The sequence below is a fragment of the Channa argus genome, chromosome 24, assembly GCF_033026475.1.
Source record: "Channa argus isolate prfri chromosome 24, Channa argus male v1.0, whole genome shotgun sequence".
In the NCBI taxonomy this organism is placed as follows: domain Eukaryota; kingdom Metazoa; phylum Chordata; class Actinopteri; order Anabantiformes; family Channidae; genus Channa; species Channa argus.
Window position 1 is genome coordinate 3677265 of NC_090220.1, and position 286655 is coordinate 3963919.

General features: G+C 39.5%; 14 protein-coding genes across 28 annotated transcripts; 8 read left to right on the forward strand and 6 right to left on the reverse strand.

The window, feature by feature from the left end:
- Positions 1–3201: 3201 nt before the first annotated feature.
- LOC137109016 (protocadherin alpha-C2-like) lies at positions 3202–20965 on the forward strand. Of its 3 annotated transcripts, none has more exons than XR_010912261.1 (5): positions 3202–6020; positions 7775–7833; positions 11167–11252; positions 16314–16435; positions 16811–16948. XR_010912261.1 is itself a non-coding variant. In XM_067494321.1 (4 exons), exons 1-4 carry the CDS (start codon positions 3495–3497, stop codon positions 17122–17124), a joined length of 2985 nt encoding a protein of 994 aa, XP_067350422.1. In that variant the 5' UTR covers positions 3202–3494; the 3' UTR covers positions 17125–20965. The 3 variants fall into 3 exon arrangements, 1 of the variants encoding a protein (XP_067350422.1); XR_010912262.1 differs by having other exon boundaries at positions 16209–16435; positions 16811–16837; XM_067494321.1 differs by lacking the exon at positions 16314–16435 and having other exon boundaries at positions 16811–20965.
- Positions 20966–26024: 5059 nt separating this feature from the next.
- LOC137109229 (uncharacterized) lies at positions 26025–36350 on the forward strand. 2 transcript variants are annotated; one of them, XM_067494789.1, is made up of 4 exons: positions 26025–26507; positions 27674–30889; positions 33227–33301; positions 34197–35601. In XM_067494789.1, the coding sequence occupies exons 2-4, from the start codon at positions 27744–27746 to the stop codon at positions 34318–34320; spliced, it is 3345 nt and encodes a 1114-aa protein (XP_067350890.1). In that variant the 5' UTR covers positions 26025–26507; positions 27674–27743; the 3' UTR covers positions 34321–35601. The 2 variants fall into 2 exon arrangements, with proteins under 2 accessions (XP_067350890.1, XP_067350889.1); XM_067494788.1 differs by lacking the exon at positions 34197–35601 and adding an exon at positions 35625–36350 and having other exon boundaries at positions 26027–26507.
- Positions 36351–49825: 13475 nt separating this feature from the next.
- On the forward strand, positions 49826–51098 carry hrh2b (histamine receptor H2b). The gene is made up of 2 exons (XM_067494753.1): positions 49826–50446; positions 50646–51098. The coding sequence occupies exons 1-2, from the start codon at positions 49826–49828 to the stop codon at positions 51045–51047; spliced, it is 1023 nt and encodes a 340-aa protein (XP_067350854.1). The 3' UTR covers positions 51048–51098.
- Positions 51099–57593: 6495 nt separating this feature from the next.
- Positions 57594–75536, forward strand: kcnip1b (Kv channel interacting protein 1 b). 2 transcript variants are annotated; one of them, XM_067494749.1, is made up of 9 exons: positions 57594–58037; positions 58286–58536; positions 72505–72629; positions 73244–73313; positions 73399–73469; positions 73589–73696; positions 73794–73898; positions 74121–74183; positions 74284–75536. In XM_067494749.1, the coding sequence occupies exons 2-9, from the start codon at positions 58449–58451 to the stop codon at positions 74329–74331; spliced, it is 678 nt and encodes a 225-aa protein (XP_067350850.1). In that variant the 5' UTR covers positions 57594–58037; positions 58286–58448; the 3' UTR covers positions 74332–75536. The 2 variants fall into 2 exon arrangements, with proteins under 2 accessions (XP_067350850.1, XP_067350851.1); XM_067494750.1 differs by lacking the exons at positions 57594–58037; positions 58286–58536 and adding an exon at positions 66950–67407.
- A 1339-nt stretch (positions 75537–76875) lies between these two features.
- npm1a (nucleophosmin 1a) lies at positions 76876–81540 on the forward strand. Its single transcript, XM_067494393.1, has 11 exons — positions 76876–77043; positions 78226–78305; positions 78543–78662; positions 78756–78849; positions 78963–79075; positions 79159–79256; positions 79401–79452; positions 79543–79638; positions 79840–79950; positions 80075–80149; positions 80455–81540. The coding sequence occupies exons 1-11, from the start codon at positions 76995–76997 to the stop codon at positions 80503–80505; spliced, it is 939 nt and encodes a 312-aa protein (XP_067350494.1). The 5' UTR covers positions 76876–76994; the 3' UTR covers positions 80506–81540.
- Positions 81541–83144: 1604 nt separating this feature from the next.
- On the reverse strand, positions 83145–86720 carry LOC137109057 (claudin-7-B-like). Its single transcript, XM_067494394.1, has 4 exons — positions 86218–86720; positions 84456–84620; positions 84280–84364; positions 83145–84036 (listed from the first exon to the last, which is right to left on the reverse strand). Exons 1-4 carry the CDS (start codon positions 86438–86440, stop codon positions 83886–83888), a joined length of 624 nt encoding a protein of 207 aa, XP_067350495.1. The 5' UTR covers positions 86441–86720; the 3' UTR covers positions 83145–83885.
- Positions 86721–95310: 8590 nt separating this feature from the next.
- fgf11b (fibroblast growth factor 11b) lies at positions 95311–131490 on the reverse strand. Of its 2 annotated transcripts, XM_067494725.1 has the most exons (5): positions 130475–131489; positions 113598–113708; positions 110842–110945; positions 101340–101538; positions 95311–101236 (listed from the first exon to the last, which is right to left on the reverse strand). In XM_067494725.1, the coding sequence occupies exons 1-5, from the start codon at positions 130665–130667 to the stop codon at positions 101100–101102; spliced, it is 744 nt and encodes a 247-aa protein (XP_067350826.1). In that variant the 5' UTR covers positions 130668–131489; the 3' UTR covers positions 95311–101099. The 2 variants fall into 2 exon arrangements, with proteins under 2 accessions (XP_067350826.1, XP_067350827.1); XM_067494726.1 differs by lacking the exon at positions 113598–113708 and having other exon boundaries at positions 130475–131490.
- A 19377-nt stretch (positions 131491–150867) lies between these two features.
- Positions 150868–212781, forward strand: nlgn2b (neuroligin 2b). Of its 5 annotated transcripts, none has more exons than XM_067494659.1 (9): positions 150868–151834; positions 178159–178895; positions 185832–185885; positions 190901–191050; positions 201344–201529; positions 205209–205474; positions 205644–205797; positions 206778–207138; positions 207349–212781. In XM_067494659.1, exons 2-9 carry the CDS (start codon positions 178379–178381, stop codon positions 208277–208279), a joined length of 2619 nt encoding a protein of 872 aa, XP_067350760.1. In that variant the 5' UTR covers positions 150868–151834; positions 178159–178378; the 3' UTR covers positions 208280–212781. The 5 variants fall into 5 exon arrangements, with proteins under 5 accessions (XP_067350760.1, XP_067350761.1, XP_067350757.1 ...); XM_067494656.1 differs by having other exon boundaries at positions 150869–151834; positions 206772–207138; XM_067494658.1 differs by having other exon boundaries at positions 150869–151461; positions 206772–207138.
- Positions 212782–216638: 3857 nt separating this feature from the next.
- LOC137109272 (endonuclease domain-containing 1 protein) lies at positions 216639–219034 on the reverse strand. The gene is made up of 2 exons (XM_067494869.1): positions 218672–219034; positions 216639–218424 (listed from the first exon to the last, which is right to left on the reverse strand). The coding sequence occupies exons 1-2, from the start codon at positions 218972–218974 to the stop codon at positions 217816–217818; spliced, it is 912 nt and encodes a 303-aa protein (XP_067350970.1). The 5' UTR covers positions 218975–219034; the 3' UTR covers positions 216639–217815.
- A 4121-nt stretch (positions 219035–223155) lies between these two features.
- On the forward strand, positions 223156–244377 carry kdm6bb (lysine (K)-specific demethylase 6B, b). Of its 5 annotated transcripts, XM_067494440.1 has the most exons (21): positions 223159–223328; positions 225507–225654; positions 228290–228413; positions 230130–230186; positions 231093–231300; positions 231415–231660; positions 231798–231953; positions 232027–232308; positions 232607–235203; positions 235342–235468; positions 235922–236027; positions 237192–237397; positions 237673–237857; positions 237947–238015; positions 238568–238716; positions 238833–238947; positions 239035–239222; positions 239364–239505; positions 239606–239732; positions 239860–240030; positions 241392–244377. In XM_067494440.1, the coding sequence occupies exons 3-21, from the start codon at positions 228295–228297 to the stop codon at positions 241413–241415; spliced, it is 5274 nt and encodes a 1757-aa protein (XP_067350541.1). In that variant the 5' UTR covers positions 223159–223328; positions 225507–225654; positions 228290–228294; the 3' UTR covers positions 241416–244377. The 5 variants fall into 5 exon arrangements, with proteins under 5 accessions (XP_067350542.1, XP_067350541.1, XP_067350540.1 ...); XM_067494439.1 differs by lacking the exon at positions 225507–225654; XM_067494442.1 differs by lacking the exons at positions 225507–225654; positions 232607–235203; positions 235342–235468 and having other exon boundaries at positions 223165–223328.
- Positions 244378–246042: 1665 nt separating this feature from the next.
- Positions 246043–248760, forward strand: tmem88a (transmembrane protein 88 a). Of its 2 annotated transcripts, XM_067494555.1 has the most exons (4): positions 246043–246585; positions 247198–247266; positions 247500–247808; positions 248308–248760. In XM_067494555.1, the coding sequence occupies exons 3-4, from the start codon at positions 247512–247514 to the stop codon at positions 248593–248595; spliced, it is 585 nt and encodes a 194-aa protein (XP_067350656.1). In that variant the 5' UTR covers positions 246043–246585; positions 247198–247266; positions 247500–247511; the 3' UTR covers positions 248596–248760. The 2 variants fall into 2 exon arrangements, with proteins under 2 accessions (XP_067350656.1, XP_067350655.1); XM_067494554.1 differs by lacking the exon at positions 247198–247266 and having other exon boundaries at positions 246057–246585.
- A 1265-nt stretch (positions 248761–250025) lies between these two features.
- On the reverse strand, positions 250026–254590 carry pcolcea (procollagen C-endopeptidase enhancer a). The gene is made up of 9 exons (XM_067494553.1): positions 254359–254590; positions 252502–252610; positions 252151–252409; positions 251558–251682; positions 251300–251436; positions 250865–251223; positions 250704–250781; positions 250456–250626; positions 250026–250354 (listed from the first exon to the last, which is right to left on the reverse strand). Exons 1-9 carry the CDS (start codon positions 254445–254447, stop codon positions 250224–250226), a joined length of 1458 nt encoding a protein of 485 aa, XP_067350654.1. The 5' UTR covers positions 254448–254590; the 3' UTR covers positions 250026–250223.
- Positions 254591–260642: 6052 nt separating this feature from the next.
- vamp2 (vesicle-associated membrane protein 2) lies at positions 260643–268285 on the reverse strand. Its single transcript, XM_067494216.1, has 5 exons — positions 267782–268285; positions 264017–264122; positions 263580–263738; positions 263305–263356; positions 260643–263192 (listed from the first exon to the last, which is right to left on the reverse strand). Coding segments are annotated over exons 1-5 (336 nt in total). The 5' UTR covers positions 267784–268285; the 3' UTR covers positions 260643–263175.
- Positions 268286–272482: 4197 nt separating this feature from the next.
- On the reverse strand, positions 272483–282297 carry mpp1 (MAGUK p55 scaffold protein 1). The gene is made up of 12 exons (XM_067494215.1): positions 281924–282297; positions 278006–278134; positions 277838–277916; positions 277452–277537; positions 277293–277361; positions 275696–275892; positions 275442–275545; positions 275271–275351; positions 274762–274842; positions 274465–274667; positions 273325–273399; positions 272483–273244 (listed from the first exon to the last, which is right to left on the reverse strand). The coding sequence occupies exons 1-12, from the start codon at positions 282044–282046 to the stop codon at positions 273068–273070; spliced, it is 1404 nt and encodes a 467-aa protein (XP_067350316.1). The 5' UTR covers positions 282047–282297; the 3' UTR covers positions 272483–273067.
- Between the last annotated feature and the right edge of the window lie 4358 nt (positions 282298–286655).

Genomic DNA, 286655 nt, shown 5'->3' on the forward strand with positions numbered 1-286655 from the left:
CTATCAGCACAGGGTTGCCCTGCCAGCTGTTGTGACCGACTTTGCTTGTCTGTATTAGACACATTCCCCAGACCTTATCCTCTGCCTAAAATAATGCAGCATCCTTTTCAAAGTAAAATGTTGGTACTGACTCCTTACTGTTAATGAAAGTGTGCTTATCCCCAGATGCCGTTGCACAGCTACTGCTTCTTGTTACTCAGTTAAAAGCTATGTGCTCTAAATTCAGTAAGATTCCTCCAGTTTCCTTTCTGCTCCATGAAACCATGGCAGTTAAATCGTTCACTCTCTGATTGCTGTTATCTCTAGGCTCTACTCCAAATTTTGCACAAGAGAGCTGTGGTTACTGACCTAGCAATCCCTGTTTAGTCTTATTTTTTATGATTCACTTGCTCTTTAATATGGTTGCATGAGAATCCCTGATAAAAATTTAGCAATAGGACATTTCCAAAACCACATGCACCAATTTCAAGGTTTACACATCAGTATACATTTCTGATGATTTTCGCTGTAATCTGTATTTATGTGGTTGACATTTTGCTCAAATAGAAAAATTGTTTCATTTTAACACATAGAATGTAAGGTTTGCTATTAAACATTATTCTTTATTTTTTTTTAATAATATGGTTTAAACACAGATAGATTACATTATGATATTAAATAACTATACATTATAACACCAGTTACCACCAAAACTAGCTTTGATATAAGTATAAAACGCAAACAAAAGAATGAATGCATAAATATTGAACTACTTCCATCCGTGTTAAGCATATTTTAACATTCCAAACCAGGTGCATAACACAATAACCAATAGCTGTACAGTTTTGCCATCAGTTGTCTGGGTGCAAAATGTTTGGTGGTGACTACATCAGACGTTCACTCTGGGACCTCAAAGAGAAGCAGGAGCTGTCCTCCGACTAAATAGACTTCTATGTGACACCACACGATCCTGAATAGTGTAACTCATGGATGACAACTGAGAAATAAAGCTACACTGAGACATTTTACCACTTAGTATCTGTGAACAGCTTCCATCTAACAAAAACTATTCTATTAAAGGAAGCCTTCACTCTTATTGAACTTGCTTCTTCTGGTTCTAGTTTGACTATGCCATTAAACTGGCTAATACCATCCCTGCAGTAAAGCATGGTGATGCCAGACATTTACACTCCAAACTAAAGCCATAGAAAGCAAATTGAAAATTGTTAAAGTAATTTAATCTTTGAGAATCAGTTTTTACATCCTTTTTTTAAGCTTACATCTATGTTTAAGAGAGAGAGAGAGCTTTATGTGAAATAGAGTGAAAAGGGGCAATTTGACATCAGAAACGGTCAATCAGTTTGCATTTTAATAATAACAGGAGAAACTGCTGTTTAGGCTCTGTGCTAAAATTATTTAATTAGGATGTAGGTTGGGTGGGCAGACAGCAATTACACGTGGTGGGTTGGATAATTTTGGATCATCTTAATGTCCATTAAACCACTCTGGGAGCAATTACAGCTTATGGATAGCAACGTTTTAGAGAATCATGAACTTGTAGTAATGCTTTAATGACTTTGAATTGAAAAGAAATGTTGCATACACTGCATCATGCCTTTCTTGTGCTTTATCTTTACATTCAAAACCACACACCCCAATATTAATATTTCCAAATGTCTATCGATCTATTTACAATAGTTGCTTATGGTGAGTGCTAAAGCCCATCCCAGCCTTCACTGGGCGAGAAACAGTTGATACTCAGTTCATCAACACACATTCACACCTATGAGTTGTTGAGATGTGACAAATCACACACAGCAAGAAAATATAACATCTGGGTACAATATGACTGTGGCATGATTTGCCTCCGTATCACTTATTTCATTTTTTCAGGTGGAGGGATAATTCCCAGATGTTCAGTTCACAGCATTAGTAAAAAGGGGACATTCTGGATCACTGGAAGAACTGAAATATGAGAATGGGCTGGTAATACTACTGGGTCGTAAATAGCCACCTCCACCGTGTATGTCATCAGTCTCAGCTTTTAATGTTTTTATATTAGGCTATTTCTATTTTAAAAAAAATCAGCCATCTTGTTTCCTTCATGACATGGAATGAGACTCCTGCTTTATGGGGTCCACCACGGGCATCTTAAATACGATTATGTGACCTGACAGTCTGAGGTCTACCACTGTCAGGGATCCATGTGGATGGAAGGTTGTGATTGTCAGTGCAATGCTTCCTTTCTGCTGCGCCTTGTCCAAATGCGCCCCATGCGCTCCGCTGCGCTGCAGAATCGCTACCGGCAAATTAACCATCCTAACGACTCCAGTACAGGCAAACAAAAGCGAGTCCCCAAACATGTGTCTCTGATTGTGACCAAATGTCTTTCTTATAGCTTGGATTTTAACTGAGGGGGTGATATTTAAGACTGTGCACATTAGCCTCGACCCTGCCTTTGTAATCAACAGTGCGAGCAAGTAGTGAATCCCTTAAATTAAATGTAGCGGGGTTATGGTCTCAGTTTCAATAATGTTTTTCATTCATGCGCTGCAAACATATCATGATTCATGTTACGAATTAAAGAATGAGTGGTGTGACTGAATACATATACACTCTTATAGCCGTTTTATCAGGCCCTCATTCTTTTCTGGAGGTGCATTAAAGCGTTGGCAGTCTAATAGCTCACAGACCCCACATCGACATCGCAATGGAGGGATGAGAGGAGAAAAATGGGTGGGGAGGAGAGGAGAGAAGCTGCGCCACAGTGGAGAGAAGAGGGCAGGAGTCTGGGTACGCGCTAGGGTGGGATACGGTCCCTCTAAGGTCAAGTCAGCGACATTGAATTATACAATAACCGGTCTTCCCTTCAAAATAAAGCTTTGGTGAATGAGCATACAAAGTGAGCGCTCATATACAAAAAAAAAATAGGAATATCATTAAACTAAACAAAATCAAATCTTCTTTATGCAAAAGTGAGTTTTTTTTTCATGCTAAATAGAGTCAAAAACTTAAACCGAGTTTATAAGGTATGAACCCCTACCAAATTACGACTCAAAGCAAATTCTATCATATTAGAACATAAAAATCTTTAGGGACCCTTCCGGGTTTTGTCAATTTGTACCACAATTGAACTTCGCTATATGAACTAACGCAGCTTTTTAAAATTCGTTTTAATATTGAAAAAAACACTCTTTGTTTCCGGTTTAATTTTGGCTTCCTTTGACCGTCTTGACGAATCTCACAGCTCCAGCGGCAGGGAAACACACCCGTCAGCAGCGCGCACTGGAGACAGAAAAAAAAAAAATAGAAAAGCGCATCACGGACAAAGGAAATATGGGCGCACTGGAGAGGATTCACATCAGACGGGTAACACAATGGAAGAACCGCTTCTGTTTCATTTACCGGGAGCCCACCGATTAGCCCACCTTAATGAGGTGCTGGGATGCAAGATACTGCAAGCTAAAAAGGCGGAAGGCTGCGTATAATCCGTCTGCGGATCCTATGAGCTTGCAATGGCTGTGGCGGGGATATGCAACTGGATAGGGAATACTGTGCCTTTTTATTGTGTGATATTCTCCGTGTTTTGTGGCCTTTCGTTTGGACAATTGCGATATTCCATTACGGAAGAAGTAGAAAATGGAGCGTTGGTCGGTGATCTGGCGCATGACTTGGGGCTGGATATTCGAAAGCTCGCCACCCGAAAAATTAAGGTAACCTCCAACAGCGGCAAACGCTACGTGATTGTCAACCCCAAAAATGGGAAATTACTTGTCAACGAAAGGATCGACAGGGAGGCACTGTGCGATTTATCCAGCACCTGCCTCCTCAATCTGGAGGTGGTGGTCGAAAATCCCACGGAGGTGCACCATGTCGAGGTGGAGATTGTAGATGCCAATGATAATGCGCCGCAGTTCCCCAGAGACGAGTATCAACTGGAAATCACCGAATCTGCTTTACCGGGGTCTCGTTACCCGATTGAAAACGCCGAGGACCCAGACATTGGCTCCAATTCAGTTCGCATATATCAGCTTAGCGCAAACGACCATTTCGCGCTGGTGTCTAACAAGCCCTCAATAAACTTAAAGCACATCGAGCTTGTGCTCAAAAAGCCCCTCGATCGTGAACAGACGCCTTACCACCAATTAATTCTAAGTGCTGTGGATGGTGGGACGCCAGAGAAAACAGGAACGGCCAAAATCAATATCCGGGTGCTGGATTCAAATGACAATGTTCCCTTGTTCGACAGCTCGGTGTACAAGGTGAAGCTGTTGGAAAATTCGCCCAAAGACAGCCTGGTAATTAAACTGAATGCAACAGATCTGGATGAGGGCACAAATGGAGAGGTCTATTACTCCTTCAGCAGCTACACCCCAGAGAGAGTCAGGCAGATGTTCAGCATGGACACTAATACTGGAGAAATAAGAGTGAGGAGCAATGTTGACTATGAAGAGACCAATTCCTATGAGATGTACATCCAGGCCATGGACAAGGGACCTGGGGCTGTGGCAGCACACTGTAAGGTCGTGGTAGAGGTGGTGGACGTGAACGACAACGTCCCTCAGATAGTGTTGTCGTCTTTGTCGAGCCCTGTGAGGGAGGATGCCCGTGCTGACACGGTGGTGGCCCTCATTAGCGTAACCGATCGAGACTCTGGTGCTAACAAGCAGGTGAGCTTAGAGATCCCAGCAGGCCTTCCTTTCAAGATCAAGTCATTCAGAAATTACTACACTCTGGTTACCTCAGCCTTTCTAGACCGTGAAACCACCGATGCCTACAATGTCACTCTGAGTGCCACAGATGGAGGAAGTCCTCCCTTATCCTCCCAGAAGACCATACAGGTGGATGTGGCTGACGTCAATGACAACCCACCACGATTTGAGCAGACTTCGTACACAGTCTACGTAGCTGAGAACAATGGGCCTGGGGCTTCTTTGTGTACTGTGAAAGCTCAAGATGCAGACATCAAAGAGAATGCACGCATCACCTATACAGTGCTCAATGACAACAACCATGGCATCCCCGTCACCTCGTATGTGTCGGTAAAGGCCGATACAGGGGAGGCCTATGCCCTGCGAGCCTTTGACTATGAGTCGCTGAGAGAGTTTCACTTCCAGGTCAAAGCCCAAGATGGGGGCATTCCTCCACTCAGCCGAGTCGCCACAGTCTACATCTACATCATGGATCAGAATGACCACACACCACTGATAGTCAACCCTCCTGGCAATGGCACGCGTTCCTTGGAGACAGTGCAAAAGAATGCAGAGCCTGGTGCCTTGGTGACCAAAGTGGTGGCATATGACGCAGACGCTGGTCCAAATGCCTGGCTGGTGTATGTGCTGGAGACAGCCACCGACCTAGACTTGTTCAAGGTGCATGAACACACTGGTGAGATCAGGACCACTCGAAGGATCCTGGAGGACAACTCCACCTCCTTTGCGCTCACCGTCCTGGTCAAGGATCACGGTCAGCCCGCTCTCACCTCCACCGCCACCATCAATGTGGCTGTCATGGAGGTGCCACCCAAAGTGGTTCCTGACCCCAAGAGGATCATACGACCTCACAGCACACTGCTTTTCTCCAATGTGACCCTCTACTTGATCGTGGCTTTAAGCGCCACCACCTTTGTTTTCCTGGTCACCGTGGTGGTGCTGGCTATTGTCCGCTGTCACGCCTACTGCACCCAGCCGGGGTCCTGCTCCCCTTGCTGTGTCTCACAGAAGCCCCCTCCAGATGGTGGCAGCAGCAGTGTGAGTGCCGGTGCAGCCGGAGCACAACCTAATAACAATGTGGTGCTTCGCAGAGACCTTAAGGTGGAGCCTCACTACATTGAAGTGCGTGGAAATGGCTCCCTAACAAAGACTTACTGCTACAAGACCTGCCTAACAGCCACCTCTGGCAGTGACACTTTCATGTTCTACAACACAGGACGTCCCATCAGTGGCACATGGGGGAGCGGCGCCGACCGCTTCTTCACCAGTGGAAGTGGATTTGTCCGCAGACTGAGTATGCCCGATGCCTCTCTGCAACTCTGCCCAGAGGTGTGTCACTCATTTCTTATGTTTACCGTTTTACACATTGCAGGGTCAAGAATCATCATGTTTACGTGCTTGTGGCTTTTTAATGACATTTTATTTAGTCGCAAAATAATATAAGACAAATTTTAATAGATACCAAATTGAAATTGAATTTAAGGTTATCGATGCAGTTTCCATTTATGTCATAATATTTGTCAGTGTTGCGTGTTGCTGCATGGTGATGATATTCCTGAATGTCAACTTTGATCCCCTCCAGCAATCAGCTGAATTCCTGCAGACCTCATTCCTTTTGTTCAGTTCTCACTTGCACTCCACAGTAGCTCAGCCCAGCCGAGCTCAGCACTCACACTGCATTAGTGTCAGTCCTGATGCTTTTTAAGGGTCCCGTGTTATTTCTGATGATTCAGAGATTTGTGCTTCAGTTTGAAGTTGTCATCGCAGCAGGTCATGCAGTCTCTCTTACTTGCTCATTCTCTGTGCATGTGGGTAGGATTTGTTTGTGTCTGTGTGAGCAAGTGAAACTGTTGCACCGGAGCTGGTGGGGTTAATTGATATTTAGCAAAAGAATGAACAGCCACATAAAAAAATGCTATTATATTAAAGTAACAAAAAAATATACTCTGCACCATTTGTGCATGTCGCTTAAGCCTAGTTTGAAGGAGTTTTCATTTGACTTTAGCTACATTTTCTTGTTAAACATGTTATGCAAAGTGTTATCGACAAAAAGTGTATTAGTGAAAATGAAATAAAACTCCGGCCTATGTTTGTCTGCCCTGGAAATAAGAATTACTCACTGAGTCTTGGTTTACCAGCAGAAAATACTCCCATCTGAGAAACAGAATGTGCCATCTTTATCTGGGACACTTGCTGCTGCCTGAGCAGGTTTGTGTCTTAAACACAGATTTTCTTATTCAGCCTTCTTTGAATGGAAGGCTGCAGCCCACATGATCCTGAGAGGTTTTAGAATTAGCTGCAATACAAATTCTTCACTGTTATTCCATGCAGGGGGATGTGCGCGGCACTTACTCATGTGAAAAGTCATGAAATGGTTGAGCATTATTATTTGGACATAAAAAGTTTAGCTCAAGGATTTTTGCCCGATGAGATTCATGTGGTTCTTTAAAGCTAAATAACTATCAGCAAAACGTGGCTATTATCAAAGACAAATGAATAGGAGTTACTACTACTTACAGACATACCACAAAATTGTCTTACATAAAATCCCTCACATTTCCAATATGATATTGTGTGGTTGCCCCAGCGATGGTGGCTCTTGCTTGTTTATTTTTAAAGGCGAAGATTTCCAGAGGGCTGCTTGTAGCACTCAGGCCATGTTCATCAGGTGCCGACAGATTCGCTCCTGTTGAATGCAAACACATCAGTCTGTATAAACACCCCACCACTCAGGCAAAGGGCACATCTCTCTCAGCTGTCACATTTATTGAGTCACGAAGTGAGAGACTGTCCAAAAGCTCATCAATATGGCTTTCAGTTGCTGCCCTTTTAGAAGTCCTTGTGTGGATATCAATATGTATGTGTGTGTGCTTGCAATGGGGGACATCACTGCAGTGTTCCTACCACGTCCAGAGCTGGAATGTGTATCATGATTAATTGATGAGACCATGGCCCAGCCTGGCTCTGCACTGTATGAGATCAAACTAAACTCATCCTCTTTCCTCCCTCTTTCTCCATCTCTCCATCTTTCTCTTCTTTTTTTTCCCTCCTCCGCTCTCTCTTTTTGCCTCTCCCTCGCTCAGCCAAAAGCCCCGAATGCTGACTGGCGATATTCTGCATCTTTGAGGGCAGGGGTGCAGAGGTAAGCACTTTCTGTCTTTAACTATTGTGCAACATTTGATCATTTAGAAAAAGTTACACCTATTATTTCTTCCTAGTTGTCCAAATCTAGTCTTTGCCACCATCATGCATGTTGCACTTTATCCCAGCTGCAGTGTTCTGAATGGCAACTTGCAAAATATGAACTGACATGTTGGACTTTCCAATGATACCTGCTCCTCACAATGACATCTACTGAAAACTGTAAAAAAAAAAGAAAAAAAGGGAACAACTTGCTCATCTCCCGTGAATGGATGCATAGCACTCCTTCCTTCCTGCAGTTGTAATACTATATAGGTCATCTGCATTCTGAGCATCTCTTCCCGCAGTTACAGTCTTTAAGCAGGAAGCATGAAGGACAAATGAGCTGACAATGACCTTTACTGAAAAGATCAAACCACGGGCAAAACTCGTGTGTGTGTGTGTGTGTGTGTGTGTGTGTGTGTGTGTGTGTGTGTGTGTGTGTGTGTGTGTGTGTGTGTGTGTATATATATATGTATATATATATATATATATATATATATATATATATATATATATATATATATATATATATATATATATATATATATATATATATATATATATATATATATATATATAGTGTCACGTAACCATGACGTTGATTAACAAGTTGTGCAAGTGTTGCTGGTGGTTTGATATTTTTTTAGTTTGTGTCCCCACTTCTGTTTTGCTGACAATTACCTTTGTCCAGAGATAAGGGGAAAATTTGTAAAAACTGTCAGCAGAGGACATGTTAGAATCCATTCATACTTGGAATCCATATATACAAATTGCTGGCTGTATTTAAACGCCTTTTCTCATTGGAGCAAGGCCTTATAACACTGAAAGGGAACTTTTACTACAACCTGCAGTTGTTTCAAATCCACATGTGCTGCTGTAATTCAACAGAGTGCAGTTATTTCCCAACAGCTTTTTAAAATGTGGGCCACAAGTTTATCTGGGGTATTATTTCAGATTGGTGTGTTTTCAGTTCCCTTCCTAAACAGTATTCGCAACTGCGGTTTGTCTGAGCAACATGTAAACATTCTCATTAGCTACGTTCTGCAAGTTGCTAAAATTCAAATGTTACCACAACAGATAATTTTTTTTTTTTTTTGCTTCTGTAATGAAGTGCTTTGCTAATTTGATATGCACACAGCTGGAATGTCATGGACTAATGAGTTTTTCCCCCACATGTCTATCCTTTGTACTGAATTTTCATAATTACATGCTAACAATGCTTACTGCTCGGTTGTGCAGTCTTCTGCTCTCTCTACGTTTGATTTAATTGGATATTAGTGTTAATTTCTATGGTGCGAAGGGTATCATAATGTGCATCGTGCCATCAAGTCACTGTAACATGACATGGATTAACATCAATCATCACTGCAATTTGCCACTGCCATCTCGAAAATGGCAATGCCAGTAACACACACAGGCATTAAGACAGCTCACATTAACACTTAACCCCGACACAAAGGTCCTGTAATGTCTCACACTGCACACGGCTTGTGCCACCTGCGTTACTGACCCACATTCCTTTTGTGATCACTCAGTGTAGAAAACACAAGTTATATTCTCATACATTGCAATAGCACCTCTGCTTATGCAAACGCTTGAGAGTCACACTGCTCAGAATTTACATGGGTACTTTATATTCATGGCAAATCCCTATTCAACATAATCAGTGTGTAGCAGTTTGGGATATGATTGCTGGATGTGCTGCATTGCAGAGGCCCCAGACAAAGTAGATAATCCATACAGTAAGCTATATTCATTAATATTGTATGGGGGTAAATGTCTAACTACAATAGAAACTGCATGTATTATTTTGGCTTGGTTTTACTCCAATATTACATATTTTAAAATTACAGAAGCATTTTTTACTGACTGTATTGTCCAAACGGAGCCGTGGTATTTTTCGTTGTGACTTAACAACACAAAAATGTCCCGACAGTCCTATGAAATAATGTTAGCAGTCTGTGAATGGGCGGCCATATTGCTCCTGCAAACCCACAAAGTACACTTACTGTAAAAGGACATTTGAACTGTTTAAGACACATCTGAAGAAGACTGCATTAAGGCCAATTATAAGAAAAATAAGCAGTTTCTTGAAATTGTAAATCAATTGTAAAACTATTTTAGTAGGACCCCAGATTAAATATATAAACCTGACATTATGCATAATATGCCTTCTTATATACGGATCTGGTATATCTGGTATAACAAGGCAAATTTTGTTACTCGCGGACAAGAAAGTGGTTATCAGTCATAATTTGGGAATTTGTTCATTCATTAGGATACTAGTTATTATTTTAAACAATTTGCAATTTCGTCTGAAAAGAAATGTCAGTTTTCCATGTTTAAATACGCATCATAGAAAGTTTTCCAGTAAAAGTTTTCTAAATATCCATTAACAGTGAAATGATCTACTCCGTGGTTGCTCCAAGAAGAGTTCACAAAAGTGCATCAGCTGTTTTTTAAACCTAGTGCAAAAAAACCAAAAACAGCATCTGAAGCATCAAGAACTTAACTTGGCATCCTGAGAGTCGACGTTGGGCTTGGAGTGTGAATTTTTTATATTTTTATACATTGGGTGTGATAGAGTGCCCTAGTTTTTCTACACATATTTACCATTTATTAAAATATCGCCATGCAGTTTAGCTGAAACCTTTTAGAGCACATCATTAATAATGTATGATACATAATTCCACAAATAAACGTAAATTGTTTTCAGTAGGTTCACTGATGAAATAAAAAAACTAAATAAATAGGTTAAATATGTTTTTTGCCATTTTGAATGGTGAGGAATGTCAGATTATGCCAAACACAGACCACAGCACTGTAAACTGCTAATATACAAGATCTTCCTTAGCTGCATTTACCTTTTTTCTCTTCCTGTTTACAACATTTACAACCTATTCATAGACAAACAATACTTAAAAATATTCAGAAATATTGACATGCGTTATGTTAAGTCCGATGCCGATAGAAGCAGCTGCAGTCTGTTTTAAGAGAACAAAGCTCCAGCAGCACATCGCAGGCGAGTGGATGAGTTGGATGAATGTGTCAAAGTCACCTTTCACCTTTGTTGACATGATGACCGAGTAAATTCACAGTGATCTCAAGGGGGGCTTCACTGTCGGTGTGCAGTGTTAACATGCCTTTCCAAATGGGAACATTCAACATTACTATTTGAGAGGAGGTTTTGGAAATAATGGCAACTTTTCAATGACTTAAGGAGGAAATGACTATTTGGTAGAGGTCAGACCTTTGCACATAGACCTTTATTTTGTATTTTTCTGTCTTTCAGTTCAGTTCACATGGAGGAGTCCTCTGTGATGCAGGGGGCCCAGGGGATGCTCGTCCAGAACTGGCCCACTGTTTCCAGTGCTGCAGGTGAGTATAGCAGTTTAATGGTGACAGAAAACTCATATAAGAAACATGCATTTATCTGAAAAAGTATAGATTTACCCATTAAATTAAATGATGAATAAAGTTTGAGAAGGCAAAAAACCTCATTGCCATACAGTAAGAGGGGGGCTCATGAGTGTACTGCACTGTATTACTTTAATTGCACTGCAGGGAATACACCACTCTCTTTGGAATACTGAAACCCACCATAATATGTCCACTAATTCTGTATTAGTATTATGTGGTTCATTAGCTTAGCAGCCTGTCTGGAATTGGAAACACACTTTACCAAAGTCAGTCTAGCTTGTTTTCATTTCTATTATTTTATGCCAAGCTTAGCTAAGTTAGAACAATATCCCAGCTTTTTCCCCATATTTCTCATACCAACGTGAGAGTGGTGTCAAAGCATATAAGGATATTATAAAAGCATATCTCCTTTGATTGACAGTTAGGGGTTCAGTGTCTTGCCCAGAGACACTTTGACAGATAGCCAGGGACGGGGATCGAACCACTGACCCTGTGGTCCGTGGACGATTGTCTTTACCTTTACCTACGCACATTTAAAATGTTGAATTAGTCATGTTTTTTATTTTGGAATTTAACAAAATTGAGTACCTACATAATGTTAAATTCTAGCTTAGCTGAGCTGCCAAAAGCCTGGGGCCCATGTGCAGAGCCATAAATAAACAACTGCATCCTCCCATAAAAGCAACAAAAAGCATGCAGAGCTTCAGCCTAAGATACCAACTGTTTTTAATAAGAAATGAGTTGTCCTGAGTGGGTGGCCACATTCACAATGTGTTGCAGCAGAACATGGGTGTAAACAGAGCTGGTCTAGAAAATGACCTGGATGTCATCATTTACAGAAAGCTACTATTATGCTCAGAGCTATTGACTCAGAAAGTGTATGTGAGCTTTCAGTGGCTGACTAGAGGAATTTTTTGAGACTCCGATTTTGAGAGAGTGTTTGGAACATTGTGATTCTCAACTTCCAGCAGCCTGGCTTCCATTCATTGATTTTCTTTCTAGCTGCAGGAATTAGAACATAGGTAGAGAGTTGAGGGGGAAGGGTAGCATCAGTCAGTCGCTTGACGAGTCAGTGACAGATTATGTCTCAATGTCAGGAAACATGCTCATGTGAAGACTTTTCAGGAGGTCTGAGAAATTGTTCAGGATACAAGCCAAGAAACATGTTTATCTTTTTGCAGCTGATAGATGAACGGTCCTAGTCCCTCAAATATTGTCTTTAAGCAGATTGTATGTTGCAAACTGCAGATGAATCAGGGCAACGTTGCATTAGGAAAATTATTTTTCAGTGGTAAAACATAGACATATACTGGATTGCAGATCCATCGTCTTTGCTATGCATCGATGTGGAACCATTTTTTTGACACATTTTCATGTCTGCACTGAATTGTTATCAGGATGAATTTGTCTGATATGCTGTGATGTATCTAAAAGTGGCATCCTCAAAACTGTGTTTATGTAAGTGACCCGTGGTAAGAGGAGACATTTGTGCAAGGCCAGAGGGGGGCTGTGTGGTGGTGGGCTACTATCAGTAATAAGAGAGGGTCATGATTAAAAAAGGCAGATTCTGTAACATTTAAAGGAGTTCTGGAGATGAAGAGCAGAGGAGACATACAGGGGGATGGAGAAAAAAAGCGAGGTGTTGGGGGATGGAGAAAGAGAAAGGTTAAGAGAATTGGCAGGTTCCTGCAGTAGTGTTGTTGCTAGGGAACACCATGTGACCTGTTGCCTGGAAACACTGTCTAACTGAGAGATTGCTGCAGCAGCCGCACCCTCCATCAGCAGGGAGTGGGCGAAGGCAGTTTCCATGGCAACCACTCATATCTCTGAATGGATGAATTGGAGACAGGAAAAAAAAAGAAGGAATAGGGAGCAGAAGTGGGAAGGGGAACGACAAGGGCAGGTATTAAGAAGAAAAAGAGGGCAAGAAGTAATTTAGAGGGTATAATGTAGGAAAGAATAGCTGGAGCTCACACAGAACACATGTGTTATAATGCATATATTTATTATACAAGAACTGCACAACTGTCAGATTCTGTGCATGTGTTACAAACCACCAGAGGATTCATTTTAGATGGAACTGGTATCTTGGACTAGACAGAAAATAGCGTAGCCTATTTTAAATGTAGGACATCGGGTTAGATGAAATGAGGCTTCAGACACCCACGTAACTACATCAGGTGTCATGGCAACCTCTTCACAAGGAGCTCCATTGTGCTACGTACCAGCTGTTAATCTGCTTCGGACTTGTGTTTGCTGTTGAAAATATAGGCTAATCTGAAGCAGTAAAAGAGTTACACAGAATCCCTCATGTTAGAGAAGTGGTAGCATAGATGAAGCCAAGCAAAGCTTGTCCTCTGAAATGTGACATGACCTGCTCAGTAGGAATTAATTTTTCATATGCACTCACTCACATGAATATCTCAGATTAAAACCTGGGCCGGACTTCTAATCAACAATGTCAGCGATTCGGATGTGTCACAGCCAGCGCAGAAAGGCCTAGCATTTCCTAAGACAATCAGACAATATCCACTTGATAAAACTCTGCACAACCTCTTCACATTTTTGCTCAGGTGATAGTGTACAGTTGGGGTATGAACTGCTGTGAGCGGAACACAGTAATTATAATGCAGTTTGCAGGATCACTGCCGGTCCACTCATCTTGCATCCATTTCTGCATTCTTAAGCTTTACAAAGAAATAAGAATCTAAATAATCAAGCATCCTAAGTTTAACTATATATGGGTCTTGTATTTTCTACCATGGTAAATTGTGCAGTTTTAGTTGGTTGCATCCTACCAATGATGTTCTGGCCAAAATCATTAGATGGTTGAAGAATATGACATGCATACTTTGATCAAATCAAGATCTCTTAAAAATAACCAAATGTGTCACCACAGTCGAATGTGTCTTAAGCACACACTTAATGACTGTGCGGCCAATTATGAACGGGATTCAGTCGTGGCGACTGATCAGACCTAGTGGGTCCTGGTCAGAGCCAGTCTGGCTCAATCGGAGCTGACAGACGGCAGAGGCAGTCATTAAGTGTGTGCTGTCTAAAGAGACCCAGTCTCAGCCGGTCATTTTCACGAGGATTATTTTATTGCTGACTGCTGACGTCAGTACGGAGGCAGACCTAGTCTAAGTACTGCTTTCCGTGAATGAGCGTGAATGTTTTATAAAGTTATTTTTACCTTAATTTCCCTCTTCAGCTCTATAGTCCGCATTGCTCTCGCTTTTACATCTGTGATTTGGCTTCTTGTCTTTTGTTCATTTACCCACAAATTGTTAAGTTAAAAAGTCAAAGTTCCATATTTGTTGTAGCACAAGAACACACGGGGATGGATTGTAGGATGTCCAGTCGTTCCCGACCAGTCGTTAAGCGTGTTGCCAACAGTCCGTCGTCAGATGTGTTCCACTTCCAGACTGTCAGAGACTAGAAATCTTTGCTAGTTGGCGGAAACAGTCTTTATGTGTGAACTGTCTGGTCTTTGCCAGTCTTCAGGTGTGTCCCCAGCTTTAGTCTATTCCGGACCATCCATTCTCCACAATCTTTATTAGTAAAGATTTATTGTAGCAATGCTATTCCAGAGCTGTTCCTGGCTGGGTGGTACTTTCTGCTCTGGGAGACTCACAATGGCCACGTTTTGATTATGCATAATATGATGTTTTGAAATATACCATTTTCCTTTAATGGCAATATGACCTTTCCCCTAGCACCATCTAACACAACACATTTACTGTGTTTGTTTTCTGTGAAGTCATCTTGAATCTGCAGTAGTCTACAGGTGTTTATCCTGGAATAATGACTTCCGATACGGTGGTCACACGGAAACTGTAAAAATGAAGGGCAAACAGTAGATGCAAAAAGCTGTCGACAGTGCTTTAAATCACTTTCCTTTAAGTAGCAGCATCAGGTAACAGGAAGTAGCGCGTCAGTTACATAACATAGAGGTGCATGGTGCACTGCAGTATTGGCTCAGATAGCTGTGTTTTGAACATCTCCTTTTCTTACAGATCTTTTCATTGTATTCGAGAAGATGTCCTCCTGCAAATGAAAAGTCATCTTCCTTCTCTAACCATTGATAGCAGTTAAATGGGACTTAAATAGCACAATCTCTTCGTGGGTTTAATACCCAGATTAAATGCAGACAGACAGACCACGTCATCAAATGTCATAATCCTCAATAACAGACAGTATTTGAGCTGTAACTCCACTAATGATGATATAGGATGATCTGACACTGGCTAATCATTAAACGAGCTAAATGACACAGGTCAGTTCACTACAGTTGGCATTTTTAAGGCTAATATGTAAAACATGTAACATGTGACAACATTCTAAAAACCAAAGCCAAGATACAGTATATATGGGTTTTCCTGAATACTAAAGGCTGGTTCTTCTTGTTCATGTGCTATTTATTTTAGTTATGGTAAAAATGAACAGTTCTATTTTTAAATATGTATGTATATCGTATGTCATTGCTAGGTTGCCAAATGCAATATTGCAATTCTCCAGCAATAATGCAGAGCGACAAAGTGACAAGTGTGGTAATATACATTGCAATAACAGTTCTCACAGCTTGTACATGTAATATAATATGTAAATTATTATACTCAGTGTACTTGTTGTGAGGACTCAATGAGACACTGTCCATATGGACAGTGTGTATTTTCAAAAAAGTTTACCTTCCCATGAGACTTTGGTTGAAACCTTTTAGCTCTCGAGCAATGTCATAAATAGCCTACAAAGAAAAACAGATTTTTTTTTTTGCAAGGCCTGTATTGGATCTAAATAAAATCCAGACCGAAAGTAGGTCAGCACAGAGGGAACTGGTGTGTGCAAATAACCCCCCCCACATTTTTCTCTCTCCCCCTCCTTCTTTCTCTCTGTTTCTCTCATCATTAACATCAGTAAACTTTTGACCTTAATATTCGCGTTCTTTTTACTTTACATGATGTTATTTTCCACTGTCTGTTTCTGGCCTGCTATCTGGGGTCCTTTCTCTTTCATATCCAGGTTTGTGCATTAAAGGTTGAATCCCTTTCTCTGGCTTACCGTAAGAGTTGGATTGCGGTGCTGCCAACATCCAAATACAAATACAAATTACTTTGCCAAGTTAAAGGTTTCATGGTTGAAAGGTTAGTGCCCGTCAGTGTTTCCTCCTGTGGTCTCGGTTACTGTTACTGTTACTGTCCTGAAAATATCCATTCCCCATGGCTTTTGCTCTCTTGTCAGGCTATCTCTCTCCTCGCTGTTACATGAATTTGATGTATTTGTCACATGTATGAACACAAGACCACAGACCCAAGTAAAGGAAAATATGACAATTGAAAATGTGCAAATTGCTTGTGACTGGTATGGACTTCCTCATCCAATGCTCAGCATAAAAACAACTGAACCTACTTTATAAAATATCAAATTAATCATTCATTAGAGTGGTTGTTTCAATAAATGCAACATTTAGCCAGACTTGAAATCTTTTCCCTTTGTTTTTTTTTGTCATACCTGTATAGATGGAGAGGGTGGTGGAGAGCTTTCTCCCCCAGTGGGAGCTGGAGTCAACAGCAACAGCTGGCACTTTAGATACGGCGCTGGACAAGGCTACGGACCACCTCAGCCCCTGAAGCCAGGAGAAATTCCTCCTGAAGCCTTCATCATCCCTGGATCCCCAGCCATCATTTCTATCCGCCATGATGCAGGCCCTGTGGACGACAAAGGTGACTTCATAAGCTTCGGCAAGAAGGAGGAGGCCAAGAAGAAAAAGAAGAAGAAGAAGGACAAGAAGGACAAGAAGGATAAAGGAAAAGATGATGGGGGGGATGAGTAGAGGAGAAGGGTTGATTTGAAAACAGAGCCACCATCCAAGCATCATCCCAATTGCAGAGCCCAAAAAAGCCAAATACATGTTGAACCATGGGAGCCTACTTGCACCACATTTGCATAGACATTGTATAGTGGCCAAGCTCTGGTAAGACCCGGCCTGGCTCCCCACCCCATGCGAACTTGATAAACAAATGTTTCACTCACTTTCTTGGCTCACTCGGTCCACATTTGTGGCCTATAAAAGTCCAATGTTTATGACAAACAGATGTTCCACATCGAAAGGCTGGACCAAATTATAACGTGAATTTGCTTCCCCCCCCAGTTTGTACAATAAAAAACAAAAACACCTAAAAAGGTGTACTAGTTGTATCTGACCATTGTCAGCTGAGGCTGCGTGTGTTGGCATCTCTGCCTTTATGCAGCCCCGTTTTGTTTTGGCTCACCTAGTTGGAGGTGAAGTGGAAGCCTAACTTAAAACTGAAACAGAAGCTTTTGTCTTCAATATTATGGAGGCCTTGTAGAAATTCAGAAAATGTGGTCTTTTGTAAAAAAATAAAATAAAATAAAGAAGAATATCTATAAAAATGAGAAGTAACAGCATGAGATTAGCACCTTTAAGAGAATGAGGTGACTGAGACAAGCAGGACCACTCTCATAAAGAGCTCTGTTTCAGTGTAACATAGCACATTGCAGAGGCTGAGGACCTGGACTGGTTTGCACCAACTATGCGCAAGTTTGTTCCCAGATTAGATTATAATGATGATGGCTTCATAACTGCGAGTTCATTTGCATTAAGCAAATATTAAATTGGATTGTACCATGGGTAATAAGACGGGGCATCTGTAGCTGTAGCTAGTTGTAACAATAAGATTTGAAGTGAGTAGATAAATAGTAAGACCGTTAACGTTGCTGATGGGCACAAAGCATATGGATTTGTAGTAGACTAGATTCATGAAAAATTATGATTGGTGAATAGTATTTGACTCTCAAAGGACAATACAATTTTGCAAGTTTTAGTCCATTCTCTACCAATCATGTTCTCCAACCAAACTACCATCACTAACATTTTTCAAAACTTACCATTGATGTTTTGATGTATTTTTCCTACCTTCCAGGCAGCCATTGTTTCTTTGTTCATTGTACTATAACACCAAACCAAATTAGCTTAGACTGAAAGCTCGAGTGCTGATTTTTTATTTTTTTTTGTTTGTTTTTTACAAAAAAACTGCACTGCATTAGGCAATAGCATTGGCAAAATTACAAACTTAATCCCAGACATGATTTAAGGTCACGGGTTAAGCCAATCTCAGATTTTACACTGTATGGGATACTGTGGGAACCAGATTCTGCCTGCTAGAAGGAAAGACACATTGAAGAATATAAAAAGTCAAGTGGACGATCAATAATGTGAAAATGGACAGAAACATTCAAAAACAGTGCAATAGTCCTTCAAGTTGCAAAATAACTTGCGACTACAAAGTGAAAAAAATTGTTTTTTTTTTGTGCAGAAAGAAAATCCTGCTTTGTTGTTAGTGAGTGCAATTATGTGACTTTGTATCATTTGCACCTGCTTTATTGCTTGCGTGACTAGTTAATTGTTACTTGAGGTTATGTTGTAACAGGTTTTTGTGGTACTACTGCTTCTATTTTAGCAACGTGCGAATCCGGATTAGTGTCTATTTGGAATATAACTCGGGAACCTACGTGCAGCTGATGCAACCGGCCCCTGACCTTGCCTCATCTATTAGAGTATGGCACAGGTCAATGGGGGTCTTAATCCCACGGTGTATTAGCACATCCAGTCTGACACACACATTATTTTAGACAAACTTGGTCTCATACACATATGTCACACAGACTTACAGTACACATGAATACTTAAGACAAACAAAAATACTAAAAGGATACGCACCCCTCTCTGGAGATTCCTGTTTCAAGACTGAAGGCCAGTGCCACCCTTAATATTGGAGTGTATTACATGGCCAGGGATGCAGGAACGATGCTTGTTGCTTCATTTCTGTTTAAGCCTAATCCCTCTACTTCTGTCTTTGAATGTTATGTAGTTGTTCTTCAAGCCCTGCACCACTGCCTGTACTGCTTCAGTGCTTGTAGGATTTGCTTGCCCGCTGCCTGTTTTCTTCCCTCCGCTCTTGTTTCTTCGGATCAACGTAGTTGGTGCGACATCTCTCAAGCCACTCTCCTCCAATGAACTGTGCCATTATAACACGGAAGCATTTGTGTATTTGCATATTACCACACAAAACACACACACAGATGCACACGCGCTACAGATGTACACGCACATAGACACCACATGCATCGTTCGTTAGGTTCAACTTCAACTGGGTTTAGGTGCTTTTGTCAGACTGTCTCTTCTGATTGCTCGTTGTTGACAGCTCTGTCATGTCTCCCATTGGTTCCAACCGTTGCATTGTAAAAACATCTGACAGGACGCTGGATACTGAGAATATGCTGTACTGGATATAATGAGACAAGATGAAGGCAAAGTCATGAAGAGAAGGCAGGAAAAAAAAGCACTTGTTGTGCAGTGACAGACACCACAAGAAAGTTAATGGGCAAGTCATTTCTCTTTAGCCATTAGAGATAGTTGATCAACCTAAACCAGTTACAAAATAAGTAAGCTTGATGCAGCTAAGCAGCAGTAGTAAAAAAAAACAACGCTGACTTGGAACGATGAATGCTTTTATGAGTTAATGGAAGAGAAACGCAGCTACCGTAGCACTGTCAATGAAACAGCATTAGGAGGCAACCACACGCAAGATGATACCAGAAAAGAGCGCAAAGATCTAAAAAAAATAATTCTTTGCTGGTTTAATTGCTGCTCATAAACATTAGAACCAAGACTGCTGTTGAAGAGACCCATGTGTGCTGGTCCCCTCCCAGTGTGAATTCCCTGGTTCTCGTATGGTAGACAACCGCATTAACGATAATGAGGGTAAGTGTCAGGCATTTTTTTTAACCATCATATTACCAATCACAGTAAGGGTATATAGGTGCTGCTATCAGGCTCAGTCCCTCTCATGCACATATTTCCTCCTCCCTGCCCTGTTCTTTGGGTGTATTTCTGTGCTGTCAAATCACCAAGTGACTGTTTGCATGTTATAAGCAAAGGAAACAGATACTATATAGATACTATATAAACATAGGTATGTTTTTCCATTGGGAAATGCGTATTAGAATACAAAGACCTCTGATACACATTCTCAAAAACAATACACATGCTGTACAATGAAAGACCCACACTCCATCCATAAACATACACATACATATACGCTGTTGCGTGCAGTAATTTTGTGGAAAAACCTAAAATAATCAAATTTTTTAAAATCCTGTTGAAAATGAATTTAAACTTCTAGATATACATAATGCTATTGTGTTATGCTCTGAAATGCCTTTTTCTTCTGTTTTTACCCTTATGATTTCCATAGATAAGAAAAGTAATCCTTAAACTTGTGTTAACCGTTGAAATGACGATGAAACAAACACTGTTGTGAAATCAAATCATTTACTCACTGTCCGTTATCTATTCCTTTCCCAGTAAAAAATAAAAACGAAAAAAGGAAGAAAAAAAAATCTAAATATATAAAATGTCAAAAAAAAAAAAATACAGTTTACGTATTCTCTGCTTGTGTATAGTGAATGTTCCTCAGTCGCTGGGTGAGGCAGTGACACATGCCAGTTGACTGTGACAGTGCAGATCTGTTAATAACTTTTTTTGTACACCTGCCTATCATTGTAAAGGTGATAATAGTGATTCTTATGATTTAATCAATCTGGTACTGTGTTTTGTTAATAAGTCACAAATAAAGTTTTTCTTAAATATCTGTAGCTGTGTATTGGCTTGACTTGAGTTACAGTAAGAGCTGCGGGCTTTGTTTTTATCTGTTTTGTCCTAACTGTCCCTTTCATGCGACAGGTTACTCAGTTTGGACCAACGACCGAATTATTTCTGTATTTTAGAGATATTTTGAACACACAGTTGAAAACACAATCTAAGCGAGAGTTTGTTTTAAAATACTCTAAAATCTGTCAAAGACATAGACAAATAGTTTTGTAGGCATGTGATCAAACATCAAGTCCATTCAGTCTGTAAAGATCAGCAGTGTGGGTCAAAGCTACTTTGACTTAATAAATGTAGCTCTGACAGGCACCGGTTCTCAAAGCGTGTAGATGTTTATCAGTACAGATTATTTAGTACTGTAGCTACTGCTACTACAAGTGTGGATGCTGCTGCCTTCACATTAAAGGGGCGACTTCAAATATGCTCAACTTGCTGTCTATGGCTTTAGTTTAGGGTGCAAATGTACACTAATGTTTTTAAACTTCCCTCTGACTTGTATATTAAAATAATCATCTGGTACTAACTGAAAAACCACATCTAGATGACATCACCTGGAGGAGTTTTTCATCATTAAAAGTTCTGATGATGTCATCTGGAGGAGCTCTGGAAAAGCAGGTTGACCATGATTACAACCTTCATAGTTCACAGATCATAATGCATGGCTGTAAGCTTAGGTGGACTCCTTAGAGGGGCAACCCAGAGGATGCTAACATTTTTTTTACTCTATTATGAGGTTTTATCTGTTTCTCAAATTTCTATATTAGAGCTCCGGGAAAATTCTTGTGCAACTTTGATTCTATTATGCACATACTTATGCCTGAAAGATGCGAGCAGTTCATGTGAGATCCAAATACACTTTTCTTTGTGAATTTTTATTTTGAGATTCTGATGAGATTCTCAAATACTTCACAGAAAGATTTTGGTTTAGCCAAAGACATATTTTCGAAAGTTAAGACATTTCAAGCAATGTTGTATTAAATGTTGTATTACACTTCTACGTACAACAAACAGTGTAGGAAGTTAATCAATGCTTTATTACAAACTCACAGCAGAAGTCAAATTAAATATCGGAACAGTGCACAATGACAAGTTTCAGTGAATAGAGCACGGTTAGGTTCTGACAGAGATCTTCATCAGTCGTCAGTAACTAAACACCACCAGGCACCATAGCAGAACACAGTCCTTACTTGGGTAAAGTGAGTTGTCAACTAATTGCAGAGTTGATGATTTGTTTCCTGGTTTCTTCTTTGTCCTTAGCAAAGACACCGATCTTTCAGTTACTTTAATTTTCCATCCCATTTTCTTGTTTGTGATTCAGGATCACGAGTGATTTCTCTTAAACAGATTTTAGTACTACAGTCAGTCTTTAACACTGTTTGTGCAGGTTTTATCCCCAATTACCAAAAAACACTTGTTTGAGGTTATTGCTGCCAATAACTTACTGTTTACCAAGTTATTAAATCCAAAAGTTATTGTACTTTTACACTGTGAGTATTTGACTAGCGGGCTCTGTAAAAACACAATATGTCATCAGATTTAATTTTATGACCATTATGGGTTTACATTTTGTTTCACTCACTGTATTACATCCAGTTTCTGAGCTACTTAAATACTTTTTTTATTAATAGCTCAATTTTGCTTTTTTTTTTTTTTATCATCGCATCATTGCAGCCAGACGATAGCATAGTCTTCAAAGTCTTCCTGGAACTATCTGGACACAAACTTTAACATTTTGTGCCTGTATTTTCGGGAAACTGAAAAATAGAACTTACAATGTTACTCAATCACAGCCACTCAATCTAGCCACTTACTGCAAGTTGAACAGAGCCAAGTCAAAAACATCTTGTTTTTTTTTTTGGCAGCACCAAACAGTATTGCAACAAATTGCAGTCCAGTTCAGTTGCCAAATGAACATGATGAGTTCCATTTGCAATGTGAGATTAATTTGATAGAAAACAGAAGGTGGCAATAAAGGGAAGTGGATCATCCGTCATTTACATGCGTCAGACCATCAGAATTTACCACAGGGGTTAGATAGTGGACAACATAAGCACTTAATTCTTCCATCTCTCAACACAGAGCTTCTTTATTTTGTCTGGATGAAGGAATTTGTTGATGTATGCAACGAGAGCTCCATCTGTCTGTAAACAGGATTTAATAAATTCACACTCCCACTTCTGTTCCAAGTGTTCATCTGTCCAGCAATAGTGACACCTACTGCTGAAAAATAAAACTGGCAAATGACCCACATTGTGTGTGTGTTTGTGTGTGTGTGTGTGTGCATATACCATGTGTTTGTATGAATATGAAATAGTTTTCCCATAATTTGATATTCTGTATAGCTTAAATAGTTTTAACTAGTCCAGTTTGTCCCACTCCCACTTGCATTCAGATGAATTGTTTATTAGGCTAAAGAGTCAATATTGACATGTTTTCAATTATTATAAGAAAACAATGCGTCTGTGTTAACCAATAAACTGAACTAATTCATATCACTGATTTTCAGGTAGAAATTTGGGATCTATAGTAGCACAATGTTTCTTTTTACTCGACAGTCATCTGCCACTTAGTGGCCAATTGTTTAAATGCGATTTTAAACATATGCAGCATGATCCTGTCTGTTCATACAGCTTTTGCCTGAATATTGTTTTATATATGTTTTTCTTTTTTTTTTTACTGCAAATTTGAACTCAACTGTCTGATCGTCAAAAACATGAACTCTGAAAATATAGTACAGTGAGTGCTCCTCAGTAGTTCCATTCAGAAGATGAATTTCCTTATTGTTAGCCTCCCGACTTACTGCCCATTTTTACCACCGTACGTGAGGAGCAGTTTTCAGGGAGAAAGTGAAATGAGAACTCCAAGAGCAAGAAACATACATCTAATATTTATACACTTCTTTACCAACTTTTTTACACAAATATTGAGTTGAATAAATGCAAACCCCACAAAACTCCTACAGTAAAAACTTGTGCCATGTTCTACTTAAAGAAGCAGTAGCCATTTTCACTGATACAATATTTTGTAATCACCTTAAGGCTATGAAACAATTTTCTCTTCACAAAGTCAGCCTATTTTTCCCCAGGGCTAGAGTGATGGAATATGTGTGCAATCTACTGAACGCAGCACACTCAGGCATCCTCGTGTATGAACCTACAGTATTTCAATGCAGGAACATTTTATTAAATTTTTTATTACATTAGTCACTAGTAACTGAGACCCTCAATAAAAATGTTATTCCTACAGACAATAAATAACACGGGAGTCAAATTTCCTCTCCCTCTGTCTGGTCTGGTTTGCTTTGCCACAATCTGCTATAGTCTGCCACACTTTGCACAGTGTGTCTGGAAGTTGTCATTATGAAATTACGTGAAACGAGAACACTCCGAAACTTACTAATCAAGTAGAAATAACTGAAAGTGTCTGCTCACTCAAAACATTTTACGAGCACATATTTCACTGCTGTCGGTGCTGTTCATTGAGTTGGGATGTCAGTAGGCTTTGACAGCACCTGTTCAGATTAAGATACATTTTGGAACCTGTTTCTAGTACGATACAAAAAATATCTAAATAAAGCTAAACATTGTGTCTCTAGTCAATGAAAATTTTCATTTCTATTTCCATGTAAATTCATCTTCAATGGCCAAAGTTCCATTTTGAACAGACCTAAAAAATGATTTTCCAGTTTAGGGGACACTAATTAAACTGAATGACTCTTCGTACACTAGGTTCAATAAATCCCCCGGGCAAGTGTCATGTATGCCTCACAAATTTCGCACAATGAGTTCAAATAAGTTATATAATTTTAAACATTTCCATTGAGTTTGTGAGAAGTTATCCAGTTAATTCGCTTTGTACTCTGACTCCACTGCACTTTGTTGTTGCACAGAACAAGAATTCAGTGTGACAGGGCTCCGTGGGACAGTTTGGTAGAGCTTTCACTGCTGCTGAGTCTAATCAAGATGATTACAGAGTCACAAAATGGATAATCGTATTTTCTATTTGTTTTGTCTTGTTTTGTTTTATTTTAATGTGCAGGTGTATACTTTGATTACTCCAGTACAACCAGTGTAGTGGAGTTTAACAAATCTGCACTTTGCTTACAAAAAAACTGTGTTCAACACGATTAAATTCAGTAGTATTTAATCTAGACTACAGTACTTGTTCTTTTATACTTTAAGTACATTTTAGAGCTTTTGCTCAGTGCTTTAACTTTAAAGTTGAACTTTTACCTATAGACATTGTTTTTACCCAAGTGCTTACAGTTGTGATCACTGGGTTTTGTACTTTGGCTGAGTAACTTTACCGAGGTTGTACTTTATATAATTAATTTAAAAATGTAATTTACATTATGGATCTCAACCTGAATCAAATACGTTATTAAGGTAATACAATAAAAAGAAACTACAATATTTGCATTTGACATGTTGAGGGGGAGATGTAAAAATTTGGTACTTCACTGCCACTAAAGAAATTCATAATGGTTTATGCAAATCTAAACAGATTTATTCATCACTTTGCAAGCACATGGACTGATGTAGATTGACCATAAAGCACAACATAAATCCCATTGCCAAGCAGTATGAATAAATATAATAATCTGTGCAGGGAATGAGCCACTGTAGACACTGTATATAGATTTTAGCTTTATGGACGGGTGAATATTGATTGAAGTTTAAAAATGTACAAATAAGTATAAACTTGAGTCTAAATGCAAGGTGTAAGGTCAGATTCAACTCAAACATTTGCTTTATATTTGTGATAGATAGAAATACAACTGTTGTACAACAACTACCTACAGCAATGGGGCTTTTCAAACCAATTACATTTTGGTAAAAACACATTTAGTTGTATTTCCTCCATAGACTTTCCACTGCTTTCTTTACATTTGTATTTGTTTTACCACTGCTGTCAATGCATTTTCCTGCTTTTCGACTTGCATGGTAATTTACACACAGTCCCTACCAAACTGATGCAAGTCACTTCCTCTCTCTATGTGTCTCCCTTGCTCTCTTTCTCTTTCTCCACCCCGCCGTAGATCAGGATGCATGAATTCTGGGAAGGAGGGTAGTGGCAGAAATAAGAGAGAGGGAGAGGAGGTGAGGGAAAAGAGACTGAGAGAGGAGGAGGTTGAGGAGGTAAAAAGGCAAGACATAGTAGGACCGAGTGTGTTGGAGGACAGCATACTGTAGCTTAGTGCTGTGTTGTGATTATGGAGTGAGCATGGGAGCAGCAGGACCAAAACAAGAGGAGCAGGGAGTACAATGAGGACAAAGCTTGTTTTTTATGCCTGATCAATAAAAGGTACATTAGTTTAAAGTCCGAGCCTCAGAAGAGAGGGCTTATTTTGGCAGCACTGCTTTGCAGAAAGAGCTACTCTGAGTTTGGATCCTACCACTAAGGAATTTAAAAATATGAAGACAAAGTCACTTTAAGCCTTGAGGATACAGGAGGACATAAAAAAGAAAGTGGAAAACTAGCTCCTGACATTTGGACTCAAGCAAAAAAAAGACATCTTTCAGCAGGTATGTCTGTGTGGTAGAATTACAACATGCTGCAAATTAGGCAGCAGTCGTGCTGAAGCCAGAAATGTCTTTATTAAGTTGTAATTAGAGAACATTACAGTTAACTTGCTTAGCATTTTGTCTCCTTCGTGAAGGAAGATTTAATGGTGTATTAACAGGGCAGGACAGTTGTCACTTACTGTTAGACAGCGACAACCGACATAGGTCACTTGTGCTCAAGTCGTCAACATTTGATGGCACGACAACCAAAATAATAGTCCCTACAGGTATGGATGACTAAACGGTCTTTGTGCAATTTTGACATCCCTGGACAAAGGCTGCTGGGGAGGATGAAGTGGGGGAATGTCAGAATGTTTTTGCATAAAACGTTTAGTATAAATCAACACTTGTAAACACAAGAGACATGAATTCACACTGGGTCGTTTAGTGTATAACAAAGCAATATGCCTGCTCCCATGCAAAAAGCCACATCATATCACCCTGTTGTTGATTCTCCTGTTGTTGCCTAAATCATTAAACAGATCTCATGCACGCACAAAAAAACTGGCAAGCACACACACACACACACACACACACACAAACACACACACACCCTGTCCTTTCTGTAAAAGGCTGTTCCACTTAAACGCACAGAAATTAACTTAATGAAGTCTGTACCGTAACATTAGCGTATATGTTATGGGCCTTTTTTCCAAGGTGAGCTGAATGTGGAGGACAACTGTCTTCTATGACAAACCGTACAATGAGAAGGGAAAAGCTGTGTTTTGAATTTTATTGCACAAATAAATTATTCTGTATGGTGTCAGACCTTCAGAAGGCATCTGTGCAGTGTGCTTGAAATGCTAATATAATATAGAACACATCCATTCAGAACAGTAGTATCTTCTTATTATCAGCATTAACAGATTGTCATTCCTTTCTCTCGTCCGCTAATACTATGTTAAATAAGTTTGAAAAGGACAGAATATTTCTTCCCCTCATATCTTAAATCCAAAATTGATTTTTGACAACTCCACTTAGTCTTCATTTCTGCAGCACTGAAGCAGTTTCGTGTCTCTGTTCTAGCTCTGTGCATTGTTTCCACTTGTCCTGCTTACTCATGGATTTCTTTCACAGCGCCATCTCAAATGCCTCTCACTGTAAACTTGCTCCTGTCTTACTTTTAGATGGATGTAATGGTCTGGAAACGCTGCCGCTTTGTCGAATAATCAGACTTTTGAGTCAGTCAGACAAGGGATGGGGAGAAGAGCGGCTGACCTGACAACTCCAGTTCCAGTTTTAGGTGTCCCTGCTCTGGTTGGAGTGCGTGGTTGGAAGACAACAGGAGGAGACGGAACCGGAGGAGCCCTGCTGCAGACGTGGGGACTTCATTGCAGTGTTGGTGTTCAGACATCTCCAGGGATAAGCAGACCCCCTACCCACCACAGTGTACAGCTAACAGATACACTCTCTACGCCGTCAGACAACATTACTCAGACATCCAACAGCTATATTACCAAGGAAACGGAGTACAAAGAGATATTACTGCTAACAAAGAGTGACAGGGAGAAAAGGGCTATTTTAAAACAGAGAAGTGGGGAATCCAAGACTAAAAAGGAAGTGACTTTCAAAGCACTTGGAGGTGAGGTCTCGGAGGATGTGGCCTGCAGTCAGAGGAACAGTAGTGGGACTTATTGCTATGCCAGGGCAATCAAGACCAACCCACACTTTGTAGGGAATCCGAACAATGTCAGGCCTAAATTGAAATTTGCTGCACGCTACGGCAACGGCAGTGTCGTTGATTCAGAGGTGATCGGTGGAATTAGTGTTGATAATGATGATGCAGAGCCGGCGACGAGTGCAACCTTTCGGGGAAGAGCCCAAACCAGACAGCAAGGTCATTATGCAGAGCAGTCTGGGAAGACGGTGCTGTTATCTGCTGCCCGACCTTTTGTTATGCCACAAAATATATGCAGCCATTGCGGAGGGAGACAGTCTGTAACTGGAGCTTCCAAATTGGGGGAGAAAAGCCCTGTTGCTGATGTTTGCCCATTAAAGTCGACCGAAACCTCGCTCTTCACTGCCACGCATTACCAGATGCCCCATGTTGACCGAGACAAAGACCTTAAGCCCACCCAGCATCGCATCCCTGAGAGCATCACAAACAGAACAAACAGGACACACATTACGGTCAAACCACAAATTTTACATCTCAACGAAGAAACAAGCTACAGAAAAACACCACACCCGGCGTGTCCAGTGCACTCAAAAGGGAATCTGGTCAGCTTGTCGCATGCACAATGTGCTGGTGATGCAACATCAACCCAACCCACAACCATCCTACATGCTAAAACCATCACAGTCACAAAAGCAACTATTGAAACGAGACAAGCTGATGCCAATTTAAGATCTTTTGCAAAACCACCACAGGGCAGCAAGATCCTTCGACCAACAAGTCTCACATTGAGTCCACAGTTGGCCACAGCTACCAAGCCAAACAAGCCACAATTACACACTTATCCTAGGCTCCAAAAAACAACCGAACACATCTCTTCACAATATAATATGCCTCAGTATTTATCTGAGCACACTACACCGAAAAATACTCTGTCCCCAACTACTAATTCATATGCTAAAGTCATGGGAACTAGCAGTACCTCCAGTGCTCAACATGACACACCCCATTCCTTGCATAGAGCACAAGGAAGCACACCAATAAATACAACCGATAGCCCACAAGTTACTTCAGAATGCCCGACCTCATCAAAAGCAACCAAAACATCAACTGCACAAGCTCCAACACCGAGTGCATCACCCGATCCTGTCTGTAAACCACAACAAAAGCTATTTTCAAAAGTTGAGGTAAATCCAACTGCTTTCCCCACATTCAGTAAGACACCACGACACCCCGCTACACCACAACCACGCGTTGTTTTTCCACCGAGCACTTTGAAACATAATGCTACTTCAGGCCACACTAAACGCATTGCTAAATCTGTGTCTGCAGTAAGTCCCTTAATTCAGCCTTGCTCCTATAATTCAGAACCTAATCTTCATGTAACTACAGTACGTCTGAGCACAGCACCTAGTACGGCTAAAGCCCCTGACTCCCGAGAAAAGTTGCCCTCGAGTTCTGCTCTCCCTTCCTCGGCTACTTACAGCCGCACCGTGTACGCAAATGTAGCCCTCAGGAACTTCTCAGCGAGTCAGAAAAAATCACCAGCCACTGTCGGCTCCTCGTCAGACACATTGACAGGAAATCAAACTAATGTCAGTGCGTCGAGCACGGCTTTGCTTCAGTCAGCAGAGACGACACAGCAAAGGCTCAGCCACAATGCAATAGACATCGAAACGCAAACCCATGATGAATCTAGGGTCAGTGGTGTTGTTTCCAACCAGGAACACAACTCCAAAACACCTCCACTTGCATTTTCTGAACCACTGGATGTGTCAGAAAGTCATAACAGGGCCCACAATCTTAAATCAACAATGAATCTTAATACTGAATCTTTTATAGATAAACACAAATTCAGTGATGATCAAATCGATGAATTAGTTGTGCATGAGTCGCAAGATCATGAAAATTCAAATCTATCACAGGTCACTAACCTTCAGAATTACATTTCCCTAATTAAGTCAAGCAGCTCTTGTCTGCAGGGTTGGAAAAACACAGAACAACAAAGGCTTGCACATTATCAAGGATACACAGAAACAAAACACAAGGGACACTGTGGTCCATGCCCACCAGTGAAAACAGCCCAAGAGACGGATTCAAAAACAGAACAGTTGGCCTTAGGTATATCAGCCAGACATGCAAATGTTAAGCTCAAATCCAACACACATAAACAGACACATCCCAATTACTCATCATCCTCTGCCATGGCACCAACACACTGCATTAGCTCATCACCAGCAAACACTAGTGTACGTGTTGACCCCATCACCCAATCTACAGTCCACCAAAATGTTCATTCGCATGTGTCATCAGTACCACAACCTAACACTGGTCCAGAGCTTCCCCTCACCGCACGAGTCCCATTCAAAAGTGAGGGAGAGCTCTGTGCACGCACAGGCCCTGAATGTAACTCCATACTACCATCATTAACAATTCACTTGGCATCCCATCCCCGCCTGCGGTCCTGCGAGGCGGAGGCAATCGTCAGAGCGGATTCAAAGTTTAGCCCGGCTCCCCCTCAGCCTTGCTCAGAGGACACCAGCCTGGCTCACTCCCACCCAGCTGATGCAGCCTCGTTGCTGCCTCCTTCCCCACAGTGCTGCAAATCAGCGGCTCTACAGCAGAGGCTTGAGATTGTGGAGGCCAGCCTGTCAGCCAACAAGGACAGGATCACCACTCTGCTTAACATTATCCATGACCTGGAGACGTGTCACACTCCCACCAGAGGGTAAGAGAGGGTGTGTGTGCATGTGAATAATGTGGTGCCAGTTTTTCTTTCTTGTGCAAACCAAACACTGAACAATCAACAATGTGGGTTCATGTGATTAAATTACCTGGTAAGAATTATAGTAATAATAACAAGTATGTTTAACACATATTGCAAAAAAAACTATTCCATGATGCTGGTTATAATATTCCATCCATCCATCTATCTGTAACTGCCATCACAGCTGTCATAGGGAGACAGACAAGGTCCACCATGGACAGGTCTATCTTAACGCCAACACAGAGAAAGACACAGGCACAGGCAGACAAGAATTCACACTCAAATTATTTTAAAATAATAAACCAGAAAAGTTAGATGTGACTTGTGAATTATTAATATACTCAGGGAAATCCAGGTGCAGCTGCCAGAATTTGGTCTATGGAATTACTTTAAAAGCCATCCTGCAGTGTTGATCTTTGGCTTTCTAGTGAGTCATCACTTGCATTTACTGGAGCCACTCAGTCTCTTTCTAAATCATGGGCAAACTGTGTGCGCGCGTGTGTGTGTATGTGTGTGTGTTTGTGTAGCCCCCGTCTTTATTACACTGTATGGACAAACTGTAGTTCGGTCACGTTCTTGTAAGGACATTTTCTGATCCTCCCAACTTGAAAGGACTGTATGAGGGGTAAGACTTTATTTTAGGGTTGTTGTTATCGTTAGGTTTGCACTACGATAAATCAGTCAGTATCTTCTCGAGTGTAGAAAAACAGGTGCATGTTTAATTATATGATTATTCATTGCAGTTTAGTGCAGAAACCACTGCTTACTGCAAGAGGAAAACAGATGGTTTCTTCTGCTTTACATCCATATTTACATGTTAAAAAAAATTAAAAAACAAACATTTCTTAGATACTTGTTCATCCTCATTGAGGATGAACTGAGAAAAATGTTTTTATCTGGCAAGGATACAGATTTGCATAAGGACAGTGGGGACTTGTACAATAATTTGGGGGGACAGAAACGTCCCTACCAATACTTGAGTCTTTCTCAATATCTTTAAAGGGAATTTGGACCAGGGTACAGTAATGTTGGATCACCCAAGCTTCAAGAGACATATGTACAGATCATATTCTGTGTAAGCAGTGTAAAACACTTTGGGTACCAGTAGGTAGAAAAGTGCTATACAAGTGCAGAACGTTTAACATTTACTATGTCGTAAACTAACTGGAATTGTAGAGGAATCTATTTTGGGGGTTGCTGGAAAACACTAGAAGGAAATTGGAATATAGGACATAAAACTTCTGGTTGGTAGGATTACTGTGGATAATATGTGGCTATCTAAATTCAGTGGTCCAGCTTCTGCAGAAACTAAGGACAGGAAGGTAAAAACTTCTGTTGGACTACAACATGTATCACACGTATCAGTGTGCACATTTAATTGACTAAAGTATTGCTACTGTACATGTACTGAATGGAAATTATCCATGTACTGTTGATAAAAAGTAGGTTGAGTTATGTAGCCTGTGTCTAAATGCAAATGCTGTAAATCTATATCTTTGTACTTTAAATATACAGATCAAACCAAAAAGTGTATTTCTCCGAAGCTGTGGAGCACAATGAGTTTAAAACAACAAATGGCAAACAATAAAACCATGAAGATAAAACCAAATGTGTAGCACTACAACAACAACAACAACATTATTAATGCACCCCATAGTTATCAGTGCTGTCAAGCCCATAATTACAATGGTGGGCACGGGTGCTGTGTTGTCACTACCAGTGTTGAGCCCAGTTTTACACCAGTGGCATTACAAATACTAATGTAACAAGCTGGAAAAATACGGTTTTGCCTGTTTAGAGGAAACCATACAGTTTACGATTTTATCGAAACTGGTTTTGTGGCCACTATAAATGTGCTATAAATCAGGTTAGTGAGTGCAATGATGTGAAACTGTAAGATTGATCAAAGTCTGCAAACAGGTCTGTGGGTGTGTGCCTGAGTGTGACAGAAACCTACTTGGGCATTTCAGGAGGGCTCGTCTCAGAGAGATTTATTTAGCCATATAACTCTTCTGGGACAAATAACAGGAATTAAAACAGCCTGCTGGCGATGTGTCTTTGTCAATCAATCTCATCCACTGTAGTGTGCTAATAAGTCGTGACTGCCTCTGAGGTCATGTTTCAGAATATCTCCTATAATCGACCATCGTCTGATGTAATGCCTCTTATACATCTCATTACTGCCAACAGAAGTCTACATGCATATGGGACTAGTAGGAAAAACATCTTAAACTATAGTCCTGAAAGGATGTGAGTTTTGAAAGCTGACCCTATGCAAATGAATTCTCTTTATTCCAGTCTGCGATGCTTCCAAACTGGACAGGACCTCAAGAACTGTCCCACCTGCCAGAAGACTGCTTGCATAGTCTACAGGTGAGATAATGGTTTACAGCCTTCCCTGCCCTTTTAAACCTCGAAGTGATCAATGCTGTTCTGTAATTCCAATGTGGCATAAAAATAAAAGGAAACAATGTAAAGTACAACTGAAAGATTATTTTATTCACACACACACACACACACACACACACACCCACACACAAAATTTAATCCAATAAGATTTAATCTAATATCTATTTCCATAAGGACAACATTGAGTTTCTATTTACAGTTACACAATTCGACAAGGTTTGGCCCACTTGACGATTCAGTTCTCTGCCAGCCTGCTCTCATCACTCCACTAAAAATTAATGAATTACTGTATGGGCAGCCTACCAAGTGAAAAGCTGTGCTGCTCATTTGTTTCTCGCAGAACACATAGAGAGATTTCATCTCGCTTTTTGAGCCGATCGTAAATCTTTGGTAGCAACTGTCAAATTAAAGCACTTACTCACTTAGGCACTTGTGTGTGATTCAGTGTTCTTGCAGCAGACGTATAAAGATAAAGGCTGACTTTCTCAAATTCACCAAAGCACACTCAGAGCAAAATGTCATGCCCGAGTAGCCTGTGATTAATTTATACTGACCCCTTCACTGGAATTATTAGCAGCATTGTTAATTTGCAAACAAGGTGTTTTTATTATATTAAATAAACTGCTAGTCTGAGGATGCTCATGCAAATTTGGATCTTGAATAAGATGGGAGCACACTAGATAAATCAAAGGAAACAAACAATGGGGGTTGGAAATATAAAATATTGATTTTATAAATATAACATATTATTTTATAAAATCCCATTCAGTGGGATACAATAAAGAAATTACTAGAAGTCTAAACTTGTCCTAAAGGTCAGGGGATTCATCCCAGTGATGCTACTTCCTTCTCTGGTTAGGCTCAGTGGACGGTCCTCCACTGACAGCGTTCAGCACACATGGAATCAAGGTTATCTCACATTAGAAGGACACAGCAATGACATTCATACTGTGCCAAAAGCAGCCAGCTTCCCAACCACCTGAGCACCTGCAACGGGAGATTCCTGCACCCCACATGGCTGGAGTACTCTTGTGGCATCTCTGGTGCTTCCTGGCATCATCTCTAGGTCATTTCTCCTTCAGTCGATCCACATCCTTCGTGCACCGACCAGCTGCCACCACAGACACACGCCTCTTCTACCTAAAGCTCGTCCTCCACACCATATTCTGTCCATTTGTCACAAACAGCCTGACCCCACAAGTCATTCTATGGCCCATGGTGTGGAATGATTTCCCTATCTTAAATCAGGAGCATATTTTGGCTGCACTGTTGGCCAATCAAAAAAAAAACGAAATAAATACAATAAAAAAAAACACTCAACTAAAATACAATAACATACAATAGCTCCTAGGAGGAATATAAAAAAAAAAAATTTCTACCATGTAACAATAACAAGTAAGTAGTCTACTTTTTAATTTGCATATTTGTAGACTCTGCTGAAATTTTAAGGAAAATTTTGGTAACGAAAATAAAGAGGTTGTAGTTTATATGTGAGGATGGTCTTGTCTCATAGAGGTAAAAGCTCTTTTTCTATTTAATTAAAAGCACACGATGACAGATATTATTTTACACTTGTCTTAAGCTTTTAATACACATTTCAAACTTTGTTGAAGTTGTATTAAGACTAGTCATGCAACACTGGTGTGCTCCAGTTTTCTGACTTTGTCTTCATTTGCACCAATTACAGGAAGTGTTGCGTCAGGTAGGAGAAACAGAATAATAACAAATTTAATTGTGGCAGAAATACTGTAGCCATGGGAAAAAGAGTTTAAGAGAGGCTAAGAAATCCAAAGTCTGCTCATCATCTTTTAGAAAACTGCGTCATGCTCTACAAAACCAAAATCTAAAGTGGCCTTTTTCTTGAAATATTCATAACTTTCCATGATCTACTTATTTTCAAAACCAGTTTGCATGACAAAAAGATGTTGCATAAGTTGATTTGCTGACTGCTGTGTGTGTTCGCTTCGGGTCCTTAACGGCCAAATGGAAGATCAGGATATTCAAACAAGATGTGAACTGTCTGAGAATGTCTTCCTTCCCAAAATGATCAAGCATTTTGAAATCTGACAGCATAGAGATTTCCACCTTAGAGGTGCTACACAAAGCAAACTGTAGCAAACCAGTTTACAGTAATTAGCAACACAGTGGAGCCCTAATGAAAAATGAGCTGGCAACGCCGATCTGACACAGTCATTAGTATTCGTTGGCATGAGCTGAATTGGATGCATTTTGTGATCTGTGTGTTTTTAGGTTTTAGTAATTTTGTCCTGCATGTCTGTCTGTTCAGTGTGGAGTATGACTTCAGGCAGCAGGAAAGACGCTTCTTGGAGGTTCTGAATCATTCTGCAAGAGGAACTAATTCATTCTCCATGCACCTGTCCCAGCCATTAGACTTCAGCCTGCTTAGAAATCTCATCAAGAACTTAACAAAGTCAAAAGTAAAAAGCAAAAAGCTGTGCAAGACCCTGTTCAAATGGCTGCCCAAGAAAATCCAGCAGGTGTAGGACCCTCTACAATACCATTGTGCTGTTTAATAGCCAGTAGCCTGTGTTACAAATAACCAGCACAAGCCCTAGAAGATGACTTTAATTATTCCCTTCCTACAGGACCCATAGATGGAGGTTATTATGAAATAAGTAGAGTTCTACTCTCCTGCTCATTGACAAAGCTTATAAGCAGTTTTTTTACTTGAATTTGTTCCTGAACTTTGTGACCTTCAGCTATTATAATCCATAACATTTATTTTATGTTACTTTTTTGAAAGTTAATGTTATTTTGTTGTCAACATGCCTGCTTAAAATGTACGGCTAACTGAAAGCTTGTTAATCTTAATCAGTCTTACAAGTGAGATTCTGTTCTCTTTGCACTGTTGTTATTGGAAATGCGTTGTTACTTTCCCCCCTTCCAACCACCAACTTACCTGCTTTTTTTCCAAGAGTATATGTGCAATATAAACCACATTTTGAATTGAATAACTTTGAAATGCAAAAATAAATCAGAATTTATTCAACCATTTATTTGTCTTTACATATGTTAATTTGCCCAGAATATTTCAGCTGAGCCACTGAGCTTTAGCGCATCTTAACTTTTCCACTACTGCAAACTGGCCATGAGAGTGCAGGAAATAGAAACACATTCATTATGCTTTTTCCAATTGTGCTGATGGTCTCCAAATCCCCAAACAATCTGAACCTCATAAAAGGCTTCTGAGTAAAACAATGACATGACGAAAGGCTGCAATGAAGCATGCATGATTTATAGTCATAATGCTCATATGCACAAGCACATGAACACACTCATGGGCACAGACACATGGACACGGCAACATGAAACTAACTCTTGAGGACGGCTTCACTCAAGCTTCATAAATGAACAACACAAGGGAAACTTGAAAATTTAGAGAGTTTTGGATAAAAGCTTGTGTAAACAGTGCTTAAGCAGAAAGTGGAATAAAGATATTAGTCTTTGAGCAGAAAGCACTTTGATGCTGTAATTTAAACGCCACTGAGTAAAAGTTATAGCAAAGTTCTGCTGCCAATGTCGTTTCAGGGCTCTGCATTGTTCAGTTAATGACCATTCATGCATTTTTTCATAAATCTACAACATGTAATGGTGAAAAATATATAACACAGCATAAAAGGGCGACTTCACCAATTTAAACTTGCTTTCTATGGCTTTAGTTTAGGGTGTAAATGTACATTAATGATTTTAAACTTTCACGATTAATGATTTTAAATGTTAAACTCCTCTGAGTTCCCTATATCAAAATATTTCTTTGCTTTAGCTGAAAAACTCCTCCAGATGACAGGAGGTATTTTGTGGCATTCAGTTACATTCACTAGTCACACTAGAAGCAAAAGAAGCACGTTTAAAATCAGTAAAGGCGTCTTTTAAATGTTTAAGTGTGCAAACAGTCAAACATGCAGCACATAGAGTCTGGAAAATAATCTGTAAAGTTTGAAAGTTTGAGGTTTGAAAGTTTGCTTTAATAAAGTTGTTTTAGAAGCGTATTGTGCAACCAGCATGTTTTGCATGTGCGTAAGAGGAAGAGACAGCAGAGGCAAACGCTGTAAACTAAGCAGCATTAGCTTTTCATTTTCACACCACTCTCATTTACAGTACAACAGATGATTTATACCTGCTGATTTGTCTGACAAGAAGTTCAGTTGTATTGTCACTAATATTACCATGGTCTCTTCTCATGCACTGATTTGTTAAGTTGAATTAAAGTGGTGCCTTTCACTGACAGGGCAGACGTTGATTCAATAAATCAGATCAGCTAAGAAGCTGCAAACAGAGGCTCAAACAGGGCTGACCATCAGCTCGGCATGTTATGGGCCCAAGATAAGAGGCTTCCATTTTGTTCTGACAGGCTTTTAATGAGAAGTTTAAACAGGGTCCTGTGTCTTTACTTTTTGTTACGAATCATCCCACAGCTATACTGAGTGTTAGTATCTGGCGTAATGAATATCCTCCATAACTTTACTGACCTGTGTAATGTGATTACATGCTACAGTGTCAGTCAACCAAAATGTCTTTCCATTGACTAAAAGTAGAAGTCAATTTTATTATAATTTTACATAATACTGCATGTGAAATGATTACTTTAAGCAAATAATGTCCAAGAGATACTATCATGGTACAACTAGGAAAACACAATGCTAATAAACCAGCCATGTTGATTTGTGCAAATGAACTTGATCCAATGCAGCAATGGCACTGCACTAAGTCCTATAGGCAAAAAAAAAGGGCCCATAAAGCAAAATAGGAATAGGCTGTACAACATAGTGCACTTATATTATATTATATGAAAGAATTTCTTTCACTGTGTATGAAACTACTTTTGTATGTGTTCATCAAAGTGTTCAATTTCAAGACTTTGAAGAAGTTTTACTATATCAGCTTCAACCCTCCTCATAGCCATGAAAGTAACAGTGTAACTCCCGGCGTGGTGGAGAAGAACAATTTACTGTGTCTCAGTTATGTAATCACAGCAGCAATATCATTGTACTGCTTCTTTGGAAATGTACCTCAAGGGGCAAAATGGAGGAAAATTACCAAATCAATACCAAGGTGTCGGTTAAGCCTCAGGGGATGTTTCAGCATCAGTCAGCCACTGAACTGTTGTGTTGGTGCAGACTTCAAAGGAACTCTTTAAGTAGTTTTTTAAGTAGCATTTGTTTCTCTTTCTATTTCTTTTTACCTGCACATTTTGTCACATTTATCTGCATTTAACGTCTCACATATGATGTTCTGATGTGGGGCATTGGAGCTTGCATTGTAGGTACAATGTAGTAAATGTCACATAAAAATTGCTTTTGTTTAACCAGTTTAAGGTTAAAAGCCTCTTTTTCAAAAGTGACTGGGCTAAGAGGTTTTTCACAATAATAATTTTGACAATAAACACACATTTGAACTATTAAAACAGCCAAATAAAAGTTCACATCGGCCACACACACACACACACTATAGTGGGCGATGTTAAAGTACTGTATCGTAAGAACATAAGCAGGCAACAAAGACACCTTTCATGGTTTATGACGTTTGAGTTTACAGTGGCATTAGATTTAGTCAGTGAAACCAGTTCAGTTTTCTCTCTGCAAATTATTCCAAGTGGCTGGAGCAGAGAACAGAAAACTTTTTTCATTCTCATTTCAGTTCTTATGTCAGGAATAGGAGATGTCCCATTATTTCAGATTATGATTGGAAGAGCTCTGGGAGATTACCTTCCAAAGATATGAGGGGAGATTATGTAGTATGGCTTTGACAGTATAGTATAGTGTACTGTACCATTGACTCAAGAAAGTGATGGGGTGCAAACTGTGGAGTACAAAGTGAAGTGATGAGAGTTCCCACAGCATTCGTTCCTCTCCTGCTGTGCCTCTTCTTATTTAATCACAGATGATTCAGGTGTCCACCAATGAACCTCTGGAGTGGAGCCACTCAATTTAGTGCAGCTTATTGTCCTTATCCTAATTACAGTCCTGTGCAACAGACAGAAAAACCATTAAATAGAGTAAGACTTGCAGCACAAGAACACATGGGAAGAAGAAACAGTCATAATAAATGTTTTTTTACAAAGCTCATGCAACAAAAAGGGTAAAACCAAACCATGACATAAACAGGCAATAAAAAGTAAAATGTGCAATACAGCAAAAAATACAATGTTGTGCAACAAGCAGCTAACACACATATAATATTTTCTCATAAAACAATACAAGGGACATGATCATCACAAATAAATCACTGGTGCACCCTTTATGACCACTGTATCACAGAAGAAATAAAACCTGGCAGATGAAAAACATTACTCTCTGTGAAGGGACATTTCTGATATTGACTCTGAATCAAATGACTCCCTGTAAGGTGAAAGAATTACTAGTGCTGCCAACACCACTGAAAAGTAACAACCCTGTCTGCAGCTCTGTGCAGCCCTCAGACACTTTGAGCTCATTACTGTGGTTCACTGGTCCGTCTGGTGGAGGTCCAATGGCTCTCGTCGGCCCCTGCATATGAAGGCCATGGGCACCTGCCAGCTCACAGGCTCCAAAAAGATGTACAATACCTTTGTATTTTAAAAAAATGACAGAGCTGGACCACGTTTTATCAGGTGGTAAAAAGCAGGGCATGAGGATGAATGTGTAAACTTACTGTACAGGTGGAAAGTGTATTGGCAGCTAATTGTTTGCTAACCCTTCAGCATTAAGTGTCGAAAAAGATTTTAAAGAATCAAAAAAAAAGGCTCAGTAGGGGCTGTTATCAAATTCATCGTCAAGACTCATTCAAGTAGGCTACTGAAGTAATCAGTGGATGTAATACTATGCTATATTAAAATAATAATTTTCAGCCCCCTTGAGTCAATACTTTGTAGAACCACCTTTTGTCTTTTGGAGAATGTTTCTACCAGTTTGCACATCTGGAGAGGGAAACTTTTGCCCAATCTTCTTTGCAAACTAGCTCGAGCTCAGTCAGATTGGACTGAGAGGGTCTGTGAACAGCAATTTCCAGTCTCAAGTCTTTTGCAGACTCTAACAGGTTTTCTTCTAAGATTGTCTAGTATTTGGCTCCGTCCATCTTCCCATTAACTCTGACCAGCTTCTCTGTCCCTGCTGAAGAAATGCATCCCCACAACATGACGCTGCCACCACCATGTTTCGCAGCTGGGATTGTGTTTTCAGGGGGATGTGTCCCTCACATGGCTTGTTGCAAACTGCAAATGGGACTCCTCCCACCTGAGCTGTGGATCTCTGCAGCTCCTCCAGAGTTACCATGGGCCTCTTGGCTGCTTCTCTGATTAATGCTCACCTTGCCCGGCCTGTCAGTTAAGGTGAACGGCCATGTCTCGGTAGGTTTGCAGTCGGCAACACTCTTTCCATTTTCGGATGATTGATGTACAGTGCTCCGTGAGACGTTCAAAGCTTGGAATATTTTTTAGTACCTAATCCTGCTTTAAACTACTCCACAACGTTATCCCTGACCTGTCTGGTGTTTCTCTTGGACTTCACGATGCTATTTGTTCACTAATGTTCTCTAACAAACCTCTGAGGGCTTCGCAGAACAGCTGGATTTATACTGAGATTAAATTACACACAGCTGGACTCAGTGATTTCTGAAGGGAATTGGTTCCAACTGGATTTTAGTTTAGTGGTGTCAAAGTAAAGGGGGCTACATTCACTAAAACACTAAAACTCTAAATGAGTGTTATATTTACTACCAATAGTGTTTTTTTATAAATTACTACAGAATTTAGATTTTTATACTTTACTCCTTTTAATAAATGTTGCAGTTTGGTAAAAACAACAACAACAGTCTATTCGTGTCACCACTTTAGCATAACAATTTCTAATAATTAAGCTATTAATCTTTGCAACTTGCTAGAATTGTGCTGGCAGCCAAGGTTAATGTTAGCCATTTGTAATTGGTCACTTAACGGTAACTGCCAATTACCAATTATTCATTTTTTCTGGGACATCTCAAATACAACACAAACAATATTAAATTAATATAAAACACGGACTTGGCTAAGATAGAAAATATAAATGTTGAAGCTTTTTCAGATGAGGCGGAGGTGGGCAGAAATATTACACCGTTAAATGCAACTGTAGATATTCACACCAACACTGGGAGTGATTTTACCTGATGTTGGAATATCTCTGGAAGAGTCAAGAGACTTTGTCACTTTAAAATTTACACGGGCAAATTTACTGTGTTAAGTGAAAGCTTGCCACACACAAGCACACACACACACACACACACACACACATACGCGATTCTGAAAAGGCCACTACTAATTAGCATTTTCTTTTTTGCATTTCTGCATCACCGTAAGCTGTATGTGACATCAGTGATTCATGCATACTTTAAATCCACCAGAACATATGCTAATCGTTTGACAACTCACTACTGCCTAAAATATTGCAAGTAGCAGCAAGGGCTGTTTTCTTAAAGTGCCTCATGACAGAACAGGGTGGAACACTGGACGAAGGCAGACCTTAATATAATGCATGTTTTTATGATGTGTCCATCCCAGAAACACATTCATTTCATCTGTCGTCTCGCAAGGCTGCCTGCTGTGCAATTATAGACTTGTTTAGACAGAAACTCTGTGCAAATTGGCCTGTTTTTCCTTTATCCAGCACAATAAACAATGAATTGCCATCTCCACAGGATGTTATAGTAAATACATTAACAACTCTAATAATGAAAATGTAAAGCTGATGGAAGAGACTCCTGGTCCCAGTATAAACCCTGAACTGACATAAACCAAATTTTGCCAAATTATTATTTAATCACAATAATGTTTTACACTATAAAATCCACTACTAATTCCTTACCTTGTTTTGACACCCAGTGTGGACAGCGGTGAATGCAGTTGGGTAAAATTTTGACTTTTATTGGCCAATTATGTTTCTGACCTAATAAACTGCCAACAGTGCTTTATTTTCTCTACATTTGAAAAGTCTGACAGTTTTGACGGTATATCATCTTACTATAACAATATTTTTTATTTTGTTTGTAACTTTAAGTTTTATTTTCTACCTCACATCCCCTGCTTTAAGCAGTCTCCTCTGTTGTAGCCATGGTATTAAAAATGTGGACATCTAAGCCTGATATTTGAACAGCTGATTAAAAATACCACACTTAGTGTTACATCGTTTTGGGCTGATCATTTTTAGTTTTATATGAGAACATAAGGGTCTGGCCACAGCCTCGAATCCCACCCCACCAGGTGTGGCCCCACCCAGCCACCAAGGGCCACCACGGTGCCGGTCCTGAGCCTGGGTGAAAATGGGAGGGTTGACACATCGGGTGCAACTAACATCACATACTGTATAATATGGAGCCTGTTGGAAAAAGTCTAAAAACATCATTTTGTACTAGTTGGAGCCTGTTAAGACCGAAACGTAAACCCTGTGCTGGGATTTTTGTCTGAAAACCTGGGTGAATTTTTTTTTCTCTCCAAAAAACGATTTTGGTTGACAGTGAAGGTACAACATCAATTGGACAAGACGAGGGTTTTAAACAGCAGTGAAATGTTATCGGTTTTATTATTTATTATTATTCATTTGTAAAAAAGACAAGACAGTTTAAATGTTATTGCTATTGTCTGTACTGGGAGCTTAGCGTGCAATTAAATTATGAGGCGGTCAAAACGCACTGAGACAGCAGTATGGTTGTCAACTAAGGATCCTCAAATTAACTACTTGTAGCTGTGACCTCATTAGATGTGGAAAAACAGCTGGGGGAAAAATGCCAAGTGTTAAGGGTGGCAATATATATATATATATATATATATATATTTATATATGGAAGAATTGCTGCTGGTTAGATTCACAGATGGAAATAATGACTCATTTGGATGTGAAGACGTCCTGGCAGTGTTCCTTTGGGGAAAAAAAATTAGTGGTGGGGGTCAGTGAATAGGGGTTTACTCCCACTCTCCCTCTCCGGCTCGAGTGTCCCGACAGATGGAATTTAGAGCAGTAATCCACCGAGATGGGAGAGATTGGCTTCCTCTGGGATATGCAATATGACTGAGCACAATGAAAAATGAAGGGCAGAGTACTGACTGAATTTTCACACAACAGAGCAGGAAATTGCCGTGAGCTTTTCATTTGGCCGTAAGTGGTGGTTTAATTTGGCTAAATCACTCAGCCAATTATAACACCGACATTGATGTCATTCATTTTACTTTGCTTGTTTGCTCAGGTCAGACTTTGGCATTGTATCTACAATTTGCTTCCTCTCAAATAACTCTGATCATGGCAGGTGTGTGTTTTCTTTAAATTTCGATCCCTGATCCCACTCCATAAAAAAGAAAAAAAAACAAAGTTAATTCAACAACACTCAAATTCAAATTCCTGACTCTGCAGCCAGCCACTGAGTGTTTCTGGTCCAATGCTTAAATAAAACTTGATCAACTTGCGACTCTTTTGTTGAGCTAAAATTAGCAATCATTGAAGCATAGTCTTCTGACTGGCAGACTTTTAGTTGACTTGCTAAACATTATTTATATTTCACTATGCATTTGCTAAAGAACAATAACTCATTGTAAGTTATGCTACAGAGTGACCTGTTATTGTTGTGAAAGAACGATAGACTTTCAACAAACACTTTTTCTGAAAACTATTCCCAGCAGCTTAAAACTTAATTGTACTTATTTCACAATTCTGTAACTTTGTTTAATTATTTATTTAGAGTGCCCTTATTCAAAACCATGATTTGAGCTGTAGTTTTTGATCTAGACCTGCTCTAAAGTGGTCTGCAAGTGAGAAAAGCACCTGCAGAAGCTCAACTATATTACATTTTTAAATCAGTTTTAACAAATTTGGAAAATAGGTTTCAGGTTTTCATATACGTTTCAACGTTTCCAGATCGTCTAACGTTCACTCACAACAATAACTAATAATGTTTTGCCTGAAGGAGACTACTTGAAGCAGTATCAAGAGTTTGAAGAAGTGTCACAACATGATGTTTCTAAATGTCGCTTTACCGTGTGAAAAATCACATGGCCTCCTTAAAATGTAGTTTTATTGCAGCATATTAGTATCAGAGATGTTTCATAGTTATTTTGAACAACAGATATACTTATTCTGCTGATTCAGAGTTGCAGAGTGTATTTAAAAGTGATTGGATTTCTTAATGCATAATAAGAACAATGATTAACTGTCACATCATTTATTTTGCCCATTCACATGTAATACCAGTGATTTGGCAGCAGATGTAGCTATTTTTTACTGCGTCAGATGCTTCGAAACAGTAAACCTTTTTTTAACACAATTGCTTCATATTGATTCAGTGCAGAACAGGTGAAAGCTCACAGAAAAAACTTCGCTCTGTAACCTAACTTAAGTTTTCCTAATTTTCTCTATAGCTGCTGAATCCGAAGCTCTAAATCAAAGGTCAGCGTCAGCCTCATTTTTAATTAAAGGTTCAACCGTTGAGCAAAGAATAGACATCGGAACATCCACACAACTAACTAGGTGGACTACAAAAGCCACTTTGCTGGGTTGGTCGTGGTTTTCCTTCCATTTTAGAGACACCGTGTAACAACTGGGCCAACAGCAAGGTCAATTAGAGCTGTATCACATGACAGGGAGCAAAAAGATCAGAGAAACGAATCAGCATTTCCCAGCATGCCTTCTTCTTCATACCTTTTGAGAAGAAAGCAAAAAAATTAATAATTGGTAAACAGAAATTATATTTATTTGTCATAAAATATGCAGTTTTGAAACAGCTCAATTATGACGATAGAGCTTTGGGTTAAAAACTTGAAGCGCGAAGGCTATTTATATTATTATTGTTCTTTCTCATTCTACATTATCTTACATATTCAGTGGCAACAGAATTAAAGAATTTGAGACCTTGAGTCCTTAAATAATGGAATTATCCTTTAAAGCATAATGTGAAGGTAGATGAGTATTTTACCTCATCATCTGGTGATGGTAATATGTTATGAAATACAAAGGCACAAAGACATTAGACGCCTACAGATATCTATGATCCCCAGATTATAAATCACATGGAGATGCCATAACATTACAATTACTGCCACCACTAGGTTTATGGTTTTGGGTGAAATCTATCTTTAACTGTGAGAGAGACTGCAGTTGACCATGCTTCAGAAATACTGTGTCTAAGCGATGATGATTTGTAATAACTTGTATTTTCTTTCTGTTTTTTTCTTCAGCAGGTACAACAATTTGGTCAGGGTACCACTTTACTGTACTAATAGTACTAACCATGTCCATGACAAACAGATTAACTAAAGTACCTGAGATCAGTCTGTTAATATTGTCACTGTAGGACGATAAGTAGGATGTTGACATCAGCTTTACGTAAATGCTAACGTTAGCAGTATCGTAGAACTGCTTGCTGTGTTTGTTTATGGGTAATGAGTTCAATCCATGTTTTACAGAAAGTCATAGACACTAGTAATTGCATTAGTCTCAGGGCACTTTTACAATGATAAATGGCATATTTTTACTAATGATTATTAATTTTATTACCATAATATATGAAAATATATTTTACTAATGCATCCACAGGAATTATTTAATTTAAATTGCTATGTGATTTGTTACCAATACATAGTTAAATGTGCATGAATGTGCAATGAGTGAGATGTTCAAGTGAGAAGATCAAGATATATTTTATTTTCTTACTTCTAAATCTATTCTAAGTCAAACATGTTACATGCTTCAGTTGTCAGATAATCATATGTTTACATGAGCCCTTCACCAATTCATTTGTGGACTGTATGAAGTATTTTATACTCACAGTCTTTTAAAATTTGATTTAAAAGTCCGCTGTATTGCTAAAAGAATGCTTTCGGTTTGGAAGTGCAGCAAGACAAATCGGGTCAAATCTGTGGCCTTGAAACTGTGAGAAAAAGCCAGTTAGTCAGAAACATCACTTCAGGCACACTCACATCTTGTTAGCACACCAGTGTAAATGAGGATGATTGACAGAAAAGCCAGCTGGAAGGTCATTTTAATTTCTGTTATTAGCTGAAGAGCGTCATGTTCAATAATCGAGCATGGTCTGTTCCCCTGAAGGTAAATGGTCTAATTGTTATGTAGCACTTTTATTCAAAGAGCTTTTAAATGTGACTCCGCATTGACCCACTCACACTCACACACCAGTGATTTCGGGTTAAATGCCTTGCTCAGGGAAACTTTGACAGATTGACTCGAGGAGCCAAGGATTGAACCACCAGCTTCATATTATTTACCTACCTGTGTGTGGGGCAGCTTCTCAACAGCAGTAGCAGAGAGAGTGGTCAAAGGTGAGGGGAAGATGAATGCAACCAGTACAGAGAGTGTGACTGCTTCAGAGCTCCCAGGACCTGAGGCTGAGGTGACAGTTCACATTATCAAAATATATTTCCTATCATATTCAGTAGTTGAGTTCAGTAGCGTGAACCCCTTTTCAGTACCCACCCATGTCCAGCAAGTGGCAGAAAAGAACTGTTGTGATGTGGAGTGTGTCACAACTGAATGAAGATAAATCTTATTGTTGCTTCATATTAGGTACCTTGTTTTTCTTTATTTGGTTCTGGGAAGTGTTGAGCCTCTTTCTGATTAAATTATACTTTGGATAAACTTCTTAATTAGGTTTTCTTCATTTTAAATGTAACTTCACATCTGACTTTGCTTAAACAATACTCACCTCTACACCAGTTCATGGAATTATTATCATTTTTTTCTGGTGTCCTTCTTCCTTCTAACTTTATTCTATATTTATATTTATTAACTTTTATATTTATTAAAATATTGGACTCCAGACTTAATACTGGTAGCATTGTTATTCATGTTAATGAGTTAATGGATCCATGCAAAATGTCAGTCATTATCCTTTGATTGCACCTCTGTTTTATTGGCTGTTTCACTGGGATTAGCTAAAATCCTGTAGTCATCTATAATGTATGACCACTGACCTGCAACACACAACATGTCCAGTTTTAATATAAATAAGCACATGCTGTGTTTTAATTGGAGAGATTATTGTCATGAACCTTCTTAAGTTAATAAAGCATGCGGTAGCTCACTTCCCCCATACTCCCCCGCACTAATGAGCTCTCTTTACATTGCACAAGCAAAATATAGAGGCTGTAAAAAATATAAAGGCTACTTATTAATCTAATGAGCCTCTCAGCATGGTTTAATATCCTGTATGAAAACAGAAGTTGTGCGTTGTGTGTTTTGGAGATAAGGAATGAAATACAATGTGTGTGAACAAACAATGCATGAGTTACTTCAGGGTATGAAAAATGTATATGTTGGTTCCATGTGACTTTCTTCACATCGGAGACAGTGGGGGAGTGAGGGAGGAGAAAGAGTAGAGAAAAGGGCCAAACAAGACGGAGTAAACATTTTAGACAGAAGCAGAAACAAGAAACAAGAGAACATTCATGATCTGGTGAGAAGGCTGGCACCAGGTGCATGTTAAAGACAAACCATCTGAGGTGAGTTGGAAAACGTTTAATGTCTTTCTGTAAAAAGTGAGACTGAAGGTTAAGCATAGACACACTAAATAACAATGATGGATACAGGCATGTGCATTGATCAGCCTAAAATCAACAACACTGACCATCAACCACTTTATCTGCTGACAGTTGGTTACCCCATAATCACACATCAGCATCTATTGGTTCATATTTTTATAAAACATATCATATTTTTAAATTAAACCCAAAAGGTGATAATAATGTAGTGGCTGACTGGTGTATATTAAATTACTGTAAGGCGACTTTGCTTGCTCTATTATTGTTTCCTTCCTCAATTGCACCTTTATGTGATGTAAGAAAGCATGTAGGTGGCTGCTTTAATCTAGGTTGAACAGCTTTTACGTTACTAGAGCATTGTTGCACATGTGAAGTTCAGATTGCTTATATAAGTGCAATTGTTCTGTGTGTCACTGTCTGATACATCAGTTTGATGTTGAGACAGGACTTTCATTGTCTCTTTGTTTTGTGGTACGAGCACAGGTGCAGTATGTGCATTAAAATATGCTTAGAATTGTACATTTCCAAAATCCAATTTAGATTGTGTCCTCATTTCTTTCCTGTCTGGAATTTGTACCAGGAAATGATTGCAAGAAGCTCGGCAGGACGACAAGGCAAGGATACAAATGTACTGCACACAAATCCTGGAAATCCTCTTTGGATGTCACTTTGGAAAATTGTAGAGGGATTTGCTGCACCGCTCTTAGCGGTTTCACTTCTCACATTTAGTAAATGATATATGCTTGACGCAGGGGGACATATTCATCATATTGTATATGTTTGTGCGGCAAACACTGTTTTGTTTGGAACAACGAACAGAAGCATAATGCCATGTGGTGTGTGGATCAGGTTATAATTTACAGCTGATAATTGGAAGTAGCTTATTAGACCAAATAAACTTTGCCCCCTGCTGTACATTGTTAAAACATGTAGCGTGTACTGTAACCATCAATCTGGTGATGCTTAAATATCTGGCAACTTAGCTTGGCTTAGTGTGAAAGCTGTGTTGCTTTCAGAGTGTATAAGTACAGCAGTCACAGCAGGTGCAATATACAGTGCAGTTCAGTATGTAAACCAGATACCACAGATCTGTGACAATATATGATGGGACCCTTTTGTTCCGCGTCTTTTGAGTAGTTCTGAACATTATTTTGAAATGGCAATGATTATTTTTCATTTTCAAATTCTTCTTATGTGACTTTCTGTGTCTCGTCTTGGACTATCTGAAAAACATTTAAATTAATTATCGAGACTAACTTTCAAACACAGGGTTCTTTATAGTTTTGTTTGACCTGTTGCCTTAGCCCACAAAACACAAGCTGTTAGTTTTTCAATCTTGTCTGATACTTTATGGCCAGTGCCATCAGTGCTTTACAGTCACCATGGACCTAAACGATAGTGTATATGTTACAACCTACAACACGACGCTAGTGTATGAACGTGGCTGTACCTCTCTGACAGGCAATAAATGTGGATGATTCCAATTCGAAGAAAATATACAGTGTGAAGGTCAGAGACAAATAAACTTTTACCAGGTCACATTATGTCACAGTTCAAATATCAAGAACAGCAAGGAAACAATTAGTTAGAAGAAGCAATTTTTGGTCTCATATACTGTATATGGTTTTGTTCATTTGCTAAGTGACCAATTTTGTTAATCTGAGCTTCAATCCTGGCAGCTGCAGGTAGATTTTCAGCTGGATAGACATTTACATATTTATCATTTATATGGGAAAATGTAACTTTTCCAGGTAATGACAACTATTCTTGTTTTTCACCAGGGACACAGTTACTCAAGGACCAGTAGCTGGGAAGTGCTTTCACCTCAGTGATCTCTTTCTGACTCCAATTGCAAATGCAAAATGCAAATGTTAACTTGCAGTAGGTGAGAAAGTTCAAAGATCAGTGGACGAGCCGGACTTTCTACTGTGATACCAACTGCAGCACAGCGTCAGTGACCTTGCTACGAGAAGTACGGCACTATGATCTCCACAGCTCTCCGCTGTGTGGTCCTGGTGTCTTTTATTATTCTCACCATCGGTGGGAATGTGATGGTTTGCTTGGCCGTGGGGCTCAGCCGTCGACTGTGGCGCGTTGCTAACTGCTTCGTGGTGTCACTCGCTGTGACAGATCTCCTGCTAGGCCTGTTGGTGCTGCCCTTGTCTGCCACTGCGGAGCTTCGCAGCAGTAAGTGGCCCCTCGGAGGAGCCCTGTGTAATATTTACATCTCACTGGATATCATGCTGTGTACATCCTCCATCCTGACCCTGCTGGCAATCAGTGTGGACCGATATCTAGCCATTTCAGCTCCCCTGAGCTACTCCCGTAGAGTTACTCCTCTAAGGGTGACCCTGGCCCTGATTTCCATCTGGGCCTGGTCACTGGCTGTGTCCTTTGTGCCCATCCACCTGGGCTGGAACACAGCAGACTACAGAGTGCAACACTTGGACTGGAGCATGCAGGATGAGGACAAGGAGGGACGGTACTGCCAGCTTGAATGGAATAACAACTACGTTCCTGTTTATACCTTTGGCTTATTTTACCTCCCGCTGATGCTTATGTGTGGAATGTACCTTTGCATATTCAGAGTGGCACGAGAACAGGTTAGTGTTTATTGTCATCTTCAAAACATATTAGAGTGGAATGTGAAAGGTCATAACTTAAGAAAGCAAACAAATACAAAAAAAAAACATGATTCACACAAAGTAATTTACATTAACTTAACTGCTGAAATCAATTGTGGTTAGATCAGAAACATATTGATCCTGGGTTCGTTACCATTTTCCTAACCAACCGTTTTAGGTGCGGCGTATTCGTGCTGCCACTCCATCGTTTGCACGCACACCATCAACTGCAGCCATCACACGTGAGCACAAAGCTACAGTGACCCTGGCTGCTGTCTTGGGGGCTTTTGTCATCTGCTGGTTCCCCTACTTCACCTTCTTCACATACATGGGCATGAAGGGAAAAACAATGCCCCCTAGTGTTCCTTCTTCTGTGGTCCTATGGCTGGGATATTTTAACTCCACCCTTAACCCCATCCTGTATCCAGCTCTCCACAGAGATTTCCGAAAGGCCTATGGAGAACTGCTTTACTGCAAACAGTTGACCTACACTATTGGACAAAGGTTTTCCCGACGGTCTGAGAGACATGTAGACAAACATAAGAAAGAAAACAGAGGGGCAAAGCAACATTCTACATGAAGGACACAGTGTGCCTGATGAGCCAGGTTGAAATACTGGATCACTGATGGACTACAGTATACAGGCAGCAAAATATTGTAAAGACAAACTTGCTCCACTACCCACTACTCACAGTACCAGATTAGTGAAGAAAAAACTGGTACTTTCACAGTATCAGTATTACAAATGCTGCAACACTTTTGTTAAAACATGACTCAGTAAGTTCCTCGGCAAAGCTTTTGAGACAAAAAGTTCGGAAATTGCTTTTTTTCTCTTTCCCTTGTTTTAACCCTGACAGTGAAAGTGCAATTGTGACCATGATTTCCACAATATCTGTATGTTTTACTAAGCCCAAGGAGGCTGACCCTAATGACTCCGGGGTGTTATTGCAACTGAACAAAACATCTATTGATAGAGAGTATATAAATGCATACCTCCAATGTGATTAAATCCTACGAGTTGATGAAGTCATATGATATCAATTTATTTTCACTGAATGTGATGCACTGCGTGATAATGTCATTACAACCACAACTACCTTTTTGCACTCGCAGACGACTGCTGCTCATCACTTGTGTTATATCAAAAAGCATAAGAGACAGTAACAAAAACATTGTGTACGCAGAAACACACAAATACTGGCAATGAAATAAGATGTAACTCAATTTAAAAAAGCATCAGGGTTTGTATTTAATTTAAAGGTAATTTTAATACTGAATGAGTGAATGGGGATTTTAAATAAAAAAATTTGAAGTTTAATTGTTCTTAATTAATTTCACAACCAATAATAATAATACTATAATAATAATAATTTATTCAACATTGTTTAATTCGTTTGTTTCTAAATATTTTCTTTGCATTTAGTGTTTAAGGAAATAGTCAACAAAGCAGGAACTTATATACTATGACAGTTAAGCTGTTGTTCTTCAAGCATTGGGAAAGGCAGCACGGGGCAGGGTGAGTGTGATTTTAAAGTCTAATGTGAGCACTGGTGCAGTTGATGCTAACTGAACTAGGTGGGTTGGCTGAAGCAGGGACAGGGAATTCAATCTCTTTGGGATAAGGTGATGATTTATCAGAGCTCTGTAGAAGAGGAGATGCTGCTGTGAAGGAGACATCATAATTTGGTAATATAAGGTCTGAAGACCTGGAGTCCTCACTGTTTGCTTGGCCAAAACTCCTGGAAATGATGTTAATTAACAACTAGCAGATTAAGAGCTGACTTCACTGATTTTAAGTGTGTTTCCTGTGGTTGTCATTGGGACAGTACATGAAAATTAATAGTAGAAATCTTCCCTCTGCCTTCCCATTTTATAAAAAAAAAAACCTCTCTGCTTTTGGCTGAAAAACACTGTCAGACGACAGCCCCAGGAGGAATTTTTTAGTTCATCTGAAGGAGTTTAAATGCCACCATACGGCATCTTTTGAACTGAAAACCTCTTTGCAATGATGTCACTATGGAGGTGTTTGTCAACTGTAAGCAAAAAGATGGAGGGAAGTCTAATATCATTATTATACCTACAGTACAGTGTGCTCCCCTAACTAGTACTGTCGAAAGCAAGATAATTGTTGAAGTCAACCTGTACATAAACGTTTGTAAAAATATATATATTAGTCCACAGCTGTCCAAGCAACGTGCATGCTGCTGAGCCAGGGGGCATCAGTGAGGCTGTACTGCAATAATCTTCTGAAGAAGCTAATTGTAGTGTTTTTGTCAGCTGCAGCAGAACAGACCACAGACCCTGAGGGTCCCCTGAGAACTGGCTGCAGATAGTTTGTATGTTGTCTGCTCTCTGGTCAATCTGCCATTTACTTAGAGAAGCCCTGTGTTAAAATGGCATTGTGCATAATGCTAAACAACAAAACCTCAATCAGGCCCCACATTTACATGCTTTAGGCTCCAGAGCACATTAGTGGGTTCAGTAAGTTATGGGGAAACTAGTAACTTCTCCTATGTTTAGGCATTAAAAATGATCTCAGTAGCTTCAACCTGACTGGCTGTGCACCCTGGGTCCGTGCCCAGGGTGCATGTGTGTCACTGTGTTTTACCACCAGATGGCAATAGAAACCAGTTTACGTTCTACAGACTTCATTTACAAAAATAATGGATACTAAATACATCTGTCTTATTCCTTTTTATTTCTCTGTGTGTTGTGCTTGGTCTCAAAACAAAAATATCTTGTTGACATTAATCGTTTAGTTCAGATCAGTTTGGCACAGGGTAAAAGAAAACATAGCATTTTGTGATTAATCTGAAGTGGCCCTGAAAAATCCACGGCCATGTTTTGGGCTGTCAGGTGTCTATGTCACTGCAACAGTATGTTCTCAAAGAGCTGCAGAGAGAGTTTAAGAGGTTTGCTGGTTTAATTAGGAACTAGTCAGCTTTGAGAATTGGGAGAAGGAAAAATCACCAAAAAAAAAAAAAAATCTAATTAATGTGCATAATGTGGGCAAAAGAAAAGGGCAAGAAAATTACTGATAAAAGAAAATGGAAAGTAGTTTTAGGCTTGTGCAAATTCCAAAGTGATTACCTAAAATGACCTTCGGTCACTGGTCAGTTTGGAATAACCATCTTTGCATCATATTCACTTGGTTTTAGAGACTCACTTATTTATTTACAGTCATAGGGTTTGGGGTAAGTGTATTTACACAGCCTTATGTATGCAGCTTAGTAGGAGGTGGCGTGGGTGGCGAGGTGTGAAGCTCAAAAAGAGATTGCTGGCTTCTCCACAGCCCTCACTGGTTCTGTGTTGCAAGGCTGTAAATGCTGCCACTGTGTTTGTATAGGAGAGCTGGCTGGCGTTTGTGAAGTCCCATCCCCTAATGCGGACCTGAACAGGACAGCAGTTGCCATGGATAATTAAACAAATTTCTTCCACAAGCTGCACCGGGAGAGACTTTTGCAGAGGTTTACCACTACACACATACATACTGAACGCAAGCAAATAAAATAACTGATTAATAACTAATTGATACAATCTAATAGACTTTAAAAAAAACAGCTTTGTTCCATTAATAATCTGCAGGTTTATTGTGTTTGCATCTAAAATGTGGTGACATAGTTGGTTTTCTTTGTGGACTGTGTTTTTCTCAGAACCGTTACAGGTTTTCATAGTATATCTGAACATTTCCCTCTTTATGTTACTGTGTTGCTGGTTGTAATAAACTTTGATTTGTATCAGCAATAGCAACTTGGTTCCACAAGAATGAACAATCCAATGTGAAGCCCCCTACTAGGAAATAATGATCTGTAACACCACAAACATCCTCAAGACTCTGGCTGTTTCATTCATTCAAAGGTGAATGCGAAATGTTTTCATACTGAATTAATGTTTGTCATGCCGCTTCCCTTTACAAACCAATTTCTGGTTCTGCTTTTCCTCCTCTCCAACATCAATGGCAGATACCTGGGCACCTGCAGTCAATCACAGTTCATCAGAGCAAGTAGAAGAAATGGGAAGCTGAACAACTGGGCGTCTTGGACCCGTCGATTTCCTGTTTGACAGGGGACTGTTGAGGTCTTGTAAGGGCCATGTCTCCCTCTGTGTTCTCATCAGGTTAAGTATGGAAACAGTTTTGTTGTTTCCCAACAGCTAACTAACCATTTTTCTTTGTTCCTCATCAACTCTGTGTGGCTGAGCTACCATCTTTGTTTTACCCTTTTCCTTTAATTCCCATGATTTGTTTATGTTGACTGGGAGTCAGATTCGGAATTCTATGGTTGTTTTCAACCAGTCACTCAAGCTTTATCTTGAAAATTGGGTTTGCAGCCAAAAATGAACTTTGCAGTTTAGTAGTGTTATTTTATGTCCAGTCATGTTTGCTTTGTTTTTTGGCCAGGTTCACGTTCAGTTTCAATAACAAACTAAAAGCTGTGTGTCCTGATATTAGCTATGTATTACACTTTCCCAGCCCCAAGACAAAACTGGGCTCTTAGTCATGAAAGACAATGTCAATTTAAGCTGAGGAAATGAACATTTTCTATGTGTTGCATGTGTTATTCTGTACTGTGTAGATCACTTCTCATCTAGAGATGGAGCAGCAGATCCTTCTGAGCATGCTCAGTGTGGGGGCTGGGGAGACCTAACATCTGAATTTAGGAGGCAACACTGCTGCAGGGGATCAGCTGTGGCTGCCTGATATTGACAGCACTGAGCAGCCTGAAGAACCCTAGAGAAATGGAAAATCTGAGGCCTCCTCTAAATAAATGGCCACGTTGATCCATCAATAAATACAGATTTCAAAGCTAAACAAATATAAAAATTGAAATATGTGGAGCTGTTTCTTCTTCTAAATTAGCTGGCTTCACTATGGCAACAATACTTTACATAATCTAGTGCCAAAGTTTTGCATGTGTGTGTGAATTTGTTTATTAATATCTCCACATCACCATGGACACTGGTATTTCATGTCGTTTTTTTTCTTCCTCCTCACCTTCTCTTGGCTTTGCTAGAGATGATGGCGGAGTATTGCTGCCAACGTGGCTCTGAAAATAAGTTCAGTGCTGTGAGAAACCAAACTTTTTTGTTCTCTTCTTTATTTTTCAGGGGGATAGAAATATGAAATTTCAACGTTTGTAAGCATGTTTTTAGCAGCCTGACTCATGGTTGTGGGTGGCACAGATCTCTTGTCAGACGAGGGCTCCATACATATCTTAAAGGTGTTATAGAGAGAAGATCCCAGACGGGATGCAGGAATTAGACCTGTGATTTATCCAGGTTGTATGTGTGTTGACGTTACCTTTTGGCAAATGGTCTTTAAAAGGCAGATCTGGTTACACTGAGGAAGTTGGTGTTTGAGCAAAGGTGAATGAATTTCTTTAAGGTGCTTTGCAGCTGTGCTGGAAAGTAGCATACAACCAACATTTCCTCAGATATCACACCATAGGTTTTGGATAGCTTAAGAATTTTATTATGGATTTCTTCTCCACCACATTTTAGTTTTCATATATTGTGCTATTCAATCCGCGATACTTTTGAAAAATCGGTTTTAATAAAAACGTATAGGTGTATCCAGTGTTTCAGTACATTTAGATTTTTAAGGAGTTTTTTTTTTTTTAATTTCATTGAACGATAGCGTATGAATTTCACCACTCCTCAGTTCTACAGGGTTAAAGAAAGAGGACAGATAATTTTCATGACTAAATAAAAGGCAGAAAAGAGCAAAAGTTCAGCATGAAAACACAGTTTCTGTTCTGTTGCAAAACTGGTAAATAATAAACAATATCTGTGGCTGTTCAAGGTTGGCAGCACATCCTTAGAAAATCCTGCACAAACACATTTCACCTCCTCCACAACAGAGTCACAAATCAGGGTTTCTTAAAAGAATATAGGTGATCCTCACACAATGTTTTGTTTTATTTTCACAGTTTTCATTTCCATTTTTTTTTTTACAGGTATTGTTCTTTTGTTGTAATAAATTTACTGTAATTATTGATATCTTGCACATATTCGTTTTGGACAGTGTGCCTTGCTGCGTGTGTCTATTTTTACTCTTGGAGTAAAGTGCTCCTCACCAAGGGATCTAAACAGGATTGTGTGAACAACTACCTCATGTCACAAAAGCGATGCCTTTCCTCTCATGTTTTGTTTTATGGGTTTTTTTTTTTTTTAACGTTTGGCATTTAGGATACAGATACTGAAGGACCAAAACATTATAAAATATCACAACGAGTTATACAAAGAATCTATGGATAAGCATTAAATATAGACCGAGACAAATAAAGACAGAGAATGAGGGGAAGAAAAATCGACTGAGGAAGCTCTGCGTCATGCTTTCCCCAAGCATTTTCCCAGTTCAGTGAGGTTGGAAACAGAAAGCAAGCGGCCAGCTTACATAAGCTGTTTTAGAGTCATTTTGTGACAGTCGACTGTGTTTCTGGGTATTGGCTCATACATATGAGACCTTTTGGATCAGTTTGAGGGATGATCATTTCTCGGTTGTGGTGGCTGCCGGATTACTATTAAAACAGAGATGTGCATTCAGATGTACTTTCATCCTGTAGCTGTGCAGGTGGTAATGATGCTCGGGATCAATACAGACTTTCTTCTGGAATACAATGTATTGTTTTGAATATGTATTTTATTTTATGTCCTTTTTTAATTATATTTATATAAATATAAGTTATATATAATAATATATATTATATATACACACATATGCTCACTTATGAAAATAAATATACTCTACAAAACAGAAACAAAGAGAAACAATGAGAACATGACAGAAAGTTCAATATAGCCATAGATATTTAAATAAAACATAATGATTTACAGATAGTCTATCGAGGTTTCACTCTTTTACAATATAGACTGTGTTACAAGTGGACTAAATAATCATATTGTGTGCTTGCTTTGTAAAATGCTGTGGTGCACTATGCATTCTTTGTCACAATATACATAGAAGATATTTTAATTATTGATAGAAACATCGCCACAGTATCTGGGATCCAGTCTATTTACTGGAATGTCAATCTTGCAACTGTGTGGGTTCCAGAATAAGATAGAGGTTCAGCCAGACTGAGAGTGAGGAAGCAGAAATGCAAGACAGGAGGAGGGAGTATAGAGTGGAGGGCGGGTACCGTGGTGGCTGCTGGCGATCTCTGCAGATCTGCTGCGAGCACCAGAGCAGAGCTCCCCCACAGACTAGAGCTGCAGGGCTCCTACTGCAGTTCAGAGCACGAAAAGATATACAGGAGGAAGAACCTGCCCGTCTCACAAGATCACAAGCCAGAAGACAAGACAAAGAGCAGGAGAGGAAAGCAGTGGCCCGACAAATGCAGCAGGGAGCATCCCTGCATTTTTTTTTTTTTTCTTGGATTTAACGGAACTTCCAGGGCGAACTGCTCTTCACCTTCTACTTCTGGAGTCCCTTGAATTATTTAGTGCCTGACTCATTCCGGCCTGTCAAACACAACTTTGCTTTTTTAAAAGTTTGGCATACAGGTCTGGATTTTTGGTTTCTGTTTACATTTCAAACTCTCTGGCTGTTCTCATCATTCTAGCAGCAGCAGTATGTGCATCTTAATTTCACTACTCACGTGTGTGTGTGTGTGTGTGTGTGTGTGTGCTGAAAGCATGTATGTGAGCATTTCTTTTGACTGTGTGAAAACCCAGGTGTAGCTGTGTAGTAGAGTATAAGTTTAAGTGAACATATAGTCACTTTATAAACTGCACTGCTATCACATGACTTATTATTTATCTCACTTCTTACTTTTTTCTCCTCATTATGATGCTGCATCACAAAAACCCCTGAGACAGATTCTTTATAGCAACGAGGATCACTTCCCACTCTGCAGCAGTATCTCCTGGAAGGACACTGCGGAGGAACTGACGAAGCTCAAATCATTTTTTGAGATATATCGGAGGAAACAGTTTGTGTCCTGTGAAGTCTCATCCTCATTGCACCTGTCTCCACCTCGGGATGGCTGGCTGTACCAGCCGCTGCAGGCAGGGGGTGCAAAAATTAATCCAGTCCCTGCAAAGATTGGTCTCAGGAACGCTCACAAAAGGTACTGTAGCTTTTCACCCTAACGCTGACACGCTTACATGTTTAAGTTCAGAGTGCATGTTCATGGCTGATCCGTGTTTTTAACTTGATTCTGGATGATTTGCTTTTGTGACAAAGCAGAGCATCACTCAACATAGTGTCATAAAATCCAACAAATGTTTGAAACTTGTCAAACATTTGTACCAAATATGAACTTGTTATTGCCAAAAGTTGTTAATGTAGCAACAGCCTGAAAACACACACGTCACTTTATGGCTCACAACTTCTATCCTAGATTTAGTTTTTCCAAATAGAATCCATTAGTACGCAAATATTGATTTCTGGTGTACTCCGAGCAGCTGACGCATCCGCGTGTTCAAGGTCGAGAATCCGTTCCCACAACATCCATACCGCAGTCTATTCATCATCAGCAGTGGTTCCCTTCACTGCGTCGTTTTTAAAATACCAAGACCTTGCTGTGCACGTGGTTTAGCTCTCACGCATCTGCTGCCAGAAAGAGAAGAATACCTGAGTTAAACTGCTAAAACCTGTGAGAAAAAAAATATTTCATGAGTTTTAGAGGCTGGAAGAAGATAACTCCTGATATTTTTTAAATCTTTTCACCACTGATTGACAGTGCATTCGGTCGTACAGGAAGGAGACCCTGCTTTCTTTTTAGGGTGACGGGCAAAGAAGGTAGAAACAACCAGTGCAAATGATTGTGGTGGACACATACAATCGCAAGAAAACGTAATGACACTGTTTGCAATTTGCTCATCTTCTGCATTCATTGATCATGAAATGTGGCTTGATCTTTACCAAAATCACAAATATTTATTACCACATTATTTCTAAGCTGATAAAATGCAAACATTGCCTTTCGTGTCTTTTGAACACACAAAGTGATAGTGAAACATTAATGCCAACACTGTTTTAATAACTTTGACAGCAATAATGTCAATCAAGATGCTGTGGCTTAGACCTGCACAACATTAAGGAGGAATTTTGGACAGTTCTATCTACAAGAACTGTTTCAGCTCAGCCAAATTCTTGGGACATCTGGTGTGAATGGCTGTTGTGAGGTGGTTCCACAGGATCTCTATTGAATTGAGGTCTGGGCTCTGTCTGGGTCAGTCAAAAAGGCAGATTTAACATCTCTGATGTCATACCATGATAAACGTGGGAATTCTTCTTCCCAAACGATACTTTCTGTTTCATCTGTCCACAAGAGATTTTCCCAGCAGCTTCAGGGTGGTCTGTAGCAAACAACAGGCATGCTGCAATGTTTTCTTTTTGAAGAGCAAGGGCGACCATCATGGTGTCCTACCATGGAGACTTTGGCTGTTCAGTGATTTGTGTATGATTGACTCATTAACAATGATGATAACCAACTCCAATAATCCTTCAAGACTTTAGCTGTTACTAGGGTTCTTTGTGCCTTTGGAGTGATCATGGCTGAGTGCCCACTTTTATGGGAAGTAACTTCTTCATTTACGGACAATATGTGTAGATGTGGACTGATGAATATCTAAAGAATAACCCTTTAACCCTTTCCAGCTACATGCAAATTGACTCTGTAAATCTTCTCAGATGTCTTTTCACTAGGCATCTCTCCTATCAGCTGACGCTGCTTTTGAATCACACACTGAGACTGTTTGAGTGTTTGTATAAGTCAAGGTAGTTGTAAACCACATCTCCATAATATATTTTATAAATTGGACTACACATTTGCTAACACCTTACTCCAGGTGACATTTAGGAACCTCCGACCCTACGGGGACCCTGTGGTAGGCAGCCACTCTACCAACTGAGCCAATGCTATAGGCAGACAACATGTTATATTTGTGTACATGTAATACTTTTGTGCTTTATTTGACATTTCATATACCACATTTACAGCTTTTTATACCTTTAGCTCTCTAATTAACTTTTTTTAACACATTAAGCAAACACATGTCTCATCGGGTTGAATTTCAACATTGGCGCAGGGCTGACAGAATCAATAGTTTTGGAATTTTTACTTCATTCATTTTGTTACTAGTCCAAATTTGGTTATTTGTCTATGGGCTCTCTTTGACTTCTGCTGAATTCAACCGTTCTTGGACTTCTTCTTTTAGAATGTTTTTATCTTCTTTAATGCTGGCAGTCGTGTCACCACCCTCTAATTTTGGTGGTTAAATTAAGGTGGCGTATGCAGCAGGAGCAGAATAATTATGTCATGTGTCATCAACACACCCCTTAGGCAGCATTTGCCACTGGTGGTAGGAATACATACACTCAATATACAGTAAAAGTACAAGTACAGGCTCTAACTTTGCTCACAGCACTCCACAATGTACACAATGTAATTTAAAAGGCATTTTACTACCAGAAAAAACTGACAGAATTTGAAATAAAACTAACAAACACATATGCAACACTGTATAAAAGTATTTGTGGAGGTGCAGGGAATGCTGTGTTTAAACTCTCCCTATGTACCATGGACTTCAGGTAAATACATTTTTCCACCATCTGTGTTCTCTAATACACAAAATGCTAACAGCTGCTTATGTTTTGTTAGAAAATATGTAGATACTCCGTCTGGTTCTAAATCCTTTTTCAAGTACATCCACTGCCATGACATAAAAACAGGAAAAGAGGAATAATTACAAAAGACAGCAATTTCAACCATTTCCAGTGTATATGTACAGTATACAGTACCAACACAACATACACACACACAAAAACACGAGTTATTAGAATAGTTTTTCCCTTTTGCAGAAGTAGCAAATTAAAATAAGTAAATTATTTTAAATCAGTACTTACAAGCATTACAGCTTTTGCATCTGTACAATTAAACAGTAATAAAATGAATCCAGGTGAGAGAGAAAGTATCTATTCTAACCTGGTGGCATAGACAGCCACTGTGCTATTCTCGAAATAATACAGCCTATTCATGGCTGGATGGGTTGACAATCTAGGTCAAGGGAAGCAGCCACATAGACTTTGCTCATCTTCTAACTGAGGGACTGCGGACAAGCCTTTCCAAATTCCAAACCTGCTTTTTAAGTAGGAGGCTAATCTTCAATTGATGCTTGATGTTTTTTTTTTCCTTTCCAGCCTCAGAGGATGAGTCGCTAATGAAATAGAGTTAAATTCTATTGAACGTCCAGTCCCTTGACACGGTGCTTTTGCACTTCTCCTTCTCCTCAAAGGTTCTTTTGTACGTTGCTGATTGCAGTTCACCGTACTGACCTTTTAGATAGTCAAAGGTTAAGATGCTTGTGCATTGTGTAGCACAGAGCCTTTGTCTTTATTTAATCCCATGATTAAATGTCACCGAGTTAATTAGGCTCCACTGGTCAAGATACTAAGTCATAAATTGAATTAAATAAGTGCTGATTTGATGATTTTACTGCTCGATAATGTGAGTGAGATACAAAAAGCCTTTTAGTTAGCACAGCAGTACATTGTGTTCTCAAGGTCAATATTCCCAAGCTTTTATTACACATTTAAAAGAAGTGGACCCACAAAGAGCAACACTCGGCAATACAGTGCAGTCGAGTACAGAAACAGATCCAGAGGCAATAAAACATATACTTGACAAAGATATTTCAGTATTGATTGTAAGGCTAATGTGTTGTTGCAAGTAAATGCATGTTTTGATGAGTGTCCTGCAGATAAAAGTGAGGAGTTTGAGGAAAACATCAATTTGAACCTGATGCTTTTTAGCTAAATATCTTCTTTCGTATATTATTCTTCTACCTATTATTAGTGTAAGTTCAGTGTATGTGAACAATGTGGAGACGTTGTAGAGAAGTTGTCCAGTGGTCCTCATTTTTAAAGATGTGTGGATTAATGTGCATAATACAGGTTTGCTAGTCCGTGTTTTGATTTCACATTTGTTCACTCTTGGATTATAGCTGGTGGGTTCATTCTGTCAAAAATACACGTTTCAAATATAATGTTCACCAACAAGCTTCAGGGTCATAGCAGGTGTTTACAGTTTACTCGTCCCTCGAGCCTCAGCTCTGCAGGACACATAATGTATGCATGGAAGAAGTCGTGGAAACGTGCACGCACGTGCACCTCCCCAGTCTCTCAGTTTGCATAGTGACATGAACTGTAAATTTTTGCCTCTTTGCCTTTAAAACGCAGTGGAACAAGAAGCATCCGAGTCAATGACACTTGTAGGGGTGAAATGCCTCAGGCCTGACTGACTGAAACAGGACTTGCCAGTTTTGTTTCACATTATTTTGCTTGTAAAAATAGTTTTAGTACTTAACTTTGTGAGAAATCAAATCCTCTTCTTCTGTTGAGTTCAGTGTCTGACTGAGGAAGACGTGAAAAAAAATGCCTCTTTTCCTGAGGTGTGTGTAAAATAAGTCACTATTGCTTGTGTTATGATGGGTTGTTCTTTAATAGGAGATTTGAACAACACTATCAAGACAGTGCTTGAGCTTTGACTTTCATTTGGATATGTGACTGATAAAGTGTCCAACTGGTTAAGTGTGGAGATGGATTTGAATTGTAAATGGGAAGTCTGAGAGGAAAATGGAAGGACACAGAGTCCTTTCCAATATAGTGCCCTAGTTTCCAACTTAGTCTGCTTCTGAAAATCCATGCAGCCATTAAAATGTAAAATGTACATTCACGACATGTTTAAGGTCTGTACATTTTACCAACACAAGTATCATCATTTTAAACAGTTTGGGGCTTCTTCGAGTTTGCACAACAAAGCCAAGAAGCCTTTTGTTTGTTTTTTTCTGCCACAAAATGTGTAAAAAATGTATGTAGCTGGGTTTGTGCTACACGGGAATAGTTTATTACGGTTTTTCTAAACCGCTAAGATACGTTTAAATAAATCGGGATCCACTCGGCAGCTCGACAGCAGACGTCTTCTCTTGATGTTTTTTTTTTGATGCTGTGCAATATTAGGTCTCTGAATTGATGTAGTCTGGATGCTTAGTGTAGGTCTTTCATGTCGAAGACGGTTGGATGCAGAAAGAACTGCAAACACAAATGAATCAAGGAAACCTTTGCAGGAAATCTCTTTTTTACAGTATTTCAACAGGAAATCTCTGCAGGTGCAGAGTGCAGCAGAGGTTGTTTTTTTCTAGTCCTATATATTACGTTGGGATATGGGGATATTGATAGATTTATTTTGCATATTTTTGTCTACTGTGTAATGTCTGATTGGAAGACTGTAAATGTTTAACTAAAAATTGTGTTGTTTGACGAAAAAAAAGCTTATCTTGCATTTTTTTTAATGTGTTGTTGGTGTGAGAGCATTTTGCAAACAAAATGTGTCATTACAAGCAGTGAGCTTCTGTTTCGGCCAGTTTGGGAACTGTTCTAAAAATTGGACTTCAGAGTCAACTCACTTGTCTAAGAGAAAAGCTGTTATGCAGTAACTACAACTTAAATGATCCGGGGAAACACTGACTGCTGTGGATGAGCAGCTTACATCAGCATTTCAGGTTGTTTAACATTTGTCATTATGACATAATTTACTTTAGTAGCCAAGGTGGCCACTTTACAGCAAGAGTAAGTCTCCCTTTAAAGAATCCCACTGAGTCCAAGTGAGCTAAAAGTTTGTGTCCACATCCTTTGTGTAGACTTGGGTCCTGTCCTGGAAACAGTAGGAAACAGAAACACACTCATCCGGCCTCGTGCTGCACCTGTCTCTCGCTATTACAAGACACATGTGTCTTCTAAGTGCATAACCTTGCCGCAAAACTGCAGAGACAGATTCAGATCTACGGCTCAAGCCACACACAGTAGCTGCCTTTGTCAAGTGTCCTTCAAAACTCTTGCTTTGCTTTCTCCTCTCATTTTCTGTCTGTGTAAAAGCATTGGATTGAAGCTGACAGTCTGTGTCTATGCTTTTAATTTTTCACATCACCACGATACGCAGTTTTATGTAACTGCCTGCTTCCAGATTTATTTTTATCTCACCCTCTCCGTTCATTCTTCAGATTAATTCTTTCCAGACTCCTTGTTTTACTAATTGATATTTAAATGCAGAGTCAATCCCCTGTTGATATGTAAGTGTTTGATTTCACGTAAGGTTTTGAGGTAATAGTTTAACGATGGCTGCATGTTGCACAGCAGTTTAATGTCGCTCATGATGGATTTAGTCAGAAACTGAATGTGTTTACAAGCTGCTGGTTGTGTCAGGTTTGGTTGTGCTCTACTGCCACCTGTTGTTCCAAAAGAAAACACCCACATGCTTCAAAAATGGAGTCGGTGCTCTCTGTGTGTGCTCTCACACAGTAGGGTGCCTGTAGAGGTGTGAGCTGACAAAAGAACCACACAGTCACTGTCATAGTTATGCCAGTGAAAGCTACTGAAGCTTGTGTTGAATTGAATAAGTCAGACTTTTAGACTCAGTCAAAAGATATTGATTTCCACTGGTGTCTTAGACATGATCCAGCTCATCAAATAGAGCCAGTTTTTAACAGTATATTAGAATATCTGTCTTGTTTTGAGGACACTGTTCTTCAAGCTCCCAACTCTTTTGTTATATTGAATTTAATTTATAATGTTAGATTTTTTTATTATAATAAAAACTACATTTTTTTAATGGATTTTATTAAAATAACAAAATGGTTTTATTGCTATTTAATTTATTTTCTTAGAGATTTACTCAGAGAAAGTTCCAACAAACAGGTGGCAAAACGAGCATCATAATTGTGGGACATTTTAAAATGATCCCATCCTCTGCAGGGAAAATAAAAACACCTGTGGACAGATCAACTTTAGCCATCATGGTCTCATCATGAAAACTCTTTGCCCCTATCTTACTGTCCTGTCAAAGCACCACTAGTTCTTAGTATGTCAACAATACAGGAATATTATGGAGAAGTAGAGAAAGTATGATTTAATGATTGTTGCTTCTACATGACAGGACTAGTCAAGCACTTGAAACTGTCACCAGTGAAAAATATAACAGTGCACTGTCTCTGGTTTCTACAGCTCACCTGGAATTTATGGGATGAATGAATTAAATAGCTTTTCCCAAATGATAAAACATGGAGGGAAAAGGAGGGAAGAAATGCAGAAATAAAGTAAACAAGCCAGTGAAAATGTAATGCAGTCATGCATCTATAAATGACTAAGTACACTAATTCCATGTTCACAGTGCCATAGCTTACATACAGTATATGGAAAAGTGAGTTGTCAAATAATCATCATGGTTCTTTGTACCAAATTTTTCATATTTCCAACAGTCACAGATCTGTCTGTACGGGGTGTTGAGCTGAATTAGGCAGCAGCTCATGAACTAGGAAAAAGATAATGAAGCAATTATGAAGTGAGACTGCAGTGCAGTGTCCATGGTGCTGTTCACAGGGTGACAGGGTGGAGAAAGGCAGTTCTAGATGTCAAACATCTGTCATAGGGATTACATTGGGTTACTTGAACTTTTCTTAATACTTAATTCTCCATCTGTAAGTGTGTGTGTGTGTGTGTGTGTGTGTGTGTGTGTGTGTGTGTGTGTGTGTGAGAGTCTTTGCTCAGAAGCTAAAATAATAATTATCTGGTAGAACAATGATGGGAATTCACTGCATGGCCTTCATGCACAGTATATTAAATAATCCAGGGAGGTGATCAATTTATTTTAGTCAATATAAGGAAATAGAGATGTGAAAAGGAAATGCACTGTAAGGAAGAAGTGGGACACCTAGCGTGAGAGAGATGTATATTTTGCAGAATTATGTATGACTTTATGTTTAATTCATTCGTGCATGTTAGGTTCTTACCTCAGCTCCACCTGGGCAACCACAGCACTGCCTCAGCAAAACCACACACACGAAGACACACATGTCATTTGACCAACAGTGACCGGCATCGGTAGTGCTTAGCAGTCCACTGCCCACTGCCCAAGATTTCTGAGGCTAATATAACTGTGAGGAAAGAAATACTCACATTATAAATGACAGAGTAAGTTTAGTTCTTTTAAACACACAATTTAATATATTGTCATTTTTCCCCCGGTTGTTGGCATTTTACAGCTCATGCAAAAGAGATGAAACACAAACTTCAAGAAACACTGACCGGCATGAAAAAAATAGCGGCACATACATTTTTGAATTTTCTACTGAGTTTTGCAGAGAATCAGTGTAATTATATGTAATTATGCAACTCAATTCCAATAACATCTTCTCTAAGGTATAACGGTAAAGTTATTAGCTATTACGTTCCACAGTTAGTCATATAAACAGAAAAAGACTCATGAACAATCACTTATGTATCCATGAACTCTGTCTGGTTTTGAATGCTCAATGCTAGGGAAACAAACATTATTCACTCCCTCATCCTCTCCTCCACTGCTCACAGTCTTAAATTGAAATTGCTTCATGAATATTCACTGACACTGTTAATCACTAATATCCTTGTTTGAACCACTTCCACAAAGAACTGACGCGTAGCTTTAGAATGAGAATTGAGAATGAAAGCCCCACACCTTCTACCAGGGATGTGTCAGTAGTGCAGTACTGCATCAGTTACCAGCACTCCACAGTAACATGAGGGCATGAAGACGCAGGGAACCAGAAAGAGAGGGAAAGGCTGACAGATGAGTTGGAGTGAGGCAGAGAACGGAGGGAGTGGCACAGAAAGGCAGGAACAGCTCGTGTGTGAGTGCGTGCGTGTGAAAGAAATCAGAAATCCAAGAGAATCGGCTCAAAGAGGAGAGACGTCCCTGAGTGACGGATCTGAAACCAGTGAAGACACAGCAGTGGAAAAGCCCCTTTAAGAAAGAGGGCTGCGGAGACAGATGAAGACAATCCTGAAATAAATACAGGACTATTAATCTTTGGGTTGTCTGACCAGACTGGTTTCCACGGTGTCAACATGGGCGCAGTGGTGGGCACTTTGACCATGCAAACCAAGCAGAGGAGACCATCCAGAGGTACGTCAACATTAGTCAGAGAGAGATGGAGAGATGACAAAAGAACAACCCAAATCTAGACTAAAGAGAGAGAGAGAGAACAAACAAATAACAGAAAGAAATGTCAAATTAATTTAGACCAATGTAGATTCCTAATATATGTCTGTTTTTTTATGTTATTTTCACATTTAATATGAGCAAAAGCTGATACAGTATGTTTAAAATATCGCTGTAGAGTGATTATCAGACGGATGACACAGTACATAACAAAATCTGTTTTAACATCAAGCAGTTGCACTGATTTTTATATGGAAGAATATGACAAAACTGAAAATAAGAAGTTATGTTTCTAAGTAAAGAATTCACGCGGGATCAAGCAACATACAGCTGCTGAGGTCTAACATATGCACTGTGGTCGAGATGGATAGATTACAGTGCATCACAGTTCACCCTTATAAAGAACGATGTCCTTGAAAACAACCAGAGAACAAAATCACTGCCCTGACTCTGGGATTATACGTGTTTTGTGTGCATGTGTGGGTGAGTGAGTGGCTGAGTGAAAGAGCAATGGGGTGTAAATGAGGGTTCAGGCAAGAGCATGTGAATTAACACGCAGCTCACATATCATACCTCTCCCTGGCCTTATGCTTGAGAAGCCCGTTGTCATGGAGACTGGGTTGTAGGGGCATAGGAGGAGACGGTGAACAATAGTGAGGCAAGATGAATGATGAATTTATATCAGTGTGTGATAGAAATAAATCTGATGAGCCAGCAAACAAAGCAATTACTCTCAAGCAGCCGACACAAACCACACGAGGCAAGTTGATGCTTTGGGTTTGTTTTGAGTCGTCCTTGTTTTGATAAAAGCCTTTCAAATGCACAGGGGCTTCCTGGTTTTTTCAGCTCCATTAAAGTTTTGTCTTTTGTTGCCAGCTGTGAGGAGATATATGGGAAGAGAGGAGACAGATAAGACTTTATCGATTAGTAGCACAAGAAACAGGGCAGAGACCAGCTCAAAACATGATGCCAATGAAAACAAGTCCAAGAGATAGAAAATCACAAGTAAAGCCAGTTTCAGTTCATGTCACCAGTTGCTGCTTGTGGCGTGGAAGAGTCCAACACGGATTAAGTTTCTCGATGAGAGATTGATACGAGGAGTATGAGAGAACAGCCTGTAAAAAAAGAAGGAAGAAAGGGAAACAGCCTGGTTTTCGTAACTACCAGCTTTAATTTCACTGCATAATATATTATATTATCTTTGTTGAATCTGAGAAAAAAAGGCAAAGTGCTAAAATATAGGCCACAGTTTTATGGGGGGTTTGTACTGAGCCGGACTTCCTGGAGTTTTGGAGGTTACCAGGCAACCGGCAGAGACTCCAGGAAGTTACTGGATCAAACAAACAACATGGAACCTGTTTGCAAAGTGAGCTTTAAATGTGCTTGAAGGTGAATTTTGTTTAGGACAGGTCTTGTAGACTTTTGAGATATTTGTACTTTTGTGGAGCATTTGCAAATATATTATTTTGACTTTTACACGACCTCAGCTTTAGTTACAAGTTACTTCCTAAAATAAATAACCAGTGGTTGACATCAGCTCCCAGCTGCTGTTTTTGTTCCACATGAAGTCTCTTTACTAACTAAGAACTTAATTCACAAAATTTTTAGGAGTTTTACTGAATGGAGCTATTCATTACATTCACAGTCAATTCTGACCAAAGTACTTTGTTTTCTTAGTGTAGTACTTGCATTTAAGTTCTTGTTAGAGCATGTACTTGGTAGCTGAAAGGATTCTAAACCTTCACAATGCCCAATGGAAATAAACATTATAGCCAGTCGGCTCCAAACAGCCAAAACTACAAAAGTTGCTAGTGTAACATCACCACCTGACGCTTTCCTCTCAATACACACTGCTGAATGTTCATGTGCATAGCAGCTGTTGCATCATCCGTCTTAACCCTTAGCTGCACGACTGGACCCTACACTCTTCCATAAGTGGGTCAAGAACAACCCTTGTTAGAATTTTTATGCCGCTTTTTTCATTTTGGTTCCAAATAATTATTTGTATTGTAATTTGTATGATATTTCTGTCCGCACAAGAATAATTTCATGTTTGAAATACTTTTATTTTTCACCCTTTAAACATTTCTTTTAACATCCATTTTGTGTGTGTAAATGGTAAATGGCCACTTATATAGCACGTTTTATTCAAAGCGCTTTAAAATGTTGCTTCTCATTCACACACATACAAGGTGCCCACCTGACCCACCGGGAGCAACTTGAGGTTCAGTCTCCTCAGTTGTACATGTAGCCAGGAGGGTCCAGGAATTTAACCACTGACCCTGAGGTCTGTGGACGACTGCATCACCATTGAATTACAGCCACGTAATTCATAGTACTGTCTAACGCCTTGTGTGAGAGAGTGTGTGTGTGTGTGTGTGTGTGGGTGAGACTCTTTTCTGGCCTTCTGGTCTCATCACTTTATGCAGTTGTGACAAACTATCTGTCTCTGGCTGTGATCATTACACACAGGTACATTGCATCCACCACGCTGACTGTTGACTTTACAATCTTTGTTACTTGAATGATTTGAATGACGAGCAAACCATGGATCAATATGTAGCTATATGAATAAATGCACACGCACATGTGTGCACACACAGTACATACACTTCTGTAAGCATTAATTTTTTACTTCAGAAATGTGCGTGCTTGACCTTCATGATTACTGTGTGAAAGAATATGTGTGATAGTCTGTGTGGTCCACAGAATTAATATTCCTGACAGTCAAAGAATCAGAGGTTCCCATAAAAGTCCATAGGAAATTTTTGACCCTTCTATGGAAGCTTGTGGTAGTAACACAAAAACAACAATTTCCTAAAATGTATAAATTGTAGGTTAAAAATGTGCCTGGCATGATATCAAACACATGTTTTTTGAGGAATAGCTGGACTATGAATTGATTGCAACTTTGCATTGTGAAGATATTGCAAGAAAACAAACTCACCAGGTCATTTTTGACCCACTTATGCATCTAAGGATCCTGCTTTGCATATATGAGTGTGCAGCATTTCACAGCCTGAGAGTAAATCCTTTAGTTTCAATCTGTAATTGGGTCATTTTGTCTAGAATAATTTACATTATCAGAAAAATAAATGTTCCTCAGGCAGTTCTAAATACCTAGCTACCAGTAAACCCCAAATTCAAAATCAATGTTAATTTTCTCACCCTGTTTCTGAGATGAACGGGATTGTGTCTCCCTTCCACTGAATTTTGTTTTTCTTTTTTATGTTCTCCAAACACACATATTGTATAATCCTCTTCTGCTCTGTTATTCTCTCCTCACCTTTCTTCTTCACTGCCGTCTTCTTCTTTCTCTCTTCCTAATTCTCCCTGGCTCATCCTCCCTCTAATCCGAGCTTCTGCCTGCTTCCTTTTCTTGCCTTTATTTCCTTCCATCTGTTCCTGATCACACCATTGCATTTGCAGGAAAGCAAATGCCTCATGACAGAAAACAACACCTTTGTTGTTTTGTTGTCGAGAATTAAGAGGCTTTAAAAACCTCAAGAAAAGAAATTGTGTTTGACACCTTTTTTTTGATTAGTCCATCCAGTATAAAGGCTACTGCTCACATTTATCATGGCTCTCTATCTCCATGACAACAACAGTCAGGGAGACTGCAACAGGGGGCTCGTGGGAAAATGGAAGGAAGATAGAGAGAAAGCAAAACATGATTGTGTCATATTTTAGCAATCAATAAATAGGACCTGAAAAGACAACATTTCCCTCAGAAAACATACATTCTATTTTATTTCATCTATTTTATTATATATTTGCTTTTAGTTTTGCCTAGCAAAGCATAAAGGTGAAAGGTGGCTTCACATGTACTGTAACCCTGTGGGAACCCTGAGAGCATGTTTCATCTCAGTGAGGGAGCACATATACAGTAGAGCTACATTTAAAGTTCTGGAAATTAAAGCCATTAATGTGGATTGTATATCTAAAATCAAAAACAAACTGGATTGAAGTCGAAGCAAATACTTTTTCATTGAGACAAACTTGTTAGACTAATTAGAGCTTACTGTTGGAAACTACTGTTGTTCCCATAGTCCCTAAAAGGTGGATGCGCAACAGGATCTTTGATATGAATCACGGATTAAGTTTCAGGGTTGAGGCTTAATCTTGACACTACTAATGAATTTGCTGTTCAGAAATCAGGAGCATTTTAATCCTCTTTTTAAAAGGCTCCCTGTGCTAGCTGGTGCTTGACACAGTTACAGTGAAGCTTGTTTGGACATCTGTGTGTGCATTAAATTGTTGGTCAGCTTTCATTGTGGAATTAAGCAGGATTTAAAACTCATCCAAGGACAAAGCATATAATATCACTTAATCTCCAAAATAAGGCTAAATATATTATTGGTATCTCAGGGCACAGCTAGGATATAAGTGCAACCTGTCCAGCTACAGAGACCACTGTGTGTAAATATGCCATCTCGCTTCACTAATATAAGGCTTCAGATTTCATTTCTTCACCTTTATTCTATCCGCTGGTTCCAGGGAGCGATTATGTGGCTGTTTCTTCTTGGATATTTGTTTCTGTTCGGGAACTCATTGCTGTGTGGATTGTGTCCACAGCCGGATGCAGGGATGTTGGTATTGCTGTAGCTGGAGGCAGTCACAGCGACAAGCCCTTGCCCACAGCAGAATGGCAAATCTCCACATCATTAACCACCATTGGTCTCCACAGCGCCCAATATGCAGCACCATGCAGCCATTAATAAATCCCCTCAACTCCGAGGGGGAAATCTATTTGTCAAGTACCTGTAGTTCTTTTCAAATCCATTTTTTTTTCTCCCACTTGTTACCTCTCTGTGGTATTATTTTACTGCTGTAGAAACCTCCAAAAGAACTCTCTTCTGCTGTCTAATCAGATTCTTGATGTTCCGCCGACTTGACATTCTCGTGCTTTGCTGAATTGTCACTTTCCTGCAAATTATAGCTTTAATATTTCTAAAATTTGGAGAGGAGCACATGTTATACAGGAACTGTGGTGGTCTTGATATGATTCTTAGTGAAAAAAAAACAATCTTTTGCTATTTTATTTTATTTTTTTGCCTGCAGATAAATCTGAGGATGAGCTGGAGATGACGATGGTGTCTCACAGGCCAGAGGGTCTCGAGCAACTTGAAGCCCAAACAAACTTCACCAAACAGGAGCTGCAGATCCTTTATCGTGGTTTTAAGAATGTAATCCACACTTTAGATTTAACATTTTATTGTGAGATTACTTTGGTACAGAAGCTATAGAGATTGGTGCATTTTAAATACTTTTACTTTAGTTTTAATAAGCCTAATTTATAAAACACACACACACATATCTCATCCTACTGTTCCATTTACGGTGTTTCATCATGCAGATCATTTGAATAAGATCATGTTAGTGGCTCTGTGGCAGAGATTGGAAGGCTGTAATACTGTAGGTTTGTATGGACAAATTAAAATGTTGATCTACTGGAGAAAAAAGTCAGACTAAAAACACTTAATGTCAGTCTCATGTGGAGTTATGTCAAAAGTCACTGGGTCCCTAAAGTCAGTATTATTCACCCAGTCACAACTATAAATGTGTGGACAAAAGCTTTTATTATAGCCGTTGTAATGTTTCAGTAGAGTAAAATTCAAGTAGTATGGTGGTGGAAGACCTTGCTAATTATTTTATATGTGCTGAAGTAAATAAAAAGTGCTAACTGTAAAAAACACTTGACAGCATGACAAGTGACTAATTTTAAAAATTTGTTTTCCCAAATAAAAAAATAAAAAAAATACAATTGTGATTAAAGTAACTTTAATCCTTCTGTCCACAGGAATGTCCAAGTGGAGTTGTAAATGAGGAGACATTTAAACACATTTACGCACAGTTCTTTCCTCATGGAGGTAAAGTGCAATGTTTCTGAATCCCCTGCATTGCTCTGTGAAGCTTTTTGAGGACAGAAGACATTAATGTATTTTTGTATTATAGATGCAAGCATGTATGCACATTATCTTTTCAATGCATTTGACACGACAAACAATGGCTCCATTAAGTTTAAGGTAAACACACACACACACACACACACATATATATATATATATATATCTTTATATCCATTTGCAGTGAGGTTTTTAAAATCCCAATATACCTGCTTTTTTTTTTACCCTGTTCCTGCCAGGACTTTGTAATGGGCATGTCTATATTGCTGCGTGGGACTCTGAGGGAAAAGCTGGAGTGGACGTTTCACCTGTATGACATTAACAGAGACGGCTACATAAACAGAGAGGCAAGTGCTGGCACGACGAACGCAATGATGGCACAATGATTATTGCACCATCCACAACATATGTCTCACAACAATTTTAATAAATCTCTTCCGTCAGGAAATGACTGAAATTGTCAGGGCCATATATGACATGATGGGGAAGTACACTTACCCTGCAATAAAGGGGGATGTCCCTCAGCAGCATGTGGATGCCTTTTTTCAGGTTAATTGTATAATTTAATTTAAATGAACACTAACAAATGTCAACCCACTTAGACATTGTTTTGCTTATAACTTGTAACTTATATCTTTTGCTTATAGCAATGCTAATCCGTACTGTTTATCTTTATAACTTTTTTCTCAATATTTTGAACTGGTTAACAACACTTTTTAATACTGGCTTAAGTAATTTTTTAGAACTGATTCACATTTTTTATCTTTACAGAAAATGGATAAAAACAAAGATGGAGTGGTGACTTTAGAGGAGTTTATAATAGCCTGCCAGGAGGTATGCATGTTTGTTTTCTCCCTGAAAGCTGTTGTCTACACGCGGCCGAAACTGAGCAGTTAATTCCATCACTGTGTAATGGTAACTTGTGTCTCCCCAGGATGAAACCATGATGAGGTCCATGCAGCTGTTTGAAAATGTGATGTAGGGAAAGTGCAACCGGTTGGAGACAAAGACTTGGGAAATGAGAGGGCTTGGTGTAAGTGTGTGCCTGTAGATGCGTATGTGCAATACATCCGGTCCCTCCTCCTCTACCCATCTCACCCAAATGTGGTCAGGATATAGTCTGAAGCCCCCACAACGACTTGAACGAAGGGACTGGACGGGAATGCTTTTTAGCATTTTTCACCCCACAGCACAAAGTGACTGATGTGACAGACTTGGACTTAAACGCTCTCCGTAGTCTCTTAAAGTTTGGATGGTCAAAGATGAAGACGTTCCTACACTGCAAAGCTGCTCCCAAAGAGCAAAGAGCTATTTGTTAAACCAGCGAAATTATATTTTTTTTCCTCCAAAAGATGTTTGCCAAAATACGATTGCATGATTTTGATTTATCTGCCAAGAATGTGCCAGCATTGTTATGGGAATTTGACCTTAAGAAATATTTAATGTATTTAATGCTTTTAGTTTGCAGGCATGGCATCCTTCAAATGCCAATTGTGACATGTGTATGCAGTGATGCCTGAATGTGCTGCCTGCTGAGTCAGTCTGATGCTTATTGCTATGTCTGTCTAAAGCTTGCAGTAGAAAGTCAGTTTTGAATCAGTACACATCATGGGATTTACATAGTCTGTGTATATGTGTGTGTTTGTCACTATGTTGGAACCTAGGTTTTAGTGAAAAGAAAGATTTAGCTGGTTAATTCCTTAAGATTTTCACCTGCTCTTTTACTTCTTTGTCAGATTGGTGTGTTGTGAAAGATGTGAAAAAGACACATTGTAAAAAAATGTGCGGATGATCAAGGTGAAACTCAGAGATGGTGGTAGTGATGAAAGTGATTGGTAAAAGCGTACTTGCTCGTGTGTAATTATATAAGAGGAGGCCAGTGGTTGCTGGAGTTCTGATGAAAGGTTAAACCAAGTTTCTCATAATCTTGCAGGGAAATGCCAGTGAACTTTTAGCTTGTGATATTTTGACACAGAGGACGAGGACAGCTCCATATGCATTAGAGAACATTTGGCACTGTCTCCTTCATCTAAACCAATCTGCAATGCCACACAGGGATACGGTGACTCCTGCAGCAGCCTGCAGATGGTTTACTGTGAGTCAGGGTGTGTCTGAAAGCACCACCCTAATAGGACTGTCACTAGACTATAGTAGTTGAAACTCCAAACACTAAAATATTAATCACTGTTCTTTTTTCAGTGGGGCAGCTCTTACGTACGGCACATCTGTGTGATGTCACAGCCTCGGGTCTCTGATATCTTGGTTTGGAACAGAGTTGTTATATCTCACAAACCTAAACTGAGTTCTAAGCCATAAGAATAAATACAATACATAAATTCTTAAACTGCCTGTTGTTTTACTTGTTCTCACTTGTATGCAAACCTTTGTAGGTTTATGGCTGTGTGTCATTTTTGTTCCAACAAAGCAGTTTAAAAGGAAAGGAAAACCCCAAATGAATGATTAAGGAAACATAACATTTTATAAAAAAGCATACTGAGCATACTGTCCATCAAACCATTTAGGAGTATGAAAATTCTGTCAGTTACAATCTATGGCCTTCACTGTCCCCAGTCAATATAATGTCCATTCTGCACACCAGGATATTATATATATATATAAATATATAAATATATATATACGTTTCTCACAGTAGCTTATGTAAAATTGACATTCTGAAATCATCAGAAGAATAAAAACCTAAATGGGTTTAAATTTCCACTTCCTCTAAATCACACAGTTCTCCACAAAGTGCAGTAAACAGAAATTATTAAAAGTCAGATCAATATTTGGTGTGGCCACCTTTACCTAAAAATAATAGCACAGGAACATAGTTTTCCACATTCATAAATACTGTTACTGTTTACAAGTGCAACCCATCAACAGGTGATGTTTTTGCAGGACGACACTGCAGTCAAAGGCCGGTATCAGCAGTATAGGTTATGTAAACTTTGTTACAAAGTTATTTACAACATGTATCTTAAATATCACTGCACTGATTACTTCTATCATCAGTGTACTGTCGCTCTGTATTCAGCAAAAGCAGAGAAGAAGAATGGAAAATAATTACTTGTATACAGCAGTCTATGCTATATTTTTGGCTATTCACTGAACAGAGCAAGGACAAGTTTAAGTATGCAGTGATTTCAGTATTAGCAATTTAAAGTATTGGAACTGGTACCTCACAAAGTTTGCAAGTTTGATTTTTGAGAAAATGAAGTTGTTGAATCATAAGGGATTCATTCATACTTATTACACAACAAAGAAGTTACTATAGTAGGAGGAGAAACAGGAGGGAGAGAAGAGATGATACGTGGACAAAGGGACGTTGGTCTGGAAGAAACTACCGGTAAAATATTGAAAAAACCGAGGGAACCGATTGAGATTAACGTGTCTCCGTAAGGTCCTGAAAGAAAACGTGGATACATCACAATGCAATAATAGAATTAGTCAGAAGGTGGAAGTAATGCAACCGGAGGCCAACTGCCGTAAAACATCGTTTAGGAGGAACAAGAAGAAGAAGAAGACGAGAGGAGGCGGAGTATCACGATAGTTGGAGGTGGTCGGGTACTTTCTGTCTGTTCGCACCGCAGAGAAGCAGCAGCATCATATTTTAGTAAAAAAAAAAGAAAATTAGATAAAAAAAAAATGAACGGCTTAGACGAAGAATCAGTGGCACCGCAGACATTTCTTTACGGTAAGATAAAGACTTTGTTTAAGAAATAATTTGTGTCCTCGTGCGTGACTGCTGGACTCACAGCAAACACCGGGACAAGAACGCATGAAGTTCGACATGATTCTCCAAAATGGGAAGTAAACTGACAGTTGTTGTTCCTGTAGCGCAGCAAAAGGGTTATAATTTAGCAGTATGAGGAGTTGTACTGTAGCAGGAGGCTGAACGAGTCCTGCTGGAGCAGCGCGGTGTTCAGTGTTTAAAGCTGAACACGTGCTCGACCATCAACATGGCGGCGCCCGTGTTTTCGGAACAATGTCTATAACTACGCATTTTCTGGCCACCAGACTTTCAAATACTTGTGTGTTCTCATTTCCATATCATTTTGGTGAACTGCTAACTTTAACATGCCGTCTAACCAGACCGTCTTTAGCTCGTTTCAAAAAAGCATTTCAACGTGGGTTCAGACACATGTGCACTGCGGTCACTTCCTCTGGATCAGTGATGTAGACCAATTACCTGTTGACTCTGTCCCAGCGTGGTGATGGCATCATTAAAACATTTAAATGTGCATTATTTTAACAAGTTATCCCATGTATCTTGTCAGGTTTAACTCACAATACCATAACTCATTCTAAAATGGCCTTTGTAAGTTGACTTTGGCTCATACGATTGCATTATATTTCACTTACTATAACTCTGGAAAGCATTTTTCCCCAAATATTTTCCAACCACCTATGCCGCCAGTAGTTGGCAATGTTTTAGTCCCAACAATTAGTACGTTAGGAAAGACATAGCTTGAGGGGTTGTTTCAGACATTAGAGATTAAGCAAATTTACTACATAATGTTAAAGTGTTGTCTCTGCAGCAAAATACTTTCATCACTTTACAAAAGTCAAGTCATAAAGCCATAGGACATAAGAAGACACTTGGCATTTATCTTCGGTAAAAAGACTGAGTGAGATTTGGCTCCTTTTTTTTAAATCAAATGATTCAGAAATCCTTCCCTCAAATGAAGAGGGTCTACTTTGTGAAGTTCATGTGGGACAATTCATATTGCTTACTTGTGTGTCTCCCTCTTGTGTGCATTTGAAATATAGCACTTTTCACTTCTGTGAGCCCTTTTCTTTTTAAACTAAATAATTTAAAATCAGAACATTTTCATGCTTCAACCTTCAAACTGCTGCTTTTTTTTTTTTTAATCAGGGTGTGTTCTTGAAGCTGGGAAGGAAGTGGTGTTCAATCCTGAGGATGACGACTTTGAGCATCAGCTAGACCTAAGGATGGTAAGTGCCCTGACATCCTCCGTTGACTAAAGCTTATGTGGTTAGTCATCTTCTATGGCGTCTCACAGGAATGCTTCATTGTCAGCATTAAAGTAAAAGGATCTTAATACAATATTGAGGTGATCGTATGGGTGCAGTATGCATGTATATCAGTTTTTTACACATGAAAATGGGCAAAAATCTTACAACTACTCCCAAATCAGTAGTCACAGTTGTCTATTGTCTTGCTCTTTTTAGGCTTGTGTGGACCCCAGCACAAAAGATGAACTTCACCTGGTGGAGGTGGAAGGACAAGACACAGAAGGTCAGAAGATCAAGGCCGCGCTAGTTTCACTCAAGCCCTCTACCCTCCCAAGTGTGAGTAAAAGTATACGCACGTACTCCCGATCCAGGTAGCATGAATGTTAACAACTGTTAACTGTTAACAACTAATTTGATTGCTTCTTGCAGGTTTGCCTTGGCGGTTTCACAATCACACCCCCAGCAATTTTCCGCCTGAAGGCAGGTCCTGGTCCAATCCATATCAGTGGACAACACCTTGTCAGTGAGTATTTTTTACAGGAATGTTGGGCCTGGAAAGCGAACCAGAAGTTTTTATATCACTGAGTGTCTAGTGTTTTAGGCCTCTGTTTAACATTGTTAAATTACTTTTCAAAGTGATGGAGGCTGATGCATCATTTGATGAAGAGGATGATGAAGAGGAAGAAGAGGAGGAAGATGTCAAAGTATCAAAGAAAAGACTTGCTTCATCTCCTGCGCTCAAGTCTCAGGTTTGTACTGCATCCTTTGTTGACCTGGTTCCACATTTGTCCAAAATAAATCGACTGAAACCAATTGTTTTATGTGCTTCCAGAAAAAAATGAAAATGGACCTGGAGCAGGAGGAGGATGATGATGACGACGATGATGATGATGAGGACGATGACGAGGAGGATGATGAGGATGATGAAGAGTGAGTGCTCAGTTTTGCAAAGCTTAATTCAGAATTTCTTGATGCCATACTGGTCTTTAAAATCAACAGTCCTGCACAGATTTTTAAGTTTATTGGCTCATAACAGATCCTCAGTGCAGATATTAACTTTTTGTTTTTTCACAGGGAGGATGAGGATGATGAGGAGGAGAGTGAAGAGGAAGAATCACCTATTAAGGTAAAGTAACTGTTACTGTTTTTGCAGTTCCAGCTGAAAGACCTTTGCCTCGCTTGTAGTCATTAATATAGGCTGCGTATTATTTCACAGGCTAAGCCGAAACAAGCAGCCCCGCAAACACCATCCAAACAAGCCAATGCACAGAATGGCAAGAGTTCCAAACCCAATACTCCAGCTGCAAAGCAGGTGAATTCATTTACATGAACTTCTTTTTTCCCCTGCTGATTAGCATGTGCCTTGTATGTGATAACTGTTACAGTAATCAGTCTTATTTCAAACCACATCAAAAATCTGACCCTGAAGTTTTTCTTCAGTTGAATCTCTGCAGTTTAAAATGTAATGCTCAAAGCCTTTTTTCTTGGCTGATGTACAAACTTGTCATAACAGGACAAGACCCCTAAAGGTAAGGGTGACAAGTCACCTAAAACCCCTCCGACTCCTAAGGCAAATTTAACACTTCCAGAGGTTAAAGCCAAGATGATGGAGGCAGTGAAGAAGGTTGGTGTCTTTTAAAGCTTCTTTTTAAAGCTAAAGTTTATCCTTTCCTCTGGTTTTAAAATGTACTATTTGAGTGTGAACTTTTAAGTGTACATTTGACCAATCATTGTAATTCTTTTTACAGGGAGTGACGTTACCTAAAGCTCAGCCCAAATTTGAGAACTTTGTGAAGCATGGCTACAAAGTCTCAGACCCCAAGGTAGAGTATTTAGCATTTAGGTGCTGTTTGCTGTGTTGGTATGTTAGATGGTATTTTACGGGTCTTTTTTACATGACCTTTTGTGTGATGGTAATACTTTTTTATATTTAAAAAGACAATCAAAGCCAAAACCAATCCAGTCTTTGTTGCAGTAAGCCGTTTGTCGTACCACTAGGGGGCACTAACGTTTGACATTTAAGTATCGCACAAGAATACTGTTAAAGTAGAAGCAATTTCTTGTTTATGTCAAGAGGATAATTCAAGACGAAAATATATTTTTATTAATTAATTTATTTTTTCTTTAGGATGTTGCCGAGCTGTGGAAGTGGAGACAGACAGTGAAGGATTCTAAATAGGTCTAAATAACAGTAGTTTTATTATTTTTTTATGACTCGTTTGTACCCATCGCACCTCTCAAACTCTCTCAAGCCAAACTCAGTGCCTCACTGTTGATTTAGTCTTTCAGTCCAGCTCTACCTGCCCTCATTTATACAGAGACTAGAGGGCTAGTGATGTGGGTGGTGGCAGAGCACCTTAGTGCTGCATTCCTCCCGACTCCATCACCCTCTCACTGGGGCAGAGAAATTACTTGGTTTGTTAAATAAACCAATAGGGAGAATTTACTAATTTACATCTGTAAAATGTAAATAAAAGTCTCACTAATTGACACCCAAGTACATTTTTAGGTCATTACACAATTAAAAGCCCAACAGGCAACAAAGCAGATTCAAAAAACTTCAGATTCACTTTCAGCAGCAAATAAAACAAGCCTTTAAAACTCATGGTCACATCCTTTGTCCACTTTTAGTATCAGCTCATAACAGCAGCGACAAAATATTGACTTACTGTCTGTTTGAAGTGACTCTGATGATTAGCTGTTGTGAGAATTGTAGAGGGGGAACCCATGACAATAAATGGCCTGCTTTCTTCTGTCAGATAGAATTAAGTATGTGTTGCATATGTTTTACCGTCCATAAAAACTATCGAGCAGTAGAGTATTAAGCCATAAGATAAAGGCTCAGTCAAATCATTGAAATAAACAGCCTATTTTGTCTTCACTAGAATATGTGGGGATCGGTCTGTTAAATGCAACACATTCTGTTCTTATTCAACCACTTGTGTGAATGGAAATGTAGGTGCATGAGGCCTGTTAAAGCAGAAGATCATTCCATGTTGTAAAGAAAAGAAGTTTGTGTGACTTTAAATCGGCTGTGGGTTTGGACAGACTGCCCCAAGATTGATTTGGAATAAAAACAATGTAGAGCTGCTGTTCCTGTCTCTGAATTGATAAGTGATAATCTTACACGATATAAAGATTAATGCAATTATGTGACTTTTTTTCCCTGATTTATGTTCAACAGTCTATTTACTATTAAATGTTTCAAGACGAAGCATGTTTGTTTTTTTCCCCCCCACATGCATTACAATTGCAAAACTTGTGTGCTCAGCCATTCTATACTATTATATTATCCGTTAATTGCTTGGTGCCCTTCTAATTCAGATTTAGTAAATGATAAATCAATAGGTTTTAAAATCCCCAACCACTTGTTTGTTACTTAGTTTTTTGAGAATACTATTTAAACCTTTTGTTTTTATTGCATTTTGTGACCCTTGATCATTTGTTTTATAGCTATGCAGTTACCTGATGACGTAATACTGTACGTGTTTTATTATTGTTGCTAATGGCTAAAGAAAAGTACATCGTGTTTATGAGCAGAATCTTTTCAGTGCAATTTTGTCATGCTCATCAGTTTTGCCAATATTGTTATAGTACAACTTAATACTGCAAGTTGTAATGACTCGTACTACTTTAAAACAACTATTTAGCAAAGATGCAACTTCTCGAGCTTTGGTTAAGACGAAGCTAAAGGCTAAAGTGGAAAACTGGGTGATGTGGCAGGAGGAGCAGTTATTAGTGCTGTTTCCTTGTCAGAAATCTTTTGAACACTGCATCTCAGTTAGCTCTCATTCATTGCTGCAGCATCAAAGTGGTAATCTGAGACAACACACTTCCCCTTTAAAGCTACAGTTGCTGATTGTAGCAATTGATTTTGGTTTTTTTTGACCTGGTTTTATATGATACTTTCAAGAACAGATTACAACAGCCAGCAGATGGTTTGTGGTCAGAATGTATGCAGTGACACACATTAAACTCTGAAAATGGTCAATAATATACCTACCCATAATTTTTATCATTATATGCAGGGATTTTTCCAGAATTCCTGTTATCACAGAGGGAAAGAAGTTATTTTGTCCAAGGACAAAAGCAGACTGAGTACAGATGCTATGGTCACATTAGTGAAATTATTAATATTACTTTTATGGTCTGACCTGAATTGCAAGCATGTTGAGAACATAGGATGAAAACTACAGTTTTCATAGTTTCTAGCAAATCACAAGATTGATAAAGTTTTGTGATCATAAGACACAAAGGACAGGAGAAATAAGGGGGTTTAGGGAAAAAATGGTCCACACCAATTTGTGTAACAGCTTGGAAATGTCCAAAAGGAGCCTGGGTCAGCAAAGTATATCCACAACTTTCCAAACTAACAGAAGTTGGATGTTTGCACCACAAGGTGGCAGTAAAACCAAAGCCATTTTAATTTTGTTGGCCATTATGATGCCGTGTACTGTTGACCTAAAGTAAGATGGCTCCCAGCCAGAGAGAAAGAAGAGCTGTGCTGACTTCTGGTTCCTGCCTTCATGGGAAAATACTTGACCCCTCAGGTCTTAGTATCTCAAATTGCCTGATATCTACTGTACATCTGAGGAAAACCTCAATTATGTAATTTCACCACATTTGTTAAGCAGTTTTTCTTATCATTGCAACCAGGACAAAGCTGGTTTATTAAAGTTTAAGGGATTTGTGCAAATCTTATAATTCAAGCACACACCTTCCTACAGCCAGGTGTCATTTTAAAAAGTGTATTTTGGAAATTACCTCTAACTGCATTTTGTATAAGTATATTAAGAAAGAACACATTAAAAGGTACAATTCATAGACAAACAGTCAAACATTTATTATATATATACACACTTTGGAAATTACAATTAAAAAAGTAAAAAATAAAATGCATGCATGCTGCAACGGCTATTGTGACTAATTTAAAAAGCAAAAGTGAAGCTTATTCACAAAGTCATTACAGAACCAGAAAAACAAACAGCTCACAACATCAACAATCATTTATATAGTTACAATAATCACCAGAACAAAACTGAATAGTCTACACTGGTACTGAATGATTTGTTTTGCTCATAAATAAAGCACAAATACATAAAAACAATGGTACCAAATTGCTTCTCAGATGATAGCTGGCATGTAGAACTATCTTTAACATACAATGTGAAAGAAGTACAATGGGAAACTAAATTATTGCTTGGCTAAATGTCTTATAGCAAATCAACTTGCACAACAGTAAGTGTTTCAATTTAACTTTGTTCATTACAGGTGTCAAATAAGTTGATGGTATACCATCATTTTAATATACAAACCAGGAAGTACACACTGCATTTCCAGAAAAGGGCAAGGCCAAAAAGCTCTTAGTAAACCACTATCATTTGAAACTTCAATGCCGCTGTTAATATACAGTAACGTTACAGGGTGACCCCTGAAGAAACTAAAACCTAAAATATAAAAACCTCCTGGGACACATCTTTTCAAGGTTTCATTCTTTGAGGTGAACTAAGTTGAATGTCAAAGAGATCCTTCAGCATCAAACATGGAGTCTTGTCCTGTTCAAACATATTCCTTGCTGCTGGGGGGTCTGGAGATGGGATACTTAGGTGTGCCTTTTCCTTTTGGGCAGGATGCAGACAGCATGATACCTCCTATTACAGTAAGGAATGCTCCAGCCCAGGCGACAAAGATGGCAGCCCCGAACTCATACCTTGAGAAAGACAGTCAGTCAAAACTAATACCAAACAAACACTCAGTACATTCATCATTAGATGAGTGTTGGCACACATGCAAATAGTTGGATATAGGAGTATCTGAGGGGAGAGGTTAAAGAACATCTACAGGAACATGTTTGGAGACATTATTCTGCTAAAGAAAGAGTTCAGCTTATTGTGGAGCAGCACCTGCCTCGGTGGGCAATACAAATTTTTGACAAAACTCATCGTGAACTTACTTGGCATTAACTGGGGTGAAAGGGTTGTAGAAGGCCTGGATGATGTCATTAGCATACCAAGAGCAAGCAATAATAGAACACAAAGCTGAGGGAGAGAAAAAGATGAAGTCAGCAAAACGTAAGAAACCAGGAATAAAATGCAAAAAGAAAAAAAAATAAATGTAAAAGCTTCTTACATCCAACCGCGACAATAATTCCACCAGTCATAGCAATGCGGGACTTGCGCACTTTGTCATCTCCGCCACAATTGGTGCACTTCATCCCCATGCAAGCTACACCCAGGCCAGCCAGAGTTACTATAATGCTCACCACCATGAGAGCACGGGATGCCTGGAGGGCACCTGGATAAGGAGACAAAAGGGTTAATCAGTTATTGTGGCAAATATGTAACCTGTAAAAGTTGATGCACAAGGGTTAAGGTATGACAGATTTATTGGAATGCTACAAAATAAACTTAAACTGAAAAATTAGTTCGGGTGATCACATGATTTTGCAATACTGTGCGGCTGTCTCTTGTGTCTCGCTGCCACTCCCTATAACGACATGCCACAGAAACTGGCTCTAACCGGAAGACTAGCGAGAGGCTGGGGCAGGAGGGGAGAACGTTGTATGTGTCCTACTGAGAAACAGGTCTAACAAGGTTTCAGGTTTCATGATTAGGAAGACACTCCCAATTTCAGGCGCTCTGGGCCCACTTTTCAGCAGGTGGGCATTTTAATCCCTCAACCAACAGGTTGAAACCTAAATGTCACTCTTCCGTTTAACTAGGAAGTCCTCCCAAACTTTCAGTGTTTGATGAAAGTAAACAAGCAGGTACTTTGAAATCATGAGCCATTGTTTGGTCACTCGCTCTATTATCTAACCACAACTTTAATTACACAACCTTTATCAAACCGGGTTTGTGTTCATGTTTGAGCAGGTGATAAGACACATTGTGCTCAGAGATAGTCAATCAAATGTTTTGATAAAGTAAAATCCAATAAATGAAATAGTTGCATAGGATTTCTGGAGCAAAATGAGAAGTTTGAGCTTACAATCACCCAGTAACTTGCAGCTACAAGTGCAAATAGAAATAAAGGTTAACAAAGGGAGGGGCCTTTATTCAAAGCTGTACAGGCAGTTTATGCCTGAGGGAAGCCTATAAAAATCGTTCCAGTTTTAAACATGTACAATGACGACTCCAAAGGTCACACTACTGTTGACCATGATCCATGATCATGCAGAAGTCATAAAAAAAAAAAAAAAAAAGAAAAGACAGCTTTAGACTGTCTACTAGAGACTAGTTTATGGCTGAAATGATTATAAATGAATAACCAGGTCAGTTTAAAACATTTCCCTGAACTTACTGCCACGCATCAAAGCCCAGAGGTGGAGCCTTTTGTAATTGTTTAACCTTTTAATAATGAAAGTGTTGCTGTATTTGATATATATACACATATGCCCTGACATTATCGGGGAAGCCAAACTTTAGCCAAACTTGTTTTTTTTATTTTGTGTTAACTTCCATTGCCTCCTGGCTCCTACAGGTGTCGTTTAACCCTCTAACTCCCGGAGCTGTGTAAGGCAGCTCCCACATTCGGGGTGGGAACTGCCAGTTTTCCAAAGGGGGGGGTAGGGGGGGCTTTTTTTAAACATTTGGCTTTTTTTTTTTTTTTTTTTAAACCAGTGATGTCAAACTACAGGAGGTAAGAAGTGGCAAAGCAGGTCAGCCACTGTAGAAAAAAGCTCAAGATTCGGTAATTAAAAACTTAATTTTTTACTTTCAAGGTAATTCTATAGGTCAATAAAAACACACACTTTAAAAACCAATTAGAAACACAAGGGTGATGAAATGTGGCCTTCATTGGGCCCATTTGTTAGACTAACGCACAGAAAAACTACGAAGGCTACGAATATTTTCAACCAGGAACCGAGCGGCACCAGATGAAGGCTACTTACTGTTGAGCTGCAGCATCGAGTCGTAGACTTTGCACTGGATTTGGCCTGTGCTCTGATAGGCGCAGGACATCCACAGTCCTTCATACATGGACACAGCTGTGATGATGTTGGAGCCAACAAAAGCGGACATCTTCCACTGGGGCAAAATGGTGCCAGCGATCAGTCCTATAACGCCCAGAAGAGCCAGGGCGAAGCCCAGCATCTGTACCCCGGAGTTCGCCATTTCCAGCTGTTGTAGTTCCTCAACAATCAGGTGACTTCGAAGAAACAAAGACGACGTCCACTTGCTCTAAATGTAACAAAGCCCCCCGACTCCTCTCAGCGGGTTTTCAGCAAAGTTTACTGCGTTGCCGCCAAAGTAGTTTCTTCTGATGTTACCTATGTACTTATTTCTTTAGCTACTCGAAAATAAGTTAGCACACAATCGCTCTACTTATATGTGCGGGGTTTCTCGATGGGTCCTCGCGCACCTGTTGCTCAGCCGCACCTTAAATGGGGAGTGAGTAACAGGGGACGCGCTTTTCTAGGGCAGTTTCTGTGGCAGGTGGGCGGGGATGCGCACGCAGTTTCGACTCATCACTCGTAGCAGCAAAACACCTGAAGTTTCATGATGCAAGTGTTTCCTGCAAGACAGAGTCCTGCTCATAGATACGTGATACATTCATGGACAGGTAAAATACTGCTTTACACGTGATACAATAAGCAAAGTAAACGTTCGCTGACATTTATCACTATGATGAAACATCTCAATAAGGTTGAACCGACGACGAACCACTAGTTGTTTATGATTACGAAACAAAAAAAGTAGTTAATTTGCTTTATTAAGATTTGATTTGTATTATGCTCATTATTAATATGTCCTTCCTTTAAGAATTTAAGTAATTCTTAAAAAAAATTCTATGTACATTTAGCCATCACGAGACACACATCTTTTACATCTCTAAACCATTACAAACTACCCAATACATTTTTTTTGGCATAATACATATTAATAAGGCTAATGTATTGGATCAGAATTAAAACCTATACTGAATATAAGATAGAGAGGTTGAGTTCTGTAGCTAATATTACTGAACCTACCATTTATTGTAGACATTTTAATTTTAGAAATATGTACCGATAAACCACAGATAAATAATTTCATTTTATTTTGTCTGTTTACTGATGTCATTCTGTATGTGAAGCAATTAAAGGCTATATTCTTTTCTCACCCTGATGTCTTAAAATTGTTAGGTTTTATCTATGAATCCCCCTACTGCAGTAAATATGATCCAAAAATAGGAAGTTGCAGTAACATCAGTGGAAGTTAGGTGGGATGGTAAAGGTAGTTCTGCAAATTAAAGAGAGAAACAAAAAGATGGTATATTTCAATATCAATCATAATTTACAGTAAGTTAACAAAGTGCAGTGCTTGTTTAAATTGCGGTAGGTGAAAGAGTTTTCCTTAATTATTGATAATTCGTGATTTTTGCAGGTTATTTGAGTTAATTATGTAATTTTCAACTCTTGTAAATTTTTACATCCTCATAATAAAAAGAAAAAAAGAGCTTTTACCCTGCATTACCTAATTTGTCTTGGTGGTAAACTTATATACGGTATTATATATTTTATGTAAACATCATACAGTGTGTTTACATTTGTTTCTTCAATTACCATCTAATGCTAATTCAGCTTTTTCAAAAATTATTCTTATTAAATACCATATTATGAAATTAAATTCAACACCTGGACACATAAAATGGCTCACTTACTCTAGTTTCTATATTCTAGTCTCTATCTGCTGAAGGTCAGCACAACTGAATGGAGCTCCACTCTGACATGGAGGTTTGAAGTCATTTGAAAAGTGGCTCATGGGTTCTGAGATTCAAGTGAACGGTTAACCGAGATAAATAAAGCTAGAGGAGAAGATTTAAGCTCAGTGTAATAATGGATCCTGTTATTATGACATTCTAATTATTCATGAGTATAAGTCACAACTTCTCATTAGATTTCTTTATGTAATTTCTATTATTTTCTACGTTCATTTATACTGAAAAGTCTTTGCTTCAATGACTTTACCCAATATCTTATCTGCATGAGACACGCCCGTGTTTTTTGGGCCAAAGCTCATTTAAAATGGTCTGAGACAAATAAGAAACCTATTCTGTGGTCAGCCGAGTCAAAATTTAAAATCTTTTTGGAAACCTTGGACGCCATATCCTGCAGACTAAAGAGGAGAGGGAAGATCCAGCTTGTTATCAGCGGACAGTTTTAAAGCCGGTATCTCTGATGGTATGGGGGTGTTTTAGTGCCTATGGTGTGAGCAGCTTACACATCTGGAAAAGGCCCCATCAATGCTGAAAACACATAGAGCTTTCAGATCAACACATGCTCCCATCCAGACAACGTCTCTTTCAGGGAAGGCCTTGCTTATTTCGGCCAGACAATGATAAAACACATAATGCATCCATCACAATAGCATGGCTTCACAGGAAGCAGTCCTGCAGTCTAGACCTTTCACCAATAGAAAACCTTTGGAACATCATAAAACAAAAAATCCGGCAAGCAAGGCCCGGGACTGTTAAGCAGCTAAAATCCTGCATCAGACAAGAATGGGACAACATTCCTCTGCTACAACTCCAGCAACTGGTCTCATTTCCTAGACGTTTACAGTTGTTAAAAGAGGGGATGCTACACAATGGTAAACACCCTGTTACAACTCTTTTGAGATTCAAATTCAAAATGAGCTATTGAAATGTCTCAGGTTCAACATCTAATATGTTATTTACGTTCTATTGTGAATAGAATATGGGTTGCGAATCATTCCATTCTGTTTTTATTTATGTTTTACACATCTTTCCAACTTGTTGTTTTGGCTGACTTCGCTATTAATATACAATGCTCATAATAACAGATACCAAAAAACAAAGAAATTTCTTTGCAGAACAAATTTTTCCTGAACCATTGTCTTGTACAGTACACACTAGAAGTGTAGAATTTCAGAGAAACTATTACCAGTAACCAGAATTTCCTCAGCAGCAGAGAATGAGTCACAGCTTCCAGCAGAGACCGGCTTATCTGCTGAGTTACCTGATGCTTGAAGTGAAACTGTATTGTATTAAAGTGTTACACTGTTCAATGCACTTTAAGCCTGAAACTCCCAAAAGTGAATGAGATAAACAGTAGAGCAAGAAAGTACTACATGTGTTTTTGTCACTGTGCTCCAATCTTTACTGTGTTTTTAATACAATTTAATAGTTGCCCACATCTTTCTTACTTCTTACTTAATACTTAGCATGTATGACTTTGTTTTTTTAACCAGTATTCAACCTTTGTTAACTTGCCTTTATCTATCATTATTATTTGTGTGATCATGCAGTATGTGGGCCCCACCACCATCCCCACACTTACTACAACTAAGTATTTCGCTGTCAAACCTGATCAAAACAAACACCTCGCTGCTGACACACAACAAGAAGGTGAATCTAAGACGTAATGCCGGAAGCTCAGACTGAAACCGTATTATCAGGAGCGCTGTGCCTCGAGGTCATACCTGCTGTTCTCAGATGACAGTTCACCGCGACAACACGAGACTAGGAAATCCCGGGGCTTTAGCATTTCTGTTTTTAAAATCTGATTTCTTTAAAAGGCTGCATCTGCTGCACATTTCGTTTGTTTAATTTAAAATGTTAGTGTGGTTAAAAGTTGAACGTAAGAATCGGTTTCGCTTTTGAAGCTGTTGTTCCCATTCTGCCGTAGCAGAATGAAGGCCTGGGAACAACAGCTTTACAGTGGGGGTTGCTTCAGTCACTACGCCAGTCAGACTGGTTTTATAGGCCGCTTGTTACTATCTAGGCAGTTTTTTAAAACATTAAATGTGCCCCTATGTAACAATATTCATATACAGGCAAGCCTAGCATGTCCAGGCATGTGAAAGTTTCACGCACACTTTTACTATCCTGCCAACAGTAGTGATAGCCAGGCTTTGAAAGTGCTGTGATACTTGTGTCTTCAAATTGATACTGACGATTACGCTCTGAGTCATCATATATGTAAGAAACCTAAAGTAAGGAGTAAATATTTTTAGTGTCACAAGTATCTTGACCTGTCCAATGACTCATCCCCATGTTAAACAGATGATACAGAATGGAACCATTCTGTGTTTATCACAGGGTGTGTTCAACCTAGGTCAGCATTCATAGTTCTCTTCAACAGTCTATTTACATTTAATCCAAAGTCAATTTCTCACACAACTGAAGTTTGATTGTTTGAATTAAACTGGTGACTCGAGAACCAGCTTGGCCTCAAAAAAACAGACAAGTATTTATAGCTTTTAAGAAATGTTGTTTTTAGGTTGAATCGCAGGCAATGTTGACATCATAAAATTAGTCATACTATCAAGTAAGGTGTAGAGATGCTCAGTCCTTCAGTCAAAAAGTACAATAGTATTAGTATTATCAAAATATTCTTAAAGTACCAATGCTAAAAGTCTTTTCCATTAATGCTAATGGAACATTTTACACTGAAAATTAGTAGATATCATGTTAATAGTTGAGTTTTCATGATCGAATGGTTTAAATCTAATAATTATAATTTTAGGGAATATAACTAGGGATAAATAGTGACTTATATAGTTATATAGTATGCAGTGTTTTACAAAATGATTCTGATAAGTAACATGTGCCTTAAGTTATTAAAATTATTTAAAATGCGGTGAATTTGAAACATGACGAACGGAAAACATAAATACCGAAAATCTCAAAAGTGTACTTATACAATATTTGGTTAACTATACTTAACTACTTTTACCCCCAAATTTCTTATTTTTTTGTATTTTAACTCATGAACTAGGGTTTTTTCAGGGTCACGATAGTGATTCATTTTAATCCTGTCACCCTGACTGTGCATGTTGTACCATCAATCTACTGAACAAAATGTTACATGACATAACTCCAAACATAAGTCAAAAATGTTGCTGCCATCTGCTGGTTACTGTAAATAGTAAAGTCCACATGTACAGCCATTTTAGGTTCTGCCCCGGTCAGTAACTAAAACAACTCATATGATCTTAACATTCTTTTAAAAAAAAATGACTACAAGAATCATGTTTAAAGATCATTCTAAGCTGAAAATAAACTCTTTTTATAGCTGAGGTGTGAACTCCACTTACCAGAACTGCATTTGAACCTTAAAGTAGCAGCAACATTACAAGCATGTTAAAAAGTTACAAACTTTTTGCAGTGATTACAGGACTATATAGATAGATAAATAGGTATATACTGTAGATGGTAGTTTCTGTTTAATTTTAAAACATTATAATCTGTGTGCATGGCAGAGTAGCCACCACTGTCACCTCACAGCTGGGATCAGCTCCAGCCCCTCTTCGACCTTTACCTGGATAATCTGTTTTTTACTGATGTTTATTGCATTTGCAAATTGTTATGAACTTTACTCTTTTCACACTATACACAGATGTGAATAAAGTAGCTGTATTTGTCTATAACTGTGAAATATGGGGCATAATTAACAACAGGGACACAGTGTAGTTTAGAACTTGACAGTCATTTTCATTTGATTTTTGTAAATTATTTTAGGAGTCAGAACACAGCATTGCAGCTGTCTGTGCAGCAACAGACCAGTTCCTATGCTGACCCCTGACCCCTGATAAAACGGGTAATATTGTGGCTAATCAGTTCTATTGGTTTGAAACAGTTCTCCTCTGATCTCTGGCATCAACTAAGCGTTTTCGCCTCAAGAACTGCTGCTCACTAGATATTTTCTCTTTCTCAGATCCTTTTTTTAAACCCTAGAGATTGTTGTGGTGTGTTTACAGTTTCTGTAATACTCAGACCAGGTTCCCTGTCACCAACAACCATGCCATGTTCAAAGTCTCTTAAAAATGTGGGTTAACAAGCAGGTGAACAGTAGCTAATAATGTGAGTGTATGTAACTGCAGTTTTTTACTTTTGTTCCAAAGTAGAAATTAATGAAATATACTATGACTTTGTGACCTCTGTCTGATGCTGATGCCAATCATTGAAAAACCAGTTCAGTTAGAAAACATTCTGAGAGGCACATTAAGCCTCCATGCTTGTAATCACAACATATTTGTCCAAATTTAGCATATGGATGCTTATGATGAAAGCATGCACACACTCAGGGTATTTGGTTCCTCCAGCTTTCATGAAAACTATATTTGGTTTAATGCCTTAATCCTTATTTGCTACATTAAGAAACATAAAGCTCCATTCAGTGTGAGCCCAGACTGCTCCACTATGTGTGGGTTTGCCGAATATAATCTTATATAAATGCTCGAGTCATGCTTCCATGAGATTTGAGCAGAATTCCCTGTGAACGTCAGTGACAGCCCAGAGCACACAATAATCAGCCAGATCAGATGCTACTCTGACTACGACTTGTAGCTTAATTATTCCAGTCTCTGGGACATGAGCCATCCTCTATTTACCACAGATATCACTGAGAGATTGTAATGTCTAATCAACTGCTGAGTTGTGAGAAGTAATTACATCTATTCATCCATCGAATACATTTTTGTTTTATAATATTGGTTCTTTGACAGGACAGATGACTGTTCAGTAGATCAAACTAAATAAATGTTTTGGTATATTGTTTCTATCAGTTCTGAAACTTCAACTTATTCATGCAGCATGTACCGTATGTTGCAAATATAGGCTTAAATGTGCAATAGCAGCTTTTACTTTCACTCTTTGATGTTCAATATGGATTTATCTGACAGATGACCTCTCTGTAGTCATGTTCAAGGATTTTTATCATAATTATTACAGCATTAATGTCATATATGAAAGAGTGATAGAAGAGTAAAACAATTATACAAGGCCAGAGTGGTGCCCGCTTTTAATAACAAAATCAATAAGGCCTGTGCAATTAGTGTTAAAAAGTAGAAGCGTGTGATACATGTGATGGTGCAAAAGCAATGGCAACACTCACATTTGCCACTACCAGCATTCCCCTGTGATGATGCGTAGGATGGCCAGCGGTTACAATCACGATCATGTGCTTCTCCAGCAATCTGCACTGAGATCTTTCTTGCTTGTGGAGTGAAGCAAGAAGAGGTTTGTTCCTTTTCCATGACAGATGCATCAACATCAAGTCTGCCAGCCACCCACATGTGTCATAATGGAATAAGTTTCTGTGAATATGTGCAAGAGAGACATCTCTACTGGGTTACACAGGCTGCCACAGGGTTATGGCATGTAATAGTTGCACACTTCAACAATGATGACAACTGATGAGCATGGTTGGTGAAAGGGCCTATTGGACACAGGCCCAATTTAATCAGTCAGTGAGTTTTAAAATAACATTGTTTAGTTAAAAAAACATAGGATATAATTATGCTAAACAGACCAAAAACTTCCAAATTATAATCGAAAAATGTAAACTACATGAGGAAAAATATATATATATATATTATCAAAAGGGACATATGATGACCATAAATCTAGGCCCTTAAATCCCCCCCCCCCCCAAATTAAAAATTAACATAAATAACATAAATTTGAACCTTGGGCTTTAGTGATGGGGGCCTTTTACCTGTCTGTGTCCAGGGGCCTATTTTTTCATCCGTCCACGCTAATGAGGCCGCAGGTTATAGGACTGGCTGTTGTCCGAGCTCCTTGGGAAGTGTTTGTACTCGTAGTCCTTCCATATCCTGCAGATTTTCAGCCGTGACTGCGTTTTCACGGCCGCTTGTAGCTTAGTTTAGGTAGGCCTGCGTATGTTAGTGACCCTAAAGGAGGAGAGAGGTGACCTGTGAAGTTTAGCAAGTACTGCAATATAACCACCACTAAAGGTTGTATGCTAATTTCGTAGGGTTTGTTTGTCGGCGCCATAGTGTGACTCAGGCTTGACAGAAGTGGTTGGTTTGGATAATAAATGGAGCGTTTTGTGAGAAAGTCGCCAAAATTGTATTTGTGTTGCGCTTAGAGCAAGTTGCTCTGTGTCCTTTGATGTTCCTCTGCAGCAGGTGATAATTTTTTTTTTCTGGAGCTGATTACATCCTTAATTGACTCACCCGTGGGTGTTCATGAGTGAAACTGCAGCATAAGTTAGAACAGTGCCTATGTTTTAGTAGGGAAATAGCATGTTTTTCATACAGGCTGCAAGTAGAATATTGCAGGTCACTCTTCATATGTACACAGATCACTTAATCTGAGGTAAATAGAGATTAAAAGCTGAAGTCTATGCAAACAGACCATTTTCAGGTTTCCACTATACAGAAAGGTGGCTCCCATTTCTTGGTTTTAAAGCACGATAACTTATTATTGTTTTGAATAAGACTTTATGCAACATTTAGTGTATTTTAAGTTGATGGGTACTGAACATGTTTGGGTTCGATTGTTGTTATTATTCTCTGGTGCATTTATTTATCTTTTAACATTTGCCATTTAGGGTATTTGAGTACACTGCTTCACTAAGATGCCCATGCGACTGAATGAAAGAAATAATTGATCCTGTCGTACATTTTTGGCCAGTTATAGTGCAGTTCAATATGGCAACTTGCATTCATATCTTAATAGACTCTCCTGCTGCTGCAAACGCTCAGTAGCTGGTGCTGTTTATCCCCGTTTCAGTAGTGTTTGCTAAAATCTGCAGAAAATGGCTATGTTCACTTTATAAGACCAACATCTGTACCTCCAACATTAATTTTACTTATCCCTATCCTTAACCATATACATACCGTAAATGAGGGTAGGAAGTAATAGAAACACTTAATGAAATGTATTTCACTGTAGAATCACCACCCGATATGCCCTCAACCATAAACTGAAGATAGCACTGTCATCTTACTGACAGTGTCCATAAAACTGTCAGTTTCTTAAAAGTAGAATTCATGGCTCCTATAGCTTGTAGGTTAATACGTCATTTAACCATCACTGGGCTTCCAAACCGTGGCACGTGTAGCTGTGTGTCGATTATTTACAAAGCATACGTCTCCTTAGGTGACAAGAAATCGAGAAAGAGGAAGGACAGACCTTAATTTCTTTGCCTTGAATAAATAAGAAATTGATTGAGCATCTTGAACAGGTTTCAAAGGAAAGAGGGGAAAAATACACCAAAGGGCATGTCTTACAATCATACAAATATATGCTATTTTATTGAATAATATTCCAGAATAAGACATCTCAATTCAATTTATGCAGGAGTAATTGTAGAAATGTACACGGGTCTGATGGCAAACATGGAGAGAGGGTGAATTGAGGGCTTGTCTCTGTAGATACTGAGAGGGGATCATCCCTAATAAGCCAAAGAACAGTGACATATGCATGCTTTGCAAAATAATTCACGTCACTTCAGACAATTTGCAGACCACTGATTGCCTTTGTAGCCCACAAATCATGATTGTAGTTTATTAACTGCTGGCTTTGTTCCCCTTCCTTGAGAGCAGGCTGGTAGTTTTCCTTGCATATTGCTGGTCGTTTTTTTTCTTGCTGTGCCGCTTGATTAAAAAAGGCAATGCAATGTTCCCGCTGCTTCATTTGGTTCTTATTGTAAGGAGTCCAACACGTGTCTAAAACACGGATTAAAGCCTTTTTTTCTGCTAATCAGTGCCAAGGCCCATCTTTATTTATGGCTTCTTTTTTTTTTTTTTTTCTTTTTAAGTTCATTGGAAGACAACAAGATTGGTTTAAACAGAACCAAAGTATATAAGAGGAGGAGAGAGAGGTTGTGGGAACTTTCTGGAAGACTTGCGTAGCAGTAATGCTTGAGACCACCAAGGTCAAAGCTGGGACACATGTTGGTTTTAGGAGTTGTAATCCTGCCGTTTCCACGTTGGATCACAGTTGCACATTGAGTTTGGGTGGACTTCACTCATTGGACCAATCAGTATGGATACATCAGTGCTGGCCAAAGATAAAATTGAGCAAATACAATGAAAAGAACATCTGAAGTGAACATCCGTCTCCTTCTGAGGAGAACACGATAAAGTAGAACTGAAAGACAATACAAAACATCAATGCTTATTTAGAACATTTTGAAAGATACACCTGTCATAGTGCATCAGATATAGACTGCATACATGTAACATGGAAGCATTCCAGTCATTTAGGACAAGTGTCAAATTGGCATGTTACAGAAATTAAGGGGAAATTAATTACATCTTTTACACTAGTAAAATCTCAAACACACTAAAACAAGAGAAATATCAGAGAATAATACTCTTAAAAGACATGGCTACTGGGCTGTGCCTTATTTAATTGGAAATGTGTCATGCTTTACATATTTAAATCCTGAGGATAGTGAACATGACACGTGCATTTGGACTGTAATTTATGGAATAGTTTAATGGGTTGTGTAATGCAGTCGCCACCGAACAGAAATTAGTTAATCTCCAACTACTAGATGCATTTCTTCTGTGCGAGACACTGTCTTGCACCACTAGCAACTAACAGTGAAGGTATAGTTGTGATAAACAATTCAATAGGTGAGCACCAATCCAATTTAAGTGTTGCACATAAACTAGGCCACATAACCACATTAGGAAGCCATTATGTTGGCATTACAGCAGGATCTCAATGGTGGCATCTCATCATAAATTGTAGACAGTGTGAACCTTAGGTCATCCTACAGCAGGGAATGAACTAAAATTAGAGTTCTAAATAAACCTGTGTTTCTTTGTGCCTTTTAGCATCCAACTTCTTCCATTAGAGGGAGCTATGATACACAGTTTCTGTTTGTATAATCTGACCAACTGCACTGTACATGCATTATTTTCATATGCATATTATGAGCAGCAGTATTTATGATGCTGCTCTGCCACCGAATGCAAATAACTGCAGGATATGAGAACAGAGCACAGATACGGCTGGTTGATGACAGCGACAAGCTGTTAGTCTGCACTCCAGCCAGATTTGAGATCTCTGGATTTATTTTTGAATCATTTACAAAAGATATTTAAAAAGGTAGTAACAACACACATACTTTGTAAAATCTTAAACTCAAAGGCTCAGGGTAGTCTCACGTATTTAAACATAATTAAACATGGTATTTTTACACTCCACTCTGTGTAATTAAAATGTCTTTAGTTATTTGTTTAGTTATTTGTAACAAATCAACATTTGTTCCAATAACAATCCCTGGATGTTGGTATATTGTTGGTCCCACTAACTTTGATAAAGTAGGGGATTCCCTGGTTGCTTGTCATAATCTTTAACTGTTTTAACCAATGCCCAGTGCTTGTAAAGTGCGAATGATTAACTCTTTGGGAAATGTAGGTTTGAAGAGAAAAAAAATGAACAAAACTGCAATTTAAGGGTATTTAAAAGTATTTCTGCTGTGTTTCATACAGTTTTTAGCAATAGGAAAGTATTTTTCCCACTTGGCATACGAGGCCCGAGGAAATAAAAACCTTTTCCTGGACTTTTCCAACTGGCATCTTTGTTTTTGAGTTTACAGGTAGAACTCAAACAACTGGCCTCGGGGTTCATTACGAACAAATGGATTTCCTTGTCTCCGGCAGACCTTGGGGAAATTTTTGCACCCATGACAGGGTGCTGGTTCTCTCATCTGTGTTTTATTGAGGCCATCGATCACTGTTTAAGTCTCATGTCCTTTCTTTTTCTCCTTGCCTCTGTGTCTTGTCTTACCTTACTCTTAATCATAGACACACGGACTTTATACACACACTGAGTGTAGGCCTACGTAGAAACCTATTGTTGAAAAGAAAGTTAATGGGCTGTAGATACTGTGGGATGTGGATAAGGAGATGTGTGAAGGAAAAGGATTAGAACTTAGAATCTCCTCGTGTGGGCACAAAGACTTTACCACAAGTTTTATTTTCCAAATTACCACCTTGTTGTTCTAAATGGCCAAACACGACACCTTCTTGTCTTCAATCTACTACAACAAAGACCTTAATTGTTTTTCTACCCTCTTCTTAAAATTTCACTTAACTTAATTCTGTTACCTTTATTGCACTTACTTTTTGACCTATCATTTACTTCATATGCATTGTTATAACTTTCTGTCTTATGTTCTACTTCTGCTTTGCTCTTCATTTGACATTCAGGTTCAGACTTATTAACGTTTTTCATTCTTGTCTGGCTACTTGCATTATCACCATTGCACAACTTACTGTGGCATTCTTCCACATTAGGGCAAGAAGCATTAGGATTTTAGTGAATATGAAATCCAAGAAGGAATTTGGTTCACTTATATATTTAAACGGATTAAGTGACATTTGTGTCATTGTGAAGGTTAATTTCTTTAAGATAATTTTCTTTGTATCTGCTAATGCACTGTAAAGTAATCCTGCGACAATTAGTCAACACAAATTGGCCTTTTTGGCAAAAGTAATCTCTCCTATTTAAATTATAATGCACTTTTTCTTACATGTTTTAGGCAAAACAATAAGCGAGAAAATAATTGCTAATCAAAGTAATTATCAGTCTGCTGCGTTGGATTTGGTCGTGCAAGCTTCCCTTGCTGTCACTCAGTCACCGCTTTGCATTTCCAATTGTCTCCTGTTTATAGAACAGACTTTTGACTCTTTTTGAAATATGAACTGGCATGAAGATGGAACACACAGATAATGAAATCTGTATCAATGCAGCTCAGCTAAAGCAAGCCTCATGCGCTCACTCTTTAATTTGTACAGTGGTTAGTAGTACAGAATGCACTAGGGTGGGGGGAGAATCGACTCATAGCAAATAGAGAATCGTAGGTTTACAAAACCTAAGGATATTCTCCCTGCAAAAGCTGAGAAAACAACTTAATGGAAAAAAAATGGAAAGCCCTCCAACTAATTTCCCCCGTAGACCCCCTGTTATAAATTGCAAAGTTTCTTCCATGCACCATTGTCTTTTACTCATTATCATATCAACATGCTGCATAAAACCCTGCCAAGGATTTTGCTGACTTTTATTGCGGAAATTTCTTATCGACATTCCTCAAGAATACACCTGCTAATCCTTCACACTTTGCAAATAACTTCCTGTCTGTGCTGACCTCTTTACAATTCAGCACATAATGTCAGACTTACTGTCACCCTCGGTAGAGCACATCCTAAGGCCTGTTTCACATTCTGTAACCCCTCTTCACATTATGTTACCATTAATATCACGTACCCTCTCCAATGCCATGAACTTGTTTTTTTAGTGACCATAATCAGTGTTTTGTACAGTTTGCCTTCCACATCTCCAACGCAGCAAGGGACTCACTGCTGTCTGAGTTCAGTGGTGGTATCCACACACACTTAGACTGAACACTGTGGTGACATTTTTACCCTGGTTGGCTTACCAGAGCAGACAGCACCAAAATGCAGACTGTACTTAAAATAGCACCACTGCTCCCATTTAGAAGCCCCAATGTCAGACACGTCGTGGCATATTTGTCCTTTTGCAAATTAAAACATAAGCTTTTTGTGCCTAAACAAAACATTAAATAATTTACATGACTTTTGTAGTGTGTTTTTAAAAAATCTGATTCTTAAAAGTAAGTACAATGGTAGATGGGTATCACCTGTGGTGTCCAGGCTAAAGGACATGGTATGAGAACTCCATACTCTACTCTATATGGGGATCATACTCTACACACATCCACACACAGGAATTAAATCACACTTAAAACATTCACTCAGAAACTTTTTCAGGCTGATTCGTTCAAGGTGATTTGATGAAGCTGGTGAGTGGATAAGCACCCAGACATCCTCCGAATAATAAGTGCTCCAGCTCAGAGGCTCTTTTGGCTTTGATGTTTGGCTTTAAGCTGACAGCAGATGCTGAGTAAAGTACACACCGCAGCTCCTTTTTCAGGTGACATGAGTTCTGATCCACCCTGTATTTTAAACATGAGCCAGTTGTTCATTTGTAGCTCTTGAAAAGCTAGTGCAAGAACAAGTGGTAACCTGGTGGAGAACAGAGTCCGAAACTCATGCTCAAATGTTTTATGAGTCAGATCTGTTATCTGTTGGCTTGTCGGAACAAATATTGTTCGAGAGTTTTGATCTTTAACATAAGGGTCTAGATTAAGACCTCTATTAATTTAAGATCTAATTATGGCTAATCTTTCCACGTAGAATGTTTATTTTATGTGACACTTTTTAATTGCCCCAAACTCTAAAATTCAGAGCTATATTTTTTAACCATGGGTTTTAAACAATATTATAATGTTAGACATATTTTACCTAATGATTTTCAATATATATAGTTTTATAGTTTTATAGTTTTTTTTTTTAAGAGGTCAATAATGCCATGAAATGCTTCATTAGTTGAAATACTTTGTGAAAGCTCACAAAGCAAAATAATAACGAGAAGAAAAGTGGTTGTTATTATTAATTTCGATGTTATATACTATTTCATATACTCAACTAGGACCTGTGACCTGACCCTTATCTCTTGAAAGTAGCTCACTAGTTGACCTTGGTGATTGGCTTAGCTGTTGGGCAGAGGGTGGGTAGAAAGCTGGCTGAGCCACACTGTCACCAACGTTAAGGCTCAAGAGAGGGGGCCATGGGAGAAGATTTTGATGCTGAGTCAGCATTGGAATTGCATAAGTGATGAATATACAGTACAGTAACAGACTACTTGAAAGACGTTGTGGAAAAAGAAGTTGCCAGTGAAACAAAGAAGACGTGTAAGACAGAGAAATAAAGCATTGTGCATCAAGAGAGAAAAATAACGGTGATGGGGTGAGGTGGTAGCAGTTCTGGCTCGGGTTCTTGGCTTTCTTTCTGTGGTGACAGGTGAGGGGGTGGGAGCTGCTCTCTTGGCTCAGGCCTTGGCTGTTGATGGCGGTTTTCCCTCGGCATCCTGTAGTGCACTTCTGGAATGTGGTGGCCAGTAACGGCCGTTCCTTCAGCCGCCCCTGGGCGACTGTTTTCCCAGTGTCACCGCTGCCCTTTGTTCCACCCTCACTCTCCTGTGCTATGAGGCATCAGCTTTGGGAGCTTCTTTCCGTCCATTCTTTAGAGAAGGCGAATCTGATGTCTTCACTGTCTTCCGAAGGGGACTCACCGGTTCATTGGCAAGCTCATGTAGTGATGGCTCCTTATACATGGCAACTGTGAGACAAAGATAAAGGCTATTGCATAATATTTAAAGAAGTGATTAATAAACAGTTTAAACTGGTTAAAATAGCGGCAAAGTGACATAAAGGACACAAACCCTCTATAACTTTAGGCAGAAAGTGGGCGGTTCCTTTGGTCTTCTTTACCCTATTGCCCTTCATGATCTGGCCATCACGATTGATACCAATAAACCAGGAGCGGCCAGACTGGGTCTGGCGATAGAGCATGGAGGAGTATGTAACATAGTAGTTCTCAAACACACTCTCTTTGAACTTACACTCTGGAGTGAAGTGCTCCTGGAAAGAAATATAGAAAGAGGGGCAGAGGGGAAAGATGTTGTCATATTGGCAAATAAGCATGAGAAGAAGATGTAGATTGTTCCTGATGCAGAGGGATAAAAGTCAAAGTAAGCATATTTAAATCTAATTAAGAAAAGTACAGATACATGAAAAAGTACTTAAGTTACTTTGCACCACAGTAAATGATTCCTGACATCCAATTGCAGGACCTGCTGTAGAGGTACACCAAGGTCAGAAAACCAGCTTCCCTAGCCTTTAATAAAAAGATCCAAAAGAGACTTTTCCCATAAATATTAATCAATCTCATTTACGGTCAATTGTTTATGAGGAGCTTAATCTACATAGACAGTAAAAAAAAAATCAAGACTGCAAACTTGGATCAAATCCAGCACTAGCTATTCGTAAAAACGATCCTGTTCCAACAGCACTTCCCCTCCCTCTCTCTCCTCAGCTAGGACTACGGAGCCCTGCTTAATGTTGACTGGTGATATTAAGCAATAGAGACAGATATACATCTCTCTTAGTCTCCATCAGGGTCTCGACAGGGTCCTTCCCCTGTCAGAGAGCAAAGCCAATCTACTTGATTGATTAAGTGAGAGCAGCAGGGCAGAAATGGCTGAGTGGAGAATTTCTCTGAGAATCAGGACAACACAGGAGGGCCAGAGGATCACAACTTGGCATTGACAAGCTTTAATAAAAAGCCAAGTGTACACTGAGAATGTATAAGAGACCTTCAATCTCACACTTAATACAGATCATCACCTTTCTCCTTTACAGGGAGACATCATCCTTTGGCTGAAATGGCAGTTCGGGACTTTGCAGTCTAAGCTAAGTCCACTACTCTAATGCTTCCTCAGAGAATATGTCCGTTTGCCCAACACGTCTTTCCAACATAAACAAAAAAATCCAGGCCCTACACTCAATTTAACAAACTCTTCGACTTCCATTGTCACCACTTTGCAGAGTTATTTTAAGATCCTCTGACAGGTTTGATATCTTCTGCTGTGCTAACACAAAGAAGAGGGGATCGATAGATGATCTGCTTCATTCATTATTAATCAGACCAGAGAGCAATAGGGTGGGGAAGAGTGTGAGACAAAAGGGGAAAGGTAGGAGACAGTGGAAAGAGAGCAGAAGATTGCCCGAAGAGGACAGAGGGGTGGCTGGTTAATAAAAGAGATTTAGGAATCTTCTCTAGGACCGAACCGCTGGACCAATAACGGCTTTGGTCACCAGCAGCCCAAGATCTAACATGTTCTAACAATAGAGTAAATTTTCATGATAACCTATCACAGCGGCCAAAGTCCCTTTTCATTACTGATATCGATAGTCAAATGTAATTATCCCCATTATGTGAAACTGACCTTGATGTTACCTCCAGACCTCTGCCGAGCTACAGAGACCACCCAGGGTGTATTTACTGGAGACATCACTCAAACCTCCTCATTTACCTGCACAGTTGAATAATTGCTGAAAATATGTTGAACGTTACACATTTTTAGAGGTGATTGCAGAACATTTCCACTTAAGACCTGCCTGCTCAAACTATAAATTCAATGAAAATGTATTTCTTCAAGTGGGGCGTATTGAGAGATTCGTATAGCTTCCCATCCATGTGTTTCAAGCAGGTGAGAGAGGTAATACGTTTTGTCTGTGGTTCAAAATCTGATGGAGATGGAGAAAGCCTTTTTATAATGCTGAGCACCATCCCGACCCCCCACACCCCCACCCCACACACACACACACCCATGCACACAACCTGCTTCCTCTTTCCTTGCATCTGATTATCTGCTCACCTCACAATACACTGGGATTGAACTTACGGCTAAATAGGGACAGCGAAGTACTAATACGTACTGAAGCACTCATACAGTATATGTATGGATTGTTTCCCAACAGTTTCCATGCGTACAATAAAAATATAAGAACAACAATTAAAATAGTGGTTAAAAAAGATCTATAAATAACATTTTCTAATTTGTTTAGTTTCATTTTAATGTGCATGCAAAAATATGAAACTTTATCTCCTGGAATTTAGAACATGGTTTAGCATTTCTGACATGCAGTTATTTGCAGTCCTTTATTCAGACAGCAGGGGTCACAGTTTCTTCCCGACTTCCTACATCTGTTGACTGTCCCATCAGCTCTCCGGGTAATCTATGGGAAGCTGTGAAATCTGCCCAGCTGCAGTAATTCAACCATATTCCCATAGTACTGCATTACTGCTGCGGCAACGTATTGAAATATAATGCTCGGTCAAAACAATCTTGCATTACACAGACATGCTTGCATACATAATCTGTGTCCGTGGCAGTGTTTACAGTGCTGGAAGCCACCAGAGAAGTATGTTGCTGATGTAGTTGTTGGGCCACATGTAGATGCACTATGACATGCTGCGTTACATAAGCCAGTAGGGCATAGACATGCTTATTAAGAAGGCATTACAGAGGATGAGACTGGCAGTTAATACTGTCTAGCACCACGTATGTATGGTCTGCCTGTGATGCTTTATCATAGCCCAGTGAGACATGATGCTTGCATGACACGAGCAGTTGGATTATAATGTGCAGGCGCACATGCCTCTGCATTGCTGATTGACAGCTAGAAGACCACTGTCTATATAATGCAGCTTGAAGAGGTTCAGTAACAGACATTCCCCTCTTCAGCCCGCAATGACAGCGAAGGTGAACGACTCTACCCTCCCTTCTACATTAATCAAAAATCCCCTGCTTTTAATCTTCTGGCACTCAGAAAATAGTGGTCAATTGTGTATCATCATCTCCAGCGCATATTTCTGCAAATCGCAGGGGTTACATTGCAATGGAGTATATGCCTGAAACCCCTTTTTGGAAGGACAGAAGTAGTACAGGATTGATGATCTATCAGAAGGAATATGTTTTACCGTCCCTAAGTGCTCGTAATTGGCTGCTGGTGGAATGTCCGTCTTTATCTTTTCCTTTCTGCACTTCTCTTTTCCCCTGCTCTGGCCAATTATTTTCTTTTCTGCTTTTTTTCTAATGTTCACATTTCCTCCTGTCCTGTGATAAAAGTGATGCTATCTACATCCTGGTGTTGTCCTGCATTTCAATGTAATTCTGCCATGAAAAGAATGGAGAGGACATAGCTTTTTATCAATAGGTCTCTCTTTCTCTCTCTCTCTCTATCTCTTTTTATCCATTCTGTCCACCTGTCTGTCTTTCTCAATGTCACACGCCTACACAATCTACAGACAAAATGATTCATTATGCTGCTCTGTAAGTGTTTTTAAATCATTAGTGGCCGACACAATGCACACAATCGTGTGCTGTCCTAGGCCATATCTGGTGGAATATTAATATTTTTATCAACTGATACATTCACTTTGGTACCAGTTGCTAAACAAAGCTTTTTTGAGTACAAATTCTATAAAAATCTATTTTACCAAAAAGGAAACATTATGCTTCAAATGTGTGGTTTTATGTTTTCCACCTTCCTATTAAATGTAGGATTTTTGGATAAAAGATAAATTTAGCTTGGTGAACCTACAGTATTAAACTGACAACTAAGTAAATACTAATTTTTAGAACTGTGGAAATACGTAGACTCCGTATCTCCCTTAGATGTTAAATCTTTATGAAATGAAAACTGGTCCTGAAATTAATCACTGGGTGAAAAAAATATGTAAATCCTTCCTGCTCTTTCTGATGTGATTCACAGCCCAGCAGGTGCAGCTGTTAGAGGGAGGGGCTGTGCGGGTATTGGGGATCTGGAGTCTCTCAGAGGACTTAATATTTGCTCAGTTTACAGATACTAACTTAGGCGAAATGTTATCGTACATGCAGCTCTCATGATGGCACGTTTCTATCAGTTAGGAAACCAGTTTTCTACGTTAACACATATTGACATTGGCTATGTGCAACATACAACTTTGTCATAACGGTTGTCAAACGTTTTGTTTATGGTACTTCAGACAGGATTGTTACACAAACCTGGAATTATAGTGTCAGAGTTGTGCTGCTGTCAGTGTAAATCGTTGATCTGATAGTAAAGAAAATGACGCAGAGTCTGTAAAAAACAAATCCTGTAGTTTTATTGTAACATATCATTCAAGATCAATGTTTGGCATCTGATGCCTTCTTTGCTGGTTTAGTAACAACTTAAGTTTGAAAACAAATGCACTGAGAAGGTGGAGGAGGAGGGTTCAAAGTGCAACTACTGTTTATGACAGATGTGTGTGAGTGAAATAGATTTAGAAACAATAGGCAAGACAAATAGGAAATGTACTAAATTCTGCTTATTGGTGTCAATAATAAATCATTACTAATGTGATCTTTCAGCAAAAACCTTTTAGAAAAAAAGCATGATAACTCAAAAAATACTCAATCTTGTGCGGTTTCCAAGCCTTGTAAAAAAAAAAAGTTATGCTAGTCTCCTTCAACACAAACCCTTTTCTCCATTGCTTCCACTTTTCTGTTTGTGGGGAGTTTTCAAGAGCACACAGATTATAAAATGGGGCAGATATGAGCCAAGCTCTATTTTTGTATCTGTATCAACCACTTCCTGTTGTCACCTACAGGTGGTAAGGCTGAAATTTATGTCTGAGGCAAAGCACCAGTGTACTAATCTCTGCTTCTTACAGAGTCTGGTCCAACTAGCTGATCACGGTTGGTGTCTAGGCCATGTCTATTCAGTCAGGAGAAATAACCGCCGATAAGCAGCAGCACAAGTGGCAGAGAAATCGAGCAGAGAGAAAATAGGCGAAAGGCAGCGATCAGTCAGCCCGTCAGTCATTTTGGCTCTGCTTCTCTAAGGCCTTGTAGAGCAGCAGAATGGGATGCAGAAGTTGTGGGATCAAATCCCGGCCTACCCACTGGGTGTGACCCTGAGCGAGACCCTCAGCACTAGCTCCCCGGGCACTGCCCCATGGCTGCCCACCGCTCCCCCCACGGGGATAGGTTAACCCTTAGATGCACGAGTGACTGGACCCTACACTCTTCCATAAGTGGGTCAAAAATGACCCTTGTTTTGTCATTTTGGTTAAAAAGAATAATTTGTATTGTAATTTGTATCATATTTCTCTCCACACAAGAATTATTTCTTGTTTGAGATATTTTTTATTTTTTACTTTTTAAACATTTGTTTAACATTTTTAAAACATTTTGATAATTCGAAAAGAAAATAACCAATAGACCAATGTCAACATCACTTTTTTGTGTGTGTCTGCGTGTAAATGGTAAAGTTTACATATATATATAGCACTTTTTATCCAAAGCGGTTTACATTGTTGCTTCTCATTCACACACACACTCACACGACGACGGTGGTGGCTGCCGTGTAAGGGGCTCACTTGACCCACCGGGAGCAACTTGGGGTTCAGTGTCTTTCCCAAGGACAATTCGAAACTTAGCCAGGAGCGTCTGGGAATTTAACCACTGACCCTGTGGTCTGTGGACGACTGCATCACCAACTGAGTTACAGCCACGTAATTTATATTACCCTCTAACGCCTCGTGTGAGAGAGAGTGTGTGTGTGTGTGTGTGTGTCTGGCCTTCTTCTAACATCACTGTATGCAGTTGTGACAAACTACCTGTTTCTGGCTGTGATCATTACACACAGGTGTATTGAATCTCCCGCACCGAATGTTGACTTTACAGTCAGACTTTACATGCAGCTATATAAATAAATGCACACACACATGTGCGCGCACACAGCAAAAACTATAAATTGTATGTAAACATGACATACTGAGATGTTACTTAGCTACTTTTGCAAACTGTAAACAAAGCAGATTTGATGATGAGTTTCTTATCATCTTTCACACAATAGTCATGAATGAGAGACATGCACACCAAGTACATTCACGTATGTTAGCATATTTTTTTACCTCAGAAATGTTTGTGCGTGTTCTTCATGACTACTGTGTGAAAGAATAGGTGTGATAGTCTGTGTGGGCATCAGAATATATATTCCTGACAGTCTAAGAATCAGAAGTTGCCGAAAAATTCCATAGGAAATAAATCCAGGTCATTTGTGACTCCCTTATGAAAGCTTGCGGTAGTAATAAGTAATAAAAAACTATTATTTCATATAATGTATAAATGGTGGGTTCAAAATTTAAGTGGCATGATATCCAAAACGTTTTTTTTTTTTTTTTTTTTTTTTTTGAGAAATAGCTGGACTGTAAAATTATAACAACTTTTCATCATGAAGCTATTGCAAGAAAACAAACTCACCAGGTCATTTTTGACCCACTTATGCATCTAAGGGTTAAATGCAGAAAAATAATTTCATTGTAGGATGCATGTGCAATATGTTTATGTGCTCAATGACAAAAAAGGTTGTTCTGTTCTGAGAGTGACAGTAATGAGCTTATTTATCATACATAAACATATTCGTTGTCTGTTTCATGCTCTCTCTCTGCATACGTCTAAATGTAAAAACAACAAGCGCTGAACAAGCTCAGAGAGCACAAAGATGTTCAAAAGGCCATATCATACTGCTTGCACTACCTCCTACCCTGACCAAGTAGCACATCATACACACACTGGAGAAGAATATGGGACATTTGTTCTGTTGTAGACCTCATCCCATATATGTGTGCATGCATTTGTGTGTGTCGGAGAGAGAGAAGGAGACAATTCTTTGAAAGAGGTCAATTTAGGATGTAGTACAGCTATTGACTCCTGCTTAGGAAATCCCTTCTCTCTGCTCACAGAGGCGAAGCCCCAAAGTCTAATGCATGCTGATCAGGGTCTCAGATGATAATGACTTACGTGCCATAATTCATGATTTAAATTCCATGCACTGATGATACTCTTTCCTTTACATTTCACATGCATAAACCCACTTTTGCATTGACTGGCTCCACGTGTTGTCTGTAAATCCTGTTAAAACCAACACACAACTTACCACTAAAGAGGAATTCAGTGCATACAGCAAACTGATTAATCCTTTATTAAGCCCTTTTACATAAATGTCCAGTAAAATGTCCAGTTTTTTTTTATACTTACCATATACCATATTGTTAAGGGGGGGGGGGGGGTCAATTCCATTTTGAATCTTGTTCCAAGTTGGTGAAACCCCTGTGTTCAATAAGCTGGATTTATATTTAAAAGTTATCATTGTTGCCTAAAGAATGCACTATATTGATATTGTCCTGGCATCATATGCCCAACATTTATGTATCTATCTATCTATCTATATATCTATCTATCTGTTAAAAAAAGAAAAAAGAAAAACTACAAAACTATTAAATCGTGAAAAGGCAACTGATGAATTGAGGAAAGCTCCACGGTGCCTGACATATGCCATTAATGTCAACTAAATCAAAATCCATTTTTGGAAACTGGGGAAAACATTTGTGTGAGACCACACAGGTTGACAAGTAGCTAGTCATGGAACTTGGCATCAAATTTAAAATGAGCCAGTATTTCTTAGTTTAAAATTAGCATTCAAATTTGTATAAGGCATTGTATTGTTTATTTTTTTTACAACATAAGTACAGTGTGATACATTTTGTGAAATAGGGTTTATAGCAAACAATTGATGCATAATTCAGAATTATTTTATACATTTTAAAGATGCTTGCTACAATGCAGTCTTCATAAGCAGTAAACTATTTTAAATATAAAATATTTAATATATTTTAATAATATAAAGTATGTAAAACTATACTAATAAGTGCAAAAGGTTATGAGGCTGTAAAAAGAAGAAATGTATGTTAAAGTACCAAACAAAAAATCATAATGTGCGTACTTACCACAATTAAAGCAAAACATTGCTAAATGCTGATTGGTGCACAAAGGTACATTTTCCCATCTGAACCTTGTTGACTTTTAACCAGTGAGAAACAAATTTAACAAATGTATCGTTTATTTTTGTTGTATCACTAATCTTCACCTGGAGCCAAAATCAGTACCTGTGTTTAAGAGACTCTAGTGTCACAGCAACATATTCCTACAACCCAAATTCCAAAAAAGTTAGGAGGAAGTGTGAACGTAAATAAAAACAGAATGCAATGATTTGCAAATCTCATCAACCCATATTTTACTCGCAATAGAACATAAACAACATATCAGATGTTAAAACTGAAACATTTGACTATTCCGTGGAAAATGTTTGCTAATTTTGAATTTGATGGCTTCAACTTGTCTCAAAAAAGTTGGAAGAAGGTGATGTTTCCCATTGTGCAGCATCCCCTCTTCTTTTAACAACTGTCTGTAAACATCTGGGAAGTGAGGAGACCAGTTGCTAGAGTTTTACAAGAGGTATTGGTGTCACATTTTTGTCTGACGCAGGGTTCTAGCTTCTCAACAGTCCTGGGCCTTTGTTGCTGGATTTTTTAAACAGAAGCAAACGTTTTCTCTTGATGAAAGGTCTGGACTGCAGGCAGGCCGGTTCAGCACCCAGACTCTTGTGATAGATGCAGGATGTGGTTTGGCATTGTCTTGCTGAAATTTGCAAGGCCTTCCCTGAAGGAGACATTGTCTGGATGGGAGCATATGTTGCTTTTCAACCTCTATGTACTTTTCAGCACGGATAGTGTTTTTCCAGATGTGTAAGCTGCCCATGCCAAGGCACCAATGCAGTCCCAAACCATCAGAGATCCAGGGTTTTGAACTGTCCGCTGATAACAAGGTGGATGGTCCGTCTCCTCTTTAGTCTGCAGAACAGGGCCCAAAGATCACATGCATCCAGTTTTGACCTTTAGCCTTGTCCCTGTGCAGAGAGATTCCTCCCGATTCTCTGAAACTTTTGGGGATGTTAAATACTGTGGATGGTGGGATTTTCAAAGTCTTTGCAACTTTACCTTGAGGAACATTTTTATGCAATTGTTTCACAAATTTTTGCCGCAGTTTGTCACAGATTGGTGAACCTCTGCCCATCTTTACATTCAAGAGGCTCTGCCTCTCTGAAATGCTCCTTTTATACCCAGTCATGTTACTGACCTGTTGCCAATTAATCTAATTAATTGGCAAATTCTCCTCCATTTGTTTTTGATTAGCGGCAATTATATTTCCAGCCTCTTGTTGCCCCTTATTCTTTTTTTTTTTAGATGTATTGCTCCCATCAAATTCATATGAGCTAATATTTTCCATGAAATGCTAAAATGTCTCGGTTTCAACATTTGATATATTGTTTGTGTTCTACTGTGATTAAAACATGTTTTGATAAGATTTGCGAGTCATTGCATTTTTTTTTTTATATATGTTTTACACATTCTCACAACTTTTTTGGAATTGGAGTTGTACAATGTTTTGGAGGATCTGTGTGTGCTCAAATGTTATCAAATAGAAATGTCTTTTCTTCCCACATACTCACCGAGGTATAAAGGTATCCCTCACTGTTCATTGCAAGGTACAGCCCTGTCTTTGCCCCTTGGATGGCCACGATCCGCAGTCCCACTGGAATTAAGTTGAACTGTGCTTAATTGGGGAATAAAGCAGGAAGGAGAGTGTTTAGGATAAACAAAGAAGTCATAGAAGTCTGTGAATTCAAATAGCCACAACGGGTCCTTATACTCTGTACCAAATTAATTCTGCACTGTCAGAGTTGTATATTACAGCTCTGTGACTACACTCCTATGAGACCTCTCTTGTCGGTAGACTATAAATTCGTTGTAGCCCATAGAATATGATTAGAAGCTGGTAAAAGTGCATTTAGTTACTTTGGTCTGCTCTAAAATAGCTGTATCCATGTTTTAATGATAAGCTCAAGATGCACTGTTCTCTCTCGTGGCTGCAAATTGCACGCGTGCTTGTGTGTTTAACTAATAAAACCATGTAACTGCTCCTACAAGGCCAAGACCAAAGCAGCAAGGCTCACAGCTTTGCCTAGTGGCTAAAAGAGCTACACCTGGGAAGTTGGTGCCGCAATAATAAACCAAATGTTCTCCACCCAGCTATCCAAAGTGTAATAACACAAGAGCAGACCCACTAAAAACAATTACATTTGACCAATTCAAAAACATATGGGAGAAGAGAGCGTCAGATAACACTGGCTAGCGGAGATAAGAGCAGACCACAGCAGCCTTTGTGGAAAAAGATCCACTAACCACAATGGTTCACTGGTTCACCATTACAATCACATCCAAGAGAGGCTCTCAAGTTCTCAGAGCAACATAGCACCATGCCCAGACATGAGCCACATTTACTGGCTAAAGAGGCTAAATTCACTCCGTGTCATAAACATAGGTCCTGGAATGCTTGAAACTATAGAGTGTCAACAGGATTTAAAGAGCCTACATCAAGAAATCAATGAGGTTCTGGAAAACAACCATAGAGGCCAATTTCAAATAAATTGCACAAGTCACCAACCATTGAAATATTTTCAAAGGAGATGCTCTGACCCCGCTGTTGTTCTGCATAGAGCTGAACCCCTTCACCCAGATCCTCATCGAGAGAGGTTATGGATACTGACTATGGACTGGAGCAACCATCACCCATCTCCTTTACATGGATGAAATCAAGCTTTATGCCAGGAGTGAGCGAGACATTGAGTCACTTATCCAACCCGCAAGCATCCCCAGCCAGGACATTAGAAAACATGTGGCCTGGATAAGAGTGGTCTGATGGTAACAAGGTAAGGGAAGGTAGTCAGAACTGACCAGAAGGCAACACAGCAAATGTTGAAGACAGCTACATGTAACTTGGGATCATGGAAGCAAGCAGGACCCTCAAGCACCCAGGCCTCTGGTAGAGTACCTGAGCTTGAAAGAAGGAAAAGACTAGTGAAGTGAAGTAGTGCAGAGTGAGGGTCTAGGGGTCCATCCATATGATGTAGGAGAAATGTGATTCATTAGGCCAGACCACCTTCTTCCATAGTGACCATGGGTCGGCATGGGCACCATGACTGGTCTGCAGCTACATACACAACAAGTTGTAATGCACTGTAGGTTCTGATGTCTTTCTATGACCTTTTCCCAGCAGTTTCAGCTACAGTAGCTCTTCTGGAGCGGACTACTAGCGCCAACCTTCGCTTCCCACATGCATCAGTGAGCCTCTGCCCTCCATGACCCTGTCCCCAGCTTTCTTTCCGTGGGCCACCTTTGGTAGGTGCTAACCACTCACTGCATATGAGAACATCCCATAAAAGCTGCACTTTTAGAGTTGCTCTGACTCAGTCATCCAACCACCCCAATTTGGCCCTTGTCAAAGTCATTTAAATTCTCATGCTTGTCCATGTTTTCTGCTTCCAACACATCAACATCAGGACAAAAATGTACACTTAATATATCTTACCCACTTCAGGTGTGCCATTGTACATAGATAATTCATTTTATTTATTTAACCTGTCAGTGGTCATGTTGTGTAATTGGTGTGTGTGTCTGTGTGTGTATAGATAAGTAAAGTGTGTGCTATAAATAACGTAGTCCTGCCTTAAACTGAAATGTGATGACCTCTTAGAGTTTATGTTTATGTAAACATAGGTAAATGTCACCTTCAGTGTTTTCCACTGCCTCAGAGCAAAAGCAGTTTGACATTGGCAAGAGGTTACAGGAAATGGGTTGGTTAAATTAGTTTGCTACTATGAAGACTTACCTCAACAAGAAATAATGCAGCTTGATTGAATTTTTAAGAAGAAGCCATTTAATAACTACAATCGGAAAAGAGTAGAGTTCGGAAGGCCAGATGCAATGGAAACTACAAAGGGAAAACTGCATAGTTTCTGCTCTGAAAACGACATTTAGGGTGCGTAAAGGCCTGGATGAACAGCAGCCCAGCAATGCAAAGATGGGTGGTAGAGAGAGAAAAATTTGCCAATCAGTTCTACACATGAGCAATTAGATATTAAAGTTTGACAGGCAGTCTGACGTGACCTTCCTTCCTATTACAAGACAAAAATAACTCTATACATATTGGACCGGTTTTGGCAGATGAGATGACTTAACACTGATTTTGTTGGCTTGACTCTTACACCATAGGGTCACTGTAACACAGTGTGAAACTCACTGTGGTTCGGCGTTAACTTCCTATTGATGGTATGAGCTTTTCTCTAAGTGCTGCTACAGTCAAGATTGTCGATCATTTTGTTAAAATCACAACACAGCCACATAAAGGCTATAGAAACACACTCACTAAATGAGCTGCTTTCATCCCTTGTGCTGTCCAAGGTTCCATCAGGCTGCATCTGCAGGTAGTATCCATGTTGGCTGTATAGCCGGGTGACAATGCCTTTTAGCTGTGGCTCTGCAAAGGAGCATAGGAAACAACATTGAATGGGAAAGGTACCATGGCCAGAGGCAGAGAGCAGAAATTACTTTCGCTAAATGACATAACTTGAAAAAGTAAAGGGTTAGTCAGAGATGTCACAGTTTAAAGATACTAACCACAGAAGAGTGAAGCCTTTGGAATTACCTGCATTAATGTGTAAATATAATTTCTGCATCTTCAAACCTTTACCGTATTTATACCAATGAAAAAATACAGTCTATTCTAAAAAAAAACATAAATCAATGTATTGTTCTTTTCTATACTTTCTATACTCATTCAAAAATTCTGTGTGGGTTGCAACCCTGAGGCCCATAGTTAATCAACCAAAACTACCTGAAGTCCAGTCCATCTCATGATGCATCTACTGCAGTAAACAGGTTCCAGAAAAATGTATGTGCTTGCAGCCTAAAGGGCTCACACGATATCTCAAAGCGTTTCTATATTTTTACGTCTGGAAGGAATGAATGGAGGTGGTTAACTGCTATGTTTTTAAGTCTACCTTGCCCAAGTTTCTATGGTTTCTATGGCGGGACAGTTTCTATGGTAGGAAACAAGAGGTCAAGCTGCAGCTCTCTAAAGTTTGCATACTGATCAAATCAGGTTGAATTATTGAAGAAGAACCCGTGGCATGTTGTTGGAGGCATCATAATTTCGAGCTACTTTGCTGCCTCAGGGCCTTGACAGCTTGGTTTAGCAGGGTAACTAACACGACAGTATGAGCGTCTGTCCACCAACTGAGCCTCAGGGAATGTTGAGTGATGCAACAAGACAATGACTCTAATCATTAAAGGCAATATTAAAGCTGCGTTGAAGAAGAATCCACTGCTCGTGTGCTCAACAAAAGGCTGCAGACAGGAACAGCAAGGCTGATGCCGCCTTGTCTTAAAAACAAAGTCGTACCGAAACTAACACAAATTACCTCCTAGATCCCTAAAGTCAATTTCCCCTGCAGAAAATTTGGACAATTCCCTTGCATCAGCTGTTTCTGTCTCTCTTTTTACTTGCTATATCTCCTCCCATGCTTTCACTCTGCCCAAACACAAAACAAAAGTAGAAGTCAACAAGTAGCGTTTTCTGTCACTATACGGTTAAAATCTGTGCCCAAGCTTCCAAAATAACTCAGAGGTGGAAGAGAAATCCGATTACTCTTCTTCAAATTTCCAGTAACCAGCTTTCATAGGTGCCTGTAAACGCCATCCCCCGATTACCAGAAGAAGCTGATTTCTCCAAGTGCCCCAGTTAGTTGAGGACATGTAAACACAGTTAACGTTTGACAAGTGGCAACTACAGCCTAATTTGTATTCATTTAAGAAACAGAATGTTTGCAGCAGCTCTCAGACATGACAAGTGGCCCAGTCAATTATACATATCTTTGTGCTGTGGAAATATAGGTTGTCTCCTAAGCTCAGTGCATCACTGCCTCTGTGGTGCAGGAAGGACCCTAACTTGAAGCTGAAGTCACTTAGCTCAGTCACTTAGCTTCGCCAGGCCCAGGGAAGTGACCAGCCTTCTCTAATGCACCTTTCACACGGCACATGAAGGAGCAGTTTATGACAGAGCCACTACAGGATTGTGGCCCATGTGAGGATTTCCCCCTCTGCTAAACTCAACTTATGCCCTCGCATACTCTCCCAAGGGAGGGGCCTAGGGCACTGCGCAATCTGCCCGTCTTTGTGCCACTAATACATGGAGAAACAAAGTAGTAGGGGATGCAAGACTGAGATCTGGAGGGCTGTTTCCCAACGGATGCATGCATACATACATGTGTAACATTTCCCATTTCCTCTGTTCAGGACTGCGTTTTAAAACATTTTAGTCAATCTCCTTTTGACTTTTTCCTTCTTTTTTCTCTCTCTTTTCTCCCTTTTCATATCCTCTGAGTTATGTATGCTTCAATCGCACCTAATAACATCATACATCATCCAATTAGAGCAGTAAAGCTGTTCATTTCTTGTCCCTGCAGACGAAGATGCATATGAAAGAGAAAGAGTGAGTGAGTGAGAGAGAGAGAGAGAGAATAGCCTGAATGCAATGGCACTGTTGTTTTCTTAAGTGACTGCTGTATGTGCTTGAGAAAAAGCACATTTAGGCAGAAGTTCAATATACAGCTCATGCAATATAGCTGCAATCATCCTCTCATGCTTTGTGTCAATGGCCTAAAACTAATGTTTCACTTAGCAGAGGTTGGTCGATCTTCAAAATCCTTGTTCTTTGTCCAACAAACAATAAATTCTGATCTAGTGTAACAAACATGTGCTTTTAGCCTAGTGCTTCTAGCCATAACAGTTGGACCATGCAGCTGCAATAAAGATTCATTGATGGTAAAACAAAAAAAATGTGACTGGGATTATTGCAACTGGATTATTATACAAATATTGCAACTTTGACCTACACAGGCCCAGTCATATTTTTTAAAGTGTGCTTCGGAAGTCAGTAAGGCCCAGTGAGGGTTTGTTATTCTGGTAATTTGAACATACATTAGACATGCTCTTGTTTTGCAACTGCCACTAAATGATAAGGTTGTGGAAACAGCATTTACAGCTGGGAGGGGGCACAAATAATACATTTTTGGTAGGTACAGCTCGTCAAATTTAAAGGTGAGATTCTTTGTCACACATCACTATAAATGAAATATTTATAACTTTTAGTGGGTTTGTCAGGCTATAGACATCGAAAGATGTTATCTTACCAAAATTTAAAGTTCATTTTTAAATTTGTTTTGTTACACCTAACAGAAATGATAAGCTAAGTTGAAACCCTCAACGAATTATTAAATCATTCTTCTGGGAAATTGTATTTGAATAGTGCGATTTCGCTATGATGTTAGTTTCAGGCCCGACTACGAGCAACATACAGTATCCATTGGCTTGTACAATCAACAATTCATGCAGTCCTTCCCGTTTGTTTTGTTCTAATAGCTCCTGGTAGCAACAATCCTTTAAACAGCATGCAAATTAACAAACCTCGGCATAATCATAACATTGGATACACTCAGTGCCATCCAATATCAGATATACACTACATCTTTATGTGTATTCTGCAAACTGCTTCTCTCTCACTGTCTTGACTTCACCCGTGTCTGCATATTGTGTTCACACACGCGCACCTGACACAAATGTTTTTCTGCAACATATTTTATGTAACATTGGTACAGTTTCCCTTTAAACCTTTGTGGTTTGCACACAAGCCACATTAGGATGAGAACTCGTTACTAGGCGAGCCAGCTCGCTTTATTTCTCATATGCCCTGGTGAAGTACAGAACACTGACAGATAGTGACACACTGAGACAGCACGCTACCTCTGCTTGGATTAGCAGAGCACACATAGTTGCTTAGAGCAAAAGGCCACTGTTTGTATCATGTTGGTGCATATTGTGCACATGTAGCTTTTGTTTCTCCACAGGGGTAAACATAGAAGATGAGATCACTAAGAAAACTACTGACTCAAAGGTCGTGTTTGCTGATATGGGGAGGATGTCAGAGCATGTGTTTATTCGAACAGGAAGAGCATATTTTATCAAGCCAGGGGACCAAAAGCAATTGTTTTAAAACATTTAGTTCAAAAAAGTGAAGTGTCACATGATGTAGTGATTAAATACTTATGTACTTTTAGTCTGTCCTTGGGAGTATAATTATATGGCGCTTGAATTCATTGGGTATTTAATTTTCTGCTCTTCTTATTTCTAACAGAGAGAAATATTGTACTCGATTTACAGCCAAAGGTAAAAACATCTTTTTAGATGAAAAGTTTAAGTAAAACAACAGCTTATAGAATGAATAATGTGTTATTAATTAGAGAAGCGGCCCTACTATCTTTGGAGAGGTTTGGGTTCTAATTCACTCAGATTTTCAGATGTGTAAAAGAGTCATAGCTTTTTCCTCATCTTTGGCAGACAGCATTGTTGAGGCCTGTTTCTCCCCCAGTGTGCAAAGAGCAAACACACTGACAACATGTTTCATTTCTCCTGCCAATTTAATTCATGGAAATGACATTACAATCTAAACTTCTGTTTGACATTTTCAGCAGCAAACACGTAGTCTATGGGGTCAGTAGAACAAGGGAAATATGACTGTATTTGAGGTGTCCCAATTCTGATACTGCACTTAATACTAACACTCAACAGCTGTCTGTGTAGAGTAAAGCTGACTGCAAGCTGTGCAGTTGCTAAATTAAATAACCATGTTTGCTGACATTGTCAACCACTGAGAGACAGTCACATTAACTACAGATTTACCTGAAGTTCATTTTGTTTCACAAAGATATTTTACCTCCACATTGCACTGTAAACTAGAGTCTACGTTATCTGCGACTCTTGATCATGATCTCACCTCTCACCATCTCTTCTCTTTGTTCTTGTCAGAAAACAAATGCTCTATCTTATAACACTGGTCACTTCAAGACATTTGTTTTGGCAGATTTGTATATTTCAGATCTAAGGTGTGGGATCCTTCCAGGCTGTCATAGATTAGAAATCTGTGACAGTTCGTGGAAACAATGTTTAAATGTGAACTGGTCCAAACTGAAGTTGTTACTGTCCAACAAGTCATATTAGAAGCACAACATTTTATTAGTATTCTTATTTTATTTATTGGTACTCAGTATTGGCAACTTACTCAAATGTAAATACTTACTTTTACATTTACACAAAAGTGGTGTTGGAATAGCTGATGTCATAGGACAGATAAAAAGAATGGGTGGCCAAATATACTTATACAAATATAGGTCTGTAGATATACTTGTGCAGGCCTCCCAGGAATATTCCATGGGCGTGAAACACTCTCAATGACTCTGGTAAGGTTTTAAGTTAGGCTTTCACTGATTTCTGCTCGATTTGATGTTTTGTAGCTTTCTTATTTATTGTTATTTGATAATGACCAATACCTGAATACCTGAAGCATAGTGAAATGCAGCAGATGGTAGAAGAGAATAGCATAGCAGTGACTGGGAGGGCTCGGTGGATTTCATCTCTTGGCTAGGCGACTTTTCATTGAAGAAGGTGCTTGGATGAGTAGCGAAACATTTCAGACAAATTCCTGTTGACATGACTCAAATTCCCAGATAAGCACACCTGGGCTCACAAGCTTCACCAACAGTCCTTGGCTAAGTTGCATGTTGTAGCTTTAAAATGAAAAAGAGGAACATCCATCCTCAGACTTATGGCCAAAAGAAATAAGTAAGCTTAAAGTAAAAATGTGGTGAAAAATGAATCTTGTTTTCAGAGTGGAGAAGGGGATGCTTCAGTCCAAACAGACTCCCAGCTCATACTTGTCCTCTCTGATCAAAGCATTACTTTAGTTCTTGCTCAGGTTTCAACCGTAACCAAATGTAGTAAATGGATTAGCGCATAGTGAAAAACCTCCTCTCTGGAGCTTATTGAGGTGGCCCATAATCATGATTAATCCTACTTCGAGTCATTTAGTGTGAGGGGCTTCCCTGTCCTGCGTTATTTTTTCAAGTTGATCACACCTACATCTGCGTTGCAGAACTCACAGTAAATATGTCAGAAACACAATGCGTGGCCCCGACTGTACTGGGTACTTCCCATGGAGAGGACGTGTCGTACGCAATTTGTCGCTTCCGGGGGATGTGTGAACTTGAGTGACAGAAAACATTTACCGGTCCAGGTCAGTGCAGTGTGGGTCAAAGAGAACTCTCTGTCTATGCACATCAACGCACATGGCTTGTCAGCATACCAGACAACATGTTGAATCTTCAACAGGCCTGTTTCCAAGTGACCTGTCCACACATGGACAGAAATATGGCCTGCAGTCAACAAAGAATAGCAAAGTGTGTAAAAGGAGCTTCTCATTGCACATTTCTTGTTAAAGTTCAATCTTCTCATTTCAGACACGGAAAAATCCTTTCAACATTAGGATAAGTTTTATCCGCTGTCAGAGCCTTTAGTGTTTAATTTGAAACAGACAGGATAATCAAACTGAACAGTCAATGTGTTCCTTGTAAAAGTATGAAAGACTTTGCCTCGGATCCAAGCAGTGACAGAGGAATGCCCCTCGCCAATTTACATTCAGGACTGATAATCACTTAGAAAATCACTTGGGGGACACATGAGCCTAGTGTTGCAGTACAACCTTTCACACAGCAATTATGTGTGCGTGTCAGTATAAATGAGGTCAATGCACATAAGAACCCAAGGTAATCATGACTGCCATCAAGGACACTTAAAGCCTTTGCTGCAGTGAAATTGCTCTGAAAAATAAAGTAGCAGTGGTTGAGGTTTACAGCTTATCAGCCTTGCGTATGGCTCAGTCATTATAGTAATGTATTTATCTGGCTTGATTTGAGCTCACTATGTCGGTGGCTGATATGCCTCTCAAGCTCCTTTTGATAAGGGTGGAGGTAATTACTGTGGGCCTACATGAAAGAGCAGCCAAGGGCATTTCTGCTGTTCTGATCGAACCAAGTAACGGGTTTTCCTCGGCTTATATTTTCAGGACTCCCTAACTCTGCCTTGCCTTCTCATCATGATCTCTTTCACTTTCTGCTGCTCTCTCTATATGTCTCCCTCTCACTCTGTCTGTGCATACGCACTGTATCCCACATGTGTCTGTATGCATGCATATGTATTATATGCATGAAAGTAGGAGCCAGTCTTGTGTGCAGTGTTTGATTCTGCTTCTAATAAAAGGAGAACATGGTTCCTTTTTTTTTCCTGTTCTAAAATGGGCCATGAGCTCCACAGTGCTGCTAGTAATTATCAACCTTGTAAGAGGATAGAGGGGGAGAGAAGCAGAGGAGGAATGAAGTCGTGAAAGCTAGTTAATAACATGGTGGCCAGACTAAGGAGTGCTCTCGGTTTGTCCTGAAATAAAACAGGAAAGAACAGCGAGAGCAAAAAAAAAAAAAAAAAGGCGATGGTGATACTGAGATACAGAATGTGACAAGTGTGAGAGGGAGTAAGCAGAGATAGGGGAAGACAGGTTGAAAAGGGATTTTGTAGAGGCAGACTCAAGGCGATAGCACGGTGGCGACGAGGTCACAGAAGGAATAGAAATGAATGACATGTATCACATCACTTGCAACTCCAACACTGGCGTCTTCTTTTAAATTCGAGGCTTCATTAATCATTTCACATGACAGCGTCAGTAGTTCAGATAAGTGAAGCAGAGTTATTGCTGCTTATTAATGGTGCTGATGGGAGCCTGTCAGACACAAGCCAAAGCCAACACGTTCCTGATACACAGATGTGCTTTATTAGCACCATGATGTGGTGCAGGAGCACGCTGCGGTTTTGTCACAGTGCAAAAATGTCATTTGTTTTCCAGATTTAAAACTGCTTTGTCGACACAACATTTAACAGAAGAAGACAGAGGCACGAGCACAAGACCAACAAGGCTTCCAACACCTCACCTCTCTTTCTGACCCTCCAGCATGGACATAAATAGCCACTTCAATTTATACAGAACAAAGAAACATTGCTCTGCACTCCAACGGGGGTCCAGACATCTGTCTGAATCTGTGATCATCACACACTCTGACTGAGATCAGCATGCCGATGGACAACAAAAGACTCACTTGCTAAAAACCTTGATATAGGCCTTATGCAATGCTAATAATCACAAATGAAGGAGAAAGAAGAAAAGCTTGAGTGGAGATATATAAGAGCACATGACTGAGGAAATCCATTGTAGCTTCCAGCCAAGCATTAGGTCATATTGCTAAGTTTAGCTAATGTACTTAGTCACAGTCATACACTTAAAGAGTTGGTGTGTAAACATCTTTGAGCAAATGAATAAAGAGTACACATACGCAAAACATCGGACACAGAGGTTATGACCTCCTCTGATCAATTAAAAGGGCTCTTGCTCAAAAACGTTTAGATATGAATGACTCTGCACTGTTGCCAGTGATGCTTTGTCAGTCTTTGTCATAGGAGGTGTCTCCAGAATAATCTCTACTAAAAATCCCATTTGGGAAAAAAAAAGGCCAAACTATAGCTAAAGTACAGTAGTAAATCTTTAAATAAGATTTGATTTGAAAGCTCTGCCTTTAAACTCCTCATGTTTAAATGAGCTGTGCAAGAGTGGTGTTTGAATATACGGGTGTAACCTGTAGATATTGAGCATCGTGTTGGGGATGTATATTAAGAGATGGAGTATATTTTTTAATAAGTAGCTTTGGGATTGGACAATTAGAAGAAAAATTAGTAATCTGAAATAATGATCTTTTCTGACAGATAAGCCGCTTTCTCTTCTCGTATGCAGATTAATCAGTTGGATGTTTTTATTTGAAGGTATAGGAAGAGAGTGCAGGACCAGCAACTGTTAAAAGGCCCAAGCAAGCCAACATATTCCTGTGGGTAAGTCTCAACTGTTGATGTAACATTGGTATTTACAAATTGAAAATCTACCATTGGCCAAATTCTACTCCTTTCTTTCCCACAACAGAATTTCACTGACTGAACCAATTTTAAATGTCATCATTTTGATAGCGACTTCTGGTTACTTACAGTATAACTGGTTTGGAAAATTGGAGTAGGGGATTATGGAAACAGGGAAATCCAGTTTCTTCCCAGAGAACACCAATTTCTTTGCCATATAGACGCATAACTACATTTCTTATTAGTTTTGACCAATGATGCATGTGTGTAAAAGGCTGCAGGCAGGAACAAGCAGCTGAGTGCACAGCTGAATGAGGGAGAGATCATTAACGGAGCAATGCCGCCTCATTTTAAAACAAATTCTGTTCCAACAGACAATTCAAGTAACACAAACTCTTACTTGTGTTACTTAAGTCTGGAAAACTCACCATGCAGTTAAAACTTGTGAGCAATGCTTCCAAAATAAGTCTGAGGTGCCTCATGTATACACAGATTTGAATTAGCCAGGATTCTGTCCATTTAAACTTTGTTCCCCAAGTACTTGAGAAAGATGATTTCTCAGAGTAACCTGGTTACTTAAGTGCATGTAAACACAGTCAGTCTGTCTCCCTGTCCCTGTCTTCCCATCATTACCTCTGTAGGTGTCCTCCATCCTCATTGTCTATCTCTTGTTGGATGTAAATTCAATCTATCCTTGTCAGCTTTATTCAAAACACCCACATACTCAATTTAGCAGGTATGTGTGGGAGGTTAGGATGGTATTTCCAGGACGACAGGAAACAAAAGGGTGGTTTTTGCACAAACATTCATCTGCCACTTCACTTTGAATGAGACTTGAGGCCATTGTCATCAGCCTCTCTGCAACTGAATACCTTTTCTCGAGCCAACTCTAAACTCCAACTGTAATACTGACTTTACTTAGCCTCTAAGGAGATTCTCCCAATCAGAGACATCAGGTCAGATAAATAGCTCCGGTAATCGCTAATGGACTTTGAAAACGTATAGAAAATCTAAAACATTAAATCAGAGTCGGAAAATGTCATTTGATGTGTACATGTCGGACAAGGTTTATGCAAGGAACCAGATCATCACTCACAAGCTGCATCCACATCTTCGTCAACACCATTTGGTACAAGAGATTTTAGATCACTGATGAAATGAGGGCTGAAAATCCCCAGACATGACCTCAACAGCAATCAACCACTAATCTTTTATTTGTCTTATCTAGATGCAGAGAAACAGAAGGCTGTTGGTGATTGGAAATGTCTCAAATTTAGATAAGAAAAAATAGGAACTATTCCTGTTTTATGAAAGCTTTTCTGTTTAAAAGAACCTTGATTTAAATTAGATACTAATCTAATTGTTTATTTTTTTACATATCTCAAGAGATTTTTGTGATTATTTACTGCAACATCAACAAAGTTTAAAAGCAAATTCTTAAGGCTGTTTATTCCCAAGACTGTTCTGTCCAGTTTCAACCAGGAAATCTTTTGTACTGCTGTCAGTACAAAATACTGCTGCTATAGTATTTTTATTTTTTTTTCATTTGCTGAGCAACAAAGGTTCATGGTAGTTGTAAACACGATAACTGTGTGGTTACAATTTGTTAGCACTACTTTAGCAAAGAGTGTAACACCACCTGAAAACATTAAAAAATGGATTAAAAAATATTTCATTATTACCAAAAAAGGAACATTTGAAAGATTTTTTTTTTAAGGCACATACTGTATCTGATACATATATATCCACAAATATTAAGCTACAACATATTGTAATTTTTGTGGTTGTGCTTATGCACTCCCAACATTTTCTGTTGGTGAGTTGGAAGCTGTGTTTTGACTTTATGTTATGATTTTGAAAAGTGATGTTCCAATTACCAATGTGAGCCACTTGTGCCTTCACCTTCCACATGTTTCCTAACTCTTCTTTCAGTCCTTGGCATTTCTAAAACTGCTATCACCTAGGATTGCTACATCTATAACTACAGCCTTTTTCTTTTATTTATCTACCACTACTATGTCCCCTGTATCTGGAAGTCTCACAAGATTTTAGCCTGTACTGTACCAACCACCGTGCCCTGCCTGCCAGCATCCTGCACCCTGCTGTTATGTGCATCTTTGCACAGACTGGACCTGGAGTCCGGCCTGGTATGGTAGACCCTGGGCTCTATTTATCTTGTAGTTCGAGCCTGCTCCCGTGCTTCTAGAATGAGTGCCTATATGTTGTCCTGCAGTCCAGCTTTGTCCAGCCACTGGTAGGATTTTTTGATATCAGCCATTTCTTCCATCTGACACCGCTAGTGACACATACTGTGCAGAGGTTTGTCCTTCCATGAGGGGTCCTGCTCTACCTTCTCTTGCTCCTGTGGTTTTCCTGTGGCCTGAAGTATTGACTAAGCACATCATCACTTGGGGGCATCTTCCTGATGAAATCATGGATCTTTGTTGTTTAATCTTGTATAGTGCCTCTGATGCTCACTAATCCTCAGCTTCCTTCCTTGCACTTAGTGCACAGTCTCAGGATGCTGGATTTGGGGTGCAACCCTCAGTTCATTGTAAGGAACTTCCTTGTGTTGTTGTCAGTGGCCTCCGTCTCCTCCTTTAGCCAGCCCATTATGCCAGCAGGGTATATATAAAGAGCATTCAGAAGGTTTTCAGACCCCCTTTACATTTTTTTTATTTTGTTATGTTGCAGCCTTAATATTTTCCTAATTATTCTACACTCAGTATCCCAAATGTCCTGCCAAATGTCTGAATTTGAAGTTGAAGTTAAGGTTGAATGTTCAAACGCAGAGCGGTTTGATCAGATTTGATCGACAAGGGCCTAGAAAAATTACAATACGGCACCTATGTCACGCCTATGAAAGTTGCTTATTAATCCAAAGATTGAAAAAATGATTGTTATTCTGGATTCCAGACGTAAAAATGACCACAATTACATGAACACTATTGTCCTTCCTGTGGTTTTTCTGAACAATAAATTGGACAAAATGGGTCATATTTTCCATTTGCAAAGTATCAATTTGCATGTTTTATAACACTCAGTAAAATCTTTTTCACCGTTTTTATTGCCAATTGCTTTGTAATGACTGTCTATGGGAAATGTGCTTTTTGGGCCATTGCTCATCAAGTGATCTTATTTAGAATCTATTTATGTGAAATTGCCAAACTACTTCACACACAAGCCACAATGCAAACTTAACTCTCAGATGTTAAAGTCCTTCACTTACTCTGTGAGTGTCACTACGCCTGTGTTCAGAAAATACTATGTTCAGAAACAGCCAAACGGTATTGATCCTAATTAGTTATTTTATAAACATTCCTTTTTATAGAAATGATCAAATAAAGTCAATAAACATTAGACAGATTATTAAACAAGAAGAACTTAATGTCTGTAATAAGCTGTTTTGCAGAGACACTTACTATCCAGCCCCATGATTTCCCCATCTCATCTACTTCTCCACATGTTGTGTCTATGACAGGCTGATTCACAGCTCTTTTCAGTTCCACCCACCTTCCCTTTAATCTCCACTTCTATCTCTTTATTTTCTGTATTTCTGATTACCCTTTTATCTGTGTCCACCCCCAGTCATCGCCATCCACCACCACCTTTTGAAACAAATTTCTCTGACGTCAGTAACATCTTAATTTGTTCCTTTAAGCCTGTGTTTGCCTCTACAGACCCCCCCCCCCCCCCCTTTTTTTTTTTTTTTTAAATCTCTTTATCTGTCTCCCTCTCTCTTTCTCTCTGACCCCTGTCTCACTCAGTAAAGTTCTGATGAGAAGCTACCTAACACTGCATTGTCTGATCAGGTGTTGTTGAGTAAGCAAGTTCGCAGCCCTGATCTCTCGGGGTCAGCTTAATGCTATCCTGTGCTGGATCTCTCCTTGTAACCCGGTCTGCTGGCTGCCAGCCTGGGTCTACAATTCTGCTCCAAATGTGGACAGGCCCAGCAGATGCTTTACTCTTAGAACATACTACAGTACACCACCATGCCAAACAGCCCACTCAATGCTACAAGATGTGTAGGTCTGCACTGTATTTGCATGCATTCACCTCTAATAACTCGGCTAAGAGTGCTGCTGTTTTTGATGCACATTTGTATGTTTTGTGTTAAGATTGTGTGCTCATTTAATCCAAAAGTATGATACTAAAGGAGACACACAGTGGAAGATAATTCAAGTCAGAATTCACCTTAAACAAACTTATAGTGGGAATATTAATTGCTAATAAAATTGCTAAAACAAAATCACAGTGACGTTGATGTTGATCTTTTATGTTTTGTTATTGTTTTAGACCTTTTGGGTAATTTGTGACCGGAAACATGAAGAGAGCGAGCTGGGGGTATGGCATCCGAAGCTGGATTGAAACCCAGGATGCTGTGGGAAATTTGGTTCGTGCCTTCACCATTTGGCTGTCCGTGTGCTTCAAGTGGGTGGCCAGCTCTAGAAACCGTCTCATGTGTACAGTATGGGACTCTGCTGGGCAGCTAGTGGAGGGTGATAAAGAGTTGGGAGGCAGATGCTGTTTTTCATGGGTTTCATCTAGTGTGAGCTTTAAGCCAACCACATGTATAAGCAGCAGGGCTTATGTCCATCCTATCATTTAAGTGGCCCGTTGCTTTGTGGCAGTGGTAAATATAGCTTATGCATGCTGCTGTGATGCTAATATGACAGCTGGTAGAGAATCTGCATAATTCTCTAACAATTGAGCTGTGTAGAATAAATGTATTAGTGTATTTGACAGTAATATAGTATTAAAACTACAGTATGTAAAGTTTTATTCTAGAAATATACTCCAATATGAATCTTATTTTGGAGAGGTGCTGTCAATGCTTCCTGCGACCAAGACCCATTGAGATGTCTGTTTCTACTTTTTCGATCAATGATTGTCCATGTAATCAGTCCTAATTTAAAATATTTTAGCTTGATTTGCAAGACTGGAGCGTTCTCATTTATTGTAATGTGATGACAACCTGAAGTGCTGGGCTGAGGAAGATGGAGAGCATTTGAGCAGTGAGTTGGAGAGGTGGGTGAAGCAGACTGGACTTATTTGGAGTCTAATGTCACTGGGCCATCATTACTACACTTATATGCACTTACTGTAGGTTCCCAAGTCACTCAAATAACCTGCTTTCTTGGGTATGTGGGGAACAATGTTTACATGCACTTTAATCTGTGTATCTAGCAGAGCATTCTGATTTCTCCTCTACCTCTGACTTACTTTGTAAACGTGGGCCACGGAGATGAACTATATATTGACAAAAATCACTGCTTTTCCAATTTTTTTCCTTGTATTTTTTATCATTTTTTGACTGTGTTCCGATGGCTACAGAGCGACAGGAGGGGTGAGAATGGGAAAAAAAGGTAAAAAAGAGAGAACAGCTGATCCAAAGCGCAAATTGTCTGGATAAAAAAAAAAAAGCAACTTATTTAGAATTGTATGAGGCACTTAGATACATTTTATCCAAAGACTTTAGGCAGAATTTGTTATAAAAACGAGGTGGCATCACTCTGTTAATGATCTCTTCCTCATCAGCTGTTCCCTCAGCCGCTTGTTTCTCTCTGTTGGAGCTTTCTCATTTAAATTACACAAAAAAATCCCTTTGAGTTCTCTATATCAAAATATTTCTCTGCTTTTAGCTGAAAAACTCCACCAGATGACATCACCCAGAGGAGTTTTCATCATTATGAGTTCAGATGACTTCATCTGGGGGAGCTCTGGAAAAGCAGCTTGAGCGTCATCACAAACCTCATAGTATGAGCAGCAAGATGACGTAATGTGAACTGAAGGTTCCTCCGAGTGATGTCATCTGAGGGCATTTTTCAGCTAGAAGTAGTGAGATATTTTGATATAGGGAAGTCAAAAGGAACTTTAATGACCCTTATGTACACATACTAGCCAAACTAAAACTAAAAGAAGAAAGTTCAATTTAAGAAATTAGCTTAAAGAAAGCCGACTGTAACATGGTTACAAAAGTCCATTTAAATGCATTGATTGTAGCTCCAAGTGTAATGTGCACCTTACAAAAGATACAGACTTATCTTGCAAAAATGTATAAGTTTAATCTATAAGCTCTAATTCTTTTTTAAACCGATTGTGTAGCAAGAGAAGGAAAACAAAGGTTTGAGAACAAACTCCAAGTTTTGGACATCACCACAAAATTGTGGTGATGTCTACATACATGAAGATTTCTTCTTACATTGTTGGCACAATAAAAGCTTACAGAATTACAGACAGCTATATGTAATTTTGATGTCGGTGGGTTAATAATCCTGTCACTTGGGAGGTGAAGAAACAATCACAGAAAAAATACGTTAAAAAGTAAATACTGAATGGGGCAGCAGTGGCCCACAAGAATGGCTGCCTACGAATCGTAGAGTCTGCGGTCTGTGGCCCATGTCTGCCTGGCCATATGTGAAAGTGTCCCTTGGCAAGACAATGCCTGCTACTGAATCCCCACACTGCCCAACCCCATTGTTAGAAGTTGCAAAAGCCAGCGCACCTTTGTACACTGGACCCAAGCCCAGGAGAAATTTGGGAGCGTTCTGGAAGGGTATCGATGGCATATGATCTGCTCTGTCAATGATTCATTACATTAATTCATTACATTAACTCATCAGCGTAAGTCATTTGAACTGAAATATTTTAAATACTTTTGCAGTAAAATGTATGTATGCAATTAATTTAGAATCATTAATAATGCTTAGATACATAGAAACAATGCTTAGGTCCGAAAGTCTAAAATGGAAATACTCAAGTACATTATATTATACTTACTGTAAGTACGCTGATGTCTACCACTTCAAAACCAAGGAATGGAAGCATATATCAAACTGTAACTGGATAAAAAGCAAAGACCATTTACATTTATGTTTAAATCAACCTCTTTGTCCATGATGGACATCTGGTGGTATTATGTAAACAACTTGTAGCCAGCTTTGTTTAAAAAGGGGGATTTACCAGAATTCCCAGAAGATATGCAACATGATGATTCCAATACACCTTTTCTCAGAAACCGAGCTGTATTATCGCAGAATGTCATCATAGTCCCATTTAAGTCTGACAACATATACATGGAGGTTTGTGTATGTGATGGACGTGTTCAACATTAAGCTGTTCCATCTCTAAAGACAGGACTTAAATATGTTGAGTCAGTAACAGTAATTATCTCACTACCACACCACAACGCCACAAATACCATTAAACAAGCTGTCAAGACTTAAAAATGTACCCCAACAGTTGTTGTTCAATATATAACATTTCTAGAGAATATCAGTCTTTTGGCCATGAGGTGGACTTTAATATTCATAAATGGCAGTGCTGTTTGAAGCTTAGCAGATGCATACTGTATGACCAGTCCCCATCTAGCCAAAGCTTCGCTTATCACTCATCGTCACATTCCGTGTGTTCACATGCTGCCTTTAGCTCCAAGGAGGACAAACACTTATTTCTTACTCAATCAGCCATTAAAGTAAAGTTGCTTCTTTATGAAGGATGTTTGTCGAGCAACATTTCTGCACTATACATAATATAACTTGCGTATACTACACTTGCAAATTTACACTTTTCAAACATAAATTAGTAATTTCCCAGTCCACCAGGCACATTAAATGAGAAAAAGCTACACAAAAAAATAAATAAAAAATGAAGAAATCACATAGATCTGTCTCCTTAATTATTGCAATAGTGTATTTAGAAAAATACACAACATACCAAGAAATACATCAAAAAGCATAGGGATATGCATGAAATATTGCACACTTTTTCTTTTCAATTGACTAGTTTTGATAAGAGAAGGTGATGTTGGCAGCACATCACATCATTCTCTATGATGTCATTCCCTCAGTGTTGAAGGTCTGCTTTCAAAGAGAAAGTAGTACATCAGAGACCTGACAAAGTTTCTCAGCACAGGCAGTATTTCACACAGATTTGGTTGTGTTGCACCTGTGGATGTCAAGACATTACTAGTGCAGAACTTAACATATGAACCTGACACTGAGCTGTTGGCCAGTGTAGTAGTGGACTTCATATTACATTCATTCATTTCCAGAAGAAAATCTTTCACATTTTTAAAAACATCTTGTGATTGTGCAGAAAGGCTGTTTTTTCGTGAACTAAAAACAAAAGTCACATTTGATTTTAGTAATTTCCTTTATGTCGAAATGAAATACATATTACATACAGCTCAATATTTGTTTTGTCCAAACCTGACTTAACAAACTGAGCCATTGAGTTTTGTAAGACCCACAGTAGTAAATGTGCATCAGTGTTTCAATGATATCATAGATAAATAACATTTTGATTAACTTGTGTTCACCCTTTACCTCCAGCCATATATCACAGCACATAAGCAAGAAAAGGAACAAGCCGAGAAAGAAGGAAACGATAGCAGTGACTCACCCAGTCTTTTGTCGTTTCGACCTTTTCGACCCCCGCATAGCCGCACTTTGGAGATCAGGACCAGTATCTGTTTCTGGCACAAGGACTTGTTGCTCTTGGGACAGGGCTTGCGCTTGCTGGCTACCGGTCGGTTGGTTTGGTCGTCCTTGACCGCCCGTTTCTGTCTAATGAGAGAGCTGGCGAGAGCTGCCATCTTCCCCCCCCTCTCACCTTTGGGAGGGGGGTATCTTCCTTGTCAATTCTACCTCTTCTGGTTTAGCTTTTGTTTTTTGCAGACAATTAGAGTGTGGTGAGCGTAGAGAGAAACCCCCCCAGGGGAGATCGGGGGGTCCAATCGGGTTAACAGCGGGTTTAGTTTAGTTGGAGGGTCCCCGTAGAGAGGGAAAGACTAGCGGAGATGTAAGTTCCCCTGTGGTCCAATGTAAAGCAACTGCTCTGACAAAAATAAAAATCTGCTCTAACACAGTACATGAAAAAGTGCCACAGTCACATAATTTAAAACCACAGGTTAGAACGACTGACTTTTAAAAAGCGGAAGATGGAGATTTTTCTACCCCTCTTCCCCGCTCATTTTTCACCTCAAGCTGTGTCTCACTTGCCAAATCTTATATTGCAAAATAACTAACCTACTTTAAGTAGACAATACGAAAGAGGAGGAGCTCAATTTACTTTACGTATAAAAACCCTTTTACTGAAGAAAAGGGAAATCATTTTGAATGCTAGGAAGCTCTTAAAAGCGCAAGAGAAATCAAAGTGTTTGTCACCATTTGTGCAGTCCACAGAGGTCCAACTTTGCCTCCCATTTAAATGTGGCAGCATGGAATAATGAGCAGAGAGTCCAAGCGGTAATCCAGCCGACTTAAATCCAGAGGCAGAACAGCAGGCGGGACGTGTACAGTCTTTGTGCGAGAGAAGCCGGGAACAAAGCGGAGACATGGACACAAGCAGACAGAGATTCCTCTTCTGCCTCCGATGGCACGCTCTTTCCCACAGTCCTCACCGAACTCCCTTCCTCCCCCCTCCCTCCCTCTCTCCCTCCCTCTCAAATCCAAAGTCAGTGAGTGGTTGTGAGAATATGTGTGTGTGTGTGTGTGTGTGAATTTCAGCAGCCACCATCAGTAGAGGTGACATTCATGAGGGAGAGCGAGGGAGAGAGAAAGAGAGAGAGAGAGAGAGCGGGAGAGAGAGAGATTTAAAAAAAGCAGGGGAGACAGAAGGCAGGGAGGGAGGTATGGAGGCTGTGAAGTGTGAGAATGGGATGACTGGGGAAAGGAAGCGGCTAATGGGGTACACATTTATTTTACAGCAACATCCCTTTAAAATAAACCGCTTCAAACGGAGAGAACATATTTGACAGAAAGCCTGTGTGTGTGTGTGTGTGTGTGTGTGTGTGAGAGAGAGAGAGAGAGAGAGAGGGGGACAGAGAATGCTTAAGGTGCACATTGTGACAGTTCTCTGTCTCCTTGAGAAGAACAGCAGCACCCATGGGCTGTTCCCTCGCTGTCACAAGCATCCCCACATCCACAACTACATCAGCATATTTTGTTGTCTTTCCTGCTCTAATCGTGTCATTAGTCAGTTTTCGCCTTCACCTCCCTCCAGGACATCCCCTCATGCAGGATTTACCTCCAGATGTGATTCGTCTCTGAGCTTTACATATGGAATTCAAACAAAAAAAAGTGAAAAGTGAATTGGCTTACGTTAACCCCAACAGAAACACGAGCTCGGACAGCTTGAGTTTGACGGTCATTGCTGCCAACACACACACACACACACACACACACACACACACAGAGGCACATCATCCTTGCTCTCTCCCAGCTCCCCACCTACAAAATCCATACAAAAACAACCAACGTTATATACATGCAGCATCCTCATTTGTTCCACTTCTGTTCAAAGACTGACATTTCTCCAGTAATATGCAACAAAACAAACTTCCACGAGTATCAGTAGAGAGCACAAATCGTGCCGACATACTTTTGCATGCAGTAATGGGAGCGGGTAAATGACAGTACCCTGCAGTCAAGCGTTTCTCATCCTGTTGAATTACACTAAAAACGATAAAAAGGTTTACGCTTATCATTTTCCTTCTGCAAAATAGAAAGGATCTTAACAGGACTAGAATATAAAGTAAATGTTAAACAATTACAATTGTTTCTATAAAATAGTATTTTGAACAACATGTATGGATTTATTCACCTTTAATGTAAAAACATGGTTATGCAGACATTATAAATCTAAGCCATAACTTAAAAGCTCATAATCATGCACCTAGAATCTGTAGTAAAAGTGAATATAAAATACTGTGACTGTTGGTAGTATGGCCCCTTAAGCCCAACAAATCAGCTTATTTGAGAGGCAGTTAGTCCAGATTTGCTTGGCATGGAACCTCTTTTACCAGCCGATTGCCAGGGAAACCAGCAGCCAAAGCAACTTCAAAGTGCAAGGTCAATTCACTCTGTTTCTAACAATGCTAGGCAATCTGTCAGGGATTGATTGACAGGTGACAGCAAGGGGATGATCTGCTCAGAGGGACGACGACACAGCGGGTAAAGAGCCAGGGATGAGATAATTCAGTTTGTATTGACTTGAAAATAGAAAAATATATTTTTCTCCTTTTTCTAATGATTTGTTCCCCCACATTCTCCATCCATCCTCAGCCTTGCACTCATCTTCTTAGTCTGGGTAAAGAATCAATCCCCTAATGGACACTACTTTACACATATTGCCAAAGGTTGCTCTGCTTTTTGTTTTTTTGTTTTTTTGTCACAGGTACATGCCAAGTTACATGAAACGAAAGCCAAGTGGGGATTCTTGCGACAGTGTACAGTCGAGGTCAAGAAATGTTTCCATCATTGGAATAAAACTGTCTACCCAACACTAAATGGATTCATTAACACTAAAGGCAGTTTTCATTTCTTCCTATGAGCTGTCATCTGTATGATCACATCATACTACAGTGTTTCCCCTACATTGGCACGAGCATGGCGGTCCGCCAACAAGACCCCCCCCCCTCACCATTCTTACGCGACAAAATATTTTTATAGATAGTGATATAGTTCACAACCACGTTTCGTGGGTAGCTGGGGAGGGATCCGAATGTCGTACTTGTTTACTTGCCCAAATTTCTCTGCCTGGCAAAGAGTCAGACGTCGTTGACTTAAAAAAAAGGTTGTTGATTTCCCTGTTGCCATCATTAAATGTACCATGTAAATGCACCAAAAAATTATATTGATGGGATGTTTATGTTTGAATCTGACTACCCATTGTAAGTTCCAGTGTGTTTGCCTCATAATTTTAAAACTAAGTTTTAAATAGAATAGGTGTTATTTATGAGAATAGCACGGTTTAACTTTGTCTTTCGTAACTGGCAGTATTGGCAGGAATATTCTGTCGTATTTGCCATCAGCAGAAACAGTAGGTTAGAAGAGGAACATCCCAGGGAGCTTTCATTGAGTGTCCGAGTGGGACATACAGGAGAAATATCTTATTTATATTCACTTTGTTTTACTCGACCCTTAAATGGAATTTACCAACCAAACGTGCTACAAGAGAAACCAAATTGTTAGTGTGTGCAAGCAAAACCTCTGTGCGCAAACACTAGAAACACTAACATAATATAGCTTTGTTTAGCTCAAGTAAAACATATACACAACATATGAAAAACTTGTCCTGTTAAGGTGTTAATTACTTCTAAAACAATGTTTCTCCCTCTACTAGATATTTTCATTCAAATTAAATTATCAGTGAAATTCTAATTAGCTAATATTTTACAATCTAGCCTCATCTCAACAAGCTTCAGCAAGCTTCTATATGTTATTATTATTATGTGAATGCACTTTTACTTTTTGGTGTGTTATTTTCATTTTATTGTGTTGGAATTTTTACTCAAGCAAAGAATCCAAAGGTTTCTTCCACCACTGAGTCGCCTAAACAACTAGTGAACAACTTTGAGTACCATCCGGTTTAAGTGATTGATAAAATAATTCCACAACATACTCTTTTCTGTCATCCTTTTTTTATTATATAGAAAACTACTTTAGATAGATAACCATATTAATCCCCATGGGGAGATATAGGGACACAACATGGTGTAGCTGACATGCAAGCTGCTGGAACAACTTGTGTTTGTTGCCCAAGGACTTGTTCTTCTGGGCAGAGGGACCAGATGAGACCTGTCACCTACTGCAAACATGAATAATCAGAGTTTGACGTGCAATCATGTTTTTATGTAAACACTGCTGCACAAACACAGACACACACAGTTGGAAAGAGTTTAACACATCAAAACAATTGGCCCAGTTCTGTCTGTTTCTCCCTGCTCTCTTTATCGCTGTCTCTCTCTCTCTCTCTCCTTCAATCCTCTCTCTGCTCATCATGTATTCTTTGTTAATCCCCTTCCCATTATTTGACCAAGTAGAATGTGAGGCCTGCGTTTTGCGTACAGAAATAATATTTTCAGTGGCCATGACCCATTGGTGAGTCACTCAGTTTGGAGTAGCACATGTGATTCTCATTTTCATTCTTTATATAGCTCTTTTCAGATCAGTCTCTGGTAATATGTTTTCAATTGAGAAATACGTGGCATGTGAAACTTTCCTCTTTTATACCACACAACATGATGAATGTTATCATTTCTTACATGTGTGGCTGCATGATTCAAACAGTAACGCAAAACAACATGCAAAGTGTTTCAGTTGATGGCAACTGCAGTACATTACAAATTTTAAGTGAGGAAATACTGTACGTTTGATTTGAAATTCCATGTGGTTTACCGATATTTTAGTTGAGCAGTGACACTTTATTAATAGTACAGTCGGCTAGATTATTGAAACTGCATTTTTAAACTTTTTGTATCATAGAAGAAATTTTTAATTATTTTTTTTTTTCGTATCTATAGGACATTGTCTTTTCTCATTGCATTCATTTTCAGAGTTGCCTGAGGTAAAGTGTCAGCAGGTAAATCTTTAGGATTAAATCTGCCTTTCTCAGACTATGTATAGATTGTTTACTGAATACAGATTTTTCGGAGCCTCTTTTAGTGGTAGCAGTCACACTGCTATCACACACTGTAGTGATAAGTGATGGATCTGCTCATGTTGAGGAAGACAGGGCATTTTTGTTTGACCCCATCTTTAGGGGCGACGTTGGTCTTACCTTGTCTTGTCCAGGTTAGGAATTATATAGGTTCAGCACACTGTGAACTTGTTTAAAAAAATAAAGTACAACTGAAGAATGACAATAAATATGAATTAAAAAAAAATACAAAACTGCCTTTGAACTTTCACATGCTTTCAAAGTCGTTGCCTGTGTTTAGAAGACAGGCGTGACTGTGTCAGATGCAACAGTAATGTTTTAATCTGATTAATGCAAGCCAGGATGATCTCTGCTCTTCAGTCCTCAATCTCTTTTGCCCTGCTCCACAATCTTCATCCTTCATTTTTATAAAACTGAATGGAAACCGAAATAGGCCTGTGTCAGATTTGGATGACCTTACGTATCATGGATTAGCAATGGAAATTCAATGTTTGGCTTTAAATAATGATTCCTCCTTTATGAACTACTCCAGCTAGAACGGAATCTCATCATCCCTCTAAGAATGTTCCCAGTAAACACAAACATTCCAAAATATACGAATCAAAGTGTGTTTGTGTATCTTCAGTCTACACAGATATAATGTAATCTGGCATTTTTTTTTTTTTGTTAAATGATCTATTTGTGCAGATATGAAGAGGATCTGCAGAGAATCAAAGCTAAGCAGGAATGAAGAAATTAGGTCACACAAGTGGGTTTTCAGATTTTGTGCTTCTGTGGGTTTCTTACTACTTGACACTTCAGTTGTTGAGAAAAAAACTATTTCGAATTACTCATTTAAGATTTAGGAAATGGCACATTATTTTATTTTATCTTGATGGTTTCAGAAATCAGATTTGTCTTATTTTACTGATACAAATGATGCTTCAGACATCGTCAAACATGAATAAACACATCCAAAACATTTACTACTGTATTTGCATTCTTATGTATTGTGTGTTATTACTAATATAATTCAGGTTATCAGATTAGTACCCCCCATGACAGATGTTCGGCTGAGTCAGGATCATGACACCTCTGTAAGGGTCAAAACTAATTTGTTTTTATATCAGTTAGTTAAGATTTTACAAACAGCAGAAGATGACAAAATACAAACATCACCAGATTCACAATTTACATTGTTAGATTTAATTGCTGGATATGGATTATCGTAACTACAACTAACTTTTTTCACCATCTGTGAACCACCACATGGAATATCAAAACTTTGGGAGTCAGCTGTCCGTGACAGGTTGTAACTAGACAAGGTACCAGCACAAAAACACACTCGGAAAACTTAAAATGATTCTGCCAAAAAGCCTTGGTGTACATAAAGCAACGGTGGCCCAGGCGGAACAAACACTGGCCAATTACTGCACATTGCTGATAACATGGTGCTAAATCAAGCAGTTGAGAAAGATGCTTTCAGTCTACTTTTGAATGATAAATTTGTGGAATTTGCTGAGTCCTAATCCCTTTTTAGTATTTGCTGTTGTTTTTCTCACCTATCACTGCTTTGGCTGGTCACAGCGGCTATTGAATAAACCCAGTCAAAGCATATGTATTTTTCTAGTCCTACTGGTGATGTTCCTAGAATGCAGTTAGAGGAAAGAGAGGATAGTCAAAACAGCTATTTTGAACCTTTATGTACCCATAAAGTGCTGCCTTTTCCTTTAACACTCCTCTCACCTGCATGCTGTTATAGACTTTTCACCTGAATGCTGCACTGTTCAAACAATCTGATCTGCTGGCCGCTAAGCACCCTTATTGGAGCAGCTAGGGTCTTGTTCAAGGGCACCTCGGTGGCTGTAATGCGAGAATGACAAACAGTTTTTTTCATTTTCCATCCAGGTTTTAAATTATAAGTTAGACATTTTCATTATGTCAGCAAGAGTCCACTACATTTCCAAAAGTAACAGCAGTCGCTTTATGTGCTATATTTTGGCAAAACAGAAAGCAAGGAGCAGAAGTATGCTTTATTTTTTTCTTTGAATTAAGTTTAATCTGTGTTAAGAGCTTAATATTAAAGTAGTTGGTGCAAGATCGTAACTAAATTTAATAGGGAATATGCTCTGGATAACTGACAACTTTGAAAACTGTACTTTTGTTATTCTAATAAGTTGTGAATTGGAAAGCGCTATTACGGGCACAAAAATAATTTTATACATAGAAAGAGTTCAGTGACTTACCATTACAGCACATCCATGGCTTAGATTAAACTCTTAACATAAGACTTAACATAAAAAAGCTTGTTGAAATTTCCACACTGCTTAGTGCAGGACCAAAATTAACCAGTCAGTACTGGTATTTGATACATTTTGATACAAATATAATTTGGAAATGTTATGCTGACAAAAGCTTATGCCATCTCGTGCCTTTTGGGATGGTGTAGTTAACCAAGCTTCCCAAATTAAAGGATATTTAAAACAACATTAATAACTGCTCATTTTCTCAGAATTGCCAACATTACATTACATTTCTGATTTTAATAAATGAGTTGGATATTGAAAATAAAGGCTTCTATATGTTTTATGCTAGTTAGTTAGTCAGTGGGGATACAGACAGCAAACATAAGTGTACAAGAGAAAGGGGTATGACGTGTAACAAAGGCCCACGTCTAGACTGTGCAGTCACCATCAGGCTGCAAGTGACCTCCCATATATCCAATATGTCATTGTAAATAATTAAAATTTACTCTCAGACGCTCTGCCCATTACAAATTAATACAGGGCATGAAAACATGCCGTGTTTTTATCTGTGTTTTTCTTATATTTAGGGTCTAAATTGACAAGGTTAAGTTTAGGTACAAAAACATTAGACAGGTTTAAATCTTATCTATCTGATAGATTCCAATTTGTTCATGTGAATGATGAATCCTCCATGCACACAAAGGTTAGCTATGGAGTTCCACAAGGCTCTGTGTTAGGACCAATACTTTTTACTTTACATATGTCTCCTTTAGGCAACATTATTAGAAAACACTCCATAAATTTCCACTGCTATGCTGATGATTCCCAGCTATATTTATCTATGGAACCAGATGAAAATAATCAGTTAATCAAGCTTCAAGCCTACAACATATAAAGGCCTGGATGCCTCACAATGTTTTTTGTGTCTAAACTCAGACAAAACTGAAGTCATAGTATTTGAGCCCAAAAATCTCAGAAATATGATGTCTAACCATATTGTCACTCTAGATGACATAAGTCTGGCCTCCAGTACTACTGCAAGGAACCTTGGAGTTATTTATGACCAGGATTTGTCCTCACATATAAAACAAACAGCCTTCTTCCACCTAGGGAACATTGCCAAAATTAGGAGCATCCTGTCTCAAAGTGAGGCCAAACAACTGGTCCATACTTGTGGTTCCCAGAATTTCCGAGGGTAGAATGGGAGGCAGAGCCTTTAGCTATCAAGCTCCTCTCTTGTGGAACCAGCTCCCAGTTCGGATTCGGTAGAAACCCTGTCTACTCTAGGCTAAAACCCTTCCTCTTTAATAAAGCTTATAGTTAGTTATAGTCATGCAGCTATAGGCTTAGACTGCTGGGGGACCCACCCCCTGATGCACTGAGCTCCTTTCCTCCTCTTGACCCTCTCTCCTCTCACACCACAGCTGTCACCACTGTATGTCATTAACTCTGTGTGTTTTCTCCCATAGTTGTCCCCGGTTTTGAAGCTGTGTGTCTTCCAACATGCAGTTTTGAAAAGGGCATACGAAGCGGCACAATTTGACGCTTTAGCAGTCATCAGTGTCTGACACTGTGGGATTAGAATGTGTTAATATTATGGGCACTAGAAATCCCCTCTCTATTACACGCCTCAAAAGTAGTACTGATACAGTAAGTATGTGATAATGCTCCAGTGAATGGTGTAATAACGGTTAAATTGGCCAAGCCGACACAAGGGAAACTCAAAATGACAAACAAAACTCAAATTCTCAGAAACAAAGCAATTACAGGGCGTAACAGTATTATACAGCATCATTACATTACATGACAAAGAAAAAAGGGGGGACGCTGAACAGGAAAAACACTCCTACTTTAATATTGTTCTAAAATACAGTACAATAATGTAGATTTAATGTTAGCTAAAAACCATTTATTTGTAATTTTCCACCCTTTAATTCTGATTATAAAATATAAGACAAAAAAACATAGATGACCAGACTGCCAACATTAAATGGAATGCCAAACAGTTTGAACAGGCTTGAAGCCGAATCCGTATCTCTTAACCTTTACCAAGTCATCAATCTGGAGGTCATGTCACAATAATCACTCTTAATTGCATCTCCTGGTGAATCCTAAAGACTTTTTCTTGCAGCCTGATAGATCTCTGAACTGAGAGTTCCAAAATTTCACTGCTACCCTTCATAAGAGAGTGCTCTTTGATGTTGTAGAGCTCCGCGGCAAGGCAGCCTTTGAACCAGTGGGAAACTGCAGTGGATTAATGGATATTTCAGTCAAGTTTCTTGCTGGGGGCTTGCTTGCGCTATTGTGTGCAGACCATGCATATCTTTGTTATTATCAACCCCTGAAACGCCCCAGTCTGAAACAACACCAACGCCTTCTTTTTTTAAGTAAAACAGTTGCCAGCTGTATGGCCATGCTGAGGACAAATGTAAACAGGAAGGCATTATTCCTTCACACTGCCTGCCAGTATTTATTGCCTGAGAAAAGAAGGCAGTGGAGTTGTAACGTGGACAGGTAAGAAATTGTTTGGCAGCACTATAACCGCATGCGTTTTTACCGATCAAAGCACATGCAGATGGATGTGATCAGTGTCCTCTTTGTTGTTACACCAATTGGGTTCATTCATGATGCGCAGGATGCATGAATGTTCAAAAACAAATTGGTTGGCATATGATAATTCATTACCTGCTGTGACAAAAAGACAACCACACATGCGCATACATGTAGATCTAGACAATGGGAAAAGAGCTTCCTGTTTGTTCTGCCAGGACCCCCCCCCCCCCCCCCCTTTAGCAGTTCACTGAACAAGCCAGTGTCCCATCTGTGAGGAACAATTAAATGACATGCTAGAGGAAACCTAATAAGTGCCACTTCGCATCAATAAAGCAGACTGTTGTCTTCCCTGGGAATTTCCCATAAATTGTTCAACAGCAATTTATGGGCTACTGTTGTGTCTCTAAGGTGTTTTGCGGATATCAAGGCTGCATGGTTTGAGCTTATTTAAATCTTTTTTTCTTTCATCACAACCTGCAGTAAGTACCTAGTTTTATTTTCAGTAGTGCACAATCTTTGTCAGCGCTCAACCACCCATGTTACACTCTGAGTGACGTGTTCAGATTTACACTGCACAGGAGTTGTGTGCGGTAAGTTTAATTTAGTGGTCAGAGCAGGCTGTTTATCTCATGTGAGCCAACTTTAAATCCAACTATAGGTGTGTGTGTGTGTGTGTGTGTGTGTTTGTTTGCTAGGGAGCTGTGCCAATCCCTGTCGTGTAATACAAGTCAAAGTGAGGGTATGCATTATGGATGAATCTGCAGAAGCCAAAAAATGCTCAGGCCAAGGAGGAGAAGCTAGAATATGTTTTATTAAACAAGTGATTGATTGATTTTGACTTCATAGTTTTGACTTTCATATACTGTACAAAAATTAGCTCATGACAGTTTTTTATCTCACAGAGGGAAGAGCTTATCCCACCATGCATTTGGAAGGTTGGCAGTTCATCACAGGGCTTACGCAGATTAATACAATCACAGTTACACTGACACCTCTGAGGAAACAGCACTTTCATGCTGAGGCAACAGAGTAAGTCACTGACCCACTGCGAAGTTCCAAATAGTTTCAGTTGCAGCTTAATTAGCACCTTTTCTGTAGCCAACTGGTGGCTACAACTGAATTTTCTCCTCTAATCATATAATCACACATCACGTGTGTGACATTGGATATTTGGGTTAGTGTAGTGCATTTGTATTTTGTGTATACTTGTGCCTCTGGTAATAAGCCCTTGGATTTGCATCCATGCCGCCACAGGCTAGGTGCCTTTCAGCCAAAACGGCAGTTTAATCCACAAACTCTGTCCTCTCAATTCCTGTGGAGGACAGCCAAATCCTTATTTACCCCCAACCCTCATCTGTCACCACATCAGTCCTGTCTTTCAACAGACGCCCCGACACTGCAATTAAAATATTATGAGAAGTTTTACTCTCACCATTAAACACACAGGTATATCCCCATAGATCCCTAACTCCAACTTTCTCTCAGTGACACAAGTGCATGTGTCATCACTGCACTGGAGTGTATTTACAGAGCTGACTTATGTGCAGACCAAACAAATGATTATGACAGCTTATCAGATATGAACAAAGTATAAATGTAAATCCCCTGATTGTTTCTGTCTGACATGAAAACACACTGTGTAAATATGTAAAACATCAGTCCTCTGAACCCTTGTGTGATCCTTTATAAGTTCTAAGATTTTATTCAAAGGTGAACATCATTACCATGTGCAATCAGCAGAGACAAACACAATAGAGAAATCAAAGAGCGAAATGGAAGAAAATAAAACATGACTAAGCCCAGGTAGATATTCTGTAAGGCAGAACTTTAATAACAAGTAATAACACATAAACTTATATATTGTTATAAAGATTAAGTTAGGGTTGAGGTTAGTGTGGGCACAAAATAACTTGGTTGTTAGAGATAGATCAGGGTTTTGAATTAAAACAAGTAGTATAGGTTAGGCAAATATAGAACGTTAAAATTCATTACGGTTATGGAACCTTTTTTCATCATGGTTTCTATAAATAACGTCTGGTTGTCTCTACCGAATTCTAAAGCCATCCATCCTTTCAAAACCAGTTTAATAATGCGGATAATGGCTCAGAAAAGTCTATAACCACTTCTGTGATAATGTCAAATTTCAATGTCGGATTTGATCACTGTGATTATTAATCTCTATTTAGCCACCGCAGCACATGGAATATAAGGCATTAAAAAAAACCTGATACTCAAAGCACTAACACAGAAGCTTGTTTTTCACCATGGGTGGAATAGAACCTTTTATCGGAGCAACAGCACATATTGTAGCTCTTGCCTAGTAATTCGCCGTAAAAATTTAGTCCTAGTTATGAGAGTATAATAGCTCACTGAATGTCCCTAAAAGACCTCATAAGCGTGTGGCAATAAGCTTTAGAAACTGAGATGAATCTCAAGTCACAGTCTGCAGGGCAGAGAAGTCATAAAATGCATTACATTCAACACTTGCTTTACAGTAGAATTTATTTACCTCAACTTCACCCCTGCAATTATACTTCAAAGATTTTGAGTCATGGCCAATGTTATCACATCCGACAGTATCTTTTCAAACTGAAAGAGAATGCTAATTAAGGTCAACTCAGAGCCAGATTCTACATCTTTTAGCTAGCTAGCAAACCTAAATATGAGTCATTCATCATCATTGTAGCGTATGGTCAGACTGCCTGCACAGAACTGTCATCATTGTTTAAATATTCATATGCTGCTGTATTCTACAAGGGACTATACCAGTGCTTTTGCTGTTTTCTTTTCAATACTTTGACAACATACTGCACGTACAACCATGTTTCCAAAATACGTTTGGCAACAGGTCAGTATCCTTAGAAGTAAGGATGGACTAATGTTCACCTCTCTGTGAAAGACTGCATGGGAAAGTAGTTGAACAACTTAAGAATAATATTTTCCTCTTGTCGAATTTTGAAAGATCCTCTGTGGTAGATTAACAATATGTACGGGTAACGCTAGCAAACCAATAATCTCCAGGTGTTACTGCAGTGAGATCCCACGCTATTGAAATCAGGGCTAATTTCTAATAGTGTCAGCGTACGAAAGTTTCCAACTTCATCCTCATCATAGCAGCTTTTTCCCCACCCAGAGTCCTGCCTGCATGTTAGTGTAGCTTATCCCAGCTGATTTTGTTCTTCTTCTGTTGCAACTTCTTGTCTAGTTCTAAGTGGATTGTAGCCAAAGTTAGTCCATTAATCGGTTTCTTCCATGAAATTGTAATGCTATGCAGCATTTTTGGCAAAGATTTATTTTAGGGTACAATGATGGTAATGCTGCCGCCTCACATCTAGTTGCTGCATGGATAAATAGCTCTACGATGCATAAAGGTTGTCTTACATGTATATTAATTTTATCAATATACTCCTTATACACACAAACAAAGTACGACGCAGATGAAAAGTGTAAATGAACCATACCTTGTACATTACAACCTGTCCCCAAAACAACACCCTTCTTTTATTCTCTTCTGAGAAGTACTCTCACTAGGGTAATAGAGATTAATGGGCACTGGCAACAAACAGATGTTGTAGAGTACAAGAAAAAGTGGGATGAGTGATGGTGTGGCTTGTGTGTGGGTAGAAAAAAAGGAAGGACTAATAGATTTAATTGTGTTCGGAGAAGGAAGGACAACTTTCTGAGGTGACGGACATCTTCATACATTCGATTAACCAGAAATAATTATTATAATTTCATTAATTGCTTGCAATAAATTTCCCCTACTGTTGGTTAGAGGCTGATTGTCATGTGGCTTATGGAGGTACACTGTAGAACATGAAGTGTCTTTGCTCTACAGAAGCTTGTTGTGTGAGTCTGTTAAAGCATCTAAGACAGTGTCAAACAGCTAAGATGCTGTGCAAGGATACTGGACTCTACACAGTCTGACTGAAACAGTGTTTGTGCAACTCAGTAGCCATCTTTGGGGACACAGGAGAGGATGGGGCCATGCTTATATAACTTGAGCTGTGGAAGATCATGCCATCCAAACCTTAGTCCATGCCACAGCCTGGAGAAGGGAGACTGAAAGAGTGTTAGGGGGTTGAAGGGTGGGGGGAGTTGGGGGGGCTGCAACAGAGAACATTCCAGGAAACTCAGAGGCATAATCTTCTTATCCATGGCAGATTGGTTCAGTGAGTGATGTGCAGTGTGTGCACGTGCATGTATCCAAGTGTGTTTGTTTGTTCTCCTTCATGTTGCTCCAGCTCTTCCTCTTCATCATCCTTCACTCGCTGGCTTTTCTTCCACCTATTTGACCATAACCTGCTCTGCCCTCCCCCCCCCCCTTAAGTCTCTCCAGGATCGGCTCTTCTGCTTTTTATCCTCATTAGTGCCTAGTTTTCCCTGTGTTGGTTGGTTCTTTCCCCCGTGATCAAGAGATAAACGTGACCCCGTGTACCGAAGAAGACAGAACGAAATGAGGTCTCTCCCTGAGACTGCTGGTGCTCCTCTGCCCCTGGCCAAAGCGGAGAATTAGTGTTGAAGAGGGGGGTTGGATGGTAGAAGGGCAAAGGAGGGGGTGGGGTGCTGTGGGCCAGATTCTGCTGATTGTAGGAAATTATACCCTCTAATTTCACCAGCAACTCAAAAGACAGAGGCCTTAGGGAGACACTAGGACAAAGAAGTGTTTCACAGAGTGATGAGAAGAAAACTGAGTGAAAGAAGGAGGGATGAAAGAGGAAGAAGAAGATTGACGAAGGGGGCACGAGCGGGGATGTAACAGTAGAACGAGGTTTGGTCTAAAGCCAGTCAGGGAAGACAGAGAAGAAGAGAGGCAGTCACTGAGAAGAAAAGTGGTCCTGCCAAACTAAAGCGTGTCCTTAAGCATCATCCAAGAGGCTTTAGCACAGACGCACACACACATTTACGCTTTTACCCACCTATTCCCCCACTTTTCATCTTAACACCTTACTAAAGCGCCATTTGCCTTTGCCGGTCCCTGTGTATCCTCCCATCTTCTTTCTCAAACCTGGTTTCTGTCTCCTCCTTGATAGTCTTACCCACAGACCGTGACTATCTGCCACCGACAGAGCCGCTACAGGATTAGAGAAGGATGAAGAATGCAGAGCACAGTCAGCCAGCACCTCCTGCTGTACACAACACGCAACTGTCTCACAGCGCTGCTGTATCCTTGAAACGCACAGCAAGGACATCAGATACTTCTTTCATTCAAGTATGGTCTTTACATTTAGGAAATATAATTTCAGTTCATCAGTTCCTAAACAAATCGAAAGACATCTGTCGTTTTTATATTCCTCACTATTCATAACAAACTGGATTCTAACTTTTCACCTGTGTCGAGTTTTCAAAACACAGCGTGTACATTGGAATTGTTTTTTGAACTGAAGCAACGTTGTTTGTGAAGAATCTATCATCTTAAAGCTGGTGACAATTGTCTGTTATAAGACATAGCAATGACTTAATTAGTCAATAAACTGATTAAAATCGATCAACCCTAAACTAATTGCCAGCTTTTTTCCTAATCAAGTTACTGTTTGAGTCATTCTCCAAGCGGAAATGCTGCTGTTAGTTCCATCTTAATGTGTATTAATAATTCTTAAGTTTTAGACTGTTGGTTTAACAATATGGTCAGTTGTCTGACACTTTATAGTCAGAATGATTTATTGAAAATGAAAATAATGTAATTACAGCTTTTTATTTAGAAAAAAAGAGGACAAATAGTGACAGAAACACAATATCACACACAATATCACATCTAATTTAGTAAATAGATGCTTGCTACCCATGGCCAGTTTTCCCAACTGTGTTACATTAAAACAACTGTTAAATATAACGCATGTCTCTTCCCAGAAAATCCTAATGCAATGTAATGTCAGTCTCCAGCTTGAATCCAGTCAAAATGGATTTTGATTGATTTAGTGGGTCTTTTGCACATTTGGGTTTACTGAAGGAACTGAAGGAACTGGGAGGTACAGGCAGTACCCTCTGTGTTTCACATTTCAGATTCTAGCAGCAGCCTTAAGTTGTGCTCTTCGACACCAGACAGTTAGACGGTGCTTCATCATCAAGAGATTGACACAGCAGAGTATTCTCATCAGTATTTTATGCCCTCTGAGATCCTACAAATCGTGCTGGGACTAGAGGATTCTTGCATGCGCCATTTGTGGAAACACAGGCAAGACAGACACTACATTTCCAGCACTGTTACATTTTTTCACCTTTTTTTTATTTTTTTATAACAACTGTGTCCTTGTTGGACCTCTGTTATTAGTTGGGAGTGAACAGTGTGAGCCAGGGCTAAGGTATTCAGAGAGGGGAGAGTGTTAGAGAATAGACACAATGGGAAGCTGAACGACAGAGAGTGAGCTTGGCAAAGCTACAGCGCTTCACTGCAGAGGTTTTAAATCCTTTAACATGATTTCCCTCATCCTATTAAAGACATAGCTCTGGATAGGGAGACTGTAAAGTGTTGCGTAGGTCTACAGGAGGGAGAGGGAGAGCGAGAAGGAGAGAAAGGGAGAGAGATTGAATGAGTGTTTGAATATAGGGAACAAATCATCATTCCAGTCCCATTTCCACCTGCAACCAGGCTCTGTTTGTCTCTCTTATCATCTCGTGTAGATTTGGCTCAGTGACCTTTTATTATTTTTGGTTTCTTGGAATGTTATTTTCTACTTTTCACATGGACATTTAAACAAATCGTGAAGCTTGTCATGTGACACGTGATGTTAAAAAAGCAGCCATTTTTAAGGCAAACTATGACCATTTTACCGTCCCAACCACCTTAATTTAACGCCTACGTTTAACCCTGATTTCAAACTCTGACCAAACCATCATGAAACTGCCCATTGTAAGTGATCCGCCAATTTGTTGCCTGCCACCAAAAAGGGTACAGTAACAACAGACACCTGCTTTTCTACATGGTGGCAGTATCTTCGTTCTTTGGGTTTTAAGAAAATGGAGCGGCAAAGACAAACCAGCTAACTCATCGCCATGACTCATGGCCACCTGGGTGGTGAAGGTACCAGCCAGACATGCTAACACTTCCAGCCTCAGATACATTGAGCACAGTGACTCACAGTGTGTATTCATTCAATTTTGCTCCTGTTTGTTTGCTTATGAAAAGGCTTAAAAGTAAACACACACAAATGGAGTGAAATGAATGCAGAGAACTGAAAAATTGGTCCAGTTGTTTCTTGGTTAATAATTTCCATTATTTTAGTCCTCTAGGAAAAAAAAAGTGGCAGCTGAGGGAATTTCAGTGTATCACACTTCTTTTCCTCAGCTTTAACTCTTTAGTTTCCTGCAATATTGCTTGCCTAACCACTTTAGTTGCATTATATTCATCCCTTCGGAGCATATTTCATTAAAAAGATCACTAGTTGTTGATTATGAGAAGATTATAAACACTGGAAAAAGAGGGCAGCGATTGGAAGAACAACAAAATAGACATTCAGTCTCAGCTTAAGATCCACGCCACTTTCAGAACAGGACACACAAGTGCAAGGAACTGGAGCAGAAAAGACCCTTTGTGTTTAATCTTGGTTCTGCCAGAGCTATATTCTACAACTATATAGTGTGTGACATAAAGCTGAAGTTGTTCACTGACCCCATTTGATTCAGGCAATTCATATTTATCGCTCTCCGTCCCTGAGGCCTATTAAGACGAGGACCTAAGCTTTCATCACAGTATTCGTCCTGGGGCAGCTGTTAATTTGAGAGAACTCTGTATTTATGTCCCTCATTAAATCGGTATTTTATATGCACTTTCGTCAATTAAGTGATTTAAGCTTGTTAATTTGTGATTTAGTGATTTGCTTAGTGGCGTGGTACCACACTGTCTCCTTACAGCAGGGAAAGTTTGGATTCTAGCTGTTTGGAGTTTGCATGTGGTTGCCAGGGTTTTCTCTAGATGATTGTCCAGAATCAAACTTTACTGGACATATATGCTGTGTCATCAATATTCATGACTTGACTGTTGCATTATAATACTGCTGTTATTCTTCTACACATGCAGCTCCCATTTCAGTTACATCTGCATGTGTGGGGGTTTAGAACCTCCACTGTGTTCACAGTGGAGCCAAGTCAAGAAGCAATGGCATCCTGCAGTCTACAGTGCCTGAGGTTGTTTGCAGAACCACAGATGTCATCATAACAGCTACTAGTGTAAGAAGCTCAACCCAGGTGGTCAAGTCATTAGAAAGACTTCTGCCGCACTTTTCCCAAAAGCACGGGTCCAATAATAAACATTTTACAGGCTTACAGAAATTGCATTAATTGAGATTATTTTTGTGGTTAGACATTTGATTCGAAAATAGCATTACAGTGACACAGTTTGCAGTTGTTTTAGAGAAAAAGCCCTTTATGATCGTCAAATAATTTGCAGGGACTGACTAAGGTCGCACAAGTTAAAGATTAAATTGTGACAAATATGGAGCATGTATAAAACAATCTTAAAGAATATCGATGCTGCTTTAAATGTTGCAACAGCAACTTGTATCCAGCAGAGAGAGTTGTTCTCCAACAGCTGAACAGTGAAAATGCGTCACCCCCCCTCCTGAATGTCCCTCTGCAGGGGATCATGTGGATCAGTTCGCTATCTGGTGTATTGTATGTTTTGCACTGATTTGTTACATACAGATCGAGCAACAAATTTATCTCACGATTGTTTATTAATGTATGAGTCTATACAATGTTATAATGTGCCAATATGATTTTTCCTTTTTGTACTTGCATCTTGTCAACACTTACATTTATCTTCATTTCAAAACTGTGTTTCCACATCAGGCTTTTTCTTCATTTTGTCTCTTTACCGGGAGGATCAGACTTCACTTTAAAAGCGGTTAGTTAAATACAAGATAATCGTAAACTACAGAACCGAGATCTGACAGCATTTTAATCAAAATTTCAACCTTTTCCTGCATTATTCTCTCTGCTGCCACTCATCCTAGCAACTGCTTAATGGTCTATAATATGTCATTAGAAATTAAATGTAGAATTAATGACTTTTGATGTAAATGTTAGGACAAAACTTTGGCATACACAAATTTCAAACCGTAGCATTCTATTCTAGCATATCCAAGACATCCATTCTTCTAATCATACATCGGCCCCTTTGTATTTCAACTCCTATGACCCAAGGATACAGCAGCAGCAGCATCCACAACCTTGGTTTTTGAAACAAAGAGCTTATATCTCGTGAGTCGAACCAGCCTACGATTTATTAGCTGTCCAGTTTCCCCGCACTCCCATCAAATCGGGTGATGATGAAAAGCTTGATTTTGTGATGCAATTCAGGAAAAAAAAATCTTTCATTCACCTAAGGACAGGTCTGGCCAGACACTGCATAATATGCATGGACAGTGTCCTCTCCTGGGACAGGATATGTTGTAAAATAATAAATCATATCTTGAAAATCTGCACAAATTAAAACTAATAAATCATTCAGTACGTTTCTTTAGTAAACAATTACGTAATTATTATAATGGCATAAGTTTAGTTTTTCGACATGAACAAAAATTGAGGAATTGCATAAATGTAGCCTGCTATAGTGATGGAGTAATGTAATGTTTGCATAAGCAGCAAATAGAGTTACACTTGGAATAATTCTGATATTAATTGAAACTGCTGTTATCAATATTATCAATATTTGATATCACCACTAGATCAAACAATCAGTTATATGTGAAAGGTGTCACCTAGTGAGAATTATCATACAACTTTGCAATGCACCCTCGTGTCTATGGAGCATCTGTGCATCTTTGAGCTTTTTTTATTTTTTCGGTTTTACACGACTTCGCTGTTTTGGTTCACTCTTAGTACTGAGCATCTGCAGGCAGCTGTTGTCTTTAAACGCAGCCCTAATCCCTACTGTGTGCTATATGCCCAACACATAATGACAGACAATGTGTGAACACAGTGAAACATTTAGCATCTGAAGAGCCCCTCGGGAGTCTGTGGAGAACAAATTGAGATGAACTGAAAGTAGTTATTGTACTTTCAATCATAACGTGAACACAAAAAACGTTTTTAAACTGCGTGATAATGTTGCTTAGTATCTACTGGGGGTACAAATAGGTTGGAAATTGGAAAACACGTTTGCCATAGCAACTTAAAAGTTTACATTAGTGGAGTGTTTCCAACTTGTGTTTGCTGCCCCCGAGTGGCTAAATCATGCAACAATGCACGATTCAAGGTTTTTTTTTTTTTCTAAAATTATAACCAAATTACCAATGCTGATCATTCCTGTTAAACAAGCCCGATGTAAATGAACACACAGCCTCCGTATTGAGGAGGGTCGGCCTTTTATGAATAACAACAACATATCTTATGGTATTAAGCTGATTCTTGAGGGATTACTGTCTCTTCTTATTACTTGCGCGTCACAGCAAGTATTATTACTTACAGCGTATACGCTGTGAAATACAATAATTCCTGGAACAAAATATCAAACAAAACAAAAAAACAACAACAACAACAACAACATTCTGACGTCAGCCCGATGCAGATCCACATGTAAAAACAATCAAAGCAGCCCAGCGGAAATCCCTAAAACCTCCGCTTCATTTTCTACACATGACGGCTTCAGCCGAGCGAGCGCATGTTCAGTGATCTTTGCGTCGCACCTCCTCGTCATGACAACTGGCTGTGTGATTGAAAGATTGCAAGTGATGCCCTGTGAAAGAGAGAGGGAGTCGATGAGACCGCACTGAGAGGGAGAGGGGGAGAGAGAGGCTGTCATCAGCCATGGGATCTTCTCCAGCGGGTCTTCAAATAATAGTAGTGCATCTTTCTATTTAAACAACGTACTGTAGCTACCGTTCAAAAGCCATGAAGGCTAAACGGAAGATCCCTTCGCTGACTCTCAGACCGACTCTGTATTTTCAGTTAAGAGCATCACATACCAAGTGAAACCAAGTGAGAACACCACGCAAGCGCGTAAAGAAGAGATCGGACACCTGATTTCGTGGGGTATCTTCAGAGCGCTGTTTCACATTTTAAGTCGAGCAGTTCGTGCATTTGAAGGCCCCTCGCCGTGCAGCGGGGCAGATAGCCTTCCGTGGATTATTATCAGCATGGACAAATGAGGGAAAGAGGACAGACCACTGCGTTGACTTTGGAAGCAACGCGCAGAGTCTCGACGCTATAGCGTTACGCATTCATTTTACCGTGAGTGCTTGTTTTTTTTTCAGTTGGATTTCTTCTCTCTGCTGCATCCCAACACTATAAAAGTCAAATATCTGTGCATGAGAATCCGACCTGGGTGTTGTCAGAGAGGCATGAGAGGAGGAGGGGGGCAGTATGAGGTGTGCTTTTTTTGGAAAAGCCGGAGAAAATAGACGGACACCGAGAAGGTGTGCTGATGTGCGAAAGCCTGCGACGCGTTACCCTCCTGAGAAATAATTCCGATCAGGGAAGAAATGGCCTAGTTAAGACATCATCGACACACCGCCAGAGGATACTAAAGAAGAATCGTGTTTAGATGGACGGGCCATCATCATCGTCGTCCTCATAATTCCGGTGCTTGCATCGAGTCTTTTAGGTAAGCCTTATGATCAACACCACCTCCTTGACATGACTAGAGATTTTCTGTCAGTCATGGGTTTTATGTGTGCGCAATCTGTGAGCTTTGGTGACTTCGCACATTGCGCACGTTAACCATCTTGACGCACCGTCACAATTGGGGAATGAGATTTCAATGTAAATCCTTATAGCACTTTGTTGCCATAGCACACATTTTCTTCCTTTCAGCGGAAACCTTCCTTGGCCTTGCCTGTTGATAAGCTACCGTATCTTTACACGATCAGTGCATTCTCTACAATCACTACCCTGTCGTTTTAACCATGCTGCCAACAAGATGACATTCATGTGATTTACTTGGACTCAGCTCATGATGTGTCCTGTCAGTCAGATAGACTGCTCTTCTCATTTAGGGTCCGGTATGGTCTAGTTCTTACAGGTACAGATAATTTCAATAACGCTTTTAATTCGTGTGTTAATGGGCAGTTAATTCAATAAACACGCTGCTACGCTGTAATATAACTGATCTCAGCCAGAGTGTATGACAGGCCTCAAACTCAGAAGATGTCCTCTCTAATGAACAGACCCACAGCAGCTCTGAGATGCGCACAGTGTGTGCAGAAACACACACACACACACACACACACACACACACACACACACACACACACACACACACACACACACACACAAGGCTTGTGCCCTAGAAGATGCAGATAGGATTGTGAATTAAATGCACACGCTCTGATGATCCAGGGAAGGCTCCATTAATATTCAGCGGTGGTTGGGCTGTGCTCAGTTAATGGCAGACAACAGGACCTCTGTTCTGACAGGTCATGGATGAGAAATGGTATATTTTCATTTTTAGGGAACGAATGTGTTTTTTTTTTCACAGATACATTGCCTGTAGCTACAGAGGAGTGACATTTAAAATCCATCAGAAAAGCAATAAAGTGGTTTTGTAGACTTTTGCAGAATTTGGTCTTGCTCTTGTCCGCATAGTGCTGAAGTAGCTGTGATTGCTTTCTTAGGCCAACATCACCTCACCTTGGTTACTGGCTTTTGGACTCTTAAATGTATATAACATAACATGGTTAAAGAAATGAAAGATTTTGTGTATGGACACCATATACTAATCATTTCTCTAATTGAGTGAAATGGTATGTTGAACAAATCATGGAGACCAAGATCTAGACAGAAATCAAAATTGAAAAACCAACTCTTGGGACTAAAAGGAGAACCTGGTTTGGCAGCAAAACCTGGTTTAGCACAATTGTTGGTCCTGCTCACATTAGGCACGGTTGTCTACTATCATGTCTGAGCCCAACTTTCCCCTGTCCCTTCTCCACCGCTGTCCCAGACTAACGTTCATTGCGCTATAGCTGTCACACCCTTATAATCTTGAAGTGCTCTCCTGTAGTCATTGTAATGGAGTTCTGTGTACTGGAAGTGTGGGAAACCTGACGCCTGACCACGGATCGGATTGATCACTAGTCAAATGAATTGGACATTAGGGGTTAAATGTGTTCAGGGACAGCACCTAGTGTCAGGTTGCCCTTAATATCAAAGGAAAGATGTCATGATTGTTGCCAATCCCATATTAGTGAATGAAAAAAAGGTACATTAGAGTAAAGCATTAGTTGATATTGTGATGACCACAGTGTAATTTGATTTCCTCAAAGTAAACAGAACATATAAATGGAATAAAATGTAATGAATTGCTGCTTATTGGGTTGGATGACAGCGTGAAGTGCAGACTTAAATTTCAGAAAAAGAAACGCGTTAAGCCTGTGTTTAATGAAGCCTGCTGGGTGATATGTACCTGACGCATCTAAAACTAGACGAGGGTCATAGTCTCCCACACATTAACTGGGTCTTTCTTCAAGTATGGAAGGATTAATATCCAGTGGTTGTGTACACACCTGTGTGTGTGTGTGAGAGAGAGCGAGAGCAAAGTTTTCACTCCTGTAATTTTAGTTTTGTATGGCATTGTCTCAGGCTTTAGTGGATTTGCTCAATTACTTATTGGTTAAAGCTTCATTTTGACTTCATTGCATGTTTATAGGCCTAAACACACAAAACTCTTGAATTCCTTATTAAGACTTTGGTATGAGATGTCACTGTTTTATCTGCGTTATTTTTTGCTACTGCTAATAAATGTAACTGTAGTTCAGTGGATAGGCGTGGATTGAAGTGCACATAGAAGACTTCCAAGCAATGCATAGTTAATATGTAGAACGTGAACCTTTAGTCTCCTCTCTAATGTTGCAGTGCTGGGTCTGAATTAAAATTATTCCATTGTAAAAACAAAATTTGCGGTTCCACTGAGTCAACTAGCCTTGCTCTGAGACGAAATGAACAAATGTAAAAACTAACTGTGTTTTAGCTCCCTGATCTGCGGGTTTCTGTGTGGGCATACGCTGCCTGCTACAGCTACAGAATGTGCTTTATGAAGTGTGATTTGTTTCCTAATTTAAAGCCACCTGAGTACTAACCACAATCCAAATAAAAGTGTTCTTCTCTTTGGTTTGGTTTTGCATTTTTAGTGAGTTTAAGTAATGTAACTTGAAATGAAAAGTGGCATTAAAAGAAGTGGTTTCTAAAGACCAGCTAAAATTACATTTTTTGTTCCCCCTTTGGCATCTACATGTTTAAATTCAGCTTGTTGCCTCCATTTCCACTGTTTACCCTTAATACTGCCGTCTGTCTTTTAACTGCTTTTGGATACTATCCATTTTCAAAGTATTAATACTTGCGACTTTCTCATTTTCAATGACGCTGTTACCAGAGAATCCTGCATTCTTTAACAAGCCATGCCCGAGTACATTTTAAATACCCGTCGTAACAAAAACATCTCAAACTGTACTGTATCATTATGTTACTGTCATATAAAAAGGAAAGTGCTCTCCTAGCAAAATTATACACTCATATAATCCTCATTCACTGAAAGTCCATTTTGTTGTTGCCTTTGCTTTAATTATCTTTGGGATGTTTTAAAACCTGACTGGAGCTCACCTGCGACACACCAAATTGATTGGAAATTGTTTAAAAAGGCAAACACATGTGCACATGTGTATACATAGAAGAAAACCGAACCATGAAAGTCAAAAAAGTCCAGCCTTAAAACCCAATTCAGGGCAAGAGTGTAAAAACATTTCCAAAGCTTGTGGGGCTTCTAGTAGCGAAGTGGTTTCGGTAACTGTTAAATAGAAGATTCTTGAAAAAGGCACTATATATATATATATATATAGTTGGCTGCTTGGCCAGACTGAGTAACCAGGCAAGAAGGGCCTTGCTCAAGGAGGTAAGCAAGAGCCCAGTTGTCAAACCTGCTCCAGACTGTAAGAGTTCTCCTTTAAGTCTTTGACTGACTAAACCCTACAAAATATCTGTGGAGAGACCTGAGGTAGCACTTCAGACACTTGTTGACCAGGCTGGTGGAGCTTGAGAGGATCTGCTTGGAACAATGGAATATTATGCTCAAATCTGCCAAGCTTGTACTGTAGAGACTTTCCCGATAAGACTCAAAGTTTCTGCCACATTATTGGTCTGAGTGTATTTTGTCAATTAGGGGATTAGGGAGTTTTTAAGATCTGAATTTCTAGAGACTAGATTGATGCACAAAAACACAGATACTTTACCCGTTTAAATTGAAGGCGTTTGAAAACAAACCCCAGGCTCATGATGTGTCTCACAGAAAAGGTTGGAGCATTGTTTTAAATTTATGGCCCAACAATAGCTTTGCAGGCTTTGCTGCTGAACACAGTAGGGTATATATAATGGGGTGTTTGACCACTAGAGTGAAACTTGTGACTCCATTATTGTTGAAAACTTTCTTAATGAAGCCTCAGTGGTACAGTATAATGCTGATGAGTGTCCATTCTAATATTGCCAAAGATTTAAACTACACAGAATTTAATTGAGATGTTACTTGTGCACCACATGGTTCCCCTGTCATCTATGTTTTAATGTCCAAACAGTGAGTTATGGGCCAATTGAGGTTGAGCATCTACATGCTCCTGCCTTTTCAGAAATTGTTTATCAAGCTCTCATAATTATACAATTTTTATAGCTTGACAACTCTTAGTCCTTCGAGACATATCAAGACCATTCTTTCAAAATCAGTCATTTCTACTACTGTGAATGAGAGATAGGACATAATATAGATATGCCACCTTATCCTACTGACTAGCGGCAACTTTGAAACAGAACAAACATATAAACACAGTGTTGACTTTAATGTTGTTTCACCCCTGCTATATTGCATTTTTAGAATTTGTACAATTATCATCAGCTCAAAAGATCCTGGAAATCCATGCCACAGTTGCTTATATTTACCCAGCTAGGAAGTGTGGCAACTGTTACTATCCATACATCCTCTCACCATATGACTAGCCTAGTTTCTCACCAACCTACGGCATCTTTACATAAAATATTTAATGTATCTTGGGTTAATGGCGTAGCTGTTGCAACAGGGGCTTGGAAATTTCAATTTCATTGTAAGGATGTAGTGTCAGAGGGAAGAGAGGTTGAAATGACCCAGCTCTTAATCACGTCACTAACAAGGAGAAGAAAAATCATGAGAATACCTTGACCTGACCCATTATTTGTTAGCAAAGTAAAGTTGGAGAAAGGCCCGTGCAAATGCCATGGTAACCATCTTGTGTAACCTCCTTTGAACAATCTCACATAACCGCCATGCATGAGATAAGCCAGAATAAGTGCTGTCCTGTCTTGTACAGTCTCACAATCACACCAAACCCCATTATAATATCAGGTAATTTAATGTGTCTTTTATTAGTGGCATAGGCGTGACCTTTCCTGAATTGCAAAGTTCCACCCTTCACTTCATCAGACATGATCCATTAAGCAGCTGTAACATTTTATTCACTGATATTTTTTGGGCAGTGATGCAGAAGCTTGAGCTGGCATTCAAACATGGCATGTGTTCTTCAAAAAAGGAGCAGTGGCAATGCATTATTATTAACACTGATCATAATTTACCTTGCTTAGAACATAGCACATGCATTATGCAGCCGGTGCTCATTAGAAAGGTGTGGGCTGTCTGTGCCACATAGGCAGCAGTAGGCTACATTTTATAAATTGTACTTCAATGGCAGCCATTTGCTATTAATTAATGTCATAATTTCTACATTTTCAGATGGGAATATGATAGGATAGTGAAGAACTTTATTGCAGAGCAAATTTGAGATATAGTGCTAAAGGAAATGTTAATAACTGTGCCCCCCACCTACAGTGTTCCTGTAGCGCAGAAAGTGAACTGTCGCTCAGCGGAAAGAACACCAGGGTATGTGCTTGGCAGTACATCCAATGCACAGTGCTAATAATGACATTTTAGTCGGGAACAAAAAAAAGAAACATTGACACGTGCTGATCGAAAAAGTAAAAGAGAGTTTGTACTGTTGTCTCTGAGTCAAAGAATCAAGATAAACTGAAAGAGAACATTTCTGAAAAGCATGTCAGACACAGAAATCCTCTGACATTTTAAGACAAAGCTATGATATGAGGCAAACACTGAAAGGCACCGGAATGAATACTTTGAATAATATTGGGGATTGAAAAGGGTTTTTAAAATCTACCTGACATTGAAAACGGTGGGCATTATGTCTTCACTGATCATTTTTAGAATGCTTGTCGTGCCACTGTAAAAGTGCAAAGACAAGCTACCGAGAAAATATAATCTGTGTGTAATGACAGTACAATTACAATTACATGCGTTTATTCAAAGTCCCGAAATCGCTTTCCTAACCACTGTCAGCTCTTGATAGCACAGTGGAAACAGTGCAGGGGTAGGTTATTCACACGAGGACGCGGAGAGCAAGAAAAATCACCTGCAAACTTTGACACATGACTGTAGGTGGCAAAACCAGAAACATTAATTGCAAAATGTGTTTACATGTTAAAATCACAGTTGTTTTGGTTTAATTAAAATGTTTGCTTGGATGTTCCCAGCAAAGCCTTTCGCTGTACTTGACCTTTAATTAAATAAACATTAAAGTAACTGTTCTGGTGAAACCATGTGCAAAAAAAACAGGAATCCCGCTAGGCTCTGGCTTTTGGAATAGAAAAAACTTGACTGATGTTTATATGTAGCATCCTTGGTCCGGGGATACTGCAGTGTGTACCAGTAAAGGAGGTTTATATTAACTCTTAATGTTGGAATTTATTAGTAATTTAGGATCTCTGTGTTAGTCATTTTAAAAAAACTATCACGACTTTTGTTAATTCATGTTTGCTCAAATAAACAGGGCTGCCCTGAGTGGATTTCAGCTCAAATTCAAAATTTGGAAGTACTTTATTGTTGTAATGTTCGGTCAGCAACTCCACTATAAAAGCAGTAAACCTTAATACTCGTCAGCAGTGCAAAAGTTTTAACCCTGTCAGTTTTCAAAAAAATCACAAACGGAGGAAAAAGGTTGAGCTAAATTAGCAGCAGCCTGCAACATAATAAAACGGATTAATGTAAGATAGTCAGGCAGCATTTGGCACCATATCATTAAAAAGAAATCCTCCTAGATCTTCAGCATTTTGTAAGGGATGTTTAAGCGACATCTGTTTGATTTAGCATAAGAAATTAAAATCAAGCATTAAATGTGTTATCTATTAGTGAGGCACAAAAATGGAATTGAGTGTAGCCAATCGGGAAGCTAGGTGGAATTATTCTCATGTTTTCATAGATCCACACATTGAGACCTACTTGGTAGATCCTGGGTGAGTTAATGGCTGTTGCTGGACCCAAATCCAGATTTTGGGTTTGCCTTTTAATATTCTAATTCATTTTTATGTCTCACTTAATAACCGGGCATCGCTCTTGAGTCTGTGACTTTAACACTCTCCTGATTGTCGCTGAACTTCGTCACACCAAAATTCAGCAAGTCAGAAACCATCACTGAAACCCAATTTGATTGCTTTGTTTTACAGTATGTACAGTAAGTCGAAGTGTCCTTAAACAAGACACTGAACCCCAACTTAGTTGCAACCGATAAGCGTTGGCCAGCTGCATAGCAGCTCCCCCGGGGGTGAGTGTGTGTGGGACTGTGAGTGCGAATGGGTGAATGAGAAGCAGTGTAAAGCGCTTTGAGTATCAATAGGTAGAGAAGCACCTTATAAGACCATTTACCGTTTACATCTGAAGGCAAAGTTTACATTGCAGCAGCTGTTTTGTGTTATGGCAGCTTGAATAGCATGACAACATAAAGTGTATGTATTTACTCAAATGAATGATGATCGTGAGTCAAATTTCCCCCCAGGGTGAAGAGAAAAAAAGCAGGATTACATTCCAGGATGTATTGTAGAACTCCCTGAGCACAGTGTGTGCTGTATGGGACCACCTGTATGACTGATGATCGTATTATCCATTATTGTGATGATCTAGAACTAGATTACTTGTATCTCCCACATGTATAGCTTATTTTTTCCATTTCGGATTGATTCACTGTTAAAATCTGCCCCCCCCCCCCCCCCCCCCCCCCCCGCGGTGTGCACGTAGGCTCCTAAATAACATCTCCTCTCTTATCCAGTCTGTACAATGTCACCACTTATACGAGGTTAAAAAGGCCTTCACTGTAGCTGACAGGCTATTATAATATTGATTTTCCTGTATCCACTGGATTATGTCAGAGTGTAATAACATATGATCTACACTGTGTGTGGCATCCATTAACATCCATTAACAATATTACATATTTTCCTGTCTGTTTTGCTATTATCTACTGTGAATGATCCAGCAATTACAGTAATGATATCCTAAACTATATTATTATTGTTATTATTGTTATTATTATTATTATTATTATTACTATTATTATCGTCATCCATATGTTTTTTGGCCCCTAACTGCTTCGGCATACTTTCAGCTTCAAACTTCAAAATGTTCACCTTGCTTGTGTATGACTTTCTAAATATTTTTTATACTGTAAGATTTTTATACTTTAAAAATGTATTGCTTTCATGGCATTGTTGATGACATTATCAATGACATCACATAACTGATGACATCATTAACAACATTAAATTTCATTCAGCTTTTCTCGGCTTTGCTTGGAAAATCCTTTCAGCGCTGAAGCATTCACAGTGCATTTTCCCTTTGGAAATGCTTTTTCTAGTCACTGCATGTATCCTGTGGGTTAGAGAGTTATTTCTACTCTATAGCTCATGCTTTTCTAAAGATATAAAGGAAAGCATTGCAAAAAGCCTGATTAGACAAGGACAGTAGTTTCAACATTGGATGTGACAAATACCTTCTGTATTCCATTTGGTTTTATTATGATTGATTAGGGCTTTTCTACAATAATAGCACATGGAAACATTGTTAAGAACTGGGAGAGATTTGTGTTGTAGCAAATCAACTACAGTGAAAGTACCTTTATGAATAACCCACCTACAAAAAAAAACTCTTATTCATAGCCCTTACAGTCTAAGCCCTTGATGATCTGGTGACACCTCAAGTTACCATGGTAACACCAAGTGCAGTATAATACTAGCAAACCCTCCTTGAGCAGCTGCTTAGTTTGAAACATATTAGTAGAAAAACTTATAAATCTGTTTATACTTCAACCTGACTCACATTGTTTTAATAAAGACATCAATTATTGGACTTTTTCCCATTATGCCATATTGCACGTGGTACGGTGTGACGATTACTTTACAGAAAGAGTGGTGTGCAGCCTGTCACCTGCAGCTCTTAATCCAACAGCTCACCATGGCCTGTTTTTGATTGTACCACTACTCCCTGTACCAGTTAAAACAGATCTTTAAAACCATCTTTTCATTTGAAGAATTTTCTATTAAAAACTGAATTACTGGTGTTTAATCCTCATTGCCAGCCATGCAGGGCCGGTCTCAAGCCCCGTAGAAATTGGGGAGGGTTATGTCAGGAAGGGCATCTGATGTAAAAAAAAAAAAAAAACTTTTGCCAAATCAAAACCAGGCTGTTATCAATGACAATATATATAAGCAGCATTAAAAATAGTGCTTGATTACAGGAACATTTTTTAAGGTTTCAAATTAAACTAAGGAATTGATATAGATGAGAATAAGCATGTGCCTGTTTGTGAACTAAAAAACTGACTCATCATCATGTCATGCAATTAACAAAACGACTGATGCTCTTTTTTAGGTTTTTGTATTATAACAAAGTAATAAGACCACTTTCCCTTTTTATGAACAGAAAAAAAGTATTTGTAATAATTACAATGCACTGTCCATATTAGAGGACTGTCTGCATTTACACTGAATAGGCTCCTCTGGTTTCTTTTCAGGCAACGAATGTGTTGCAAACGAGAGAAAACACCATGTATGTTTTCCCAGGCTTTCTGAAAACATTTGAATTATTAACATGTTTGGATACTCAAAACACAACTGGGCTAAAGTGCATCACCACAGCAGTTAGGGAGCTGGATTTTAGCAACAATGATGGAAATAAACCAAACGCTCCCAACAAAACAAACAAAATAGGTGCCAGGTACCCATCTTAAATGAGGACGAGTATCACATCACAATAAATGAGACTCTAATATGTTGTAATCATTTCAAAAACAATGTCAAGTATCTCCATTGCGATGGCTAAAATAAATCTAGTTCAGCTTTCCACTTGGCCTCATAATTTTTTCATCCCAGTGAAGCTCAGTCATTGTACCTGTTAACTCTCTCATGCATGACTTATCTTGTATTGGACATAGATTTTACTTCGAAGTATAGTCTGATGTCTCTTGAGATTTATGTATTTTCTGTTGTGGAATGTTCTCTAAAATAGGTCTGGCCAATACTGCCCAAACAGGTATTACTATTTAAAGTCTTGATAATATGATGATACTTTAGGAAAATACATTATAGAGTAATTAGTCCTGCAGGAGGTAACAATTGAATTGCATTTTTACAGAACAAAGAGACATTATGATATGTATGTATATATGAAATTAATTACACTATATGAATGAATCCTTGTGGATCTGATAGACATTTAGTCTGGAGCTCAAAAAGGTGGCAGCTCCAGTATCGTTATGACAGTAAGTATAAACATCAGCAAGGGTTTGATCATAATTTTAAATAAATACGACGCATTTTTGGCAATATTACAAAATTGTCTATTTGGACGTTGGAAAAATGTTATGAAAGACATTATGTAATAAAAACGTTGCAAAAAAGAAACATTTCCAGATTCTTTCATGGCATAAAGTACAAAAACAATACCACAAATAAAATCAAATTTCCAAATTCTGTTGCTCGTACGTGCGAATGTGAGTGTGAATGGTGTGTGTCTCCCTGCGTTGGCCCTGAGATAGACTGGAGACCCCTCCTCCCGCCCTATGACGGCTGGGATAGGCTCCAGCTCAAGATGAATCCATTTCACCACACAGTTTTCTCGCCTTTCAGATGGTTCATACCCCCTGACTCTGTTAAATTAGAAAACTCAACAACTGCTACCACATTTCCCCAACTTCCTGTAAGCTCCAGCTACAACAGGCTGTGAATAAACGGTTAGCGTTAGATCTCAAAGCTTGGGCGTGAATTCCGAGGCAAGTGAAGTCTGTTTTCACTTAAATATGTGCTTTCCCCTATTGGGTTTTTGATCTTCACAGAGTTGTGTGTCTGTCTCAGAGAAACTTCTATCAATCAAATCAATAAATTATCAAGTTGGCATTGATGTGGCTTTTTCAGTTTCATGCCTGGTAATAACCCAGGCTCACAAACCCAAGTAGCTAGGTTGGTACCATTACACTTTGTGAAGATAAATTATTAAAAAAAGAAAGACGTTAGTGTTAATAAGTTAATTTAAAATTACTTTGATGTTTGCTTATTCTCGTGGCTTGATGTGTGCACTAGCCTGTGAAGCACGAGACATATCATTGGCAAAAGAGTTGAAAAAATCAGTGACAACAACGCTTTCATATAAAGTGAAATTATGAAACAAAAAAAAACAAAAAAAAATGACATTTCCTCCTTGAAATGAAAAATAAACACCAATTTGATCATTTTCATCGTGTGTGCGTGAGTGAATTCCCTGACACTGACTCTAATTACAGAAATGATTTACTTGTGCAGCTTTGTCTTTTTAAATGCTGCTGGGACTTCACCATTCATTCTCACCTGTTATCTGTCACCATCTATGCAACTTATCAGCACAGTGCACTGCAGTCTTAGTGACTCATTTCATCTACATATCACTCAGTGTCGCTAATATAATGTTCCCATCTTTCTGTTGTACATCATGTTTCTTGATGTAAAATCTCGCTCCACTTCTCCAGCACAGCTCGTGTCTGCCTACACTGGTGCACTATTGAAACACCAGCTGCTCATAACCCCCCTGACTGCACACTTCTGTAATAATCAGTATTATTGTGTAAATGTGCTGTACAATGTCAACCACGTTTTCCTTTATACAGCCCAGTGTTTCTTTCACTCACATGATCTTATGTAAGAATGGAGCAGGTGTGGCTGACATGTGTCTCACAGCCACACACTCTCAGGATGCTCCTTCAAGCATTTTGCACTTTCCGCTGGGGAATATGGGATAGCAGGTATGCTAAAAAAGCCTAATTGAAAGATGTTTGGAGGGGGCATGAGGGGGCATATTTGTTACTGTGACAACAGAGATTACAGTAAGAGATCAATTAGACATGGGCACAGTTCAGATAAAAGGGATTTCACCCAGCAGGGGTATGTTTGATTAGACTGGGAGCAGTTTACACAGAGGTGACTTTGCGACCGGAAATCACTTACAATTTGAGACATTTTGTTATTGTTGTTGCTGTTTCTTTGAGTATATTCTCTTTTCAGCCAGTGTTGAATAGAACCCTCATTTTTCTCCATTCTAGCTAACAGCATTCGCTATAAAAATGTGAGCTTCTGCTACCACCACTTACCTTTTTTGCCATCTCTGCAAACAAACACAAACGCCCCCCCCCCCCCCCCCCCCCCATGCTTCTTTAGATAAAAGAACACATTTAAGTCAAGACATCGAAGAGCTGAAATCTGAGGTCTTTAACCAGGCGATGCTCACAAAACTTCTGACCAGTGTTAACATGACCAATGCAAAAACTAGATGGATGTCTTAATTAGTCAGTTCTTTCAGGATTTTACAGATGTTTTTGTGATTGTGGCGCCCGATTTCACCATAGCTTGTCTAAAAAAATTGTGTTACAATGTTTTCATGATGTTTTCATGATGTTTTAAGTGAGATTGGTTAATTTAATTGTTGCACATTCCTGGAGGAACTAATTAATATAGTACAGGGCTCTTGGTACAAACATAACTGTAGTCATTGCTGTGCAAGTCTTTCTGTTGATGATTAATAATTAGCAAATAACTTCACTGAATGTTTCATGGAGTAATAACTGGGCAAGAGACGGTTTCTTTTACACTTTGAGTGCAAAATAGGTGAAACATATTTACTGATATTTGTAAACCTTACAAATAGATTCACCTAACAATCTTGACAATCTTCAAGATTGTTAGGTGCAAGAAATTAATACATTACTTGTTCAGATAACTTCAAGATTATTGCCTCCTACAGAATTGTCTTTTTAAACAAAGTAGTTTGAAAATGTGTATGGCACAGTGGGTATTAGGACAGAAGACTTCCCACAAGATGTAAAGGTGTCTGTGAAATACATTAAAGGCTGCCATTTTCCTGCCATTCTGTACAACAGGAGTAGTTGTTTTTTTATGCACCACTTGTTTAATGTTACTGTATTTGATATGTTACATGCAGATCTCAGAAAAATTGCAATAATATAATTGTGTCAATTCATGCATATATGAATACATTTTATCTGATATTTGTCAGGTTTCATCCCTACTGTCAGTATAGTCGAGCCTTGCAAAAGCACCTTCCTATGTCCTTGAAAGGTTTTTCCTCTACATATCCTGTGTTGGCTCTTAACTCCTCCTTGACTTTTGAAAAATCCTGATCTTCTCCTTCCTTATTTTGACCTCACACTTGGCTTTTTTTTCCTCCACCCTTGGAACTGTACACTTTCTTTTCTTTCATGTTTTCACAACCTTCTACAGATTTACTGTGAGCAATTTGGACTATTGCTTGGAATCTTTTGCTTTGCAGCGCTGGGACCACCACACACTGTGGAGCATGAGGGTGTTAAGGTGCTGTTAAGTTGAAAACTCTGTAGGTGGGTGGACAAAGCTTTGAACCCGATGCAGGAAGTCACTGGCAGCCAGTATAGGGATATGAATAGCATTTGGGGTCTGGAGAGATTGGACTGTACATGCTGGTAGCTCTGTCTTTATTTCACAGTCGTAGATTACTGTACTATATTGTGTGATTATTAAATGTACAGAATACTGTTAGCCACAATCAATTTGGCAAACCTTTAAGCCTTTAACAATTAGAATTTTTTTTATTTAACAGCAGCCACTGTGTTCAGTTAATGTGATTACATACTAAAAAAAAAGTGTAACAGCGGAAATAATAGGAGGAGTCACGAAGTTAGGGTAGTAATTTCTCACATACACAACAACACATATCTGAAGTTTGCAACAATACCCATCATAAAGGGCCAAGTCGAATTGCTGACACACGCTCCGATGACTTGATTATTAGCTTAACTTATTCTTTCGGCATCTTTAAAAGTGTCTAGTTTGACTGAATTAAACCGTAACGTTCATTATGATTTGCTTTGGTAACGAAACGGGGTAAATAAAAAATGTGTCCTTTAATACTAATAGCTAATACGTTTGGAGTTGTAAATACCCTTCATTTATTCAAAAGTGACTACTGCATGGGATATTGTTTATGAGCTAATAAAATAACAATAAGTTATTGTAGTAGCCGATCACACTGTTTTTATGGCGTGTCATGTCCTATCCAGGCATTTTCCAAATAAAGGAAAAGGGATTTGCTTGCCGGATGGATGTGGCTGTCACAGCCAGTAATGAATTAGTCAGACTTTCACATTGCCAGAGAAATGTTCATAACACACACCCACATGATGAACATGAGACACACACTGACAGTAATCCCAAGTAGTGTACTTGGGATTACTCAGACAAATATGATGTATGATATAAGAAGGAAAACATGGAGCTCTGTAGTTGGCAACTGGTGAATCTGTGTTTCTCCTTCTGACCAGAGGTTTTAAATTATGATGTAAAAACTGTGCGATACTGTGTGTCTCTGACTTTGTATCATCACTTTCCAATAATCACAGTTAAAGTAGGCTGAAGCGACGTCTGGCTCATGGCTACAGTCAGACTTTTGAGTTTTCTGTCAGCCTGAGCTCCTCGGGCTCTGTTGGCTCCCATTCAGAATAGAGTAAAGAATAAAGCTGATTGCAGTTTTGCTAGGGGGGCTTAGCATTGTACGTGCCTGCCTGAGGAGCGCGAGCTAGTTAATTCAGTGTTATCCTGTAAATCTCCTTTTTAAATTGCATCCCTCTAGACATGCTTTTATGTATTGACTTCATCTTTGCAACCACCTTTTCTGTTTTCCCTGGTTTTCCCAGCTTGAAAAAAGATTATCATCAGCAATGTTGTTATTATTTGAATTGTTATATTTAATAGTAAAGTAGTAAGACATGGGCCATCATGTTATGGCTAAGCTGCCATCTCTGTTAACTTAGTGGGTCATTCTATTCTTAAATTAGCATAAAGCTTGAGGCAAAGCAGCTGTCAGACTGCTCCCTCAAACTGTGTGTATCGCCCACAGACACCTTTACACACACCAACACAGCTAGCACTTCACCTAGATAGTCGCTAATTAGTGTGTCACCAGATTGTGCACACTACTTGGCTTCATTCTGACACATTTCTCCCACTTACAATTACTAAACACACAACAAAAACAGATAAATCCAAAGTAACATCCACCCAGGGCCAGCGGTGCTCATCCGTACCAGATTTTAAGGACGTCTGACTAGTTGCTGTCAACACATCTTAATCCGCTCTTGTGCTGGTGTTGAGGGTTATAAGATCGGGGGGGGCGGGGGTTCATGTCATCTACAGGTGTTGAGCAGAAAGGACAGTGGCAACCAGCAGCAGCACATTGATTTTGTGATCCAGCAATGACAGAGGGCATTTTGTCCAACATCTCCTTCCAGCTCCGACTGCCTGCTGCTGCTTTAATAACGTGCGTTGATGCTTCATTAAGGCCCCTTTAATTGCCCCCTATGTGATCACTTGTGAACTTTTTTTTTCCTAACTCGTGTTTTCATGTTGTTAATTATTGGGGTGAATCTGTGCCGCAGTGAAATGAGGAAACACAATGACATTTAATTTGCTTTTGACCTGTGTTTTAAATTGAGCTCGGCCTCTGCTGCTCAGCCAGGATCTGTCCAGCAAAGATGAGATGTTTCCAGTCATTTCTTGGGTTAATTGAAATTATAATAAGTGTATAGTGATAATTCCTTGTGGGTATTCGCACACTTTTTCCTGGCTGCAGTGTGATGAAGATGGAGCAGCCATGGTATCTGATTGAGCTGCTCTTGAAGTCTGGAGAGCTTATGCTAAGTAGACTGAATTGTGGGATAAAGCTGACAGCCTTCATCAGTGCTAACAATGCAACAGTTCTCTGCAATGATGTGGTCCCCATGAAATTAACACTGAACTGAAAGAACTTAAAACCTCAAATGTTTATTTTTTCTCAGACAGATTAACCTTAATTTGGATTTTGCTGTCCAGAACAGATTTGCTGCTGCAAGATTTGCCAAGAAATCAGGACAAACAGCAGATGGGATAAAGGACCAATAAATATACATCATATAAAAGCTTGAGTCACGTTAGAGTTTAAGAAATGCCTATGTACAAAGTTGGACTGGATAAAAAGATTTATTAAATAATCCCAATTTGTAAAGGGGACTTCACCAATTTTCATAAATGTACACTAATTTCATTAAACGTCCCTCTGACTTCGCTATGTTAAAATACTTCTTGGCTTCTAACCGAAAAACTCCTCCAGATGACATCACCCGGAGGACTTTTTCATCATTAGGAGCTCAGATTATGTCATCTGGGGGAGCTCTGGAAACAGGTTGACCTGAAGGTTCCTGCAAGTGATGTCATCTGGAGGAAATTTTCAGCTAGAATTACAGAAATACTTTAATGTAGTTAAATCAAAGGGAAGTTTAATGTCAGTTACATGTACTATACAAACTAGAACAAAAAGAAGCAAGTTCAAAATCGGTGAAGCCGTCCTTTAATATATATTCCTAAATCCTTAGACTGTTCAGGGAACACTACATGTTTTTACACTGGTTACTTGTTTTAAGGGCTGCATGACAAGAAAAATGTTTAGTTTGTAGAAAATGAACTCTTTCAATATTCACAGGTTAAAAAAATATAATACAGATGGTAGCTAATATATGATGACTTCAGTCATGACAAGCACGCACACTGTAATATGAATAGTTACAGTCAACGTGGCCCTGAGGTGACTCGGGATGGTTAGTTGACACCGGTTATCTCATAGTAGATCGAGAGATTGCATCTATGAGAGGGACAAACTGAGAAAAGAGGCTGTATGCTGATCTGACCTATGTTGTTGTTTTTTGAAAGTGTTATCTCTGGCTACTAGATGTGAAGATGTGAGCAGGATGTAGTGTTTTCTCAATTCAGTCTGTCCCCTCCTGGGGAGCTACAACTAGCTAACATCTGTCTGCAGATACAGGCTGATGTCTTGTCAAAACATACAGTGCCAATGAATAATTGAGCAGACTTTCAGTTTCTGTCCTGTCTGTGCTCAAACTGATCATTAAAAAGTGGATGTGCTTCACTTAGCTGAAGCATCTGCCACTGACAGTCTATGGTTATCTGCACGGAAAAGCATTGATCTTTTTATTATTCTAGCTCATCTGTGTTGCACATAGATGCCCACACTCATGTTGGAGGCATGTTTTACATGCATGGACAAATCTCTTCTCTGCTGTTTCATAATGAGGAAAGGTTTGCAAATGTGTTAACCCTTAAAGTTGGCTGTGGAAATGGTTGAACTTCATGCAGAACAGCTCACCTTCTCTCCACGACCTGCTGCTCAACACTCTCAGTATAAGGCTTATTTAGCTTTGCTGTGAAAAAGAATGCAACAGGCCAGCCGCAATCACTCTGTGCAGTGACTCTCGTCTGTATCAGAGAGATCTCCTATGCCTATATTTATATCCTGCCACAGAGAGACTGCACACCTGGACTGACTCTTTCAGTCATGCAATAATACATCATATATCATCTGCTATGGACTCATCTGCTCTGCATCGGCTGCCTCTGTGACACCATGACACCATGTGTCAGTCTGTTAATCTCTACGCATCTATCAATGTGCATCTCATTTTGTGTGTCATGCAGTTGTGCCCTATGGTTTCACAGTAAATTGCAATTTGCATTAAAAAAGCCAAGTAAACTGGAATAGGAATTGTAATTCTACTTACAAATGCTTGTTATTATCATTAATATTGTATTATTACAATTTAGATTACGCAAGAAAAAACAGTGTGCAGTGTTTAAAAATGTACTTTAGGTTTACTTGTAACTTGGTGTGGAGTATAATATACTATATTACAGTAGCTTTCTGACAGTGTTTCTTGTCACTATTAAATCTGTGAGCCAGGCTTCCAGAAGAAGTCAGATGTGGAGGAAAAATCTGATTACTCTTCTGCTGCATGTATCTCTTGATTTCCAGTAACCAGGTTTCTTAAGTGCGTGTAAACGCAGCCTTTCTCTGCTGTGCACAAGTAAGAGCGCTTCTTGAGTCAATTAGCCGTAGTTATCCACTCCTCAGATCAGTTCTACCATACTGTAAAATGTTCTTCTCGCTGCATTGCATGAACGTGAAGTCTATTTTTACTTGCAGCAGTGCACTTTCGAAAAATGTAATCTTCCCTCCTTCATCAGCAAATGCCAGCAGAAGATGCACTAAGGGCAGATAGGAGTTGATGGTCAACGGCAGTCGGTTTAGGAATTGCACCACGATCCTTTGACCCCATGAATACTTACCTACATGACCCAGTTGTTACTTTCCCACAAGTTTTGCCACCAGAACAAAGTACATTTTTGTAAATTGCTGCCTCCCACTGCTGTAGTTGTCGCAATTGCCTCGTTTGCTGCTCCCGTACTTGATCGTTTCAAGTTAGCTTTACCCAAAAACCATACGTAAATGACTTTGTTCACCTTGCAAATAAATGTAACTGGGTAAAAACTAGTAAGAACGGCTTATTCTTGATAAATGAGTAAGGTTAACTGAATAATGTAAGTTAGGATAGCTCCTGTAAAATCCGATAAAGTGTGAAGAAACAACCTGTGACCCTGACCAGCATGGATGTGTCTGGGACAATTTAAAAAGCACTTGCTCTTCCTTCATCAGTACCACTGTGTTGCCCTTGAACAAGGGCCTTAATCCCAAGTGCTCCAGGTGGCCACACACGGGACTGTGGTTGTGCTGGCCAGCTAGCTGATGTGAATGTTCTTACAGGGAGACAGAGAGATAGAAATAGTGTCTCAATAAAACTAGCCAGCATATATAAAGGTAGAAGAAACATTAAATGACACAACAGTGCTGCTTACTAGTTGACTGTGAATAAAAATATAAGGCAAATGGGAACTTAGTGCCCATAATATAATATCTGCAAATACTGTGACACAATAATATGGGCCTTTTTAATAATGAACACAAATATTTACAATTACAGCCAAACTTAATATCATGTAGAGTCCAAAGAGATAAGAGCAAATCCTTGTGTTTAGTAGTTGACCTAATAAATTACTACCTAAAATGACAATGAAAACCATAATAATTATTCATAACAAAGATACTGGAGATGATACATGGTTACAGTTCATTAGCTGTCTTGAGTCGAAGTTGTTCTGAAAACTGAAACCCATGATATGAACAGTTACACTTTGTTACAGGATTATTCCAGGGAGACCTTACTGCAGTTATATATGTTGCCCTGGCAATCATCTACGGAATATAAGAATTGAATCTCTGCAAAGGATTGTGTACATTCATTTGCAGGCTCAGTTTTTTTTTGTCAGTTTGTGCAGATGTAGTCAGGTTAAAAAAAAACATCACGATGTCATAGGTGTCAACTAAAGAGCATAACACACTGGTTAGCTAAAGCTACTGTAGCTGCACAGCTGTATACCTGTCAGTGGTTCCCAGATTGGGGGTTTTCTGCCCAGTTGGGCACTTTTTTTCTTGAATTGGTCACTTCATTGGACAGCTTCAATGTGCTGTAATCAAAATGTTTATCAGTAACTGAAGCAACTGTAACCAGAGATGGGGACACACTCTCACACACGCAGCGTCTTGAGACATGACTTCTCGAAATTCAGATTGAGCACTTGTGAACAATCTTTATATTACGTTTAATTTGATCACATGAACCTTTAGGAATAGTCTGAAGAGGTGAATGACCATTTCTGTCCTCAGAAAAACATGCGGTGTGTCGGTCAGACAGAGAAACTGCTCCCATGCACACACATTCAGCTGAGGAAACTGCAGAAATACACAGCTTATATCTTTACTCTCTATCACAGAACAGCACAAACTAAATGAGCAACATGAGATTGGATCTGGATATTCCAAAAATATAGAATGGGGGTTGTAGTTCCAGACATGGCATGCAGCAAATGAGAGATCGATCATTACAACCATAACAGACTTGAGACTGGACTTGCACTTGCTCCAAAAGACTTGTGACTTGAATTGGCCTTCAGCTCAAAGACTTGGGACTTGACTTGGACTAGTGAGCATGGTTGACTGTAACACACAGCTCCAAGACTCGATTAAAATTAACTTGAAAATAATGCCATTTTCAGAAAAAATATTTATCTCAAAGTATTTCATTGACAGTTGAAAGTTAATGTTATAGCACATAGCAAACTGACATGCTTAATTTTTTACAATGTGAAGAAATATACTCCGGTTATACAACCCCAATTACAAAGAAGTTGGGACGATATATGAAACTTAAACATATTTTATTCGCAATAGAACATAAACAACCTATCAGATGTAGAAACTGAGACATTTTACCATTTCATCAAAAATATTAGCTGATTTTAAATTTGATGGCAGCAACACAGCAACACACAAGTTGGAACAGTTGCAACAAAAGGCTGTAAAAGTAATTGCCGCAAATCAAAAACAACCGGAGGAGCATTTGACAGTGCTACTGTGAATAAAACATGGGTTGATGAGATTTGCAAATCATTGCATTCTGTTTTGCACGTCGTCCCAACTTCTTTATAAATGGCGTTGTAGTAAGTCGCAGCCCGTAGTGTAAGTCACTGAACCCATGGCAATATTTTTAATTTCTTATGAAACTTTATAATCGTCAAGGCTTTTTTTTACATTCAAACATGCAAAACCCGTCTGTTGAATGAGAAATTATAATGTAATTGTGATTGTACTATTTCTACACTGTACAGTACAACCGTAAAGATACCTGATGTTTTGTCAGGAAACACAAACAGGAGTAGATAATTCAATATGCAAACCTTTCGACTCTGTGCTGAGGCTGGTTATTCAAGTTTATGTCTGTTTTGTTTGATCAAAGTATTGACACCAGCAGTATATCAAATAGAACAGTGTATTGAATATACAGTGTCTTTCACATTAGGTTCTGAAATCTATTTTAAGTACAAAATACTGTTTTGTAATATCTTCTTAACAATATTTTTTAGCTTTGTTTAATATACAGTAATGCATTTTATCATATACTGTACACTGTAATGAAGACAAAGCTTTATTGTTAGTCAGTTGGGATTTTTCATCTGTACAGCTTGAAAGAATATGTTAAACAAAGTAAATATGTATCTTTATAGAAGGTTTTACAGTGATCCTATTACTATAATTCTGTAATGCTTTAAAGCTTGAGTGACACAAAGTCTAGCAGATCTCTGCCTTTCACCATCAGCAGCCACCCTCTTGTCTTTACTTCAGTCTTCATGATGTGTCACATCATTGAAGACAAAAATGTTCCAGGGCCTTAACTGTTTCATCTAATTTCAACACATCTTCCAAATCCATTGACCGGTTTGTGACATTATTTTTACCAAATATATTCAGAAGTTGTGACTTAAAATTAAATGAATTGGTTTATTTGAGTTGACTAGTTGGGTCTCAAGGCAAGTGAGTCACATGTGATCCTAATTGACATGAATAGGCTACAACTGCCCTATTCCTACTCTATAATGGAATGAACTCAATGCCCAGCACTGATGCCTTCACCCTGTTGCCTCAGCATCTTCTGCGCATGATACAGTAGTTTCCAAAAGAGAGAAACTGTCCGACTTTTCCAGTTGTGGCTTTTGGGTAAATAAATTCTGATATGCTGCACTTTCAGGAGAGGCAGCTATTTCTTTGCTCATCTCCTATTCCTGTATTACCCAGTGCAATCTGGCAAACTGTACTGTACAGGGAGGCATTGGGGTGGATTGTGGACAGCTTTAATGTCTAGTGTGAAAAGAGGATGAGGACCTTTGGCAGAGCCTACATTTGCACCCTGACAAGTCTAATCTTAGCTTTAGTTTCAGGAGTCACTTCTCCGTTAGCCTCTGTCTTCATCAACAAGACAACTTATTCATCTTGTCTGGTCCATTAAAGTTTCAATTGAACATTAATGCCCCTAAACATCAGTTTTAATCCAAAGACCACAGATTGTTCATTGTACCTGTTATAAGACCCATGTTGGCCGTGTTGCTGTGTGGTTTATTTTTTTTTTAAAAAGACTAAAATTGAAAAAACAAAAACCTGTAGCACACCTTTAAGTCTCAAATTTGCTGGTTCAGTAAAATGAAGAATTAGAATTTGAATACATAATTTAGACGAGGAATACAAGTAGGAAGAATGTGACTTTGCCTCCCCAGTTATCGCAAACCAAAATTGGTGTCCGTTGCAAAAAAGAAGTGGCCTTTCCATCAGATATAAACGCATGAAAATAGTGGATTATGGGTTGCAAGGAAATATTCAGCCACCAGAGTTTTATTTTTTAAATTTAACAGTCCTTTTTTTCTCAGCACTGTCACATAGCAGACAAGCAAGTTAAGTCAAAAACTCAGCGCTGTGTTTCTGGCAAGCTAAGCTTCTTGTCATCCGCAGATGTTGACTAGCAAAGGAGACCAGCTTGACAACTAAAGTAGTGCATGTAGTTTTAACGCTCGAAGCGTAAAACAAAGCGATATAAATTGCCAAGACAAGCATTTTCCTCAAACACCACCGTTCTGAATACGTTTTCACAGGCTCTGACCATTCCATTTAAACATACTTATAACGCTGTCCCACTGGCAGAGAGACATTACCTTGTCTTGTCACACAGCTTCAGTTGACAGGCTACCTATTATATTAAATAACACTGAACGCAGTTTACATCAGATGGGTGAATTGTGTGTCAGATGCATGTTCTGTGCGCGGATCACGGATGGTTGACGTGAACAGATGTTAGAGATGTTACGGTACTACTGTTTGTAAATCACATGTGAGACGTTGAGAACAGACCAATCTGTGTTTACTGTAGATTCCCTGCTCACATTCACCATTTGTTGCCTCATTGCATTTTATGTGTATGTTGCATGTACAGGCAGTGAGGTGAGCAACACATAGCTCAGTCATATAACAATGCTGTTCTTAGGAACTGAATGAACCAGTTGTTAGGAACATAGCACTGTGTGCATCCCTGGAACTACTATACATTTTGAAGGTGCTCTGACTTTGGAACTGTTGTGTGTGTTCATTCCCATGACAGACACAGGTCAAATCAAGAGGGCTGTTTAAAAATCACATGGATATGTAAATATGGCAAATGTAAGAAATGTGTCACTCTGTAGATAGGAAAGTCTCACTGAAGTGTTTTCAGTCCTTTTTTTGAAAACTGATCTATGACAAGTGTTTGGCATGAACGAGCTAAAAAAAGCACATTTGGTTGACCGGTGAACTGAATAGATCCTTTTGTGACTACATAAAGTGAACATGAGCAATATTCACAAACAGGGTGAACGTGAGGGGCAAAAGCTGTTTTCACTTAACCTGCTTCCCTGCATTATGGTGAGCCGTGCTTATCTCTCTTCATACCTCTCTACTGTGGTTAAGTCTGTCAGTGAGGGATGCGTTCAGTGACCGTACAGAACATAGGTCAGTTGCGTTTTTTTCAATCACAGAGGCTGCAACTCAGCATCAATGGCCGCTGCCAATGATTCAGGGATCTTGCAGAAATAATTTCTACAGTGTGTCATCAGAGAAATGACCATGTTGTAGTTATTTTTGGGAGTAATAAGGGAAAATCATTGTTGAAAATATGACTTTATAAGTTAGCCTTCAAATTTCAACTCTGTCTGAAGTTAACAAAATCCACCTACCAGCTGCCTTAAGGATAAAAACTTAAAAAAAAAAAAAACACCCAACTTTTATACATCTGAATGTGTTTGGAGGTCTTGAGGACTAATACTCATAAGTCTTTTTTGGTTCCAGAGGAAGCGAAGAGAAGTATGATTAATGGCCTCAAGTGATGTTGCTGATTCAGCATTGGTTGGGCATTAATATTACTAGCGTTAAACTAGAATGTAATGTGTGTGTGTGTGTGTGTGTGTGTGTGTGTGTGTGCGTGCATGTGTGTATGGAGTTAGAAACAGGTGACCTAACTCGTCCATTCCTCATCTCCTCTTAAGGGCTGGCAACTCCACGCTGCCACAAAGATTGTGTGCAATCCACTATGTAGCCACCTTATTTTCGAAGAGTGTTGCGAAGAATTACTGTCTGTGTTGGTATTAGTCCTTTTTTGTGAGTCCGACATTGTTAATACACAGCCATACAGTGCAAAGAAACTATTGCTAACTATTACTCTTTGAACCCTTGTATCATGTTTGTTAATTCAGAAGAAGTCACTTTTTAAAATAAATGTGCCAATTTTGGAGCTTTAGATGCGTTAAGACCAGCTAGATGTTTTCTCGCATGTCCTGTCCTTATCCTAGGATAAGACAACAATCTCCTAATTGTTACTGTTTATCATCTGACAGTTGGTAGTAAAGCAAAGGAGACTTACAAGCCGACACTAGCAACAACTGGACCAGGGGCGATTCAATATGTAGCCAGGAAGGACGGGGAGTTGAACGACTGACCCTGTGGGGTCTGTGCTACCAACTCAGCTGCCCCCCCCCCCCCCCCCCAAAAAAAGCAGCATCAATAAATAAATAAATGAAAACTAATTAACAAAACATTAAGACAAATTGGCTTCTCCAAATCATGCAATCTACCCCCGTCCCAATCAGTCTCAGAGCTGTGTAGAGACTCATGTAGTGTGTTAATGTATAATTCACAATAATCTTTTTCTAAGTTGAGCTTTCAACTTCACTAACTATGCACAATATTGTGCAAGTGTTTTGATGAGAATTCAGGGTGTCCTTACATATCTTCCTTCCTCCTAGAGGTGTCACAGGATAGACGCACTCTTTTTTTTGGTTAAGTTTCATGTGTTTTTTTTTCTCAAATCAACTTTTCCAGAGAGCTTGTTTCTGTCGTCTTCTTATGATGCTTACCGCCACTCACATCACTAACTTTGCACACCATCTTTCTGCTGTGTTTTACTGTCATCCCTTGTGTCTGCTGGGTGGCGGTGGAGTGTGGAGATTGCAGGGTTGAGGATAGAGGGATGAAGTGGCATTCAACCAACAGTTAGCGCCACATAAAGCCTTTATCACACCTAAACGGCTCTGTCTCCCAAAGCCAGAGTGAGATAAGCGCTGCCTGTTCATCTGTAATGATGTGGAAGCCAGAACCAACTGAACTGAGTTGAGAAGGAGAGGTTAACTCTGACACAGTGTGGACAGCTAAAAAGTGTTCAGAGCCAGTGGGCTTGTGCTCGTTCACTCCACAGAGTAATGTGTAAACATGCCTTTACGTATTTTGTGTTCTCTGTGGGTTAAAGTAATTACAAGACAAGTGTTTTACACTTCAAAGTACTGTAATACTGTGGACCCACAAGCCACATTACATCACAGCCTCTGACAAAGTTTCTCTTTGGACTGTACATTTTTGCAGCTAAATCAAAAGTTTTTTTGTCACTATCACTGTACCATAAGCCTCTATTCTCAAGCAATAATTGCAAAACCCAAGTTCCCAGTGTTTTTCTGGCTGGAGATTTTAGAGTTCATATTCAACTTCCTAATATTTTCAATCAGTATTTCCAATTTTTTTGGCAGCATTTGCATGCAATACTCAAATTATTTGAAGCATAACTTCGACCTTCTTTTCAGTTTTTGCTCTGATGCTATTTGCTGTGACAATGATGCCTGTGATGATGTGATCACAAGTTTACAACTCTAAATAGAGCCAAGTGTTTGCACCTGAAATGCAGGCATCACACAAGCTGCTTTTTCAGATATACATTGTTATTTCCATATTCAAGCGAGGACATGCCATGTGACAAAAGTGTGACCAAAGGTTGAATGTAGAAAAACTTTACACACAATTTGGATACAAGACATTTCTTCTAGGCCGGGGGTTGTTATAGTTCAGAACCGGTGATAAAATTCAGCCTAATGTCCCTGAAATTGTAAATCAACATTGGTAACACACACAGTCAGTTACTCTCTCACAAAAGAAAAGAAACAATAAATAAATAGAAGAAAAATACATCTGTAGTTGTTTTAGGCAGCAAAAACCTAACTCACTAAACATAAAAGATAAACAGACAAATTAAAAAAGTGGAATCAACTGAGTGGTCCAGACTCACACTATTGATGAAAACAGAAGAAAGCAATAACAGAGCCAACTTTCAAGTGGTTTTATTCTTTTATATACAACATTTCTGCTGCAATACATTGGCGAACATCTTAATTTAGCACTTTCGCTAGTAACATTCCCTACTTGCCAAAAAAGAAATAGAAATCACGAATTCTACTGCAGTAGGTATACACTGTTGGCCATAAAATTGAAATAAAATTGTTTTTTTTACCTCTTCTCATTGAAATTGTTGTAAGAATGTGATTTATTCTTGATGGACAAAGTGGATATCTTCTCAAAACAATCAATCAATTAAATCACAATTAAGCTTTGCAAAAAAAAAGCGAATTTGTCTGAAAAGTGAATTATTGGGCAACAATGTATAATGAGGTGTCTTAATCAGCTGACATTACATAAGAGTTGGTGTTTGCTGTGCTAAACAGAATAGCAAAGTTAAGCCTTGAGGTATTATAAATGTGTTGTAAAGGAGGCATTTGAAGTAATGTGTCATTATTGCTTAACGTTTGAGCAGAGCAGAAGCATCATCTTAGTTTAAATTATTGTGCTTTCTTGTGCCTTTTCAAACACACCGATGGGGCTTAAAGAGCGCAACTTTCATTTCCACACGTACTGACTCAAACCTGCAACCTCTCTGTGTTTTCCAGGTGTAACTGTTTCACCAGCTGCAGCTCTGGATCCGTCAGCAATTCCAAAGAGGAAGGCGGATGAGACCCCCAAATCTACATGAGAATGCTACCTACTCCTCACCATGTCATCCTAAGGAAACTGCTAACCTGTCCCCTTCCACACATCCTCTTTTTGCCTTTGTTATACCCTATAACCCACTGAGTTTGTGATCCCTGTCCACACCCAGCTCCTACTGATATGACTGAGAGAGCCTTTGCTTTGGAAATGTTGTTTTCTTCTTTGAGTGCTGCCAGCCACCAAGGCTATGGTGGGAAGCGTCATTATACTTCTCAGCAGGTTCCTAACCACTGTTTTGTGTGGCTCTTAGGACTAGTGCTACACCTTTCCCTCTCCTCTTGTCAACGGGTTGACCCAAAATACCCCATAGTATCTACAAGCTATGGGAAGGTTCGTGGTGTCAGGAAGGAGCTTAACAATGAGATTTTGGGCCCAGTCGAACAGTTTTTAGGTGTCCCATATGCAACCTCACCTATCGGCGAGCGTCGTTTTCAGCCTCCTGAAGCTCCAGGGTCTTGGCAAGAGATTCGCAATGCCACCCATTTTGCACCTGTGTGTCCCCAGAATGTGCATGGGGTTTTACCTGAGATCATGCTGCCAGTGTGGTTCACAGACAACCTGGATGCTGCGGCGACCTACGTTCAGAACCAGAGTGAGGACTGCCTTTACCTCAACATCTATGTACCCACTGAAGATGGTGAGTGAGTCAAAACTCTCATACTTCCTTCATAAAGTGGAAATTATTATAATTATTATTATTTCTTTGCAGTCAATAAAATATAAAAAAGGATGTAAAGAAGCTGCTCGGATTGGAGCAGTGGAATTTATTAATAAACACATACACCGAACAGTGGCAAAAAAAAAACATAAACTAAGGAAAGTGAACAAATCAAACACTACTAAAACATGCAGCCTCACAGCTAGCTGATGTCTGTTCTAGCTCTCTGTTCAATGGCATTTTACCTTCTCAATCTCACCTAACTGGAACCTGTCACCTGTTCAGGTAGGCACAAGGTGAGCTAAGCAATAACAGAACACAAACAATAGGGAAAGATATATCAGTTACTACAACGTGGGAGCGGCTTTAGCTCAGTTGGTAACCACAAGCTGAGTGGTTCGATCCCCGGCCCCGGCTATATGTCGAAGTGTCCCTGGGCAAGACACTGAACCCCTAACAGCCCCTTCCCCTCCCCAGCTGTGCAGTGCTGGTCAAAGCCCAGTAGAAATTGGGGAGGGTTGCGTCAGGAAGGGCATCCGGCGTAAAAACTGTGCCAAATCAACATGCGGACAATGATCCACTGTGACGACCCTGAACTCACGGGATGAGCCGAAAGGACAAAAAAAAAAAAAAAAATATCAGTTACTACAACATCAACATGTGAGTATGTGTGCTCATATACCCATACGTGAAAGAGACTTAAGTTTCACCTCTATGTAATTTTGACTAGCATTTATTTGGACAGATTTGACTGTAATCAGTGCAAACATGTACATATGTACACAAGAACTGTGTTAATGAGAGAAACAAGTCCAATAACCGTTGTAGAAACACAACCCCTCTCTACAATGTCATATCATATCCTTCATGAATATTCAGAAACCTAATAATAAAAATACATTTTAGAATCATTTGGATTTAAAGACAGCATGCTAGTAAACATGCTGGTAGATTTCTAGCCGGTTTCACGTGACCCTCACCTTGTTAGTCATAGAGGTCCATTTGAGAATATATGCAAAAGGCATAGTTTACTTTTAACCCTAGTAACAAGTAAGTTTGGCTAACCTTTGACCCAAAGGACAAACATTTAAATTGTTACTTGTCATATTCAGAACTGAAACAGCAGTGAACCAAAAATAGCCAAGGTTGTACTTGCCGTGTGACCATTTGCATTGAAATGAAAAGAATCATAATAAGCATAATAAACTGCATCGTCCCAAATTAAGGTGGGTGTACAGTGTGGGGAAGTATCAAACTTTGAATCACAACAACAGCCAAAAATTGTTTGGAGAAAATTTATTGAGCGTCAAATCATCCAGGGATACACAAAGTACGCAAAGAAGTGTGTGAACAATGACGCTCATGACGCTGCCTTTGTCTGAACATGCACACTCTTAAACACCAACTATATCTAAGGTGTAAGATTATTCAAGCAAACATGTGTTACTGCATCTGTGCATGAATGAAGCCTCATTTCAGGATTAGCTGAGAATATTGTACAGCATTGCAATTTGACACTAAACCTAAAACAATAACCTACTTGGCAAGACTATATTAGCTTTTTATATTATTTGATTTATTAATAAATTGTCTATAACCCCACAAAGCATGAAAGTAGATTCAGCGCTAGTGTGAAAAAAAGTGAGTCAAAAAGGTCCAAAAATGTAAATGGTCCAAATGGACAAATAATATTCTTTTAATTTTCTTTTATGTTTTATTTTTATTTCTTTTATGTAATCTTCTAGCTGGGTCTTTTCTCACTTATTGATCAGCAGATTGTACTTGTACTTGGTTTGGTGGAAGTTTTTTTTTTTCCTTTTCACGTTCAGAGCAGATGTAACAAGCCAACACAGTTTCCCTATGGGTTAAATAAAGTGTTTTTAATCTTGCATCTCAATGCTGTAAACAAGGACGACAAGGAACAAACAGGGATTGTCAAGTATGTTCTTAAATTATGACCATACATGGGGAGAATTAGAGCTCAGTATGTATGCTATAGAGTATAATAATGTCACATAGTCAGAGAGAGGATGATATAGAGCCTTCTGTTTTATTCCCAGGAGGAGAGGGGTGCAAATGAGTTGGACAGATTTTATACACAGCCCTGTCTGCTTGTCAGAGTATGTCATTTATTGTAATGGGTCACTGCTTACACAAGGCTGATGCTTTCCCCAAGGATATGTTTTTGCTTTATGTGTGAAAGAGACATAGAGACTGAGGAGGAGTGAAGTGCCCCTGAAATCAAACACACACACCATTTTTCAAATGGAACTATTGTCACGGTCCTTGAGAATGTTTGCATGGTTGTACAAATGCAGTTATGTCAAAGGCAGCACCTTTAAAATTAACCAAAAAAAGAAAACAATTTACTGTACTTGTTTATTGAAGATGCAGTATGTAACATTTTTCTCATATTTTTTTTATTTTTTTACTATGAATACGCTCCAGATTTCATCATAATGTTGAATGGTGCAGTCAAGTGCTTCTGCGATCCAGACTCATTAACCATCACTCAGAAATATTCACTTCTAAAAGATTTTAAGTGAGGCTTGCCTTTCTAACAAATCAGAGAATTAATCGACTTGATTAGTGTATTTTGGAGCATTCCCCTTCTCCATCCCTAACCCTGCCAGCGTAAGCCTGAGGATTTACTTGGTTTTAACCAATCTGTGCTCCCAAAGGGTGGATTGTTGTGGTGTTCCCCCGAACCCTTCCCCTTCGTACCCAGCCGGTTGACATCATTGATTATTAGTGGAATGCCTCAGCCGTCAAATGGCTTGCCCTGAAATTTGCTATCACCATTCATGATTCCCAGATTAGGAATCATTTTTCTCTAGCAGCACAAATATATGACACGACCAGATGAACATTATACACTAATACAGACATTTATGTCCCTCTCAGGATGAATTGTAATTTGGTGGTCTCTGCATATTGACAGGTCTAGAAGTTTGTTACAAGTAAAATGGTCATCCATCTGTAAAGGCTGGATGTTTGTGCTGTTTGGTTTATTTTAAGATCAAGCAGTTCCACCCACTTATGGCAGATGTAGGTGGGCCAAAATTCATGGTATAAATACAACCTGAATCATGAGGTTTTGGTGCCAGAAGTGGTTTTGACACATTAATCTCCAGAGTACACCATTAGGTATTATCTTCCCATTGTAGCTTAAGTCATCCCCCTGCTATCTGCTGTATCTGTTTCAGACCTAAAATTACACTCACTCAACATATTCTCTCTGTTATTCTTTGGACAAAAGAAAAATCGCAGCTCCCTGTTCCTTCTGCATCTGTTCAGCCCTCTTGCTCGCCCCTCTTTAAAAACCATCAGCTCTCTCCTCTCTCTTCCATCTTTATGCAGATGGCAACCGAAAGGGTCACTGTTCTGAATGCCAATGAGCTCGGTGCCCTTTCCCACCAGGCCACAATGTAACATGTTACTCTTTTAGTATCAGGAGTATTATTTACTCAAATGAAAATGTACATACTTTTTTAGAATAATGTAAATAAACGCAAACATTGATTGTGGACGGAACAGTGAGTTTTTCATTTTCCATTTAGCTATGTCTCGCTCTCTGACTCCTCAAGTGTTTTCCCCTAACTCTACTGTGTGGCCAGGCTGCTATAGGCAAGAGCACTGTCTCACTGCATTCCTATTTCCTCAAGATACTGCTCGGCCAATGGCCTAAGATACTTCATTTTTATTGCCGCTAGAGCAGCCATTTACTCTGCTCTTTATTAAAAACCATATTTCAGGAGGCAGGACAGTGGAGGCAAGGATGGAGCTAGAGGCTGGGGGCACAATAGAAGAGATGAAGAGCAGAAGGAGAGGGCTGAATCTGCTGGAAGCTGCTGTCCGGATGCAGAGGAGCTGAAGCTGTGTCTGACACCTTGTCAAGCAGACTGGCCACCACAGACATGACATACTGCAGCTTCATCCCGTTTACTGCACTGAGTAAATGCAGAGGGACGGGAGACAGCTTGCGCTCTGACCACTAGCTCACTGAACCAAACAAAAACGCTGTTGACTGAGAGATGGAGTTGCATTAGGTCAAATAGTACTGGGACAACCCTAGCTAAGCGCTCCTGCACAGGCCAGTGCATTTCACTGACCAGTGGCCCATTACATCATGTGACAGTCAGCTTACTGGCAGGCTTTTCTAGTCTCGAAAATAGGAAATATGTACTTTACACTGAAATGCGTTTGTAGTTGGCAGCATTATTTCAAAATTGAGGGACTTGTTAAAAGACAATACTTTTGACTACTTGTCTTGAGCATTTATTTAAAATCTTGTCAGAGGTGAACACATTCATGCTCTATGAACCAAAGTGGCTTTGGTGACCATCTGACCTTTCCTGTGGCACACCAACAGGTCAAAGTGTGGACTTATTCAGTGAGCTGTGCCATCTACCCGACTGACCCAGACATTTTCACAGATTTTGGTGATACCCTGAGTTGTCATTTAGTTATTTGATTTTAGAATACCAACATACTAAACACCGACATTGTACTGGTATTTGAGCCTTATGACAATATTAGCGTCCTGGTAATAAGCTCATTGAATCCGTGTCCCCAAGCACAGCCCCACATAGGCGCTAGCATGGCTGCAACTTTTCACTGGCTTTCAGATGCAATGCGACTTGCGCTGTGCTGGCTGCTTGGTTCAGCACACCAGCACACATTTGCGCTGTGAAAGCCAAACCTCTTTACCTCAATATTTCAATTAAGACATTTTAATGGGTCTGTAAAGCTGGTGAGGGAGAACAAAGCTATGCTGTTTACATATTCTGCCTACCCACAAAAAAATATTTGTCAAAACACACCTGACATCCCCACTTGAATGGAAATCTGATTATGATACAACATCGCTGCCAAGGTCTCGAGTTCTTTTCCTATAACTCAGGAAATTCAGACACAGCCATTCCTCAGTTTTGACTTTTGATGTCTCTACTGGCCCCACAGCTATTTGTTACAGTGTTCGGCAATCAAAGTTCAACTAAATTCCACTTTGACCTCTCTGAATGGGCAAGGTCACCAATGGGCATGTTGTGCTTCATGTGCAGTTTGCTCAGGGCAATGAAAAAGGCGTGGTGGACTGTAAGTGTGTAATGTGTTCGATCCACAGATGCTCCGATGCCTCTGTGATCACAGCAGTTTTTCTGTCGGACTGACAGTAGAAATTTCGTGGACAAAAACAGTTTTCAGTCATTGCAGATACCAGTAAAATGCTTGTTTGCGGTAATTAAACGGGGGTCCTTGGAGATGATGCTTCACTAAAACACATGGGCAGGTCTAGAGGTAACGCACATCTCTTGTCATAATCTGTGTGACCCAGTACATAAATACAAAGAAATTCTATCACAATATGCAATGTAGGGGAATAAAAAAGTACCTGCTTTCTGTGTGAAAGTCTCATAGTCTGTTGATGTGTCACTGTTTGAACAGAGCTTATCCTCCTATATAGGTTAGATCTTGTATAAGCATTAAAAAAACAAATGGAATTAGAGTAGTCTCCATGAAGTGGCAAGGTGTGGTTTGAAAGTGGTGCTAAGTATTGGGGAAGTGCTGACAAGATGGAGGCCTAATGTAGCTTTCTATCCATTAGCGGCCTGCCTACCTGTCTGCTCTGTAGCCCAGGACCAAATACTGTATCATCTCCCTCTATGACAGGAAGTGCTCTCTGGATCTGGCGCCTGCATAGTGGTACTCGGAGGATGCAGCAAATCCATTCAGCATTGATCCTTTTCCATTTAGACAGAAGATAAACATTTTACATCAGGAAACCATATTCGTATAGAGGGCTGCGTAAAAATGCAGCATTATAATTGTGGAGTGCAGTGATGCTCTGAGTTTCTTTCATCAGTAGGAAACAGGCATGTCAGCAGCACAGTGGCAGAATGAAACACCCCTTGGCAACCCAATGTAGAGTATTCTGTATTAGGAGGGACTGCAACGCCTCCCCAAAGGCGAGCAGGGAATGTGCTGCTGGGTGAGTCGAGGAGGGCAGCAACAGATGATAAGGACACTGTTAACATGCTTTGTGTGGATGTTTAATGTGTGTAGGGCTGTGTGTGTGTTTAATGACTCTCTTGAACACATGTAGACACTCACTTAGAATGACACAAAACAAAGCAGTAATTGTGGGCTGATGGAAAGCTCCGCGGACAGAAACCAAGAAAAAACAAATTAATGGGATCCTTATCAGTTAAGACTTACAGGGGCTGACATGCCAGGGCATTGGTTGGTCACTGTGATAAAGGCTTGTTATTGGCTCTGCCCTATGGAGCTTTTAACTGGCGTTTCCATTGATGCCTAATGTGCAGGTTCCTCTTTGACCTTGGTGAGGGGGAATCCTGTCCCATGCCTCTGCAGGCAGTGTAAATATCAATAACAACTCCCTCTTTGCTAATTTAGTAGAAAAACTTTTCAGGTTTTGTGCCAGCATTTTTCTATTATCAATGGGCACGGGTGGTCTCATGTATTCAGGGTGAGCATCTATGGCTGCCTGTGCATGTGTCTTCAGCGGTACGTGTTGCCTAACGTTTGCCGTAGACGGCAACACTGTCCTGAGGTGAAGCAGGGTGAAAAACATCTTAGGTGTTCATTTCCCAGCAAGAGTGATGGCTTGATTCTGCTCATTGATGTCTTTTTTCTTTTTTTCAAAGCAGCAGTGTGTCATGGGTGATGGGGAGAATAAGTGAGGATAAGGGTCCATTTGTAAGATAGCCAGTGACTAGACCCTAAGCAGTTGAAACAGATGAGTTTGAGCGTCACCTTTTCCATTTTTGTGTAGTCACACAAAAGACCCCAACATCTTACAATTTGCTTATTCTCTCTCTTGTTTTTCTACAATTGCAGTCCTTTTGAATTTTGTCTTTTGTCTTCCCTCCCCCCCCCCTTTTTTCTGAACTTCAGGTCCGCTCACAAAAAAACACGATGAGTCTACAATGAACAGACCAAGGGATGAAGGTATTTTAATTGCATGTTTTTTTCCTATCGGCTCCAATTTTCCAACTCCACAGGGAATGCTGTGTGTGTATCCGTGTTAATGGTTGCCTTAGACTCATCACTCTATTTGTGCATTGCATTGATCTTTGTTAACAGCTTTTATTACTGCGTAAATCTGCCATTCCTTCACACAGACAATGCTTTTAGCTAAAAATACATGAAGTAGAGTACATGCAAAGTATTTATTCTTCATTGCACAGGCAGCTAATTTACTATCCTTACTCTGTTGTCATGTGGTAGATTAACCTCATGCTGATATTCTGACTATCCTGTATGATCAATGGGTTAAACTGCATCTTTCACCTGTACTTTTATTCTTGTACTAAAGTCCTTAAGAAATAGCCTAATAAAGTATTATCCCCATAAAGTTATTGGGCTTTGTCCATTATAGGAGTGAAAAGTGGTGGATTTCCACACATGTCTGCTATTAGTATATGTTTTTTTACGTTCACTACTGTCACATGGAGATGCTCTGTCTACTATTAACTGATGCAGCTAAAATCTACCCAGACACCATGTGCATCTGTTTCTGTACACATGCTCAGACCTACTCTGTATCACAGAGCATTATGCATGCGTGGAGTGCATTTGTCTTCATCCGTGTACGTGTCTGCATTTGTGCAAAGGCTTGTGCAAAATCTACACCTCTTATTCTGCGCTCTAATTTGTTTTTTTGTTGTTGTTTTGTTTTGTTTTGTTTTTTTTGTTCTTTGGACTTTGTGCTATTTAGGTACTGAATTCTATCACTTGCATCCCTAATTGCTATGGTTTCAATAGAGACAGATGTAGCTAATCCAATTGTGTGGTGTCTTAACAGTGAAAACAGACGGAAGGATTCACACAGGATTGCCAATGAGAGGAGCAGAATGATAGAATAGAGATGAAAGAAAAAGGAAAAGCTGAGCACTGCGAGAGCACATGGGAGGGCAACGGGGGGAAAGAAAGGAAAAAAGAAGTCATAATGAAGACAAGTGCATGATGAAATGACATTTATTGAGCTTTGAAAGTGAGAGAGATGTAGAGAAACAGACAGTAAGAGGGTGGATGAGTAGGAGACTGGTAGAGCTTGACATTTATGCAGACATCTGATGGAGCTTGACAGGATCAGGAGTGCTGGGGTAGGGCTGACTTCCTCTCTCTTAATTGCTCACATTTTGATTGGACGCAGGTTTCCAAAGACTGCAAAAGGAAAAATGTAGTTTTTAGCATCGTGTTTTTGCCGGAAGCTACATTGCTTGGGTGTGGGCGTAAGTCCCAAATATATTCAAATGCTGACTCAGGCTAAATCATTTATGCCCAAATCAGTCGAGGTTTCCATAAAGACCGTGAATAGGAGAAGACCAGGAGAATGCAAAAGTAGAAGGTCTGTGGTTTCTATTGGGTAGAGGTGAGGGAGGGAAGTGGATATTAAGGGAGATTGGTTTGGTATGAAAGTGAATGAGTGAAGAATGTGCTAGTGGTTTAGAGGCAGGTACTTGAGACAGTGAGCTTCTTGTCAGCCTTGTAGGCCTTAGATGAGTTCGGCCCTGCACCCTCCTAATCACCTTTGATAACCACCTTGAATCATGTGCCAAATGTTCATCTGATGAAAGTCTAATGCCCACAAAATGTTGGAATACATTGACAAGAGATAGTGCGGAAAAGGTTTTCTTTCTTTCTTCTGTACACCACTAAGACCTTTTCCTATCAACCTTTCATTAAGGCATTGTAGGTATGCATGAGGTTTTTTTTATCTTTTATTCCATAATGAATGGATTTTCTTTATTTCAATCTTTCTTCCTTTTTTCTTTTTTTTTTTTTTTTTTTTGGGGTCTCCAACCCTTTATTAAACTTAGCAGATACTTCTGTTTTATTATTTTTTTTTAACAGGCTTTCTATTATTCGGAATTATTAGGAAAATGTCTTTTACTCACAACATTAGAAAAATGTCTAATGCTTTGTTACGCACTTCATACAGCAATGACCTTGACACTGTGAAACTACGTACACTGCAAGCTGCAAGTACGTGTATGTGCATGTTCAAGGGAAAACAACCTCAATGCATTCTTAGTGGCGTGTGCACCATAGCAACATCAGAGTATTTGTTAAATGAATGCTAATATAATTGTTGATTTATCATAAAAAATCTCAAGCAAAACTTTGGCCATCTAGTCCATTAGTAGAAAACTACTAAACTTCTTGTTTCAGTCTATTAACTACAATACAATAAACATTGTCAAATAAAGGCAAAGTCTAGATACCATTTTAACCACGAACAACATTTCTGTCACAGTCTAAACTCAACTTCATTTAAATAGCACTTTATACAACAGGGTTGGTCCAAAGTGCATTACAGCACATAGGTAACCATACAAAACAAATATGTGTACTGACAGGACACTTAGCCTGCACTAATTTGAAAAAGAATTTCCACTGATTTTGCACAAAAACTTCATCGGTGTGGAAAAACAGGCTTTTTTCATCTCAAGAGTGATCTGTGTGAATTTGCCTTGAGTGATGTCACTTCAAGGCAACATGGTGGTGAAGGGGTCAGTGCTACTGCCCACATCTAATGTAAACAGCTCTAATCAGCTCCAGGACCACCATTCCACTTAATAGGATAGGTGGTTGTGATAATGGATGGATGGTGTCCCTTGTGTCAGCATTAAAGTTTTAAAATGACCATATAGAAGGAAGTACACAGTAGTTGCTAGAAATATATAGCCTGCTCCTCATTTCTGCTTTTGGGGTTTAGTGCCTTGCTTTAATGACATGTTAACATGTAATAGGAGGCGCAAACCAACAATCATGGGATTGGTGGATGACTGCTCTAACACCCGAAAAAGAGTTGCTTATAGCCTGTGAAGCAATTTGGGCGTAGTGGCCAAACTGCTTTACTACTGCCTCCACATAGATCACGTGGCTCATACTGGCCCAGAAAGGATTTTTTTTCATATAGACAATTGAAGCTTGAGCTATGACAAAATGTTTCTGACCAATAATTGATTCAGTCCTGTCCCATTTCAAAATCAGAAGAGATGTAGAATTATGTTATTTCATCCCCACCCATGCATGTGGGGATTCAGGGACTCGGCTGGAGAAGGAGGCTCTTGCTCAGGCTCCATGGTCCCAAATACAACAAAAGGTATACAACATCCCAATATTGTTAATAGATGAAATCAGCAAGAATAAAGGTTTTGCTTAGTGGAGTATACAGCACTAAGTGACTTTCATAAGAACAAATTTGGTACTATCTTGTAATCTGGTATATTGTTAGGGGATATAATAAAAAAATATATAAAATAAGTGTCGAATAGAGAGGGTTACTGCTCACCGCTTCTTTTACTCACTGTGTTGACAATGTGGATCATGTTGTAATTACAATTTCACTACCATCAAATCATTGAGAAGACTTGGACCGATTATTTAGCAGATCTATGAAATGTGATCGTTAGGTGTCTGTGAGTAGTCTTTGTAAACAGCGCAGTAAAATATTAATTTCACAGTAAAAACAGTACTTATTGCAGCTCTAAAATGGCAGCTACATGTCATTGATCTGGGGATCTAATATACGGTATGAGTTTGGCTGAGGACGGCCTGCTGATGTCACTCCTCTGTACTGTCCTGGTAATGCTGGGATAATTGAACTTATTTACATATCCTCTGGGAAATCAGCCGAGCTTCAGAACACCAGAGAAGAGAAGGGAAAAGGAGCAGCACGTCAGAGTGTACTGCTGAAAATGTGTATTTTTAGCCCGTCTGCTTGTGTCATACACATGATCCATAAAAGATGCCTGCATGTATGAAGCCATATGTGCTCTTTTGCTGTGCTCGCTTGTGTGTGTGCTGATTTGCGAGTGGCACACCCAAGTGCATGTGTAACCTGAGATTCAGGTGGTGATGCAGGCGGGTGTGCAAATACGTGAGTAGAATTTGTTACCACGGCAACAGGCATTCAGTGAGTCGGTGCAATGGAATGGCTGGTGCAGTTCTATTAGTGAGAAGCAGTTACCATAGCGACTCAACATCGCAGCTGCCTCTGCAAGAGTTTCTGTGTGTGTCTGTATGAATACGGTGTGAATCCTGTGTGAATTTGAGTGTTCATTAGTGTACCACTCTATGTATGACTTGCTCTGTACCGTTTCATTTATTTCATCCTCTCGTCTCTAGCCCTTTAAGTTATCTCATGCTGTCCTATTTTCATCTTTTTGCTCACTCTGTCTTACCCCTCTTTATCTCTCGTTCTCTTCTCCTATCTCTCTCTGTCTGCCCCATCCCTGAGTGCTGAAGCTCATAAGGGTAAACAGATGCTATGGCTGTTATTTATGTTTCCACTTGGTCTGGCTTTCATACAAATTATCCACAGGCCCTGCACAGTGCAGACGCTCAGCCTAACTGGGCTGCACTGGCAGCTCTCTCAGCTTTATCCACAGACACTCAGACCATACCACAGATGCTGTAGAGAGGGGGCATGGTTTTTGTAGCGTGGGGAGGGGGACAGCACACAGGCTGACAGAATCAACCATAGCAACACACTGATGGGCATAAAGACACCAATAACAGCGAGGGCATCAGATCTGGCTGCACCATTTGCTCTACACATGGAGGGGAATAATGGTTTGGGAAGGTACCATCACATAGCACAGGGGAAACACACAAGTACATCCCTCTGGGATTAATAAAGTTCTTTGAACGTTAAGCCCAGTGAGGCAGATGGGGAAAAAATGCTGCCAACTTAAAGGCGGTCTACTGAAAATGTTATATGCTATATCTTCTTTTACTGGAAAGATGATCGTAGGAGATTACAAAATGCTTCATATGATTTGTTTTACTGCTGCAGTTGTACAGTACATATCGAATGCTGCCAGATGAGACCAGATAGACACATGTTGCTTTGGCACACCACAACTCGACAGGAAATCTTAAAAATAGAGGGTGTGACAAACTGTAAATTAACATGAAATTAATGAACACTCTTGCTTGTCTGTGTTGTGCAGATATCCGGGATCGCCGTAAGAAGCCGGTCATGCTGTTCATCCACGGAGGCTCCTATATGGAGGGCTCAGGGAACATGTTTGATGGTAGCGTCCTTGCTGCCTATGGAAATGTCATTGTCGTCACCATGAACTATCGGCTCGGTGTGCTTGGTAAGCATAGTGTGTTCAAATATGTTCAGTGTCCTACTACTAATCACTGCTCCACATGGCAGATCAACGCAGGCTTTATAGGAGGTTGTTCAGGGCAGGTAACAAGTTGAGTCTGATTATATCGTGAGGGGTTGATGATTCAGTGGATCTGTCACATGAATCTGTCAAAGTTTTCCAGGCGGCCACATCTGTATTTATGTGAGCAACATTTGTGCAAAAATGAAACATTTTCTTAAATCTTATGATAGATACACAATGTCAAGAACATTTTCTACAATGGTTCCTAAGTATACTTATATTTTTGCGCAGTTCAAGAACTGCAGTTACAGTACCCATGTAATTCCTGTGAAGGCACCTTTGTCTTGCACTGTACACACTGTGTGGGGTGTGATGTCCTATGTAATTTCAGAAACTCTAAAAGTTAGACCCAATCCCAGTTCTCCCCCCTTGGCCTTACTACTTGGCCCTAGGCTTTGCTCAGGGTTATGAATACATGTCAGCATTTCTCTGTTAATTGGCCTGTAAAAAAAACATATTAGTTGAACGATTATTTTAGTTTAATTTTGTTTCATGTGTTGTACGTGTATATTTCCTGTTCAAAAATAAAAGAAAAAAATTGCTTGTGTTAGTTTATCCAATGTCAATAAGCCAGTTAGCAAACGAAAGTCTAACAGTAAATAACGAATTTACTGCTTCAATTAGTGTATTGTGTTTTTAAGCAGTAATATTAGCATGTGTTTTGGAAATGTAAACAAATTGACAGATGTGACTCCCATGTTTTTACAGTGTATGGTTTTACTGGGTACTGTTCAGAAAATGAGACCACCCAGGGCTCTAATAATGTACAGGGTTCTTGAATGGTTTTCCCCTTTTGGAGGGAGATATGAAAATGAGGGTCACAGGTTTAGACAAAGACATAAAGAAATAAATTGCTGTTATAATGAACACTACAGAATCAAAAGAATAATAATGTGGTTGTGCACATTTCTTACTCAACAAATTGATTTAATGCTAGGTTTTGCTTTAAAATGCTTTGGGGAAATAGGGCCCTTGTTTGTGTCATTATTTTTTTAAGATCTGACCTGGCTGAACCCTAAAGACCAGAACCTGACCCAAAGCCATATACCGAGTGACATCTGCAACACTTATAGTTTCAGATATAGGCTTTGACAAATTGGCAGTGAAGACAGAAATGTCCTATTGTATTAGATTTTACAATAACCAGCCAGAATCTGTATTGAAGCCCGATCTAAACCTGATACTAATAGCGCTCGGGTCTGGTAGCAGAAGTCTTAAACACATTTTACTGGATAACACAGGCTTCACTTCAATTCACTGGTCTTGGACATGGAAATGTGTACTGTATTTTCGGTAACAGCCTTTGTGCAAAATGTGTTTTTAGTCTTGAAATCATGTGCAGAGAGGTGCAGTTAATCATTCCTGCTACTAGAGTTGCTCAGACTTTACTGATACCATTATGTTCATTGAATATGATTTTTTAACAGCATGGATTTTGTAATAAAGCACAAACAGGTGTTCCCTTAGCCTGAAAATTACATTTTTTTATTAAATAATTGTCCTATTAGTATGCACTTTAAACTTCAGAGACACCACTGCTGCACTAAAATGTGTGTCTGTTGCTTTTGGTATATTTTTGGATTAAAGGGTATTCTGTTTGTCCATTCTGTTGGAGCTTTGCTGTGCTTGCATGGCCTGTGAGTGTGGGCTGAACTGTGTGTGTGTGTGTGTGTGAGTGTGTGTGTGTATCCAGCCCTTGTGCTGCTGGATATCAGTGGAGTCAAGTATTTACATTCAACATCATCTTTTGGAGGTATTTGCACACAGGCTCTTTGTGTCAGTCATTGTGGTTGCCAGGTTTGGTAATCAGATCTTGTTTATAGCATCACGCCTGTTTCAACATACCAGAATAATGAAAAACAGAGAAACTGGAGTAGTTTAGGATGCCATCCAAGAGTTGCAGTGAGCATTAGTGGAGGGTAACATGATCCAGACTGTTATTGACAGTGCCAATGGAAAGGCACAGGGACAAGGACAAACTGAGAGTTAGTGAAATGAGGACCTGGACCTGGAGTGTTATCCAGCTCGATTTCAGCTCATTATGGGGTCTTTTTCACAGCTGTCAGACAAATCCTGACCATTAACGGGTTTAGTGTGAAATTTTGAAATCAGGCTGGTATTAAATTACACGCTGATCCAAACTGTCTTCGGTAGTGTGTCTTTGTTTGCTTATTTTTCGTACTAGACCTGCTTGACCTTATTTTCGAGACCTGGCCAATTTACACTGGCACTGTAGCTGTGATCCATGTTGGAGATGTTGGGAGAAGTGCTCTCATGCATTGTATGGTGGATTTATTATCCAGAAAATCCAAACACAGTCATTAAACTACATACACAGAGGTGGAGAGAGATCCTGCTGGGTGATTATGAGGAATGACGCAGTGTCCTCAATTCCTTTAACATTGTTGAAAATGTTGGTAGGTGGGTGAATGTGTGCTTGCTCTCTCACTCTCAGATGTGTTTTAAATAGGTTACTGTACTAAGGCGATTATTCGTGAGTGTGTGTGTGTTTGTAAATTTGGTAGCCACCATAGGCATGTTTTTCAGAGTGCGCCCCCCAATATCTGCTTGTACACATGACAGTGTAAGCGTGTGTGCGCTACATGGTTGCGTGCCGTTCATAAAATGTATATATAAATAATGCACTATCCATCTGAATGTTTAATAGTCCTCCACTCTGACACGGTGCATTTGATTCAAACTGAGAAACACAGGCGTAACATATTTAAATAGCTTTATGTTCTGATCTTTAGCATTATCCTGTACTTACATAGACAAGAGCTTACACATGCCAACCCCATTTCACACAATGCCTGTGCCTTTAATAGAGTGATAGGGAGTCAGGAAAAGGGGAAGAAGCGAGAGCAGGGAATAGAGACAGATGAGCAAGGGAGAATCATAGACAGACAGTGAGGGGAAAGGAAACCGGTGGTGGGGGGGGGGTCAGGGTGGGAGAACAGTCTAAAAATAAACCATCAAATGCTTTTTTAAATCTGCAGTGATGCAAAGGATTCATTCAAATAAATGCTCCTGCAGTGTGAAAACAGCACACTTGCATTGGATTTAATGCCTCGTGCTTTAATTCCAGTATGGCACAAACACATTTTTATCCTTTGTTAAGTATGTGGTCTCTGGAATATCCTTATTAATTTATGATATGCCCTGTTGTGGAATAAAATGGGTGTATGAGGAGAAAATGCCTGCTGCGCAGAGCCTGGTTCAGAGGTTTAGTGACAGTTGAGATTTCAGATCACTGCTCGGCTCACCTTCTCCCACCTTCCTCCTCCTTCCAGGCCCAGAGAGCCTTCTTATTTGTGTTGCATAGCCATCTGTTCAGACTAATTAACTAATTAACTAATTAATGAACTCTGGGGAAAAGCCCACCGTCGTGGGCTGTGAAAGTAAGAACAGTTTTTACCTCGGGAAGAGAGATGAAATGCTTCTCCTGGAAACATTTCTCTACACTTTCTTCTACCCATTCAGGTTTCTACTTATAAGAGCAACCTTCTTCAGCTTTATTCATTTAGGAATTTGGTTAACAAATTATACCAAAGCATACTTTTCATATTGCATCATGCATATATTTTGTATCTAAGATATAACAGGTACAACATAAATTCACAACCATCTAATTTTGATGTCAATGTTCTGCTAATCAGATTATAAATAGTTTTGTTCCTGCTGCCCCAAAATCCTGATTTGGATTTTTTTTGTCATTGTTTAAGATGAGTAGAGACAAAAGAGATCACTTAAGTTGAAGAAGAATATTTTAACTTGTCACTTTTTTGCATGTTTGTATTAAAATTAAAATACCTTTCACCTTACAGAACACAGTTAACACAAATATTCTGGTTTACTGACAGGACTCTGTTTAATACTAGTGCATCACCTACAGCACTATTGCTGGTCAAAACTGTAGAATCTTATAAACCCTGTGTATGTGAAAGCATTTTAGCAAAAATCAAGTCAAACAATGTCAGTGCATTCATAAATACTACTCAGCTCAGTTAGCCTCGGGAATAAGTTCAAACCATGCAGTCCATTGTTCTCAAAAACATCCCTTTAAATATGACATAAGCAGTATTTTTAGCAGCACAGATTTTGCTGTCAATTAATTTCAGCCTGCCGCCTTCTCTCAACTCAGCCATCTCTAAATACAAATGAAATACACCTCCCACTCCCAGCACTGAGCTACAATCCCACTCTGCAGGCAATCATGAACACTTCTTTCCCCACACTTTTCCTATAGTGCACTGACTGTGATGACAGCACAGCAGTAAAATGTTTCAATGATGTTCTGATTGTGGCTACATTCATGTGCAAATCAACATCTTGGTTGGCAGTAAGGTTGTCAGGCCTACAAATTGAAAAACATATAACTAAATTATATTAAAATGGTTTATCACGTATCCCTTTTGCAGAAATGACTTCAGGATGTTTACTCCTGGCCGTATTTGTTTGTGTGAGGTTGCAGGTTCTTGTCACAAATATCAAGGGCACAGTTCACATTGAGCACTAATGCATTACAGAACGCTGGGTGTATAGACCAAAACTGGCACCATCTGCACAGCTGCACTAGTCAAATACTTAATGCATCTAGTTATGCTTGACAATCTACGCAAACATGCAAACTATGCAAAAGTTACACAGTATCTCACAGTACATATACACTACTGGAGAGAAAGTTGTGACATTGCTTACACACAACATTTAAGTTTCAGAGGACTTGTACTTTTCAATGATTCATGATCTCCAATGTCCATCACCATACTGCACGTGTCTACGAATGCACTTAAACTAGAAAAAACTTCATGTCCAAAAACACGTCAATGTCATGTCAAATCATTACATATTTACACTTGTACTTGTACTGTAAGTATTAAGTATTCCAGTAATTCTTGTATGGCCATTCTTGGCTCCATTGCAAAACGGAACTGCTAATACCTAATTCAGCATTTACTTCATGTAATGATCCACTTTGCCAAAATGTGAGCAAAAAAAAACTAACCAATGTAGCTTAGGTTGCAGCCCACAGCTGACTGATTCCATGGCATCAGAAAAGCTTTGGGGCACAGCTGTCTAGAGGCAACGCTTACAGTGTCTTAACAAAAAAAAGGCTTGGTTTGATTGATGTCCACGATAATAATACAGGGACAGTGTCCAAAACCAAACCCTATTCACTCATTCCCTACTCCCTATATAGTGTGCACTAAATAGTCCACTCAATAGTACGCAGACAATGAACATTTCGCGCCACTTACTAACCGTTGTCACATTACAACATCGGTAACAAATGTCTGAGTCAGGCAACAGTAATGTTCTCATCCCTAAAACAGGGACTATTGTATTGTGGGATTGTTAGCAGAAAGCAGTGGACCACTTCTGAGTGTACTATATACAGTAGATAGATTTGCACACTCAACATTCGGACGATACTACAGATCAGCGAACACGCTGAGGTTGAGGTTAACTATAACTCGATAACCTACTCTAGATAACTCTCTGAAGATTCAACTCATATAAACGGATTTGTTTTTAATCTTTTTTTTTTTAGCACATGCTTCGGAATTGGAACTTCCTTTAAACAAACTGAAATGTGTTTGTGTCCAGGTGACATTTGATGCATTACTTCTCAAATGTACATGACAGACGGGTTTATTGCACAGCTTGGCACCATTTTGAATAGAACCACGAGAGTAAAAATTGAGTAACATGAGTACAATGACATTGGAAGCCTATGGGTGGTGTAATGAAATCACATTATTGCAGCAGGAGGAAGTTCAGTTACAATACAGTTTTATTTCTGGATGCATTTGACATACCGAATGAAGCTTAATTGAAATCGACCTACCAGTGGGTCTTTAGATTGCACTCCCAGTGCCAATAAGGAGACTTAACAGATTTGTATGAAAAGATGATGTACAGTAGCATATTTCTGAATTAGATCTTTGAACTAGTGGTTTAAACTGACGATACAACACTTTTATTGGATTCTAGAAGAAGCAGCCTATAGGGGGAGCTTTCCGACTTTTAGACTCTAGCTAGACAGGAACGTATTCATTAATAAAAATTACTCTAAAAGTGTATAAACTAATTTTACATTAAATCGCATGCTTGCTGAACTAGATTAAAAATAGTGAGATGTAAAATGACTCGTCCTTTTCATCCATGGTTGGATTCACACACCGTTTCCTCAAATCCTCAAAGTTACTGCACAACATTAACTGATTCTTTGGACTTCATTGAGCAGGAGATATTCACCATCTGCCAAGTCCTTTTTTTTTTTTTTTTTTTATCATTTTCTCTACAAGTGCATTTCATTTGCTTGATTCATTTAGTGATTCATTGGAAACATTCATTTGTTTTTCCTTCTTCGGTTACCTTTTTCTGTGTGGAAGAAAAAATAGAGGAATATCTTCCCTCTGCATTTTGACAACTCTTCTCCTGTGTGTGACGTCACAGTGAAATTATATAATACAGTATGTCCTTCAATATATTCCTTTCACCTCTCTTGTCATTTAGGATCTGACAGTAGCTTTGGGCAATATTCTGTTTTAACACCTGTTTTATGTCTCTGGATTTTTATTCTTTTCCCCTACCACACTTCTCCCTCCCCTCTAGTTCTTTCTTGTCTGTTCACAGAAATGTGTGCAGTGACCCACTGCAGTCATTCTGTTCAGTCCTAAAAATTACTCTGCAGATGCATAGTCCTGTGTTAGTAGTCAAGCGATCTTTTATTTTTTTTATTTTTTTTTTTCTTAGGGTAGTTTCACTGAGAGGCCTCTTCTCCTTTTGCAGGATCACCTAGATCACGTTCACACAGTTACACACTTTCACACCTGGACATTTCTCAGTACAACCGCAGTTTGAGCTGCTGGCAACTGAGCAGTTTAACTGGAACAGCTCAAGGGCACCAAAGTGATGTTGATGAGGGAGGCTGCTTGTTCACTTTCCCCTACCAGACTCAGCTCTACTGGCTGGAAGACCTACCTGTGACAGGCTTGCGTCTCTAAGCACTAGGCCTACATGTTCAGTAGTACAGATGTAGTACTTCATTTAAAAGGGAAGAGTTATAAGTGTAAGCAGCAATTATTATTGGACATATTTCAGCGACTGCACGATTTGATATAATGTAAATATTTCTGTTTTGAATTTCCCTCCAACAGTTGCTTACTACTCTGTTGTCTTTCAGTCATTCATTTCCCTGTCTTCAGCTTGTATCTTTACTTAGAGGTTGATGACTCTCGCTACAGTTCCTTGGCCGTTACCTAAAGCAAGTGTTGAATATGCATGAGTTCAGCCTCATAAACTGCTGCTCTCAGCGCTAAAGTCAGTAGGAAGCCCAACTCAGCAGATGGGGGTGGGTGAGAAACAAAACTTGGTGAAAGAGAAACAGAGGAGAAGAGGGAACTTGTTTGACTTATCTTCAATGGTAAAGATAAACCAAATTTCTTCTCTTTATGTTGTCCTTGCAGAGACAGCATCAGGAGGCTGTGGCTCAGTTTAGCATTTGAGTTCATACACTCAAGCATCCAATGAGTTTAGTTTTTGTATGTATGCACGCATGCATGCCGCCGTGTACTTAAATATGGATGTGTTTGAATGTGGGTATGCAAGTCCTTTTGTGAGTGTCTGTCCATATCATTTTCCCTGAAGCTCTGGACAGTTGCCAGGCAACTGGGGCGGGTAGCGCAACACTCGGCTGGGCAGCCACGGAGCAGACACTTCCACATGCCTGTGGTTTTGATAAGAGGCACGGGTCAGTGCTGATATGTTAACAGGTCAGAGTCGCATCAGGGTAACAGGAAGTCAATTCCTAGGATGATCTATGGATAATACAATTCATAGTATTATGCATATAACAGTATATCTTGTATATTGAGATTAACCCTATAAATCCTAAATTTATGCTGTAATATTGACAATTTAAAAGTGGATGTTTGATTCAATTCTACCACATGGTAGTTATGTGACTATCCTCAAAATGCACTTTTGAAACTAGTTTTTTAGCAGGTCTAACCAGTTCTATGCTCAAATCAGTGTTCAGGATTTTTCAAGGTGGTTTTATATTTAACAGCCAACATGTACATGACAATAAGTTTTGGTTTTCTTTTCCGGTGTTGATGTTTTCACCTGGAACACAGCTACACTGAAAGATATTGGGGGACAGTATGTTCAGCCTTTGTTCTTTGGGGACAAGTTATCTTTGGTACCCAAAGACATTAAAAACAGCTTTAAAACAATCTTGGTGTGATGGGCACCCTATTATACCCAGCTATAAAAAAATAAATAAATACAAAACATTTCCAGCCACTACATTTTTCTCACTGACATTTATAAATGTTCAAGTTGTCCAAACGCAAAGAATTAGTAATGATATGAAATACATTTGTCAAAGGACTTGGGTACTCGGTAATATGAATCATAATTGAGTCAGGTTAACCCACCAAAAACACTCCAGGCTTAAAAGGCTGTTGACTGTAGTGTAAGCACAGTGAAGAGTGTGGAAAGAGCCGTGTGTGTCGCCCTGGTGGCTGTCGAAAGGGCACTTGGCAGGTTTTACCATCATCATCATCAGCTGCCATCACTTACATTATAATCATCAGTGGTAAAACTTAATTTGCTGTTCTGCACACTTGGATATGTGCTGACTGCCCCTCTTCCACCATCTGGCTGTGTGTACTCCCTATACTGTACTGTCCCACAATATATTACTTCATTCAATCTCTTATGTAGTACATGTGTGTGTACTGTATGTGTTCACATGCATCCACGCATCCAACTCTAACAGAGAAAGAGACTGAATTGGAATCAATTTCCTCATTCAAAAAAAAATAAAATAAATGAATGTGTGTTTACTAAACAGTCTAAGGTTTTATAAAAAGATAAGTTCTAGTGGCAGCAACATAGAGAAACAAACTGGGGTTTGTGGATTCCAGGTAAAGTCAGGGGAATTGTGCGGTCATGCTCAGCAGACAGAGGTAGACAGATTGGACACCGGATCAGCAAAGAGGCCCATTCTCTCCTTAGTATCCAAATCATGCTCTCCTCATCTCCACATGAAGCCACTTCCCCTGTGTTTAACTGAGGCAGTTTAGTTCTGAAGCTGGGTTCACAATGATATTTAAGAGAAGTTAGGAGTGTTAATTCCACTCAGTTTAATGGTAGTTAGTCAGTTTCACAAAAAGACAGAATTCTTTAAATCCTGTAAATGTAACTTAAACAGCCCCTGGCTCATAATCAGTTGGTTAAAAATGCTGTGGAGTGAACAATAAAAGAGCAAAGTTGACTAACTCGTAGGAAATAGTACATCTTGGTAGACGTTATCAGACAGGTTTATTTGTCTAAGAAAGGAGAACATAGCTGTTTTTAGTTTAAAGAAAGTCTTATTTTAGTTCCTATTTTATGGAAACTTAGTCATTCCCCATCAAAAGTAGACAGTTTAATTATAGTTCCATCGGATATCTGACTGTAAGTCATAGTCATTGTGCCTTTATGGTCAGTTATGATCACTGTTAGGAAATTCTATTTTTACACATAATTAAATGCAAAAAACACATTTTAACTGGTGCCAAGCAGTACTATTCATGAAAAAAAAATAAAAAAAACAGTAGTTGAGCTGGCAGTCTCAAAGATGCTAGGATTTTTAAAACTCTATACAGCTTAATCTAATCTGAGGAGTGTGCAATTTAATGAAATCATTTGAGAGGTTTTCTAACCAGTCAAACATTTGTTTGTTGCAGGGTGAAATGGCTTGTAGCTGCTTGAAGCGTGCAGTGTCTCGTAAGAACAAAGTATTCGGTTTGTGTGTGTGTGTTTGTGACATTTTGTTCAGTTTATTTTATCTTGTTGTGGGTGTGCACCTACTGTGTAAATGTGTGCCCTGGAAGTAGGTGAAACATGCCTTCTGTTGCTCTCCTCCTCTCTCTCTCTCTGCTGACAAGTTCTCTTAACTAAGTTGTATTTCCAGCGTGGGTATTAAAAATGAGTAATTTGGCAAGCATTGTGTGTGAAATCTCCTCAGACTTGCAATGAGTTGGAGGCTGAGAAGTTCCTGACAATGACAGGATGCTATCTTCTGCTTGTGTGGAATATTTTAAGTAACTAATAAATGCCACAGGATAATGTTATCCTGTGCCCTGCTCCTCCATTTGCACATAAATGTGTATTTTCTCTTGCTTTCCCTCACCATGTTTGTTCTAATTTACCCTGCAGGGTTTCTAAGCACAGGGGACCAGTCTGCTAAGGGGAACTATGGCTTGTTGGATCAGATCCAGGCCCTGCGCTGGCTCAATGAAAACATTGGCCACTTTGGAGGAGACCCAGAGAGAATCACCATCTTTGGCTCAGGAGCTGGTGCTGCCTGTGTGAACCTTCTCATCCTCTCCCACCACTCAGAGGGTAAGGTTCTTCCATTTGCATTGTCACTTTAGTTGTCACATAACCTGCTTAAAAATGGATTAATAACATTAAGATTTTTCACTATATTTCTTTACTAAGTATGCAGGTAATTTTAATTTACAGCCGAAATCAGCTAAACATATATAGCAATGTTATTTTCCTAAGTGAGAAAAGGAATTATTCAGAAAATAGGCATTTCACATTTGCAAGATGTATAATACTTAAATAAAAACAGAATGCAATGATTTGCAAATGTCATCAACCAATATTTTATTCACAGTAGAACATAAACAATATTAGCTCATTTTGAATTTGATGGCAGCAACACATTCTCAAAAAAGTTGGAAGAGGGGCAACAAAAGGATGGAAATATAAATCAAAAAACAAATGGAGGAGCCCATGTTCTCTGGACCAAAGCTGATTTAAAATGGTCTGAGGCAAATGCTGTTCTGTTGTCAGATGAATCAAAATGTTAAATCCTTTTTGGAAAATATGGACACTGTGACCTGTGGACTAAAGAGGAGAGGGACCATCCAGCTTGTTATCAGCAAAACCCTGCATCTCTGATGCCTATGGTGTGAAAAGGCACCATTTATGCTGAAAAGTACATAGAGGTTTCCAGCAACATATGCTCCCATCCAGACAACGTCTCTTTCAGGGAAGTCTCTTTCAACAAGACAATGCTAAACCACATCCTGCATCCATCACAACAGCAGGAGCTTCACAGGAGAAGCGTCCAGGTGCTGAACTGGCCTGTCTGCAGTCCAGACCTTTCACCAATAGAAAACATTTGGCGCATCATAAAACAAAAAATTCGGAAAGCAAGGCTTCAGCTGCTTCAGACAAGAATGGGACGACATTCCTCTCATAAAACTCTAGCAACTAGTCTCACTTCCTAGAAGTTTACAGACAGTTGTTAAAAGAATTGAAGATGCTAAACAATGGTAAACATCACCCTCTTCCAACTCTTCTGAGATGTGTTGCTGCCATCAATTTCAAAGTGAGCTAATATTTTCCATGAAATGTTAAAATGTCTCGGTTTCATTATCTGATACGTAGTTTATGTTCTATTGTGAATAAAATATGAGTTGACGAGATTTGCAAATCATTGCATTTTGTTTTTATTTACCTTTTATGCTTCGTCCCAACTTTTTGGAATGGGGGTTGTAGTTTTTTTTTTTTTAATAAGCATGAAATTCTTCTTGGATAATGTAAAGAAAACCAGGCTTTTATTTTGAGCACGCATACAGTTGACAGATGGGTAAATACAGAAGATTATTTGCCATAAAACCATCAGTCACCTTGGGACAAAAGCCCTGTAATAATCCCAAATATTGTATCATTCCACATGGGACAAAGCTCAGCGAACTACACGGACAGTTTTTTCAATATTAATTCTGTCTGAACAAAGAATAAGAATGTATGTCAACTAACCATATTAATAATTATTCCCATATTTATTCTTGCATGTAAACAGTATAAAATCATGTAGTTTCATGGGTGGGTTGTTGTGGTGTATTTAACAAGGTCAGGTGGCTGCAACTATGCTCTATCAACATGTGTTGAACTACAGCAAAAACAATGAGGTCTTTCTCAGTATTTTAAAATCATTCCAGTACTTAAAGTAAGTGCGCTGTCATTCGCATGCCACAAGCAGCCGTAAATTATTGACCTATTCAATTAAAAACAAAAAAGCTGACTGTTTTAGGAAATTCTGTGCAGAATTTTAGGTTAATACTAAACTATAAACGATGAATAAAAATAAAATGGGCTTGTTGATACTACTATACTACTTTTGATGACTACTTTTGATCGAATCCTACGTGCATGTTTTGTAAAACAATGATTGGTTAGATATTTATAGGATACAAAGATAATAAACATAGTATTGAAATTTTGAAACATTTCTAAACACTCAGTTTAACTCTAAAATGTCATTATATGGCTGCTAAAATACTTTGGTAGTTAGTTATAGTTTATTTTACAACATGCCTGTTAATCTAGTTACTGTTAATCTTCTGGGTGGTAATTCAGATGCTGTAAATACGCGGTAATGGTGCTAAATCAAATTTATATCTTAAATCATAATGATAGCGGATTTTAACTTAGAGAAATGTGTTAAAATTGGATTTTGAGAAATTATAAAGCATAAGGATAAAATGTAGTTTATGTAAACATGGCCTTAATTTCTTTGTATCTGATTAAATGAAACATTAAAAAAAAAAATTTAATAAATATACAGAAATCTTGCACTTTGAATTGGCTTGTCCTCAAAGGATGATTACTTTAGGTACTAGTGTTGCCAGTGCAGTAACCCATATATCAAGAAATGGATATAGGTTTTTGTCTGTTTTTGAATAGCAGCTGTGTAAAATGCCCACCAGATGCTTGGAGGGTATTAGAGCTCAGAAGATGAATTGTACTTTATATTTTACCAAGAATTCAGATTATGTTATTACTAAACCGTTACCTTCACGCTGACAGACTGACCTTGGGCAGATTTTAAAAAAAGCAAACTAAAAAAACAAATAATCCTTTATCTGTACTGAATGAAACCGATTCAGTGTGCAACACACATTCCACTTTGTCTGTCTTGACTCGAACAAACATTTCAACAATTCGGTTTTATTGGCCTCATATCTCATAGCCAAAGTCAAACAGTCATACTTAAAAGCTTGGGCTGTGCTAAATTTCACCAGATCCAATCATGTTTAAACACACCGAGGACATATAGGCTCATGGACAAAACAGAACCATGTCATAGATCATAAGTGCAGAGTCTTTTTATTCTATTTGACAGATATAATTTGACATTATGTTATAATCACATTGTATATATCATATCATAACCTGCCCAAATAGCTTTAAGATTTGGTTGGGGTTTTTGGTTATTTTGCTTAAGCTTATGGTGGATTAAGTTTTGGCTCACGTTAACAGTTGGGGCGATATTAAAGAATTAAAATTAAACATCGGCGATATCTCTTGGTTTTTGTGCAAACATTTATGGCAGAGACTTGTTCTAAATAAAGTGCAGAAAAAGTTTGGGGATCAAGAGTTTTTATAGGTGCCGTGTGTATGTGTGTGTGCACATGGTGTGCACATGAGGAGAGATGAAATAAGCAGTAGAGCTTGAGCTGCAGTTGAGATGCTTCCTAATTGATTTCACAGGGAGAGAAGCAGGGGTGGGGCACATGCAGAATATGGAGGGGGGGGGGGGTTGTGGGCTTAATTATTAATGACAGAATCTGCAGATAAAACAGAGGGACAGCAACCCACTTTACATAACAGTGCAGTGGTGCAACAGTGCAAGCATCTTTCTGTCTTTTTCGCTTTATCCAACGCGGCCATCAAGCCCACTGCTGTGTGCAAAGTTGTCACCATTTTTCTTGCTGCTGCCTCTTGTTGTATGTAATGGAAGCACTTTATTATTTTCCTACCATAATGTTCATAAAGGTTTTCTCCAGCAATGAAACAGCAGCAGGATGGCTGCTTTATCTTGCTTTGTCTGTGATAATCTACAATTTTGCTTTCGCCAACACATGCATTATGGAAAAAACTTTCACTGTAAGGCCTTGAAGGCCCTGTCAGCCGTTGGCAGAAGTGTGCCAGACAGAGGAAAACAGAGTGATTGTGTGGTTTTGGAGAAGCTGTATCTACTGTATGGTCCTGGTCTATGCAGGCCTGTTCCAGAAGGCCATTGCTCAGAGTGGCTCAGCCATCTCCAGCTGGTCAGTCAACTACAGACCGCTGATGTACACCGAGATCCTGGCAAAGAAGGTCGGCTGCACTCTGAGGGACAGAGCCGAGATGGTGGACTGCCTGCGAAGAAAGAATTTCCGAGAGCTGGTGGACCAAGACATCCAACCTGCACGCTACCATGTCGCCTTCGGACCGGTGGTAGATGGGGATGTGGTGCCGGATGACCCTGAGATCCTCATGCAGCAGGTCAGAGCCGACTTCTCTACTATCATCCCATTAAAAATGTTTTTTTTGCTGATCATTCGCTTGCATTGTGTCTGTGAATATAGTTCTGTCCTAACAACTACTAATTAGGGTAATTACTGCTGCGTTGTGCTCTGTTGTGTCATGCTGTGTCCATTTGTCATGACATCAGGGCGAGTTCCTCAACTACGACATACTGCTGGGTGTCAACCAGGGAGAGGGCCTGAAGTTTGTGGATGACAGCGAAGGAGAAGATGGCATATCAGCAGCATCGTTTGATTACATCATCTCCAACTTTGTGGATAATCTGTATGGATACTCTGATGGTCAGATCCTTCCCTAATTTTCCTTTAAATTATTCGGTAATTTAAAGCTGAAACCTGTGACTCTCAACTTGTGGTTGTTAGTTTAACGGTTGTAAAATGACAAAAGTCATGGCCCAATATTTGAGTTGGGCATGGGATGGGAGAAGCGAGTATCAAAGATAGCAGATGCAGATGCTGTTTGTTTTAATGTTACGATGGAAAAAAATAAGCAGGATTTTTGTGTGTTTCTACTACAGAAGCCATGATTCCTCTTCATTCTCTGGTGCTTTTTAAACCAAACAATGTGAACAGGGTTAGTGAAAGTCTTTTGCTAGCTGACAGACCTAATTTCTGTGATGACAGAGCTGTAATACAGACAGACTTTCAAAAGTTGATTAATTAAAAGTTGCATTTGCATAAATATTCATGAATAGTATATACAGTAGTTTAAAAGAAGGCAGGCTTGTTGCACGTCTATGGTTTGTTTTGGAATATTTTTGCATTGATTACAGTCAAAGTCACAGTTGTAGTGTTTTGTCACAAATAGAGGTGAATAAATAAAGAAATGTGGCAGGTTAATTAACACGCTTTGCTGCATTCTCCTCTTTGCTGTTAATCATATTAAAGTTTCATAGAGTGTTGAGGGCTGCTTCACCGAGTAACTAGTCTGCATATTCCTTCATCTGTCATGTGGCCATTGCAGCCCTTTTCAGTCTCCTCTTTGATATGGTTGCACTTCTGTGAACATCTAAAAGTCTGTTACAAACTACAGGGCCATCGGATCATGAAGGTTTTATTATAAATGTTTACCGTGAACAAGGCCTGTGATGCTTCCTGTGACGTAGGTCTGATATGACTAGCACTACATATAAAGGAAGTGTAAAAACCACCGTTTTTAAACCACAAGGGTTACGGATTTCAACCTTAAATCCTTCATGTTATAATGCTGTCATGCAGATAACTAGTATGCTCACGTTTATTTTGTTTCTTCCAAGGTAAAGATATCTTAAGGGAAACCATAAAGTTCATGTACACAGACTGGGCTGACAGGGACAACAGTGATATGCGTAGGAAGACACTCCTGGCCCTGTTTACAGACCACCAGTGGGTGGCCCCAGCTGTCGCCACTGCCAAACTGCACGCTGAGTTCCAGTCGCCTGTCTACTTCTATACCTTTCACCACCACTGTCAGACCGAGGCGAGGCCAGACTGGGCAGACGCAGCTCATGGAGATGAGATTCCCTATGTGTTTGGAATTCCCATGGTGGGAGCCACTGACCTGTTCCCCTGTAACTTTTCCAAGAATGATATAATGCTCAGCGCTGTGGTCATGACGTACTGGACCAATTTCGCCAAGACAGGGTTAGTAACATCAACAAGATTTACTTCAAATCATGTGCTTCCGTCTTAATAAAAGTATGCTAAAACACCGGTGAGTTGCCTTAGTCCATTAGTTGTGCTAGGTTTTTAGAGGCTGGGTGAGATTTTTGCAAATTAAATCCAAGTGAGGATACATTATGAGTCTACTGGTAGTGAAAATATTACTGAAAAGTCTTTATTTTACTCCTTCAGGGATCCCAACTTACCCATTCCTCAGGACACCACATTCATTCACACCAAGCCTAACCGCTTTGAGGAGGTCATCTGGACCAAGTTCAGCTCCAAAGACAAGCAGTACTTGCATATCGGCCTGAAGCCTCGCGTCAGGGACAACTATCGGGCTAACAAGGTGGCGTTCTGGCTGGAGCTGGTGCCACATCTGCACAGTCTCCATGAGGAAATCATTAATTCCATCACAACTCGACTGCCGCCCCGAGGCCCCAACCGCGGGAAGGGCCCTCACAGCCCTGGACCCCGCTCCACACAGCATCCTGTAATCTCTACCTATCCTCCTGATCCTGAGGCGGATGGTTCAGAGAAACCACGCTATCCTCCTTTCCCAAGTGAAACAAGGGACTACTCCACCGAGCTCAGTGTGACAGTAGCTGTGGGCGCCTCTCTCCTCTTCCTGAATGTGTTGGCCTTTGCTGCACTTTACTACAAACGTGATAAGCGGCATGAACTCATGCAAAGACGCCACCGCCGACTCTCCCCGCAACGAGGCACAACAATGGGAATGGGTGTTGGCATGGGAGTTGTAGGGGCCCCACCGCACAATGACCTGGCCCTAAGCCAGGAGGAGGAGCTAATGTCGCTGCAGATGAAGCAGCAAAGAGTGGAGCTGGAGCACGGCACACCCCTCCCTTCTCGCGTCCACGGCGAACTGGAGCCTCTGCGGCCTCCCGTTTGCCCACCTGACTACACACTGGCCCTGCGGCGTGCACCAGAGGATGTGCCACTGATGACAGCCAATACCATCACCATGATCCCCAGCACCATCAGCAGCATGCAGCCCCTCCACCCCTTTAACACTTATCCCCCTGTCCCAGCTCCCTCCACCACACCTGTCCCAAGCCACAGCAACAATGCCCTGCCACACCAGCACTCCACCACCCGTGTATAGGACCAGGCACAACCTCTGCTACCCCACTCTGGGCACACAGAGATACACCACACAAACTGCTTCATACAAACTTCACTCTCGCCACCCTCTATTATTTGACTATATCCTTTTCTTCTTTCATTATGCCCTTTAATAAAGCTGCAGTTTGTAAGGTTTTAAGCGTGAAATGCATCTAAAATGTAATCAAAAATCAAAGGGGAGTTAATAAAATATGCCCCCTTGCCAAAAGCCTATCATCTACAACATGAAAACATGGGGGCTTTGCTGTTGTGGACAGGGATCAGCATAGGAAAAACCTAATGATGACCGCTCAACAGGTCTCAGAACACACATAGGAGCTTGCTGTGTATGGAGCTGCATAGCTTTAAACCATTAAAAGTGCCCATGCCCACCCCTGTCCACCTCAACATTAACGGATCATATTTTCAACAATCTCCTTACAGACATTAAAGCCAACATTGAATAGTCTGCGGCCTAGATTAGCTTTTTGATCTCTGCCAGAGACCTCTGCTGCTTTCCAAAATAGATTGAAAACAAGTCAGCCACACACACCAACCAACTTTTCGGTCTTGAACATATTGCCTTAAATGCTGCGAATTGCCGTTACTTTGTACAGTGATCTAGAGAAAGTCAACTGCGCATGCGTGACATCTCTGCGTGGACCTCGTTTTTTTTTTCTGCACAAACATCTCAACATCTGTTAAAACTACCAAGTGTTTTAAAATGAAGTGGTGTGTCTGTCTGGTGTGTTTTCATTCGCTTCTGGACAACTAAGGAGGTCTACAGTACACACGACTGAGCTAATTCACATTGCATGTGGCAGACGTTAGCTCCGGGCGAAAGCAAGTCATTGTGGAATTTAGTTTTGTTGAAAATGGGATTCCTTTTTTTTTTTTAAATAGCCAGATTTATCCTTTTCAACCTCCAGGTTGTTCTAATGTTGGGGCTCATCGGTGTAGACACATACTGCTTTGCCCTTTTTATCTGTTGCAGTACTTAGGTGAGCCACCAAAAAAATGCAGCTCGTAGCTTTTTCTCAAAGAGGTATCGAGTTAATCACAGTCAGCCAAAAGCTTCCTGTGTGTAGCTTGATTGCTTTGCGCATGTGTTGTTGTCAGTGTAAAACTATGTTTAACACTTAATACAAATATTCATTCTCGTTCATTTAGTGCAAAGATATAACAGGAGCGAGCAGCTTTGCATGAGGCAGCATATGCCCCAACAAGCTGTCTGTCATGAAGCAGTGATTTCTTGAAACTTACAAATTGCAGCTTTAAAGGCCCAATCTGGAAGTGATGTTTGGCACCCTGTGTTGAGCACTCTGTGCCAGCAGCTGCCTCTGTGTTCTGATTTTGGAGACTTTTGTATAGTGTGACATGTACTGACAGGGCTCTTGTTAAACAGCTAAGCACTCTTTGATTTTAAAACTTGTTCTGTTTTAAAACTCGCGTACCAATTTTCAGTTACGATGCGACCTGCGGTAAAAGTTCCCGCCTCGCAGAAATCGGACTCAGAATTGATGCTTTCAAAACATTTCCAGATTGGGTTTTCAAACTGATGGGCGGTACAGGAAATAACTAATCATCACCAAGTCTGTGGGATGCAACCTGGAATCCAGGCTGCCCATTAGAACTCACTGCATCTTCTCCACCAAGGCTCTAATCATGTCCATTACTTTATTTGTTACTCACTCATTATCTCTCTGTCTTTAACTGCTTCTCTTCTTCCGCTGCCTCACACTCTTTTTCTCTCCGCGTCTGCCCTCGTAGCTCTTTTTATTGAACCATTGACATTATCCATTTCCATCTCAATTTCCTTCCTCTTTCTCACAATCACTTCTAGACTCTTTTTTCCTTTTAGAGTCTTTTATACAAAAAAAAACACAAATGTAAATGATGTATTATTAATAAATTGTAAGGATATGAATGAAAAAATGATATTCTGATATCTCGTTTTTACCAGCATTCTTGGTGCCAAGTACTGTGATAAAGTTCCTCTTTCAGTGGCGTCCAATGGACTTCCTGGAGAGGTCCATTCTGACTGTATCTTACAAACGGAATTACCATCATAAAAAGTGCCAACCCCTTCATCTTTATTTTTCACCCACGACCCCCTTTGTGGTTTTTTTGTTTGTTTGTTTGTTTGTTTGTTTTATTGCACTCAGTGTTGCACTGTGGCTGTTCTCTTCTTTAAAGAGAATTCAGATTCAATATCCTCATTTAAAAAGAAGAACAAAGTTTTACTCCTACTTGTCTGGAATATTTGCATGATTTTTTTTTTTTTTCTTTTTTCCTAAAAAGAGTGTGGACAGAGGTGTTTGTCATTTCAATGATTTGCTTTGATTTTCATTGATTTAGTTTTATTTCCCAAATCTTTTTGCATTTTCTATTTTAATATCGGCTGCACTTTGTGGTACTTCAAAAAGTATTAAAGTATTAAGAGATGAATATTGTGTAAAACTACGATTATAACAAAGAGAGTAAATATTTCCTTTTTATTTTTTATTTTTTTGGTTTTTTTTGTGTTAACACAGAGGCTGTGCCACACAACTACCAGAAAGACTGATGGAAGCCTTTTTTATTTCTCCCCTTCTTTTTTTTTTTTTTTTTTTTGATTGATTCTGTTTCTCTTCTGCAGTTGTCAAGTTTGCACAGTCAGTGTCTCAATCTCACCTAAAGAAAGCATTTTTTTTTAAGTTACAGTACAAAAACACTTTACATGAGTAGTTTAAAAAGGTTTTTGTCCGTGACTGACATTAACCACGTGCTTCAAGTGTTTGAGGACTGCCTGACAGTTATCTTTTCGTCCGCTCTTTTGTTGTTTCACGAGTGTCCCTTCTGCAAGGCGGGAGGAAGCAAGGATGACATGTATTTATCAGTCGGTCAAAAGGTGAGATAGCCTTATTTGCGTGTTTCACATCTTTCGCACAACTGAACACAGAGACGGGTTACCCTCTGGACAATTCTGAAAAAAAAAACCCAACAACCCAGTGACATTAGGACAACACTGGACAAATGCCGATGGTGATTCAATGGTGAGGATGAAATAGCGCGTCAACTACAGTATGATCTGTCAGTGCACAGAGGATGTATTCTGAAACCTGATTTATGAAAAAAAAAACATCTTTAATGACAGACATAACTCATACACCATATACCACAAAAGCAAGGCAGGTGGGGATTAATCCCCCCTCCTTGTAATGATCTGTATCCTGTCTGCTTAGGATAACGACACTCTGGAGCCAGACTGCCATCTGTAACACTGGACTGGAGCAAGCTGCGAGGACAAAAGAACAAAACAATGAAACAAACTGTACATTTTTTAAGTGTAAGAGAAAAAAACTGGAATTTGTAAATATTATGTTTGTTGTTTGGTTTGAGTGATTGGCCGGATCTTTTCTTTGTGACAACAGGTGCAAGTTTAGGTGACTTACATGATTTAAGCTCACATGCGTATGTTTAATTCTCGTTTCTTTCCTAGATCTCAAGAGGAAATTCCAGTAGATTATGGGCACTTGAATACATCTGTGTACTTGGGTAATTAAAAAAACAAAGGTCGTAGCATGGTTGAGGCCAACATAAACACAAAAAGGAATGCGTACAGCTCAGGTTAACCTAGATATTGTGGAGTTTAAAATGTGCTTATGCATATTTGTGCTGTTAAAGCATATCAGAAACTCCTGGCAGTAGCCCATCAGTCTTGAAGGCAAGTTTTGGAAGTCAAGTGACGCGAGTCCTTTTTATTGGTTAAAAAGCCAAAGAACATCTGCACAAATATGTAAAGATAGATGTAGGTGTTGTTTGAGAAATGAGGCAGAAAATAAGACCTAGGGTGGATGTTTCAAATGTGCTCAAAACAAACCACAAATCAAGGAATTTTTCTTTATGTTCCTGTTAATCCTTAATTATTGGTCTTGCATTGTTTTTAGCGTTGTCATACATTATAACCCTATAACCCACAATTAGAAGGTTGTGAATCAATTTTTAGTGTTTTGGTCTCGGTTTGGTCGAATCATGGTGGTTGTTACTTTGTATTTACACTGTGTCTATGGGGTTATTGATTAATCCAGCTGTTTGCTGTGAGATTGAATTGCCCACATTCCAAAATCAACTTTTAAAATAGTTTTTTTTTTTTTTTTTAATTTAAATAAGGATTTGGACAGCCAACAGATAACGGAAGCACACTCACCAAGTTTACATGTTTACACTGTAGTTTTGATGTTGGCTAATGTAAAGGGAAATTTTTTTAAATGCATTACAAGGATTCAGTTAGGGTCATAGTACAAGGTTATAATGGTAAAGTTAAGACTTGCACCTGTTTGTCTGTTTCATTTGGTCTGATTCCGTAATTAACCTGCTTGAAGCTTGAGATACTGTGAGAGAGCATACATGACCAGAAGGGGTTGAAAGAATCAAAGTTAATATTTCTATTTCAAATAGAGACTATTACACACTGTATGTTGTGTATCTAAATTGGAAAACATTAAAAGACATTCTTAAATGCTTTGCTATTACTGGTCTTTATTAGGCTAAATAACAGGCTTTGGCCATTTTGGCAGGTGGAGGGAGACACACAGAAACACACAGACGTTTATCATTTTCTGGTAGCAGGCGGATATTCCTTTACCTACACTTGCATTTTATTCGGAGACACATTTCTTATAAGCATAAGTCATGTTTTAGCCATGTGGGTCATGTTTTAGGCTGAAATACCTTTACAAAGCTCTGAGAAAAATACTTTGCCATTTTAGTAATATTTTTTACTTCCTATGTTTGATTTGTTTCTTTAGCTAGATGGTGTTAATTTAATTGTTAATTTTGTGGCTTTGCTACCTTGCTAGCGCATTTGTTGAGTTATGTTTCATAGCTTAGAGTCAGGATGCTGTTGCTGCTATCAACAGGGTTAAGACAACTAAAGCTTATTTTGTGGGACCTTACATTAAAAATATAACTTAAGTTTTAAAGCGCCACACAATTAACATTTGCTAAAATGTTGCATGGCAGTGCAGTCATTCAGAGGAACTGCTCATATCACTATAGCATTAATATAGTCATTTGGTTAAGTAAATGTAAAAAAGTTTTTTTTTTTTTTTTTTTTAAGAACAAAGCAACTAAAGTAGTAAATAAAGAGAAAAACTGCCACCAAGAACAAAACTGAATTAAGTAAGTTAAGATTTAAAGACAACATAATTTAGTGACTAACCATACTTTAGTTTGAAATGTCGTTTGCAACTGTGTTTGTTTGATCAGTGTGTCTGGTTGCTCTGAGGACACCACACACCAAAAAGCAAGTCAAATGTATTTGTATGCACCTTTTACAGAGAAGAGCTCACAAAGTGCTTCACATGAGAACAATAAAAATAGAAAACCATAGGGCATAAAATAAGAAAAAGACCAAAATAGAACTCATCAAATATTGATAACAGACAAAGACAAATGTACAACATCAGTCAAAGTAACCGATTATCTACAGTTCAGGCGTTCTCGTTCAATGTGTGGTCAGAGTTGGGAAAAGCCCGTCTATACGGCTGCGTTTTGTTTTTTAAAGATTTCCACTGAAGCAGCAGTCCTGAACAATCTTGGTGCAATCTTGTTGCAACAGTAGCAAACGCCCGCTCACCTTGGCTTTAAGCCTGGTGCGAGGCACAGCCAACAGATTCTGGTTGGCAGACCTGAATGCTCTGCAAGGAGCATGGCCATGAGGCAAGTTAGACAGGTACTCAGTTGCCTGACCATGAAGGACATGTAATAACCAGAACCTTAAAGTTAATTCTAAAACGAACAGGGAGCCAATGTAAAGACCCTAAGATGGGGGTAATGTGACAATGTTTGTGTGATCTTGTCAGCAGCCTGGCAGCAGTGTGCTGCTCCAGCTGGAGACCCTCTATTTCTCTTTTGCTGAGACGTGAAAAGAGAATTACAGTAAACAAGATGTGATGATGTAAATGCATGAATAATCATTTCAAGTTCAAAGTGTGACACAATGGACCTAAGTTTGGCAAAAATTGTAGGTGAAAGAAACATGTACAGCTCAAGGCATCGATATGATTATCAAGTTTCATATCCTGATCAAAAATACCACCAAGATTCCGCAGGGAGGAATGTACATTGGAGCTTGGAGACCCAATACAGCTGGACACCTTAGAGACAGCACTATTATGGGCCACAATGAGAACTTCACTTTCAGCTTAACTGTAAGAAATTATTGTCCAACCAGGCTTCAGTTGCTGACAGACCATTATACAGCACAGTAAGATGTCCGCTTTGTTAAGGTTGTAAGAACAGTACAGCTGGAGATCATCTGCGTACATGTGATATGACACCTTTAAACTTGCTGACGATGTCTTCCAGGGGCAGCATATAAAGTGCAAACAAGATAGGTCCTAACACTGACCCCTGAGGCACCTCACAAGATAAGGGGGCAAGTGTTGAGATGAAAGAACTAATATCTACAGAAAAGGATCTACCTGAGAGGTATGAAGGGAACCAGTCCAGGATGTTTGGATACTCTGAGTTGAGCATTTTTGGTAGAGTGCTTCTGACGGTAACTAGATTGAAATTTATTTTAAAAAAATCATCTGTGTTCAAAACAGGGACCAGTTAAGTTGCTAAAACCTTTTCTGATTATTTTGGAATCAAAGGAAATTTTGAGATAGGCCCAAAATAATTTGGAATAGAGGGGTCGAGGCTGAATGACTGCTTGTTTATAATCGGAGGGGAAACGAACCAGAGGACAATTAACAATATGCAGTAGCAACATGCAGGGCCGATGCCCCCTAAGACATTTTTCAAAAAACGTTTGGTTAAAATATCAAGTGGTCTGGAAGGGGTCTTCAGGCAGCTCACCAATTTCGTCAGTTCATGCAACGAAACGCGCATAAAACGATCTAATATTGGCTTTAGAAAAAGCTGGGAAAGTGAGAGATGAGGGGGTTATGCTTGTCCTAACACCAGCAAGTTTGTCAATGAAAAATGACAAAAAGCTATTGCAATCATCGACTGAAAAGAAACACGAAAAGATACATAGTCTATTTATTGTACCGAAAACACGTAGGATTAATTAACGGATACAATAAGATCAGAAAAATAAGAGACGGAGTTGGATTCGGTTAAAAGATCTTTATAATAGATGCGGTGGACCTGGAGCTTAGATTTCCTCAGACGATCTATTTACGTCTGAAACTGCAAATGTCATCGTCCATCCAAGGAACAGGGCGACTATTCAAAGGAGCGACGTCATCTAGAATAGCAGAACAGTTTGAGTTGAAAGACCCCACTGGGGGATTAACATCACTCTCATCATCAGAGGGCCACACACAGTCCTGTTATTTAAAACAGAAGAAAACTTTTCACCAGACAGCTCATTTACTGTAACATAGATGAAGCACTGCAAGTCCCCCTCCCCGGCCTGTTATCCTAGGGGCGCAGGTGATGGAGCATCCAGGTGGGCACAGTTCGTTCATGGACACTTGCTCCTCAGTCCTTAGCCAGGTTTCTGTGAGAAACATACAATCCAAGTGTCTGAAAAAATGGGTCAGAATAAATGATCTGCGGGTGACTGAGCGGGCGTTCAGCGATGCCACTGCGATGCTTTTACATCCTGCTGAGGTGGCGTTTGGGTGACTGTCCTCACGAGGCGCCGTGTGGGAACTAAAGTAGTTACGTGGCCAGGTGATCGTGGGTGAACCCGCCTGAGCCATGAAAGCCGCACACCAGAGGGTGCTGACAGCCAGTATGAGTGAGACGAGTCCATCAAAAAACAGAGCAAACACGAATGCGGACGAGCTGCCGCGTCCCCTTCGCCTCCTGGTTCGCTTGCCCCTAGAGTTCCGAATGGAGCAGCCGCGGGGGTCCCAGATTGGGACAAAAACCCCGACGTTCATAATGAGGCGCCGATTTCCACTAACTTTAAGGGATCATACACAAAGACTGACTGTGCACCATAAACACCAAAAGACGAATAAAAAGGGCTCCCAGCGGTCCCGATGATTTTTCTTTAAAGGTTATGCAAACTATGATCTTTATGGATTCATTTCAAAGCCTAAAATAAGAGCGGCACCAGTTTTTCTAAGGCGGACGTACTTTGATATTTGTTCATTCAGCTGTACACAAGTCAGTATTACAGCAAATACACTGGACCAGCCTGATGTAAGTTTGAAAGCAGAAGTCCCGAAGTAACTGAGCACTGTTTTGCACTTGACGTATGTATTTCTGTCTGTATTCAATCCATAGATAATACTTTTTCTGATTAGATCTTTAGTATGTAACTATTGAAGGCAGAGAAAAACAAAGACCTTCCGGCTGTGTTGCAAATGTCGTTGAAAGTTTTTGCAATCATGTAAAAGAAAAAAGAAGGGAAATGCTGAAACTAACTTTATTATACATTCATGCTTTAATAGTTATATAGTTTTATAGCTTTTAATAGTCATTTTTATATCTTGTTTTCTTTGCTTTAGAAAAGCTGGCTTGAATTATTACTGCAATAAGAAGCAAGTCATTAGACCACAATAGACCTAATTGGACCCTTATTGTTGATGTATACAGTATTAATCATCGTGATCATTCTTATACATTCAGCAGATTCTTGGTATGTATGTTTAGATGACTGATGCACATGTAATGTCATAGCATTTTCTTACTACCTCTGCAGTTAACAATACCTTGGTTTCCACAAAAAGACTTTTCTCCCCTCGCTAGGTGGCAGTGTGGAGCTAAAATGTGGAGAAAAGGTCAGTTTGCCCCATCAGGAGATGACTGCTTCTGAAGGAACAAGACTTTGATGCAAAACAAAAAACAAATTTAACATATCTGTCCCTACTGTCATTATAAAAAGTCCTTCACAAAAGTTAGGTTGCTCTTGCAATATGTAAATATTTATGTTTTAAAGTTATTTAGCTAATACCCAAGTATTATTTTGACTTACGTGTCTGCATGTTGGGTTCTTGACTGAAGACACTAAAACCAATCAGACAGCCATGAAACTCAGATCACATTTTTACATTGAGCCGAACATTAACATTCACATATGCTATTTGTAATCTATTATTGCGCTATTTTATAGACTGCTTATGCCTATAATATGAGGAACTTATGTTAAGTATGTAAAGTACATAATAGAAGACCTCATCTTCAGGAACACAAATATTTGATTTTTATTTCCTTTGGCTTTGTGTCACAAAATACTTGTTCTTTTGTTTTGTCACTACAAAACTTGAAAAATAGTAAAATTGTGTTCGTCAGTATTTTACATTATAGATTTTTCACATATAAGTAACACAAACACAGTGCACTAAACAAAGGTATTTTATTTAAATAGACCAATTTTCATGTCCAAACATCTGTATTATAATTTCTATAATATATATTTTTTTAATTGTTAATTGGGCTGCAAGGACATTTTCAAATCAACACCACAGATAATCATGACGTCGTTAGTTTTTATACCTATATACTAGTTTTTAGCAAAAATCACAAATGATTGCTGTTACTCCTAAATGTAAATAGGGACCCACATGCAAGTTGTGACTGGCAGAGCTTTCAGATAGTGTGTTGCAGATAAAGAGGAAGGGGTGATGGAGAGATGCAGTTGTCATAGAAGATCTGAAGATTCTGGTCAACATCCATATTATTTTTCAGAAATATCTCAAGTTCCTGGACTGGCATTTCATGGACGCTGTTGCCCTCTTTGGCATTTTTACCCAAGGCTGCGTGCGAGGGGAAACGAATGCGAACATCATGGGGTGAGTTACGGTCGTAGTCAGTGCAGCAGTAAGCGGACCACACGTCTTCAGGGATGGCGACACGGTCCTGGTTGTTGCGACGAATCATGTTGCCTCTGGTGGTCACACCGGTGACGATGAAGGCAGTGCCGCGACAGAAGTTGTTGAGACGAACCCGGATTCGCTCTTCGTATTCACGCCAAGGTCCGATGTTGAACTCCCGTATTTCTGGGACCACGTTGGTCAGGGTGTACGTGGCAGCGCGGTCATGTGGTGTCGACTGGTGCTGGTCTGGGTTCAGATGACCTCTCTCATAGAGAACCACATCGGAGTAATCATCCAGGACTGCCTGGCTGTCCTCAAACTTCATGTGGAGGTAGCCAGTGGGGAAAGGCAGCATATTGCCATTTCCATCGATCTCTGCCAGCTGGGGAAACATACAGTAGAAGAAAAGTTAGGTGTTTCCTACTGTGTGGAAAAAGTAATATCAAGCTATGAGATGTCTGAGTGAAGTTATTCCTTCTATTGTCTATTGTTGCTGCTGCCAAGTCTTCTTTGAAAGAGAGTATAATAAATGTACCTGGTTAAACAGTGATTAAAGAAAATTGAAAAGCTAATGGAAGAAAGAGCTTTAACAAATGCAATTTTTGCTGCTTTTTAAAAAGTTGTCTGACCTGTGGCTCATACATCCAAGGATAGTCCACACGTCGATCTCCCTCTGTTTTCTTGAAGGTATAAGCCGAGTACACTGGAATCCGCTTTCGAGGGTCATACAGGGTCACATAACGAGGTTTGTCTGCATAACGTTGGCAGATCTTCTTTAGTTTGGTCTCGATGATCCCCCGCGGTGGTGTCCCCATATACAGGGAGTCCTTGCATCGCTCTACGTGATTAAAATCTTGAACAACTGTTGTTGACATTGGAGGTAAAAAAAAGTGGACTAAAAGAGCCGAAACTAATGGAGTTAAGAGAGTCATAGTGTCTTCTCAGTGTCTCCTGTTGAGGCCTTGTCTCCAATACAATGACAGAAAATGTGTGGATTAACGATTTAAATGTCACAGATAGATATGTAAAGCATGCGGAGTGTGACCAACAGGCATGGCTCCTAACAGGTGTTGGTGTGGTTGTGCAGGTGACTGCATTGCTCTAAGCTACAATGTTCTTAAACACAGTATTCAACATAAAAGCTATATTTGTTTACTTGACTGTTATACAAACTTATGTATCTGTAGAGACTAGTGCATCATCTGCATAACCTTTTAAACTACTTTGACAGGTGTGTCCCTGTGAGCTCTAAACAAGGGTATATTGTATTGGTCCCTCCAGAGGGACAACACTTCACTGTATGTGCATTTTTTAACCACATTGTATATATTCAGGTTAGTACCACAAGGGAAAAAAAGCCCAAAAGAAAACAGTAAACTTGTACATAATGACTAGTAACCACTGCACTTGTAAAGACTCAGGTTGTAAACCCATGAAACTACCTGACAAATAACCTTTCTCAAGGATAAACGTTTTAGTTTCGTAGGGTGTTTTCTTTACCTGATGCAACCATAGCCGTTCTCACTGCTTAAGCGTAAGCATATTTCTTTACTGCTTTAGAGGAAGACAGCTTAATTTGAATTTGCTTGCATGAAAGCCTGAGTTGTGATGTGTAAAACATAAGATATTGAAATAGGATATTCAGGAACGTGCTATCAATGTAATTGTAAAATGCAAAACTTTCTAATCTGTCTTAGTGCTGAACAAAAGGCCTTCAGTGACCACTGTGCCTCAGAAGTACTATGTTACTCATTTTGAATAGTACATGTTTGAGATCTTTCTGGTAGAAAGAGCAACGTAGAGATAAAACATGAAAGTAAAAATACAACAAAGTGACATTGCACTCTACATTATTAAGTCAAGGTGTGTGCATGGCTACCTAATTATATTTGCAATTGCATAACCACAGGCAATTGTTAAACTTAATCTAAAACTAAATATACTGTACTAAAAGAGATCAGAGGTCAATATTTAAAGTGCTGTACACGGAGGAAAATATCCCATTGAAATGACAGTATTGGTGTTTTGTTTAGAAATCTTAAAAGTAGCAAAAATAGTGCATGAAACTACTCAGTAGAATGACTTTTTGGAATATCAAGAAACTTCATTTGCAGTGAAGTAGAAATATTTCAGAGCAAATGGCTCAGAGTTCTGGCAAAATGAATGCCTGACCTGGTTTGGCATCTCACGGTGTACTAAGCAATTCATTAATTTGAAGCCCTCTTCCTATTCCTGTTTTCTCCGTCATTAGTCTTTTATAACAGCTTTATACAACTTCTTTGCCTGCTCTTTATTTTAACACATAGACATACAGTATTTGATGACTGTGGCTAGGCAGTTCTCTTCCTCTCTCTCATACTACAGGACTTATCTAAATAATCCAATCATCAACCGCATATCCTCTGAAAGACTGTGAGATTTGATTACACATGCTCTGGAGATAATCATCTATACCAGATATTCCTAGAAGTTGAAACATCATGCGAAGGTGATGGAAAGATGGCTGAGATAGCCTAACAGTTGATGAGGGTAGCTACAAGTAGTAGTTTAAAGTGATGTATTAAACAGTTTACATAGTGGGGTGAGCAGTCAAAAAGCTTGAAGTCGTGGATAAATGGTTGAAATCAATAGATAAAATTGGACCAACACAGTTTAAAATAGATAGAGTTGCCAAAAATAGGTTTGGTACAGCACAGCTGAGAAAAAAACGTTAGAAACTGCTCATCTGAACGACTGAAATATAGAGGAAATAAAATGCGGCGCATATGCTCCTGAAGTTTGTGGTGCAAGTTCTATCTGTCCTTCTGCTCAATATAGTCATATGCAAATTTAAACAGTTTAGCTGCAGCAGCAATCCCTCACTGCCCTAATAAGTGAATTCGAGTGACTGAGTGTTGTTATTCATTGAGGAGCCAGCTAGCCTCTCTGATTTAATCTTGAGTTATGACAGTAATAATTTATGTAGCTGAGGCTGATGATGTAGTTATGTGAACATACATTTTTCAACTGTGAGCATTTTTACCAATTAAAATAATAAATTCAAACCAAGTGCACAAGCAGCTCACAGGCCCTGTGCTGCTTCATCTTCAGTAAAAGGAGACATTGTATTGGAGCTGATTTTAATAGTGTCCATTTAGTCTTTAGTGGAAAATATAACTACTAATCTTGACTTTTTGTGGAATAGATGGTGGTTTAGACAATCATTATCAAGGTCATAGGCCAGCATTTTGGGGTAGCTTCTATGATTTTCAAAGGTGTGACAGATTATGTGTGATAAACAATTCCGCTTAAAAACTCCTTCAACAGAGAGACATCTAGGCCTAAAATTATATGGCTATAAATTAGATTTGAAAGTGTAAATATTTGCATCTCACTGTTACCCTGTCTGCCCTGTTTCTTGGGGAGAATTAAAGATGTCAAATAAATCTACCGTAAATGATCTCGTGGGATGTCTTTTAGCAACATTATGATTATAAATCCACCTGTAGTTCTTTGATTTGTGATTATGAAAATGGTTTGGACATGTGTTCAATGAAAAGAGTTGAAAGACATGTCTCTCTGGGCTGGAACAAACTGATTAGAAAGTATGAATAGAAAAGAATCACATTTTGGTCTTGGGAACTGGATTGTACGTTAGCTGAAAAAATGTCTTTCTTCCTGCTCTGCACGTAAAAAAATAAATGAATCCAGTATGGCACTAGCATATATTGTCCACTTGGTGGCGCTGTAGGTCTATTTGTTGTTTGTTTCCATTTCCTGTGCTATATTGCTAACTTTTTTCTTTTTTCTTGTATCTTAAGTTTTTATCAGAGCTCAATTGTGTTATAAGACTGTAGACCTGTAGTTACAGGTTTATTTAGCTTTCATACGCAGTGATATCAAATAATTCATTATTGTTGTTTGTATTGTTGTCACTTTTGCATCAGTCTACAACTGCAAAATATTGTGCTGTGTCATTAGATCCCAAGCGTGCCAGGTTTTTAGTTTTAGCCGAGAACTGTGAAGACAGAACTGGAAAGTGTTCTTCTTACTCTCTACACTACAGGAGTCCGTTGCTAAGCCTTAACTGAACCACGAGGGTGCGCGCTTTAGCAAGGTCTGCTGGCCTGTCAAGCTTTTCCCATTTAGTTCTGCACCAAAGCCTGCTGATTGGCCCAAGATCCCACATGGGTTAGAGCGCTGACCAATAGAGTTTGGGCTGATCACAGGCTGTTGCTAAGGCACATCAGAGGTAAAAAAAAAAAAAAAAAAAAAGATCTGCCAGCAGCATGCTTCCACCATTTCACTCTCTCACTCATCTGGCTCGTCATCAGCTCTGCCACCGTCTCTACCGCTCACTCTGCTCTGTGGGGCCCACAGCTTTGCCTGCTAGTTATTGGTCTTGTGATAGGTGAAATGAGCAGAAGAGCGAGTGGTTGGTTTTGCATTGTGAGCCACAAAACTAGGACCTCCCTCTTGAACCAACAACCGTAGCTCCACCTCCCTTGGTTACCCTGTCACTTGACATTTGAGCTCAGCCAACACTCACAGCCTGTCTGTAACAATTTCACTCTGCTACACTCCTCACTTCATCCAAAAAGACACCTAGGTATTCAGCTACACAGAAGAGGCATCAAAATGGGGGAAACCCGTGCCTTGCTCGTACAGTGTCGTTATCTGACCTTTTTCTTCTTTCATAAAGGCCAAACATATATTTCTGTCTGAGCATATACAAAACACAGGTAAATAATGCGATAGTGCTTTGACAGCCAATACAAAAAGCATATTAACGTGAAGCCAATTTGGTGGAAAACCTTTCTGAAGCAGCTGTAAGAGAATGTTTTACAGCTGTGGGGATATTTTAAATATCTCCTGTACTGTACTGGCTATCTTCCAACACTCACTCTCTGTCACACTCGCACATACTGTACACACACGCACACACACATAGGAAGAGAAATAAAGAGCCCCTCCATGCCTCTCTGTCTGCTAGCTTTCCCCCTCCTCCTGCCTCCTCTTGTTCACAGAAAAAAATGTGCGAGATAAGAGCTTCTCCCCTCCCATTGGTTCCAGTCTCGTGATTGGCAGCTTGCAAGCCCGCCCAAAAGTCGGTCATTGCACATGGATCATTCTGCTATGAGAGGCTCCGAATCAGAGAGTGGAGTGGAAACAGGAAGAGGAGGAGAGGGGAAGAAAGGAGACAGGAGAGGATCGGGTGAGACAAGGTGGCGAGGAGTGAAAGGGAGGAAACGGGGAGCAGAGGGGTGTGTGGACCAAAGAGAAGAAAGACAAAAAAAAAAAAAACAGGTAAAAAAAAAAATAGAAAAAGTACAATGGAGCAACTGTGCTTTTCCTTGTGGCATAATAGAAACGCACTGCATGCATTCCACAGTGTATGAAAAGTGTGAATGTGTGTGTATCTTTTCTGTTCTGTGTTGCTCTGCATTTCTAGATTTGTGTTTCTTTGTCATTGTTCTGGACAAGCTGTCTTGGCTGAACATACTGCAGTGTGTGTCTGCAGACTGTGCTGCACATTCAAGCATGAAGCTCACTCACACACACACACACACACACACACGCACACATGCACACATGTAGTGGTCATGTGCAGGCACAGTGTAATAGCAGAAATGTGAAATGATGAATGTAGTTACGGGGAACTTGCGGTCACGGTTTTCTTTGTAGCTACGTTTAAGCTCTGTGAAACTGTTTAACTGTTGAATAGCAGCTTGTATGTGTGTGTGTGTGTGTGTGCCTGTGTGCTTGTTGGGGTGTACTTCGAGAAGAATCTGCAGTGTGATCGAGAGCAATGATCAGCCCTCACTCAGACCCTAAACTGTGTGACAGCTTGTGTGTACAGTATTTGCCTTCTCGAAAGTTCAGTTCAGTTTATGGAACACATCTCACAGTACCAAGAGACCGTTCGGCATTGTTGCGTTCTTGTTAAATACCGGGCTAAAATGTTTCACTCATACTCATTTCTAAGTTGATCTAAACAAAATAACTGAGGACATGTTGCAAGTTTTACTGTCACTAACGCACAAAATGAATCTAGTGTAGCCATTTGCTTATGATTGCCAGATAACCACCTGGATGTGCAATTCTGTGTTACCGTTCCCCAAAAAGACCTGCATCCAGTGCCTTTTCTAAACCTGTTAAACTGCGTTATTGTCTTCACAATAACTATTGTATTGTTTGCAAAAGACACCCCTCTTTCTTGTTTCTGACCTTGCCTTGGTACATTCCAGAACCCCTCGGAGGGCTGTGCTTTATGGAGCATACACCGGGAGAAGCTGCTGTTTTAGAAAGGGAGAAGGGGATAGAGCAGAGGGAAGCGGGGCTGCAGGGGTGTTATTTTTAGAAATGTGATTGATATTTGGCCTGTACTGTACATTCTTCCTCTGTGATCATGACGCTGTATTAGGCTTGCATCTAATAAAATCATACATGTGCGTGCACTCAGGGTGGGCTGTCAATGCAGTCTGTCTGTATCATGTCACTTCTCAATTCCCCTCCATCTGCTCTCTTCATGTCTACGCTCGTTATGTTAGCTAGCCTAGGAGTCACCAGAGACAGGTCTGGTACTGGTGCAGCCCATCCTTCCTTTTATGGTATAGCAGCAGTACAGTACATACACACACATGCAGACATAAAGCCTCATCAAGACATGCATGTCTGCAGTGGTTCAGTGCAGCTGGCAGACGGTTGCCAGTTGTGTGAGACGTGCTAGAATGATTGGTCCAAATGGAGACACAATTTGATGGGTGTTTAAAGATGTGAAGCGGTCCTTTCCTCCTGCTTTTTATTCAGCTGGCAGGGCTGCTGTATAAACACTGCAAGCATGTAAGAAGGGCTACAGAGAAAGAATGTGGAAGTATACATTAAATCCTTCGGTAGCCCCCCCCCCAAAAAGAAAAAGTCATAATCACACACACATGCAAACACTCTCCTCCTTGCTTGAGGCCTTGCTCCCAGCTCTGGACTAAATGATATCATCGGTTGCCAGGGATACAAGGACACAGCGTGCAGAGAAAAGGGAGGGTGAGGCATAGGCAGAGCCATACACATTGCCTGAGAAGAGAAAGGAAAGAGGCTGGGATATTGAGTATCATGGAAGAAAAGGAACCTTGTTGAAACAAGTAGTGTTAGTTAGTGAAGTCGATGGGGCAGGTCCACAAAGAGGAAAAACAAAAAACTGTCATGTCAAAGATTAATTACCCATCATTCCTTTACCCTGTTTCTTACATTTTATTTCTGTCTATTTCTTTGTCTAGAGAGGGAAAGTATCACCACAATGTAGATGTGTGTGTGAAAGCATGTGTTGTAAGAAATGAGAGCAAAGAGTGGTAATAATGTCTGTGGGATGAAGGAAATATTCTGCCCTCTGTTTAAAACAATAAAACCATCTGGTCTTGAACATGTGTGCACCAACTGACTGTGGTATTTCCCCACTCATTCTCTGATGCATGTGTGTGTGTTTGCCAGCTAGTGCAGGACGAGCATGTCTATTTAAAGGGATCTTTAAAGGGAAGATTGCACGGGTCTGCTGTCTTTTCTGATCCTGACTGATAACATCATCGAATTCGGACCAGAGAGTCTGTTTCCCCCCCTGTCCCTTAGTGCTCATTGCAAGGTAAGATTGGTTGCAGTACACAGCACTGGATTTTAAATAAAATCTTAGATTTGCATTGAACAATCAGGATCTAAGAGAAGTGTTTGAAACTATAAAAGGTTAGGTGATCAAATTGGGTATTTTAGTAGAGACATGAATAGAGACATATGCCTCTGTGGTGACAGAGAGATGACCAGGGTTTTTGTGGTGAATAAAAGGGAGGGAGGAAGCAGAGTGAGGGTTGCAACAAGCAGCTAGGTGCCAAATAAACAGCTAACTAATTGCAAAGCGTCATTTGTATACAAATGTTGTACTATATAAATCAGGAGCACGGCTCTAAAGTCCTGAAACATATGCAGTAATTTTATATAGTTTACACTTAAACACAAACACAATACCCTCCTACATACTGTATTGTTTGCATAGCATATTCGTGAACCAAACTATTTGGCCTCTGTGCTAGATTCCACATGTCATCAGCGTGTAAAGTAAATTTTAAAGCTGCTGTTGACTGCCGGTTTCCCCTACAACACTGTAAAAAACACGTGTTTTCCACTCGACAGCAGGGACGGCCTGCAACAGATGTCTGTACAATGTCTCTTAAATACTAACAAGTGCAGGCTTAAAGTACAGTAAAGCATCTTTTCTTGTCACAGGATTGCAACACTCTCAAAAAACTGCTCCAACACTACACAAACAGGGTAATTCAGCGTTGAAGCTGTTTGTATGAATTCACAGCACATTGCATTTCTTTGTCACAATTGGAGACTGACAGTTGGTGTGGCATTAACATAAGTTTCCATTTGGGGACACAAATTAAATGTGTCTGAAAACAAAGTCATATAATCAAGATCCCAAGCAGCGAAGACCTCAAAACAAAGTGTTTTACATTGATGAGATGTTGAAAGCAAAATGGAGAGAAACTCCGAGAAATGAAACTCTAACAGTAAGAAGTGTCTGGCTTCAGTTGCTTTGGTGATTGGTTAGAAATGTACTCACTTAGCGCATTCGACGCTCACAGAAAGGTTATTATGGAACACCTGCAGCACTCTGACCACAAGCAAACCTGTATGGAACAAATCTACAGTACAAAACAAAAATGTACCGTTGGGAAGTGGTAAAATGTTGCACGGCAGTTCTTAGTGGTTTTTAAAAATAGCTGTGGGAAGTGAATGCCTATAGAAGTGCAACCTATCACACGCCAGTGCACTCTATAGCATGCAAAACTGATCTTTACAAGGTCAGCTGGTTTCCTCACAACATGGCCAGTGTTAAAGTGTTAGCAGCAGCACCACAGAGGGAGTAAGATATGTGTTGTGTCTGCGATTGAAGAGGGCAAAAATTTTGTTTTAGACAAAGGGAGAACATATAAATAAGCAGAATAGGCATGTGTGTTTAAGTAATCAATTGAGATCAGGATTTAAATGAGCAGCTTGAATTTCTGCAGAGACACAACCAGTGAGCCACCTGAGCTAGTACGGTGGTTCACAACTCACTTTGCTTCCTGAAGTGAGTGGATTTGAAGCAAGTACTGTATAGATGTAGAAGATGGAACATCTATGTTTATTTGAAACTCCTTCACCACCAGTTTTCAGAGAATTAAAGAATCAGAGGTAAAGGGGTAAAAACAGTTTACACCGGTATCGCCTGCCACCATTTCTCCTATTTATTCTTCAAGAGAGGTTGCCATGGCCCTTTGTCTTACTGCCATGCTTTTTTCATCACTGGATGGCCACTGGCTGTGGTGGCTGCTGGGAACTAGTGATTAGAGAGAGGCTGAATGCACTGTGCAGCTCCGGCTGACTGATGATACAACCTCAGAAGAGATACAAATACAGCATGAGGAAATCAAATTTACTAGAAACGCAGAATGCTGATGTAAATCGGACTCATGACAATATAAAGCTTCTTGTTAAGTCAAAGCAAACGGAGTCAATTTGAGAAATATGTGTTTCTCACATTCTTGTGTCACACACTGAATATTGGTGATTAGTCCCTGTCTCAACTGTGTGTCCTGTCCGTAGGCTGATTTTTCAAGATTCAAACAACTTTATTGATACCATAGGGAAATTGCCTTTGCTCTGAGGTGTGGAGGGCCTTCCAAAAATAGATCAAGACTGGTAACCACAGAACCTATTTTTTTTCACGTTTTTTTTGTATGTGTGTGTCTATCTTTGGGTGAGGGGTGTGGTGATTTCAATGCAAACGTATAGAATGCAGAGTCCTTATTGGCTTAGAGGTTTATAATGCAGTACTACAAAAGCACTACTCAAGCAGTGGTATTAGATTGAAGTAACTGTGCACTGTATTGTGCGTATAAACAAAGCTCAACAGTTCATGCAAATGTCACAGACTGTAGAATGATGAAGATGCACTAATTCAAATGGATAATCGCTTTCACTGCTAAATGTCATCAGTCCAGGAAGATACAAATGACTTTAATTGATATATGATCAATACGTTTTTTCAGCTGCATTTTTCTTTCAGAAAGTCTAAACATTTTGATTAAATGATCGAGTTGTGATTAGTGCATATGACAGTGCTCCTGGCACTTTCAGGATACAATTTTTCATTATATTATTTTTCAATGATATTATATTTTGTTTGTTTGTTTGTTGAAATATTAACACCACACACAAAACAAAATGTGTTTCAGGCTGCATGTATCACCCAGCAGAGCTGTACCCTGGCCGTAACACATGGGACTCCTATTCAGCAGGAGGACCTAACAGAGGACAATGGGCTCCTGTAAACAGTCCCCCCTGGAGCCACACACAAAGGTTAGCAGCACCGTCACAACACAGATATAAAATGAGGGATTCTGCATTTTTTTATTTTCAAAAGTTTCCTTACTCATTTAAGGGGGCACATGTTCATTGAATTTTGGATGTAATGGATATCTCTTCTCTTGCTTTTAAGATAATATGAGTTGTATGTATTGTGCTTTGGGTAATTCAGGAAATTACCGAAGCCTTTCTGAAAAGAATTTAACCTTAGAGGGAATGGATAGATGGATATATCTTGATACGTGAACTTCCCTTTGTAGAATAACCCCAATAAGCAGGTGGGACTCCCACTTTGGTGTCCAAGTTGATTCAATATATACATGTACTAAGAACCACGTTATGGTTCTGAATGATTAACTAAAACTGAAATGAGCATATTCATGATAAGCTCTTACTTCAGCTGCAATTTAAACAAACGTATAACTTCCTTAGCTGCAGCTGAGAGAATCCTGAATCTAACTATTCAATCTGCAGCAGTGGAGGGTTCTGTGTGTATCAGGTTGTGGCTTTTGGCAAAAGAAACAGTTTTGATAATGAAGTATGACTCTCAAAGGGACACAAACACAAAACTTTAAAATTACACTGGGACAAAGCTGTTACAATAGGAAAGACTGGCTTTGCACTGAGTAACATGCTGTACAGTACTAAAGGTTGGTAAGTTTATTGAAAATGGGATCCAATCTAGTTGAGAAATTGCACTTGAACTTCTGTTTAAAGGTAAAATTAATGTTTTTTTTTTTTTTTGTAGAAGAAACTTAACCAGTATCAGTTTTTAAGTCGACATGCTGTTCATTTTGAAAGTCTAGTAGGGCACAGTAACAGCATAGCTGTCAACATGGGCTCAGTGATCCCTGCAGAGGCACCTGTTTAACAAAATATGCCAAGGCCAAGTAACTCACTTGCTTTTGAAGTAATGAAAGTTGTTTCTAATATTGCCAAAGTCATTATCGCCTGTCACCCATCCCTTCAGATATTCAGAGAAACATATTACATGCACACAAATACTTGAAAAGAGAAATGAATGGTTAAGTTTGCTGTCACACAAAAAACTACAGTAGTGTACAGTAGTTTGTGAAAGTCATTTATGGTGGGATAGGGATATATATATATATATATATATCTAAGCATATAAGAATATTAATTAGTTTGTAGGGGAATCTATATTATGTATTTAAAATAATTAGATTAAAACAACAAGGTGTGAGTCTGAAGAGAAATGTGGGTCTTCACTATCAAATTCTGATCTTGAAAACACTGGTTTGTAATTGTGGTGTGACTTGGACAAAAGAGATTTCTGCAGGAAAATGTCAAGGTATGCATTGGCAGAAAATGGATCATGCAGCAAGTCCATGACCATAAACACACAAGTCATTCTACCAATGAACGGTTAAAATGTAAAAAATGTAATATTTGGAAATGGCTGACCATAATCCTACAGAAATGTTGTGGAAGAACATGAAGCAAGCGTTTCAGCCAACATCCCTGAGTTTAATCTAGTCTTCATGGAGGAATGAGCTAAATGAACTAAATGAAGTTGATTTTGAATTCACCAACTTTTATGTGGCACTGTAAGTTTGGCTTTAACCTGACTTACCATGATACTGTAATATTACTGTTATATTCTGTGAGAATATACCAAATCACAGATTTCTGACACACACTTAAACTTTATTATTACCTTGAGACAATTTTTGCTTTTCATTATTACAGGTTCCAAGGAGGGCGCAGTCAATCACATCATCAACCATCAAGTCGTCTTTATAATAGGTGAGTGAAACAGTATAATTAAGTGTGCAACTATTGCACCTTGGCTGCTTATGTTACAATAGGAAAGACTGGCTTTGCAGTTTAAAATTATTGTTTTTTTTGTAGAAGAAACTTAACCAGTATCAGTTTTTAAGTCGACATGATGTTCTTTTTGAAAGTCTAGTAGGGCACAGTAACAGCATAGCTGTCAACATGGGCTCAGTGATCCCTGCAGAGGCACCTGTTTAACAAAATATGCCAAGGCCAAGTAGCTCACTTGCTTTTGAAGTAATGAAAGTTGTTTCTAATGTTGCCAAAGTCATTATCGCCTGTCACCCATCCCTTCAGATATTCAGAGAAACATATTACATGCACACAAATACTTGAAAAGAGAAATGAATGGTTAAGTTTGCTTTCACAAAAAACTACAGTAGTGTACAGTAGTTTGTGAACCCTGAAAATCTGTCATTTATGGTGGGCTAGGGGCGGCTGTAGCTCAGTAGTTGTGCAGTCGTCCACAGACCACAGGGTCAGTGGTTCGATCCCCGCTGTTCTTGGGCAAGACACTGTACCCCAAGTTGCTCCCGGTGGGTCAGGTGAGCACCTTGCATGGCAGCCACCGCCATTGGTGTGTGAGTTTGTGTGTAAATGGGAATCAACATTGTAAAGCGCTTTGGATAAAAGCACTATATAAGTGGGTTTATGTTACAGATGACCTTTCTTTTTATGCATTTAAAGACTTTGTTGCTGAAACCACTTTGATTAATACATTGAGGCTTTTAGAAAGGCAGCTGATCAGCGCAAAACTACTTGAACCTAATACACGTATGTGTGGTCAGTTGATGTTTGTGCCATGTTGTGTCATGTGTTTTAAATAACTGCCTACACTCTTCAACTTCTTGCTAAGTCTTGTTGTTCTCCTTTTAGAGGGGAGAGAACAGTCAACCATGTCCAGGACAGAGGATACAGGCAGCATCTACTTCTTTGGGATTGTAAAGAGCAGCCATTTGAGGCACAAAGCTGGCATCATAACTCCACGCGCACATTCCACAACCGAGCTGGCACCAACAGCAGTTATCCGACAGGACTTGGAGAGCGCTACACAAACTGGGATAACAATGTCAGCAATTCTGTGGTGAGATCAGCTGATTAAGGAATAATCAGGTTATATTTTTAGTAGAGCTAGAGGTGTGTCATAATTTGGATTTTTTTGGACTTGGTTTTTCCTTTTTCTCCTTCTGACTGTTAGCGTGGGGGTCTTCGCCAGCATCGAAACAACAGAGAATTCCAGTCCGCACCAGAGAGATGGGCTCCTTCAGACTGCCGCAGGAGCTTCAAAGGCAGATTATTAAACAACAGTCCAGGTCCCTGGAAACGGCCAGTCCTCCACCAACGGCGAGACCAACTGCATCAGCACAGTCCACCACCTCAGCACCCTTTAACCCCAAGGGAGGACTGTCCACCCAAGAGGAGAAGGGACTCTGGCCCCGAGCAGGTAGTTTGTTGACTCAATACAGCATATTTTGAATCTTTACGGCTGCACAGGACAGTAAAACTCAGTTTAACAGCACCACCCACTGGTGAAATCCTACCTAGTATGACAGTGTACAGTATTTATGCTTCTCTTTTTAGTCATATCATCCTGGATCAAGGCATTTACCCTTACTTGCCCATGCCTCATCACCGCCTCGTCACCACCGCTGCAACCAAGATGACTGGAAGCCTCTTAATAACACTGCAGGTCCTTGCTACTACTCTGACCAAAGGACCTCAACAACCCATCAACAGGTAAGTTTGTATATTTAGTAAATAAAACATGTAGATAATTATTAATTTCTTTTAATGGTATTGGAATGTACAGGAAACCTCTAAACTGCGAACTGGAGGTCACGGCTTCAGTAACAGTAACTTAGCAGCTCTAAATCAGAGTTGTGGCAGCAGACCACCATATGGAAATAGAGGGAAGGTCGACCGGAAAATCTCGTCTTCACCAGCAGACCACACCCGTGTGCCTTACAGCCACCAAAACCGTCATTACCACTGTCAACGGCACACAGGCCACGTCAAAGCCCCACAGCACAAGCCCCCGCCACACCTCATAGAGGAAAAGGACTCACGGAACCATCACCACAAACAAAGCACAGTGAGAAACATTTTTCCATTTTCCATTTTCATCTGTGGGACTCTTCTAAATTTATTTTAGACTTTCTATGCACTGAACAAGTAGCAATAGTGGCCTTGATGAGTTAGCCATCGAGCTCAGTATTTCTTGCTTTTCAAAAACTCTTGCGATGCTAGCCAACTAAATCAGAGTTGCTTTTGTTCACTTTATTATTATTATTATTGGTAAAGTTAGTAAAATTGTATTTATGACATGCCTCTTTCATTCAAGTGTTTTGTCCCTTAAAAAAGTCTGAACAGATGTAATGTTTACTACATAGGAATTTCAGCGTCCTCATTTAAGAAGCAGCTCAAGGGATCCAGGCCTCTCCAAGTTGTCTGGTGCAGATGCTCCTCCCTATTCATCCATTCTCTGCAGTCCTAAAGACGGAGGTTCTACTGCCAGCAGTCCACGTGCTCCTTCCAGTCCCTCTTACATGGCATCTAGTAGCAGGAAAGATTCATCAATTGATTACCCGTGCAGCCCTGACCTCAGTGGACATCAGAAACTCCTGGGAATGCCTACTCAAACCCCGAGGCCTAGCCTGACATCTACCACAATTCTTACATCTCATGATTCTGGTTTGAAATCCAGGTTTTCAGCTATCAAACACAAAAAGACCTCAGAACCACTTTGCCCTCGAAAGTTCCCCCACAGAAAATCAAGAGCATGCAAGCCTGAGACAGAGGTGGAAGAGCACAAAAACCCTGAGTGCAAACAAAAGGATAAGCTGGTGAAAAAGGAAAGAAAGGGTGAGGTTCAGAAGACAAGCAGAAAGAGTGAAGAAAGAAAAAGGCGGAAGAAAAAGGAGGAGAAAATGATGTGTGACAGAAAAAAGAAACGAGAAAAAGCTGTTAAAAAGGAAAGAAAGTTAGGCTCAAAAATCACAGAAAAGGAATTGTTCACTTCCGTCTCTGCTTCAAACTCCTCAGGAGAAGTCAAACTAAGTCAAATGCAGACTACAATGTTGACCGTAGGGGATCAGAGCCAGTCAACACCCAAACCCAAGCACAGAGAGAGGAGTGAGCGAGAAGAGAGGAAGCACAGGCCATCTGCAAATACAACTCATCCCAGCTGCCGTTCACCACAGCCATCACCAAAATCTGGCAAACAAAAAGTGGCTGGTTCCCAGAAACTCTTAGTCACGGATCAACTCATAGAGTCTTATCCCAAAAACACCAGCTCCAACCAGACCAGCACAAAGCGTAAAATTGTCTCATCCCAATCAAAATCAGAAGAAAAGCTTGATGATACTCTCCCTTCACTTTTGTTTAAAGCTTTAGCACCACTCAGTACAGCATGTTCAATTAGGTCAGAGCACACCGTCCATTGCAAAGAAGGTGGACAGGGAGGAGTTCTCAATGCCCCAGATCTCCAACCTGTGACTGTGATGGGAAATTTGAGAGAATTGGGTGACAATCTTGCTAATACCCCTCCTGTTTTGAGCTGGCAGGGTTCTCCAATATCAGATCTGATGGAGGATGAGGAGGAGCTAGAAAAGGGAGTTATACATAGACCTGTTCTCCAGCCCAGCCCCACACAGTGCTTTTCTCCTCCACCTGTAGACAGCGAGCGTGTAGATGATCTGAATAAGGAGACTTCTAAAAGTATACAGGCTAATAATTCCCATAATGACAGGTCTGAACTCTGTGATCTGCCTCGTACTACCGAACAAGTCACTGAGAAGAAAAAGAAAGACGGGGTTCATATCAGCAGGGAAAATTCGGGCTCTCTTCTTCGTGAGCTTTACCACCATAAGTCAGGATTGGATGATGTTTTTAAAAGCCTGGCCACATTTCTTGGTGGCCAGAGGGTCCCGTGCCGAGGCGGCCCATTTGGTGGATCTCCTGCCAGCATGGGAAAAGGGGTAAAGTGCTCCTCGTCTCTTTCATTTGAACCAGAGGATCAGCATTGCTCCTCTGAATCAGATCCTACTGCATCCTCTAGCCCCTGTAATCTGTCACCAACTCACACTACCTCAGCCACACTTTTAAAATCACACAGTCCGACGTATCTGAGCGAGCCTGTCACAAATGCCCTTGTGCAGGAGAGGCGGGAAGAGACTGAGAATGAAACAGGAGAAAGAAGGGAGGGTAAAAACACAGCCACTCTTCCGCAGAGAATTGAATCATCTTTGTTGGACGGGTCACTGAGTGCAGAGCTGAGACTGACCACCACAAATACAGCTGCTTTAACCAGCCTTCTCACTGTTTCCACCAAGGAAGAGCGAGAGCACAAAGAAGGGACAGAATACATGCATAAGGACAGAAAAACTAAACAAAATGAAAAGAATGCAGAAAGCGAGGGTGAAATTAAGATGAGGGCAGAGGACAGCGGTGTTATCTGCCATGACAACAAAGTAAATGAGCTAATGGATTTGAAAGAAAAGGATGTTTCATTCTCAGTGCCAGTCATTTTGAGAAGCCCATCCATACCTCTCAAAGATAGCATGAAGGACCACATTTCTCAGGAAAATCAAGCCCCACATGGCAAAGACAACCAGGGAGAAAAGACGGACTCTGGGAATGTCAAGATAGCAACAGGGAAGAAGGAAGAGGATTGCGAGATAGAAAATAAGAAATCTGCAGCCGCCGCAAACAAAGATACCAAGACTTTGAATTCAGCTATAACAATCAATTTATCCAAACTATGTGTCTCCACACCAGCAAGTAAACCTCTGAACTCATTAGCTCCGGTCGACCCACTGAAACTAAAAGCATTGTCCATGGGCTTGTGTAAGGAGTTGAAGATTGTCCTGATTAAAGTGGAGAATGGTGGGAGACAAACATTTAACATATCAGAAGTGGAGAAGCAAAGAGCTTCACTTTATAAAATCAACATCAAAAACACAGCCACTGAAGTGATAAGAGCTTGCAAGTAAGTATTTGGTCAAAGATACTTCTAATCTGGGTGTCTCATCAAATATAGGATAAAGAAGGGAACATTTTTAAACTGCTCTTCCATCCGAGTTCATCTCTTTGAATTCCGATTTCTTGTTCTGTCATCTTTCTCCAGGGAAACAAATTTGAAGGGGAAATTCAAGGAGTCTTACCTACTTCCCACCTTGTCTGTTAAACCTAACGTTGCCAGTCAGACCCCCATTCCTAGAGAAAAGCTTAACCCTCCTACACCAAGCATCTATGTGAGTCTATACAGAGTAGTATGTATTTTCAGTTGAACCTGAAACAGCAGCATTTTTATACTATGTGTGCTAACATATGCTAATAAATATAAGCATGTATATATGCTAAACTTTGGTGGAGAACACAAACATAAAGCATTTCATGTCAGCAGAGTAATTAAAAACATGTTACCATGCTGCCGTTAGCTCAAAACAATTACAGCCTGATATACCATAGCTGCTAACATGGCTGCAGACACACAGTCTGGTTCTTATACGCATGAAAAAACTGTAAATCACCTCCACTTCCTTTGATTTGTTAAAAATAACTTCTATTTCTTGGGGCTTTGTCTCCATAGCAGCAGATGGTTACTTTGTTGTAACATTAGTATTTTTATTCGCGTTTAAAAAAAAAAGACATTTATTTCTTTACTCTTTTCATATGTTAATATTCGTAATGTGTGTTTTCTGCAGTTGGAAAGCAAGAGGGACGCCTTTTCTCCGGTTCTACTTCAGTTCTGCACGGATCCTAAAAACGCTGTCACTGTCATCAGAGGCCTTGCCGGCTCCCTCCGCCTTAGTGAGTTTATGCATCACACTCATTTCAGCTAATTCGTTCTACTCCATTTAAATGTAGAAAACATTCTAGACATTAATACTACAAAAAAAAAGTAGACCACCCTTTTTCCCCTTCTATGTGTACTTGATAGAGTGTTGTTAAGACATAACAGAATATGTCACAAGGAAGGAAATTGAACAAACACTAAAAAAACTGCAAACACAAAAATCCAGTTGACGAATAAAACAAAGTCGATATTTGGGAGAATACTGGAATTAAACATGGATCATCACCATCGCCTGAGAGTAACCAGCAAAAATGGTAACATTGTAAACATTCTTGGAGTGTGCTTGCGTCGCCTCGGAGTGCGTAGGAGCTAGTCGTATCTCGTCTTGATTACTGCAATGCCCTGGGCCGCTGGCATGCACAATCAAATGCCTCCTAATGATCCAAAACTTTTAATCAGCCGAAAAGGACACGTGTCACACCACTCTTCAGATGTCTGCACCAACCCTCTGCCTGCATCGGCTTCACAGCTTTGTCTCTTGTCAACAGAGTGGTCAGCTTCAACAGCACCTGTCTACCTGAAATCCCTCATTCAGGTCTACAATCCCTCCCACCCACTGCTCCCTGCCAACGGTGTCTGGTGGTCCCATCATCACACAAAAGATCCCATTGCAAAAGTCTTTCGCTCATGGAATAAGCTCCCAAACTCTGCACGCTCAGCAGCCTCACTCCTAAAAACTGCTGAAAACAGAACTCTTCTGCATATTCCTATGCACAGAAATCTTTAAAAAAAACTGTTCTTTCTTGAACTTGAACAGAAACACTTCTCAAATGACTTTGGTTTAATCTTTTCTCCTTGACTTATAGTTGGACAGAAGTGTTTCGTGTGGTGGTTATCAGTTCTGCTGTTTGCTTGTTTTCACATCTGTGTTATTTCACATGTCGATCAATAATTTATGATAAATTCTCTCTCCCTCTTGGTTTGCACTGTTTTGCCCCAAATGGCTCCAGAGTCATGCAATTATTTTCTTTGTCTTATTAGTAGTATGAAAGTTTTTACTGCAAATGAAGGCAACAAACTGGGATAACTGAGATTTCTGAACTTTTTAAAAGGCACAGGTTTGGAACTTCATATTTCTGTTATTATATCTGTTTTCTATTTTCTTTTCCCTATGTGAGACCTTGGCCTGTTCTCCACCAAATCTCTAGTGGAGGCCAATGCAGACCATGCAGTGGAAGTGAGGACTCAGGTTCAGCAGCCTGCTGATGAGAACTGGGATTCCAGCAGCTCAGCGCAGACATGGCCTTGTGAAAGCAGCCGATCACACACCACGATTGCCAAATACGCTCAGTACCAGGCTTCCAGCTTTCAAGAGAGCCTGCAGGTATACATTTTCTGAAATTTTTGCAGAAATTTATTTCACAGGCTGTGGGCCTCATGCAAGAAACATTCAAAGAATATCTGTTTTTAAAGCTACAATATGCAATTAAAAAAAAAAATCAAGCTAGCTCTCTCTCTGTATCATGACCCCAGGGTCTTTACGCAGGACTCTGTCCATTGTCAGCCTCTGTTGGACCTGACAGTGCAGACATCACCTACATGTTTCCATTGTTAGCTGTTGCATGACCTATCAGCTAAGCTCATGTAGATGTGTTATAGGAGGAAAAAGAGAGTGAGAATGAAGAGGATGAGGAGCAGACCAAGACCTCATGCCCCTCGGCCACCTCAAAAGCTGGTCTGACATTAGCCAACTGCAAAGGCAATTTAACCTCGGCTACCAATAAGCCCAATTGTGCTCCCGTTTTCAACAAAGCCATTTCTGTTCCTTCCACCACCACAACCAGGTTAGTGCAAAACTGTCACTTATTGTATTAAAAATTCGCTTTATTATTATTTAAACTATACTTGACTTGGATGTTGTCCTCTCCCCCAGCTCAGAACAAAAAACTGTTAAAAAGATCATTAAATTTGGGACCAACATTGATCTCTCAGACCCTAAAAGGTGAGATTATAGCCTCTTTCACACATGAACTCTTGGACAATGTCAGTAGAAATCGGCTCCGGATATTGACTTGCATTTGGCACATGTAACACACGGTGGGAGATCATTCGAGTTAGAAGCTCAGCACATGCAGGAGGCACAACATTAAGGACAAATCGGGCTGCAGGAAACAGTGTTTGTTTCTGAGACGTGGATCTAAAAAAAAGATGCTGCAACAGTCAACTTATAGAAACATCAGCCTGCCCTTTGCTCACTTTAAATCCCCCTGACAGTTCAGGATACAGCAGCTTACTCCACGCACGGGCTCACGCTCATAATACAGAGATTGTACAAGGGGGCTCTCAAGATAAAGTCTTGATAAAATAAGGAGCATCTCACTTGGACATTCGTTTTCGCACATACACTGCCTCCAGATAAAGTCCTGAGGATTCCTGTGCTTGTGTGAAAGAGGCTTCAGTTATTTAAATATAACAAACAATTCTTGTTGAGGGGGCTTCTAGTTTCACATTTCGAATTTCTGTGTTTTGTTTTTGTTTTTTTTTCTTTCAATAGATGGAAGCCTCAGCTGCAGGAGCTGCTGAAGCTGCCAGCTTTTATGCGAGTGGAATCTAGCAACAACATGCTCAGTCATGTTGGTTACACCATCCTGGGCATGAACACCGTCCAGCTCTACATGAAGGTGCCAGGAAGCCGCACGCCAGGTCAGTTTGTATCTTGACAGCGCAGTTAGACAACGTAATTGAAATTTTACTGATGTATCATCTACAAATGAAGGATGTTTTGTAATTAATATAGTGACTGCTGCATTTCTTATCAGGTCATCAAGAGAACAATAACTTCTGCTCCGTCAACATCAACATTGGACCTGGTGACTGTGAGTGGTTTGCTGTTCATGAGCAATACTGGGAAGCTATCAACAAATTCTGTGAGAAGTGAGTGAAGAGGCTTTTAGATTAATCAGCAGCTATGACAAAAAGCTACAGTACATGCTCAGTCTGAATTGCATTTTTTTCCCTCAGGCATAGTGTAGATTACCTCACAGGGTCGTGGTGGCCAGTCCTGGAAGACCTCTACAGCTCCAACATTCCTGTGTACCGCTTCATTCAGAGGCCTGGAGACCTGGTTTGGATTAATGCAGGGACAGTGCACTGGGTACAGGCCGTTGGCTGGTGCAACAACATCGCCTGGAATGTGGGACCCCTCAACTGTAAGTTACAACAATGACCCAATAAAATGATAAACATTACTTACAGTTGATAGTTTGGTGGTGTTCTTCATTTCAAATTATTGTTTATTATGCTGCTTACTTTTAGCTTTACTGGTGTTTGTGGTTGTTGTTTTTTTTCAGCATACCAGTATCAACTCGCCCTGGAGCGATTTGAATGGAACGAGGTAAAGAAGGTTAAGTCCATCGTTCCCATGATCCATGTTTCCTGGAATGTGGCTCGCACTATCAAGATCACAGATCATGATATGTTCAAGATGATCAAGTAAGATGTCCATATGTACGTGTGTGTGTGTGTGTGTGTGTGTGTGTGTGTGTGTGTGTGTGTGTAAATCTTTCACTCTCTACTCTTCTCTCTTCCTCAGGCACTGCCTGATGCAGTCCATCAAACACATCCAAATTCTGAGAGACCAACTGGTTGCTGCAGGGAAGAAGATTTGCTACCAGAGACGTGTTAAGGATGAGCCGGCCTACTACTGCAATGAATGTGATGTGAGTCCCTCTCTGGTCCCTCACTGGTGTTACTGTCTGTTCAGTGGACAGACAGTGGACACTTTCCTTTTTTTTTTCCCCAGCACAGATGCCTTGTTTTACACAACCCCAAACTGTGTTTGTGCAGGTGGAGGTGTTTAATCTGCTGTTTGTGACCAGTGAGAACAGCAGTAAGATGACATACGTGGTGCACTGTGAGGACTGTGCCCGAGCTAAGAGCATGTCACTGGCTGGAGTGGTGGTGCTGGAGCAGTACCGGATAGACGAGCTGATGAGCACCTATGACAGCTTCACACTGGTCAGTATTACTATCTACAGTAGTTTGGTACAATAACCGTATATGTTTTAGAGATGTACTGTGCTAAATGTCTTTTTAGTTTTTATTTAACCTTTATTTAACCATTGAGGTTAACAGCTTCCCATTTAAGAAAGACTTGGAACTTCACAAGTTCAACAGTACATGTAACACATATATAAAAGAAAAGTAGGCGACAATGTATGAAAGGTTCAAGAGCACTAGATTAGACAAAGATACCAAAACACGAATCAGTTTTAGATTAGAGAAAATCACCAAAGAGTTTACAGTGAGCAGAAAAAATAAATGTGTATATATATATATATTTAGCAGTTTTTCGCAACATGCATTTTTGTCTGTTTGGCTGTTTTTTGGCTGCTAATTCTAAATTCAAAAGAGCTTCTGCTTGGTCGGCATTTACCCTAAAGTACCAATGCAAAGTTTACTATATCAAAAGATAATTTCATGTGTGTGCAAGGTTTAATTTACTCATTAAACACAAATCCCAATGTACACCAGTGACTGCCCGGAGGCCTTTTAGTCAAAAGACTAAGAGCAGCAATGAGCTAAAGAATATGTCACACGCAGGTAACATTTGCTTTAGGATCTAAGATTCAGCACAATAGTATGGCTGTCTACCAAGTGGCAGCCTTCAAATCTTATAAAAACATATTGTATATGACACCAGCAACAGTATAGTTCATTCTAGAACTAAATATTGTATTTTATAAATATAATTTATAATTTATGGTTATTAACACACATTACTAATATTACTACAAATGCGGTAGTACAATACAGTATTATTAGTACCCAAAATCAGAACTTTTGAAAGACAACATATCATCAACTCTTTCACATACCTTTTTACTGCTGCTTTTCTGACTGAACCCAGTCAGAACCTGTCAGTTCGGATTTTCATTTGTGGCCCAACGGCTCTACCAAGGGGCTAAGCAGAGTGGAGAGCCGTGGATTTAGTACGAGAGCAATTGTGTCTTTGTGGGCATGCAGACCCAAAACAGAGATCTGTTTTTAATGTAGGCATTGTAGCGGCAGGAAGGTTTTGGGAAAGTCCCTGCGAGACTCGGGAAAGTGTTTCGAAAGTTGACGCGGAAGACAAAGCTTTTGTTTTAGTGTGATTCCGTCTATATATTCGTTCATCTCACAGACAGCCATCATCACAGCAGTTATAACTAATAATACAAGAAAAACGTAATATTGTCTTTTTAACACAAAAGATTAATGCTACCATTTACTGCAAGTAAATAATTCAAGGCCAGAAAATGTGTGATTGAAATAGTTTATTTGAGATAGTTTCAGGTGGTCAGCTGAGGCCTGTCTCTTGTGTTTTCTTCATCCTTCAGGCTCCATCACCCTTTTCAAAGTGATGACTTCTCCCTGGTGTCTTTCAGCCATAACCATAACCAAAACTCTAATGGCAGCACAAATTGTTGTCTTCAAGGCAATCTATTCCTGCAAACACTTTCTGAATCAGCCAATCACATTTGCTCAGTATTGTTTACATCACACAATAAAGTATGGATACTCAGCCAATCCATCTATAGCTCACTGTCTTCCCCATACCAGCTGCTGATTGGACGTGCATTTTGAAATAGAATGACTAGACTGGTACTTCTCATGAAAAGCATTTCAGACGTGTACAAAAAAAATGTGAGCATTGCTAGCACTGAAAATCAGGTTATATGTTCAACGGACACTGCTGTGATTCAAAAGCGTCAAGTAGCCGGTTCTGTGTATTAATTCAGGTACTTTTATGCAAATTCTATAGAACTTTTTTACACCAATCTAGTTATTCTATATGTCCATGAATTTGCTGTGATTCTATTGTGTACCAGCAGGGGAATCGCTTCACAGGAGAAGTAGCTGATTGTCACATTTGGCATTGTATTAATTCCTGTTTTAGTTTGGTATTCAGGTTAACTCTGACATTTGTAACTCCTGTCTGTAAAATTTTGAGGTGCTATTCCATTTGTATTTATTCTTGTTAAATACTTAAAAAGTTTTACCAGCCTAGAAGTACACCACATTGGCCTTGTGAACTGTATTTAGAGGAGAGGTAATTAGAAAAATCAAAACATACAAATAAGGATTTATGTAAGTATTTTAAAAAGGTCAGTCAAAAACTTTTTTCAGCTTCTCTAAAATACGGGTTTACTAGAGGACTAATATGGTTTCATTCTTAGTTGGAAATCAATGTAGATTGAAAAACTGTTTTTTTTTTTGTTTTTTTTTTTTATTTGTTTTTGGTTTTTTTTCACAAGTCCAGCTAAATAGTTGTTGGTGTGGTTTCTATGATACAACTAGAAAACAGACATAGTGTTGTTTTCATTTTTGAAATGGGAATTGTCCCAGTTTTATACCTCTTTTGTTGCTATGTTCTTGTTTCTAGGTGAAAGGGAAAATAAATATTTGTAAATTGTGAATGAATTTATGAAGATAGCGGTGTGCATAGACGGGGTACAGAAAGGGTTAGTCACCATAGTTGTTTGTGTCGGCAAAGTGCCTGTCACAGTCTGAAATGGGTAATATGTCCAAAGAGACACACAATCAATACATTTATGATGCAAAAGTCAGTGAGGGCAGATAAATGCGGGGCACCTCGGTTTTTCCATTTTGCCCAAAGCATCCACTGCCTATCAGATTCAATACACTGTATCTCCGGGTAAACGTGTTGATGAGCACACGACAGGACAAAACGACCTTCTTATTATTTCCTTCAAAATAATGATAAAAAAAAAATAAAATAAAATCAATTTGTTAACAATACATGATGGCACAGCTACGATTTAGGTTCAAATTCTTCATGAAAATTAAAGAATTATGTCCAACATACACATTCAGCAGAACATTTTCCAGTTTGAAAATCATCTACAGTATGTAATAACTGAATAAGTGATGGAGACACTGCCTCTAAATTTTTTCGTTACAATTCCTGCAATAAGCTAATTATTTATTGTATTAGGTGATTCCTACGTAAGATTTGATGATCACATACTGCATTACACTGGATTGCCTTCAATAATTCGGTTGCTTAGGTCCATTTTTATCATGCTAATAGATGTTCAGCATAACTGCTGTATGACCGTACAACAAAAATCCCGACAAATACAACTTTTCAGATCTTACCCCTGCCCGCATTAGTCTGTGCACACCATTTCATGTACATATTGTACCTGTTTTCAGGTTTACTAGATGACTTATGTAATTTTGTTCTCATTTAAAAAAAAAAAAATATTTGTATTTGTTCTAATACACAGATCTGCCACAACATTAACTCCTCCTGCTGGTTATAATGTTGTGGTGGACAAGGGTCAGAGTGGGAAATATTTGATGATGGCCTGATCGACAGGTTTCAGCTCACACACAGCTTGGTGCATTTGGGGTTGTGTACCGCAGACTGGTCAGAGTGGCTATGCTGACCTCTCTCCACCCTGATTAGTGTATGTTCATTGAATTTGTTCCTTTATGTTGTTGCTGTATAGTTATGACACACCGCAGAACAACCTGTTTCACTCTAGTTTAAATTACTGCAATGGGAACTTTTTCCCACTTTTATACCTCTTCTGTTTTGTTTTGTTTTTTTTATTTTAGTTTTGTTTGATTTGTTTGTCGATTACAGAAAAATGAAAAATTGTAAATTGTGACATTATTTATACTATACATGGTTGTTTTCTTATATTTATTGCATATCAAGAGGTACTTCACTTGATAAGGGGCTACAAGGTATTTTAAAAATGTAGGTTGATCACAATGTGTGGATAGGGGAAGTGCAATCAGGGGGTGGTTTAATTTTCATGGTGCTAGATCCCTCCTTGCCTCAATGCCCCCTCATTAAACAGTGTCTATTAATGTAAGAACATAACTCACTGATACAACTCAAATCAACCGGTGCTTAGAACCATTTCAGCGCAGTTTACTGGTCACAGAAATGAAATGATGTCTTTGTACTGTACTGAGCAGATAAATACAAGATCTTTTTTTCCATTGTATGAAATTCATAATCTTGTGAGGCATTAGTGGTTTTTACGATGAGCATTAGCAGTAGTTGTAATTCTTGGCACTTTTGCAAAGACTTTTAGAGATGTGTCTTTTAATGGCATCAGGGTTTTGTTTTTTGTTATTTCATGTCTTGTCCTCATTATTAATATTATTTGGAGGGTGTAATAATGCTCTATTTCCTCTTGAATTGTTTGATTTATGCTGCACTCGTTGTTTCAAAAAGAACTCACATAAAAGAAAACCTGAGCCAGACCTGTCTTAAATCCCTCTGTGATTTTTCTGTGACATATTGTATTGTTGTTCAAAAAAATAAAATGTTTTGATAAATTATTCATGAATGACTGTTGCGTTTGATTTCTCATCTTTCAGCCTCTCTAATTATCTTGTCTTGTGGAGAATACAATATAGAGTATCATTGATTTGCTTCTGTCTAGATGTGTTCAGTCGTCCAAAATAACATCCCGGATGTTAGCTTGATCTGTTATTTGCTCTTGAGAAAGTAAAGAAAGAAAAAAAAAGGCAAAACTTAGAATTGAAGTGGGAACCTCTGGCTGAAGTACCCCCAAATGTCAAATGTTGCATGCTCTTTGGCTCACAGATGCTGAGATACTTCTTAGGTATTGAAATTGGGTATTGAATAATAAGCAATTTTGCCATAAAAGTATTGATGTTCAGTAACCAGCCCAAGCAATGTGTAGCAACATGAGTTGCCATCAGCACTGTTTGACTTTAAGACCTGTCATTTTGGGAAATGCACTTTGGTTTTGTCATTACCAGCGGCTTTTGAGAAAAATGTTTGCAGTCTCATTTGTTTCTTTTTACAGTATCGACAAGTACATGAGGATGACGTGGCAGTTTAAATATTTGCAGTGGATGTATCAGCTACCCTGCAGTCACAGTCTCTAGCTGATGGCCACCGGGTGGCTTCACTGGACCAGTTTTGCTATTGGTTTAAGGGAGGAAAGAGTCTTTTTCCTTTATTTACCCTCAGACATGTTCCTGATTATAGCTTGAATAAACAATGATTATTTTAGGTGCTTTGCATGAAGCAACTAAGATGGGAAACAGTCCTAATGAATCTACAGCTTATACTGAATGTTATCAGTTTATGATGTAATAGATGTTGATTAACACTAATTAAAATTGAAATCAGCAAACATACGCCATGTTTGGGGTGTTGGAAGCATTAATTCTATTATACACGTAAACCATTTGTTTTTCTGGTTTAAATTTAATTCTCATTTATTTCAATCTTGGGTTAAAGCACATGACATTGCCAAAACGGCAGATGCAGACGACTCATCCTAGAATGTTGACACAGCAGCGGACATCCCGGTTCCAAGGACAGGAAGACTGCTCTTCCTCCTCCAACCTGCTCATATACACATTTATACAGCACATTCTGTGGCAGTGTTAATACCCAAACCAACCACTGCTTCAACATGTTTTCACCACATCACTTGTGCTATGGATTCTTTGATCCTTTTTCTTTGTTAAAATTGTTCAAAATCCCAGAGTGAGATGAAAAATTATGTTTCCCCTCAAACTGAGCAGCTCTGGTTTCTTATCACTCCCACGATAGCCTCTTTCCTCCACCATGTTCTCCCACGTTCTCATTTCTCTGAAAGCTCAGCTCTGTTTTTCATCAAAAGGTCAAGGGTCAACCCTCTGCCATGCATGCTTTGAAACCAAATCTCTATCAACTCTCACTTGCCCTTTACTTTCAATGTCAGACCAATGTCTGTTTTTTTGCTGAATAGTTAAAAACTCATTGGCTACGTGGTCATCAGCAGATGGGTTAATTTGCAGTATGCTTTTTTTTTTCTGACATTAATATCCATCCAATAAATTAGCTTCGTTTTTTTTTTTTAATTCTAAAATGGGCAGTGAAGAAGATAAAGTGCTCAGTGGGGGTGTGAAGTATTGTGGACTGGCCAGCATAGGCCGACTCCACTAATCTATGCAAATAAACACACACTGTGTCTCCCTTCTCCTGTTTCAGTGGTTATCACAGAAATCCTCCTTTGAACCCTACACAGACACCAGGAGCAGCTCAGTCGGCTCTCTGTGCATTAATAGAAGAGAGACAACACAGGATACACCCTCACACACACACACACAGGCACACGCACACCGTATCTCAAATTGGAGTCAGAGTGAGGAAACAGAACATCAGGGAAGGAAACGGTGAAGTCAGTGGGAGAGTAGAATTTGCCTCAAGTCTGCAGACCTCATTTCTGAGAGCTCTGAGGGAGAAGTTCAGATTCAACAGCCAGACAAATACGTATTTTTAGTATCCTATTATTTTATTATTCTGAGAGAGGATGAAATAGGTCTAAAATACAAAAGAATGTTTGGTTAGGTTTAGCTTTATAGGACAAACTAAACTTTGACTTGGATACCAGCCTCAAAACCAGAGAAAACATACATCAGGAGGAAATTCTTGAAATTCTCTTTGTCTCAGACTGCTCACTACTTTGCAGGTCGTACCATCCTCCACTGCCTCCATCTAACTGCAGGACACATCACCCAGGCTGAGTGAGTACATATTATACATTATACTCATATATAAGGACTGTGTTGATGATATTATCAAGTTAAAGTTTGCTAACATTCACTCTAAGAACGAGAGAGCAGCAACATCTGTCTTTTTCTGGGTGTTTTGATGATCTCTGTGTACCTCTGTCTTGCTGCTTCACTCTTCATAGAGAATCCCAGATGTGAGCTGATGGTGGAAGAGACCAATAAGAATTTGGCACAAAGTCTTATGGAAAGACTAGACAGAAACTAAACATCTATTGTAAAACCCATGTTATTTACCCACTGCCCACTTGGCACAATAACAGTAAAACTGGAGGAAACGTTTCAAATGGAAACGTTCCCGTCTGTAGAGGACAGCAGACTTTACAAAATAATAACGAAGTAAAATGGGGGAGAGCTCATACTACTATTAATGTGAGAAATATAGCACATTTGTTCATTTAAATTAACATTAGCAAAGATCCCCTGCTTCTGGCTCATTGTTCTGGATGGAGGTAATGTTGAGTTTGGAGGTGGGGTCAGTGGAGCCCATTTCCTTGCAAACAGAGCTGTGAAATTATCTGTGTCGACTTTCTACACTTTGCACCACTTTATTTATTTATTGAACAGAGTAACGTAGGCTGAAGACATCAGGAGCCACAGAAATCGTCACTCACTCTTTTCCAGCACCAGACACAAGTACAGTCCCACTCTACTAAGTACAAATGATGTCAGTTTTGTGAAACACAAATAGAGTTTATGCCATTTTTTTCTCAAATGTAAACTTTTAGTCCTCACAGCCTCACAGGACCTATACACCTGATAAAGGGTAGATTATTCATGAAGTTATCTCATGAAGTTATCTTCATGTCTCATGAAGTATCTCATGAAGTTGGTAATAGGCTGAAACTGTTTGTTTCCCTGCACTAAAGGACACAGAAGAGATGAGCGAAACCCTGGAGAAGATGACATCTGAGCAGGCCCATTCTGAAACACGATCCCCCTCAAGAGCAGGGTCAGGGGTCGTGGTGCCGCCCCCATACTCGCTAGGCAGCGGTGAGGCAGCCGAAACCCCGCTGGAGTTAAGGGGATCTCTGGACTGCTGGGCGTGCTCTGTGCTGGTCACTGCACAGAATCTGATCATCGCACTGATCAATGCTGGGCTGGCCGGCATCGTGTTTGGTGCCATCCTCACCCCTGCGCTCGCCATGATCATATTCGGCTTTCTCTGCCACTCTACGGTAATGGTCTTCTGTTGAAATCTTTTGTTTTTTTTTAAATCAAATTTAAGAGTAGTGGCTCTGTCGGACTGGTTCTGTCACTCATTTCTACACATACAAAAGATAATCATCATCTAGGAGGTGATGTAGTCAATGAAACTGGTGATGTTAGAATGCCAACACTAATTAAAGTGAAAGAGAAAGAAAAATGTTTTTCCTGACACTTGATCATGTTTCTCTTAATGGACCTTGTAATTCTTTGCAGCTGTTGACTGCTAAGTTGCTCTGGGTCCTATGTGGGTCAATAGTGCACACTATCACAGCAGAACACTCACAAATTAATTGAGTTAATGCACAATTATGTTTCTTAATGTATACGTACACTAAACTCAATTAGTATCACTATTCAATGAGAAAACTAATTCCACCTTGAGTGGACTGAGGAACTACATACAGTTTTGTGTTTGTTCACTTCCTAATTTTTACCGGAATTCATTTTCCTCCTCTTCTTGTTCTGCAGGTGCAGCCCCATGGAACATCTGTGTATTGCTTAGATGTGCTGGATGACAGTGGCTGTGTGGCTCTTCTTGTTGTGGGTTTTCTTCTGCTCACACCTCTGCTGGTCCTGGCACTCGCTGCTTATTGCCGCCTGGCCCGACACCTTCAGCTGGGGCTGTGTTTCATTCCCTACAGCCGCGCTGTTTACAAGAACCTGCCCACCTCGCACCACCGGGGACCCGGCACAGGAGGCTGCTGCAGCCAGGGGGGAGCTTCAGAACAGGAGGGGAAGGGAAGCATATGGGTGTAGCAGGAGGACGAAAACAAAGAAATTTCTATTTCTGAAATGATTGTAAAAACCATTGTCATCATATTTCATCATTCGTATTGATTTATGAAAACCAATAATGTGTTTGTTATCCCTTCGAAATGTATTTTTATACCTTTATATAATAAAGTGTTGCTTCTCTAATAAGCTGAGTTTTGTGCTCTATGACTTTGCAGACGAAGCATGTAAACTGTGCAGGAGGAGATGTTCAAAGTAGAACACTGAAAGAATATGTAATGTTTGCAAACGTCCAACATCATCTGTAAAATTCTCTTTGGACAGTGTATGTGTGCTGTGATCATCATGCGCAAAGCTTTTGTCGGACAGTATTTCTGTATCTTTCCTTTAGTTGGCAAGTATGTTACTTATTCCCATTTTAACTGTAACGTTCAAACAACCAACTGCTTTCTGTGTAAAAGATTTGCTCGCATGTAACATTGAGACACGTGCTCTTCATGCATATTAATTTCTTCCTTTTATTAAAAATCTTTCTTCCAAAAAAAAAAAAAGTTCTACTTCCAAAAAAAAGCTGTAAGAGCATATCAGTAGGTGGAAGATGTTAAGCGCTTTTTAAGTGCTTAACTTACAACTTACAGAAAAATATATATAGAGTAATATGTTTGAATATGTTTTGATAAACTGAATCTGAATAGTAACTGTATATAAAGTGATAAGTGATGTTTCCTTTCCAAGTATAGCAAAATGGAATGGCCTAAGTAAAGTAAAAGTACTTCAAAATTGTACTTGACTACTTGTACTTAGCTATTTCCACCATTACTGTACTTGTTAGCAGAAATATTCAAGGTTGCTTGTTTCATCAAAGAAAAACACGTGAATATAACTATTATTATTCACTGCATTTATGTTTCAGTTAAAAAGTTAAAATAGATGTCAAGACATACTGTACAGGAGCTACACATTTAGCATCTGATTAAGGATAATTTAGGTTAATACAGCTCATTTCATTTATATATCACAAATAATTATGTCCCTTTCTGTTAAAAAATATGGACATGCAATGAATATTTACAGTTGGGGTAATTAGTGTTGTTGTCATTGTTTTGTTCAGGTCTAATTATTTTGTTGATTTGGACCATAGCATGATTCACTGCATTTTAGTCATCTAGAAATTACATTTTAAAATGCTTCAGAGATGTTTACCTTGAACAGATCCTAAGGTCATGGCACATTTAAAATAACACAATGTCAAAATATGTGCAATATGTGCATATGGCACCAAATGTTAAGTACATGACTAATGGTCAACTCATGATGTGGTTTCCAGTATTAAGTGCTGTTATCGTTTTTGAATCACTAGGTGGAGACAGTGCCACTCCTCTCCATCAGTTAGAATTTAAATATGTATAAATATATATAAATGGAATTGTAAATAAACAAACAGTCAAACCATGCAAAAGAGATAGAAAACCTTTATTCATATATAAATTACAAACATAAGGTTTGAGACGTGTTTGAATAAGACATTGTATTTGTATTCTTTTAAAATGGTGGATAAAACGGATTTTGTGCTATAATATATCTGTACTTCACATTGAAACTAACGAAACTCTATGTTTGATATGTCGTCTGAATTCTCCTGGCGTGTGAGGTTAACAAGGTTGGTTGTTGATATTCATTAACAGTTTGTGATGTGGGGCTTTGAATGGAGCTGTGAATGCACCAGGTTCCAGGGTCCCTTGTCCATCTTCATTCACTTGACCCATAATAATATAGTTGATACCTATTAGAAAGGAAATGACCGGAAAAACGAATCAGTGTAATAAGGTAAATATGTATTATTGGAAACACTAAGGAAGTGTGTGCATGTGTGTGGGTGTGTACCTCTGCGGAGCAATGGGCAGTTCTTGCACTGCGACACCAGTTTAAAGGACATGGTTTCTCCAACTTGCGTGATGGTTAGTCGACCTGCCTTGTAGGCTTTAATGATGGAGACGTTAACGTTGACAGTTCCACGGCGCCCAGCGGACATAGAAGTCACCTTCCCTGTTATCACTGGATAAAGGATGGACCAGTCAGAATACAAGGCCTGATTGTTTACTTGTTGTCCATGTTAGTTGAATGAAACTTACCAAATTCGCTGGCACAGAAACTGGACTTGATGGTTCCTTGTCTTTTACAGGGTTTGGCACACAGTGGATTTTGTACAGCTAAAGACACAAAATACACATAAATGTTAGAAACAGACACTTTCTGTTCATAGATACAAACAAAAGAAACTAACATCACCTACCAAGCCTCTTTCCATTCGGTGGTGAGCCTCCCACCCTCCCATTCTGGCCTGTGCTGCCTTGTCCACGGCCCCTTGGGGGCTTGACTGGTGCAAGTCTCGCAGTGGGCTCAGGAGGAGGAGGTGGCACATGTTTGGTGGTGGGGACAGCTGGCTCAACAGTCGTGGCAGGACGTTTAGGTACACGTTCAGGCTTGACTGCTGGTTTTGGGGGAATGGACCTGGTACCAGCTCCTGAGGCGAATGTTGGTATCTGAGAACCAGGACGGACGCTGGTGTAGTGGGCCAAGAATCCATCAGATGTCACACTGAGATCAGACACAAACTGGACCAGTAGCACGTTGCCAATGGTTATAATGGGTCTACAAAGAGACAGGAAATGGAGGTTAAGAATAATCCATTTGAAATTCCAACAAACTGCAGTAGGCTGTCACTCACTGTGGGGCTTGGTCGCCACAGTATTTTCCAATCAGGCGGGAATCGTCTTTCTCTCCACCATTAAAAAATGCCACATAGTCAAACCGACAGTAGGTGTCAGCTTCCAAGATGAACTTATCAAACGTCACCTGGATTACCTGATATGCAACACAAACACAACTTTAAATCATTAAGCAATGAGTGGTTTTACGTGTTTGTCGTTTAAAAGCTTTGGAAACCAAAATGTATCTGCATGTTGGGAGTCAGTGTGCGGCCGACCATGTCAGGCTCCACCGTGATAAGCCAGGAGCAGCTGGTTCCTGCTGGGTATTTCTTTTCAGGCCAGTTGGGTGTCTTGATCTCTCCCTGGGATTTTGTCATCTTCCCCCCACAGAACTGCTCATCTGAAACGAGTCATACACCCTCTCTTATTGCACACATTTACACATTTTCACAAGTGCTCAGATGGTTCAGTCAATATAAATATATATATTTTCACAACTTAGCAAGGCAGTGACTCATCACTGATACACATTGTTTGGAAAAGCAGGCAAAATGTAGAAACCCCTCATAAAAGGTTTATGGTTAAGATGAGATTATTCGTCCCACGATGGGGATATTTCCAATTTCCAAGTTAACCAAGTCAAATAATTGGTTAAAATCCAAATAGCATATGCTACATTTTTGCAAATAAGGATTCTGCTGTGGGCGTGGAGGTCTGAAAAGCTCAATGATACGTTTCCATCATTTCAAAATCCAAAATGCATCTGGGCCTGGTTTGTACTTTGTGCTGTGTTGGAAACTCATGCAGGCATAATTGTATGTTGTATTAAATGAAAAAAAGGGTTTTAAAAAAACGGATGACCACATACCATCTAGATATGGTTTGGTTCCACTAAAAAAGGCCACAAATCCTCTACTCTGATTCTCGTCATCAGACACCATCTCTAACATCATGGTATTTGTAGTGGAAATAAGGGCACCAGGCCGGAAAGTTCCACAAAAGCGGCCCAGTTTTTGCACCAAGTTGGAATGGCCGTTGTAAACATCCAGATAGTCGTATCGACACTGTGATTCAGCTTCCATGTCGAAAATGCGGAAGGAGAGCGTGACGACATTTCCCTCAGGGACCTGGAAACCAGAGAGACCGCAGATGAGCCAGACACTGACAATACTGTAGGCAGTAGTCATTGCATAGGTATGTTGCAGGAAAGGTGACTCACGGTGATGCGCCAGATGCATTTGCTGTTGGGTTTGTAGAAGCTCGGGAAGCCTTCGCTGCCAACAAAGCCTGAGTCTGCGACCAAGTCTCCCCCACAGTTAAACACAGGCCTGTAACGAAGGAGGCTGTGTCGTGAACAGTACTGATGGCAGGGATCGGACAGAAAACCTCATTAATGCCCTCTTACAGCTCCCATAGACACAGGATTGTGAATCACTTCCTGTATTCCATCGCTAAGCTCCAGTTAGTCTTGGACACTGAAGTATGATTTACAGTGCACTGTTAGCAAACAACGTTAGGAGATAAGAGATGGGTTATTAGCACACAATCTAATTTATTCAAACTCATCCATCTCAGTCCCGAAATTAATAGCCTACGGCCTCATTATAAATCTGAGGGGCTCACTTTATTTCCAAGAGCCAAGACTGATTTTTATTAATGGATCGACAGAGGGTTTAACATTGAATAAAGAAGTATTTTGAAGATGATGTGAAACAAAATCATTTTCACCGTAACATTTTCATTCACTTTTACTTCAGCAGGATACTGAAGATGTTCGTCAGAGTCTAGCAGACCATCTTTCTCCGCGGTTAACCCTGCAAACAATGCATATTACCTCTTTTTCAGAGTGATCGACCAAGCTCATAATTAACAAGCCCAGTTAGCTGCGTTAGTAGCATGTGCAGCTTGTATATTTACACCAATCAGATATAACATTATTACAACATGTGCAATTTAATCCAATACACTGGCTCTGCCATGAATTCTACACTTTCTAGTTTTTTAGGTTCAATCTGTGAGAGGGTTAATAATTCTACTGCCTCGTTCATTTTAAATAAAGAGCACTTCGGTGTGACTCCATTATCCACTTTGACCTCAATAATAAACACATGGTAAAATGATCACCAGTTTCAACCTAATAACTGAGAAATTATGACCTTGTAAAAGTACAAGTACCGCTGTTGTGGTGGATTGCATTAAATTGTACAGGTGGTCATAATCTTATGGCTGATCGGTGTCAGTAGCAGAGTTTTTCTACCGTTTGTTTATTTTGCCAGTGATAGTTGTTGGTTGTGTACTGTAGAGACAGATGTCTTCACTTTATTTCTCCCTATTACTGTACATTTTAGTAATGCGTCATCCCATCATCAGTGAGGCTTTATGTACTGTTTTGTGCTAAAATTAAACATTTGACACAAATTAATTATTGGCCCTCTGCTTTGAAGTTATGTAACATCTCACAAGTGATGATTGTCGTAGTTTTCAGGGTTTTAACAATGTTATGTGTCAGGAAAAGTGGTGTGTGGAATTGGTTTTGACATTTCGTGAGTGAGTTTTTGAGTGACGTTAGAAATTCGCTTTTTGTCATCCCTCATTTCAAAGAAACAAACACGTTGCTGGATAAAAATACAAACAATCAAGACAAAATCAGATCCAGTGGAAAAACATTTTGTCTCAGACACCAGAACCCCAGCAAAGTCAGACACTTGGCTGTTTAGAGCCTAGATGTTCAGAGCCAGAGCCAAGTTGCTCGGATTTGACCCCACAGGCAGAACCAAAAGCAATAACATCTGTGGTGGCTTGGCCACTGCAAACTCCGCGTGCCTCACATCATGAGCCAGTTACCAACAGGACAACTCTGTGCCTAACCAAACAGCGAACTGGAAAGAATTCACTTACAGAGAGGGGAAGGAATTCAGAGGATTTTCATCCAAAAGTTGCAGGCTTTTGTGAAGTCAATTTGTCAATTTCTGATGAAACTAAGAATGCGATTTGACTTAAGACAGCAACAGACTCTAATAAATAAAGATTACGATTCCTTCACAGAGGACACAGTCCATGACATATTCAACCTCACCTGGTGTAGTTCGTCTCCTGAGCATTTGTCCATCCCAAACTCAGAGACAGGAACAACCAGAGACCCCAGATAGAGTCCACATACATCATGATGCCGTGGACACACAAAGCAATGCAGCCTTTTGCAGAAACGGGAGCAGGAGTTGAGAGGTGAAAGACAGCGAGGAGAATGAGGAAGTTGCTCACTGGGGGTGGGCGGAGAGTGGGGAGGAATCAGAAGGGGGAGAGAGTTGCAGTATGGATGAAGAAACAGGCAGAGATGCTGAAAAGACAAGAGTGGTGAGAAAGAGCACTGAGGGGGGATGACGTGAATGAGAAGGGAGGGAGGAGCAGGCTTTAATTAGAGCCAGATGTTTCCTCCAGAAAAACCCTGGCTTCAATATTACAGGGGGGTCATACAGGAGAGAAGGACAGAGGAAAGAAATACTATATTATTATTTTGGTTACTGCTTTGTGGACATTCAGATATGTCTGTGCGTACAACTTATGCAGTAAGGTGGAAGAAGACAGAATTTTGGTTTGGCAGGCTGTAAACTTCACTAGCGTCCACTGTGAGTGCCTGGCTTCTCATTATGCTCCGTGCACAGGTCGGGTCAGAGCTTCAGGCTCTTTGACCTGCAGCACTCAACAATTCAGGCCATAAATTTTTACATTCCACAACAATGTATGTGGTGTTTGCTGTACAGGGTTTTTTGTTTTTAGGATTAAAACGATTCACTTAATTCATGTGGTTTAAACAAAATACAGTGGATCTAAATGGTCCCCCAGCAGGTCCTAGACACTGGAAGAATTATAAAACTAATGATCGTTTTCTTTTTACAGTATTTCCCTTTGGCTCCAAAACATATCAGCCGGAGAGTGTGTATTGGCCCGTGCAAGAACAACACTCTAAAGAGGGAATAATCTTTCTGTGTTAGATTGGCTGATGAGCCAAGCCTCTGGCCTACATTACTGAGGCCTGTAGAGGGGGGTGCACTTTAGTAATGCTATAGAATGAGACACTTTTATGGACAGCAGGGCTGCAACACCTTGATCAAAGTCTGGAGGGAGGAAGAAGGAGGCCTATAGAAGCACGAAGCAAAGTTTTTACGTGTTTATTTTACTTTGTTAAATTCTAATTTGGGCTTTGAAACTGTTTTGGTGCTACGCATAGCAAGACTTCAGAACTTTGAAAGCTTGGGTTCTCAAGCAGAGCTGGAAAATTGAGCAAGCCCCAGTCCTGCTGTGCTGTGTTTGTGTGCTGTTTTTGTGTTAACCCCGAGTCCTGATAAGAGGCCGCGGAAGCAAGAATGCATTTACATGCAGAGTCTGCTGGGGGGTGGGCAGTGTCTGAGTGTGTGTGGGAGTAACAGTGACCTTTGCACTTAGCAATAATCCAAGCCAAGAGTGTTTTTTTTTTTTTTTTACGATAATGTCCGATGAATTCTTGAAGCTGGATGTGCATTCCTTTTAAAGAGTCAAAGGGGAGTAGCATTGGGGGGAGTGTATGACTGGTGAGTGGGGGGAGTTGGTTAACAGGAGGGGGGGACGGATAAAGTAGAAAAATGGAAAACAAACTTAAAGCGCTCTGACAGAAATACGCTCCAACAAATGGAAATGTTGTTTTTGCAAAGCACCCTGGAGCTCGGTCATGTTCATGTCTCCCTGAGCCAACACATAACTTTATAATTAATCCACACATTCCCTCAGCAAATGATTCTCCTGTTATTTTCAAGACAATGTCTTATGACAGTGTGAAAAAAAAACCAAAACATGATTTAAGGTGACACGGTGCTGGAGCCGTATAAAACAGAATGAAAACCACAGTGTGCGCTTGTGTGAATCCATCTGAGAAGGTGACAGATGATTTCAAAACCAATCATAGACTCATCTGTTCTCTGTAATTGTGGCTGCTCTCGAATCTTCTATCCACAATTATAAGAACATCAGACTTATACGAAATATGGAGTGCTGACAGTACAGTAGGCCAAATTTCCACATCGCAATGAGTAGAAAGAGTTGCACAGAGATGAAGGTAGGAGTGCTTTTAATTTGATGAATCCCATGAGACAGCTGAGGACTCCACACTGTAAATATGACAGGTCAACATTTATCATGAAACAACTGAGTTGTGTCAGAATTAAAGCTAAAGCACAGGCCAGTAGCGTTTTTTTTCCCACATGAGAAAATGAGATATTATTATGTGATAGATATGTGATATTATTCATTTAGTGTGGGCATTGTGCAAAAAATGTTATATTAGCATTTGGCATGAGCAGGATGCAACACTAAAGTGAGAATTAGAAAAAGGGCAGATACACTGTGGGTGCATGTGTTCGTCTAACTAAAATTAAGCAAACAGTTTCACACTTAATGCTGTGAGCCTCCCCTCACTTTGCATTGCAAATGTTCAAGTTAAAGGAAGGTAATTACTATATCTCAGAAAGACTCTTCTCCAAGCAATGGTCACAAAAATGCAGTTTTTTTTTTGTTTTTCAGAAATTAAAAAGCACCATGGGAATTTGGTGCATGATGAAAATAAATGCATTTAAACCTTATTATTTGAGTTGAATGTGTAGCGACCTTGTAATGTAGACATTACTTTCCTTTAAATCATACATTTATTAAGTAGCCCTGAACACATTTTTCATGGTGCCTCCGCAATATAAAGACAGTACAGTGTGTCCTCCTGGAACCATGAAGTCTCCACAGAGAGCGGCACTGGACCCTATAGTTGTCCTGGTGACACCTGGTGGTGAAAACATGACATTACAGCTTGGACGGTGTCGCTGCTGCGTTATGAAAGGTTATCATTTTCATAGTGATAAGACAAATTTCATTTTGTACACCTTGATATGAGACTGGTGCAGTCTGTCAGTTAAGCATGGGCGTGCATAGCATATTGCACATTGCACTGTCCAAGGACATGAAAATAATTAAAAAAAAAATTATAATAAAATAAATGTAAGAAATGCAGTAATGGAGGATATGGTTTTACTTTGCCAACCACTTAAATACCCAACATCTCAGTGTTTACTACTTGTTTAATCACACACTTTATCTGGGAGGTAGGTTACACAGTGTACAAGAAACATTAACAATTAGAAGCTAAAAATTAAGCAAAAGGTTTTCAAAATAAAGGTCTTCGTTAGCAACTCTCAATGCAACTCTGTTCACAACAGACTAAGGTTACTTAAAGCTTTTCTCCTGCTGGTACTACTACACAACTGTAGCCTCTGCCTCTCTGAAATGCTCCTTTGATACCCAGCCATGTTACTGACCTCTTACAAATGAACCTAAATAATTGTCAAATGCGCCTCTATTTTTTTTATCAATTTTCTTCCAACGTTTGAGATGTGTCGCAGCCATCCAATTGTAAATGAGCTTATATTTTCCATGAATTTATAAAATGTCTCAGTTTCAACATCTGACATGTTGTTTATGTTCTATTGTGAATAAAATGTGGGTTGTGAGATGAGATCTGCAAATCATTGCATTCTGTTTTTATTTACGTTTCACACATCGTCTGCACTGTTTTGGAATTGGAGCTGTAAATCCTCCTAAATTGTGGCCTCGTTTATTTTCATTCTTAATTAACATATTAGGTGTCAATCTTATACTTGGCTAGTGTTATCTGAATTGTGGTGCTACTGCTACTGATTTACTACTGCATGATCGGCAGGTTTCAGTGATGTTTGTACTGGTATGCAAAAATATGTATATACTAAATACACTGAACAGACGTTTACATGAATGTTTAGTGTTTACTGTGACGGTTTTACTTTTGTGACTTTGAGTTTCATTGTTATTGTGACTTCTAATTGTAGTCATAATCTGAGGGGATTATACTGTACTTTTAGCAGCGGAAACTGTAAACCGGACTAAGTGCACATACATTTGTGTAGACTGAAGTGTGTGTGTGTGTGTGTGTGTGTGTGTGTGAGACCTCAGGGTGTGGGCGTTAATGACTGAATGTTGAAATGTGCCCATGACTTTAGGTTTTCATGTGCAATGTAATTAGGATAAATTAAGGAAAGAAGTTATCTTTGTATTGGTAATAAATTTATGCTTGTTCACACAGGTCAGATTAGCCCCCAGAATTGCAGTCAAAATTTCATCAACCCATTGTAAACTCACAAAGCACATGAAGCACACACAAAAGTACAAGTTGTCATAGATACTGTTTTTTCTAATATACATATATTTCTTGATGTTCATCAATATAATAAGACATTGATAGATTTACACTACAATTATTTTATGTACTTTAGTTTTTCATTCAACCCCCTCTCCTTTGCGATGAGTCAACCTTGTTTAATTTATAATCCCATACCAAATGACAGCACAATAAATCTATCATTAAAGTAAAACCAAAAAAGAATAAAGAAAAAAAAAGGGAGGAAAAAAAAAAAGAAAGGAAGAAAATAAAAAGGAGCACATTGCCCATGATCTTCCAGTCCTGTCCCTCCTGTAAGGCCAGATGAACAGGGGCAATATGGGCCTTCATCCCAAAAACCCCAATACCAAAAGAAACCAAAGTCTTGCCTCAAAAATAAAAGATTTAAACAAAAAATATATTGTGTAAATACAAACAGCAATCTGATGTAAACTGTAGAATTATTCTAAGCATTCTGGACAATTGAAGGTAAAAATACTTTTTCCCCATTAACTTCGCATTTTCCTTTCTTCTACTGATCAGTGCTTACACACAAACAATTTAGTGACATCTGTTATTACTCAATTGATGCAAAAGAAAATGCAATATTTGGTTAAAACAAAACATATGAACATATATTAAGTAGAATATTATACATTTATAGCCATCCAGTGAATATCCAGAGACTCAAAAGGTTCCCTCCTGTTGCTGGGTTCATCCCATTTGGGGTCCATATTAAGCTATGGGGACCTTTCACCACACCGTACACTTTACACCCCACTGTCTTTTTTTTTTTCTTCGTGCTGGCATATTTGCATTTTGGTTCACCCCGAAATGGTCTGAACACAGCATAAAGTTGAAATCACTGAAAAATTCTTCAGGCTGACATAAGACAATATTCTTCACAGACTCGTGTTCCCATCCAACCAAAACGAATGAAATAGTAACAGAAAAAGTGCCACTGTGTTAAAATATATTTGCACACTTCATTTCATTGAGACATTAAGCAACAGAAAAAGAGAGCACTCACTTTCATTTTCACCATCGTGACCAAATTGGTCGAGCACTCAGGACGGGACAGGACAACAGTTGGATTTATGGATAACACAGAAGTCTTACCCCAATCAGTAGCTTTATTAACTTCAGTCCACTGTTTAGTTAACTCCTGCATGATGGCTAGAAGGACCATATTTGTAACCCTATTATGCTTTTCAAATGTCAAACACCCAATTTAACCCAATTTGTTTGCGAACGAAGTATTTTGTCCTAATATATGTTTTGGTAAAATGCTAATACCTTAAACCTGAGGAAATAGGACCCCCTACCCCCCAAAACACCCCCATATTACAACACCAAACAATGCAGATTTTTTTTGTAACTTTTTCTTGGTTACTGAAACTAAGCAGCACTATGGAGACACAGAAAAGAAGAGTTGTGCTATTATAAGTTATAGGATGGTGGGCGGAGACTGTATTGGAAATTTGAAGCATGCGGCCCTTATGTTTTGGTTTAACTTGCATATGTTAGAATGGCACACTCACAAGCCCAACTGGCACTACATATCAATAGTGTCTAATAGTTAACAGGTTCTGTAATCACGGAGAAATAGGGCAGGGGTGTGAAATATTTAAAAAAAAAAAAAAAAAAGACCAGGACAGTTTGAAAAACCTGTTTCTCACCACTTGTTTTTGATGGCAATTGGCAGCATAAGCATGAAAATCTGGTCTTTGGTAATCGTCTGCAGTTTGTAATTTGCACTATTAAGTGGAAACCACAGGGAAACGGGGAGAAGTGGGGTTTGTTAAGGTTGGAGTCCTTCCTAATAGAAACGAGTGGCAGATCTCTAACCTCACTGCTTGTGCACTTCAGTGGTCAAGGAAACAACTTGCCCTCTCTTTGAGCTTTAGGCGGCCTAATCTCTCAGGGATAAACCAGGGATATTACCAAGACGGAGCTATTCTAATACACACACACTCGTGTTCGTGCACACACACAGACACATACACAGTGACACACACTATAGGTTTCTGAATCCGTGAGTTGAGCAAACGGGTGGCAGGTTGGTCTACTCAGCTAGTGGGAGGGATAAAAAGTCATGCTGAAAAGGCTACTAAGGCTTGACACATTTGATTTGTGTAGGTGTTTTTTAGTTGTTTTTTTTTTTGTTCTTTGCAGCCTTCCAGAGACTGCAATCAACTGTAAGATCTGACACCTAAATTTGTACAAGACCCAAAAAACTTCTCACAAGCTTCCATCACTAAAAAACAGATTCCATTAAATGGCTGATCTGCAACAACTTCAAAGCTTGAATTGTAACTAAAGACCTTGTTTGCATAAACGAAAAAGCACAAAAACGACTTTCCTGGTTTTTCTCATGGTCATGTGTACAAGGCCTGATTTTCTTAACGCTTTAAGTAGCAAATACGTTATGTCATACTGCCCTGTTCTCCTGTTGGTAAAGTAGCCAAAAAGGTAGTATACACAGGAGAAGATGCCTGTTTAAATAAAAAAAAAAATTCAAGACCAAACTGGTTCGGGCACCAAAGAAAGGAATAACTGCAGTAACGATAGAAGTTTCTCCCTTGTTGCTTGGCAGTGTATTACGCACAGAGCTGAATTACAAAAAACACACCAGACTGAAATAAAGAGGAGCTTACTGCTGTTGGCAGCAAATGGTACTGATTGTACACTTCCTCTTTACCTGTCTGGTTCACACAAAAATATACTATAATAAAAATAGAATCTATTATTATTTAAAAAAGAAAAAAGGACCTTAAGGATAGGGAGGAACACTGAGACAGAAGCACACATCGAGCAAAACACTCTTATTAGGAATGCTACTATTATTTGTTTTTAATAATTGCTTCTTATGTTTCCTGTCACTAACTTAGTCCAGAGTTTGCATACTGCTGAACTAAAGCTCAACAGCGATTTCAACATTTTACTCATGAGCCTCTGTCTATGTTTCTGGATTTTCTAACAGAGCTGATCTCTTTCTTTTTTGTTTTTCACGTGCTCTTCGTGCGGAGAGGTTTGGCTGCAGGTGGATCTTCTTTGGCCGGGCTATTGACCAGGCAGACAGCGCCATCAAAAACAAGGTTGTTTGTGCATTTCAAACAGATTCATTTTCTGCAGTCAGCCACCCCCTTCGCACACACCAAATGTGTGCGGGTGTGTTTGACTGCAAACTTTCTACAGTAACTAATAGACGTGACTGGAGACTAAGGCAACAGGCCAGTGAGAATTAATCTTTTCTGTGCGAAAATCAATTGCTTTTTTAATTTATGAAATGGTCCCATTTTATCCCCTGGATATTACAATTGTTTTGCAAGCCCATATCCACAATTTGACATGAATGGCATCTTCACATTATGCCATAACTGTAATGTAAAGATAACATCACCAATATAAAAGAACATAATTTGGACAGATTGACAGTCTAATCCTGTCCATCCAAAATTATCCCTTACGACTATTAACTATAACTATTTTCTCCTAAGGTTTGAATGAGCGTTACGTTTAAGTTTTATCCCGTGTATTTTTTTTAAAGATACTTACACTTGTGCTACAATAAGAGCATTTGCACTAGAATGCAATGAAGGAATGTTTTCGAAATAAGACACTACGTAATATATAAATTAAAAAAAAAAAACATCTACAGACATTGGTCTACCTGTACTATGGCAGTATTCAAATTATCAAAAGAAATTGAGGTCTTCAAGCATGCTGAGCGACTGAGGAGATCTGTAGGGGTAGTAAAGACGCTTCAGATGAAAGTTTTTGAAGAGAGAGATGAAGAAAGAGAAATGACTCTCGGACAATGGAGATATTAGAAAGAAAGGGTAGGAAATGATGGTTCATGGGGATTAGTTTAACACTACATGATTGATTTTTACAGTTGATCAATACCAGTGAGCGTTACCTCTCTCGGAAAGCCATAAAAAGAATCTAAGACTTGAATTTTTCATATTATCAAGTTATAGAAATCTGGAGCTAAACAGTAATTATGGGGATTTTTTTTTAAGGGGCAGTATTGTCTGTGGAATAGCTCCAATTAGTTTAACTTGAACTTTTTTAGTACAAGTTTTAGTCTTCTGGCTCATTTTGGACTGAAGTAGTTGACAAAAAAACACACCAAAATGAGAGAGTAAGCACAGGACGGACAGATGATGAGGACATGCAAGGTACACACTTTGATTAATAGGCAGTAGTTAACACTGAAGCATACGTAAAATTAATACAAAAAATAAAAAATACAAAATGCACACACACGCACACGCACACACACCTACAAAACAGTATATATCAGAATAAAACTCTACAAAGAACTATATATAGATATCAGTTATGTAACTATTATCGCCAATCGTTGTTTCCTTATCTGTTGTTGCATCGTCACAAGTGTTTGGTTCTCAGTATGGCAGGTTAGAAAAGCCAAGAGTACCCAGAAAGGAGACAGGGCCACACACTCACAGGACAAATATTGACAGGGTTTCAGAGGTGAACTGGTGGAAGTGGGGGAGCAATGGGGCCCTGAAAGGTTTAGGGGTGTTATATTAAGACTAATCATGGGGACATATATAATAAATTAATTATTGAAGGTTATTTTGTCATTGATTTGAGGGTTGTTGTTTTTTTCTGTAGTAAGGAAGTTGGATCAGACTGGGGTAGGAGCAACTCTTCTTAGGTGCTGAAGTACACTGTGGAAGGACAGGAAAGAGGAAAGATGATGGATTCATAATCAAAGTCATATCTCAAGGTATTCAAACAACATTAGATAAATGACATTAAGAAACTAATGAGGATGCTTACCAATAATGATGATGAGAATAATCACGCATATCACACCCAGAATAATCATCATCTATGGTCAGTGGATTTTTAGAAAAGAAAGAGCTTATTAGTGAAGCAGAAAAAAGTACCAGATAGCACATGCAGAATTTCAAGCTTGTGAGCAACAACAGAAATCAGCAGTTGAGATTTGCTGCACATCCTTCAGGTTTTCCTTAATGCGTTTGAGTTGATCAGAGAAACTAAGGCAGCCTTTAAATGTGCACATTTAGGTAAGCGTGTCTGCGTGTTCTCACCTTGGCATTCTTCCACCAGTATTTATTCTTCAGTTTTGCAGCACTGGTCTCAAACTGAGAGGCTCCAGCCTGCAGGGCATCAGCCCGGTCATCCAGTTCTGACAGTTTCTGATCACGCTCCAGAACCTTATCCACGTTTACACGCATGATATCAACCACCTGGGGAAAGACGAGTGAAGCAATGTGGTGTAATTGGTTAAACACCAAGACAGGATGACTCTTTGAGTTCTGACCGGATGGTGCTAGACTTTTTGATATGGATTATGACTAAAGGTTTCATAACTAATACATTTCATGTCTAACCATGGTTTCAAGCACCATGTAGATGACTGCAGTCACACCATGCATAACAATAAAGGACTGTGCTGAAATGGTTCAGGGTTCAGCTTCATGATGCTGTCAACAGGACTTTGTGTTCATACAAACTGTGTACTCACCTCATCCACCTGTGCCTGTGTCTGCTGCAGACGACGGTTGCTGGTGAGGTTAGGAGGGCCCTGATTGCTTCCCTCTGGTGCAGGGGCTCCAGCGGCTGGGGCAGACCTATAGATAAAGAAACTAAAATGTTCAGAAGTACAGCCAAAGAAAATCTTTTTAACACAGTGCTGATACTAAACTTCAGTAACACACACAACAAAAACACTTTGGGAGACGTTTTTTTTTATATAACACAGCATAAACTGCGTAATAATTTACAGATATTAGAAAAATTAAATGAGGGAAGTAAGAATGATGAGCTATTACGGCTAATAAATTGCCTCAGAGAAAAGCAGGATTCTAATTCATTGTGATAGAGTCTTGTATTTCAATACGCACATTTAGAAGTGGGTGTTGAGATTGGATTCATAATCATACATAATTTGTAGGAAAGGGGAAGGTTCCAGATGTTAGCACTAGAGAGGTCAGATAATCATCCTCTATCACAAATAACAAGTATCAGGAAGGCTTTGCAAATGTCAAGTGGATTTTCTCATGTCATTGTGTATTGTGACCTACATAGGTCTATTTCTTTTGGCTGTTCTCTGCACCAACAATGACTTCAATGAGGCAGAGAGTTTTAATAAATGTGTCATTTACCAGTGAAATGAAAGCTCAATGACAATATCTTGTCTTCATGGTAACATGTACTATACATTTTGTAGAATCATCCCTTTCCATCACCTGGTTGCGTAAATTTAAAAAGTGAAGAATGAAGAATTAAAGAGTAATAACAAACTATACAAAACAACGGTTGCTATCGTGAAAACTGCAGACTGGTCACAAACTTGAAGCACGACATCAAGTAACAGCTGATTATAGAAAGAAAAGTGCATCACAGGAATTACATTTTTAATGAATTGTTCTTTTGAAATGCATCAATACATGTTTCATTTCAAATTTGCAAGATGCACAATATGTTTTACTGAATGTCTTCAGTACATTAATTAAGTCTCCACAACAGAAAGGACATTCTGTTTTTTGACTGCTTTCGTACTGCAAGAACTTATAATTTGCTGCCAATAGCTTCAAGTTGTTCTTATTATTTTGTTTTAACAAAATAATTATAAACAGGGCCCTGAGGTAGACTGGTGACCTGTCCAAAGTGCTGGGATAGGCTTTAGCCCCCCGTGACACTAAACAGAACAAGCAGTTTAGGATAGTGGATGGTTGGATTCTATCTGAAACATTCTATTATATTATGTATCATCCATACAAGTTAAATCAGTAATCCAAAAAGAAATGTTGCACTATATAATTTAATGGCTGTAGAAGAAGCTTTTGCACTTATTAGCTCTGTTGTGGCTAAACTGCTCTACTCAAGTCTGTATAAAGTTCAGCTTTACATGACAAAATACTTATCCTCTAACATCAGCAAATCTTTTTGAACAGTTGGCCTGATGGTGATAAAATGGCCCATATGTGTGTGTGTATATGTAAACATGTCTTGTTTTATCTCTTGATACTAGCGTGATTATCATACACCTATAATATATTTAAAATCTGCAAATGTGTGGGTGCCATAATTTGAAATAAATTTGTGTATTTTACCTTGCTAATATTAAACTCTGTAACCTCTGTGTAATTAATACCTTCTTCTAGCTCTCACTATTTCCACAAAGGTGTAATGTGAGCAGAGGTTCATGCTGTCACCACCTCTAAACTGACACCCATACTAACCAGGAAGAGCTGCGAATGGAGTGACAAGACTTCTCACCGATTTCCACGTCCTGTGAATACCGCCTACTGTTTTCAGTGGAGGGGTAAACTGGAAGCTCCTGAGGAAGGTGTGGAAGACGCTTGTGCTAATCTGCCACTTTGGTGCTTAATCTTTACTTTCAATGTTTGATGCTAAAACAAATTGTGACTTTGCGCCCTTTTTGTTAACAATTTAGACTAATGCAGTAAGCAAAGCTTGACTCAAAATCCCCCAAAAAAGTTCACCTTTAAAAAAACAATTGCTACCTTGCAATTAATTTGATGCTAACAGGAAGTTCATACCATTTCCAAGATAATAACCAGGGGAAACAACAGAACATAAAGAACAGGAAATAGCTATATTAAAAATACAAATACAACTCTGTATCTGATAAATGCAGCTAGGATAACAAGACTAAGGTTTCACTGTTCTCTGCACTGTCCACTGCTAATATCAGATTTTCCATAAAAGCTAAAAATATTCAGCCCTCTTTCAAGACACGGTGTACAAAAATAGTCTCACCCTGCGGCCTCCAAAGAATACTCCAGCAAAACTGAGAGGTCTGATACATAGACAGACAGACAGACAGACAGAGAGACATTTTGACGAGGTCCCTAGGCTAATGGATTTCTTTAAGTGGTCATCTTCAAGGAAAGGAGGCTGACTTTCAGCACTGGACAGCGGCATTTCAGCACTGGACAGCGCCTCCGAAGTCCAGACCAGAGACTGTCAGATTGCAGTCGCTCTTTGTGTTTGAGATTAGTGAGTTGAAACTTCAACCAAAACCCTGAGTTCTGTCCATTGTGACCGTTTACCCACCACCCACCCACCCACCCACACACACACACGTGCAGGCCTGCATTATGTCCCATAAAACATTTCAAGACGAGCACGATGAGGCCTGTATAAACAGTGAAAGTCTATTACGTCGAGGGCGGGGAGGCTGTTCATATGGGGGAGGTGGATTAAAAGGACTTGGATGAACGACGATGATAATAAAGTTCCCTACATTCAACTGAGGGGACATTAACAGCTGTGTCGCCTCTCTTTGGTGATTTGTCGTGTGTTGGCACTAGGCTATTTCAGCGTTTAGCAGCCTGCTTCCCAAAGCTGACACGGCTAACCCTCATATATTGGCACCATGTGAGCTCAGCAACATGAATGAACAAATAATGGAGCGGAAGAGATGACATTTCACCGGATCCATTGGGTTCTGAAGACGCAAAAAGACTGAAATACGTTGAGCTGTAACTGTCCGCCCTCGCACGACGATCGACGACATCCAGTGGGAGGCTAGGCTATCCCCACCCCCAGCTGTAGGCTCCAAGCATCACGTAAACTAGGCCCAAGCCTGATTCAGAGCTACCTATATTATTGCTTGCGATAAGGTCCGGAGAGCAATCGTCGAATAATGTCGAAACTCAACGAGCTCAACAGACCGTGTAGAAAGGCCGTCCGAAGCTGCTGAAACAGCCGAGGTCTGGTTCAGCACTGTGTCCTTGCTCTTTCTAGAATGAGCCTAATCTGCACCTGCGCTTCTGCCGCACTGAAACCGAGTCCTGGAAATGTTGAAAACGCACAAAGAAAGAAATAAAAAGCCTTTATTGGTGACGATTGTTTTCAGGATTTCGTTTTTGTCAGCCTGTGGTTTGTCACCACCGGCCGTGTCCTTCTCAAATCAAACCAGTCCGGACTGGAAAAAAAATGCGTGCGTGCGGGGCTCAAGTGAAGCCCCACCAGAAGGGAAGAGACCCTAACCAGGCAGACATAACTCATAAACACGATAACTCCTTCTGCTAAAAGCTTCGGCATTGTGGTCTGGCTCACATTTTCACAGAAATGTCGCCGGTAAATCGGTGGCACCGATGAACCAGCAAGAACGGAGCATTCGATGGCAAAGACACACAAGAGACCATCGACGCGGCATTAATCCCACATAGGCTGCCAGCGGCGGTCGTGAGGACGGAGCTGGACTTCATTAATGATTCAGGATTAACAAAGGCGCTTTAAACCGTGGGCTACTTACATTTTCTTGCTTGTATTGGCAGGACAGCGGCGCTCAAAGCCGGACTGGAAGTGCTAGCGTGTGCTAAGTGGCTGGCAGATGGATGTGAATTAGCTTCTGCGATCCTCTCTCTCCCCTCTGGCACCCTTTGCTGGGTTGTTGTGGCGTTCCCCTGCCTATATAGCCTAGGAGGAGCACTGGCTTGTATCTCCCACTGAGATGTGTCTCCTGCCTACTAACCCCCCTCTTTTCCTTCTTCCTGCTATGTCTACGGCGATGCGGACTATAACCGGATCCTTGTCTGCGTGCGAGTCCGTGCAGTAATGAAGGTGTAATAAAGAGGAGTCTGGATTAGGTGCACAAAGATGGCTCGGTGACGTCAATCGGCGAGTTTCATGTTGAAATGGGTGAACGGAGACTTCAAACACAGCACTTTGATGCTCAGGGCAGCGCTGCTTTTGTTTGCAGATTGCTGCTTTGTTGGACCCTTTCTGCTTTTACAGGCATTACATGTCACGGTCACGCTTGGATTTTAAGCTTCTCTAAAAGGAGGCTATTTTGATTGCGAGTCTGTCTGTCAACAAAATGGCGTTCGTAGAAAGGGGGTGTGGCGAGCTTCTCAGAAGGTGCATGCTTGTCAGTCATGGCAAATATGGACAGGGATGTGGTGGAGAGCAGACCCCACCTGAAAGCAATTTAGCAACCTTTTGTTTGAGGATCACGGTTTCATCATTGTGTCAGACCAGCATAAATCTGCATCACACTAGGTACGGTACTGTAAATTGATGTGTGGCAGACTGTAATTCTCTTTTAAGGCATGTTTGACCCTTGAGGCCCTTCAAAAAATAATTGGACAATTATTAAAAACCGAGTGGAATTGTGATTACAAGACTTAATTCTACTTACATTCTGTTCATGGTTGTGAAATCTTTCTTTCAAATAGTGGATTTTATTTACAATTCTGACTCATTTATAATGGCTGATTGTTATGACATAGATAAAGTTACCCCCATGTGACCCCTCTAGATAATAGTCTTAATCTATTCACATTGCTGGAAAGCACAATCACACAGAATATGATTTTTAAATTGTAGGGTTTGTTGAATTTCTGCTACTGGATCCAATATATATTCACATCAGTAGTCCACAGTGGTTTTTATCTTTGGACTGATAGGTAGTCTATATATACGCTATATACAGATGCTTGACTCAGGTCCTGGAGTGAACAACATTCTTGTTGGTGTAGATTTTCATAAAATGTCAAGTGGTCTTGGTACACTGCTTCTCACACACCCATTTTCATTCACAATCATGCACACACTGATGGGGGAGCTGCTGTGCAGCTGGCCTGCACTCACCGGGAGCTACTAAGTTGGGGTTCGTTGTCTTGGGACAGGAGGAGATGGAAATAACACTAACAGCCCTGGGAACAATTGCTCTACCAACAAGGATGTCTGTGGGTCAGGTCAAGGAGTTGTGAATGCAAAAAATCCTTGTCCCTCCCAAAGACATCCTCAACATCTCAAGCTCTGCTACCTCCAGCTCTGCCTCCTGTCTCTTCATGCCACTGTCTCTAAGCGGTGCAACATTGCTGGTCTCCCCACTGATTTGAACACCTTTTCATTCGTTCTCACTGATACTCTTTTATCACATAACACACCTGACACTTTATTCCAACCATTCCAACCTGCTTGCACATGTCCCTTTTGGCTCTGAACCGTTGAGCCTAAGTACTTAAAGTCCTGCACCTTCTTCACCTCTGCTCCATTTAACCTCACTGTTCCACCTGGGTCCCTCTCATTGACACACATGTATTCTGTCTTGCTGCGGCTGAGCTTCATTCCTCTGTTTTCCAGATGCAGTAGCACACCTCCATCTCCATCTCTCTCGATTTTCCTTCACCTGCTCCCTGCTCACACTACAAATCACAATGTCATCTGCAAACATCACAGTCCATGGAGATTCCTGTCTAACCTCAACTGTCAGTCTCTCCATCACCAGAGCAAACAAGAAGGGGCTCAGAGCCGATCCTTGATGCAGACCCACCTCCACCTTGAACTCCTCTGCCACTCCAGACGCCCTCATACAATACCACAGCTCCTCTCTTGGCACCCTGTCATACACTTTCTCTAAATCTACAAAGACACAATGCAACTTCCTATGACCGTCTCTGTTCTTCTCCATCAGCATCCTCAAAGCAAATACTGCATCTGTTGGACTCTTTCTAGGCATGAAACCATATTGCTGCTCACAAATGTTCACCTCTGCCCTTAGCCGAGCTTCCACTACTCTTTCCCACAACTTCATTGTTTGGCTCATCAGCTTTATTCTTTGGCACCAGTACACTTCTCCTCTATTCCTCTGGGATCTTCCCATTCTCCACATTCTTATTAAACAAACTAGTCAGAAGCTCTACTGCCACCTCTCCTAGACACTTCCATACCTCCACAGGTATGTCATCAGGACCAGCAGCCTTTCCACTATTCATCATCTTCAACGCCCTCCTCACTTCACTCTTACTAATCTTTGCTACTTCCTGCTCCACATCAGTCACCTCTTCTACTCTTTGTACTTTTTCATTTTCCTCATGCATCAACTCTTCAAAGTTCTCTTCAAAGTACATTTCCATCCTTATCTTTAATCACCCTAAGCTGCTGCCCATCCTTCCCATCTCTTTCTCTCTGCCTCGCCCACCTGTACAAATCCATCCTATCATACAAGTCCTCATATGCTCTTTGTTTGGCCTTTGCCACCTCTACCTTCACCTTACGCTGCCACCCAGAGTCTTTCTCAGTTCTTTCCTGAAAACTACACAACATTCTTCCTTTTTCAACTTCCACTTCCTCCTCCACTTCCTCCTCTGCTCTGCCTTTGTCCTCTTCTCTCCAGACCAGGGGTCATCAACATGGTGTCCGCGGGCCTGTTCTAAAAATAGCTCACCATAGCGCCACTTACCAATGAGCTGCATCTAATTTTTTTGTTGCTATTCTTTTTTAAATCACATTTGATAGTTATTGTGAGAAATCATTAACATGATCCGTGTCTTCACATAGATAAATATCATTAATTTAATTATTAATAATAACATATAATTAAAGGTAAATTGAGCAAATTTGTTATTTCAAAAGTGTATATCAAACTGGTGGCCCTTTGCATTAATTGGTAGCCAAGAAGTAGCTCTCAGTTTCAAAAGGGTTGGTGACCCCTGCTCTAGACTCTCTCCCCTACCAATACTATGCAGTCACTGATCTCTGTCAGATTACATCACCATGATGCTTCTACCTCCTCTTCTCTCTCTGCCGACGAACACGCCCTCCTCCTCTCCTTCTTCTTCGGGTGTATATGGGGATTATATTATATTTTATTTAAATAGTCACTTTAAAAACATGTTAAAAAGATGTTTTTGTGATCAAATAAGGATAAAAAATATTTCAAGATTAAACAAGAAAAAAGTTGTGTAATAGATAAAATACACAAACGTTATTTTCAAAAAGGACAATATTTACAGCGGAACTCAGTGTGACATTATTAAAAGAGAGTTCGAACCAATATGTAACATGGCTAAATGTTACAAGATAACTGGAAACCTTTTTTCCTTAGGTCCGTATTTAAAGCATTTAAATGCGAATACTGTGGCTAAAATTGAAGTACACGCTATGCATAAAATGCATGGTTCCAACAAGAGAATGACAGTCCTTTAATTCACTCCATTAACTCAAAACACAGTACACTCAGTTGTTGTGTTTATGCAAACATAACCACAAGATGGCACTGGAAGGCAATTTTGCTGCATTGCCAACCTCCCTATGAATGGTGGATGCTGCCTTTTAGGCAAATCTTTTAATTTTGGACTTTATTTACTGTACATATACATACAGTGGTATGTTTGTTAGAATCTCTCAAAATTATTTTATTGCATCTTTATGCATATTTTTTCTTTAGTGTGAATGTATGTATAAATGGGTTATCTAATACCCAATAAATGTATATTTATCTCATCATCCTTAGTTTCCCTTATAAGTTTATGGCAGACATTTTAGAGAAAAAATGAAAATAACACAGTAAAAGTGGAGATTTGGGATAAACTATTGCAGTGTGCTACTGCATAACCAGTGGCTGCAGATCTCTTTATTTTATTTAATTTAAAAACATTTTACAATCTGATAAAATAATTAGATTTTGTTATGCGCATGATTCTGTCGGCACCACTAGAAAACTGAACAAAGCTGTTCAGCATGGAAGCCGTGAACAAATTCATTGTCATGTATGACCTGTTACCTATTTCTCCCATATTGTGGATGAGGGAAGACTTGTACAGCTCACAAGTCTTGATCTATAATTGATCAAACCCTTGAGCCGTGACTTCTAAAAAAAAATTGAAACAGACGTGAATCTCCTGCACCCACAATTCTTTAGCCCTAGAGCAGTCTAAAAAATTAGATATTAAGTATAAAATATTCTGCTCAGGCGTCACGAATGTCACAGAAAGCAAACATGAAATGAAGTCTGTAGAAACACTACCTCAAACTATGAAAGGGTATTTAAAGACAATTCAGCCTTTATAATGTATTTTTCTTATGTCTCCAGAATATGCTTATTACGGACACTACCATGTGTTTCCTGTCTCGTGTAGGTGTAGTGGAAGTGCACTTGAGAAATTCACACATAATAATCTTTAAAGGTTGTGCAAAACACGTTTCCTCATAAAATACAGCCAGTAAAGAGGTTGCAACACAGCAGGGAAATTTATTTTGTGTTTAAAAGTGCCTTTACAGTATCCCATGAGGTATAGAACTTTGATGATATAAGACATTGTGAGGTTGTCACTGACTGAAACGTTTTGTGTGGAGGACGTTATCACTTAATGGATGTACAAATATTACAATATCTATACTTCATGGCACAATGATAACTGGAAAAAAGAGAATGGTTCGAGAATCAATGTCAATACACAATAAAACCCTGTCGTTTCTAAGTGAGGATTTTATTCACAGTTGTGGTCCTATTTTGCATTTGCTCATGTTCAAATAATTACAAAAGGTGTACAACACCAAACCTCAGAAGTCTGAAGCACAAATGTGTAAAGAGCCAATTAAAATATCCCTGTTGAGATTCTCCACCTTTTGAAATAAACCTTTCTAAATATTGCTTATTTTGTTATGTATTTGTGCAAAAAATCTCAGTGACAGTTAAGTATAAACCAAACCAAACCTTCTGGGACATCAATAACTGAGAGGTTTCATGTAAGGAGTAATATTGCACTGCTTTTCAACAAACAAAAGGTATAATATTGATTTCAGACAGCTGTCAATACACCCATGACACAGGAACCCACTGTGGTGTGGAGGTGGCACACTCCATGGCCTCTTCTACACCTTTAACACTTTCATCCACATCATTGTTGACGAGAACGACATCAAAGAAGTGTCCATTTGTGGTCTGAATGGCATCTGACTCTTTCTGGATCATCTGCAGGTTCTCTGTCTGCAAGACAAGACTCGGAATTAGCAGCTGGAGTTTAGAGTTTCAGGCTTTTTGTGCATATTCAGATAAAGAAAGAGCACCTGAGGAGCTGTGTTGGTTGGAGCGATGAATACCACAAGAGGTGCATAATCAGCAGTCCGCAGGACTTTCAGGGTCTGTGTTAAAAAATAAAAAAGATGACAGGATGATTTATTTGTTCAATAAATGAATTTAAACAGCTTGTAGAAGGATCAAGTCAAACCCCTTTTATGTAGGTTTCCACAATTCATTAAGAAATGGCCATCTTTGTTGTCTATTGAAGAGGGGTCCTGTCACCGTTTCACCGGTCAACAAGATGCAACATTAGTGGGAATCCAAAGATAAGAAGAACTTGTCAACACTGGTTGACTAATGGAAGAATCTTTATTGTTCCAGTGCGTTTCAACCCAGGGTCTTGATCTGGGTGACTAGATAAAATTTGTCGAAGAGTATAGTAACAAATGATAAGTATAGAATACAGTACAAAATAAACCGGAATAAAAACCATCTAAGAAATGGGAAAAAGAAAATAAAAAAACAAGTCAATTCTTCACAATAAAAGTCAGTCTTTATAATTTAAAACCTAATGAACTTTCTGGACAAAAATGTATGTATTGTGAATAAAAAAACCCTAATATAGTGCAGATTCTTTTTTTTTTCTAAAGAAAAAAATTACTATAAAGTCATTCATCAGTCATAACTTTTGGATGTAAGCTTTTTTTCTCTACTACAAGAATGTGTACACAAACATCAATATTTGGTGAAATATAACAGTGCTGAAAAGAAAAGAAAAAAGAAAAAAGAAAAGTGTTGATTATGTCAACACATATAGCCTGTCTAACCTAACAGCAAATCTTCATTTCTAAATTAAATATAACAATTGTTTAATCCACTTCCTGTTAATCTGCAAGGGAAACAGTCCCAACAGTGGAAAAGTATGCTTTTTTTATAATTATGATGTAATTGTGGGGAATCTTTTTGTGAGGTCATGCTAATTGCTGCAAAGTATTTAACTAGTATTTAATACGTTACTACGGCTCGGGCAATGTATTTCTCTGCAAATGAATGGGAGGAACGCAGTTTAGGTAGTCAGTTTTACAGAGGAGTCTGGATGCTACAGAGAACCTACCTTTCAAACTCACATGTGTGCTGTGGTGTTATATTTTCTGAAAAAAAAAAAACAACAACCTGTAAACACTAACCTGTGGTTCCACATCCAGCACTGCGATTTTTCCCTGATCGTGGATTTTCTGAATAGTTTCAAATTTCGTGCCAAACATGTATCCCTGGAAGCTGCCATACTCCAGGAGCTCATTCTCAGAGATGCACTTGGTCATGGCTTCATTAGAGATGAAATAATATTCCTGTCCATTCTCCTCATCCTTACGCTGGGGTCTGGTGGTGTCTGAATCAAAATGGAATCCAAATGGAAGATGAAGTCAAATGCTAATTTTACAAACTTACAGTAGCAGCTCCCCCCAGAGTGTGGGTGTACTTACGTGGTGCAGGGTAGGAAAACTTCTCTGGGTATTTGGTCAAGAGGGCATTTTTGATATGGCTCCTCCCTACACCATGTGCACCTAAAAAGAGCATAATTTTAATTAACAATCTAACGTTAACCTGTATGTTGTAGCGAAATATCCATAATACATTACCTTTACGGTCATAATGAAATTACTTTTTTGTCACTTCACTTAATTACGGGTAAACTGTTCTGTACAGACATTCTGACATTTATGTTGGGATGATTCATAGGAAAACTAATAAATATTCCACATCGGATCATTGTCCACATGTTGATTTGGCACAGTTTTTACGCCGGTTGCCCTTCCTGTCGCAACCCTCCCCCATTTTGTAACCAACTGATCTACAGCCACCCCTAATTAAAACAATGACGCTAAAATACAATAATAAATCATAAGAACAAAGTATCATAAACATATTCTCCAATCTTTTTAAATACGTGATCAGAAATCTAAAATTAATATAACTGATCGGAGCATCTTACCAATCAGCACCAGTGTTTTCCTTTTAAAAGCAGGAAGCCTAACAACCTCCTCATAGGAAATAACATCCAGCTGGTCAAAAACTGTGAAGGAAGAGATTTGATTTCAGACAAAACCCTACTAGCACAACAAAAGAGAAACTGCCAGAGACATGATTAGAATGTGATACTCACTGGAGCTGTGTTTAGCCAGGTACTTGTCTTTACACTTCTTCTTCTTTCCAAATGGACTGCAGGACTGACTGCCCTGCCTGGCCTTGCTTTTGCTAGCAACCCTCCTACAGTCAAAAAAAAGAGAGAGAGAGAGTGAGAGAGAGAGAGAGAGATTTAGGTTAGGCTGGGAACACTTTGCACAGTTCAAAGGTCTTTGCCAAATGACGTCAAGTACTTCACGATTAATCATCATACAGTATGACAGAGCTGGTTACCATTCTTGGAGCTCAGGGGAGGGTATCAGTCCAGCGAAGTCAGCAGCACTGCTGTCAACTCTGCCCTGCCACCAGTTTGGATCCTGCTTGTTGATGATCTGAATGATGTCCCCAGTTTGAAACTTCAGGCCTGCCTCTTTGCATGGGATGAGGTCATCCTTTGTGGGGTCATAGTCAAACTGGGCCCTCATGTACATCTGTAAACAGTAGATTCATCAAGGTCTGATGATTCATAGTAGTCATTACCAGTATGATCAAAAATCTGCAAATACAGTCTATGATATCTGTGTATTTGACTTTAAATGCAGATGTTGACAGATAGACTCTAGAGTTTTTTCAGTGTTCATTTCATGTAGTATATGAAATTAAACCCTGCAATGCCAGCTGCATGCTGAGCGTGAAAATAATTCTTATAACATGTCTATAATTATGTAGTGATATAAGGAGCAGATACTAATACACCAATAAATCCTTTATTCTGGTCGTTCTAACCCAAAAACCTGTTTTCCCTTTTTCCCCTTTGCCTTGTCGTTATTTCTGGCTCGAGTGCTGGCTGATGGGTAATGGCAATTGTATTTATTTATTTTTAAATCTACTACATAATAAACTATATGAAAAGTGACAGGGCCTGAATGCTTTCTGAAGCCACTTTATATTTGCATTCTAAGAATGTGAGCTGGGAAATTAACCATTCAACAGAATATACAAGTTTGTGATATGATCTTTGGCAGTTCAGTTGGCATTGTGAAAAATGAGCAATTTTCTCCCACTGCCACATTTGACATCTAATTCTGCTGCAAACTAATTTGGCTCCCTATTAACATTCACCAAGTGGGCAGCTGCAGCTCCCCCATGGATTTGAATTTTGATTTATGGACAGACAAACTTCAAGAAATCCTTACTAAACTGTAAAAGATCACATCAAGGAAACATGTCAACTGTCAGACTAAATGAAGAATTAATGAAGATTTGTGATAACCCCAAGTCGCTCCAGTGGTTCACAGACAAGTTAACAGTAAGTGTGTATTAACAAGGGGGTTCACTGGAGTGGACTGGATCACCAAAGTTATGTTCTTTGAGTATTAAAGTGTACAAAGCCTATTAATGACATATTAACATAGACTGCCATCACTGACCAGAGCGAAAACAGAATTTCATATTATCATATCATACTAGCATGACCATTGTTACAGACTTTTGGTTTATACAGTCAGTAGATGGCAGAATGAAACACACTATGTAGCAAAATGTTTCATGTCAATCTAGCACAACTAATGTGTGTGATGTTCTTTACATTTGAACTTATTTTGTAGTCACCTGAGCTGTTCATTGACTAACAGAAGAGTCACCTAATGGAGAACAACATCCTTAATTATAGAGCTGGATGTAAAGGGGAAGACTGGTAGAAAAGCAATCGCATTCATTTTCAGCATTCATTTTCCGTTTGGCTCCATCTGAACTGAAAGCTAATTTCCTTGGTTTACTCATGGAAGATAGTTTAGAGAGCTCAAACTTGACAAGTGCATTCACTCAGAACAAAAGCAACAGACACCGCAAGACAGAAGCTGCGAGTGCAAAGTTTGCGTGCAAGTCCTACCTCGCAGGGTCGGGAGCGACTCTGCTGTTTGGAAATGATCTTCATAGTCACTACTCCATTGGTTTCTTTCTGCAAAGATGGCACAGTTGTTCACATTTTAGTCATGAAAGTGAGGCAAAGAGAGTGAAGAAATTTATAAAGTAATAGGTATCAACTTACTAGAATCTTTTGTAGCTGGTCTACAGTATGGTTTATCACACTTTGACCATTTATCTCTGTTATTTCATCCCCTTCGTGCAAGGACCCTGGTGATATAGATATTACAGTTACACAGTTCTAATATTGTGTGCACTAGCAGCACTGATCTCCTGGGAGATAAGCCAATGATAATAAATAATACATTATTACAAAAATGAGATGTTTCAAGGCTGAAATGCATGAAAGACATTTCACTGATTTCTTATAAGGACATTAGTAAGGTGCCCACCAGTAACCGCTGATGCACAAAACATTATTGAAAAACTATTGACCTTTTGGTTACAGGACCTTCTTTTCTAAAACACATTCAGAATACTCCCCCCCAACATTAAGATGTCATCAATTACCTTGTCTGTGAATCATCCCCCCGTGCAATATTCTGGCCACAGTGCACCTCTGTTTGTCGTTCAGCTTCAGCGTGACCCCCTAGACGGCAAATAGCGCAGTCAACAAGCAAGAATCAGCAAATCCAGTCTAAAAATGTGTGTCTGCATGTGTAGTGGTAGTCGGCTTACCATCGGCTCTGAAGGGCTCTTTTCAAATGCAACTTCTTTCATCCTGTTCAGTTCTGTGCCGTTCATGTGTCCAGAACTAAGGTCAGTGTAAACATCAGTTCCTTTGTTCTCATGGGTTTGCATAGCTGCCTGCTCAAAGACAAAAAAAATTAATAAAAGACAGATTTTGAGTTTTCATTTGACAAAAAAAAAAAAAACAAGGTCAACTTTGTTCAAAATAAAGATCCTACAATTAATTTTAAGACATTCTCTCAACGAATTGCAGTTGGTTCATTGGGACATATCAGATTATTATCACACTGGTTTTTCAAATAACTGCAGTGGAAGCTTTTGGCTGCCATGTTCCGACCGCTAAGTTTCATTTGCAGTTTCAACATATGTTCAAGGTTGAACATTAACCCGGTCTTATAACACCTCATTAATCATGACCAGTGATCCGGTCCGCCACGCTAATGTGGTCATGGATACCACCAGTCTAATCAGGTGATCACATCAAAGATCAATAATGTAAGGAATTAAATTCTTCTTGGAAAATCTAACCAAGAACAGGCTTCCTATTCATTTTCGACAGCTTGGGCTGGAAATCAAAGAACTGAGAAGAAAGGCTGGATCAGAGGGTTGGTATTGTGCTTTCACAATCCAATAACCCCCCCAAAAAGGCTAAAAACAGGAAATCCAATATCTTCATAGTGTACAACAGATGTTCTCTCTACTCCAGATCACTGTTAGTGGTCCTCAAAGAATTCTACCACCAACAGAAGACAGAAAGTGACTTCTGAACAATGAACGCATCATAGCGAAAAGTTTTATAAAATGGTCATTAAAGTGAGATCAGTGACACAATTACCTGTGTCAGCACAAGCTTCATGCATGAAAACGATGCATCAGCACTGATTCAGCAGAAAATATATTATCTATGTTCCAGCATGAGCACTACAATAAACCAATAAATATCATTATCGTGCTCGTCCTCCTCGCCTATTCCCGCAGCCTTCAGTATAAAACGCTGTTCATAACAGTGCTTTGGAGTGTAATGCAGGCAGGGTTTCTTTTAACAACCTTTGTGTAGGTCCTTAAAGAGTGTGTTTTAGTACGACTACTACCTTTAACAATGAGGTGTGTGCACCTAAACTGTGCCGATGATCTCCTCACTAAATCCCCTTCCTTAGCCTATACAGAAAACGCAATGATTTGATAAACTGTGGAAGGCAGACTATTTGTATAGTTTTGTATCGATGTTAGATGATGATGAGCCAAGAAATAACAGAACCCAGGAGTTACTACTGTCAGCCAGTTGTTTTTCTGTTCAGCTTGACAGTTGTTTACCAGACTTGTGCTGGTACAGTAAGCGTGTCAGGACTCTGCAGTAGCAGGAAGGAGCATTTGGACATGGTCTAATCGCTAACAGATCAAATTGCGATGTCTGTCTGTCACAGAAGTCTTGCCACAGTCAAAATTACCACACATATCTGTCCTGACACAACACACACTGATATCCATGTTTATTAATAGTGATTAACCTCTCGTGTGTAACCCTTTATTTTGGAGTCAAAAGGTAAATCTGATCTTTGTGATCTTATGATAAACTGTATCATAATCATGAACCAGTTGAACTGGTCTCTAATGTTTTTTGTTTTTTTTGTCTCTCCAATTCTGTGGCAAATGCAGGGGAAATAAAGCGTATGAGCAGCACAAAAATGTTCTCCTGGAGACGTGTGAAACCTTTATTCCTCTGAAAACAGGACCGAGTCGGTTGAGACTGAAAAAGGTTAAATCTGAAGGTCGAATACTATCACTGTGATAATCAGCTTTATTGCTGTACAGAAGAGGTATCGATTGAGCTCAAGCAATCACTAAATGCCAAGTCCACAGTGGCTTCAGAAAGATTTTTAATATTTACACGAACACGTGTTTTTGCTCTGTCATTGTGAGTAATTCAGTGTAGGCTAATGTTTAAAATGGCAATTTTATCCATTTTAAAGGGGGTCTTGAGCACTTTGTGAAGCCAGTGATTAGCTTTGAATTAGTAAAGAAAAGGCCTTTTTAATTTAAACATGACTTATCAGTCTTGTGACAATGAGCTCAATCATCTCTATCACTCACACTCATTCAAATCCGTGCTAAAGAAAACCCTGTCAGAACGGTGAATACCAGCTTCGGGTGTGGCTTAAGCAAAGCGCTTCCTGTTCTGGACATGTGCTCATCACATTCAAAAGCCGGGTTTAGGTTTTAGCTGAATTAGTCCAAGTAGATCAAAGTAAACGTTATACTGTATGTGCACTTCAGAAAGCTGCGTGACACGCTATAGAAATCCATTTGTGTTATCCATACCATGATCGAATATGACTGATGATGTTGAAGTGCAATCAGTCTCTTTCTTATCTGTTCTTTTTTTTGAGATGGTGTGCCAGTCAAGTCAAGAAATATTAATTATTAATCCTTTCCCCGTGTAGGATTCAGGGTGGGTCCCTTGTCAACAAGCTGAAGAAGTACTTATCTTGTGAAGTAACAACAGGCTCAAAATCTGGCCCTTGGGCCTTTCACACAAACTCTTTGCTGCAACAGCTGCGGCCTGTTTGAGCACAAGCTAAAACAATTGGGACACATGACACAAAAAAGCTGGAAGAGATGTTGATACTAAAATAAGACATTCAGTACTGACACGCCTAATCTTGTTTAGGTCCTGATGTTGTGCACTTTGTCTCATTTCACAAAAGTCACATCGCAATGCCTTTCAGCGGAAAGAAAAGAAGACATGTGATTGTATCTGTAGGGTTAGTGCTCAGTGCTAAAGCCTGAATATATTTGGAGTTGTCTCCAGAGGGAAGGCAAGAGAAAAACACTCAGCTGCAAAGAGAGCAGAACAGGCTTGGTCACTTCACTCATCCTACCTAAAACAAAGGTGAAGTGTAGAGGAGATGCAGTAAACCACCCACACACCAGTTCCCACTTCAAGACAATAACGTGTGTTTGACCTAAACTAGAGACAATGATTTCACAAATCAGGGTAAAGACTGTAGCACAAAGCTACTGAAAAAAAAAAAAAACTGCTGATGTCAGGAAAGGAGTTTCCTCCTTTCACAAGTTCCCTCAGCCTGCTGACTTGTCAGATTCAAAGATTTCAGCACTGGTAGCACAAAGAGTTCCCTGGGAATCACTGGCTGCCAAATTCGGTCCAAGAGGATTTAAATCGCAGTACGTTCCACCCGACCCTTCCTTTTTTTTTAAATCACTTCGACTCAAGTTTCGACTGTTTTAAGGTTTGTGCCTTTCCCACTTTAAAATCCAGGTCAGTGGGTTCACAACACAATAGTCAGACCTCCATGTGAAAACAGGTTTGAGCCTGGTACAGTGTGATGTAGTAAACAACCTGCAGAACCTCAGCTGAGTGCTGACACTAATTCCTCAGTGGCAGCAGACCAGCAATAACTATAGGTGAAAATAGCCAGCAGTATTCATTTCCCATCTGTCTTCTTTTTAAATGGATCCCAGTCCTAACAGGCTTACTAAAGGCTTACTTTAAAATGACTTTGCTGGCACATGTGTAGTTATTTAGGGGATTTTGCTTACATAAAGACATTCTGACGTGTGGTCATATGTCCTGGGAGAAATGCAGAAGTGAAATTGCCAATCCAGTGTCTACTAGCTCCAACTGGCTGACCGAGCAATACTGAGCAGTGCAGATGTTACCAACACAGAAGTGCTGTTTTGAAAAAGAGAGATGTGGGCTACAGCACCAAGCCTCAGTACTTTGTTTCAGAGATCAACACATTAACAAATAGAACTACGTCTATTTTTAGAGATGCTGCCACTGAACGCACAACGCTCATGGGCACCCACATCTGCTTCCCGGAAGCAAACGCTAAGCCAAAAGAAATAAATAAATAAAATGAATTGAAGATAAACAGGATACAATACCTTGTCAGACTTGGGTTTGTGTTGAAGGAGCTGCTCCAGGTACAGATCGGAGAGTGCTGTCCGGACGCTGGCGACAGGCTCCAGTATGACAGCAGCTTCGTTTTTATTGGATTTTAACGTCATCTTTCCTTGGCTGCTGAAAAAAAAAAAAAAAAAAAAAAAACGTGAACCCAATGTACCCCGGTTCAAGGTCCGCAGGAGGCTGGCCACAAAACGCTGTGGGAGAGGAAACTGCTGATAGTGAGTGCCGATGATGTGATAAGTCTCTCTCTGAGATAAAAGTCCAAGGCTTTGATCAGCAGCAGGTGAGGTTCACGAGATCTCTGCAGCGGGGACACCGCTGACAAAGCAAGTAAACACGCCGCCGCCTGCGCTGCTCAGAGGGGCAGGCTTTATGGTGCCTTCACGGACTCCCCCTAACCTCCCAAATCCCAGTACTCGGGTTATCAAGCATTTAGCTGTTTTAAATGTTTTTAAAGCACCTCTCCCAGTTTCCTCTATTCAGGCGTACACATATGGGCAAAGGAACATATGTAACAAATCTATAAATTACTAGTTTGTAATTTAACTGTACTGTAAATGTAAATGTACTAGATGGTTGAAAAGTTTTGTTTCCGTCTTTGGTTTAGCTTATTATGATCTTGTTGTTAGCATATTTTAAACATGTTGCTGTACACTTTCTCAAATGTTATGCCCTTTCTGTAGTCTTTTATTTGAATCTCCAAATAATAATCCAACGGAGTAGGGTCCAAAATTTTACACTTGAGACAGCCAAAAAGGAACAGACCCAGCGAAAATTTAGAAAAACAACTGCCTTGCAATGAAATAAAATGACGTTTATGGTCAATGAATGAATTTAATAATTCCCCTAATAAATCCACTCTCACGTTTCTTGCTGTAATCAAACCATCGATACAAAAGAAATAGAGTTCCAAAATTCTGATTTTTTGAATGCAGCATTACCGCAGCGTCCTCAGCAGGGTTGCACGCAGGAAGAAGAAGACCCACTGACGGTGACCCCAGGAGACTGGAACGGTCCATTACAAACATTAATTTACAGCATCCTTGTCTAGGTGCTAATACTAAAACGGGATTTCATTAACAGCCTGTTATTTACAGATAACACATTTTCATACAACTTGTTCTTTAGGCTGTTTCAGATTATTCAGGATCATCAGTTACATAATGAGAAGGAGCATAAACTATTGACTCTCTACCATAAACAATAAGACATTTCTGTATGTACAAATCACAATAGCCTGAATGACAAATTCTACAGTTGCTTTCACATTTCCCTGGAAAAAAGATATGATCTGTCCTCATCAGCAACGTGGATTTAATGCCACATTGTTAATAGTGTTGAAAGTGGCAGCCTCTGAGTATACAGCCTAATAAGGTCACATGGAGGAGCACACTACTTCTGTCACAGTGATTCCACACGGCTCTAATTACATTACTTACATTATTTTCACGTCTGATAAAGCAGAAAAAAAGGCAGATGGAATATGTTTTATGTTTTGCCCACTGGCTGCCCTCAGTGATTCCCACTTCTACCAGTCCAGAGGGCCACCTCTGATGAAACAAGGCAGACCTCCACTGAAATCCAAAAACACTGGTGAACTCTTACGTGTTTAGAGAATAGAAGAAAAGCAGGTGCAGTTTTTAAACACAGACAGTGCCACAAACAAAAATGTGTTGGTAGCCTTCCACAGTATGATTCAGTAAGTGCAAACAAATACTTTTGAGACTTCTCAACTAACATACTAGTCAACATACTGTAGATTTTAACCAACTCCAGTACAAAGTTTTTTGTTTCTCTTTCAGAAGTTCCTCCTTTTTCCTGTGGTCTGCCCAAACGAATCAGTGATCAAGCCAGTTAGAATCTGTTTTAAAGTGTTCCTGTTTTTCTTTTTTCTGTTCAATCCGAGGTCACTTCTCCTTCTGTGGTTACATCAAGGCCACAGATGTTGGCTACAGTCACATGGACCTGAAACTTCTTAATGATATTAGAAACTGTGCGATGCATGTTAACGTCCAGCTACTGAATATTCTTTTAACCATATCTTCAATTTACGTGCATATGAGTCTATTTAAAATTTCTTTCTAATCAATTTTAAAATGGGTAATGTGTGCAATGTTAGATTTGGGTGGAAAGATTATAATCAAGAATTACATGCTGAGGCTAAAAGCCTTTTTAAAGCTCGGGTAGAGTCAGGTAGAGAAAAGTATAGAGCTCTATTTCATGACAAGAATTGTGCTTATGCAAGTTATAAATATGCCCATGTTAAAAGACATAAGAACACAACGAGGTCAGATTCACTTGCTAGGAAATACATAATAACAATAATTGGCAGAAACATTATTTGTTTAACAGTGTTAAAAGCTAAAGGTTTATGGTAGGAGGCTGTTACACCACATGAAATCTTTAATAGTGTTAAGCTTTATCCCTTGTTGACTATCTGTTTTACTGTGTTTGTAGTTTACGGTTTTGTACTGTCTGACTCAATGCCATCAGCTTTATTAGTGATCAACAATTAAACATAAAGCTGGTAAACGAACCAGTTTGGAGAGTTATAGGCCTATAGCTCTGGCTTTTGACCTCATAAATCATGAAAACATTATTTATCAGATTGTGCCAGAGAGCGGTTTCTAGGTTTCTCGTGAAATTTAATAGTCTTCAGACAGTGAGAATAAAATTAAATTTGATATCTGCTTCTTTTCATGTGAACAAGTATTTCCTTTTATCTTTAATTTTAACATGGACAATCTATCAGTGCAGGTAAATAAATTGAGTATAGGTTGTATGGATGGTAAATTTCCTATTAACCATCTCATGTGTGCAGATGATTTGGCGGTTTTCTGGCCTTACTGTGTTGGTCTTCAGCAGTTGCTGATGACTTGCTCACAAATTGGTATAGAAATTTACAAACAATATAATGTTGCTAAGAGAAATATTATGATGTGAGGACTAAAGAAAGCAGAAAACCTGTATTTCCTATTTTCTTGTGTTGTCCTTAGGGAGTGAGATTACATACAGTATCTGGGCCATTATATAACTAATGATTTATCAGATGATAAGGACATATACGGACAATGTCAAATGTTATATGCAGAAGTTAAAATGTTGCTTTGTAAATTTAGAATGTGTTCTGTGAATGTGAAGATCGTGTTATTTAAAGCTTTTTATAGCCCCTTGTATACTGCCCACTTGTGGTGTCATTAATTTAAAAAAAGCAGGTTGTCCAGCCTGACTGTGGCGTATAAAAATAGTGTGAGACAGTTACTCATGTCCCTGGAGACAGTAGCACCAAACCATATGTTTATAAATGTTGGTGTACCCATAACATTTTATCAAAGTTACAGGCTTAACATAACCTATACACAACCGCAGTGCCAAATGTAAAATTAAACTACAACTCTTATATTACAACTTTGAAAAATTTGTAAACAATCTGAATAATTCATAAACACATATTCTCTGTTAACAGCCAACACTTCTTTAAGCTGGTAATGCAAAATAATAATTCTCAAAACGTCTCATTTATTACCCAGTGACAGCCAATGTGTAAACGGAAATATGCATATCCTGATCATCATATTTGCTGCTGTGTATAAGCTCTATCTGGAGAAAGCTTTGTCTTAATTGAACAAAACCATCTCAAACTCTATCTTATATTCCTTTTCGTGTAACAACAGTTCCTTAGCCTCTTTAGTAGACTTCAAAATACATTGTGTCATCTCAGAAAACTATGACAGTGCTGTGGAACACAAAGAAATTTCAGAACTTTCTGCACGTTACACCCATTACTTATGCACTGGCTTTCAGTCCATCAAGTTCGAGGAACAGTTCAAAAGTTTATTTAAGTCCCTTAGCTTCACTCAACTTCAGAGAATATATTACGCCAATCATCAAAGGACAGCAACTAGGGATACATTTTTCCAGAACTTTAGTTCCCTCAATAACAATGGTTGCAGTCTTATGCTCAAATCCTGTGGTGGGCTGGTCACTGATGATGGCAATTTTCATCACTTGCATGCCAAGGTCTGCCTTCAAACTCTTCCATGTCCTTGTAAAATGGAAAGAAATAAAGTTAGCTTGTTTAAACATTATGACTTGGATCATTACTAACGCATTTTCAGACTGTCGCTCTAAATGTAAAGTTGTTCGAGTAAAACCACCTATTATATTGTAAGCCTTAGACCATCACATACAAATGCACACACAATTCAATCTGCTTAAATGAAAAAGTTTCATAAATAAGCTTGAAGGAAAAACACTTTGAAATGATTTGCACCTAATTTCACAAAAAACAATAACTTTAAAAAACAGATGAGATTTACTTTATTTGTAAGTATCATCTGCCCAGCCTAGTAGTTTGTTATTATATGTTCTTTTACAATTTGTTTTTTGTTGACTGTATTGTTATGGCTCGATGTCTATCATACAATAAAGCAGTTATGAAGGGCCCAATATGATTATTATTATTAAGTATTTGAATTAACTTACACCGAGCTCCTTGAAAAGGTTTTACTCTCTCCATGGTACACAGTAAGGCATGACTACTTCGTGGTACATTTATTGTGCTAAGGAAAAACATTTTTGAGAACTCGGGAGAAAGTTGTATCACAGCACAATAAATGAAACATAAATCCCAAACACCACTGCAATACTAATATTCATACCTTTTCCTGAGGCAGACGTAAAAACAACACCGGATAAACAAGCTAGAGA

What these genes read in the sequence shown, in the direction of transcription:
- LOC137109016 (XM_067494321.1), top strand. Translation starts at nt 3,495, where the DNA reads ATGGCTGTGGCGGGGATATGCAACTGGATAGGGAATACTGTGCCTTTT. An exon ending in TTGAGGGCAGGGGTGCAGAG is followed by an intron (nt 7,834 to 11,166) that starts GTAAGCACTTTC and finishes TCTGTCTTTCAG; the next exon opens with TTCAGTTCACATGGAGGAGT. An exon ending in CACTGTTTCCAGTGCTGCAG is followed by an intron (nt 11,253 to 16,810) that starts GTGAGTATAGCA and finishes ATACCTGTATAG; the next exon opens with ATGGAGAGGGTGGTGGAGAG.
- LOC137109229 (XM_067494788.1), top strand. Translation starts at nt 27,744, where the DNA reads ATGGGGAGAAGAGCGGCTGACCTGACAACTCCAGTTCCAGTTTTAGGT. An exon ending in TGTCACACTCCCACCAGAGG is followed by an intron (nt 30,890 to 33,226) that starts GTAAGAGAGGGT and finishes TCTTTATTCCAG; the next exon opens with TCTGCGATGCTTCCAAACTG. An exon ending in ACTGCTTGCATAGTCTACAG is followed by an intron (nt 33,302 to 35,624) that starts GTGAGATAATGG and finishes CTGTCTGTTCAG; the next exon opens with TGTGGAGTATGACTTCAGGC.
- hrh2b (XM_067494753.1), top strand. Translation starts at nt 49,826, where the DNA reads ATGATCTCCACAGCTCTCCGCTGTGTGGTCCTGGTGTCTTTTATTATT. An exon ending in TCAGAGTGGCACGAGAACAG is followed by an intron (nt 50,447 to 50,645) that starts GTTAGTGTTTAT and finishes CAACCGTTTTAG; the next exon opens with GTGCGGCGTATTCGTGCTGC.
- kcnip1b (XM_067494749.1), top strand. Translation starts at nt 58,449, where the DNA reads ATGGCTGGCTGTACCAGCCGCTGCAGGCAGGGGGTGCAAAAATTAATC. An exon ending in CTCAGGAACGCTCACAAAAG is followed by an intron (nt 58,537 to 72,504) that starts GTACTGTAGCTT and finishes TTTTGCCTGCAG; the next exon opens with ATAAATCTGAGGATGAGCTG. An exon ending in TTTATCGTGGTTTTAAGAAT is followed by an intron (nt 72,630 to 73,243) that starts GTAATCCACACT and finishes TTCTGTCCACAG; the next exon opens with GAATGTCCAAGTGGAGTTGT.
- npm1a (XM_067494393.1), top strand. Translation starts at nt 76,995, where the DNA reads ATGAACGGCTTAGACGAAGAATCAGTGGCACCGCAGACATTTCTTTAC. An exon ending in CTCCTGCGCTCAAGTCTCAG is followed by an intron (nt 79,076 to 79,158) that starts GTTTGTACTGCA and finishes ATGTGCTTCCAG; the next exon opens with AAAAAAATGAAAATGGACCT. An exon ending in ACAAAGTCTCAGACCCCAAG is followed by an intron (nt 80,150 to 80,454) that starts GTAGAGTATTTA and finishes TTTTTTCTTTAG; the next exon opens with GATGTTGCCGAGCTGTGGAA.
- LOC137109057 (XM_067494394.1), bottom strand. Translation starts at nt 86,440, where the DNA reads ATGGCGAACTCCGGGGTACAGATGCTGGGCTTCGCCCTGGCTCTTCTG. An exon ending in AATTATTGTCGCGGTTGGAT is followed by an intron (nt 84,365 to 84,455) that starts GTAAGAAGCTTT and finishes TCTCTCCCTCAG; the next exon opens with CTTTGTGTTCTATTATTGCT. An exon ending in TTCACCCCAGTTAATGCCAA is followed by an intron (nt 84,037 to 84,279) that starts GTAAGTTCACGA and finishes GTCTTTCTCAAG; the next exon opens with GTATGAGTTCGGGGCTGCCA.
- fgf11b (XM_067494725.1), bottom strand. Translation starts at nt 130,667, where the DNA reads ATGGCAGCTCTCGCCAGCTCTCTCATTAGACAGAAACGGGCGGTCAAG. An exon ending in TCGAAACGACAAAAGACTGG is followed by an intron (nt 113,709 to 130,474) that starts GTGAGTCACTGC and finishes GCTCCTTTGCAG; the next exon opens with AGCCACAGCTAAAAGGCATT. An exon ending in AGGGATACCTTTATACCTCG is followed by an intron (nt 101,539 to 110,841) that starts GTGAGTATGTGG and finishes ATTTCTTTCCAG; the next exon opens with GAGCACTTCACTCCAGAGTG.
- nlgn2b (XM_067494656.1), top strand. Translation starts at nt 178,379, where the DNA reads ATGACTGAGAGAGCCTTTGCTTTGGAAATGTTGTTTTCTTCTTTGAGT. An exon ending in GAACAGACCAAGGGATGAAG is followed by an intron (nt 185,886 to 190,900) that starts GTATTTTAATTG and finishes TGTGTTGTGCAG; the next exon opens with ATATCCGGGATCGCCGTAAG. An exon ending in TCTGTATGGATACTCTGATG is followed by an intron (nt 205,798 to 206,771) that starts GTCAGATCCTTC and finishes GTTTCTTCCAAG; the next exon opens with GTAAAGATATCTTAAGGGAA.
- LOC137109272 (XM_067494869.1), bottom strand. Translation starts at nt 218,974, where the DNA reads ATGACTCTCTTAACTCCATTAGTTTCGGCTCTTTTAGTCCACTTTTTT. An exon ending in CTTGGATGTATGAGCCACAG is followed by an intron (nt 218,425 to 218,671) that starts GTCAGACAACTT and finishes ATGTTTCCCCAG; the next exon opens with CTGGCAGAGATCGATGGAAA.
- kdm6bb (XM_067494440.1), top strand. Translation starts at nt 228,295, where the DNA reads ATGTATCACCCAGCAGAGCTGTACCCTGGCCGTAACACATGGGACTCC. An exon ending in ATCACCACAAACAAAGCACA is followed by an intron (nt 232,309 to 232,606) that starts GTGAGAAACATT and finishes TTTACTACATAG; the next exon opens with GAATTTCAGCGTCCTCATTT. An exon ending in ATCAACAAATTCTGTGAGAA is followed by an intron (nt 238,948 to 239,034) that starts GTGAGTGAAGAG and finishes TTTTTCCCTCAG; the next exon opens with GCATAGTGTAGATTACCTCA.
- tmem88a (XM_067494555.1), top strand. Translation starts at nt 247,512, where the DNA reads ATGAGCGAAACCCTGGAGAAGATGACATCTGAGCAGGCCCATTCTGAA. An exon ending in GCTTTCTCTGCCACTCTACG is followed by an intron (nt 247,809 to 248,307) that starts GTAATGGTCTTC and finishes CTTGTTCTGCAG; the next exon opens with GTGCAGCCCCATGGAACATC.
- pcolcea (XM_067494553.1), bottom strand. Translation starts at nt 254,447, where the DNA reads ATGATGTATGTGGACTCTATCTGGGGTCTCTGGTTGTTCCTGTCTCTG. An exon ending in CAGGAGACGAACTACACCAG is followed by an intron (nt 252,611 to 254,358) that starts GTGAGGTTGAAT and finishes CCTTCGTTACAG; the next exon opens with GCCTGTGTTTAACTGTGGGG. An exon ending in ACCGAATGGAAAGAGGCTTG is followed by an intron (nt 250,782 to 250,864) that starts GTAGGTGATGTT and finishes TTGTGTCTTTAG; the next exon opens with CTGTACAAAATCCACTGTGT.
- vamp2 (XM_067494216.1), bottom strand. An exon ending in CACAGGCACAGGTGGATGAG is followed by an intron (nt 263,739 to 264,016) that starts GTGAGTACACAG and finishes GTCTTTCCCCAG; the next exon opens with GTGGTTGATATCATGCGTGT. An exon ending in ACTGGTGGAAGAATGCCAAG is followed by an intron (nt 263,357 to 263,579) that starts GTGAGAACACGC and finishes CACTGACCATAG; the next exon opens with ATGATGATTATTCTGGGTGT.
- mpp1 (XM_067494215.1), bottom strand. Translation starts at nt 282,046, where the DNA reads ATGACGTTAAAATCCAATAAAAACGAAGCTGCTGTCATACTGGAGCCT. An exon ending in AGAGCCCTTCAGAGCCGATG is followed by an intron (nt 277,917 to 278,005) that starts GTAAGCCGACTA and finishes TTTGCCGTCTAG; the next exon opens with GGGGTCACGCTGAAGCTGAA. An exon ending in ACCAGCTACAAAAGATTCTA is followed by an intron (nt 277,362 to 277,451) that starts GTAAGTTGATAC and finishes CCATCTTTGCAG; the next exon opens with AAAGAAACCAATGGAGTAGT.